At 33.3% G+C, this 286,277-nt stretch overlaps 10 protein-coding genes and 1 non-coding gene across 17 annotated transcripts; 4 read left to right on the top strand and 7 right to left on the bottom strand.

Annotated features, from left to right (window-relative positions):
- Positions 1 to 787: 787 nt before the first annotated feature.
- On the top strand, positions 788 to 45,916 carry LOC129947004 (protein singed). 2 transcript variants are annotated; one of them, XM_056057402.1, is made up of 7 exons: positions 788 to 1,169; positions 35,256 to 35,635; positions 40,866 to 41,286; positions 41,375 to 41,470; positions 41,562 to 42,035; positions 44,540 to 44,788; positions 44,849 to 45,916. In XM_056057402.1, the coding sequence occupies exons 2-7, from the start codon at positions 35,428 to 35,430 to the stop codon at positions 44,940 to 44,942; spliced, it is 1,542 nt and encodes a 513-aa protein (XP_055913377.1). In that variant the 5' UTR covers positions 788 to 1,169; positions 35,256 to 35,427; the 3' UTR covers positions 44,943 to 45,916. The 2 variants fall into 2 exon arrangements, with proteins under 2 accessions (XP_055913377.1, XP_055913376.1); XM_056057401.1 differs by having other exon boundaries at positions 35,256 to 35,650.
- A 5,865-nt stretch (positions 45,917 to 51,781) lies between these two features.
- On the bottom strand, positions 51,782 to 61,448 carry LOC129944030 (dihydropyrimidine dehydrogenase [NADP(+)]). The gene is made up of 13 exons (XM_056053186.1): positions 61,303 to 61,448; positions 55,611 to 55,680; positions 55,444 to 55,554; positions 55,214 to 55,384; positions 54,804 to 55,150; positions 54,612 to 54,738; positions 54,143 to 54,547; positions 53,949 to 54,081; positions 53,700 to 53,884; positions 52,544 to 53,641; positions 52,253 to 52,486; positions 52,004 to 52,161; positions 51,782 to 51,937 (listed from the first exon to the last, which is right to left on the bottom strand). The coding sequence occupies exons 2-13, from the start codon at positions 55,653 to 55,655 to the stop codon at positions 51,847 to 51,849; spliced, it is 3,105 nt and encodes a 1,034-aa protein (XP_055909161.1). The 5' UTR covers positions 55,656 to 55,680; positions 61,303 to 61,448; the 3' UTR covers positions 51,782 to 51,846.
- An 18,336-nt stretch (positions 61,449 to 79,784) lies between these two features.
- Positions 79,785 to 85,606, bottom strand: LOC129944036 (uncharacterized). The gene is made up of 4 exons (XM_056053195.1): positions 85,417 to 85,606; positions 80,951 to 81,309; positions 80,283 to 80,396; positions 79,785 to 80,020 (listed from the first exon to the last, which is right to left on the bottom strand). The coding sequence occupies exons 1-4, from the start codon at positions 85,431 to 85,433 to the stop codon at positions 79,887 to 79,889; spliced, it is 624 nt and encodes a 207-aa protein (XP_055909170.1). The 5' UTR covers positions 85,434 to 85,606; the 3' UTR covers positions 79,785 to 79,886.
- Positions 85,607 to 103,645: 18,039 nt separating this feature from the next.
- Positions 103,646 to 104,490, top strand: LOC129944034 (uncharacterized). The gene is made up of 2 exons (XM_056053194.1): positions 103,646 to 103,816; positions 103,885 to 104,490. Exons 1-2 carry the CDS (start codon positions 103,698 to 103,700, stop codon positions 104,423 to 104,425), a joined length of 660 nt encoding a protein of 219 aa, XP_055909169.1. The 5' UTR covers positions 103,646 to 103,697; the 3' UTR covers positions 104,426 to 104,490.
- Positions 104,491 to 106,395: 1,905 nt separating this feature from the next.
- On the bottom strand, positions 106,396 to 115,793 carry LOC129944033 (uncharacterized protein CG5902). 4 transcript variants are annotated; one of them, XM_056053192.1, is made up of 6 exons: positions 115,440 to 115,793; positions 114,506 to 115,042; positions 107,796 to 108,307; positions 107,435 to 107,624; positions 107,168 to 107,294; positions 106,396 to 107,101 (listed from the first exon to the last, which is right to left on the bottom strand). In XM_056053192.1, exons 3-6 carry the CDS (start codon positions 108,254 to 108,256, stop codon positions 106,917 to 106,919), a joined length of 963 nt encoding a protein of 320 aa, XP_055909167.1. In that variant the 5' UTR covers positions 108,257 to 108,307; positions 114,506 to 115,042; positions 115,440 to 115,793; the 3' UTR covers positions 106,396 to 106,916. The 4 variants fall into 4 exon arrangements, with proteins under 4 accessions (XP_055909167.1, XP_055909166.1, XP_055909165.1 ...); XM_056053191.1 differs by having other exon boundaries at positions 115,459 to 115,793; XM_056053190.1 differs by having other exon boundaries at positions 115,510 to 115,793.
- A 6,361-nt stretch (positions 115,794 to 122,154) lies between these two features.
- LOC129944031 (transcription factor mef2A) lies at positions 122,155 to 200,801 on the bottom strand. Of its 2 annotated transcripts, XM_056053187.1 has the most exons (6): positions 199,968 to 200,801; positions 155,974 to 156,002; positions 125,141 to 126,524; positions 124,567 to 125,070; positions 124,272 to 124,491; positions 122,155 to 123,542 (listed from the first exon to the last, which is right to left on the bottom strand). In XM_056053187.1, exons 3-6 carry the CDS (start codon positions 126,370 to 126,372, stop codon positions 122,661 to 122,663), a joined length of 2,838 nt encoding a protein of 945 aa, XP_055909162.1. In that variant the 5' UTR covers positions 126,373 to 126,524; positions 155,974 to 156,002; positions 199,968 to 200,801; the 3' UTR covers positions 122,155 to 122,660. The 2 variants fall into 2 exon arrangements, with proteins under 2 accessions (XP_055909162.1, XP_055909163.1); XM_056053188.1 differs by lacking the exons at positions 155,974 to 156,002; positions 199,968 to 200,801 and adding an exon at positions 148,580 to 149,813.
- A 23,732-nt stretch (positions 200,802 to 224,533) lies between these two features.
- LOC129944029 (serine/threonine-protein kinase Smg1) lies at positions 224,534 to 261,069 on the top strand. The gene is made up of 8 exons (XM_056053185.1): positions 224,534 to 225,123; positions 225,180 to 225,558; positions 230,778 to 234,349; positions 234,413 to 236,565; positions 256,901 to 257,229; positions 257,301 to 258,087; positions 258,153 to 260,094; positions 260,164 to 261,069. Exons 1-8 carry the CDS (start codon positions 224,715 to 224,717, stop codon positions 260,355 to 260,357), a joined length of 9,765 nt encoding a protein of 3,254 aa, XP_055909160.1. The 5' UTR covers positions 224,534 to 224,714; the 3' UTR covers positions 260,358 to 261,069.
- Positions 240,132 to 246,843, bottom strand: LOC129944032 (histamine H2 receptor). Its single transcript, XM_056053189.1, has 3 exons — positions 246,237 to 246,843; positions 245,877 to 246,171; positions 240,132 to 241,048 (listed from the first exon to the last, which is right to left on the bottom strand). Exons 1-3 carry the CDS (start codon positions 246,680 to 246,682, stop codon positions 240,392 to 240,394), a joined length of 1,398 nt encoding a protein of 465 aa, XP_055909164.1. The 5' UTR covers positions 246,683 to 246,843; the 3' UTR covers positions 240,132 to 240,391.
- A 258-nt stretch (positions 261,070 to 261,327) lies between the features above and the next one.
- On the bottom strand, positions 261,328 to 261,419 carry Trnai-uau (transfer RNA isoleucine (anticodon UAU)). The gene is given in 2 exon segments: positions 261,328 to 261,363; positions 261,382 to 261,419. It is a non-coding gene; the product is annotated as a tRNA-Ile (tRNA).
- A 4,359-nt stretch (positions 261,420 to 265,778) lies between these two features.
- LOC129944671 (TATA element modulatory factor) lies at positions 265,779 to 277,804 on the top strand. Its single transcript, XM_056054270.1, has 6 exons — positions 265,779 to 266,792; positions 266,862 to 268,304; positions 268,360 to 268,552; positions 268,634 to 268,922; positions 276,653 to 276,883; positions 277,028 to 277,804. The coding sequence occupies exons 1-6, from the start codon at positions 266,114 to 266,116 to the stop codon at positions 277,241 to 277,243; spliced, it is 3,051 nt and encodes a 1,016-aa protein (XP_055910245.1). The 5' UTR covers positions 265,779 to 266,113; the 3' UTR covers positions 277,244 to 277,804.
- LOC129944672 (uncharacterized Golgi apparatus membrane protein-like protein CG5021) lies at positions 277,697 to 282,980 on the bottom strand. Of its 2 annotated transcripts, none has more exons than XM_056054272.1 (4): positions 282,799 to 282,980; positions 282,404 to 282,480; positions 282,081 to 282,315; positions 277,697 to 278,196 (listed from the first exon to the last, which is right to left on the bottom strand). In XM_056054272.1, exons 1-4 carry the CDS (start codon positions 282,820 to 282,822, stop codon positions 277,888 to 277,890), a joined length of 645 nt encoding a protein of 214 aa, XP_055910247.1. In that variant the 5' UTR covers positions 282,823 to 282,980; the 3' UTR covers positions 277,697 to 277,887. The 2 variants fall into 2 exon arrangements, with proteins under 2 accessions (XP_055910247.1, XP_055910248.1); XM_056054273.1 differs by having other exon boundaries at positions 282,808 to 282,979.
- Between the last annotated feature and the right edge of the window lie 3,297 nt (positions 282,981 to 286,277).

The raw sequence follows: 286,277 nt of genomic DNA, 5'->3' as shown, positions 1-286,277 counted from the left end.
TTCCATTATCGCAGCACGATTTTCCTTCTGATTTCTTTTTACAGTTAGGTATTGAGACTAATAGAGCACGTTTTAAATATTAAGGCGAGGAAACAACATTAAGCCATAGAAAAACAATATTTTCTTTTTCGGCCTTAACCCTACTTTTTTTGTATTGCATTTTTTGAGCCTAAAACAACGTCTTTTGAATTGATAGCACGGCGTACTAAAAGCTAGGTATGTAAGGAGGGGCATGCTGCCCCTGCAACCCCCCTGCTTGGGATAACTATAGGATTTGGGGTGGGTGCGAGTTTGGCTATATGCAAAGTAGTTTTTACATTTGAGCACTTAAATCAAAGAAATCTCCCCAAATAAAAAGCAAGTATGGCAACACTGAACAAAAACAGGGAAGAAATGTCAAAATCAACCATTTTTGCTTGTTTTGTATGTAAAAAAGTGAACTTTGAAAATTAATTAAAAATAGAAATAAATCTTTCCTAAATTGCTATAGTTATTATTTATTTGCACATATCTATCAAATAAAAAAACCGCGACACGAAATTCGTGCTGCGGTAATGGAAAGTTGAGCCCAAAAACAATTTAAAAGAAATTTTCTGCAAATTTCCCTCAAAAAACCAATAAGATACTCCTAAACATAATAATCACTACTATCTCACACAAAAAGTATTAACTACATTTGCCACCACTGTCCAAGCCTTTGTTTCATCTTTGTTGTATTTCATTTGAAAAGTTGAAAAGGCTTTCCTCAAACAAGAATCAACTGAACAACCTCATTCGTGTTTGAGACGGAGTCGTGTTCAGTTCAGTTCATTGATTATCGCGAGTGTTCATTTCTCTCCCCATCAATTTTGCAGTTGTTCTTGTTCAAGTTCATTCAATTCAGCTTATAAGTTTTATGTTATTTTCTTTGCTTAAAAAAGAAGGGTGTAGTTAAATCTAAAAATTGCACAAAAATTAATATTGAAACATATAAAGAAATAAATAAACTTGGTGCATCATCGTTTTTGATTATAGTACATTTTCAAGATCAAGTTTGAAGAAGTTATAGCTTAATTTATAAATGAAAATTGGATTTACCAGTGCGGCCGCCGACGACGACAACAACGGACAACAGAATCCCAATTCGCAAGCATTCATCTTCTACTTCCACTTCCAGAAACAGAAACAATGTAAGTGCAGACTTTTGATTTAGTGTTGTTAATGTTAACCGGCTTTAAAATTCTTCCTCCTTGTAATCTTTCTTAGTTAGTTAAGACACTAGTAGATAGGTAGGTACTACGCTACGGGTACCCCTATCATCAGGCATATCTATATATTTAACTGTCTTGAGAATTGCAAAAAGTTAAGTTACCGGTCAGCTTAGAATACAACTCGAAGCGAAGAGTAATAATTTGTTAAGTGAGACGCACGACACGATGAAGATGAAGACGATGGGTATCGGCATGGGCCTAGTACCGTGCCTACGGAGTGCCAAAGTAATTAAAAAATGTCTTATCTCCTCCGCTGTTTGCTTCGACAAGAACTTGTTCACGAAAATAGAAAAATAGTTATTTTTATTCGTTCATCGTTCTTCCTTTCATTTTTTTTTTGCTGTGAAAGGCAAAGGAGAACGATATAACTAGCAAACCTAACCAAGGCGCAGCAATAGCAAAATGGGTAAGAAAATCGAATAAGATGAGGAAAAAAGGGCATAGACCCTTCTCCTTGGTTGGTGTTGGTTTTGTTTTGCAGTTCAGAACTTGAGATAGAGAAGAGGTTGATTCTTTTTCTTGTTTGTTGCTATTGGGAGTTGCTCTTCGATCTTGATGTGTTCACAAAGCACAAAGAAAGTTAAGATAGGAGCGGTATAAAGTTCTAAAATTAAATTTAAAAAGGAGCGCCTATCAATATAGAAAATCTACATCAAACTTCATCCATTCATCCAACTAGTAGAACCCATCCCTAAAATTATCCTGGATTTCACTTTCCCCTTTTATATATAAACATGTATATACCTACGTTCTTCTTTTTAAAGCAAGGCTGTGTATTTTAAAGAATATGTATTTTCATTCTCAACACGTTGCGCACATATGTGCTCCAGCTCCTGCTGGGCTGAGTTTTGTTCAGCTCTGAACTGCGAAGCCTGAAGTGATGGTGGTACAAACACCGGCATTAACATTAAGTTTAACAGGAACAACAAATGAACAAAAAAAAAAAAGAAGGGAGGGTTGCAATTGTTCACTGCTGTTCGCACCCCCGCGTTCTGGAACAAAAGGTATTCGTATTTGAGTTCGAGTTGTTGTTCGTGGAATTTTGTTCCTAATGAACCCTCTGTTTCTGGTTCTGGTTCAATGTTCCATCTTCCATTAATGGAAACAGTCAGCTCAGTTCAGCAGAGAACACAAACAGAAACAGAAACAGAGATCCACCCAATTCCGCAAAAATATATTGTCCATGTGGGGTGCTGAATAAAAGTGAGTTCCTTTTTCTTTCCTAGTGATTGTTAATGTAGTGATGTTATGATATGTGTTGAAGGCAAGGAAGAATAAGCGAGTGCATGAGTGGAGTCATTGTGCACTTAGCCTTAAATAAATACCTACAACAGAAAAGGACGAATGTACTAAAGATAAATCGATATAACTTGCTGTGTTTTTGTGTTGTTGGCTGTTTTAAATTTTTTGGAGAGTATGCGTAGACAATTGAGATTGAGTGAATTCCTGTTTTGACTGTTTTGGAAAGGTAGGTAGGTGGATAGCGGATTACGGAAGTCGGAAGTGGAACGAATTGATAAGTTATGAAATTGGGCGGAAGCTTTGGTAGGAATATTGGAAGGCAGCGCATAATAAGAGATACATAAGTATTTATCATTAGAACTATCAAACGTCGTTGACATCGTTACTATAAATGAGTCCTTTAAACTCTATCCTTTTATAGACAGGAATATACATAAGGGTCCCCTGTCCACAAATGTTCTATTTGAAAAAGAAACCCAGTTTAAATCTCTAAAGAAGGGATGAAATCGTCGCCGTTGTATTAAAACTCCCTTAGTCCATTTTATTGTGTTTTGAGATATTTGCATTTAAAGTTTGAAATCAATATACCTTACCTACAAATTATTAGATTTTGGGAGTTTTAGTTCTTCATAGTTTAAAAATGATGCATCGTAGAGCTTTGGGAGTTTTGAGAAAATATAAATTTTGTTATTTGCATGAACTTGATGTATTTATTCCATTTTTTCGGAAAATGGACTTAGATGTTTTCAAAGAACGACGACGAAATAAGTTTAACATTTTTGGTTGTAGGGAAATACCTATATTTTCCAAAAATTTACTAAAATTGACTTCATTCAAAATGCCATACTCCAGCTATGGGACACCTAAGAATTCAAATTGTCAGTCTTAAATATAGCGAGAACACTATAACAATATGTTCCTTCCTATATAAATAACTGCCAATTAAATTTAACTTTACTGAAGAATTTGGCCTAAGTCCAAATCTGGTTTGAAAATCAAACAATTAAGTTAGATTTTTAATTAAGTTAAATTTTGAAGAATTTTTGTGGCCTAAGACCAATTCCAATTGTTTTACCAGTGGCATTATAGTTAGTGCGTTGGACTGTCATGCCAGAGGTCTTGGATTTGATCCCTGCCTATGCCAGCTTAAGTTTTGTTCACGGGTACTGCCTCTTGCGAGGAATTGACAAATTCTCCAAGAGTAATTCTTGTCATGAAAAGTGCTTTCTGATTTTAGCCGTTCGAATTCGGTTCAAAATTGTAGGTCCCATCCATCCCTGACAACGGGCAGGTTCAGCGAACATAAGGGACTTCATTTGCAGTCAACTTCATTCTTTGAACGTAAATTTTGACCAAGGCAATTAGTTAGTTTTTCAAGTGTCATGAATTTCAAATTCCGAACTTCACTTCACAAACCTCTACTTTAAGTTCATAGTACAAAAAGTACCAACAAAATTATTGTCTACAAAACAATCCTCAGGCAAGATACAAGTCAATCACTATTTTAATTTTGTATTGTAAAGAAATATTAGTTATTTCTTTTCCAAATTGACAAGGAAAACTTTTACAGAAAGCATTAAATGAAGTTGTGCAGAAAATAAATAAATCATAGAGTAATACAGTTCAGCTTTCAGTTGCATGAAAAAACACTTGACTTGATAGTTAGGGAGATTTTTCTTGACTAACTTTCCAGTCAGATTTCCATTAAAGTTGCCTTAATTGGAAGGTCATTTTTTGGCAGCTGGCCAATCAGATAGTAGAAACTTGCCTAACTTTCAGTCCCTTATTTCGTCTGAACCTGCCGAACAATACTCGCACACAGGAATGGTTGAGAGCTGTAAGTCACTAGACATTTATTTTATTTTTTATTATTTTAAGACCTATTCTGCTTGGAAAATCAAACATTTATGTAAGTCAATTTGAAGAAATCAACTTTTAAAAATTCAAACTAAAAAACATTAGGTTTTTTAAGACAATATAAATTCATGAACTATTTTTTTATTACAACAAAACATGTGATGGTTTTCCAAATTTATAAACCCTTTGTCAATAATTTGTTTCAACAAAAACTCCAAAAATTACAAAATTTCTGAAAGATCCCCTTTAGTTGTTCACCTTCACCTATTCTAAATAATACTAAAAAAACACATTGATCTATCCAAGCTTAAACGATTTCTGAAAAAAATGTTTGTTCTCATAACGAATCAGTTTTCCGAACAAGGCTATAACAATAAGATTTTGAATTATAAGACAGCATACAAAAATCGTTAAAAAGTTTTTTTTTTTTTTAATTTGGATAGATAGCTAAAATCGATAGCTAAAGTACGAAGCACCAAAAATTAAGTCAAAAACTTGTTTTTTTTTTAAATAACAATTTTTATAAGAATTTCCTGAGAGAAAGTTTGACACTAAACGAAATTCAATTATATCCAGGACAAAAACATTTGTACTTTTCAAAATCATAACAAAATATTTTGTAGTTTTATTTTTAAGGGCATGGAACACGCTTCTTCAAAATCGATGCCTCTGAGGATGTCGCTTTCGATTGATATCCGCGACAAACATGTCAATCTTTCTTGAATCATTGTAGTTATGAATTCGTTTTTGATTCTTTTAAACATTGAGAAGGAACGTTCCCCACTGCAATTGGTCGAAATCATACTTAAGAAAATTCTAAGTGCAATTTCAAAATTTGGAAATTCATCTTAAATTTTATTATAAATCTCTAGAATGTTGTCAGTTTTTTTCATTTTGGTGTCGATAATTTTCAAGTAGGTAGTATTTTAAATTCAGCATGTAGTTCATCTCCGTTCATATCTTCAGTGTAAAATTTAGCAAAAGTTGGCCAATCTTCGTATACGAACCTAGTCGCTGTTTGAAATGAACGCTTAGTGTGTCGACAATGGGTAGAAAGGTTTCAATTTTAAATCTTTCTTTCCCAGTCAGAATTACTGAAGGTCCAGAGCTATCTAAAAAAAGTCTGGAGTGAGCTTCTACACCTCATGCTTTCAGAAAGGTCCTTATATTTGGAATCCCCAATTTTAAATTCATCTATTGCACTCAGCAAAATTTATTGCAACATCAAGGGTAATATTTTGTTTTTGGAAATTTGTTGCAAAGAGTAAATGCTTCCTCTCTGGCCTCTCGAGCCTGTTCAAGTCGTTCGCGATAGACATCAAAGCTTCTTCAATTTCTTGATGACCTTTATATAAGGCGCTTGTTTGAAAAAGACTTTTTTAAAATTTTGTTTGGACCTAAATGAGCAGTCAACACACTCCATCGATGAGAAGTTACCGAAAAAAAGTAATACAATTTTTGAATTATGTCAAAGAATTTGGCGGCATGCACTCCTACCAAGTTTAATGAGTGCCCTGCATATGTTACGAAAGTGGCAATTTACATTTTTCTTTTATTCTTGCCTGCAGACCAGAAATCTTTCCTCACATATTTGCCGCGTTTTCGTAGCTTTGGCCTTTGTTATCGAAATGTCATGATCCTCCAAAAACTTCAGTATGATTTCCGCTAAATAATCAGATCTATGTTCGTTAATTGGAATAAAGTCCAAAAACCTTTCAACAGGCTCGTGATCTTTTACGTAACGAATAATAAATGTTAGTTGATCAACATGAGACAGATCGGTTGTACTATAAATATTATACCATTTTGACTTCTTTTACAAAAGTTTTTAAAACCTGTCTTCCTAGGACATAAATAAATTCATTACAGAAATTTGCTGAAAAATAACACGCATGACCATATCCTGGATTTGCTTAAATGATCTACGAGAAACGGATCAAACTCGCTACTCAATGCAACTTAATGCATGGAAGATCCGAGGATCTCATTGTCACCACGAAATGGAAGCCCTCTCGAAGCTAAAAACTTTACAACAGCTACAATCGGCTTCAACACCCAGTAACTTACTTCATTTTGATGTTGTGATATTAATTCAGTATCTACTATACCTGTCACTGTTCGTGCTATGTTTAGGCCATCATAGATATGGGCAGAACTGCTTTGATGCGAAATAATTATTTGATTGATGTGCTTAAATATATAATATAATTTCGCAGGGAATGTGATTTAAATTGTTCAGCAAAGTTTGTGGTTCAGCAAGGAAAGTACGAATTCTGGTTATTCTTTATGCATCTAAAATTGTATCAAAATATTTTTTTTTCTTGAAAATAGACCAATAGATGTTAAGTCATGTTTCAGTAATTTTGGGGCCCCTAGTGATTGCGGGGCCCTTGGCCTGGACCCAGTGGTAAAGAGGGGTCTGCAAGTAGCAATTCCGTGATTTTAACTTTAGAAAATTTTCGTTTAAAATTAGGTCGATCATATTTTCAGCTTACTAAATTGCTAAAAATTTCTTCAAATTTTACTAAATTGTTAAAATATTACGCTTTTATTTTTATCTGTTAAAACAGATTTAATTGCAACCTATCCCTGTTTAGCTACGACTTCAATAATCTGTCAAAATTTAGCTGGAAATAAATGCACCGAGAAATATATCAATTTTAACAGTTCAATGATGTACCTACACTATTAAACAAAAATACGTAACACTCGGCTAAAATGTTTTAACAAACCTTGACTTTTTGAGAGAATTATTTATGGAAGCTTAATTTTACCTAAAATAAGTACAACGCTTTAGCCTAAAACACACCTTTTTATGGATTTTTATAGAGATAAAATTATAATATCAAATTTGAATTCAAGACAACAAAATCTTACTGAAATGAATGGTTTGATTTTTGCTCTAGAACACATGCTTACTTTTGTTGACCGGTGTAAAGATTTACATTCAGAAGGTGTTCGTATTTTTTTAAGAACCTTCTACTGTTTCATCACGTTCTCCAACTCCAGAAAGTTAAATGTCATACAAATTTTTGCCGGCACATCTAATAACTTCTTAGAGAGTCATCTATCACACATTTGTTGCTCCACAAAATTGATGATAATATGAAACCAACTTTTTATCGTTGAATCAAATTTTGTTCATATCTTAAAAGAAAATTGTCACAAAATAGAAAATAAGAGCTCATGTTATATTTTTTTCTGCTATGAAAAGCAAATTTGGTCTTCCTAAGAAGCATTGTAATTTGTTACTCTCAAAAATATTCGACAAAAATAAAACAACCATTTCTTACAATTAAGAAAAACAAAACAAAACATAATTGATTAGATAAAGTAAAAAAAAAAAATATTGAGAAAGACTCGCAGAAGTCGAACAAGCAATATTTTTTACCATTAACAAAAAAATAGAAGAAAAAAAACAAGAATGTTTCTCCTAATTAGCTAATTTCCTCTTTATTAACAACAATGGTTTTATTTTTTTTATTTTTTTTTTTGAAACAAAAACCACATTCAAGCAGAATATCGACGTCGAGAAATAAAATCACAGCGCGAAGAAACAATAAAGTAAATTTTATTTTTTATCGCCAAAAGACAGAATCTTCATGTTTTGGTCGCTCAAGTTCGTTTCTTTGACTTCTGTCTTCTTTTATTTCAACAATCGCACCCGCACCACAACCCGCTGCTGTTTACCAAAGCAGCAGAGGCATAGGCAAGGCACCCATTACTTCTTCATATCTCTTGGATTGTTTTCACAAAACAAGTACGAGTATAAAATATTATTGTATTCCCTTTTTTCTTTCTTTTTTCGGTATACAATTCTGTTTCTCGAATTCCCATCGCATATTCCTGTACTCAACGTCAGCAACATGACTTGAATGATTCATGTTTTCCTTTCGCGTTTTTGGGTTCTGCTGATACGATACTTAACTTATACTGACTGACTCGTCGCGTCGTCGTGCGACGTACCTAGCAGAATGTTTTTAACGACATTTTTGGGGGATTGAGCCCGTATCCGTATGACTTTGGCTGTGACTGAGGCTCTGTCTCTATATAGAGAAGCAAAAATGAAGTCCCAAATGCAATGACCCTTCGAGTCGATTTATGTAGAGTTTCCTTGGACCGGCTAATGACTCATTCATCCACACACCAGGCAAGCCAAGCTTAACAAATTACATATTGTCATCGGATGTTGGTATGAACACAGTTAACGCACAAAAATATATTCTGCGATGGGATTATGCACGCATAGAGAATTAACATTGGAAAATATGCAAATGAATGAATTGTGCGATCAAGATCAGCGGTGCCATTACAAAAAAAAATATTAAAATAAACAATGACGAGTTCTGGTAGATTCTTGAATTTCCATACAATTCAAATCAATTTTTGGCTTCGAAAAGTTCCTTTTTTTCAAAGATTTCTTTATAACAAAGTTGCCTGTTGACACCTGTAAGTCTTAGCTCAAAATATGGTTCTATTTGTCTATGCTAATTTTTATTGTTTTCCTCAGCTCTTCTTTGAACATGATCATGAAAGTAAAAGTTGTGAAGTATTGTTCATAAAAAACATAAATATGTATGAAACATTTTAAATCTAGGGTTTGATTCAACACCTGATGAGAATATAGCTGTTCCTTTAATTCTATCTATTTTGGATTTCCCAAATACACGCTTCCAGTCATTATTTATAAGAGAAACCCATAACTCGACAACTAATTTTGGGAGTATTGGTCAGTATACTGCACATTTGTGAACGTTTATAAGATTCTAGGGATATGAGTCTTGATATGAAATACCATAGCCTTTCTCAGCGTTTGGCTGGGGTGAGTTGTTAAAAAAAGAAATTTTTCACAATTTTGGCGGATTGTTATAACCAAAAGTGTGGTATGCCAAAAAGTCTACAGATCACAGAAATATATAAAAGTGCCAGATGTCTCACTTTCAGCTTTCCCCCCCATAAACGTCTTCAAATTGGTCAACTTCATTAAACTTTATCAAGAGGAATCAATTGTTGGCTTCGAAGTTCCTTTTTGTCAAAGGAAACGATTTTTTTTTATAACAAAGTTGCTTGTTGACGCCTGCACGTCTTAGCCCAAAATATGGTTCTATTTGTCTATGATAATTTTTCTTTTTGGCCACAATTCGTCTCTGAGCGTGTACTGAAACAGATAGCGAAAGTAAAAGTCGTGAAGTGTTGTAAATAAATAAACATTTAAATTCTAAAGTATAATTCAACACCTGAAGTGAAAAATAGTTGTACCTTCAATTCTCTTTATCATGGATTTCTCAAGAGTTTTTCTTTGTCATTTTTTATGATAGAGGCTCAAGCTCTTAGTACAGCCGAGAGCAAGGTGTTGAAAATAGACATTTCGTTTCACGTTTCACTTTCAGCTTTTCTCTGCTAGACTTCTCACAATTGGTGAACCTTAGTATTCAATATCAATACACTACAACCTACAACCCTAGATACACCAATTTTGTTTATACATATATCTATGTATGTAACATACATCAGTATGTAACTACATCTGTGAAAAAAGTCGCAAACGGATATAAACATTATGAATCATAGGAATTAGTCTCAGGACATTTGTTGGTCTAATTCAAGTTTAAGTTTGCATCAGTCATAAACTTTAAAATAAGAATTTCGTCATACCTTTCTTAGTTCCAACACTATCATAGTATTTAGTGGGGGGAATCGATTAACTCATCAAGTCTTCATCAATTTATTAAAGGATTTATAAGGAAATCCTAAGCATTGAACAACTTTTCAATCCTTTTAAGGTGCGCTGCTAAGAACTAAAGCAAGAAGGTATTGTGTTGTCACTGATTCTGTTATTTCTCCATCCATTGAAGTTCTTGTTTGACTTGACTTCCAAAGCCAATGTCGGTTGGTACTCACAAGAACTATGATGTCCAGTGGGAACAGTTTAAAATGGCTAGACGTTAGGATCACTTGTGTCTTTATTGACGTAAAACATAAGCGAATCAAATCAAATCAGACTAAAAACATAAACACATAAAAAGGAAAAGGAATCAAGTATTTTATCTCAGAAATTGTTTATTCCAAGTTTTCTTTTGTTATTTAGTTACGGTTTGTTTTTTGTTTTCTTTTAAACGTGTGTGATTAATTTTCTAAACAATAAATAATTGATCCAAAGTGGTTACGGTATGTTTTAATGTACTTGGTTGGTTCTGAAAAAAAAAATAACAGCTCTTTGAAGGAACTTGTGCTCCTAAATGGTTTTTCTTACGGTATTTCACGAAGGTGAAATTAAACAAGATATTTCGGGTTCTCTTTTGAAAATTTTGTTGAAAACGATATGTTTTTAGTATTTTTAGTTGGTCAGGGATGAGTTTTGGAGAAATGCGTTAAAAAAACCAAAATGATAATTGATCACTTTTTCTATCTTAAATTTAAAGAAGACCGCGTCACATGTGAACAGATTTAAAAAATGCCTCTAAATCTTCAATGTTGTGTTTATTATTGTATGAAGAAGATTCTGTACCCAACGAAAATCGAGGAAGTTGGGCGGAACATAATGATTTAGTGTCCAAACAGTTTAACAATTTTTCGGAAAAGGCTATAAAGAGGAAAAAAGTTTCCTTCTATTTTATTGTTATTATTATTTTAATTATTTTTATTACAAATTCCTTATTAAAGAATTAGATATTTTACAATTTAATATACATAACTAGCGGCCCGCCCCGGCTTCGCACGGGTAGACATAAATAGGTACAGATATTTAAGTTATAAGCATGTTAAATAAAACGACCATGAAAAGCCTCATTGTACACTACGTTGGCTGTGGTATTTGTAGGTGGCAACAAAGCATATTGATTTTCAGGAGATCCTACTCTAGAAAGTGAAACATACAATTGCCCGTGGGAGAAGGAATGGCTGTAAATTGAATAAATATTGGTCAAAGGACTATTTTTTACGAATCAGCCCTTTTTCTCCCAACTTTTTGTGATTTGCTCAAAAAAATTGGAAAAAAGGCTATTTATTCAAAAAATTGCACTTTGATGGCTTCTACTGGCGCACCAGTGCGAGTTGAAAAAAAAAACACCAAAGCAGTTTTAAAGAGCGTGAAATTCCCTCTAAGGTCCATTAAACCGGTTGACAATATTGTAAAAAGTGAGTGAGCATTAGAACTTTGAAAAAAAAGCATTTTTTTACATGCATTTTAAATGGGAAAACTTCAATTTTAAATTGTAAGTACTTAAAATTGATATGAAGAGCTCTACTTTGGTGAACATTTTTTTCTATAAGTAAATTAATATTTTGCTTGAGCAACCTAATATATATTTTTTTAGTTGCTAAAGGCAGTTCAATCTTAGGTTTTATATTGCGAAACTTAAAGAAGTTTTCCGATCCACACACCTTAAAGTGTTTATATTTCGAGTTTGTAAGGTCTAATCTTAAATACTGCAGTGTAATCTGGAATACTTCATATTTCTCTATTCATTTAGAATCGAAAAATCCAAAAACGATTTACTCGAGTTGTAGTGAAAAGACTTCAGTGGGACATAGATCTTCCTACCTATGAAACCAGATGTAAATTACTTGGTATTTTGCCTCTTAACATTCGTAGAAAATTCACAGAGGTTATGTTCATTCGTGACATTGTAGCAGTCACAAATATTAGCTCTTATTGGGATTAATGTTCCTGCGAGATTGCTTCGAAACCAATCGTTTTTTAATGTCCCATATCATCGAACTGTGTATGCATCCAATGAACCATTATCCAGGTGTTTAAGAGAAATAGAAATAGGACAAATACTGCTTGCGTCATGATTGATAACAATGTTGGTAGGTAATTATTTAAATCAAATTTATTGTTTATTCTAAATAACTATGCTGGTGGTAATGTTTAAAATTTTAAATTGTATGCATTATATTATCTAATAATCACTTAAGTACCTATTGTAACTTTGTTTGATGAATAAACTAGACTAAATAATGTGTTAAATATAATTCGACAAAGGAAAAGAAGTTATTATCCCACATTCTAACTGATCTTCTATTCCAATCAAAGCGGATTCAGTTCATTGTTGGACTAATTTTAGTGATTAAAACTTAATAATTATCAAGGTCAATTGTTTTAATAGGTCAGTAATATAAATTTCGAATTTTCCTGTTTCTTCATACGTCCGGCAAACCGTCTTCGTTGTTTGTTTTTCCAACGGAAAATAAATCGAAAAACATTATCTGAAGGCGTTAAATTGGTATTGGCAGAATTCCCTAGTCGGCTAGATTTCTGTAGAGCCTTGTGACTTTTGCCACTATTAACGGTCACTATTAACGATTCCTTTGCGCCGATGAAAAATGCAAATTTGAGAAGAAATGTTTGATGACAAGAGTTGTTCTTGGAGGATAGTACAGGAAGAGATTAAATCAAAAACTTGTGGCACGTGCGACCGTCTTGACATTACGCGATGTAATCAATTGAATCAATCTTAAATTTTATTCCGCATTCGGTTTGGCAAAAAAGAAAACAATTTTCATCAAAGCCACCATTAATGGAAAACATGCAATAAGACAACAATTCAAACAATATAAGCGACTTCATTTGCAGTCAATTGCTTTTATTGAACCTAAAATTTTGACCAAGGCAACTACTTAGTTTTTTAAGTGTCATACATTTAAAACTGGGAACTTAAAAGTCTAAGACTCGAAAGCAAATTTTGAGAGTCAAGTAGTAAACAACATTCCTTTATATGAATGTGGTTTAAATTTTCTGTAAATAAGCAAATTATTTGCTACTGCTTCCTTTATCGAAGCCCAAATTTAGACAGAGTATCAACTTCTCGTGAATTTCATGGCTTCAACAATCAGGCCAGACAACACCCGATGGAGTGTGTGCACAAATCTTCGCTGAGTTGAACCACCTAACTCGGCTGGTCGACGACCCCACCCGAATATAGGACGTTGAAGGTCGAGCAGAAATACTCTTGACTTGTTTCTTAGCTCTGACCCTGATAAGTACACTGTTAGTGTTCTATCTCCTCTAGGCATATCTGACCATTGTGTTATATCAGCAAGTTTCTCGTGTCAAAACTGTTCAGTTAAAGAAAGAGCTAAAAGAGAACCGTTTGGCAATACGAGAAAGCCAACTGGGACGGTCTTAATAATTACTTCAGGATCTTTAACTAGTCACTATGCTTCCTCGATAGTGACGTTGACACCAGCGCTGATATGATAACAAGTTTAATTCTCCTGGGAATGAGAACTTTTATACCAAACAGGGTTAAAAGTATCAGACCCAAGGAAAACGCTTGGTTTGATGCGAGCTGTAAAGAGGTTATTAGGGCCAAAGAGGTTAGTTTCCGTTGCTATAAAGCCAACCGTACTGAGGAAAGCCGGAAAAAGTTCAAACAAGCCAGGAAGGCCTGCAACGCCCATATTCGACGGACCAAATTTTTACATGACCAAAATTTACGGCAAAAAATACTGCAATGTCCCAAAGGCAGTAAAAATTTTTGGTCATTTGTAAAAAACATGAGGAATTCTTCCTCTTCTTCGGTTCCTACGCTCGTTGATAATGACACTCCTTTTGTTAGCTCTTTAGAGAAAGCTAATCTCTTTGCTAGGCAGTTCGCCGCCAATTCTACGCTGCCAGTGAGTGTTATGACTTCGCCTGTACCTGATCGAGTTAGTGATTCTATAAGAACAATCTTATTTCGCACTCGTACTGTGGCAAGAATCCTTTGAGATCTAAACACACATAAATTCACTGGTCCGAATGATATCCCCGCTATTGTTCTGAAGAGGTGTTCTTCAATGCTGGAAAAACCACTGCGTAAGCTTTTTCATCTATCCTACTCCCCAACGCAACGCTGTTTAATTATCAGCTCAAGAAATATCTTGAAGATCGAAAGCTTCTTAATGACCGGCATCACGGCTTTCGAAGCAATAGGTCCACTGGTGATCTCATGGTTCATCTCACCGAACAGTGGAGCAATTCTTTACATCGCTTTGGAGAAAGTAAGATTATTGCACTTGATATTTCAAAAGCATTTGATAGGGTTTGGCATCAGGCTCTCTTATCGAAAATGCGTGCTTTCGGTTTGCATAAGTCCCTGCTTCACTGGATTAGTAATTACCTTTCAAGTCTGAAAACCATAAAATAAATGCTGGTGTGTCCCAGGGCTCTGCTCTTTCTCCAACACTCTCATTTTTATAAATGATCTCGTGTCTGCAACTTCTAATCCAATACATTGTTTCGCTGACGATAGTATACTCTTAGCTTTTCATATTCGTTTTCAGTCTCACATCCCTCTTCTTCGGATGTGGAACTGCAACGACAAATCATGATAAGCTCATTAAATTCCGACTAAACAGCATTGCTCAATGGGGATTAAAAAACCGCGTGGAATTTAATGCTTCGAAAACGCAATGCTGTCTTGGATCGTTAAAGCGAGATATACCTCCATTGCCATTATCCATGGATGGCACTTGCATCAATAAGACTGAACACCTCTTGTGGAATGATCACATACGCGATGTCGCCAAAAATGCCGCAAGATGTTTGGGTTTTCTAAGGCGATGCAAGAAGTTTTTCTTCCCATCTGATCTGGCAGTTATCTACAAGACTTATGTACGTCCAAAGCTTGAGTATACTTGAGTATAACTCCCATCTCTGGGCTGGTGCTCCTGCAACTTACTTAAGCCTCTTGGATAGTATTGAATGTAGAGCATTTAAATTGATAGATGATAATATCATCATAAGTTCATTTACTTCGCTTGAACATCTACGTAAGGTCTCTTGTCTGACCCTTTTAACAGCTTATGTTCCAGTTGCATTCCTCCACTTAAACAGTTTAACCGTAATACTCGTGATTCTAGGAATGCTCATCAGTATACCCTCGAGCCCAACTTTGGCCGTACTGTCATATACAGAGATTCGTTCTTTAGCCGTACTACGCGAATGTGGCATGCCTTATTACACTCTGACTTTTCTAGTCATTGCAATATTCAGGAATTCAAAACCAATGTGCACCGACATCTCCTTTTAAACCCTGTCTCCTCTTTCTTGTGCTCACACTGTGCCTCTGCATTATAAGGGTAGTAATATCCCCTTGAGTGTGTGCTTATTAAAAAAAAAAACAACCGTCTGGAAGGTTATTTTTCAGCAGCGATTGGGGGTGAGCGTTCAAAAATGGTAATTTTTCCAATTTTAAGGTCGAAATGATAATCACATAAGTGATGTATATGATTAAAGATTTTGTTCCTAAAGGTTTTTTTCCATCCTTCTGCCTGCCAGACGCATTTCAAGATTTTTCAAGTGCATTTCTAAACTTAAAACCCTGATAACACGAAAATACCAGAAAATTTCACCTGATTAGAAAATATAGGTTATTTGGTTGCAGCCTTTTGCTTGCCAGACGCATTTAAAACGTTTTGTCAAATTTACTAAACTTAAATTTAAGACCATTTGTTCATTTTATGAAAAATGAAAAACATGTAAAAAAACTATTAGTAACCATGTTTCATTGCTGAATTGTTTCTATAAATATCGAATAAATAAACGTTATGAACCGAGCGGGATTAATTATACTCAATCTAAGATTTCTTTTTGTTACGCTTATGATAACACGGTTTTATATATTAAGAGCGCGCTGATGTTTTACGGCGTTCGCGTAATCGTATCATAATAAACCAAAGAAAATATTTTATATTTTCAAAACTTTAAAACCCACAAATAACATAAGTCAACTTTCATCAACGACTGTATATACATACATTGTTAATGTGGGTCCATCTGTGGCGAGACGTTTAAGATTGTGATTGGAATAAAAGATGTGTCAATGAATTTATTAAGTGCACAGCAGCAAACCACATCACCAACGCCATCGCCGTCACTATGAGTACATGCCCAGCAGCGAGAAGCCAGCAGCTAGAAGCTAGCAGCAACAGGAACAGCACTTACTTTTGATGATTGTGTATATTTTGATGCTAAATTGAATTGCATGTCTGTCAGATATTATTTATCAAGATTCAAGTACAGTTCTTCAGGCAATTACCGAAATCGCATTTAAATCAAAACTAATTAACACAATTAAACGAGTGCTTGGTTATTATATGCTGCGTATATACTCGTACATACCTAATCTCGGGTACTCAGATTCCAAGACATGGAGAATAATAAGAAGAAAAGATATAGAAAATATTTGTACTTTTTTGTAGTGTCTATTGTGTTTGCGGAATAACTTCTTGAACAGGAACAGCTAGAAAGCCTGTTAGATAGACACGGCGCATTCTTAATGCTCTGAATGCTTCTTTATACACCAACAGAGATAAACCGGCACCAAGAGCAAGAGCTAAAGCTAAATCTAAAGCTAGAGCAACTAAGATAAAGTGGCAGCAGAAGTAGAAGTAACATCAGCAAAACAACGGAACACAACCACCACAGTGTGAGTAGTTCCCCATTCAGACATTTCAGCTTAACATGCGACCAAATTGCAACCTTCTTTAAGTATTTTTTTTATCGTCTTGAGCTCTTTGTCGACATCGACATAGTCGTTGTTGTCGTCGTCGTAGTCGTATTCCTCTTCGTCTTCATCTCTGTTTTTAAGTCTTCTTTTTTTCCAGCAGTACACTTATTCATCATCAACAACTATTCAAGTCCTCCTTTGCTATTGTACCGATGTGATGCATGCTCCGGGGAAGGTTTAATAGCTGTTGGTGTTGCCCCAGCTAATGATGATAGCAGTGACCGGCCACAGGTAAATTGCTGACTTAAACTATCTAAAAAACAAAAGAACAGAACAAAATAATATAATAGAACAAAACCAGTTATAAAAAACGGATTTTTACGTGCTTAGCTAGCTGAGCAGAAATTTCACTGACAATCATCTGGCTGCAACTACAAGGCTTTAATAAAATGTTTGCCCATGCTTTTTCATCCTCTGGGTCCGGCTTCAAATCCAGCATCATCTCCGGATATCTAGATAGATCTCTGTGTGCTAATATGGAGACCGAATTTTGTGGGATATTCAAATGGACTCTGGGAGTACCTAAGTAGAGATAAAGGCACAACCATTTTAGGAATAACTACAAGCATTTAGCAAGAATACAACGACGATGATCGACCGACCAACCGACCGACCGACCCAATCTTTGGGATCTCAGGATCTTCCACTTCCAATATTTGCCGTTGAAAGTTGAATAACCAGATGAATTGGAAATGTAGAGTGCACACAAAAAACCAGTGTGATGTGATGCAGCTACAACAAAATAAAGTAAATCATATCCAATGCCGCTGCTGCTGCTGCAATGGAGCGTTTTGTAGTCGGTCGGTCGTATAGGAGGACTTTTTTCGTTCGTATCTTCGCGGTCGTATCGTTCAATGCATTAGTTTCTTGTTTGATTTGATGTCTCGAGCGATGTTATCTTGAGTTGAGCTTGAGTTTTTTCTTCAGTCTTTCTTTCACGAGCAAAATAATTGTAAGCGCGACTATGACTAAAATTCATAATTATTTGATTGAAGGCGGGAATTTCTTTCGCCTGTTCAAGTATAATTGGCCAAATTGATATTTCTTGTCATTGCCGTCAGCATTAAGATGCATTAGATTCTGCTAAATGTATGTAATAGAGAAATTAAAAAATAAAATTCAAAGAAAATATAAAATAACCTCGCTGAACGACAAACGACTAAAAAAGAAAAACGGAATAAGAGATGAGTAGTTGTTAAATAGGTTGCTGTGGCGACTGAGCCAGATATTGTGGATTGGTGGTGCATTTATTCAATTTGGAAAACCGTTGCACGCGACTTTCTTATTTGCATACAATTTGATGTAGGTATGTTAAGTGTATTGTATATATTTATTTCAAAAGAGTAGCTTTGCCATAAGAATTTCATGCAAATTTGCGAATATACCATATTTATACGTTTCTTGGGCAAAGATATTTAATGTCGTTGTCAACCAAGATATACATTTAACTGCTTTTATTTTGTAATTTCTCAGACAGTTTATAGTGTTCCCAATTTAGGTTTGCATATTTAAATTTGTGACAGGTTCAGGTTCTAGAAGAGAACTGCATAGTCCTTTTTATTTTGTAAGTTTATGTTTAAAACAACTTAACCTTGACAAAGTTGTTTGATGATGATTGGGGGACGTCAGAGAACATTGCAAAAATGTCAAGAGAATTTAATCTTTAACCAGATTTACTCCGGAAATCTAACAGGTTGTTTTTAACATTCTTTATAGTTTGATTTTGACAGTGACTGTTGTCAAAGCTCTGAGTTTGCACCATGGCTATAATCGGTTTTGCATTTTTTGGACAGGTTCAAATGACATAAATGGCTACTTAAAGATAAAGACAGTTCCTGGTATCTATTTAGTCCGCTTTAAAACAATTGCCTTCCAATTTTTTTAGGGGTTTTTTAGTACCCTTTTAATGTAAAGGCACAGTGTGAATATTAGGAAAGAGAGAAAAAAGAGTGGAAGAGAGGAAAAACAGAGCATTCCACATTCGCTTAGTACGGCTTTAGAACGCATATCTTTACTTGACAGTACGTCTGTTGTTGGGCTCGTGGTTAAACCGATTGGCATTCCCTAAACCGCGAGTTTTACGGTTAAACTACTTAAGAGAAGGTATGCAGCTAGCTATTTCAATTAAGCATAGTTTAGTAAAAAAGATTGAGGCAAGAAACTTTACGATAATGTTCGTGTGAGGATTTAGTTTTTTACGAGTCTTCGGAAATTTAATAGGTTGTGTTTTTAACATAGTTTGATTTTGACAGTGACTGTTGTTATAGCTCTTAAAATTTAGCTTGGCAAGATTAATATCATTGGTTTTGTATATTTTGGTTGTTATCAAAACCGAGTGTGTCAAAGCATTCCACATTCGCGTAGTACGGCTTAAGAATCGCCTCGAGGTAAACCGATTAGCATTCCCTAAACCGCGAGTTTTACGTATAAAATACTTTAGAAAAGGTATGCAGCTAGCTATTTTGTTTAATTCAAGAAAGATTGAGGCAAGAAACTTTTAAATGATGTTATTATCGCCAATCGTTTTTAAAGTTTTCCTTGCAAAGTTTAAGTAAGAGCAGAGATGGAAAATATATATGTATATGGTTTTCCATTAAGGACAGGCTGATTTTAATACTTAGTACAAGAAGTTGGATACCTTAAATAATTGCCATGGCTTAAATGATTGCCACGCATTCGAAATTTCCAGTTTTCGATGGATTTGGTGCATAAATCAGGCTCAATTTGACATTGACTGATTATGTTGTCTTTCAAGGCAGCGTAACTGCAGAATATCGATTGTGTCTTGAGCATGGCACTTAGCGACATCCTGTTCAAACCATATGTCTCCGGGTCCATATCATCGAATTCAGGCCACAAGAAGTTGGTGATCAATTGATCATCAACCTATAGCGATAGCCGTTGACTTTGATGGCCTGGCCAGCATCATTTTCGAACAAGCACAGACTGATGACGCCACAAATCCATAATATACACCAAGTAGTAAATTTCTTTGGGATGCATTGGCAAGTCGGCAATCCGCCAATATAAGCCGTGTTTTTTTTTGTATTCTATGGAATAAAGTGCAGTGAGAAATTGCCAAAAAAAAAGATCCGCAGTAGTCCGGTTCTTATATTTGAAAGTTGATACAATTGAATATTTGCCAGAATAATTTATAAAAAAATTCCAAAAAAATAGGAAAATTCAGACCAGAGGTGAAATCATGTAAGCTGAACACCATTTGCATTTTAGAAAGTGCTGCCAAACTTAATTAAACTGAGATAAACCTTTGGTGGAAACATAGCAAAATTTAATTTTTTTTTCTATTGTTTTCTCTTTCAAAATAAGCCAAGTTAGTCCAAATACCCAACGAACACGAAAAAAGTTTTATCATTTGGACGTATTACTCGATGCTGTTACTAGCCATGATGATTTGTCTTTAGGAAATTATTAAATAAGATATTTTTATAGAAAATTAAAGAAACTATATGCCAGAAACGAGCTGTCAAAATCAACCTGTTCCTAGTGAAAAACTTAAGTACTTGACTTTGTAAATTGTAGCCAGGTCAGCAGAAAGATAGACAAGTTGACACAAACATGCTACAACATTTTTATCAACATCGCTTAGTGATCGTTCCACATCAAGTGGTTGGTAAAGCCCATACCGAAATATCGTGATGCTTACATTTATTGATTCAAGTGTTAAGCATTTTGGAAAGTTGACCAGAAAGTTACACAAGAAAGTATAAAACACAGCTCACGACAAACTTGTACTTTGTGTAAGGATTTTTTGATAATAATAAAAATGCATTTATATAATGTTCCAGGCTTGAAATTAATGACATCTAAAAAATTAACTAACTCATGTAATTTTGCGTTCAAAGACTTTCTCTTATGATGTTTGAACCTGCCCTACGTTATATCAGGTAGATTTTTGAGTTCTCACCTTTAGTTAGGAAACAAAATTTTCTTTATTTGAGAAGTAGAGACCTTTTGAAGGAACGAAACACCTTTATCTCTTTCGTTTTACATACAAACTGTACATTTTCTGAGTGAAGACTCTGTTCTCCATTATTTAATATCTAAAAATTTGTTTTGTTTTTTCTGAGGCTGATGGATTCGAATTAAACTAATAACTAATTAATTTTTTAAATTAATTTTTAAAGTATGGAACCGTTGAGTTAATAAGTAAGCTTAATGTAGTTTACAATGAGGTGTTGAAAACAGGTAAGATTCCTCAAGAATTTAGGGAATCAATCATTTTTTGAATCCACAAAAAAGGAAGCTGGTCTGAGATGTCGAACTATAGAGGAATATCCTTTTAAAACTCAATAAATGGATTGAAGAAAATAAGCTGTTGAAAGAATCTAAGGCATTCTTTAGATCCGATTACTCAACAATCGATCATATCTTTGTTTTGAAAAGCATTGCGGATTCATTTATAAGATGAAGAAAGAATTTATACGCGTTTTTCGTGGATTTTAAGTCTGCATTATACACGGTGAATAGGCAAGCTCTTTTCTATAAGCTCTTTGGTATGGGAATGTCGTTAAAATTTGGAAGAGTCCTGCAAAGCCTGTATATGGATACTAATGCAGCAGTTTGGAATGGTACAAAAAGGTCGGATTGGTTTAGAACTGAATCAGGCGTTAGACAAGGTTCTACGATGAATTCAAGCCTATTCGCTCTATTTATCGAAGACTTAGTCGATTTCTTACCTGCTGGTATCGAACAAGCGGGAGAAATAATTAAAGCACTCTTGATCGCATATAACATTGTGGTTCTCGCATCATCTCCAGAATCAATACACCTTATTGTAAACCTAATTTTTCAGTACTGTAAAATATGGAACCTAATAGTAAATATGGAAAAGTATAAGATCATGATTTTCAAGAACGGAGGAGGTAAAAACTGTCTTAATGAAAAATGGAACTACAATGGTGAAAATATAGAGATTGTCAAAGAGTTCAAATCCCTTGGAGTGAGTTCGACAAAAAATGTAAGTATGGAAACGCATCTGAGAGAAAAGCTTACAAGTGCAAAAGCCGCCATCAGCGCATCTTGGAGTAGGTGTTTCTCAAACAAAAATATCGCACACACCAGTAAGTCCACTGTTTTTAAGGTATTAGCGGAATCAATCTTATTCTTATTCTATGGAGCTCAAGTGTGGGGAGAGAAGCAATATGAAGATGTGGAAAAATTGTTACGCTTCTACGTTAAGAGAATCTTCCGGCTGCCACCAAATACGCCGCAATATATAGTTACCGAAGATAGTGGCACTTCAAACTATTCGAGAGAGGTCGGGATGATATGCAGAATAGATGTAAGTTGCTAGAAGAGTGACATGGACCTTAACATAGATAAATTTGATTTCAATCAATGGGAGGAATCACTGTACCACCTAATTGCAAAAGTGGATGACATGTTATGGGAAAATGCCTTAATGAAGCAACTGGGTCTCTGTACAGAGCAATTTACAATCAACTCAATCACAATTGGGAGACGAAGAACTATTTCCGAGATGAATACAGCATAGAGGAGATTTCGATGATGGTAAAGCTGCGTGGTGAACTCGTACCTCTTAACTTCATTCCACATAGGGAGGATTTAACTTCATGGGTAAATGTCCTATTCTTAAAGACATCACGAGAATTGTTCTTGAAACGGGTTTTTTGAACGAAAATGAAACTTTATCATTGTTAAACGAAGTCGACGTTGAAAAACTGTATATTGGCTCTACATTAAAAGGAAGAATTGTTAATGAGAGTTTGTAAAGATAATATTTAATTTCAATAGTAAAATATTCAAAAAACAAACATTTTAGATCATGTACCCAATTCGTTTATGTATAAATTATATTTCATAAAAAATAAGTTTCCAATTTATGTTTTGTCAACTAGGCAGACGAGAGAATGCCATGTTTTTTTTTGATTTTTGTAAACAATGTAAATTATTTAAGATGAGCACTAAAAATCGATCTAATCTAAAGTCTTTTAATCTAATTAACTCATCACTCCAAGGAATGTTAGTGAAAGTCTGGAAACGAAGATAAGAGCTAAACTGCAAGTACTGTCTTCTTTCAAAGCCTTTCTCTAAGTCACTATAGAATTCTAGATTTAAAATCACCCAAAATTATTTCCGTTGAGTGATTTGGTCTAATTCTAAAAGTATAACGACCTCAAACCCCAGCTCTAGAACTAAATAGAAATTTTAAAAGAAAATCTTAATGCTGTAAATTTGTTAACTCCCACTGTATAAATTACACATCGACATCTTTTCCTTCTTAAGTGCTGAGAGTTGTTACCCTCCGAAACATCTTTTATATGCGCGCAATGACACGCACTTTAGGTTTTTATATATTTTTGTCTTTTTTGTTGTTGGCGTTTTTGTTTTGTTTTTGGAAACAAAGACAGTAAAACAAATCAACTTCCTCTCCAGTAGCGTGTTGAATAGTGGAGAATCATAAGAACTACACAAGAAAAAAAGGCGCGTTGCGATTGCGATGCTCAGTGAATATTAAAGAAAGAACACTTAACAAAACGCTTCTAAATTAAGACAGAAAATATGTATTATCTTGCAATTCATTCGAGTTTTATTCGAGACGCTTGTCGCTTCAGCTTCAATTTCAGCGTCGATGTCGACTAAGACGACGACGACGACGCACGACGACATTGAATTACTTGAAATGGAAACAGAAATATAAAATCTATAAAATGATTAAACAATAAAAAGAAAAACATTCAGCCAGCCTTTGATGATTGTCTGATGATAGGATTGCGATTGGTTCTGGGATACATAATGTACATATGTATCTACGGATGAATCCTATCCTTTTTTTGTTGTTGGCGATAAAATGAGATATTATGGTAATGAGTGCAGCCAAGCTCGATCGCTGCTGGTTTTGTGATAGGCTTACGAAAAGGAGATTGCTCATGCCTAAAATACATATACGAAGTGTATCTTGATAAGGTTATAAGGCTGCAACCACACAAAAAGAGTGTGTGAAACGTCATATCCTAAAACATTTTTAATTTATCACAATGATTAATTTGCCTGCTTAATGTTGAATAATGTTTTTTTTTTTTTTAAATGAGTAAACGAAAATATCAACAAATTTTTGAATAATTATGTATGAACTGTACATTGTACAATGATTGTATGCACAGTAAATTTGTCTAAAATAAGACTTTTTTAATGATGTGTTAAATGAACAATTTGAATAAATTATAAACAAACAAGAAACAAATAAATTCTTGACAAAAACAAGAAAGGATAATTACGAATTAGGTTCCAAATACCATTTAATCTTTTTTAAAACTTCTTGATCGTGGTGTTCAAGCTTATTTATTATACTGTGTGATAATTAAAAGAAGTGTCATAAAGCATTCGACATTTGAAATTTATTTATATAAAAATCCGGTTAAAACAAAGTTCAATCTGAACTTTTTTATAGAGAAAACATAAAGTATTGAAAACGAGAAGAAGAATAAAATAAATAATTACGGGAATATTTCTAATAGGATAAGTCTAGTACGCTGCTGATGCGAAATGAAAATTCCCATACAAAAATGACATGACGAAATCATAAACGAAAAAATTTCGCTGTGTTTTTCGTTTTTCAATACGCTGCTGAACGACGAAATGTGTCATTTTAGTGGACAGCTGTACTAGATTTGTTAGTACAATTCTCCACTCTTTTCGTTCTCAATTTATTTGCCCGGCATATTAATTGCTTGCGAAATTTTGACGGAAGGCCTTTTCTAACACACCTATTGGTGATGTGCAAGAAATGATGAAGACGAGCAGTGAACTTCAAATCCAAAAAATAAACCAAAGATTTCTCTTCAGAGGAAAAAAGGAACTGGCTTCGTTGGCATAAGCTTCACAAAATTTATTCAGCCGTTGAGAGCCTCTGGAGCAATATAGCTGTAGAAATGAAAAAACTATGCGCTTAACAAAATGTTAAGAAATAGAATTCTTTTCCACTTTTGTTTACCAGCAGCTGACTGTCAGAACTTATCAATTGTTTTTGACAGCAGACAGAACTCTCCACAAATATTTTTCCGCTGTGGTTTTCGTTTTAATTTTGCTCTGCACTTGGAGACCGCCGAAAAAATTCGTTTCACTTCAGCTGTGTACTAGGCTATAAGTTGATTGTTGATAACGAAAACATTGTAGGCTTTCCCGAAAATTGTGTAACAAATTTTAAATGAATTCATAATTGAAAGATAAATTAATTAATCAAAGATAAGCAATTACTAAACTTCTTCTTCTAATTTTTATAATTAACCCACCTTTAAGGGTTTTTGTATGCCTTTCATTTGACAGAAAAAAAGATGGGGTTAAGGAAGGAAGTGGCGTGATGGGTAGAGCGTAGGGCTGTCACACCATCTAAAGTTTTTTTTATGATTAATGCTTTTTGTGAGGAATTGTCAAATCCTCCAAGAGCAATTCTTGTCATAAAAATTCAATCAATCAAATTACCGTTCAGATTCGACTTAAAACTGTAGGTCCCTTCCATCTCTGAGAACAAAACTCGCACACAGGAATGGTTAAGAGTTGTACGTCACAAGGACCTGAATCTCAACGGACTGTTGCGCCACCTAATTTGTTTTTATTTGTTAAAGAAGGAAGTATTTTTGTAAATTGGTTTTTGAATTGTTGAACAATGCAATGACAGAGAAAAACAGAGTTTGGTTATTGCAGTCCACATTCGCTTAGTACAGCTGAAGAACTTATCTCTGTACGGTATTCCTAGTACATCGAGTGTAACAGTTGAGGTGTTTAAGAGGAGGAATACGGCCGATTTTTTTTCCTTGTGCATAGTTTGACAAAATAACAGCAAAATAAGATGAGGGATAAAACATAACGACTATTTTCGACACTTAGTTTTTATTACGAAGTTACAAAGGCGATTCAGTCTAATATCTCTCACTGCACGTTGTACTCACACTACATCATTTAAATGACACCACGCGAACTTTTGCAAGCATTGATTCGATTGTTCGACTACTTTTTGACACATATTGGGCGATATCTCAGCAACTTGAATGTTGGTTTTAAGTGCTCAAGAGTTAAAGGTTTATTAACATAAACACGGTCTTTCACGTAGCTTCACAAAAAAAGTCCAGCGGTGTCAAATCGCATGATCTTGGTGGCCAGTTGATATCGCCACGACGAGAAATTACACGGCTAGGAAATATGTCTTGCAAAAAAGCCATATTCGCTCGAGATGTGTCGCATGTTTTAACCACTTCGTTCCATCGTCGTTTTCGAAGAAGTAAGGTTCAATCACACCTCCGCATCAAAGAGTACCCATTCCGTTGTGAAAGGTCAGCTGGCTTCAGTTAGGTATTGTATGAGCTGGACTCTATATGTATGGAGGTGTAAATCCAAATGCAAAATACGCCATAATGTGCGACGAGAAATCGACACTTTCGGGTCTTCGGCAACACTTTCACTTGCTGCAGCTATATTTTCAATAGAACGAGCGAAACGGTGATGCAAAGGCCTTAAAATATCTGTAACCGATTCAGTCTCTTCAAATTTTCTTGACAATGTTGCCATTACCATTTTCTTAGTAGTTAACAGATGTCAAATTCTAGTCCCATAGTATTGAAACCGCAAAATGGATAACCCGTTATTTTAGTCATTTTCAAAACTAAAATATTAAGTGCAGACACGGTGATTCAACAAATAAAAGAAAGCAATTTCTCGCAGATAGTTTTCTTTCTATAACTTTAATTAGTGTTTCGGATCATTATCTTACGTGAACTGCCTTTAAATTGATCTCTTCCGTAAAAGGCATCATTATCCAGCTTAGAGTTCGGACTTAGCCAACATTACATATTTTTCCTTTTAATTAAAAAAATGTCCCAATTGCCCAGTCATATTTTCTTTGAAAAACATTTTTTTTTACACTTCAGAATTTTCAGAAAGTAATATAATAGGCTTATAGCAAGCGTCAAATGACGATCAGAGGCTTATCATAAGTGTGTTAGTTGTTAGTAAAAAATAATAAAATTATAGCCTAACACACGCACAAAATACAAAACATAATTAATATTTAACTATAACAAAACAAAAACTAAAATGAGAACGTTTACAATAGTGGAGCACTGGTTCTAAACAATGACTTTAATCCCACCTTATTTAAATTTAAATAAAGGATTATAAGTTCCTTTTGGATCTAATTCTGAGTTTCCATGGTCGCCTGACATTATTTATTCCATCATATCTAATTAAATTTATCATTGTTTTTTGAACATAAAGTATTTCTTAACGTTATGCCATTTTATTCGGCGGAAGTGTTTGATTGCTTCCTGAGATCAGGAGTTTTTTTTTAGATTTCGGCTAGAAAACTTTGCTTTTTAACATCGGTTTTGAGTGGTTTTTATTGAAAAGAGTTAATTTAAATTTTAAAAAAGTAGCGCTAGTAGATTCTTCTTCTAACTTTTTCGACTTGGCTGTCCATTATTTCTACATCTGCACGTTCAATTTAATCAACAATCCATTTTTATAAAATACTTTTAAGAATATTATTAAAATTAATATTTTTATTAAATATAAAAAATGAATATTTCGTCAGAATCACAAGAAAAACGCTTTGTTTCTGCTTTAAGCTAATTTTGCCATACATTCAAACAATAAACCAATAACATCAATTTTTTGTGGCATTTTAAATAAAGTGTTCAGCTTTGTAAAATTGTAAAACAAATTAGAAAGTAAAACTATTAATCGTTAAAAAAAACCTCTGTTTCTAATTTGTTTTCCATCACTGTATGGACAAATATGCACTTTTCAATCGATGTGCTAATGAGGTTTGGACTTTAGTCCTGACATTAAGACACATTCTAGAAAACTGGCTTTTTGTTATTAATTCATTTTTCTATAACTTGTTACTATCTTTTTTTATCAGAAAAAGTTTTGGTAAAACAAATAAATTGAATACATTTAAAACAATATTAAACTTTTTATATATTTTGATTGTGACTGATTCGAATTTAAAAAAAAAGCAAATATAATTTTTGCTTAATAATCACATTATATTTAATTTCGCACAAATATGCAAATCAAAACCTCTGCATATATCTATTTTATCTACTTTCACATGCACTCATCATTAATATTTGAATTCAAATCTAATTAACATATTTATTTGAAAGAAATGTTAACATTTTTAAACTAATATCAAGTTAAAATTCAATAAAATTGTTGTGGTTTAAAAGAGCATTTATTCTTTTGTCTATCGAAGGTGAAGCGAGGAGCTTATCTTAATATTTGATTAGCGAATCTTCAAGAGGAACACAGCACACATAATCACTTTCACAGTTTGAATCATATTTTATTACAAGATCATTAACCTGGTTGGTATTTTATTGACAATATTTGCATCGAACCTTTTCCTTTCGGCTGAATACGTAAGTTCTGACATACATTTTGCCACTAATCTTGCAGTGAATTGCATTTCGTTTTTTAAATTTATAATTGGAACTTTGATTCCTAAAATAATTTAAAAAAGTGTTTATTTTTCTCAAAATGTACTGCCATTGTTCATATGCACTTTTTGATGCAAACATCCTTGCCATTTTGTATTACCTACAACCTCATTTATGTCCGGCTTCTAACAAATTTATTTTCCTGGCACATAGTAACTTACTTAAGTCTTTTAGAAATTACGAGGTTTTTACCCAATAACCTTCTCCACCTAGCTAGGTCTCTGCATATGTGTGTGCACTCTTATTTGGATGAGGTCACCTTTTATTTGATTCTTCACTCTGATACGAGCTTTTTTAATTCATCTCTATAACACTATGGATGACAACAAAAATATAGAATAGGTTTAACCATGTCAAGCAGATGCATTAAAAGAAGGCTTAAGAAGGCAAAGCTGGACGAGCAAGTCAGGAAAATACCGAGGCTGTTGTCGAGAAGGAAAATCATCAAAAATTAACCGTAGTAGAAATGATGACAAAAGATTTGTTCTTCGCCCTAGGTATATTTTGAAGACGGTGAAACATGAAAGAGGGGGGGGGGGTATTGATATTAGAATGGATAAATTCACGTTTCTAAATATATTTATAAATACCAAGAAACTGTTTTGCTTTCATTTCATGCCATTAATTGGATTAGCTATAAACTCCAAACAAGCATCAAATATGGCGAAAGATTAGCTTTTAGACAGACAAATCGATGTTCTCACCTAGCTAACTCAAAGTCCCGATTTTAACCGAATACAAAAATAATAGAACAACGTTAAAAACTTAATAGTTTTTTTGTTATTTTTATGTGTCACAGAACAGCTGATCCAAAATAGATGAAGTCCCAAGGTATTCAAGAATTTGCTGGTAAATGTTTATATCTGACTTCTGATAGAGCAGGTGATTAAATTTGAAGGATCCTTAAAAATTATTTCAAATGTGTATGTTTTTTGGTAAAAATACAATTTACAGTTTACAATTTATTAAAATTTTCATTAATTTAATTTTGGACCTCAATATCTATTTGTTTGGCTGCTTTTTGTGAACAGCTGAAAGTCATTTGTTTTTCCTAGTTATCTCCATTTACCTATTCAACTCGTTCAATTAGGTATCTAAAACGGCACCTATCCAGGAAAACCCATTAAACAAGATAGTCGACGTTAATGTTGCAGCGCTTTTTCATAGTTTTTAATTTTATTTCTAGTTCCTTCTTATCAAAATTGACCCGCGTTCTTCAAGAAATGTTTGCAATTTCTTGATAAATTGTTCTTCGTCGGGTTATTGATTCTCGGTGCTGGTCCTTTCTCTTTCTGCACTCCTTCAACAAGAGCAGAATGGATTTATGTTCCCAAGCTCAAAAAAAGGGAATAGAGTGGTCCTTCTTTGGGGGTTTGAATCATCTGAAAGAATAACTTACCTTTCCTTTCAGCGACCTTATAAAACTTCAAGTAGCATTTGTATCCTTTGTTTACCAACAAATACAAAAAGCTGAAATCAATTTTCAAGTTTCTAGAAATTCACCCATGTTCATTCAGCTGTTCTGTCAGATACATACATGCCCCAGAAATTCTTGAATACTTTTGGATTCCTTTTTTGACATCTCAGCTTTTTTCGATCAGCTGTTATTTTATAAGTAAAACACTAACAAAAAATTATCCTTATACCCTATATGCCTAAGATTGAACGCAGCCATTGAATGCAGTCAATGTCAAACTTTAATTAAAAATGTACCAATGAGGTGCCAAGCTCAACAAAAAAACTACTAAGATGCCGTTTATAGCTATCAGTAAAATTTGAAACAGGAGGAATTTGATATGTTTTACTGATGAGCGTTCATAGCAATCAGTAAACTTACGTCATTAAATTAAATGTCACTTTCGACCATAACATCGTCGAGCATCGCGCCTCAGACAATTTGTTTACTGTTGCTTTCATCAGTTTCATCAGTAAAAAATTGCAGCACCAACAGTAGAACGAAATGGATTTTTTTTGGCCCTAAGGGGCCGGGTATAGCTATCAGTAAAATTTGAAACAGGAGGAATCTGAAATGTTTTACTGATGAGCGTTTATAGCAATCAGTAAATTTACTTCATTAAATTAAATGTCAATTTAAGGCTTCGCGCCTTAGGCAATTTTTTTTATTGTTGCATTCATCAGTAAAGTTTTTAATGATGTGATCGGAACAGTAAAAAATGGAACGAAATGGATTTTTTGTATTTATTTATTTATAATTCGTTAAATACTAACGTTAACAATTCTTAATATACTTAAAATTTAAAAGCTTAAACTAGACTGTTGAAAAATATTATTTTTCCGATTTATACTTTTTATATCATCATTTGGTAAATTAATGCAAGAGTGAAATTTATTATAGATTTCAATTAATTGATTTAAGGGACTTTATACACCATAGTTTGATCTGCTAAAATTATTATTCAATAATTTCTGGGGTCTTATAATTGAATGAATAAAACTAAAGTTTAAACTACCAAGAACTGATGGTGATGAAATTTGTCCGTTTATTATTGCAACAATAAAACAAAACTGCAAATAAATCCTATGATTTGTAAAAGAAGGAAGATTTTTGTGAATAAGGCGGTAATGTTTGAATATCATGAAACCACGGAAGGGATTGTAGACAAAAACGGAAACATCTTTTCTGAAGGGCTTCGAGTCTTGTGACGTGTACGGCGTATTAAGGTGACCATACTGAACAAGCATATTCCAGAACTGGTCTCACAAATGAAACAAAAAGTAATTTTAAAACATTTGGATCACGGAAATCACTGCAAAATCTGTTTATAAACCCCAGAACTCTATTTGCTTTTTTAACTATTATGTTAATGTATTCATTAACCTTCCTATACCCGCGTATTGGTCTGTGAGACCGTAAAATTACTTTTTCTCAAATATTTTAGTAACGATGTAATTTAGCAATTTAATTTATTTATTAAATTAAAAAAAAAAACTAATAAAGACTTGTTTTATTTCGTTATTAATATGTTATTCTATAGATTAAAAAAAAAAATAATAAAGATATTCGAAGTAGAAGAGAAACTACGGGCTTTTTATGTTCGGTCCGATAGACCGTGCGCGGGTATACGTGTTATTTTTTTGACGCGGGTATAGAAAGGTTAAATGTTAGTTTAGAATCTTAGACAACACCCAAGTCAGAAAAAAAATAAACTCTACTTAAGGGACAAGAATCAAACATGTAACTAAAAACGATTAGAACTTTTTTGCGTGTAAAGCTCATGGTTTTACATTTATCAACATTTAAAACAAGACGATTATTATTGCACCATTCCCTGAATAATATTAAGTCTTCTTATTTTTATTTATTTATTTCGATATGGCTATACACATTAAGATATAATATCTTATAAACTAGTGATAACCTCTTCTTGCAAGAGAAGACAGTCAGATGTAGATTTTTTTAGTTTTTTTAATATCGTCAACATATATTAGGGCAGAGGAATTTTGTATGATCGAAACCAAGTCATTTATAAATAAAACAAATAGAATAGCACCAAGGTGACTACCCTGGGGGACACCAGAATTCACAATAAATGAATTTGAACACTCATTACGAAACTTAACACTATCTTGCAAATATGAGGAGATCCAGTTTATGAAACAGTCGTTAAAACCTACAATCTACAATCAATCTACTTGTTCACGTTTTTCAAAAACAGCTAAGCAAAAGGACGTAAAGTGAAACAGATTAGTAAAAGTTGAACGCATTTTAATAAAACCATGCTAGTTATCACAGACAATTGAACTTCAGTGAAAAGAAAGGACGCTACATGCGATTGACTCGAACAGTTTAGGTATCACAGATAGTTTAGCAATAGATCGGTAGTTCATTATTTCGTTTTAAGGACCTTTTTTGTGTACTGGTACTGGAGCTCTTCCAGATAAAAGGAAACAGCGAGTTAATTAAATACGTGTTGAAAAGAACACAACGGGTGTGCTAAATACGCAGCACATTTATTTAAAATGGATGATGGTACACCGTCGGGACCAGGACTAAAACATTCGTCAAGTTGTAGGATACTATTAAAGACAGTATCTTTTCTCATAACGAAATTGATAGAATTTAAGTGGGGGAAATTTGAAACAGTGGTAGGTAGATGTGTTAGGAAAACTAATAGTATTATGACCTACAAAAGCATGTTTTAAGTAGTTTGCAAACATGTTTTAGGAAAACTAATAGTATTATGACCTACAAAAGCATGTTTTAAGTAGTTTGCAAACATGTTCGCAATTATTCTTGTCTCATTACTATTTGATATCGAATCAGTCATTAAGTTAGGGTACCCACATGTTTTCTTCTTACGATTTTTTTGGCTTTGGCAGTCAGCTGTTCAGTAAAATGAAATGACATTAAAAAAATTTAAATGGATTTATAAATTAAATACAAATTTAAATGCATTGTATCTTATTGAAAAAAAATACTTGAATATAGAGATTATTTCATTGCATCAATCTTTTGCTAGAAATATATCTGTAACATGTTCAAAAACTAAAAACAAAAATTTTACTTATGGATTTTATTGATAGCTATAACCGGCCCCTAACTGAGTAATACTCAAAAATTTGAGAATTTTCAGCTAAGAACTTTTTTTCATTTATAATTATAGGGATATGTGCTATTTCTTTGTTAGTATCAAGTATTTTTTAATTAATAATTAAATTCATCCTTAGAAGTACAATTAAGTCCAGGATTATGACTAAGCTATCAGCTCAATAAAAAGAGCACGACCAAATTATAAAGTCACTTCTAATACAATGCTAAGTTATGAAATTTTATATGGTTATGCCAAGGATCTACATATATCTTTGGCCTTACCTTTGTTAATATTGAATATTTAAACTTAACCTGAATAGAAAGTAAAAAGCAGTAATAACATATTAAGTTTTGAGTATAGTTTATGACCGAAGCTCGTTAAGAAATAACTTTCGGTCTTAAATTCAAAATCATTTAATCACATTTAAATATTTAAACTACCATTGATAATAATAAATTTCATTTTCTAAAAAAAGATTTGGTGAAAGTAAAAAAATGTTCCACCAAAGACTAATATAATTATTAGGATGCAAGCTTTAATTTTTCGCTGTATCTTGAAATTTAATGAAATTCAATGAAAGCTATATAATTGCCCCATTAATGATGCTCTAACCAAATTAGGTTAAAATCGCATAATAAATTGAATTTCTATGTTTTTGCACAAAACTTCTGAGTCATTAAATTAAAGTTTGTTGAAAACATTTTTATAATAATAGCATAATATTTAATCGCTGTTCACTGGAATCCAATTTAAATACATTTTGCGAAATCTTTGGCATCATTGTTTATATATTCAAATCCTTTTCTTTAATTTGTTAGTTCGCTCACAAAATAATATGCAAATATTAAAAAAACAAAAAGAACTTTTTTTTTTAAAAAAAAAGAGTCAATATCAATATAGACTGCAACGTCTCGTCAATAAAGCACGTTTTCCCTATCCAGCTGAAAACATCTTTTCCATTATTCAATGTTTTTTCTTTCTTGTCTAAACAATGGAGTCAAGAAGTAAACAAAGTCACTAAACCGGCCTCCTCTTGGCATGCATCAATCCTACAATGTTGTTGGTTGGGTTTATATAGTCAATCTCCTGCGTTTGTAATTCACACGCGCAACTCCAAGCTGTACAACTGCATTAATTTGTCAACAATGTTAGTGGAAAAACAAGCATTTGCCAAGGCTAAGTCAAAACATTTCTTTATCAAGTCACCAACTCCCTGGTACAATATCGAACTAGGCATGGAGCATATACTACGGGACGATCGTACGTACTACCAGCAGTTTGTTCATCCTATGTAAACACTATCCAGAAGATGTTATTCATTCATCTTCTATTCTAAGAGTACATATACCTCCAAAGAAAAGCAAACTTGGTTTTTGAGATAAGTGAGGTTCTATCGCGCATCATTTGTCTTTTTTCTTTAAAAAATAAAAACCACCACACGATAAATATACCATCCAATCAATTCGAATCCAAATTCCAATTGACTTAAGATAACATCTGAAGAGTCATTCGCCTTTTGTTTACTTTGACTTTGTGTTGTTGTTGTTGCTGTTTTGCCAAAGCATACTTTTCAATCCTTAACAATTTGACTGGCAGAGGAAGATATTTTTCTAATTATTATTACCACCAAAGGCACCACCACACCACGATATTCGGATTTAACTACTTTGAGCGGTTTTGTATGGATGTGCTTTGGGTCTGAGCGCTCAGCGGCCAGCAGTGGTGTGGTGGTGGCTGAATGGATTAAAATCTACTTTATGTTAAAAGAACGAACGCTTACGCGACGGACGATGATTAATGTGTGGATACTGGTTTTTCGGTTAACTGTATCGTTTAGCCTAGTGAATTTTTCAAGCGTACCATCACCGTTAGTCGCATTTTAACGTTGCCCCATTAAAATCAAAATCAACCATGCTGCAATCCGAATCCGCACTTTCAAGTAGATCGGCATCAGTATCAGCATCATCATCGGCATGCAGTGCGGTGCAGCGCACCTCATCATCGACCTCGTAGCTGGCCGCCGCGCGCCGTCGCGCCGTCGCGCCAGCTACCACCGATGCTGAAGTTGTTGTCCGAGTCAAAAGCATTAAACTTCAAGTTAACAGTGAAGAAGAAAGTTGAACAGCGGGAAATGTATGGTTTTTTTTTTCTTATTTATGTATTATTATTATTTTTAGTTAAAGCACTTTCTAACTAACTGAGAAAAAATAACTAGTGTAACTGTTAGTTGTTGATAAAGAATTTAAAAAAATAAATAACTGGCCAAATAGAGCAGTAATTTCTTAATTATTAAAAATATTTCTATTTCTGACAATTCCTTCAACAAAAAATTTCAAAATAAACATTTCTAATTCTTCATTGGCATTTCTTTTATTTCAGAAGTCTGATTGGCTATCTTGCTGTTGAGCTGAGCACCAAGCACCAAGCTATAAAAAACAAAACCAAAATTCTTATTGAAAAGTAATTAATCACGAGAAGCAACGAGTGACAAAAGCAACTGACAGGAAAAAATAAAATTAAATTAAAATAAAATAAAACAAAAATAACGACAATGAACGGCACTGGCTATGAATTGAATGGAGGATCCAATGGCGATATCATTGCACAGAACCAACAGAAAGGTTGGTGGACTATTGGTCTGATTAATGGCCAGCACAAGTACATGACAGCCGAGACATTTGGCTTTAAATTGAATGCAAATGGAGCAAGTCTAAAGAAGAAACAATTGTGGACGTTGGAGCCCTCCAATACCGGAGAAAGTGAGTCTAAAAACTGTGTGTACCTTCTCTTTTTATACATCTATAATAATATAACTACTCATAATTGCATGCTTAAGGCACTTCTTTAAACTATCCTTGTGCACGATTTTTTGTGGAAATTGCAGAATTTTCTATTTCCCATTTCTCAACTTTTTCTCAATACCATCACCATTATCATCATCACCATCGCCTTAGCCTTAGCTGTAGCCATCGTCAATCCTCCCAAGTCCTCTACTTTTCGACGAAGCGACGTTTATTATGAAAGTAAATTGCCCAATCAGTGTAAATGATTACAATTTTCTGTGTTTTCAGTGCTGCGGGTGATGGAGGAATGAATACAGTGTCAAGCTAAATTGCATGACAAAAGACTACGACTAGGTCAACGAAGAACATAGTAATCGATTTTTATGAAGACACTTTGTTTTTGTCTTCTGTCATCATAATGATGATGCCCTATGCCCGGTGCCAGTCTTGGTTCTTTTTTCTTTTTTTACAAAGGCGAATGACCCAAGAACAGTCTGAGTCTGGCTAAGTGAACGACAGCGAACGAGTTGGACCGTTTTGTTTTTTGTATTTTTGTTTCATTGTATTTTATTAACCAATCAATTTCCTTGTGTATATATCGCAGTTTTTTAAATGATAGATTGGAACATTAATCACTGTTTCGTATAAATAGTAATTTTGTATTCCTTTGGTCATTTGTTTTATTCTTCTTTCTGCTACTGTAGTTCGGTGATGATAGATTTTTCATTCTCGGATTTGAAAGTTAAGTGATCTTTTCAAACTATAGATTACGTAATGATATAAAAGAAAATTATACTCGTAATTTGCAAAATTTCAATTTGAAAGCCTTTTTGTTTGTCTTAGATAATAAGAAGAAGGTTAATTTAGTTTATAGAATATAACGTAATGGGCTAGAGGAAAAATGAAGGCAATTGCTAAACTGGATTGGAATGAATACCCATATTTAAAAAAAATGATTGTTTAACTTAACTCATGTTAGCAAAGTCTCCAGGGGTGGTTTTAATATTCTTTTGAATATTTTCAACTCGGAACGTGCGTACGAAATCTTCAATAGATAATATCTTCAAGAAAAATAATCCTCTCCAAAGATAAAAGCTGAGTTCAAAAATGCAATTAGTTGCACAAGCCATGCCGACAAAATTGATGCAACGCATTTTTGATATTTGTATTTGATTTTTCTTTATTTTTATGTCAGCTGTACATATGTACATCAAGTTAAACTTATAAATAGTACAGGATATAAAACATTGATTTAAGATGCAATTAACAAAAGAGAAAGAAAAGAGCTATTGCATTAAATGCCACCTTTAGTTTGTGAGCTGATTGAGAATCAAGATCAGCAAACAGCGCACACCCGTATGTTATTATAGGTAGGACAAGTGCTTTTAGCAGCCTTAATTTGATATGGGTAGGTAATACGGGTTTAGTAACAGATGGTCCTCTAAGTGAAGCATACATCTTTGACACAACTGTATCGAAATGGTTATTCCAAGTTAACCTGCTGTTAAAGACCAAACCTAAATTTCTAATTTGGGCAACATATTCAATAATACAATTATTCAACATAACGGGAGGGAAATTATCTGGGTTTGGTTTGTTTATTGAAATTGGAAGAGCTTTCGTTTTTTCAGGGTTGAGTTTAAGTCCGTTCTGTGTTCATTTTAGACATTGCATCCTTAAGAATCATCTCAGAAAACTAATATATAATTGGACATCATCTGCATAGATATGAAACTGACAGTAAGACAAAACAGAGGGCAGATAATTAATGAACAATGAAAACAGTAAAGGTCCAATGATTGATCCTTGGGGAACATCATTATTAATGGACATCATTATTAATTGAGGACATTATACCAATTCAAGACATGGCTTGCATGCGATTGGTCAAATATGAGTAAATAAGTTTTTTAGTTGTGTCAGACTTTATAAACAGAAAAACTACTGCAAGAAGTAGTTCATCTTCTTCTAACATTTTCCTGCAGAGCGGCAACTTACCCAAAATCTCCAAAAAATCAATTTTCATTATCAAAATCTTTTCTCGAAGGTTTTTGATGGCCTTAATTTGAATTTGACTATAAATTCTTTCTATAACCTCAGTTTCTAAAGATATAACTTTTTAGGTTTTGAAGAAAATCATCAAAGGTTCAATTCTCGATCTGTGAAATGTTGAACTGATAAAAAAAATAATTTGTTTGTAAATAGGTTTTAAACTTTTTACTAAAAGGTACTAAATAATAAACTTTGTCCGTATTTTGCTAGGATTTAATTTGTTTATTTAAAAAAAAAAATAACATTATGTTCGTTTTGTTTCTGCTCAAAACAATGTCGAAATAATAATTATTGGACTAACAATTTTCAAGAAGAATTGTTTCCAAAGTTATTTCATTTCTAGGAACAATATAATTTCTAAAACAATAAGACGCCTTTTTCATTCAAGATGGACAAAATACATTCGAGGTAAAAACTGGAAAATACTTTACTGAGCCTTACCGATTGTCAAAACATTTATGTTAGGACCAGTGAAACATATTATTGAAAAATAAACAATATTTAACTCAAAAATGTGCTTCCATGTTTTGAGAGCTTTTTTTCATTTTTCATTTCTCGAAGTGGCGATCACGGTCATTGAGATCACTTTTAATCGTTGTTCTTTGGATTGACGAAGTTATCGAAAATGCATATTTGCTTTTTAAATAACATTTTTGGTGCATCCTTTACTAAACCAGATAATATTTTGGCTAATAGATTTGCTCTTTTGGAGATTTCGGTTTAAAGACTTTTGATTTGGTTAATTCGAAGCCTCCTAATGCAATTTGCACAACCTCTTCCGCTGCCCTTGATAAAAACTCAAAACCAAACAAAAACATAAAAAAAAAGAGAAGGCTTAAAGCTTTCTCATAGTGGAACAACCTGAACTCCTGCACATCTCTACGTAGTCACAATGACTTAACAACCCTCATCCACAATTCAACAAAAGCGGTCTATCTGGGAGAATAAGTCATTTTCCTGTTTTTTTTTTTTTTAAAACATTTGAGAAAACTTAAGAGGAACTCCACTTAGGTCATACAGCAACACCGGCACATGTTTGCAGCGTTAGATCCGTTCGACCGAATTTTGTAGGACTCGGCAACACATTTTGGCTTTGAGCTTTGAAAAAGAAATGAGCAGAAAACTCAGAATTTAAGTAGAAAATTTTTATAATTTACAAACTTTGTCGATTCGTGTACTTTTTTACCATGGTGAAAATGTTGTGTTTACTAAATAAATTGACAATGATAGTTACATCATTAGATGTAAAGTCCCTATTGGAAAACCCGATATGAGATGAATTTCAAACAGAGAACGGTATCGATGGAGGCGTTTACTTTGGCAGATTAAGTCAATGTCTCTTATTTCATGTCATTCCTTTTTATAGGTAAAACTTCTAGCAACAAAAATGTCCTTTTAGTTTTAATGATGTCGAAAACCAATTCACACATCTTCAGGTAGTCAAGCTACCGTAAAATCTTTAGACTCTGTCCTTATAAATTTACAAACAGCCCTAAACTGTCGATCGCCTGGTGCGGAGATAGATAGTTCTATGAACAAAAAAACCAGAACTAGTGTGCCAATCAAAACCAAATTGGCCACAGCTTGAAGCTAAATGCTCAAAGCAATTTTCAATTCTCTTGTTAGATCGCACATTACCTCCATTAAAAATTTTCCGACTGGACACTGTCTAATAGGAAGACATGCTTTTTGAGTTGAAGCTCCTTCAAAATTAAAATTTGCAGATGCTGCATGGATGGAAAAAGTTAGAAGAAAGTTTCTCGCCTCCTTTGTCCCTATCACGAAGGCAAAGATTCGACCGGAGAGATTTTTTCTACAATGATCCTAGTGATTTGATAAGTTTCAGCTTCAAATAGTTAAACAAAGATCCTAATATCTATATGGTATCCTAATATCTATGTGGACCAAGTTTGTTCGCATTTTCAGCTGGTAGCCACTTTAACTTAGCCTAACCTTACCTATTTAATACCCCTAGTGAGAAAAAAATTACTCTTTCTTCATTTTCTTTTCTTTATAAGATTGCTTTTACTCATGAAGTTAGGGTCTTTTGGTAAAAACTAAACTTATTCACGTATTTCCTTAGCAAATATTAACGAATTCAAGTAAACTTACTCATCGGCTGTATTCATTTTAATAAATTACTTTGCTTGTGTTGTAAAAAAAGGTAATTTTTGTAATTGAATTCACTTTTTATAAACGATATACTCAAGAAAAAAAATTGTGTAAAGTTACCCAACATCTCATTTTACTAACAATTTTAGTGCCATAATAAAAACCTCGCAAATTAACAAAATCTCAAATAACAAATCTACTTCCTTTTGAGAAATCTCGACAATATATCCAATTTATTCACATAAATCATAGGATTAACTTTTTTTTGCCATGTCATTAATCCTGCATCCTTAGTAAGACAATTTGCGTCACCTAATTGTGTCACGATTTTGCTTAAAAGTGTCGTGTTCCTCCAAAGAAACATAATTAATTGTATTTTATATGGAAAACTATCAAAAAAGTTTACTTATCGTAATGCATCTCACCAAACAGTCCATTTCTCATGCCATTCGTATTCATTAACAATGCCTCTCGTACACATGTGTCTAAATGTTGTCTTCCTAAACTGCCACAAGCAGTTGCCATTAATTTTATTGCTATCAGCTCAGCAGTGTGGTGCTTGAGAATAGTAGTAATAATAATTGTGTTCTTGTTACAATCTACAAGAAAAACTATAAATTCACAGTAACATGTAAATGATCCTTTTGGTTTCTTGTTGTCCGTTTTTATAAATCAGAAACTAAAAAAACATTTTGATATCATTGAATGAGATTTGATCTCGACGACGTCGCTCGCTCGTCGTGGATCGTTTCAATTAAATAACTCTCATCGAACAGGAAGTTTATTTGTTGCATAAAAAAGAAACTCAAAGAATTTGACAGTAGCCTAGGACCCAGACCAAGACCATGATCAAAAACAATCTCCAGTTTAGAATCTTCAGTTTTTACTTATGAAGTGCCAATTATATTGGATGCATTTATTTGTTCCCAGCTGAGAACAATCCTCAGCAACATGATGCCATGTCCAGTCCATGTCGTCGTTTTGCATGTCACCTAACCTCTACTGCTCTATATCTATCTATTTGTTCATTCTCTATTAACAGGTATTATCTACCTTCGATCTCATCTCAATAAATATCTCTCGGTCGACTCATTTGGCAATGTTCTCTGCGAGACTGAGGAGCGCGATGCTGGTAGTCGATTTCAAATTAGTATAAGCGAGGATAACACCGGCAGATGGGCGCTGAAAAATGAGTCGCGCGGCTACTTCTTAGGTGGCACTCCAGACAAGCTCGTATGCACAGCTAAAACTCCGTCCAGTGGGGAATTCTGGACAGTGCATTTGGCAGCCAGACCTCAGGTGAATCTGCGCTCGATTGGAAGGAAACGGTTCGCACACTTGTCCGAGACACAAGATGAGATTCATGTGGACGCAAACATTCCATGGGGTGAGGATACTCTGTTCACCTTGGAGTTCCGTGCCGACGAAGGGGGTCGCTATGCGCTTCACACATGCAACAACAAGTGCGTTTTCGTTTAACTCTTCTTCTTTCTTACCTCTTCAAAATAGTGCTTTGCAAATAATGTGGTTTTTCTTATTTTTTTTGTAAAGGTATTTGAATGCAAACGGAAAACTCCAGGTGCAATGCAACGAAGATTGTTTGTTTAGCGCTGAGTACCATGGAGGACATTTGGCTCTTCGAGATAGGTAAATATCAATTTGGGATTTTGAATTGAAGGAAGTTTAATCATAATTTTTTGCTTATTTGCCTTGGTTTTTTTCTTTCATTTTGTTACAGACAAAGTCAATATCTTTCACCAATTGGTTCGAAGGCCGTACTTAAGTCTCGATCGTCGACTGTTACCCGCGATGAATTGTTCTCGTTGGAGGATTCTCTGCCACAAGCTTCGTTTATTGCTGGATTAAATACACGCTATGTTTCTGTGAAACAAGGTGTTGATGTGACCGCTAATCAGGATGAAGTTGGCGAGAACGAGACATTCCAATTGGAATTCGATTGGTCAGCACATCGCTGGGCATTGCGTACAACACAAGATAGATATTGGTGTTTATCGACTGGTGGCGGAATCCAAGCAACTGGTAATAGACGATGTGCTGATGCCCTGTTTGAGCTCATTTGGCACGGCGATGGATCTCTTTCGTTTAGAGCAAACAATGGAAAGTTCTTGGCAACAAAACGTTCTGGTCATTTGTTTGCTACCTCAGAAGCAATTGAGGAAATCACGAAATTCTATTTTTATCTGATTAACAGGTAAGAGAGTGAGAACATACATTTATTTACTACTGTCCTCTTTTGTATCAGAAGCAATAATGTGGAAATAGGTATTTTTTTGTTGGTAATTAGTTTTATTTGTTTTGCTGGTATTGAGGGTTTAATTTGTACGTCATAAGGCAGCCCAAGACTTGGTTCTGTTTCTTTATTTACTACGCTTAAATTCAAGCTTTCTACATCACTAGCCCTTCATGTTTACGGTGATAAGGTAGGCTGTTGTAGAATAAAGATATCAGCGGCGTTTTTGAAAGGTTCACAGGGTTTAAATTTTAAATGATCTTCATAAGGTGAATAGATTTTCATACCAAGAAAGATTGCGGAGCGTGTTCATGGAAGGGTCTAACAACGGTGGTGTTAAAGAATTTAGTGACAAGACGTTCGAGAATTATTTGGACCAACGTTTTATAAAACCAATAGAATGAATTTACATCGTTGAAATGTCATGTTTGAAAGGAGTCAAAATCTTGTTGCGGGAAGATAGAAACAGATGAAGTACAAATTAACTTCATTGATTGTTAAGGTCCTCAAGGGACCAAGGTGTCTCACTTGAGGAACCCCCAGAGTTTGCAAAGCTTTAATCGAAAACTGAAAACGTGGTGGCTCTCCGGGTGTGATCTGAGTTAGGAAATAAAAAAGCTTTTGCTGTTGGAAAGAAGAAGAAATAGATTAACAATAGTTTAGGTTAGGTTAAAGTGGCTGTCCGTGATGGAAACGGACACACTTAGGCCAGTTAAATGGCCCATTCTGATACCACATGAATCTTGAAGCTTCCAACTAAGCTCAAGGGAACCAGTTTGAGTCCCTTACGAAACGTGAGAGGCTGTTTATGCTGATATGATTTAGATCGTTTAGATCTCCTAGGTAATTCTTGCGTTTTTTTGAGCTAGAGCAGGGCATGTACAAAGAAGGTGAAGAAATGTTTTCTCCTCTTCCTCCTCCATACAGCTTCTGCAAAAGGCATTTGAGAATACGCCTAGTCTCGTGGCATGCTTTCCTATTGGACAGTGTCCGGTTATGACACCTTTTATCGAGCTTATTTGCAATCAGCATAGGGATAGCAAGCACCTTGAACGTTTTAAATCCAGTGTTGGCCAGATGTTTTTTGTGACCTGACACGTGGTGATGTTGTTCCACCTGGTGTTTGCCTTCTTCATAGCGTCTTGCATTAACAACAGTTTACAAGTAGCGATTGATATGCCAGCATTTGCCAAACGTTTCAGGCGAGTTCATCGTTCAACGTACACACCTCCAACAAACCTTCTATTGTTTTTGACCCATCTATATGAAAATGGATTGTCTTAACTTGCAGAAATGTCCTCCCAAAGAGATCTGGTAGGTATAGAAATCTGGAAATGTCTGTACCTAAGAATTACGAGGTGGCCAATGTTGTTGTTGTTAGTCCACTGCGACGAAGCTTTGAGGCGAATATCAGAGCTCGGTTCTGTTTGTTTGCTAAATTTGTCAAGAAGCGATAGGTAGAGTAAAGTGTTTAGTGCCGCAATGCTTATACATAGGCAAGCTGAACGTTAGACTTTATTTAGTTCATCCCTGTTTATTCCTTTCTCTAAAGCAGTCCACCATACTGCCACACCGTCCATTAAAATCGGTCTGATTACCGATGTGTATAGCCAATGCGTGATTCTGGGTTATAAGCCTCATTTATTACCACTGGACTTTTTGCAAGAAAAGAAAGCTACAGTAGCTCTTTTGACTCTTTCCTGTAAATATAGAGAGACCTATAGATAACGCTTTGGAAAAGCATTAGAACAGGAAAAATGAAGCAATATTTCTTTGGGGAGATGATTTGAGGAATTGGAATTTGAAACAATGGTAAAAGAAAATTGCATAGAGCTCAATCAGCACACGCCTTAAGAGAAATAAGCTTATCCTTTTTTCTTAGAAAACTGTTGCGTATGATGGGGTGTGTTTTAGCTTTCTGAAAGAATTTAAACAGAGGGGTCTGAAATGTATAACTCATGAGCGTTTATAGAAATCTGCAAATTTAGGTCATTAAATTAGAGGTATTAAATAACCTGGACCTTCGAATCTCCTTTTTGCTGTTGATTTCATCAGTCATTTTCTTACTGATGTCATCGGAACAGTAAAATATTAGTGTTGTTACAAACTGAAAATTATTATTACAATTTTTACAATGTATTTTCGAAATATACTTCGCTTCAAATGAGGTGTCTCTTTTTGAAAAACAACACTACATTAGAATTCATCTTATTTTGTCTATCATTTGCTGAAAATAAAGCTCTAACATGTTTAAAAATGTAAAATAAACATTTTGGAGAACTAGTTCCAAGTCACTTTTAAGTCTAAACAAAACATACGTGCGAGTCAACCATTCGATACTTAGGTCTTTAATTATTTTTGTAACATTAAGAAAGAAATCTCCGTTTTTTAAAGAATCTAATTGAAATTAATACTTAAACTCACTTCTTTATTGATTTTTAAATTTGTTTATTTTTTTTTCTCAGACCAATTCTAGTACTTAAATGCGAACAAGGTTACGTTGGCTATAGAACTCCTGGAAATCTCAAACTAGAATGCAATAAAGCAACGTACGAAACTATTCTAGTAGAAAGAGCACAAAAAGGTTTGGTTCATTTGAAAGCGCATAGCGGCAAATACTGGAGAATCGATGGTGATGGTATCTCTGTTGACTCTGACATTCCTGTAGATGGTTTCTATTTGGAACTTAGAGAACCAACAAGAATTTGCATTCGGTAAGAAAAATAAAATATCTAAATAAGTTTGTCTTAATGTTTGAAATTGTCTCAATATAGAACATTGGATGGTAAATATCTTGGTGCAACCAAAAATGGTGCATTTAAATTAGTTGACGATGGCACCGACACTGCCACACAATGGGAATTCTAAACTCCAAAATCAGCCAATGCCCTTGTCCAAGAGTCATAATTAAAGAAAGAAGAAAAAGAAAAAGAAGAAAAAAAGAAATACTCCTTTATTCAAAGAAAAAGAATTTCTTTGATTAGTAATTTACACACTAAAGGATTTCTTAGTAATTATAATCATTAATATCATAATAATTTCACGAGCATTAAGAGGATATCCTTGCAATATATTTAGAAGAAGAAAAATAATAATTTTAAAGAAAATAAAACAAAGGAAAAAAAAACATAAAACAATAATAATTTTATCTCTATTTGATATATTTTTATACAAGATAAAGGGAAAAACATCCGCACAACAGAGATAAACTAGGAGGAAACATAAACAAAACAAAAATAAAATAAAAATAGTATTTTATACATTTATACGATATTTTAATTATTATATAAAAGAAAAGCACTAGGAAACTCAAATACTACTACTCCATTGCCAAATACTGAGAGTAGACAAAAATAAAAATATAAACAAAAACAAAAACGAAACAAAACTCATTAAAATAACTAAATTTTCTTTTATTTTATTTATACAACATTATGTATGTTCAATTTGAAAATAAAAACAACTCCTTTTCTTCTCTCTCTTAGTGATTAATTTAAAACTTTTATTAAATCTTTTTAAAATGCATGCAACATAAAATTTATATATATATATATAAAAAAAGATACATACAAAACTTATTATATATGTAAATCCATTGAAGTTGGAGAATATAAGAATATTTTAAATTAAAATCTAAAAGAAATCTAATAACATATTTTTAATGGCTGGTAAATTTTTTATTTGCATAAAGCTGCTGCTGTTTATTTTATTTTAAAATTTCTATATATATACGTCGAAAATATTTTTTAAAACTACTCACTCACACACACACGTTATATTCCTATACATTTAGAGACGAAGAAATAAAATAAATGAAAAAATAAAACATAAAATAAAAAATACATTTTAAGATAGATCAAAACTTTTAATCACCTTATATCTCAATCTATTCTTTATTCCTTTGTTTTATTGAATAGTTTTTATTTTGTTTTTGTATCATTTTTACATTTTTTTTATAAATTTAAATTTTATATGTTAAATTTACACCTCCTAAATATTATTTTTACTGTGCAAAAGGAACACACGTTTTATTCTCTTTCGAAATTATTTATATATTATATACATGTATTTATGGATAAAAATAACTCTTTAGAATTTATTTTAATTTTTATGTGCATTTTTTCCACAAAAAAAAAGAAAAGAATGAAATTAATTTATATAAACTTAAAAATAGTTGATATCAATAAAATAAAAATACTTATTGTATAATTATCCCCAAAATTGTTGTTTATTTTAAAACGAGCGGAATAAATTAAAAGATGTCAAATTGAAATGGAATGGTGATGGGAACAAAAACAGTCAAGGGGTTAGCCTGGAATACTAGTTTATTTTTTTCAGAAATACTACAAAATAAATCGATTTTATAGAAACAGGATCTTTTAACATGTATCAGTGGCTCGCATTATTATTTTGAGCGATTTACTTTAAATAGGTGATGTTTTGCTAGCGAGTTTTCCATTTTTCAATTTTTGCTTTTGTTTTGAATTCGACCAATTAACGAATTCGAAGGCGAATTTGAAATGTCATAATGTTTGTTGGGGAGTTCATAAAAATAGCAGTGCTCTCCACATAAAACAAAAAGGCCTTCAATATCAACGTTATAAAATATTTCATTAAAGTTCTAATAACAAACTAAAATATTTTATTCATAATAACAGAAAATAAGCTTTATCGATTTTTTACCGTTAGCTTTGTCACAGTAAAAACCGTTTTTTAAATATATGGCTGTTCATAAAAATAGCATTTTATAACAAAGTACTGGACCTCGACAGGTATTGCGTTCCACGAATCTCGCACAGCTTAATAAAAATTTTTCGAATTCTTGGGTTTTGTTTTATGAACTGCTTTCTAAACATCCCCCCACAAATTTTCTATGAGGTTAAGGTCGGGGGATTGAGCGGGCCACTCCATAACGGATAACTTCTGATTTCAACTTTTTGACATATGCTTTGGGTCATAATCTTGTTGGTATACCCAAACCAACGGCATTTCCTCTTCAGCATAGGGTAACATAATCTCCTCGAGAATTTTCACATAATCGGTTGCATCCTTTATACCCCCGATGGGATTAATAGGCCCGACCCCGTAGTATGAAAAGCAAGCCCATATCATAATTTTGACTCCACCATGCTTTATGGTGTTTATAGCGTACGGTGGATCATATGCTGCATTTTGCGGTCTTTTCACAAATTCTCGACGACCCTTGAACCCCAAAAAGGACGACTTTGATGTCATCGCTTCACAGAACATTTCTCTTTTACCCATTCCCTGGAAAACTCCATTCTCTTTGCCACATGCCTTTTCGTCAAGAACGGTACCTTGCAGGGACTTCGGGCTGGTAACATCGCTTCTAAAAGACGTCTAAGTATTGTGACAGCGCCAACAAACAGTTGAAATCCATTTCTTATTTTCCAAGTCCTATGGAAGGGTTCTGTTCTACTAACTGGCCAATTTTTCTTACATTTCTTTCAGTAGTCATCCTCTTTGTGCCTAGCGTTAACGGTTTATTTTGCCATTTTAAGGCGTTACTGACCATTTTTGCTGAGCAGCCTAGGATGTCTTAAATATTTTGGTAGATTTTTCCTTCCAAACGAAGTTTTCTAATAAGTTTTCAAATTTCTTCGGTGCAGTGCCTTGACTGTCCAATTTTTTATTTTTGAGCTAATGTTATTAATTATTTTTATGCTAGTACCTATGTATGTTACAAATACTTAAAACTTTAAAAAGTTAAATGTTTATTTACCAAAAAATATCAAAAAAAAAATTGAATTTCTAACACTTTTTAATTATAAAGAAGACACTGCTATTTTTATGAACACTCTATATTCAGAGAGTTTGAAATAATGTGTGTTCACTGGGAAAAGTAGAGTATAACTTTAAGCTAAAAGTCTCTAATGTAAAACGAAAGACCGTTAGATGCCAGTAAAATGTTAAGTTTTTTTTTAAGCATTTCCGTTATTTTAAATTGACAATCAAATAAAATATGACCAGTACTGCTATTTTTATGAACACAACTGTATATAAAAATGTGAGTAAACTTTATTTTAATTTTTTTATAATTTACCCACAATCCACAATAAAGTAAAAAAATGTTGAATAAATCGCAAATTTCACAAATACAATCAAAACAAAACAAAATTTGTGGAAAGTTGTCAAATCACTGGAATATAGAAAGAACAACTCAAACCAAAAGTGTCAAATCACTGGAATATAGAAAGAACTATTTTCGCTTCACCGCGAATTCGTTAACAAGGAAATACGACGCGAGTCTAATTTGAAAGGTCGAATTGAATATTGAATATTGATTTTTGGCCAAATGGAGCACTTCTAATGTGAAAAGTGAATTATCTGCTTTCAAAATTCTTCAAATAATTGTAACTAACGAATTTACTCAGCCTTATTGTGAGTTCCGCCCGTCAAATCATTCACTCGAAATTTAAAAAGCTATTGCGAGTTTCGCCCGAATAGAATTTCACTTCGAATCAGAATAAACAGTTCGAATAATTGTCGTGTTCAGAAAACGTAGTTCGTAATAAATTTCCTCATCTCTGATTAAAACAGAGAATTAAATCTGAACCTATATTTCTTGTTGAACATAAAAACGCAATGAAATTTATGTAGGTCCGCAATTTCCTGTTAAACTGCGTACGACAAGACAATTTTAAAACTACCCAAACCAATTATTATCACTAAAAAACCTATTTGCGCAAGTGGATATCCATAATTTCCCTGTTCGTTTTTTGGTATGTGAGTATACGTTTCTAGAAAACGAACAACTAGTGAATTGCATTTTGGTTTTGAAACCCTCAAGGATTAATAAAAAAAAGAGGTAATTTATAATTTACAATAAAAAGAAAATGTAAAGTTTTTTTATACAATTTTGTATATTGTTGACAAAATCTTTTATGATGGATATTGCTTCTTTATGCGTTTGAAGTTCCTCCATAAAAACTTCTTGGGTACTCATTTTGCAAATATTTTTTTTTTCTTGGCGGTTTGATTGGTTTGAAGAAATAATAGTTGAAGGTACGACTGGAATAGGATCAGAAAGTGAATATGTTATAACACCAGCACTCTGTTGGTTATGTTGTTCATAATTCTCAAATTCGTCCAAAAAATCTTCAATTTGAATTTCATTTTCCATATTTTCCAAACTTCTCTTTTTGGGTAGATTTAACCCAAACGATTTTAAAGAAACAAACAAACTGGAATATGGCTTCTTCAGCAGAAGAGAATTTTAGTGTCCTATTAGGTCCACCTCCTGTTCCTCTTTCCGTTATTTTGTTTGTAGCAGCCTTTATTCTCACGTAGCGTTTTTGGTCGGTCTAAGCCTAATTAAAATGTTTTTTTTGTTCAGTCTTCAGCAATGTGAATTAAATCGAACCCTTACCTTCTTCCATTCTAACTCGGTCTTGATTGGAGGCCCAGGGCTAATAAGCTGAAGTGTAATATCCTTCCAAAATGCCTTTATTTTTTCTTTACTTTTGTTGACAAAACTTCTTGCGATTTCAGGATTTTTCTGCATCTTGTTTAGCAGCATATCGCTTTGATTGCATTTATTGATTTGGTCCTTACATATATGTAGATACAAACAATTAAGTTATTTTGTTTTTTTGCAACTACAATTAATATAAAAACTAACATTGTAAAATTTGTTATTCTTCTGTTCACCTCTAAAAACTAAGTAGGAATTTAAGCGCCAAATGACATTTCATTCCGCCCGATTTGAGTGCTCCCAATATTCGAAATCTTTCGAACATGAATTTTGTTCGCCCGAAACTCACAATATGCGAATTGAAAAAAGGATTTTTTTCGGGTGGAATCTTGTGCACATGAAACTCACAATAGGGCTGACTATGAAAAAATAAAAAGAAATTATATATTATTTAAAAAAAGCCGAAACAAGAGGATGTCCAAAGAAAACTTCACCTACCCTCGACAGAAAAATAGTTAGAGAAGCACTAACTTTGCATTTGCAACATCCACTTTGAAAGATTCGTCGACGTTTGCAAGAAAAAGAAATCACACGGAAGAATAGTTGGATAAGTTCCATTGCTCAGTAAAAGAATCAAAAAACATAACCTTGAATTCGCAAACTTCAACCAAGCATCAGGAAATCAAAGAAAATGGACAAATATTTTTACAGGGACGAAACCAAAATAAATTTGTTTAAATCTGATGTCCCGATTTATGTTAGAATAAAAAACAATGAAGAACTAGATCCTAGAAGCACCATCTTGACGGTAAATCATGGTGGTTTTTTTCTTATAATAGAGTAGGCACTATCTTTTGGGTGGAAAATATTATGACCAGAGACACGTACATACTTCCAAATATTGGAAAACGTTATATTTCCATTTGAAGAAGATAATATCCCATTAGTGTGACTGAATTGCATTATAATGACCTCAAACACACTGCTTAAGTCGCGACAATATAGTTTGAACAAAGGAATGTGCCAGCCTACACAATCGCCGGATCTAAGATCCATAGAAAATCTTTGGAATGATTTAAAAAACAGAATATCATACAAGAAGACCTGAAATACGGAGGCAATATGGAAAGAAATCCAAGAAAAATGGTACGCAACAACTGTGGAACCATGTCAAAAACTAGTTCGACTCTTTGCCAAGAAAGAGTAGAAGAAGAAGGCGTCTTTATGTTACCCATTTACTCAATTTCCTTACAAGATAAGCTGCATTTTTGCCTTATCATTACGAAAAATCTGATGCACTCTTATTTTTTGGCCAGGAAAAAGACGCATGAAAATATTTTTCAGTATTTTTGGTAACAATTGGAAATAATATTGACATAAAATACATGTGATCATTTTTAATGAAGACTTTTGTGATAAAATTGTAATAACAGAGTTTCACTCGAGCGACAGTGACAGTAAACTCCGCCGTGACAGTATACTCCGCCAAATTCGGAGTCAGTAGCCTCAATGTTAAGAGCACTACGTCCAATTTGTAGTCGTCAGAATCGTGCTAGCAGATCAAAGTTTGAATCCACAGGCACAGTACAAACTGTTCCTATGACAGTAAGACAAAGAAGTGCCCGTTGTGTCGGCTTCCGTTGCAGAAAGCAGGAATGTGTCTCTCATACGTCGTTCTCAAGAGTTGGGCATCTCGTTAAGGCGAATTTTGAGAAAAGATCTTAGCCTACATCCTAACAAGATTAAATTTACGTAAGAACTGAAGCCGCTTGACAATTAGAAGCGTCGTATATTCGTGAGTTGGCTGAGCAACAACTTGAAAATGATTCGGATTTAAATCGAAAAATCATCTTCAGCGATGAGGCAGAATGGCTTCGTCAATAAACAAAATATACGGTATTGGTCAGGCTGCAATCCACACGTACTCCATGAGTGATCATTGTATCCCGAAAAATTGGTTTGGTGTGCTTTATGGGCCGGCGGCCTCAATTGGGCCCTACTTCTTCCTTTATGATCAAGTCCGGCATGTTACTGTGAATGGGAATCGCTACCGTTATATGATAACTGAATATTTTTAGCCCCAAGTAGATGATATGAATTTGGAGGGCATGTGCCACAAGCCAAACAGCGAATGTCACAATCAATTTATTGAAAACCAAGTTTGGAGAACAAGTTATTTCACGAAATGGTCCAGTCGCTTGGCCGCCTTTATCATGCGATTTGACGCCTTTAAACTATTTCGTGAGGGCCAGGGTTAAACAAAAATAGATAATTTAGTTTCTGAAGGACTTTCAATTTATTTATACATGTTTATAAAAAAAACAATTAGGCTATTATTTATTGTACAGGACTCAATGCGTGAGTATAGAAATTCTTTTCTTCTCCAAGACCTCGCTTGATGACATGTGGAATCTTCTTCGGTACCATGCTACAAATGCAAAATAAATATTTGTTATACTTTTTGTGATTCCCGATTTAGTTTCTAAAACTTTACCTTATGCAATCAATAATAGGGCAAACTGATACACAAAGTGTGCAACCAGTACAATCATCATTCACATGAGGAATATGAGTTTCAGGATCGAACGTTATAGCTTGATATCCTGAATCTGCACAGGTCATGTAACACTTGCCACAATTAATGCACAAATCCTGAAAAAAAAAAATAGAATTGGTTGTTTAAAGTCAAAATGTCAATTTTGGTACAAAATGTTGGTACAAAAACAAATGTTACTTTACTTACATCGTCTATCAAAGCAACAGCTTGCTTTTTATTATCTAAGCTCTTGTAAGTTCCAATGTGGGGTAACGCACGTCCTATAATGTCCTTTACTGATGGCACAGGCTTTGTTTGGCCATCTCCATTAACAGATGCCACATCATCATTGCTCAACTTCCACATTGGGCCTTTTTCTTGACGGATATTGTGCATTATTTCTTCGCGTTGGTCCTTTGCAGGGCCTAAGAATCCCAAGGTCTGAAATGAAAACAATCAATCTTAGAACTTCAAAATTCTATTTTAGGCAGTCCTTACTTTATTGCCTTCACCGGTCAAATGAAGAACAGGTTTTCCTTTTTGATGCTTCGAAACCGGTGGTGACTGACCATCCCAGAATTGTGAATTTTTAGGAGGTGGATTCGACTTTAGGTAGAGCAGTGCCTTAAGTCCAACACAATAATCTTCAATTAAGGTAAAGTCTTGATTTTGGACAGATGAGCAGATTTGCAGAACACTCGCACCACAATGCAGAAATTGTAGAGCCACTTCTGCTGAATCGATTCCACCGATCCCTAGAATTGGGAAGCCGGGCATTTTGTTGGCTATTGTCGAAATTGCTCTAAGGGCCATGGGGCGTGTTGCATTTCCAGACACTCCACCATAAGTTGTCTTCTTATCGGCACCAACCGCTGGCCAGGGAGTTGCATCAGCCTTGAGACTCATAAGTCCCTGAACGGTATTGATAGCCGAAACTCCATCGGCGTTACCGCGTTTAGCTGCCATTGCGATTGACACAATATCCGTGATGTTGGGAGTGAGTTTGACGAAGAACGGAATTTTGACAGTTTTCCTAACCCATTTGGCTATGTTCTCAACCAACACCGGATCTTGTCCACATGCCAATCCCATGCCGGACTCACCCATACCGTGGGGACAAGAGAGATTCAACTCAAGAGCATCAGATCCACAAGCCTCTGCCTTGGAAGCTAGTTCAACCCAATCAGCCTCATTATATGAACACATGATACTCGCAATGACAATCTTTTCGGGGAAATCCTTCTTTAACTCAGCGATGGACCTGAACCAATATTCGGAGCGTTTCTCGGAAATCAATTCGATATTAAGGAACGAACCTTGCTGTGGGCCATAATTGTAGCCAGACGTTGAGCCTCTTACGATTCTGGGAGAAACATTTGTCACCAAGTCCTTATCGAGACCAAATGTCTTTGTGACAACAAATCCCCAGCCCTGTTCGAAAGCACGACGAATCATTGCAGCACTTGTAGTTGGTGGAGCCGAAGCTAAACCAAATGGATTCTCAAATTTAAGACCGCACATTTCCACAGATATGTCAACTTTGTCAATGTCGGTATAGAAGAGTGGTAATTCGGGAGGTGTAGTCAATGGAAGTCGCTACAAATACGGAGCTGTTTTTAAGTGTTTTTATCAAAGTTTTGAAGTCGATATTTACCTGTAAGTAGCAATGCATGTGCCAGGCAGCAGTCTTTCCATCATTCACAGACTCAACAGTTGTATTAGCAACGCCAGCCAGATCTCCTCCACAGAAAACATTCTTCTCAGAACTTTGCATGGTTGTGTAGTCTATTTTTGGTAGACTCCATTTGTCTAGTGCTATTGGACTCAAGGCATTAATGACTAAAAACAGTGTAATTTCGTTAATAAATTGTTATATGTGGCTTAATTTTTAAACTACTCTCACTTTCTGGGTCATAAAGACCAGATCCAAAAGCTGAGATGACAAAGTTTGCCTTCAATCTGGTAGTTTGTTCCTTGTCTTCAATCCATTTGTCGTTTTCATCCTGTTCGGTTCTACAGAATTCCATTCCCGTAATCTTAAAATAAAATATCAATGTTAAATAGATTTAATATGGTTTAAAGATCAAGCTTCCTTACCTTATTATCCTTAACAATAACCTTCAGTGGGGACAAATACGGCATAAATTCACATTTCTCCTCTCTAGCCAGCTCAACTTCTTCTGGAACCGCTCTGATTCCTGATGAACCCTTGCGGAATACCACAAACACTCTTTTAGCACCACATCGTAGAGCTGATGTCGCACAATCAAAGGCAGTATCTCCAGCACCCAATACGATAACATTGCCATATAATTGAGGTAAAGCCTGACTTGCTTTGCAAGCACATAGTCCTGGTTTACTTCCGTTCGCGACTTGAGGAAGGAAACTTTTTGACGTATAAAACCCAGTAGATTCGTCAAGACCTTTAAAAATCGGATCAAGTTTTGGTTCTGGCAATCCAATTCCGAGGAAGACTGCATCAACGCCTGAAGAAAGTAGACCCTTGAGAGAATAAAAAAACGTTTCTTTTAAAATAAGAAGAAGATTTAAAACGATTCAAGCCTACCGAAACAGTTAAGTCCTTGGTTGATAAAGATCGTCCAGTTTCGATCTTCACTCCCAGATCCTTCACTAGTTGAATTTCAAAATCAACCACTTCAACTGGAAGTCGATATTGTGGGATCTCAGATGAGCTACATGGATACAAATAACGTCTTAAAGTCCGAACAAAAGTTTGAAGAAAGTCTTAATAAAATACCTAAGACCTCCTAAGTATGAGCGCTTTTCATAGATTATAATATCCTTGTATCCCAAACGTCCTAGAAATGTTGCACAAGACAATGACGCTGGTCCTCCTCCTAGCAGAGCGATTTTTTTGTTTGGCTGTGCCAATGGCTTTTGTCCTGGTGGAACGATCTGTTTCACGCCCATTTGCTTGAAAACGTCTGTGGCGTAATGCTGCAAGCCACCGATGTTGATTGGTCCCTCTTCGGAGGCCTGCAAGTTACACCCTCCGACACATAAGTCACTAGTAGGACAAACCATGCCACAGGTCAGTCCAAGAGGATTATCGGAAAAAATCGCTTTGGCAGCTCCGTAGTAATTCTGAAATTAAATAGAAGACAGTGAAGAAACTATTGCAATCTTGTTAGAAGAAGCACTTCACACCTTATTGGCGATGCTCGTAATAAAGCTTTTGATATCCAATTGAGTGGGACATGATTTCTGGCAAGGAGCATCTGCACACTTCAAACACCTTGCAGCTTCTTTGAGGGCACCACGTTCCGATAGAGTTGTATGTTTGATGTCTTCAAAATTATTCTTCAATTTTACTGGAGCCTTGAAATAAAATGGTCTTTGGTAATTCGAATCACTTTAACTGATATTTTCAAACTTACAGCACACGAATGATCAGTATTTCTTTTCCATTGCTTTTTAATAACTTTCGTACTCGAAGTTGGAACAAGTGAGCATTTGCTCTTAACTCGAGGATTTAAACTCAATAAGTTCTGAGAAGATAAAAAAGTCATATTATTTGAATTCTAGTTAAAGTATTAAAAATCACCTCGATGTCGGGAACATCTTTGCTTAACAATGCTGGGGGACTCATTTCTTGATTGATTTAATATCTGAATCTAAAAAGTGCAATAAGAAATTAAACATACAAATGTTTAACAATAGTCAAATAAATTAAAAAAAGAGATCAATGTCAATGTGTCAATATTTCTAAAAATAATGCAATAATTCTGAAAACATAAATTAAGGAACATTTTTTATTGATCGCAATTTATTCGAGTTTTGAAGAAGTTTTTATCTACCGGGTAATTATTTACGTAATAATATATATATGAGTTTTCCAAATACTGAGTTTTCCAAATACTTACACGAAAAAATAACTTTATTCTATATTGCAACTTAAAAACTCTTTTTACTATAAAATTGATAACAATACATTTTAAAGAAAAACTACCTGTTTTGAAATTATGGTTTTTAAAAATCTGTGTTTTTTTTTCTTATTTATGTTTTACAATCTGATTATTAAAAATGGTAAAAAAGAATCCAGCTTTTCCTAAGTGAACAAAAAAGGCATTCGTAAAGTATTTTCACAAAATAATATCAAAGACCTTATGCAAAAAGATTCCTTATATATTTGCCATTTATGCCATTTGGGACTTGAAGTTAATGCGTGTTTCTAGTATCGGATTGGCCAGCTGCCAAAAAATTGACTTCCAATTAAAGCAACTTCATTGGAAAGTTGACTGGAAAGTTAGTCAAGAAAAAACTCCTAACTACGAAGCCAAGTCTAATTAGCTGATCATGTTTTAACATTTAACTAAAAGCTGAACTTTATAACAATTTTATTTATTCATTTACTAATTTTTTTTTTAAAGTTCTATGTAAAAGGGTACCTATTGGAAGAGGAAAATTGACTTTTTAATTACAATACCAAATATAACTTTGTGGATTTGTACATTGTGTAAGGATTTTTTTGTTGATAAAAATGTTGTAATTATTTCTGCACAATAAATATGTAAAAGATAATGAAAAAAGTACAAAGTAGTAAGTTTGCATAATCATTACACTAGTTGTTGTTTAGAAGTTATAAGCATGGTATTATAATTTTTGTTTTAATTTAAAAAAAGAACTTGACCTGTTATATGAAACATTATAAGGCCAATACAAATTTAGACCCATTCGGTCGATTTGGATTTGGATTGTTAAAATAAGGTATCAGTTGAATTATTTAAAAAAAATTATTTACCAAAAATATTCTGTTATAATCTGATTTCAAAATGTATTTTAGTTAGCGAGATTTTTAGTAGAAAACCAGCTTTTACCAATTGTAGCATTTCTTAAAGTTTATTTTTCTTATATTAACAAATACAAATTAATTTGAAGTCAATATCATTTATAATTCAAATTATTAAATAGTTTTAAGCCAATATTTTGAAAAGATATTTGAGTTGAAAGTAAAGCCTTAGTATAGTTTTTTAAGGTTTTTATTTTTTGTAAAAAACTGTCAGTTCGATTTTTCTCAACATTTTACGGAATGTCGAAAACAATATTTTTTATAAGATTGAATAAGGTGGAAGCCATAATCTTAAATGTTTGACTAGCTGTTAAAAACGTTGTTCTTCGTTGCACACAATTATGTTGGAGATAAAATCATTTTTGTTTGAACATTTTTGAGAAGAAAAATATGTTTTTTTTTTTTAGTTTCGTACACACGCACGCACAGACATCTTTCTAAAAATCTTTTATTACATAATTGTAATTTTATTTTTGAATATGGTTAAGGGTAAGTGTCCTCTTCGTATTCTTGTTATCAAAAGTACTTTTTAAATTAGTCATCAAGATTCGCCTAATTTAGTAGCTATATATTCTAGTTTTAGCTTTTTCTTGAATTATTTACGCAATTTTAATTTAAAAAATATAGGGTTTTTCAAGAAGGGATGGTAGATGCTGAAAATGTCAATAGTATCGTTTGCTGTGTGGCACGTAGCACCGGCCTGCTGGAACCACATGTCGTCTAAGTCCTTATGGTACAATTTTGGCCATACAAAATTAGTTATCATCGTTATTTACTACCTACGTAGTTTTCAAAAAAGTACTAATTAATTAATTAATTAATTAAGTAATTATGTGTCCGACCCAGAATCCGCACCAAACGGTTACTTTTTGAGAATGCATTATCACCTGTTGAACTCCGCCTGGGTTGGTGTCGTCCCATATTCGGAAATTTTGCTTGTTAATACATCCATTCATCGAAAAATGCGCCTAGTCACTAAAGATGATTTTTCGCCGCAAATTGTGTTCCCTTCCAAACGATTCGAAGACCAGTCAGCGAACAAATGGCCTTGTCTATGGTAATGAACTTTGACTTCCTGGGTCATCGGATCTTGTACGGATGTTGGCCCAAGTTCCAAGCCAAAATTCGCCAAGTTTAAGTCTGTGAAAGCCCGAGTTCTTGTGCACGGCGAGGAATAGACTGCCTCGCGTTCTGCTGTTTATTTCACGGATCGCGGCGATGTTCTGGCTGATTGTTTACTGAACCGTTTGTCTCAAATTTGATCGCCAAACGTTGAAAATTCGACTGTGAAGGGCCACCACGTCGACCGTAAAATGGAAGTAATGCGCGCAACGTTTGCGTTAACGAACACTAATTTTGATAATAAAGTATCAACATTTTAACGTGCTGTTCAATCATTCAATGTTCCATGACGATTTGGCATAAGAAACTGAATAATAAACAAACGATTTGACAGATGTCACCAAAATAAAATGGCCGCCACTGTTGGCGCCCGCTCTAACGAGAAATTTGTATTGTACCCGTAGAAATGTGAGCTTGACCCCCATTCATCCCCCTACATTTTTTTCTACGGTCCAAAATAAGAATACTTTATTAGGGACTACAAAAAAGTACAAATTAAGTTCTTCACCAAAAATTCAGCTAACCACACTTTTCTTACAGTGCCAACTTTCCATAGGAAGTTATTGTAATGGGTCCGATTTGTCAAAATAAAAATTTTGACATTTCTCGACGTTTCACTAAAAAAACTAGAGACTTAAATTAAATTTTATATAATATATTGTAAGGTGATACCAAACAAGTATATTTTTTGAAAAAAAAAATCCAATTAACAATTTTTTGTATAAATCAAAAAACTGAAAAAAAAAATGTGTTACCTAGAAAAGTTTACGAATACAAAATGATTCAATAGTTCAATAGTTTATTCCAAAAAAAGTGTATAAAAACCAAAAGATATTTTTGGAATAAACTATTGAACCAACCTTAGTGGATGATGTTTTTGACTATTAACAGTCGAATTGTTATTTCCTGAACACCGTTTAATTTAATAAATATGATTTAAAATCATGAAAAATTAATTTAAAATAAACCTTGCACCTTGTTTGGACGCATATTTTCTCGAATAAATGGAGAATCCATATAATATGAGCTACATAGAGCTACTGTGAATTATATGGTTGTTACAAGTCTTCAGAGGGTTCATGCATATTAATAATGTAAACGCTACATCACTCCCCGCCGTACAAAAGTGACACAAAACAAATTTATTTTTTGAAAAAATCCAATTAACGGTTTTATTTATAAATCAACAAAATTGAAACAAAATTTGTCACGTCGAAAATTTTGCGAATAAAAACTTTTTTATCTCCAAATTTTGTGCAACTAATAATAACGTTTTAAAAAAAATGTAATTGACAGTTTTTTTTCTTTTATTAAAAATGAAAATCTAAAAAAAAACATTGCTCAAAGTTGCGAAAAATTGAAATTCGACTCAAATATCTTTTCAAAAATTTGAGTTTATATCTTATAAGAAATATTGTTTTCAACATTCGCTAAAATTTTGAGAAAAATCGAATCGACAGTTTTTTTTACAAAAAATCAAAACTTAAAAAAAACAATACTTAAACTTAGTAGAAATGTACTTTCGACTCAAATAGCCTTTCAAAAATTAAAAATATTGATTTCCAACTTATTTTATCTCATAGAAAATACATAAATCCAACAGTTCGTTGTTTAATACAAAATAAAAATCTACAAAAAATAGTACGCAAATGCTACTTAAATTGGTAAAAATTGTTTTTGACTAAATATCTCGTTAAGAAAACTATTTCATTATATGCTAAATATTGTTGGTTATTTTTAAATTTTTAAGAATAATTCAACTGACAACTATTTTAACACCGCATGAAAACCTACAAACTTTTAAGCAAGACAAATCGCATCGTCAAATTAAAATCCAAATTTTAGAATTTTTTTGAAAATTTCCTTTTTCCACAAAATTGAAAATGGTGTTTATTAAATTGCTTAAGAAATTTTAAAATACAACGATTTAACGATCATTAGACAAAATTAGAATTTCTATTAATCACCCTCATTTTCAAAATAGTGTTGGGGCTGAGTTTAGCGCCACCTTGTACATTCATACAAAGGTACATACGCATGTACAATATAATGTTTACAAAATATTATCTATACAACACCCTTTTATCATGTACCGCTCTATTTATAAACCCCCAATAAAGTTAACATTCCTCTTTTCGCACTTATACGAACATAAGTACTTGATTAATATCAAATCAAACAACAAATCGTTATGTAATCAAATTTAGAAAAAAATATCACTTTCCATACTCTCACGGGAAAGTACGTACATACCTTCAATTTATTATCTATTGAATTAACTTTATACCTAGTACCTACCCACTTTAGATTATCAATGCGTAACATGGCCGATAATTGATTAGTTTTTTTTTCTATCTGAGTGTGGCTATGATTATAAAAATAATAATAAATAAAAATACAAAACTCCCTTATCAACAACTATTCTAATTCGAAATGAATGTAAATCAAGAGAGGAGAGATTTGGCATACCTAATGCATTCTTCAATGAAATAGTTGTTGAATACTCCGCTATAAGTCTACATTCGTGTTACTATGTTAGTCGACTTTTTAGTACACGTATTTGTTAATAATTTATGGTGCATTTATCAAACGTACATACTTAACCGTGTACCTATTGATGCCATTGTTTGCCTGAAGCTTGGATAGGCAAAATCCAAAAACAAGTTAAGCCATTTGAGAAGGCGTCAAATTTAGGAATATCTAGACTTACCAGTTCGATGTTTATACCAAGTGACACTTTATTATTATAAAACAAACAAAACTTTGAATTTAAAAAAAAAGTAAAGTTGAATATGCAAATTTTTTAATACCACCAACTTAGTCTAAAAGCTAAACACAGGCTTCAATCTTTGTGTATCACTTTATCAGTCAAGGTTAAGTTTTTTTTTATTTGGCCCACAGATATGAATATTTTGTTCCTAATATCTTTTTTGATTAAATCAAACGAGTTCATGAACTTGTTTAGAAGAGAAACATTTTAGCTCTAGGCATAGCATATTAAACATCATCAACCATAAGTGGTTGGCAAATGGGTCACTCAAATGCCTTCAAATTGACACCACAAAAATTATGTTCAGAACTGCCATATTTTGTGTTTTAGGTACGTACTATATTTGTATGTTGTCAATTAAGTGTCAGTGTTGTATTAATCAAATTTTATTATTTGAGAAATATTTAAACTCGTAGAAATTGATCAAATAAAAATTTGTTTAACAAAACTTATTGACTTCATTAAATATTTGATCTACAGCGAAAACTTTTCAATCGTTCAGCAAAAACAACAAAAGTCTATAATAGGTATCAGTCAATAAACAGAAATTCAAACCTTATATTGATGATAGCACAGTGACGTTTTATTTAGATTTAGACTTTAGAAGTTTTGAAAATTCACAAAAGATTATAGAACGTTTTTTTTTCAATTTTTAAAGTAGATTGGTCTTCGCACTGGAAGCGCCAAACTGAAACTAAAGCAATAGCTTAGCATCGCAGAAACAAGTCGAAAACAATAACTCAAAGTTCTATATATGGGAGATATTTAGTACGTTATATCTTATCTAAGCTTCAAGCATAGAAGTACTATTTAAATCATTTAAAATTGTAGCCGACAGAAAGAGATAACAGTGGAGCACTACTTTAGGTTTTTGATATACAGAATAGAACTCAGAGATGTTAAGAGCGTTAGATTCTAGATTTTAGATTTAGAAGTTTTGAATCTTATCAAAAATAATAATAGATAGATACTTTTGTTTTCGTTTTTTGTTTATTGAAAACAATTAAAATGTGCGTCACTCATAATTATAATACATAAATTGGAGATTCTTTTGGTATTTTTAGGGATTATGTATTCGAGTTTGTTATGTTTGTTTTCAATATTGTACATAAATGCAGAATAGCGTTAGAAACTTTGCGATATAAAATATTATAAAACCTTCTTTTTGGTCAATTTTGCAAAATAAGAATAAGTTATAAATGACAATGATTCACAATATGTCGCTAATAGAACCAAAGCTTATCCCTTGATGTATAGAACATTTTATTCATGCCAAATCTAAACGGCTTACTAGACTTACACTTTTATATGACAAGTTCAGACGATTATCAGACTCTACAATATTGTACTTTGACAAAATCAATTAAAAATGGTCTGTTCACACCGTTGACAAATTCTGCTCTTAAGTCATATAATTAAAATGACATCTCATAATTTCAAACGTCATCTAAAAGTGAATTATCTGTCAATACATATTGGACACGTTCAGCCGACATAAGGGACTTGAAAGTAAGGCCATTTTTTAGTATATGATTGGATAGCTGCCAAAAAATTGCCTTCCAATTAATGCAACTTTATTGGAAAGTTGACGGGAAAGTTAATCAAGATAAATCTCCCTAACTATCAAGTCAAGTGAACTTATGTCACAATGAATATTGTGTTGTCTAAACCTGGCCATTGTTACACAAAATTTTAAATTTTCTACGATCATAGTTAGTCATTTTTGATGATTTTGGATCTGACAATAGTTGTACCCATAAGATGCATTCACTAAGCTAGTGGCTATGTAGTCAAGGCATTCTGATTGGCTAACTGCCACTACAAAATGAAGTCAAATTTTGCCTGAGATTTACTGTAAAATATTGCACACTGATTTTGACGTTTAACAATCATCTGCTCGCTAAAGACACCCGAATAAAAAATAAAAAATCGTTCACTATTTAAATACAATCATAAACCACTCACATTATATCTTATAGATTAGGTCCGTTCGCGTACCTTCCTAAAACAGTCCAATTTAACGAACAAATACGACATTCAACTACAACCTGTTCGCGTACTCAAAAATTTTGTAGTTTTTCGTAAAAGAGAGCACTCACGAGAGAGTAAAATATTTCCTCAAACTACGAATTTTAGCCCAAGAAATTTCTTTGGGCTGATTTGTGAAAAGTGTCAAATTTGATAGATCTTCAAATAAATTGCTCGCTTTTGCTGTCACTTATAAAATTAAAAATTCTTTTCCCAAAGAACAGCACCAAGATTGCAATTTTCAAGTTTTAATTTAATCAAGTTTTTCATATAAAAACAAAAAACAATGGACCAGAATGATGTTGCTTGAAGTTCATGTTGTTTTAATTAATGCATTTACAAAAAAATAAATACATAAATTCTAAACACGAAATGAAACGATGATGTTTCAAAATTTATATTTTTGTTGACATTCAAATTGTGGGAAAAATGTGTTGTCTTCCCGTTCGCTGACTTTTTTATAGTTTTGTCTTTTTGTGAGAGAATTTTACCCCCACTCTTTAAAATATCTCATTTTACGAATTTTACTGCAGAAAGTACGCGAACGGACCTATTATTTCATTGAGTTTAAAAACAAAATTAAATTTAAAGCTCTCAAAGCACAAATGTTTGTTATTTTATTTATTTGCATTTCTCATTTGACAGTTCCGGATTGACTAGCTTTGTGAGCAATTTTGCATCCACACACCCAATTGATGATTACGAAATCACTTGTTTTATGAACCACCGTAAAAACATTATAGGTGGTTCACTCTCAAAACCATACACAGTTCATGCTACAGGGTGCCATGAGAAGTTTTGATAGTTGGATATTGTTTGACATTTAAGAATTTCAATCTGTGTTGAAATTTCTATTCAGTAAAATTTTGACAATATATTAATATTGAAGACATTTATTTTGAAAGAAAAAATTTGTTCGTGAACTAATAAAGCACTTCTACCGGTTTACGGTGATTATCATTTCTAGCTTCGTCAATTAGCGAAATGTTCGCATATGGAGCGAAAAGACATCCTCAGGCTATTTACGAATCACCATTACACCCATTGATATCGACTGTTTGGTACAGTTCACACGTTGCAGCGCGCTAATGGCACCATCGTTGCTTATTTTATATTCCAAAATGAGACAAGAGCTGCCCTTACGGTGAATGGTGAGCTCTATTGTGAAAAATTGAACTGATCGGGAAATCGTTTTAAAAAAATAAATACCTTAAAATTAACTATTAATTATAAAAAAATTAAAGCAATATTTACGTCTTACATATACATATTATAATCAACAATTTTCAAGCTCTTTAAAAACAACTGATGTATGGCGGTGTAAAAATTGTCTAAAGTCTAAAAAACGTCATCTAACAATTTATAACGTAATCTGCCAATGGCTGAAAAGAATATTTCTACAAGTATCGTCACAAAAATTTGTAAGCAAACGCGGTGTAAGACAATTTTTTTTAGTGACATATCTGGTGGTTTTGTAGAGATCTGACACATTTAGAAAAACACAATTTTCCATGAATAATGCTTAAGTAGTTTAGGCTTTAATGTTACACCCCACTGCTAACGGAAGTCGAAAACAGTGGGCCTGGAGATTCTGTTCTTCTGTCTGTCCTCGATTGTTGAGTTCAAAACAAAAATTAAAGTTTTAAGTAGATTCGCAATAAGGGTTTTTTCATTTTTTAAGACCAAAAATAACAGACAAAAATAGAAAATTTAAACGTTGTTAAAAAGAATCTAATTGATTTTAATAACATTTTCTTTAATTCTTCGTTTCTTTATTTGGCTTTTTCATTACAAAAATATAATGCTCTAAGGGAGTACCTCGGATGGAATCATTATTTTTTTCAATTTGTTTTAATTTTCTTACGAACTAAGAAATAATTTGTATTGCCTTAATTATATAATATGATACAAAATTTCTATTTATATTGTAGATAACATTTGTTTTTCTTCAAAGTTCCATATCTCAAAAACGATTCGATATTTTTAACTAAATTCAAATTTTGTCACGCAATCTCTTATAGCTTGGATTTAAAATGTAATCCTGTTTCGGCTTAGTTGGCACTTATGTAGCATTTTTATCTGTTAACGTTGCACTGAAATTATCATGTTGGCCCAAGCACATATTCCTGTGGTACACCGGTTTTTGTTTTGTTTTTACCCAACTTTTAAGAACCTGTTGGTATTTGATTGTAAAGTTTAATTTCTCAAAAATTGTTATGTGATTTAATTTAACCTTAAATGCCTAAAGAAAAATTAAGTAAAAGGAATGCGACCTACACTGACAACTTCACATTCATGCGTAGGACTTGAAGTTTTACCAAGATTCAGTACATTTTCTTTTTTAAGTGGCGCAACAATCCGTTGAGAACTAGGGCCTAGTGACTTACAACTCTGTCAGGGATGGAGGGGACCTACAGTTTTAAGCCGAATTCAAACGGCTATATTAAGAAAGCACTTTTTCATGACAAGCATTACTCTTGGAGAATTTGTCAATTCCTTGCAAGAGGCAGTACCCGTGAATAAGAATTTTAGGTTGCACAGGCAGGTATCGAACAAAAGACCTCTTGCATGACAGTATATACCACTTTTTTTTTAAATTCATTTTTACAATTACATTACTTACAACTAACTTACTGGTCTCGTACGGTCACTCTAAGTTAAACTATATCACTTAATACTAATACTTTCGGCCCTGAGACCTATTTAATTTCAATTCAATTGTATTTTTTTTATTTATTAGAAAATTTAAAAGAAAATAATTTCAATATCCCTTTTTATTTTTAACTATAAGCTACTTAAAATTAGGTCCTTAAATAAAACATAAAACTAACTTTTTCTTATTCCATGTTTTTTTTTAAATTATTATTGTAATTTTTTAATTTTTTTTGTAATTTTTTGTTGTGCCACCATGCCTATTCTACTTAAAACTAAACCCTAAAACTATAAAACAAGTATGTAATCCGGCCAAGGCTTAAAACCCCATCCCGACTACCCACTATCAAGTGCTGATTGAAGCCACCAAAACTGGTTCCCCTGCTTCAACCCATCAGTTCGGTCCCGTTAGGACACAGCCTTACTGAACCGAAAGAGCTCTGCTCCGCCTTGTGCCATGACGTCCCGATTGTACAGGAGTCGCCTATCCATGGTTCGTCATCTGACGTGGTCGCTCAAGCGTGATCTATCAAAATACTCGTCGTTCGGATAGAACGCCCCAAAAATTTAATTGTCGGTCGAAGACATAGCTCTTGCAATGTGACCTCGAACGATTTTTATCACGAAATTGTCGATTCGAGCCCCGTTGAATAGGAACTCGTTGCAATAGTAATGCACGTAAGAAGATTCGGCTGTTCGATATAAGCCAGTACAACGTCGTAAACACCGCCGCTCGAACACCCGAAACTTCTCCATCTGGGAAGGGGCAACGTTGAACCACACAGGACAACCATACACGATCATTGGCCGTATGAGGGCCATGTAGCAAATTACCTTCACTCTGGGGTCAAGCCGACTGCTAAAAAACAGCCTTTTCATCAGAGGTCCTGGTCAAAACAGCATTTATATATCTGTCGAAATATAAATACTGATCTAACCAGATACAGAGGTACTCCACATAATTTTTTGCTCACTAATGGCTGCCCGTGAAGATCAACGATGACCATCTTGCGCCAATACTTGCACGTATCCCTCGTTCCCCTAGCCAACGAAGTCCGGAACAGAATTGTCTCCGACTTCCGGATATTTATTTTCAGTTTTCAGTCGTCACAATATCACTGAATCGTGTCGAAAACACGCTGCAAGAGAATTCTAATAACCTCAACCTTTCGGGCCGTTCTGTACGCAATTAGATCGTCGGCGTACGCAATTGCCTTTGTAAGACTAACTATCAGATCTTTGGTGTAAATGCTGAATAGAATCGGCGAATTCACCGCTCCCTGTTGAAGACCATTTTTAATTGAGAATGTTGTGGTAGAAGTTACGTTGCCACTTTTGACAACAAACTTTCTACCGTTAAGCATATCATAAAGTATATTCAACAATGGTTTGCTTATGCCAAGCCTGTTCAGTTTTAGGTAAAGACCATCTAATTTTTCCTTTTCTAACTTTGCCTTTTCCAAATCAAACAGAACAGAACCTGTGCATTGTTGTTTTGATTTATTCTATTGTATATCAGAAACGAGTTTAGACGCAGCATGAATTGTGTCAGGACCCGCAGCCTACTTAGTCATAGCCCTTTGCTGATGCTCGGAAGAAGACTTATCAACCGAAGATTTGACGGGTTGAAGTTGTCCTTTCCCTACGTCCAACGCCCTAACCATCATGCCAAGGGTTCTTGAGATATAGCCGAGTGAAAAATATGTTCTGTTTAAACGTTCGTCGGTACGTTTGCACGCATACACAGATATCGTTCTAAAAAGCATTGATTTAGATTCTAGGGATTTTGGGAAATGCAAAATTTTTCAATGTGACGAATCGGACCGATTTAACTAACTTCTTATGGGAAGTCAAAAAGAGTTGATTTGAGTCTATATTTATAACAAAATATTTTTGCAATTTTAAGAAACTGTTTCTATATAATTATTTCTGATGTCTAGTTCGAAGCGAAAGCAGATTGGTTAAGTTGAATTAGTAAATTAACATAATTGAATCACTACAAAATGATATATACCAAAATCAAAAAGATTTATCAATACTTGATTCAAACTATGCTCAAAACAATCTCTTTCTATACCCCTTAACTTCAAACATCATAAAAGATGCAAGGATCACATTTATGTATTTTGATTAATAGATAAAGTTTAGTCTTCTATCAGTGAATAAGAATTACATTAAAATGGGCGTCTGTTTCATCAAAGGTATATAACTAAATCGTGTCGTTTTGGGTTGTTTTAATTTGTATACATTTTATGCAAAATTTTCAAATATAAAAATTCAAACCTGATCTATAGCACTTCAATTCAAGTCTTATAATGTCATCTGAAGTTTAGGTTAACAGAGCTAGGTCAATACAAAAGTCTTCATATTGATGTATTTTTTGTCAGTTGATCTTAGTTCTTTTTAAATATGCAGTTTTCTTTATTGCAAACTTGTGTATCTTTGACACTGTTTTTATTTAAGTTTTAACAATCGTAAAAGACCGGAAATAAAATATTCGAATCCAACTTCATCAACTGTTGCGATGCATTTGCATTTTTTGATCTCTCCTTTGCCAAAATGAATTCAAATGCATATTTATTTAATTAAGACGAGTTTCTTGATTTTTTGATCTGAATTGTTTTGTATAAACAAATTAATTTAACGTCTAGCCATCAGGGATTTTGCAATAAATATATGAATGCAATATCTATTTGGTTCATAATATTTTGTGCAAATATAACGTTATAACGCTTAACAACGTTTGTGTCTGTCATTTTAGTTTTGAAAAACATAAGAATAATTTCAACTGTCACGTGCTTTGAAGTTCAAACACCCCATCAGGTAAAATAGTTACTGAAAAATCAATTTACATAATAAACAAATTCTCAAATATGGTTTTAAGGAAGTTTAACCTCAATTTCAAATGTTTGTTGTTTTATTTAAGAAGCTTGATTTTGAAAGTGGTAATGTGAATTCAATCTTATCCAAACGAAACTGTTTACATTACCCGTGTTTTTTCATTCTTTTGACATAGTATAGTAGAAAGTTTCCAAGACTAACCGTAGGCAGAAGCCAGATTTTTGTATTTAAAATTTGGTATAACTCAAAAAAGACCTGTCAGAAATATAAAATGTTTGGGAAAATCAAAACTTAAAATTAACTTCAACAAAATAAAAAACTATCTTAAACTCATAAAATGGACAATTTTCAAGAACAAGTGGCTAGAAAACATCTGGAAATTGACATTCTATAAGAAAGTTTGAAATAAAATAATAACTTCCAGAAGGGGGCTTGTTTGTAGACTAATACATTAACACAAGGCATTGAATCGAGCCTGATGCTCACCTCTATTCTGTATATATTTGTATCGAGTTCAAATGAGTCTAGTCAAAATTTGTGAAGAAAAACTATTGGTTTTACAGATAATGCATTATGATCTGTTTACTTTCATGTTTGTGTACAAAAACTATATCACTTGCACTTCATAAGAAACATCGAAACATTTTAGAAAGTGCTGTCAAACTTAATCATTTTTAAATCTTCCTGTGCGGTGGAAACACCAAAAAGAAACTTTGGTGGAAACCTAGCAAAACTTGATTATTTCTTCTACAGTTTAATTTTGCCCAGTTAGTTTATTTTCATTAATAAAACTAAATAATATCAACATTAACAGATTGATTTTTTCTCCAATGAAAAACACATGATTCCAAATGCACAACTACTCAACGAACACAGCCATCGAGATACAAAAGCAATATCAATCGTACCAACATTTGAGAACGAAATCACATAAGATCCATTCGAGACTCGTATAAATGTCAAAAACCCATCCATAAGAAGATTCTACTTTAACTATCGGTAGCATTAATACTGCGGATATTGTTTTTGTTATGCGTGTAAAATCCTACTAAAGATTGAGCACTTTTTAAAATGTATTTATCAGGTTTATTTCCAAGCACCTTACACGAAAATTAAAAGAAAGATTTGAATTTGAATTTAAATACATTGTAAATATTTACTTTCCCGGAATACATAGGAAACAAATCACAACCTTAAAAGAATTTAATAATCAATCGGAGAACGTACGTCACTTCAAATTGTACATCGGCTCCAGTTCTTGGGTCAGCTTTATTTTGTGAGGGTGTAAACCAAGATCTTTACAAGGAATATGCCATAATGTTACCTTAGCGATGTCCAATTCTTGAGAACGCAGCCGTAGTCCGTGGAATTACTGATTTAGATCCTTTCCTTCGACAAACCTACTGTCTCATTGACATAACAACATTTCACAGTAAATACGCAGACTTAAATATTGGCACTAAACTGTCTTACACGGTAAGGATTATGGCTGAAAATTGGAGTTAAAGCTCTAAAATTTGAGGTCACTGACTTCAAATTTTGGTAGAAAATGTTTATGATTTGCAGATGGAGCTCCATTTTGTGCTTTTACCATCATGCTATTGTTGAGTACATTCAACTAATTGACAATGAGACTTCGATGATAAGTAACAGGGAGCGTTCACAAATTTAACTCAAAATTGTCAAGTCCCTGTTAGAAAACCCGATACTTACCGGCAAACTACTCTTATATGCTTAGCTAAAAAAAAAAATCAAAAATTGTTAAAAAGTCACATTTAATTATAAGGCGTTGTTCTCACTTGACTAATTGAAAGTGACTCATTTTGACATTTCATAAATTTACCGCACACCCACAAATTTTTTTGAAACGTTGAAAAAAGGGGAAACTTTGAGACTTAAAAATGAGCCGTCTCAAATGAAACCAATATGAATACCGTCTTTGTCATTTTTACCAGCATCAATATGCCTTGTTGAACTAACACATGTTTTTTGATATTTTCAGATATTTACATCATAATTAAAAAGCAAATCCTTGCAAAATGGGAAATATAATCACACGATTTAGCAGAAGAACATTTAGGATCAGAATGAAGAAATCCAAGAAAAATCGCCGACGCAAAATCAATGAATCTGATTGTCAATGTATTATTATTCCCAATACTGGAATTTCTCAAACTTGTATGAAATGTGTTTCCAAACTCATGCAAGAAATATCAACCAACCGCTTAAATGAAAACCTTTTACACAACAGAATCATAGAAAATCCAACACGTGAAGTTTGTGGTTCTCAATTTGATGCTAAGAAATTTGACAAGCTTTTAAAGTTGAATATAAAACCTTGTCCAAAATTCGATGAGTCAGAGAGTGATGATTCCCATTTTGATGATGAATCATCAGATTCTTTTCAATCGGACAACCAAGAAATTTCTGAGAAAAGACCACTTCCAATGGAGGAGGATGATAATCATTCTGAAAAATCTTACTCTTCGATATTTGAGCTATTTGAAAAATTAGAACGTGATGCAATTTTAAATGAAGAAGTCTTGGATGAACTTTTTTTCTATCCGGCAATTGGAAAAGTAAGTGATTGTGATGAAAGCAAAGAGAATAGTGCGAATTTTCCGTCAATGAATGATGAGAAAGGTGTCTCCAGAACAAACCAGACTGACGATACACTTCTTGACGATGAAACACATCTCTATGACACAGTTGCAAGCTCTGAGAGTTCTAAAGTCACAATTAGTAAAGTTTCCAAATTGAAACCAAGTTCCCGACAGTTTACATCTTTTAAGCCCGGTAAGTCTAAACTCCATGGCAAAAAGAATGTAGTTATGAAACCAAAGGAAGTATTGACACATAATGAAGAAACCCTACACACACCTATCCCATATAATGCTACACAATTTTATACCAAACAAATTGATGACATTGAGTTTGATGGAATAGTTTATAATGATTCACAGTTTAATGCCAAGTATTTTGATGCCACGCCATTTGATGTCACACCCTTTTTGGAGACTAATCACCTTGAAAAACCTCAAAAACTTGCCCCAAGACTTGCTTCAGAGCTACCACTCAACAAAATTCGTACCTTCAAAGACTCGCAATTCAAAGCTTTCCAAATTAATACCAAACTGCCAAGCAAAGTGGTAAAACCAATTGTAACAAAGTTCAATGACGTATTATATAACACAACCGAAAATCAATGTGATGATGCAAAGTTATCTTCTGCACTACTCCTCAATTCCAGTGGATCTAATATAGCAGCATATGAAGCTTCGATAAGTCGCGCTGCTGAATTTGTAGCATCCCATTTTGGAACTGACCATCTTAATGGCACAAAAAGTGGAAGGAAGGATTTTATTGCAGCATCATTCCGCACAAGTCAATTCAGCGATTCACAATTTGACGCAAAACAGTTTGATGTGTCAAAGTTTCCTGCTACCCGATGCGATGTTTCAGATTTTTATCCAACACAATTTACTGCTTCTCAATTTGACGCCAAGGCATTTGAAGCAAAATTTCGCAAAAATCATCGTGCCCAAAGAGTACCTGATAGGTTTTTTAATATCACTCAATTTGATGCAAAATTATTCAATGCCGTACAACGTGATTTGAGACGAGTGTATGCAACGTAAGACTCGTGGAATAATCAAATGAGCTGTAAAATGATTCGAACAAAATTCAAATGTTTGGAAATGTACTAACATACAAAAGATTTGGTCTATAGGCTACAAATCCAAGCACCAAATGGGTCAAGAAGCGAATTAAAATTGATTTATTCCTCAGATGGTTTTATTGCTTGTAGGAATCAAACAAAATGTATGTTGATATTAATAAAATGAAAGAAGTAGTTGAAATCGACTTCCAAACGCCCGCCACCCAGAAAGCTTTTGTAAACGCTAGAGAAAACACTTGTCGTCAAATGAACTAAGAGCATTCTTTATGCAGAAGTAAAGTATTGCAAGTTATCCCCACTACGAGAAGGAACAATTTCATAAAGGTACACTGTGGCGTATACGTACTTTTCTAACTCAATTTTTTTTTTTAATTTTGTAAAAAAACTATGCTAATTTATTTATATTTTTTTTGCATTGTTTAAAATTGAAAAATAAAACAAAAAGATTATAAAATTATGTGTAACTTAAATTTATTTATTTATTTATTCACCAATCAAAGATCAAAATTCTCTTATGGACCAATAGATAACAATATTCAATATAACTGCAATAATATATACAAAAATAAAAATAACAATAATATATAAATATATGCAAAAGCCAAGTAGATCTAAGTACATTTAAAACATATATTTTAAGGGTATCTCTAGTGCAAATTTTATAAAAGTACAAACTACTACAAACTGAATTTGCTTCTCTGATGCAACGAGAAATCGGTTCATTACGACCATAGTTAGATCTATGAAATTGCTCGTAAAAAATAATATTATCTCTGGAATTAAAACCAGGACATTTAATGTGATTATTAATTACATCTCTAATAAACACTATGGTAAGTATGCACGCCGATTTGCAAAACTCTGCATACCAAATAAGAGACATCTAGTTTCAAACGATGGAATAACAATACCCCGATGAAGTTTATAATACAGAAATATTTGTCTGGATTTTCTCGATTCTTACAATTTAGTTATTATAGCAAGGGTTCCAAACTATGTTGCAGTACTCAAGCAAAGATTGAACGAGAGAAATATAAAGAGCTTTTATGGAATACGGATCTGTGAATTCCTTACTATTTTTTTTTTATAAACCCTATCATTTGGTTGGATTTATTTATGATATAGTCAATATGAGGAAGAAAATAAAGCTTAGTATCAAGGATAACACCTAAATCTTTTTTTTGTGCTACACAATCCAATATAGAACTATCAATTTAATACTCGTAAAATGATTGGGGAAATGGTACGAAAGCAAGACATAACTCGGCATTTTGAAATATTAAGATGTAAGGAGTTTATATTACACCAATCTGCCAATTTATTTAAGTCATCATTTAATAAAATACAATGATCCCCACATTTAATACAACGATATAATTTAAGGTCATCCGCAAAAAGAGGACACTGAGAAATTTGGAAAATGTTAGGAATGTCGTTTACAAAAAGCAGGAACATTAAAGTTCCTAAGTGGCTACCCTGAGGGACACCAGATTGAACTAATATTTGATTAGAGTGATATTCGTCAATCTTAACGACTTGAACTCTCGATGAAATGTAAGATTTTAACCAATCCAGGAACTTAGAATGAAATCCTAGTCTTAAAAGTTTGTGTAATGCTTTAGCAAAATCAGTACAAATTATATCAGTTTGACAATAAGATTCAAAATTATTTATTATATAGTTAGTCATTAATGTAAGATTAGTGGTTGTAGATCTTCCAGATATAAATCGGATAAAAAATCTTTTAATTGAAAAGTAAGCTTGTCACAGACTAATTTCTATCATTTCATTTTCATTGCATGCAACAACTTTTTCCCCCATCATTTGATTGCAATAATTATAAACTTCATGAATTCTTTTGAATACACTGTTTTGGCATTCTTTTGCATTACTTTGTCAATTTTCATTCTTTTAAAGTCTTTACATTTTTATGTAGTATTTACATGCTTGCTAAAGGTTGCAAAGACTTCATGTGAATGTAAAAGAATGCACGAAGTTTCAAACGATTGCATTTAATTGATTGATTACACTGGCCGGCAAGGTTGGTCTTGGAAAAAAAATTGCTACGGGCTTTGATGGCCTTAATTCAAGTTCATCTTCAAAGTTATGTAAGGCTTTTTGAATCTATCTTAATTTATGAAGTAGCTTTGTTTCAAAAAATCGTGATGGTTTTCCAAATCTTTATTCCTTTTCTTTAATAGCCAGCTGCATTCCTCCCCTTTTTTTTTTTTTTTTTTTTTATATATATTCAGTATACCCTCGAGCCCAACTTCGGCCGTACTGTCAAGTACAGAGAATCGTTCTTTAGCCGTACTTGGCGAATGTGGAATGCCTTGCCACACTCTGTCCTTTCCAGCTATTGCAATATTCAGTAATTCAAAACCAATGTGCACCGACACCTCCTTTCAACCCCTCTCTCCCTTTCCTAGTGCTCACACTGTGTCTACATAATAAGGGAGGTTAGGATTTTCATGCATTAGTATTTGACAGATCACGTGGGATTTCAGACATGGTGTCAAAGAGAAAGATGCTCAGTATGCTTTGACATTTCATCATGAATAGACACTTACTAACGAGCAACGCTTGCAAATCATTGAATTTTATTACCATAATCAGTGTTCGGTTCAAAATGTGTTTCGCGCTTTACGTCCGATTTATGGTCTACATAATCGACCAAGTGAGCAAACAATTAATGCGATTGTGACCAAGTTTCGCACTCAGTTTACTTTATTGGACATTAAACCAACCACACGAATGCGTACAGTGCGTACAGAAGAGAATATTGCGTCTGTTTCTGAGAGTGTTGCTGAAGACCGTGAAATGTCGATTCGTCGCCGTTCGCAGCAATTGGGTTTGTGTTATTCGACCACATGGAAGATTTTACGCAAAGATCTTGGTGTAAAACCGTATAAAATACAGCTCGTGCAAAAACTGAAGCCGAACGATCTGCCACAACGTCGAATTTTCAGTGAATGGGCCCTAGAAAAGTTGGCTTTTTTATCGACAAATTTTGTTCAGCGATGAGGCTCATTTCTGGTTGAATGGCTACGTAAATAAGCAAAATTGCCGCATTTGGAGTGAAGAGCAACCAGAAACCGTTCAAGAACTGCCCATGCATCCCTAAAAATGCACTGTTTGGTGTGGTTTGTACGCTGGTGGAATCATTGGACCGTATTTTTTCAAAGATGCTGTTGGACGCAAAGTTACGGTGAATGGCGATCGCTATCGTTCAATGCTAACAAACTTTTTGTTGCCAAAAATGGAAGAACTGAACTTGGTTGACATGTGGTTTCAAAAAGATGGCGCTACATGCCACACAGCTTGCGATTCTATGGCCATTTTGAGGGAAAACTTCGGAGAACAATTCATCTCAAGGAATGGACCGGTAAGTTGGCCACCAAGATCATGCGATTTGACGCCTTTAGACTATTTTTTGTGGGGCTTCGTCAAGTCTAAAGTCTACACAAATAAGTCAGCAACTATTCCAGCTTTGGAAGACAACATTTCCGAAGAAATTCGGGCTATTCCGGCTGAAATGCTCGAAAAAAATACCCAAAATTGGACTTTCCGAATGGACCACCTAAGACGCAGCCGCGGTCAACATTTAAATGAAATTATCTTCAAAAAGTAAATGTCATGGACCAATCTAACGTTTCAAATAAAGAATCGATGAGATTTTGCAAATTTTATGCGTTTTTTTTTTTTTTTTAAGTTCTCAAGCTCTTAAAAAATCACCGTTTATAACGAATCTGTTGTCTTAACAATTCTTTCATATTAAGTTTTTGAAATGTATTTAAAAATATAAAAATAAAAAAACAGATATTTTTAAAAATTAAGCAAATATTTAAAATTAAAGTTTAGATTCGAAATTAGCACTAAAAGTTAAAGTTGAAAACGTTTTTTTAAAACTATGAAAGATTTAAACTTAATGTTTTCTCGAAACTTCATTAATAAAGTCTAATGAGAATTTCTAAAAATCAAGAAAGATACTAAAATATTAAGAGATATTTTGAGTTTTTGGCATATTTTAAAAATCCGATGTGAAAGAAAACTATGAAGATGAGATTCGAACTTAGGACATCTTAATTATTTTAAAAATATTGGTTTGTTTGCAGGACAAAAAAAAAACATTATTTTGTTGTCCAGTGTTACACAAGAGAATGAAAGTATTAACTTCAGAATGCTAAGCTTTCATATTTCAAAAGACGAATGAAGAAAGTACAAAATGTCACAAAAAAACTCTAATGTGATTCCAAATACATAACTACTGTAAACTCTTTTAACTTGCGACTTAAAGGAACACTGTATGTACATATAAGTCAAGTTTTACATTCGTAAAAATTTTTGATTTACAATGGTAGAGAAGTTGAAAAAAGTGGGTAGATCGATTTCCTTCGTCTGTATGTCTATCTTGGCTCCTACACCCCAAACCATTGGGTCCATTGATTTCAAATTTTGGAAATTAAGATTCGCGTTAGATGTTTTTCTTCAAAAAGTAATAACTTAAATGATTTAAAACAAAACAAGCTTTGTAGAGCATACGTGTTATTTTAGAACTATTACGGTACATTTGAGCATGTTTAAAAAATGTGTACAATTTATACCAACTCAGAGCACCATTTAACATTTCGTGAAGGCTATTGATAGACAAAAAACTTTCTTGGAAATACAATCGTCGAATTTCTTGCAAAATTGGGCAAATCAACTCTATGGGGGATGAAATTAAGGTTGAGAATTCCCACCATTGCTTTAAAAACTGTACTTATTAAATTGGCTGAGTTTTTAACTTTAAAATAGCTTTCTTCCATAGTTATTCGGTGATTGAGTTTACTATAAATATTTCTAGAAGAAGACAATGGTGCTCTGGTCAAGTGTTGCTCAAATATTGCGTCATCTATTCTTGAGATGATAGTCGCAGAAAAATCATGCCACTCATGCAGATTTCGTTCAGTTATTGAAAAAGGGATGTCATGAGATAGGGCCAGCTGGTTTCATTTCCTGAAAGGTGAAGCATTTGTTTGCAATAGTCTAACCAGTATCAATTTATGAAGACTGCTATCACTTCTTCTCATCACTCTCGTATAATAGTCTGAAGTAGCCTTAAGGTTTCTTATTTAGATTGGTCCTAATCTTGTTTCGACATGAATCGCGTAGGTCAGCATGGAGTTCAGCAAACGAAAAATGGGTTTAAGAAAATGTTTTGGACCAACTCAAACTCTTCGAACGGAGTAACCCCAAATGCTTGTATCCCATAGCACATACAAGTGTTGACTGTAGCATTAAAAACCTTGAATTTGGACGAATGGTCAATATCGGGATTTGCAAAAAATGTCGGCCACATTGAATTCAATGCTAACTTACCTTCTCTGCTTTTTTCCTTGGCGTGCTTGGAAAAATTTAAGTTATATGAAACAGAACTCCTAGATACTTAAATTAACGTACACATTCAATCCGTTCCTTACCAAGTCTCCAGGCTTCTCTAGGAGCTCTTCTACATTGTCAGTTTTCAAATATCATTGCTTTTGTTTTTTAACGTTAATTTTCAGATCCCATGTTTGACAGGACCACCTGGTAGAATATCAGGAATATCATCAATAAACAGAGCGAATATCGAAGGGTTTAAAATGCATCCTTGTGAAACGCCTGCCATTGTTTCGAACCATTCTGACAGTTTAGATCCATCCCATACAGCTGCGTTTGAAGATTTCAGAAATTGAAAATACAGCATCAAACATTTTTGTGATACTCCCTTATTTGAGAGCTTATAAAGCAAAGCCTGTCTGTTTACTGTATCGAATGCACCTTTGAAATCAACGAAACAGATATAAAGTTGTTTGTTTCTTTCAATCTGATTTCTAGTTAACCTAGTCAATGTAAATATGTGATCCATAGTGATGAATCCAGAGCGCAAGCCAGCTTGAAATATGCTGAGAAGATAAGTTCTTTCATTCCAGCTAGATAATATTTCATAAAGAATTCTAGCAAATATCTTTCTTAGCGAGTTGAGAAAGGATATTCCTCTGAAGTTCAAAGGATGATTAGGATCTCCTTTCTTAAATATTGTGAAAATGAGGGCTTTAGTAAAATTTGAAGGATCACAAGCTTTCTCATTTTTTTTTTTGTTGCTATGCCAAATATTTTGTAAAATAAAAGCTAATAAAAATATTTCTTTTGTTCCTAAATTTGAGGAAGCACAGACAGGGATTGAACCTAAACAAAAGCACAAAATTTATAAATACAAATATAAATATATTTCTCTTTTTCACAGTTCTTGGCAGATAATTCAAATAAAATCTTTAAAATTATGTTTATTTACTACATAAGTCATTTTCTGGTGCAATAAGCACAATGTGTCACTGAAGGGCTTATGTTGAACAAAAATATTAATGTTTCGTATCAGCAAACGAACCTTAGAACTACTACTACCAAAATTATTCCTAAAATCGTACGAGTTTTTGCTGCAATTAGGGTCATGCGACAAGGGCTCAATCTCGGGTTTATCTGCGTAGACAAGCGACTTCACATAACTGTACAAGAAATAGTCCAGCTAAATCATACGCACTTGGAAGGCCGAAACAATATTTAACTTCCCGTAGGAATTTATTGTAATTGGTTCGATTTGTCAAATTGAAAATTTTGACATTTCTCGACGTTTCAAGGTCCCTAAAGTCGTACGTTCGCGACGTTTTTTTCATACGTCACCTCGAAAATTTATCGAATTCAAAATAATTTTATCTCCAAAAAAATTTTGTGCCACGAAAAATAAAGTTTTTAAAATCTGGTAAAATTTTGAGAAAAATCGAATAGACAGTTTTTTTTATAAAAAATAAAAACCTAAAAAAAACAATACTCAAAGTTGGTAAAAATTGAATTTCGACTCAAATATCCTTTCAAAAATTTGAGATTATGGCTTTCAACTAATTTTATCTTTTAGAATTATTGTTTTCAACATTCGGTAAAATCTTGAGAAAAATCGAATTGATGGTTTTTTTTTACAAAAAGTAGAAACATAAACAACAAAATTAATAAAAGTTGGTAAACAAAAAAATTAATAAAAGTTGGTAAAAAATGATTTTCGACTCAAATATCTTTTCAAAATTTTGAGATATTACCTTTGAAAAAATATTGCTGTCAACACTCAGTTAAATTTTGAGGAAAATCTATTTTTTTTACAAAAAATATAAACCTAACAAAAAAAAAAAAAAACAGTTCTAAAACTTGGTAAAAATTTACTTACGACTCAAAAAATTAAAAATATTGTTTTCGATATTCAGTATTTTTTTTTTATAAAAATCCAATAGCCCTTTTTTCATAAAAAAAAAATAGTACTGGTAAAACTTCATGTTCAGTTCTTGATATCTCTCAAATTAATTTCATTCATCCAATTTGTTAAAATTTAAGAAATGTTACTAAAAATGGTAAACAAAAATTTTCGACTAAAAATCTATTTAAAAAAACCAGAGTGGGTCGCATCCCAGCCTCTTTTTTTTCTAATAAATTTTAAAGAATTGCAAAAGTTGTTTAGGTCTTCAAATATTTATTATGAAATGAAAAACTTAACTGAGTATTAATCAAGTAACACCTGTAAAAAAGACTAAATATGAACAAAAAAATATTGCCTACTTGAAAACCAAACATTTAAAATAATTTCTATTATTACGATATTATTATCGATCCGTTTACCCTTGAGCTCGGTTTCTTAAGAGATTAGTTTTAAAGCCGCACTACACGAATGCCTTACCATACACTCAAAACCAATGTGCATCGGTTTCTTGTTTTCTAATTCCCCTCTGATACATTTAAAAAAAATTAAATAAATGAAAAAAGAGACAATATGTTAAATTTTCAAAATTTTCTTTATGTACATAAAAAATATATTATTAACAAAAGAAATTATAGAAATCTTTTTATTTGTTTAAGTCTTAAATTCTAAATAAAATTAATTTCGTGGCTTTAATCCTAAACGGCCTGGACGTCTTCCGACAGGTGATGGTGATGGTGCTGATTCTTCACCTTGAACAGCTTCATCTTCAGATTCGGTCTTAACAGGTTTTGATGGCTTTCTTCGGCTAACTATAATTTGAAAAAAAAAAAATACAATAAATAACACAACATACAAATTTGTTGATAAAGTTTACAAAATAAAGTCTTCTGTTTTCTAGAATTATGCATAAAATACAATGTTTTTATAACCTAAATGTTACAAGTTTAAAAAACGCGCCTGATATAAATGCAGGGAAACCTTAATCAATACAACTGTTTCTTAAAGTTCGTTTACTTGTTGACGAATTCTGTCAAATTTTAAAGACACATCAAAATAGAAATCAATACTTACGAGCTGAGTTTCCCTTGAATTTTGACTGTGTTGGAGCTGGGGCTGGTGCTGAATCACTTTCTTCCTCATCACCTTTAGGTTCGTCAGTTCTTGTTGCCTTTGGGGTAGGTTTTTCTAAAAAAATGAAATAAATATTAATTAGCTTGGAAAACAGGTATTTTTTCAAAAAAGCTAATTTCAAAGTAATACATGCAAATTAGTCCTGTTGAGACTAATTTATTTAAGAATGTACTAATTTTAAATTCAAAATAACCTTAAAATTGTTGACATTAATAAAATGTTGTTCGAAAGACAACATTTCGTAAAAGAAGCCAATGAATTTGTAAAAATAAAAAGTCGTTCATGAAAGTAGGGAATCGTCAACTGAAGCTTAAATATTGCAACAATAATCGTTTAAGCCCTATCAAGCTTATGCTGAGGACGTCTACACATTTTATCAAGACCAATTAAGTCCCTTTTGAAGTGATTTGACATTTATTTTACTGTCAATTATTGGCACAAGAATTTGAAGTAGGTCCTTATGACAGGAAGGCCGCCATTAAAGAGTTCTTTTTAAAAACAAAATTAAAACGAATGTGAAAAGTTTCTTGTCGAAGATTATCTTCCGAAACTTCTCATAACGTTGGACTTCGTTTTATAATCCATCATTAAAATTACTTAACACCTACCCTTTAAGGCTTTCTTAGCATTTTGCTGACGACGCTTAAGTGAGGTGAGAAAATCATCGTTTGTACGGAAAGGCCTAATCATGGGTCCAATCTTTTTTGGTGGCTCTGTTGATGTGGTCGTGGAGCTTGATGTAGCATCAGCTGATTCACCTTCGCCCTCATTGCCATATTCCTGATTGTCATATTCCTCTTCGCCAACCTGCTCTTCTTCTCCTTCCGCCGGCGCCAATGTTGTGGTTGTAGTCTTAGGGGCGGCACGCGAAGCTGGCCTCTTCAAAATTGAATTCCTCTTCGGTTCCTCCTCCGCGAACACCGATGTGCTGACAATCGCAAGTACAACCAAAACGAAGAAGAAGACTCTGAAATCATTAAAAATTATTCGCCATTAAATTGCACTTAAACAAAATACAAAAATAATAGATATGTACATAATGTTTAAGGTGAAATAAAACCCATTATGCATAATGTCGAAGAGTCTCGTCTCTTATGAAACATAACCGGTCCAAAAAAATATATTCCTATTCCAAGCAGGTTTGAAATAAATCCGTAAATTTTGAATTTCTTTGAATTTTGTTTTTATTAAAATTGGGTGGGTTAGGTTCAATTAGCTATTCACACTAAAACTTTATGTGTAACTTAAAAGTTGATTGATCGTCACTTTATTGTTGTCAGGTAAACAAGTGAAAATAAATTCATGTCTTGAAAATGTTTTGTTAGAAAGATGAAGAAAGAAATAATGCCATTTTCAAAGAGCCCAATCACGTCCCAAAAATAAAATACAAAATTACCATAACCCCAAACCGTATCATCCGTTGCTAATCTAAGAGCCTCCAGCAATTACATAAAGAAGCTTTTTATGGCCTTTTTAGCCGAAAGCCGACTGCGGCGTCAATTGTTTTTTTTTTTAATATAACAAAGAAACGTGCTTCAACAAAGACAACTAAACTGGTGATGATGCCGAAATGCCAACCGGGATCTTTATACGAAAGATCGGTTGTTTGGCTCTTAAGTTTTTAAAAGGTCGCTTGCACAGATTACTAATGGAGATTATATGCTCATAATAAGTCGGGGGATTCAACAAAACAAAAATTGAAGAAATTAAACGAATAAAACATAGAAAAGATACATCATCATCATAGTTCATAGATACTTGTTGTACGTTGAACGCCTTGGCTGATTTATAAGTTGAAATGCATGAAATGCTAACCCAAAAACAACACAAATTTCAAGAAACCTTAACACAAAGTGCTTTTATCTACCAATATTCGTCTTTTGCGCATAAATTGTTCATTAAGTTTAAAAAAAAGTATCTTTTTAAACAGGTTTATCTCACCTATAAGATATTTTAGCTTATAGCATAAGAAAACATATAAATATATATACACTTATTTTTCTGTGGTCGGTCGCCCTCTTTACTTTTTGTTTCAGCTGAATAACAAGTAGTTAATAGTCTGAGGTTGCTTAGACGTCCTTCAAGAAGAACTTTCACTTTGAGAAGAAAAAATGTTTAAAGGCATACTCGTATAATAAAACAAGACTCAAAGCCGGTAGTAGAGCTTCACATAGTATATTAGAGTCAGATTGATCGAGTCTTTAATTGATCCTGCCATGCAATGGGAAACACAAAGAAACATCAACAGATTTAAAAGAAAAAATATAAATATATAAAAAGAAACCAGTAATGAGAATTAAAAAAAAGAAGAAATAAATGTCAAAGAGATATATTATCCATACAATCAGGGTTACCAAGTTTTGAAAACATCTGTTAGCATAACATAACATGACATACAATGTATTCAAATGAGACATTCATAGGAAATCGTAAACGTGGAGGTCTTGAATGAAGCTTGAATCATAATTTGTAATGCATTTAAACTCTTTTCCTTAAAAAAGTCTACTGGTCATAGATACTGAGAGAGAGAGAGATAAAATACATGACAAAAGCAAACTAACGTAACTGTCATTATTCTTCGTTAAGTTTTCGTAGGATACAATTTATTGCATTTTCAACACATTATTCAGAGTCAATTACAAATACTTTAGTATTGACGATTTTTATTTGTGGACTACGTTTTATTTTTTACCGAAGAAGCACATTAGGATTGGTCGAAAATAAACACTCGTTAAGTTTCGCTGAAAATTTATATGATAAAACAAAACAAACAATAATTAAGTTTTAATTTTTGAAAAAGAAAACTACTATCACAAAATGTTTTTAACGAAAGTGAAAACATAATTTTCGTTTTCTTTTGAAGTAGTTTTGACATCTGCATCTATCAGATCTATCAACGTGATGTTTGTTACTTTTAACAATCAACTAGGTGCTAAGTTATGTTGTGTTTACAATACTTTAAATTTAAAAGTGAGCCTTTGATGCAAATTTTTAGGGTAAACAAAAATGAAAGATTAAGTTTTAAGAATAATAAAAAAAGCAAAACTACGGATACAAAATGTTTTTAACGAAAGTTAAACCATAGTTAGATTTGACATTCTGTCAAATTAATCAAAGTGATGTTTGTTATTTTTAACATGGAACTGTATGTCAAGTTATGTTATGTTTACATTACGAGCATAAGGAAGAGTAATCAAGTATTCACAAAGAATACAAATTGTAAACGGTCACGACTTTGAAAATTTAATGCTACTTAACAGTTGTTTACGTCACATTTATCATATAACAAATGAGTTAAGATTTAAATGTGAAGTCCGTGGAGAAAATGTTAAATTACTTTAAAATAAAAGAAGATGTATTAACATTCACTGATCACATCTTATGCGTGCCAAATAAATACGTGACATATTATGTTATGCAGCTTCTTCGTTGATAATTATTTGAAATAAAATGCGTCTTTCGAGGTCATATTCAGTGAAATATAAGCAAAAATGTTGATACCAAGAAACTTGCTAATTTTTCAGTTCACGTTCGTTCGGAAGAAAATATTGTTGCACGCTGCAAAAATACGAAAGTAAAAGACGAACCCAATTTAATTGCGAAACGTGAGAAGTATTTTGTATCCATAAGAAATGTCAATATTAATTCACATACAAAAAAAAATTAAGCACTTGACTTAAAGTTCAAAAGTTTTTAACCTTTTGAATCTTTTTTATTTGAGATTTCAGAAATTGGATACAAGAACGAACAAATCAAAACCATTAATTATAAACAAAACCAATAAAAAGTTTTTAATTTAGGTCAAGCTGGCAACTCTGTCCACAATATGGATACCGATTAAACTCCGATTACCGGCTAAAGGAAGTCTAAAATGCACCTATGACATTAGCTGTCACGATTTTCATACGTGACTGGCTGGTTTTGGTTTGGGTTTTGGTTTCGATTGGGGTTTGAGTTTTGTTGGTGGATCGCGTTTGCGACGATCGATCGCCATTTGATAGTTTTTACCTAGGTATACCGTATACCGTACCTGGGCATACCAAGATGTATGTGGTGTGCTATTTTCTAAATAACGGTAAGTTAATGGTCAGTTTATGGTTGAATGCGGTTGGCATAGAAGAAAAATTCAAGTTGCATCGGCTCAACAGTATTCTCGTATATATACGAATAAGTTACTATAAACTGCAATACAGGTGGTGGCTAAAAGGTCATCGTAACTGCCACCGTCAACGTTACCGTCGTCAACACCGCCACCACCACCGTTTGTTTTGTTGCTATCGTCATCGAGATCGATCGAGAACCACCGACAATTTTTAATGCGCCTAGTGCAGTATGTTTTCCCCACCACCACCACCGATGGCTAGCGCTGCTGTAGCTACCGCTTACCGTTGCTTACAGTGCTGCCTCTGCCATACCACCCGATTGTAATTAATAACTATTTTTCTTTCTTTTCGCTGCTCGCCCGAAGTACCTTTGCTTCTTTTTTTGTATTTATTTTCTGCCACAGATAAAGCTTAAATCGAATATCTGCAGAAACAAGTCTTTCAGCGTGATTATTTCACAGAAACAGAAATAAAAAAGAATAAATACAAATAAGAAAGAAAAAATAAAAAATAAATATTATATTATAGCTGACCGGTTTTTTGATCAAATTGAATGTTACATAATATTGATTTTGAATAAAATTTGTGTCATTTGGGACATCTACCACCAACCATCGGGTTTCCATGCAGAATTAATTTGCATATCTGGTATCAATTTCAATTTCGATTGGGACTTGAGACATGAGACTTAAGAGCAGAGAATGCTGCAAAACTTTTTTGAAGTGACCTTGATCATTTCAGCACTAAGCATTCATCCTATACTGTATGTGATATATTATACGACTTGTATTAACTTTGACACTATAACTGAAAGGTGAATAATAAAATTAGGAGTGTTCCAATTTTTGGGACAGAAAAATAGTTCGGAGTTTTGAGCACTTTTTCAGGATCATTGTCAGTTCTTGTCATTATTGTTTTTGTGATTTCTTTAATTTAGTTTAGGAATGAAATAAATGTATATTTTTACTCACTTGCTGTGGAGTTTCATTTTTATTTATTTTATATTAAATTTACTATATAAAAATAAAATTATATTTAGAAACAAATTACAAAAAGGAACGAAAACGAAAAAGAAACTATTTCGGTTCGTCTGTTCGCGGATGGACTTTATTTGGTAGTGTGTCAGACCACGTTCACTACTTATTATCGACTGTTGATACTGAGAAGACTAACGAAACAATTTTACATTCGTCAAACTTGTATAGTTGGTTTTCGAGAAAATTAACATATTGGCTGGTTGGTTGGATAGGTTGGTTATAGGTTGGTTTGTTGGCAGACTGGTGAACTGGTGCTAGAGGGCTCTGCTGGCCTGGCTGTGCTGGTTCCCCTGAGGATTAAGAAGTTAAACCTCTTTTGCCGGAGTAAGGGGGGATTCGCGTTTAGAGTGGTTTGCCATCTCATCGTACAGTGGAATTAAACTCTGCAAGAAAAGGAATAATAATTTTACTTTTGCACATCTTAAGAAAATTAAGTATAGAAGTTTAAGATTGGTATGAATGTCAGGCATTGGAACTATGTACATTCCTGCGAATGAAGATTAATATTAATGTCTAAATAGTTTTTATAAAAGTACAAAAATATTTGTCAGTAAAAAACTGTCCTAAATACCAAACAAATCATATGAATTTTGTGTGACAATATTGACAGAAACATCTTTGACAGGTATTTATAAAGGGTATTTTAAGAGGTACAGAACTTTAAAACCGAATTAAACAAAGATGATTTTTTCAAATGTACATAAATCTTACCTAATTTGAAATATAATCTTTTGCTATTATAATTTAAAAATTATATCTAGCATATGCTAACCAGTGCTGGTTCGATCGTAGTACAATTTGGAAGTCCAATTTTACCAAGACCTTTTTCAAAATGTTTGGTAATAACTCGGCGAATGTTATCCTCCAAGTAATCAGCCGTTTTGGAGACTAACGACTTTATACCCGGGTGTGTAAAATGCTGTAACGTTTTGTTGAAACCACAGGTTGTGCAAATCATGGATATGTAATTGATGAACGAAAATGTTAGTAATGAATGTAACGTTCTAGTCGGCATCGTTTTTAAAAAAGTAAAGCACTATTCAAATGAGAGCGACCAAAGAACGACTAATGAATGTACATGCAAATGTTATATTAAACAATTTATAAACCTTAATTATGTGCAAATTGTAAACAAAAAGATACAAATAGCGTTTTTATATACAAAATAAGAGACATTTAAAAAAAGAAATTGTTCGTTACAAATTCCAATCTCATTGTTACGAACTGTCAAACTTAATTCGTGTTCCACATATGATTTTAAGCAGTATTAACATGAGCGCGACCAACGAAAGACGAATGAATTACAAAATGTGAGTTATACATTTGAAAACATATTTCCAAACAAATTCTTAACAAAACGATAGCAATTTAGTTTCTATTTGATATATGATACATACTTTTACTTTTCAATATCATATATTAATAAATTTCAGAAAACAAATTTATTCCTCTGTAAAAAATTGTAGTTGATACGAACTGTCAAACTTTATTCTCGTTCCACATTATCCATACTCGCAACGAACAAAATAATCGCTCGTACTTTACCTAAAAACATCATTCTTGTTTTGGTTTCATTCGCGACGAATTAAAAACTCTCATGTGAAAGAAATGTCAAAATCGACGAATATTCGTTCATTCGTTGGTCGATGGTCGTGCTCATGTGAATAGTGCTTTAACCTACAAATTGTAGCCTTTGTTGTGCGTCGGTAATGGTTGCATTCAATCTCTTGTTGGATAGGTGGATTTTTAGATACCTTGTTGAACGAGTTGGATAGCTGTATTGAGATAGCTATCAAAAAATAAAAACAAATTTTAGCTGTACACAAAAAGTAGATTAACATTTAAGCTTCGTAGTCAAAATTGTTGTCAGATAAAACATTTACAGTCTTATTTAAAAACGCTGTATAGAGCCTACATAAAGTTATGTTATCTCTATAATGCCTCTAAACGCAAAAATGCTATTTATAAAACTTATACAAGGTTGCATAGTCCCATAATAAGCTAAACGCGTTTTGAGGTTGAATAGAGCCTACATAAGGAAATTATTGTTATTATTATTTCGTAAATGTCATTTTGATTTCTCTCCTCTCTTTTTGAAATTAAAATAAAAACAATAATGCCTCTCGAGTTTAGCTCGTGAGCCGAAGAAACGAAGAATCTAAAAAAAATATAGATTTTCGAAAGAGAATATCATACAAATAATTGGAATTATTTTGTTATATTTTAGTTGTTATGACAACTAGCAGATTTTATAGTACTTTTGGTACTTTTTTTGATATAAGCATTGTATAACTAAAATTTATAGCAGATTTTTTTATAAATAGGAATTTTTGCAACGTTACATAGAGCCTACATAAATCCTTATTCACTGTATAACTATTCATCTGTTTAGCGAATTCTATTAAATAAGACTGTTAATCTATTCTGTCATCATGTACAAAACATCCTCAAATACAACTTCAACTTACATTTTGTATCTTTTTGTTTACCAACAAATACAAAAAGCTGAAACCAATTTTCAAGTTTCTTGAAATTCAACCATGTGTTGAATAGCTGTTCTGTCAGATACCTACATAATTTTCAATAACATAATATTTTGAAAAGTATATAGTGTTTAGATTATTATAAGTAAGGAATTGCTTTTTGAAGAAAATATAACAGGTGTATTGTAATTGTCAATAGTTGGACAGTTGAAAATGTCAAATTATTTGACATTTCTGTTTATTAAGCTTTTGCAATTCATCATAAATTGTTTAAAGACAAAATAACGCTTCCAAATTGTGGAAATTTATTTTGAAAAAGAGTAATTTACGGTTTAGTGACAATTAGCTCAATACTGTTTGAACGGCTACATCAATAAAAAAAAAATGCAAAAATAAAGCGAAGATAATCCTAAGATATTAATAAATCAGCGTAATACCCATTAAAATTTACAGTAAGGTGCGGCTGGTGCTATCACCGGTCCTTCTTTATCTGCCTCCAAAACGCCAATTTTATTCTAAAAAGTATAGAAAAACTGGACTATGTAACTTGCTGTAAACTTATGCCGGAAATCATATTTAAAAAATCTAGATTAATTCCAACAATAACTCTATCTTGTAAAGGGTGTATCAGAGATATGTAAATTATTTACAAAAAATCATAGTTCAATTTGTAATTGAGCTAGAAAAAAAAAAGAAAAATAAAGCACAATTTTTGTAAACATATATTCTTTGATTTTGAAAGCTTGGGGATTGAGAATACATATCGGCATTTTGATGATACCCCTGATTTTGTATGTGATACAAACGTAATACAAAACTTTCGTATACTCTGCTTGACATAACCGTTAATACGTTGGCTAAATTTTGAATTTTTCAGCTCTTCCAAGTCCCGCGGTTTAGTTTCACTTTTCAGAAAATGGAAATTTGACGCCCTATTGGAACACTTTTGACAGTTCGGTCAATATTGGAAGATCTTCCAAACGTTTATACTTAGCTTACGGTGGTAAAGTTTAGGATTTGCTTGATTAACTGACAAATTTTTGGTGGAAAATGATTTTCACAACTTATCTAAAATTCCTAAAAGATTCTGATGCAAAAACTTGACACATTTATGTCAACTAAACGTCATTTTGTATAATTTTTTGGGAACAGTTCTTTTATAAGGAAATCCTTTGATTTTCTTTCATACCTATTCATTCGTAATTTTGACATTTTGCTTAATTTTGGCATCTTTGAAGTTTATTTGTTTTAATTTTATTTATTTATTTTTGTATTTGTTTATTTTTATGATCAATTAGAGATTATAGTTGTTACTCTTCCAGACTAGCGAAATACAAAATTTGTCTTAACATACATTTTAGTTAATTAACCAGAAAGAATAGGTTGGGCATATTTTTAAATGTATCCCTACTCGAATGAAAATTAAAATCAATATAAACAGATATTTGGTTGATTTCTCTGACACAGCGAGATAGTGGCTCGTTAACAGCATAATTTACTCTATGAAGTGCCTCATTGGATAAATAACGAATTCTAAGCACTCGAGTTGGAACATGCAAATTTATAAGAGACGATAAAAACGGACATTATGGAAAATATTTTGCGGCGGTTTTCTAAGATCTCAATGCCAAGAAGTTGACGTCGAGTATTATAAGGTGGCATAATAGCATCAACGTTCCATCTATGTTTAAAAATAACTATTCTTGTAAATTTTCTTTGAATTTTTTTCAATTTTAAAAGAATGAGTTTTGTAAAACGGATTCCATAACTCACAACAGTACTCCAGAACTGATCTAACAAAAGCAATTTAAAGCGTTTTTAAGGAATAGGGATCACTTAGACATTTAGAGTTGCGGAAAACAAATCCAAGCATAGAGTTAACCTTATTAACTATGAATTCTAAATGATTAGCGAAGTTGAATTTAGAGTTAAAAAAGACTCACAGGTGTATTTTGGTTGGGACTCTATCGAGAAATTTGTTCTCAATATGATAATCATATACAAAAGTAGAAGAGCAGCAGGACAATGAAAAACAATGACATTTAGAGATGTTGAGGTTTAATCTGTTGATTTTACACCATGTTGATAAGCTTTGAAGCACACAGTCAACCGGATCCTTAATGCATCTCAAAAATTTAAGATCATCGGCAAACATCAAGGAAAAGGAATTTAAGAGAAAAGCAGGTAGATCATTTATATAAGAAACAAAAGTGGTCCAACATGCCTACCTTGAGGAACACCAGAGGAAAAATCTATTGGACTTGAGACGATGGAATCAATACCGATATATTGAATGCGTCCTGTGGGATATGAACGGAAATAATTTAGCAAGTTAGAATGTATACCTAGTTTTTTCAGTTTATGAATTAAAATTTTATGGAGAACTCTGCCAAATGCTTTGGCAAAATCCGTGGTTATGACATTGACTTGATATCCTTTTTTAGATTATTTAGAACAAAGTTAGAGAAAATTATAAGATTTGTAGAAGTTGATCTCCTGGTTAAAAATCCGTGTTGAAATGGGAATATAGTCTCTATTAAAAAAACGAAAGCTTATCGCAAACAATTTTTTCAAAAAGTTTTGGTATTACGGATGACTTGCAAATCGGGCGATAGTGGATATGTTCTGTTTTGAACCACTTTTATAAATAGGATAGGAGTTATAAAAGATGTTTTCTATTCATAAAGAAATATACCTTTCTCAAGTGACCTGTTAAAAATAAAAAATAAAAATAAAGTATTTGTTCGAATTCATAAAAGCAAACATTTGTGTGCAAAAATCAATTTTTGACATTTGATAACTTTTTTTTCTCTTTCAGCACAAGTGGTGATATTTGATTTGATATCAGTGTAAAGTTTTGAAAGCAATCACATTGATAAAATAATCCGATGAATGACTGCGTGGGGAACCAAATGTTAATTTTGACATTTCTACTAGTATAAATGTAAAAAATAACTCTTAACCCTTTTGCAACTCAATAATGACATTCTGTAATCGTTATATAAATAACTTTTTCAGTGTTATTCTAGTGATCGAAACATTTTTAAGCATATATATTGATTTTTTTTCCAACTTTAATATATTCTTTGTTCCACTATGAATCTTCGTCAGTGGGTAATTCCTCGCTCAAGAGGTGCATTTTGTAGGTAATGCAAACTTTTTATACATTCAGGTATGTCAATGGTTATAATAAGCAGTCTTGAGCATAAAAACCAAGAAGTGCAGATGAATCGGCAGGAAAGCCTCTTTTTTTTTAAAAGAAGTTTTAACTTATTGAAGACACAGCAAAAGCCAGTAAATTGGATGTAACAATAGAAATGTCAGCTAAATTTAGGCACTGCAAGCACCCACGCCACGTACTTGTATAGATGACTACTATTGAATTTCTTATAAAACTTCTACAAAAATCTGGATAAACGAGTGTTTATATTTTTATTTTAAAATTTAATTCATAGGTACATACATAATAAGTATATTTATTTATTCAGTTATTTAGTTTTTGCTTTTTTGTTTAATTTGCTTTTTAAGAGAGATACAGGTAGTTTTTTTTATTTTTAAATATATGCAAGTACTGAGTATTGAGTATATGTTGAATGTTGGTACTTAAAATGTCGTATGGATTTACTACATACTTTATCCAAATTAAAGAATGTTATTTGTTTTGATTTTCAAGACTTCTTGTTTAAAAAAGAGGTAATGAACGATTGATGGTGATGGCATTCTCGACTTGTTGTTTTAAGGACAAGTTTCTTTTCTTTTTCTCTTGCTTTTAGCATTATGAAAATAATACAAAAAAAACACCGACCTTGAAACATGATAAGTCCCATTTTGGGATTATGTTTCTCCTTTTCGACTTTACTACACGTTTGCAAAAATTTAAACAAAAAAAAAGATGAAAGTCCAACCCAAATATGCGAATTTTTGTTTAATTTAAATTATTATTCAAGCCTAAGTAAGATTTAAAAATTATAAATTTCCATACAAAAATCGGGTGTGGATATTTGATTTGAAATATTTGACCGGTTTATCATCATCTATGAAAGAGATAATTGAAATAGACAAGTTATGTCAATCTTTTCACGCCTCGTGATTTTGTGTTTTCTTAGAATAAATTTTATTTTATTTTAAATCTGCACGGAGATTGAAAAACTGATTTAGAACGAGGAAAGTGTTTATTTTTAAATTGATATAAAATAAGAATTACAATTTAATTTGTCATTAACACACATACAAAAATTCTTGGAAAAATAAAATTTTTTGAATTGAAAAATGTAAATTAATCTGATTTTTATCAAACATACAGTTCCTGGCCATATTATTAGACGCACTGCAGAATTTTTACAATAATTAGATTATACGCAATATTTTCGTTCAAGAATGGATGTATGGTTACATTTGTATGCAAGATGGAGCTCCATGCCACACAATCTGGTCCATTAAAACTTATTTGAGGGTAGAAAACATCCCTCTGTTGGACTGGCCGGGAAACAGCCATGATTTAAATCCATTGAAAACGAGTGGGAGCTGATGAAGAGGGAAGTAGCTAAAGATGCGGCCACTTATTGAAGGAGTAATTCAGTTGTGGAATCACCACGTACAAATACAGGAAACACTTAAATCATGCATTGACAGTATGCCACCAAGAATTGAGGCCCTTATTAAAGCAAAAGGAGATTCAACAAAATTTTGAAAAAAAAATTACAAAAATATCAACAACAAAAAACTGAAAATATTTATTTAAAAAAAAACTTTAATCTGTTGCTTTATTTCTAGGAAGTAATTTATATTCTGCATACAAAATAATTTAAATGCATTAAAATATTCGAAAACCTGATTAAAATATCTAAAATTTTGCATAAAATCTAAAGTGCGTCAAATAATATGGCCAGGGACTGTAGTATTCCATAACATAATAAATAAACTAGGTGGCGCAACAGTCTCTTAAAAACCAGGGCCTAGTGACTTACAACTCTCAATTTCAGGAATGGACCTACAGTTTTTATGCCGAATCCACAGGGTATTTTTGTCACTTTTCGTGACAAGAACTACTCTTGGAAGATTAGTCAATTTCTTAAAATGTAGGTAATCCAAGCAGAAATTGAAACTAACACGTCCGACATGACAGTCCTACTCACTAGCCGTCACGCTAAGGGTAGCACAAAATATTCCATGACATAATATTTTGAAAAGTATTCAGTGTTAAGATTATTATAAGATTTATAAGATTAATTATAAGTATGGAATTACACTTTTTGAAGAAAATAACAGGTTGCTGTAATTGTCAATGGTTTGACAGTTGAGAATGTCAAATCGTTTGACATTTCTGTTCATTAGGGTTTTCCAGTTCATCATGAATCGTTTAAGGACAAAATAACGCTTTCAAATTGTGCAAATTTATTTTAAAAAAGTGTAATTAACTTTTTAGAGGCAAATAGCTCAATCCCGATGAAATGCCTTCATCAATAAGGCGCCAGTTGTAGCTATCATTAGTTTTCATCATTAGAAACAAACATTGGAATTTTTTTGGCAGGTTGTTAATAGTTATCATTAAAAATGTCTGTCATTGAAAACCAACGAAAAATGTTTACTGACAGAAATCTGTCATTGGAATTGTGTGAAATTGGAACACAAATCATTGGAACGATTCGTTCCAGTTTTGAACATAAAAGTATCAACTATTCAAGAAAATAAATTTCCGTCCGGAAAATAAAATATTAAATTTTTAGAGAAAAATAAATATGTATTGACACTTTTTTTCTCAAAAAAAATTGTTTGTGTGGTTTCCGATCGATCAGTATATAATTTTCATTTCTAATCAAAGGCGAACACAGTCAAATATCGATTCAAAAAACAAAATTGTAAATATGAAGCGAAGATAGTCTAAGGCTATTAACAAATCAGCGTTATACCCATTAAAAAATTAATTCCAACAATAATCCTGTCTTGTACAAGGTGTGCCAGAGAAATGGAAATTATTTGTGTACAAAAAATCATAATTCTATTTTTTAATTGTGCTTTCTAGCTCAAACGGATCTAGCGGCGTTGAAAAGAAAAATAAAGCACAATTTTGTTTGTATATTCTTTGATTTCGAAAGCTTGGGGTTTTTGAAAATATCGTCATTTCGACATGCACGTAATACAACATTTTTGTAAACTTTGCTTAACATAACCGTTAAAATGTTGGCTGAATTTTGAATTTTTCGGCTCTTCCAAGTCCCGTGGTTTAGTTTCATGGCTGAAAAAAAACTCGCTTCACCTTCGGCTTTGCCAGACGTTTACGAGTTCAGCCATAGGAATTCAATGCATGCTATCACAGTGAAGCTCTGACCTCACGTTTGGTTTGACAATCGTAAGGAAAAAAACCTAATGTGACTCTAAACACGGAAGCTCTAGTTCAAATTTGCTAAACATTTGCTTTGTCTGACAGCTGTAAAAAAAAGTCAACAAACAAAATACATTTGCTTTTGGAGGGATTCCCATTGGTTATTACAAAAACTTTAAAGGTAAGTTATTAAAATATACATAGAATAAGTATACAATTTTTTCTTAAAAACGTTTTATTTTTATGAAAAATAAAATGGGTTTCGAAGAACTCCTCATAGATTGAAGAACTCCGTAGATTGAGCTCCCGGAACCACCAAAGTCTCCCAGTCTGCGATTCTTCCTGCTCCATGAGCTGAACATCTCCTGCGATAAATTGAATTTTTCCGATTTCATAATCATATTTTTTACTGCATGAAAAATCAAAACAAACTTTTGAGAAAAAATAACTGCTGCAAATGACAGAAGTGCCATTTTAGAAATGTCATTTTAGAAATATCATTCAAAGCCGAAGCGTGTTGGGTTTCAGCCATCACACACTTTGGACTTTAAAAAGCCTCACAAGGATATGTCAAGTAAGGGTGACAGCCATGCCATATCTACGCTAAACGAAAATAATTGATCGCCACAAATTGTTCGTAAACAATTAATGGTTTCGGTAGTGGCCTTATGAAATTGTCTTGCTGGAACACCGTACGTCTTAGTCTTAGCATCAACAACTGATTATAGCTACGTTCGCCGTTGGAAAAAATAAGGACCGATGATGCCCCTGGGCCGATACTCCCATCTAAACGGTAAGCTTCAACAAATGAAGAGGCTTATTTTGAATCAAGTAAGGATTTACTTAACATCAATAATGAAGGTTTTGTTTATATACGAGTACGTTAGCGTTCAGGTAATAATGAGCCTCATCTGCAATCATAATCGCGTCTTGTGGAATTTAACCGTGTAGAATTAATATGGCGAAAAAACACTCTGCTGCAAATGCGTTTAGCATACCAGTACTCTCCGTGGTGGTTTAAAATATGTAGCATTGCAAAAATTGTGAATCCTTCCTCTTTGAAACGCTTCTACAACACTCGTTTCCATAACTGAAATAGAGATAGTGCTATGATTTGTTTTAAAATCTTTTCATTTATTTCTATTTTACAACCAACAGAAAATATTAAAAAGTGTATGAAGTGTAAAGAACATTAATAACATTATTGTTAATAATACACAAACTATAGTAAAATAAAAAAAAAACATATTAAAAAAGAAAATACATATGTGTGACGTTTTTTAAATATTCATAATTCAATATTTTGATTAGTTTTTTTTTCCAAAAACCATGTTTTTGCTTCGAAAAAATTTGGTTTGAATATCACTTTTTCAATACTTTGATTTTAACCTTTGAACCGATACGACTTGTTGTACTAAAAATAATAGCTTGACAGCTATGGATTTACCTTAATGGATTTCCATTAGCATTGAAGCATTTTTTGATTTAAAGATGTATGGGCTTGTTTCACCTGTCAACTTAATGTTCATTCATTAAAACTATTGAACTTTATCCTCGCTTTTTAAAACTATTTAATAGCTTCCGGCCTAGCCTCTTTTTAAAAAGCTTTGACTATATGTGTGCTTTTAAAGTCAAATAAAAAGAGGTACAAACATATTGCTAATAGATAAACCTTCATTCTACATGACATTCTAGATGGCTTCAACTTTATAATTGAACATATGTACATATATACATATACTTTACATTTTTGTTTATTTAATTTGTTTAAAAATACTATTGATATTCACCTAATGATGTTAAACATTGGTCAAGTTTACCATTAGGTTAAATTTACCATTTGTTAAAGGAACTGTCAAATTTAGTTTGAGAAATTCTATGAGGACTTTGATGGATAAATTTATCCAAATTGTTCTGGACGTGTCGTCATTGTAACTTAATTATAAGAATTTTACTTTTGTTACAAAAAATGCAGAAACCATACATTTTTATGAATTATTTAAAAAAGAGTAAATCATTAAAAGTGATTTCATATAGTTGAATAAATTTCTTTTTGTTGCTTATTGTTAGCATCTTTAAATATTAACTTTTTTAAAATGATTATTAATATTTGACATTTAAACAACAGCTGATAGAATTACAATTAATTAAAAGGGCGTTCACGCAAAACTTACAACGGTGCGTAAATGCCATTAGCTGCAATACATATAAATCCTTACAAACCGAGCTATTCTCTATCAATTTATTGTGAATTTTGTAACCCTTTATTTTTATTATTTGGAAGAGTTAAGTATAAAACTTAAGGCGCTTATTTCGATATACTGCCTTAAAAACAATCATGTTGGATGTAACATTATAGTAAGTAATAATTCATTCTGAGCCTTGTTTTTTTATATTTTTGAAGTCTTGTTTTCACCAAACCGAAAACACGGTTTTCACAAAATTATTGGTTTTGGGCGAAAACCTTCATCGAAAACTCAAGTTTTCCCATACATTTTTGGTAAACTACAAATTTTATATAAAACATCTCGGAAACTAGTTGCAACGCTTAAATTAATGTAAACAAAACAGCTGATGGCTACCTGCAAAACAAATATTTCATTTTGAAATAAATTTGGTCGTGGTAAGTAATATTATTTATACAATTTCCTTACAAAATAAGAATTATTGCTTTTTGTTTTTTATTTACAGATTATGTGATTATTTGCGGCACTGGCGTTTCTTTTATAATGCTACAGAGTTTCAAACGCTCTTTGTTAAGCGAGGAACCGGAATTCACTATGGCTACTGGCGTGAAGACCCCAAGGACGAAGAAGACTTGCTCATAGTTCGTAATGACGTGTCCAACTCGTCGCCACAAATATGGTCGATGCTTTCGCTTACTACCTGGAGAAAGACTTTCCGGTAACTCCGTTCAATCACAAGGGTTTGGGAGATATGAGAAAGGCAATAAGTTCATATGTAAAGGAGAATAAGTATGATTGGAAATCTCTGGTGGAGGCTAAGTCGCACCGAGCTAGAAAAACTTGATCTTAAACATTCCACAATGTGGGAATCGTTGTTAAAGTGAATAGCCGCAGCCAAGCGAGCTTCTAGTTCTTGTTGGTCCATTTCGTGAGCCCAATCCACCCGTCCCCAGAACTTCAGTTGAAACTCTTCTTCCAGACGAGCTAGTGTTACGTCCTTGTCTGCGCTGATATGCTGCTCTATCACAGCACATGAAAGAACTATTGACTCAAGGGTGTCGACTGCAAGGAAAAATCTTTAATAGAATCTTTGTACTTCAAAAATTTTCAAACAATTTAATCTTGAGAGAATACATACCATGTACATACCATCTTCACAGCGAGAAAGGAAGTACTTGTATATTTTCATTTTATCCGCATCCGTGATCTACTGGGAGTTTTTTGTATGTTAGTATCTAAACGTTTGTTAAACTACTCAATGATGGGATCCCATTCTTTCTTTGGATCTCGTATATATATAATTGTCTGGCTCAAAATCAACTTGATAAGTACGTCCATAAGGCTAAAGTTTGTATCTTGCATATTCAGATCCTTTAGTTCTGCGGCTCGTTCTGAAATGTTGTTTGAAATACTCATCATCGTTTACCAACATTTCACAAATAATTTGAGAACAACAAAACTTTTTACTCACAAATTTTGTCATCAATACAAAATTTGACTTTCAAATGTCAAATGAAAGCGTGTTAATGTTCGGTGTGAACGATTTTCGGTTTTTCGAAAACTTTTTGCCGAAAACCCGGTTTTGAGTTTGGTGTGAAAAGGCTATAAGTTATATTTTATATGATTTTTAAATTTTGACGTAAAATAATGGTTCGTGCTAGATATTGTTCCGATGAAGAGAGACGTCCCACCCGAAAGCTCCGATAAAATGTTGTCTTGTTCACAAAACAAAATAACAAATGCTCTAAAGAAAAGAACAGGAAGCGAGATGAAGAAAGAGAAAGACATCTGATAAATTGGATCGTCAAATAGTAAAAATGGCTGGAAAGATCCTTTCATTACTTCTACCGAAATAAAGAAGACCCTTAGGTTAACGGCAACAAAAATAACAGTTAGAAACTTTCTGCTCGCTCTTCTAGAAAGATCCCATTTGTTTCCGAAAGATATAAGAAGAAGAGAAAACTATTTGCAATGAATTAGATTGAGCATTTTAATGAAACGGACATAAATTAAACCAAGGTGAATTTGATTGGTTCGGATAGCAAGCACTATGTTATACGACCTTCTTGTCATGAATGCAACCCCAAGTACACAAAGAAGAAGACAATTAAGCATGTTTTTGGAGGCATCTTGGTATGTGGTTGCTTCTCTTTGAAATCATTATGAATCAAGAAAAATATGTGCAAATCTTGGAAAATGTTATGCTGCCTTAAGCTGATGGCGCAATGCCATTGATTTGGAAGTTTCAACAGGTCAATGATCCAAACCATACCTCTAAAACAGCAAAGATCTAGTTTCAAGCAAGACAAATCACACTTCTGGATTGACGAGCTCAATCACCTGACCTCCACCCAATCGATAACCTGCGATCTTTGGTCAAGAATGATCGAGCTTCACACATTTGTTCTAATAAGGCTGAATTATGGAAGAGAAGCTTGGTAAAAAATTCCTGCGAAAACTTGTATAGGAACCTTGTGGAATCCCTGCTGCGACCTTATGAAGCAGTAATAAAAGCTAATGGAAATCCAACAAGAATTAATATAAATAAAATATAAGATAAGTTTTTTTAACAAATTTTATTTATGAAGGACACTCATTTTAAGTTATTTAATTTTGACAGAATATGAACCTATTTTTTTCCAAGTCTTTTTTGTTTTATATTGTTATTTTGAAAAAAAAAATAGCTATTTCATGCTTACCACAAAAATCTTTTTGATTGATAGCAACTGATTTTTGAAAAAAGCCCGAAATATGAAAAAAAAATTATAAATACAAAATTAAATTTGCTCGCATTTTTCATTTCCACCTATTATTTTTTCCACCACTGTATGTACCATTTATAAACTAAGTGTCCCCATTAAAAATAATTCACTGAAAAAAATTCCAATAACAATTTATACAAAGTAAACAAGTTGTTTTTTGGAAGATCCCCGTTCACAATTGATATTAAAGTACTTTCAAGCAACAATGGAATGCCATTTACTTGTCAATAGTTAATAAATCTTTTCGGGATTGAAGTATGCCATCACCTAAATTAGCAAGTTATATTTAAAAGAACAAAACAAATATAACAACCAGCTTGTCTGCTTTGCATTCTTTGTGACTTTTTCTACCTGACTTAAATATTATATTATTTTATTAAACAATTAGAGAAGAAAAGAATTTACTTAAACTGGAACAATTCATTCAAATATTACAGTATGCACTTCAAAATATGGAGACTTCTTTTTTTAGATTGCTTTTAAATGGAAATTGTGCACCCATGTAATTTGAACATACTAATCTAAGGTACATACTTCTTTTTGCCAAAATGGTCAATCAAAATAAAGACCGTGCAGCTATTTAGGTAATATTAATAAAATTCGATTTTTATATATTCGTTAAATCGAATAGGCTACAAACAAATTGCTAGATATGTGTGCTCCGATGTCGTTAGCTCAAAGTTTACATAAAGTTACAAAATTCGTTTCGTTAAGGGACTTGAAAATAAGGCAAGTTTTTAGAATTTGATTGGCCAGCTGCTAAAAAATTGCCTTCCAATTAAGACACCTTTATTGAAAAGTTGACTGGAAAGTCAATAAAAATCTCCCTGACTATCAACTCAGTTTCACTTATGTCAAACAGACAGCTAATCATAATTTTTGATTCAACTTAAAGCTGAACTTTATTACTCTGTTTTCTGTAGAAGGGTTCCTTGTCAAATTGGAAAAGGAATAAGTAATATTTTTTTTTTAAACACGAAATACAGGTTGCGATGGAATTTTAGCTTCCATGAGGAGTTTCTTGTGGACAATTATGTTTTTGGTAGCTTTTGCACGGTGAACTGAAGGTAGAACTCAGTGAAGTAAAGTTTTGAGTTTGAAGTTAAGGACACTTGAAAAACTAACTAATTGACTTGGTTTAAATGCACGTTCAAAGAACACAGTTGACTGCTTATGAAGTCCCTTATGTTGTCTGAACCTGCCCAATGGGTTTCTTTTGTCTGATTATCAAGCTGCCAAAAACTTAGCCAAAAAAATTTTCTATTATTATCTAGTCAAATGATACTTCTACTAACACTTATCAAAATGTCATAATTCTGTGATTTATTTGTTAAGTGTACAATTTTATTTAATGTCAATTGTAAAAGGGCTCTTTGTCAAAAGCAAAGAAAACAATAAATTTTTCGTGACAATACAAAACACGACTTATTTTGGCATGTTTAAGGAATTTTGTTTTTGTTGGTGATAATAACATCTTAAAATTTAACTAGCAACCTTGGTGTTATTTCGCGTTCAAAGAATAATTTTGACTTCAAATGAAGTTCCTTTTGTTGTGTACCTACCCAATGCAAGTTTTTGTATGTGAATGTGCAGGTTTAGGCGACATAAAGGACTTGAAAGTAAGTCAAGTTTCTAGTATCTAATTGGCGAGCTGATAAAAAATTGCTCGCCAATTAAGGCAACTTTATTGGAAAGTTAACTGGAAAGTTAGTCAAGAAAAATATCCCTAACCTACATATGACAATTGATGATGTTTTTTAATTCAACTGAAAGCTGAACTTTATTACTCGATGAATTATTTATTTTTTGCATAATTCCATTTAATCTTTTGTGTAAAAGGGGTAATAGTCAAATTGGAAGCAAAATACAAATTGTGATTGATTTGTAGCTTGCCTGAGGGGTGTTTTGTAGACAATAATGTTTTTGATAGTTTTTGTACAATAAACTGAAGGTAGAGGTTAGTGAAGTAAAGTTCCAAGTTTGAAGATCATGACAGTTGAAAAATTAACTAGTTGACTTGGTCAAAATGTATGTACGTTCAAAAAATGCAGTTGACTGCAAATGAAGTCCCTAATGTTGTCTGAACCTGCTTAATGACAAGCTGCCAAAAAAGGTAATTCCAATGAAGACAGCTCTATGGTAAAAAGTGAATGGAAAGTAAGTCAAAACAAATCTTCCTAAAAATCATGAATGGATTACTTTTGAAGGAAAGAAACACCTTAACATTTGTTGGTTTAAGTCAATTGTAAAAGAGCTCTTTGTCAAAAGCAAAGGAAACAATATATTTTTCGTGACAATACAGAACACGACTTATTGTGGACTTGTAGCATGTTTAAGGAATTTTGCTTTTGTTTGTGATAATGACATCTTAAAAATTAACTAGCAACCTTGGTGTTATTTTGCGTTCAAAGAATAATGTTGGCTACAAACGAAGTTCCTCTTGTTGTGAACCTGCCTAATGTAAGTTTTTGTATGTGAATGTCCAGGTTTAGGCGACATAAGGGACTTGAAAGTAAGTCAAGTTTCTGATTGGCGAGCTGCTAAAACATTGCCTTCCAATTAAGGCAACTTTATTGGAAAGTTGACTGGAAAGTTAGTCAAGAAAAATATCCCTAACTATTAAGTCAAATGAACTTATGTCACAATGACAATTGATCATGTTTTTTAATTCAACTGAAAGCTGAACTTTATTACTCCATGAATTATTTATTTTTTGCACAATTCCATTTAATCTTTTGTGTAAAAGGGTTCCTAGTCAAATTGGAAGAGAAATAAGTAATATTTCTCCACACTATAAAATACAAATCGTTATGGATTTGTAGTTTGCCTGAGGGGTGTTTTGTAGACAATAATGTTTTTGATAGATTTTGTACAATGAATTAAAGGTAGAGGTTAGTGAAGTAAAGTTCCAAGGTTGAACATCATGACAGTTGAAAAACTAACTAGTTGACTTGGTCAAAATGTAACCTGCCCAATGACAAGTTGCCAAAAAAAGTAATTCCAATAAAGACAGCTCTATGGGAAAAAGTGAATGGAAAGTTAGCCAAAACAAATCTTCCTAAAAATCATGAATGGGAAAAAGGATGCAGATGTAGAATTAATATTTGGAGTGCTTTTGAAGGAAAGAAACACCTTAACATTTGTTGGTTTAGGTAAGTTTTAATTTTTCTGAGTGAAGACAGAGTTCCCAAGAATTTTGCGTTTTTGAAATATTTATTTTCTATGGATAGTGTATTTTCAAGTTTAATGATTATAAGCTCTAGGATGCTGTAGAATATTTTTAAAACTGGGCACTACATTTCTGATGATGACAAACAAGAGTTTAAGAATGTCCTAACGAGTGGAAGTTTTTTTTCCTATAGGCTCTGCAAAATGTTAATCAATCAATTTTGCTATTTTGTTCTAAAAGACTGAATTCGTTTATCAAAATGTTCTTTCGTAAAATTATCAAATATGATAGCAATAATTTTAACATCATTTAAATAAAAAATAACACATTAATCCAAAAAGATTTTGATTTTTATCAGTTTTCTTTAACTTCTGTAAATTGTGAAATGTGACAGATAGAATGTCAAATAAAAACTTAATCTTCCTGCCGTTTGCTAGCTCGTCTTACTTATTTAAAGTGGATGTTAATGCGCAAAAAATACGATCTAAAAGACAGCGAGTAACTAATGACTACAAACTTCAGGGCCATAATAGATAATTGATGATGATCCTATTAATTTTGATTGGACATCAATTTCTTGTGGTGATTGATGTAAGTGATATGGGATTAGCTTTTACCTGAAAAGTGGACTTACATGTGCATATCTGCATCCGTATAATGCAGAAAAATAGAGGGAAAAAGATATACAAATAATGTAGAAAGCCGAAAGTGGGAGAGAATACAACAGAATTAAACTATTTAACTTTCTATAAAATAAAAAAAGCATGATGAAACCTAAAAAAAAGGAGAACATTTTCGGACAGCAAATCCAAAGTATTGTAGCAACACTGCAGCAGACGATGATGCTATTCTAAAGATGAACATGTTCGTCTTCACTGTAATCTTCATCCCAGTTCCTATAATCTGTATCAACATTTTTAATCTTGTAGTTCATTATTTCGTACCATTCATTAGTTTGCATCCTCTTCGTATGTAGACTTTGAAGTGCAGAAACGTGTAAATCCACCATAAATCTTGATTTGTGCATATCTGGAATTTCTTATAATGAAGGAATGAGTATATTCTGCAATTTGGCTTTTTCTCAAGTATTAATTTTAAACTTCTTTGCAAAAATCAATTGGAGATATATGTTAATCAACTATTTTCACCATATTATCTGAATGCTTTCACCACACATGTCACAATTATGTTATTGAACGCTACCATTTAAACTGACAGCCGATCAGCTGAACAAAAATATCCAAATACAAAAAAATAAACACCCGACTGCCCTGCTGGTGCACATCTTATTCAATGGCTCTTTCGCGAAATACGTTAAGTGAAATTCCCAAAGATGCTGTCGAATTATCACCAGAAGAAGCTGTTATGTATCAATGGAAAATCATAGGCAATTGGGAAAAATCATCTGAAGTGTATGTCATTTAATTTTTATATCAGAAATGTCCAATACAAAATAATTCCTTCCTTTCTAACCCCAAAGATGGGCCCTGAATTATGCCCCCGAGATCCTTGGAGTTTGTGGCACCTTCACTGGCATCTATATGAACAACTACTTTAGAGGGAAACTCAAACTGGGACAGTATGGAAAACTATCTACTTATCTACCAATAGTTGTCCTACCTGCCATAACCACACTGATCTACCATAAGTTTTTCATACAAAAGGAACTCCTGCTGGAACCGTTCCAGTGTCCAACGTGTCTGCAACTTAGAGCTGCTGCATTTCAAACTTGTCTGGGTGTTATCTATCCATCTTTGTTGGCTCCTATTGCATCGTTCATGTTCGCCACTCGGCATTATACATTCCGTTTGCCATCGGTGACGGAAAAGCCAATGGAAGTTGTTGCTCTTCTGAGAAAGATGACAAAACCAATTGTTCCTACAATTGGTGCAGTTATATCTTTCCATGCACTGCTGGCTATGTACATTACATTCAAGGAAACCCAACAATACATAAATGTACAAAAGAAAATGGTACAACTAGAAGCAGATATCATTGCTAACAATGAGATCGAGTTGTAAAAGTTTAATTAAAAATTATATAAGCATACAAAATAAAAGATGATTTAAAAAATGTTGACAATGAATCCGTATTTTTAATCCCGCCAAAGGGAGTGTGTGTGATTTAAAGTAAACAGTAAGTTTCAAACACTTCATCATCATCGGCTCGACAATCGGAACGCTGTCTTCATCTCATACATCAAGTCTCCTCATTGATACTGATCGCGGGCCTAAGGATTTGATCGTCCTGGTCTACGTCATCTCTTCAGCGTAAGCATGTTCTGCCAAGCTGGCACTAGGTGTCTATCCCACCGTACCCGGCTTAATTGTTGTCACAATATCCACTTTGATGTAGATTGCATACAGTTCATGATTGTAGTCTCCGAAATCGTCCTTCTTCACTTAAGGGCCCACAATTCTCTGCAAGGCCTTACTCTCAAACGTGCCTAAGAGGTCTAAATAGCGTTAACTTAGCAGACAGGTCTCGGATTTATATGTGGGTACTGGCAGAACCATCTTCCAGTTAAGCAGTTGCTTAGAAGTTATGATACGGTTTCTGCAATTAAAAAGTAAGCCTCAGGGGGCTTTGAACAACTGCCACGAAATTCTTCTTCTTTTTTGTTATCGACTGCTACTATTGACTCAATGTATTTGAAGGATAGCACTACTTGGTTTGACTATATGTTCTTCTCCCAGTCGACTCCATGTACTTTGTTTTTCCTTCACTTAAGTGCAGCCCGATTTTGTGCCGCCTGCTAGATCTGGACGAAGGAATAGATGTCGTCTGCGTAAGCCAGTATTTAGCTGGACTTGGTGACAATGGTCCCTGTTGTTGACGTGCAGATGAAAGAGGAGGTAGGCTAAACTATCCCCTTGTCGGAGTGCACTGTAAATACTGATTGCTTGATAGAAATCCGGCTGCTTTAACTTGGCTTGTTATAATGGCCATGGTCAACCTACATAGTTTTGTCAATTTATTTTGGATACCGAATTTGGCTTTGTGTAGTTGTACCTTGGTTATGCTATCGTAGGCGCAATTAAAGTTTATAAAGAGATGGTAAGTTGAAGTAAATCAATTCTAGATACATTTTTATATCGCCTGATTTAGGGTAAAATTGGTAAAATTCTGAGCGGTTGTTGATTTGCCTGGGATTTTGCCTTATTTTGTTAAATGATCTTTTTATCGAATAAGTCTATCCAATCTTGAAAGATAGAGGAGAGCATCTAATAGCCCTTACTTAGCACTTCGCAATCATATAAAAATGGGTTCTTGGTTTTGACCACGGGTCTTTGATGTAAGCTGTAAAGATTTGTATTTGAAAAACCCTGTATTGAGGTAGGGTGGATAAGGTATCGGGACCCATTGGTATGGATGTAGGGTACCATTTCATTACGAGGTTGCGTGTCAGCTGTCGTTAGGCGAATGGGAGATGAATGGCTAGGATAGGTTCGGGCGAGGACCACACACTATTGCTAGTTGAGTTGGTGACACTCATCCGAGGCTCTACTGTACGGACCGAGTGTACATCGCCTCATCCTATACAATGACAGACGTCAGGTAGAAATTTTGTTTATATTATTTTTTATTTCCGTGCGCAAGTGCCTCCGGGTAATTATTTTAATTCGAATAAACAAAATAAAGTTTAAAAACAAGCACCAGTGCGGACCAAATAATAAAAAAAAAGGAATCTACAGATGGAAGGAAGAGGAGGAAACCTAAATGCCCATAACCCCAACCTGGGAGTGGCAGACATCCCCGAGGATGTCAGTATCATTTTTTTCCTTCTTCTCTACCTTCTATATCTTTAAGTTTATTCTACAGGTTAGGATCTAACAACACTTTGACGAGCTAACGAATGCCTTAGGAGCAGAAATCCGCACGAAAACATGGAATGGAATACATAAATACATACAGTTTTTCTAAACACATTTTTCTCTTTCAAGAGCAGCCACAACAACCCTTTCAGATGAAAGGCCAGAGAGAAAAAACATTTTTCTCATTTTTAATTAGTTTTCATCTTTATTTTACGGATTACAATTGATTAATTCAAGTTTTTTGTTTTGTTTTAATTAATTGATTTTCAAAACGCGGAGAGTTTGCGTATCTAATTAACTTAGATAACTTGTTAGATTATAAACAAAAATAAATTCTAAATCAAGTAAAATAAATTTGCAACAATATTTATGGACGTTACGAGCCAAATTATTATGTATAAAGTTACATTGTATAAGAATAAACATTTTTCATCAAAAAATAAAATTATAATAATAATAATTAGGCAATTAAAACGTGTGAGCTGCCACGCTCTCTCTACCAACAATACATGAACATAATTTTTTTGTTTCTATTTTGTTTTTAGTATATTTTTTGTTAAGTTAAGTGAAATCGACAAAATATAGGTTTAGAACAACTTCAGCACGTTGTTTGTTAAGTTTTTCTTCTTTATTTTTGTTTTGTTCTAAATTAAATTTAATGCTGGATTGGGTTTGTGGAAAAACTTGTGGTCGGTTGTTAGCATTGCACTTTACCGTACTGCGCCTTTCGTTCCAACACCTCGCGGTACTCCTTGTAGTTCATCTGGATCTCTTGCGAGCGATAGCGTGTAAGTTTGATTGATTTACGTGTATCTGGGGTGATGGCTGCACGATAGCCACCCTTCCTGAGTAATGAGTCGATGGTCTGGGTTTGATCCCAACCTAAAAGACAAGATAGATTTCAAGTGAATGAAAAAAAAAAAGCAGGACAGACCGACTTATCATTACCTTGTTCGGTAGCCACTTGTGGCAAGTAAGTAGCAGTCCGTTTGCACCCTCTTTCATTGAGGAACTCAATTCGAATGCCATGAATGCCAAGTGTCCAATCTAAGTACCCACGTGCCTCTTCGAAGTTCTATTGAATATTGAAAGAAAAAGTTGAATCTTAAGAAACGGACGAAAGAATTGTTTTTGGCAAAATATTTTGTTTGATTAATTTTTAAGAACAATTTGAACAGTTTAAGTTCCATAAACAAAGACAGTTCGTTCACTTACTTGCAATATGGACACCGACACAGTCAGTCTTGGAAACTCATCTCTAGTAATTGGAGAGAATCGTGAATCTTTCAATGCACTAGTCAAAGCATATTCACGTAATCCAGAATGCAAATGCATTGCACTAAATGTTCCAATGCAACCGCGTAACCGCTTATCTCTGCCAATCTTCCAAGTCACGAACAATGGGCTAAAATATAATAAGCCCCACCAAAGCTTACATTGAAATTAAACCCAAAAAATCAAATAACAAAATTTCGATCCCTTTACACGAATTCCATTTTAATCGAGAAGGATCTCATTTTCGAATCCTGTTGATTAGGATGGAATTCATTTAATAGGATTTTTAAAATTATCTTACAAAGGATCATTAGTGAATTGCGGCTGTCCTGGACCCTCGATGTTGTTCAGCTCACAGTACAACACTTCAAAACAAAAGAAGCACATATCTGGCAATGCAACTTGATCCATCGGCTTAATGCCATTGGCAACATGACCATTGTGATGGTGGCCATTGGTTAGAACTCCATTCATATGGCAGTGCGACTGCGACCCACTACCACCACCGCCACCATTCATATGTGCATGTGAACTTGAACCACCTTGTCCCGTATAGGTGGAGTCTTCATTTTCTTGGGATTGTGGATTGTTATGGCGGTGATGGTTCGACATACGGTAGTTGTAATGGTTTTGGTAGCCGGAATTGTTGGACATTCTGCGGTGTGATCGTTCCGATGACTTCGATGATTCAGACGATTTTAGTGGCAATAGATTATGGCGATTACTGTTGTGTTGGTTTTGGCTACGGAGTTTATCTGCCATCCAATTCCTGCGTTAAACGACTAGTAAACAGTGTTTCAACACTTAACTTAACTGAAATTATGAAATAGAATATTTGTTTTTAAAAAACCTAAGAAAATAGATCAGATTTTTTTTAAACACCTTAGTGTTGAGTTCATTTTCTGTTTATTAATTAACTAATTTGAAAGGTTTTGATAGATGTTCTTTTAAAAAGCTTTATTTTCTTAGGATATAATGGAATTTAGAAATCCCGATAATCAGATTAGGTTAGGTTAGGTTATAGTGGCTGTCCAAGATGGAAACGGACACACTTAGGCCAGTTTAATGGCCCATTGTGATACCACATGAATCTTGAGGCTTCCTCCTAAGCTCAATGGAACCAGTTAGAGTCCCTTACGAAACGTGAGAGCCTGATTATACCGATATGATTTAGATCGTTTAGATCGTTAAAGAAGAATTCTCCTAGGTAATTCTGCGTTTTCGAGCTAGAGCAGGGCATGTGCAGAGAAGATGAAGAACCGTTTCTTCCTCTTCCTCGTCCATACAGCTTCTGCAAAAGTCATTTGAGAATACACCTAGTCTCGTGGCGTGCTTTCCTATTAGACAGTGTCCGGTTATGACACCTATTATCGAGCTTTTATGCGATCTGCTTAGAGAGAGCAAGCACCTTGAACGTTTTAAATCAAGTGTTGGCCAGATGTTTTTTGTGGCTTGACACGTGGTGATGTTGGTCCACCTGGTGCCTGCCCTCCTCGCAGCGTCTTGCATTAGTAGCAGTTTACAAGTAGCGATTGGTATGCCAGTACTTGCCAAACGTGGTAGGATGGGCTGTACTGTACCGTTCCTGGCGAGTTCATCTGCCTTACAGTTACCTGGAATGTCTCTATGGCCCGGCACCCAGCATAGGTGAATATTAAATTGCTGCGCCATCTCCATTAGAGATGATCGACAGTTGTAGACTGTTATAGAGTTTGTAGAGACAGAGTCCAGAGATTTGATAGCGGCCTGGCTGTCGGAGAAAATACGGATATCAGATGTTGATATCACGTTTTCTTTGAGCCAAGACAAGACTTCCTTAATCGCCAAAAGTTCCGCCTGGAACACGCTACAATGATTGGGAAGGCGGAATGAGAGACTTAATTTCAGTCGTTCAGAGTACACACCACCACCAACCCCTTCTTTGGTTTTTAAGCCATCTGTGTAAAAGTGGATTGACTCATCCTCTAAGAATGTCCTATCCTCCCAAAAAGATCTGGTAGGTATAGAAATCTGGAAATTCCTTGTAGTTGGGGGATGGTGTAGTCTGTGTGCTTTGGAATTGATTCTAAGTACCTTAGAATTACGGAGTGGCCAATGTTGTTGTTAGTCCACTGCGACGAAGCATTGAGGCGAATAGCCGAGCTTGCAGCTATTTGTTTGCTAAATATGTCAAGAGGTGTAAGGTAGACCAAGGTGTCCAGTGCTGCAGACGGGGTCGTGCGAAGCGATCCGCTTATACACAGGCAGGCTGAACGTTGGACTTTATTTAACTTATCCCTGTTTATAATCAGATTACAAATGCAAATCATCAACTGCTGGACATACGTAGATGTCCCAGAAGCATTAATATTGACCCCCGACATACACGGAAATAAGAACCGCGATACATCTTTTAAAGAACAACAAAGCAGCTGGGCTGGATGGTTTACCTGCCGAATTCCTTTAAGCAGACCCCGACTTGGCTGCTGGGAATGGCTGCTTGACGAAGTAATCGTCAAGCCACCAAAAAAAGGCAATCTTAAGAACTGCAATAACTGGCGCGGAATCAACATTCTCTCCGTATTTACAAAGGTAATGGCAACCATCATTCTCGAGAGGATAAAATCTAAGATTGAGTCTACGCTCAAGAGGCATCAAGCGGGGTTTCGCAGTGGTCGATCATGTGTCGACCACACCTTGCGAATTATTCTTGAACAATCGTCGGAGTACTAATCGCCACTTTACCTCTTGTTCGTCGATTTTGAAAAGGCATCCGATCGCGTTAGTCGTGATGTTATCTGGAGATCGCTTTGTGCTAGAGGCATTCCTTATAAAAATGTTCCGATAATAAAACAGTCTTACAACAACGCAAGGTGTTTCGTTTTGCACAATGGACAGCTTTCCGACGCATTTGAAGTGCGAAGTTGATGTATTGTCACCGATTCTGTTCTTGCTTGCTGTTCATGTTGTTATGACTGCTACGGTGGGTGAACAAGAGAGACTGGGTATCCAATGGCGCCTGAAGTAAACATTAAGCCATTTGGACTATGCTGACAAGATATGCTTAATGGCAAAAAGAAATGGAGACCTCAGCCAAATTTGCCACTCTCTTTAACAAAATAGGGAGGTGTCTGGCTTAAGGATTAATGCCAGTGACACTAAGTTAATACACTACACACCAACCGAAACCAACAACAACAGGCTATTGTGAGACAAGTGGCAGTAGAAGAGGTCACCAGTTCAACTATGTGGGAAGCTATTTGGCACTAGATGGTGGAACGGACCTGGATGTCACCAATAGAATAAATAAAGCCCGTAGTACATTCGGAATGCTTTGTAAAGTGTGGAACTCCAGGAAAATAACGCTCCGTACCAAGTTAAAGTTGTTTGAGTCCAACGTAAAATCCGTTTTGCTATAAGCCTGCGAAACGTGGAAGTGCTCTGCTAACATCTCGAGAAGGTTGCAAACTTTTGTCAACCGCTGTCTACGTTGCATCCTGAACATCCGCTGGCGACAAACCATATCTAACGATGAATTGTGCGTCAGGACTGGGCAAACAAAAGTGGATGTTGACATCGCGCACAGAAAGTGGCGCTGGATGGGCCATACATTGAGGAAGCCGGACGACAACATTGCAAAGCAGTGGTTTCAATGGCATCCTTAAGGTAGAAGTAGGCCTGGAAGGCCTTCCTGAAGGAAGCTCGGTCCCAAAACTTGGAGATGTGGTCTTACCTGAGGAATTGTGCTAGGAATTCGAGAGATGGAAGGAAGTGGTTGGCGCCCTATGCTCCAGGAGGAGTTAAATTGCTGCTACCAGCAGCGGAAAACGAAGAGAAGAAGAGAGATGTCTTCATATTAATTGTACTTTTACGACTATTTCGAGTCCAAACATTTTATTCTATTTTGCATAGTGTCTGGAAGTTTTTTAATGAATGATCATGTAAACTCTTAAATGACTGAGAGATGGAAACCTTTGTAAAGAAAGAGACAATACAGTAAGACAATAAAAAGAAAATTAAGTTCTCGCAAGTCTTGAAAGAAGAGGAAATGAAGAAAGGAGTTTGACCATTTGGACAATAACACTCAGGCTATAAGCTCGATTCTACTATGGCTGGCTGTTGAAAAGTGACAGAGCAACATTTTTTCGGATAGAAAGTAGAATTAAATTTAAAAAAAAGTCTTTCAATTATTTAATGTAAGCATTTTATTTATTTATTCTTATTTGAAAAGGCTTTCGAAAGAGTTTATCGGAAATGCATCTCGCAATCACCTATTCTTAGCCCAGTTAAAAAAGGTTTTCACCTCAAAAAAAATCCAACAGTTTTGAAACTTGGCACACTTACTAGGGATGTCTGGTGAATTGATGTCCCAAAAAAAGCTCCCAAGAAATCGACATGAGCTCTAGCGATAATTAAGAGAAACATGGTATTTGTTTCAGTTTTTCACGTTTATCTTGAAAGCTATTTGTCGTAACAAAATATTTTGTTTCACAAAATAAAAGCTCATTAAATTTTATAAAAAAAGCTTCCATGATTAAATTTCCTAAAGAAATATGATATTAATTTGTTTGTATTTGTTTTAGTTTATAAAATAACTCTATAGGTATTTAAGGAAAACATGTGTTTTTTTTACACGAAAATAGAGCTTATTTCCTAAAAAAAATATGGTATGCATTGTTTTCGTGTCTGTAATTGTCTACAGAAAAAAACTGTAGTATTCAATTTGTATGTCCCTTTTTACTTCTAAGACCCGTTGGCCCACTATATGGCTCATTGACTGCATGCCTAGAGAATAAGCATTATAGTAAGTTACTTTTTCATCTCCAACGATTCCACTCGCTATTGACATGATTTCATTTGTAACTGGAAATGGAGGATGACTTTGGAACGCTGTATCAGTACTGGAGACATAAAAGATCTGGGACGCACAACTGATATAATGCTATGCTCTATTGTGCTGCACTTTGTTTTTCTATTTTTAATGTTCCTTTTTTTTGCTAAAAGAGTTTTCAGACACGTTTTTAGGATTGTAGGTACACAATCGTCATCAACGTATTTGAAAAAATTATCACATGTTTTACTTACATGCCTATAGAGTTATTTTACAAACTAAAACAAGCAAAAACCGCTTTACTTTTGTATAAGATTATTTTTTGATACGACAAATAGTTTTTCAAGATAAACCTGAAAAAACCGTATGTTTCTCTTCACTGCCGCTAGAGCTCACGCCATGTTTCAAAACTGTTCGATTTTTTTTGAGGTGAAGGCAATTTTTTCGTTCATTGACTGGACTATCATGAGTAATAATCCTAAGGAGATAATAATCCTAAGGAGATAGTATAAAGGCTTTTTACAATAAAGCGAGTCGTTGCGTGTTGTTCAATTTTCAAGGAATAACGAAATTTGATGCAACAGTTGGTACAAAGGAGAGAAATGTCAACGAATGGGATCCATCCGAATAAATGTTGCATGGCAAACAGTGTGAGTGGATTGAATCAAATGTGACTCCTTCTGCAAGCTAACTGCGAACTTTACTGGTTTAAGATATGCGCCAAAAAGACAAACGTGCAGACTGGTCGCGACACAAATAATCAGATTATTCTAGGATAGGAAACTATAAAGACGTTACACATTTAAACAACCTAAACAGTATTGCATCAATTGATAGTGTTAACGACTATAATATTATTACGAGTAGTAACAAAAACAAAGCTTGTAGTGTTTTCTTTTCTATTTAACTTCCTAATATTTCTAGCTGAAATGTCAAGTGAATTCGGTCCGCCGCCGCCGTCTCACTTATGAAACCTAGAAATGCCTCGTTTATATCTCCAAAAAATTGGAGTCTTTTATCAATCGATTCTTTTCATTAGATTCATTAGATGGCCGGCCACAAGTCATGAGACATTTTGAGCTGGATAGGACTCTTCATAAAAGAGTGAATCTTGATATCAAGCAACAAAAAATGGCGTTAGATTGGTTACATTTCGAGAGAACTAGTATTTAATTATGTTTTAAGAGAATTCGAAGATCAAGAATAAAATGAAAAAGGTGTTAAATACTTAAATAAAAAAAGAAAACTATCTGAATCCCAAAGCTTTTTTTATTGTTTCAACTCGCTTTTGGAATGTCTCAAAGGAATCTTAAAGCATATGCCCAATAACAAAAAATCTTAAGCATGTGTCTAATAATCGTCCGAATCCGAATCCCGCTTTTTAAAATCCTATTTCTAAAATGCTACTTATGTAAAATCCCATCTTTTAAAATCTTGATCTATTTTAATTCCGCATTTTTAAAATCCCAACAAATCAAATCACAAAAACAATTTTTATAAATTAAAAATACTAAAAACAAAGTTCAAACAGTTGTTTAATTTATTTTTATAAGGTATTTAAATTTAAGAGACGGGTTTTTAAAAAGCGGCATAAAATCAAATGTGAATTTACGGGAATTTTCGGATTTTTAACGAAATTGATTATAAAAAGCGGGCTATCGAATTCAACCTGTACAAAATTCGTAGATGTGTACTTTACCTACTCTAAAAGTAGAGGTTCACCGCACTCGCTATATAAATTCTTACTTGAGTGACAATCTTATCTTTTATTTCCGCTAATTCGCATTTTTTAAACATTTTTATAGATGGCAGATAAGAGATTATACATCAATATCTGGGACGTATGAAGAGAAGAAACCTAACCTATTTTTTAATCAAGTTAATACAAAAAAGACTGACAATTGATATTCCTGGTGTTTTATAGATCCCATGAAAAATGTCGGTTTTTTTCCCGAGGATCCCCTTAGAAGTAGTAATGAAGCTTGCTCTATATATTTTGTCAAAGAACCTGAACTGAAAGAATTGGACAACCAAACATAATATACCTCGATAGATGAAGCAAGTAAAGAAAATCGATCTCTCCCAAATAGTCTATTATCTTTTTCAAAGTAAACAAGACACTTAAAAGAAGGGGACAAAGCAGAAATAGGTTAAGTATCACTTAATTAACGAAAATCGATATTAGATGAACATGGACTCACCTCTTCTCTTCTCTTAACCCTCCGTTGTCGTATGTAGCCAGTCCAAAATAAGTTTCCAATAAAGTTAGCTTCACAATCCCGCTTCGTGAGCTCCAAATATTTCTTCTTTGTTTTGATTTGTTGTTGTGGAAAACGCACTGTCTTCTTCTTCGGCTAGCTGGCTAGTTTAGGTTGTTCTCTTTCTTCCTCCTTTGTTATACTTTCTTACGGCAGCAAAACACAAGATGGTAGTTTAAATAGGCAGATAAGCAGCAGCAGCAGCAGCAGCACAACACAGCAACAGCAACAGCACTGGAGATTGGAGATTTGAGATTGGAGCTCCTTTCTTGAACTTGGCCTCGGCCTTCGACTGACGACAACTCAACTCAACTCGACTTGACTCAACTCGAAACAAAAAAATATAAATTCAACTAAATATTCCTAATCATTAGGAATTGGCTTTTGTTTCTTTGATACTTGAACTAGCTAACATTATATTAATTTTGTTTTTATGCATTTGTTGGATTAAATAACTTTTGTCGTCGATCTTAGGTGCTGCTGTAAAATTGGAGGAGAAGAAAAAGAAAAATAAACAAGAAGTCAACTTAGAGACGACTTTTTACAGAGGCACCACACACAACACTCTGCTCTGCTGCTGCTAGAGCTTGATGGAAAAACAAGAAGGTGGAAATGGAAATAAAAATCAAAATAAAAAATAAAGAAAATTAGGAAAAACTTGTCAAAAATGTTATGAATTCTAACTGTAAATATGTATTTTTATGTTCATAGAATTAGAAGAATTAGAGACAGAGAGGAGAATAAGATAGGCTAAAAAGCGAAGGCGCTCAGGCGCCGAGGTCGAAGCGACAGTGATGTGCAAACGTAAAGGATAGGGGGAGGATAGAAGTGGAACTAGTATTTATAGAAAAATATATGGATATATATATGTATGTACGTAGGCATGTAGATTTTACTTATTCGATGTTTTCACTTGCATTGTGTTCTCTTCGCAACGCTTCTCGTACCTCATCCGACGACAACTTTTCTTTTTTCTTCTTCTTTTCCTTTTTCAATCTTCACTATAAACGGAATTTAGTTTTGGTCTTTTGATGTTGAACGGCGGCAGCAATTGATGGACTATTTGATTTGCACATTATCTAATAAGTTGCACTATTATGTTTGAATAAATTTAGTTTGTTGCATTAAGAATTTATTTGATTTTTATTGAATAATAAAAACAAGTCGATGAACAAAATAACTTTACTGCAGGTAGGTTGTGTATACACGACAACGACAGTCACATTTCAGATTTCACACATTTACACTACGGTCGAAGTCGAAATTCGAAGACAGTGCAACTATTTTTCTTTAAATGAAGTTTAGATGGGCGATGAATTTTCATTTAAAATGAAGTCTGGAATTCTATATGAGTTTGAATGCGTTCAGTGGCGAGGAAATGGACGCGTTCGAAACTTTAGAAGTTGATTTTAAAGTTTTTTTTTTTCAAAATTTAACTTTTCCGTCGGTTTATTTCGGAAAGTCGCTAAGTTCGCTTTTGATAGATTTTAATCCAGAAATGAAAATGTTGTGAGTTTCGATCTTAACGGTTGATTAAATGTTTCACCAAAAGTGTAGGAATAATAGAAATAGTTTTAAATAATGATTTCATTAAGTAAACTTTGTATTGATTTATAGAGCAAAAAGTCATGTTTGTGTTTTCGCACAATAATAAAGTGATTTAATTACAAATGTTGTTAAATAACTTGTTACTTGATACTTTTCCTGCTGTTACGGAATGGGTGAACATCATGTGGATTGCAAGAAGCTCTAGAAAAAGAAGCTTTTAGAACTCTATATTAAGAATTTACTTCATATTGGTTTTGTACGACAAATTTATTCCGCACATGCTTTAAATGTGCAGTTTTACCTTTAATAAATTTATAATTTAAACTTGATAGTTAACTAAATTTCTATAGCGTCATTAATTTGTAAACTACTCAGTTTAGCCTTTTAACTTAATTTTAATTATTGTTTTAATTATTTTGATCTTGCTTTTGTATTCCAACTAATGTTAGCTTTTTTCTTACTCATGTATACATTATAAAGCTATCACTTTTTAATAAGATATTATATCTTAATGTGTATAGCATATCGATAAATTCAATAAACTAAACTAAACTAAATAAACTTCTCATGAAAATGAAAAAAAGGTACACACTGCACTAAACCATTACCAAGAGGATTACAAACATAAATCTGTCGACTAAAGTAGAACCGCTAAACTCTGTTTTGACCATTTTTCATCAAAACCTATCAGTTTGAAGTTTTTGAAAAAAGTTTATTGTTGTAGAAAATTATTGGAATCTCTGATGTAATTTTTCGATCAAATACTAAACTTCTTAAAACATATAGGTTATAGGGCCATATTCATAGTAGCTTGATAAGTTTTGATTTTGTCTTTGCTAAACTAAACTTCAGTCTATGTTATTCAAAGACAATTTAAACTCATTTTAAAACTGGAGTCTAAAAATAAACACGACGGAACCCATGTTTAAGCTGTTTTTAAATCTATTAAACGTCGAAAATTAGCAAACTACTGGAGAAAATAATGTTGCGAGACATTTTATTCGAGAAATTAAAAATAAAAACGTCAAAAGACTTTAGCTTATATTATTATCTTGATATTTTACTGGATGTTGGAATGCTATTAACCACGAACCCTTTTGAAATAGATGAGGTCGATTTGTATGATTCAATTCGAGAAAAAAAAACAGTCAAGTTTATGATTGACCTTCTAAGTATTGAGGATTGAAATTCAATGAAAGGTTTGTCAATTTCTGCGTGCTTGCAAGTCTTAAAAGCATCAGAACGACTTACAAACAAATTTTAAACTAACAGACAGAATATTTATTTATTTATTTTTTCTTATCAATAACATATTTGAAATACATTATTAATAAATAGTAAATAGGAGCAATAGCAGCAGAATACTATCAGCTCCTGTAAACCGAATAATTTTAAGGATTTAAAAGATTTTGGCTGTCCAGCTAACGCATCTTATTTTGTTCCCCTCTACAAGCCATTTTATATAGGTTTAAATGAAATTCTACTAGAATTGTAGTAGAACATACTTTAAAAATGTTTCTAACTAAACAGAGCTCTCAAATTATTTATTGATTGACTTTAGTCTAAGTAGATTTTCATTTAGAAATAACTTTGTTAATTTTAAACAGACAACCTTAGTTAAGGAATTTAAAATTAGTTTTTAGACTTTTTTAAAAGTGTTTTTCACTGTATGTATTTACGTATTTAATTATATAATGTATTGTACTATTTATAATACATTATATAATTATAATGTATTGTATTTATCATTGTCAAGTAATAAATAAAGTCTTGTTACTTTGTTGGAAAAATTAAACTAAACTGAACTAAACTAACAACAGAATTTTATTAAAGTCATAAGAAACACTTAAGTTCTTTTGGCTTGATAAAATTTATATTATTAAATAAATTAGAAAGTGTGTTTTTCTATTTTTTCTTGAAGTAACTTAAAGTTATAACTGTCGAAAAGTGGGTGGATGCCATGCCCCTAAATCGAAAACCATTATTATTCTATTTTTTCATTCTTGTGCAACATAATATCTAACTTTATGTGAAATTTCTAGATTCTGTCAGGAAGTGCTTAAAATGTTGTTTATCTGTCAGTAATCTGCTTCAATTTTTGAAGTTTTGTATCTCATAAACTAATTTGACTGTAAGACTAAGTGAACAAAATTCTAACAATTGCATGTAAAAGAAACTCAGCACACTCCTAAACTACATTTGAAATTCTGGAGTGACACAGGTAAGGTGCTTAGACCCAGGGAGAAGATGAGATTTAGAGAAATATGATTGTTTAAATACTTCAGTTGTTTGAATATTTTATGAGGTTTTGGATTGATAACTTACATTTGTGTTCTATCTATGAATAGAAAGAAATTTCTAAGATCTTAGAAATATAAATTTGCATATTGCGTGAGTGCTTTTGACCACTGGAAGTGATTCTAGTACTGTAAGCTTATCACGTGAGTGTTCCACTCCTTCCAAAACATTAGTTCCCAAAAAGTGGAGGATGATTATTAATTTAGTCAATAGTGAAATTGATAGCATTTATCGTTGAAAATTGCTATCATTGAAAAGAGCATTTGAGGTAAAGAGGAAGTTTTAAAATATCAGTGAAATCAGATCAGAAAAATATGTTAATGGATATTTTACTGGCTTTCTTGATAAGAAATGAAAATCATATACTGAACAAATATAGAAATCATCTATAGTCAAATTTGTTATGTTTCATTTTAGAATGAAGCTAATGATTTGTGGAAGAAAACATACTTTACTCAACCCAAAACTTTTATTTTAGCTAATTTTTAATTTTTTAATAATGAGTTAATGTTTGTTTTCAAAATGCACAACAAAATCATTCCACTTGAATGATTCAATTTTGTTTGCATTCCCACCTGGCAGTTTTACTTTCAATGATCAACTCGAACCTTAAATGCTTGACTTCAATCAGGGAATTTGTATCTACTGATAGAAATTTTTAATGATTCCTATAAAAAATCTGTCAACAAAATTGCAATGATTGGTTTCAATCAATCCTATTTTTCTGTCGAAAATTCGTTTTCCTGATTTGTTGACCCAATTATACTAAATAATCGTTCCTCTAATTTGTGTTTCAATTTTATACAATCCCAATAACTGATTTCTGTGAGATTAAATGTTTTGGCTATTTTACAATTAAAAACATTTTTACAATGATACAATGATTGCTATAACCAAATTTTAAAAAAATTCCAATGATTGGTTTCAGTAATGAAAACCTAGCTTGGTATTCAGAATACGACAACCGCCCAAAAAATAGAACACGTCTTCACGTTCTCTTCAATTGCATAGATCACACCAAAGAGGAAGATCTGGACGGTATGGAATAAATTTAAGATGAAGAGTTGACCTCTGACTTTAAAGATTGTGGTGCAATTTCGAATTAAGCGAAGAAAAGTTATCTTCAGTTGATATTGAAAAAGTTGATGAGCAATTATTCACCATTTTATACAACCAACCCAGCTTTGCATGCTTCTCTAGAATTAATAATGTGACTTAGCACAAGCCTCAGAATCCTATTTTCTCCCATCTCCATAATTCTTACCACATAAATAAAGTGTAATTTGAGAGTATCCAAGAAAAGGGAGCCTGTTCCCATTTCTAGGTTCATCATATAGTTGGGTGTCGTACTCGGCAGCCTTAAGGTGCTTTTGATGGACAAAAACAACGGAAGAACTTTTCCACTGCATCCAACGACTTGCATTCCCACACTTGCGCTCCGTTAAAAAGAATAGCAGTGTTGGGGTTGCTCAAATAACTTTTTATTTAGAAATATTGTGAAACGTCATTTCTTAAATAACAGCTTCTCCACACGAACATGAACATTGCACATTGCCTAGCTTCCGCTACTTTTACTCGATTCAGGTTCAGATTCAGGTTCAAGGTAATCAATACTTGTACTCCTGATCTATTTCTACGACTTCTTCTTGAAAAGCCAATTTTTATTTTCTTGAGTACCTGCCTCCACCACTTCTAAATATTATTTGGACTTTGATAAATTAACGTCCAGGCTTTGCATTAGCACTGAAGTCTATTTATCATCTGCTACATTCTGTCTATAAATTCGGCAAGGAAGACTATACCGTCAACATACATGAGACTAGGAATGGATTTACCAATAAGCACTATACACCGCCTCTCACTGAGTTTGTTATATCGCTTAAAATGCGTCCTTGCTTAACATGTGGTCATGTGGCACACTCACATTTTTTTGCATACATTGCTCTGATGACTGCAATTATTTTCGAAGAGATTCCATAATTGTAGAGCTTGTAGAAGAGAGCTTCCCTAGGAATGAAGTCGACTGCTGCCTGAAAGTCGACGAAAAAGTAGTACAACTTGATGCCATTCTTTTTCTAGATTTCGGCTATATTTACTCAAGAAAATATTTGATAGATTGTTGAGCATATCTATATTGAACTAAAAAGTTTTGTGGCAGTGTTTGAAAATGAAAACCCTCTGTAGTTTGATGGATCTTCAGGGTTGCCTTTTTTATGCAAACGATAGATGATTGCTGATCGAAAACTTATGGAAGCGTTGGCCGTCTCAAAAATGTTGTTGAATTTGACAGTAAGAAGTTGTAAAAATTTGGGGGGTAAAATGTTTATAAAATTCAAAAGGTATCCTGTCCTCCGCAGGATCTTTATAATTTTGTACAGCTTCCTCAACTTCGGATTGCAATAATAGATAAATAATTATTTGCCTTAAGAGATGTATTGAAATTAACGTTTTCAATAATTGTTTTAAAACTAAGGAACCATCCTCCAGTTTGCTTTCATAGCAGTTACTATATATATTTTTTCTTTAGTTATAAAAAGGTGAAGCTGATTCCATAAGAATCAGCACCAGTTTCACGATACTTAGGGGCAAGTAAAAGCTATCATTGAAATCAATCCGCAAAGTTTTTTGAATGGATATTTCACTGTATTTAGGATTCACTGTATTTAGGATTAGAAATGAAAATTATTCACTGATCGATCGGAAATGACGCAAATAATTGTTTGAAAAGCTAATACTTTTATGTTCAAAAGTGAAACGAATCCTTCCACAGATTTTTGTTCCAATTTTATTTAATTACATGACAGCTGTCAGTACAAATTTTTCGGTGGATTTCAATCAGGAACGTATTTCCAATGACAGACATTTTTAATGATTGATATAAACGACCTTTCAAAAATATTCCAATGACTGGTTTCAATGATAAATTGGTCCCTTAAGGGCGAATAGTGTTAACAGATTTATTGAATTTAACGCTTTTATGTCTAAACTAAACAGATAAAAAGCAGTTATCTAATTTGTTCTTGAGTTATCAACTGATATGTAAAATCCTTAAAAATCAGCAATAGCTTCAAAATACTTAATTAAAACACCATTCAAATTTTGAATTCATTTTTTAGTATATTTTCATTACAATCTAATATAAAACAGATCTCTCATTTTTATAATTAATAATATTAATTACAATTATAAAATTAAAAATAAAATTAAAAACAAAATCACCAGAAAGGAAGATCTAAGGTTACAAGTGCATGCGTGTAGTGTAATTTTACAATTCTTATCAATTATTTTTTTTCATTTAATTGTTTAATTTAGTTTCTTTTGTTTAATGTGTTTTTTTTCAATTTTTAAATAAATTCACAATTAATTCTTAAGCGTAGGCCACCATGTGTTGCACAAACGTTTTTAATTAATTTAAAATGTCCGAATTTTTATATAATACTCATTATTTCATCACAATTTTCCGTTAACATTTTTTCGTTTAAATAAAATTATTTAAAAAATTTCTTGCACAACAATAATTAAAACAAAATCGCTAAAAACTTAAAATAAAATAATTAAAGTTGCTAGGTATGTAGTTTTTTGGAAAAACTTCAATTTTTTCTTTTTCATAAATGCAATCGGGAAATTTAAAAAAAAACTAAATTAGAAAAATAAAAATAGAATAACTTTTAAAAAAATAAAAATTTTAATTTATTTTTGTGTATTTTTGGGGAAGAACAAATTCAAGAGTAAACTAAATTTAAAAAAAAAGAAGAAGAGAAGAGAAAATTAATATTTTATACAAGTTTTTATTTTTTTATTTATATATTTTAAGCGATACTTGGGATAGTTCGCAGATAAAGCCTAAAGATTCCTGATTTCGGTTTTGTCTTTCATTTCTTGAAATCCAAAGATATGACTCTTTCCTATAATTACATATATATTTTATTTTATATAGATTTTTATATATATATATTTTGATTTGTGTATACAATTTATGTACAGTGGACTTAGTTGCGTTTCAGGGTTATACGTAACACTATAATTTTTGTTTTATATAAAATCCTTAAAATATTTAACAAAGTTATTTATGGTACTTAGAGTTTATGGCTACATGCTCCACATGGCATAAGAGACCTTGTCCTTTACTTAAGAATAGCTATATATCAGTTTTAGTTTTGTTTTGTTGTTTTAGTTTTTGTTTTGTTTTGGGGGGAGATGGGAGCTAGTTTTTCAAATCCGCCCCTGTTTGTGATTGGCGACTTACTGGTATCTAGGAATTGTAAGCGTTTACGTTTGATGAAAGTCTTGGGGCCGTTGGCGGTTGGCATTCGTTCTCGTCATCGTCACAAATACTCTCGGGTGCTGACCACCGCCGTTTGCGAGATAAGGAAGCGTCGACTGGCTGTTGTTGCGTTTCAGTACTGCAGCTGTTTTGTGCAGCGGAGTTAGAGCTGGAACTGGGAGGTGAATGATGAGGCTCCGGATAATAGGAGGATTGGTTGGATGGTGGGCGGGATTTTTGCACTGGGGCGGAATGGGATTGTGGTGGTGGTGGCGGTGGGGGCAGAGATAGTCTCGATGTGACCTCAGTGTGGTGTCCCAGAAGCCGGTGATAAGGATGATGAAGATGAAGTGGAGGCTGATAAAATTCATGGTGCCTGGAGATCGTGTTTTCGTAAGCTGCTGCTGCTGCTGATTCCTCATTATAGGGATGATGTTGGGGTAGGGAGTTGGGTATGTAGGTTGGAGCTCCCATGCTTGCAAGTCTATTGCTCACTACATTATTTAAGGGAATTGAGTTATCAGCTGAAGTTGGTGGTGCTGGTGCAGGTGCTGGTGGTTGCTGCAATTTTCTGGACAGATTCTGCGGAAGCGATATGGGTTCGCTTTTGTCAAAATTTTGGGACGGAGCTTGATGATTATTATTACTGATGTTGGCGGCAGTAATTTGACTCTGATGATGATGGTGTTTGTCTTGAGGGGTATGTTGCTGCTGCTGCTGTTCTTTCGATATCAAAGAAATGCAAATATCACCAACTTGAAGTCGCTGACATTTTAAACCAAAAGACTTGAGAGTTAGATCGGGATTGCATGACGCCCAACCTTGGCCGTAGACGAAAAATGGATGTTCTTGCGATACTTCGACGTCGGCCTGGAAAAATAAAAAGAAAAACAGAGTTGATTAATGAACTATTGGTAAAGCAGTTTTCTAAAATATGCAAACTGATAATTTTAGAAATATAGTTTTCAAGGAATAGTAAGGAATCATTTATTTATTAGTATACATTTTGACGGGTAGATGGCTATTTTATTTGCCAATGGTAAGGTAGTGTGTACTGTAGTTGAAAGAAAGGAACCAACATATATTTGAAAAGTAAACAAACATAAGAAAAATGGACACAATATGTACAACTGCAGTTAACACTACCTTACCATTCACAACACAAAATAGCCATCTACTTATCATAATGAACACTAGCTTTTAGATTTCTGAAATTGACCCAGATAAAAATCAGGATCGCAAATTTTAAAAGGATAACCCACAACGAAAACAAAATGCATTCATTTTGACGCGTAAAACAACAAAAATTTAGAATCCTGGTTTCTAACTTGGTTAACTTGCGAAACCCAAAAAATATTTTTTCATTTTGACAGGTAGATGGCTACTTTTTGTTGCAAAAGGTAAGGTAGTGTAAACTGTAGTTAAAAAAAAGAGTCAGACAATGTTTGAAAAGTGTAGAAACGTAGAGAAAAAGAGATAGTTAGCTGAATAACATTTTGATGATTTGGAAATAATGTCTATAACAAAAAGCAGATTTGTAATTCCTAGACATTCAAAATAAATAAAATCAACAAAGCATTGCATTTTCCCTTAACTAACCTTTGAGCGATTTTTATCGTAGCTAAACGTGATTATCACACTGCTTTGTGTTGGAATAATCTTCACCACAGTAGATTCAGCCAACTGATGGAACGCACTTTTTTCCGCCGACTGAATGAAGTCCTCAGTTCTCATATCTTCTACTCTTCGTAGGGCGCCATTGGCTAGTTCAATAAAGGCGCCTTTGGTAAAGTTACTAGTTGAACTGTTGCTATTTGTTCTATGAGTTAAAAAGCCAAGTAAAATGTTAGTTTTGTTGGACTTTCTAATATAATAGGAAGTCAAAGAAACTCACTTTACAACAGCAGCAGTTATTGGTGACCTTCGTTTTGATGACTCTCTATCAGATGGCGCTGGCCTTGTAAGAATTCTATGCTTAAGAGATCCCTCCTTCCCGCTGGGCACTTTAAATCCACTGACAGATTCGGGCGCTGCTGGTGAAGTGTTTACTTTGCCATTTAAATAAGTGCCATTCATGTTGTTGATGTCCTTTGGGTTGCTAGGTGGCGGATAAGAGGAGTTACGTTCCAAAGGACTGGAAGGCTTCGATGCAACAACAGATATTCCATTGTTGTTGCTGTTGTTGTTGTTTAAAAGCACTTGTGAATTTGTTGTTCGGAGGAGGCCGATGGCACTCGGTGGTGGGGGTGCTACATTGGTTGGAACGCTATTCTGATATAGTCTATCCACCTGGAGGTAAGGTGAGAAAGCTTCGTGTTGGCCGCCCAAATAGGTTGGACAAGGTCTTAAGGTATTGTGGTGAACAAGTGCATGGTGTCCCGGGAAGAGAGCTGATGTCCTAAAATTTAAACAAAAAAGGACATACAAAGTCAGGGGTATGTCGGTAATGAGTTTTCTGTAAAACTTACCCATAGAGGGCCCTACTGGCATATATATGAGGATAGTTATACTGGTAAGCCGCAGCGCATGCAGCCGCCGCAATTGCTGGATCACTTGTCACAGTTAGTGATTGCCCTCTAAATGGCATCTTCAGTGGGTACATCTCGGATGACTTAGCAGACTTCCGACTGCAATCGCTTGACTCCGAAGACGACGGCGAGACTTGAGTGACTTCTGGTGGTATTGAACTTGGGGGAGTTCTACAACTGTTGCTTGTGTTATTGCTGTTGTTGTATTGATTCATCAAATTAATGTTATTGGTTGTGACTAAATTTACAGGTCCTGACTGTTCATTTGAGTATTTTGCTCGAGGCATTGCAACTGAAGAGGATTTCTCTATCAGGTGGTTGTTGTTGTTGTTATTGTTGCTTAATTTAATACTACCGTTATTACTATTTTTATCACTTGCCGACACATTGTTGTTGTTGTTCAAACAGTTATTGTTGTTGTTGAGGTTGTAACCTTTGCTAAGATTAGTCCCTGTTTTATTTGTTGAACGCAAATGTAATGGAATGGCATTGTTGTTGTAGCTAACATGGCTATTATTGTTGTTGGTTGTATTTACATTATTATTGTTGTTGTTGTTGTTGCTATTGTTATAACGGGGTTGTTTAGGGTGTGGTCGAGCAAACTCCGCCGATGACATGTTATTGTTATTGGGGCAAATGCTGTCTTGACCTTGAAAATTTGACGCTTTCGTGGAGCGTGGAGATCTATTTTGTGGTGAATTTGGCCGCTCCTGTGTTAAGGACGTCTTGGACGAGAGGGCTAATGGAGTAGGCAGTAAATTGGTGTTGGCTGACGAAGACAACGACGTTGAAGACAACGGCGATGATGACAATGACGATGTGGTCAGCGATAATGTTGGTGGCCGTGGTGGTGGCAGGAAGAGATCACTGCCGCTGCCGTTTCCCAAAATTGAATTGGAAATATGACTATTTGCGGCAGAAACACTAATATTATTATAAATTGAGCTATGATTTATGACAAATTGATGGTCAAGCCCGGGTTCTGCTTTAATTGACTGATGGTGATGGTGTAGATGGTGGTGATGATGGTGCGAAGGAATCACAGCTGCAGCTGCTGCTGCAGCTGAACCAGCGGCTGCGGCGGCTGCAGCAATTGCATAAGGATTATGATGAGCATATGGATGTGCGGCCGCAGCTGATGCAGGTCCAAAACTCTCAACAGCTGATGACATGGAAGTGCGGGATTATTTTATATTTAAATTTTCTTCTCTGAAGACTTTTTTTTTTAATTTTAATAAATTTTATTTTCAAAGAAAGTTCAATGATCCCAATTCAATGGTTTTAAATTGTAATAAATCATTGATTACGTTTTATTTTAGAGAATCTGAAATGAAAAAAACGAAAGGATGTTATTTAATTGTGTGTTTGACTAAATTAAATATATTTTATGTAGGTTTTAAATAAAATATACAACAAAATTAAAGTTTAAAGTAAATTTATTTTCTAAAAAATGGGTTTGAGTCAGAAACAACAGTGTAAGCCGACAGAATTGATTCTTGATCCAAAAATTAGTTCTTATTCTGATGGATTTTTGTATATGTGAGTTATAGAACTTAAGTTTGGAAGCACTACTTTAACGGGTGGCAATTTGTCTGCTGTCAAGTGAATTGACATTTCAAGAATTGAAGCCATGGGAGTAGATGCAGTTATAAGACCCAAAACAGTTGATTCCAATTATTTTTAGTAATAAATGTGTACGTCAATCAACAAAACTGACGTATTTGAAGTGATGAAAAGTAGTCATTTATCCCAAGTTATGAATTAAGTAGGTGGGAGGAATAATTGGTCCGTACTTCTTTAAGAACCATGTCAGCCAATGGTTATCCCAGTAGAGGCATAATTGCTGTCCTTATCATTCTTCAATTGAACAAACATTATATGCAAGAGTTGCGGGTTCAACAAGACTGCACAATGTGTCACACAGCTGGCGCCACAAATCATTTATTTTGAAGAAATAGTTTGGTAGCCGCATAGTTTCACGTTAGGGACCGGTGAATTGAACACCAAAATCGAGTGATTTAACGCCAGCCTGCCTATTTTCTTGAAGGACAACATTTGGCAAGTCATTGGTGATATATGTACAGTCAAAATTGTTGAAAAAAATTCATCAAAAAATGAACCTCAACATTGGGCTACTTCCGAGCGAGCATTGGTGGTCAAAAATAAAATATAACTTCTTATGTCGGAAGATTATCTTAAATTTCAGGGCTCAATTTAAAAAAAAAAATCATTGTTTTATTTCATTTCAAAATTATTTAAACCTCGAAAAATATTTTTTTTTCTTACAAACATTTTCTTGTTTTTGAAGGATTCTCAAAGTTTGAAATTTCAAAAATATTTTTCATTAAAAATTGAGTGACAGGAACGCCCACCATTTTCCGAAAATTTATAATTTTTCAATCCTTCTATTACAGAGTTTCGGTTTTATAATATGAACAAATAATGAAACCAGTTCTCCTTACTATGTTTTAAAAAAAATCAAAACATGTAACCATTTTCCCAAAAAACCCTTTAACTTTATATGAGTCAGATACGCCATCAGTATTTAAATTCCATTCAAATTTAACTGACTGGTTCTTATTTATTTGAAGTCGACGCGATTAAAAAAGGTCCACTGGTTTCTATAACCAGTGCGTTAAAACGGTTCATGGTCGTTTCCTTACAGAATGTAAAAACTGATTTATTTTTGAAAGGTCACTCTGAATTTAACAACACCAAAATTATTTTAGGAGCCTCGAGATAAGCACCTCATTGGATTGCAATTTTTAATTATGAGAAATCTAGAACGCTTCCGAAATTATTGATTTCCGTATCCAAGTATCATAAATCTTTTTGACACCTCAATTTCAAAATCGTAGGTAATTTATTTCGCATATCGATAATTAAATCTCACGTCACTTTATTTATCAACAACATTTCCACGAAAACCTGATTTGTTAAATTCTTGCACAAGATATCAAAAAGAAGGAACACACTATAATTTCATATATTCAATCAAAAATCGTTATCTATTAAATATTGTGAAGGTATCAAAATACTCCACTTTTCAGGGGTTGGGTCTTATCAATAAATTTTTTCTTCCAGACATTTTTGATGAGTTTAAGTTATACAAACTTTGATCTACCTTTTTGGTTTGGTAAAGGGTTTTTAAAAAAATATTTCACTTTTCCAACACGAAATATGTTTTTTTTTGTTTAGTGCACTAAAAATCACAGTTAAAAGGTCTTAACATTGAACAGAAAATATCACACTGTAATCTGTCGTCCTTCTTATTTCATAAGATCACCGATCTGTTCAAAAATCAAAATCAAACTAAACTAAGGCATTCCCATAATTTTCGGTCAGCCTTAATAGCGCAGCAATAAACCCAAAAAAAACATCAAACAGAAAATACAAACTACAAAATTCAAAATTGAAGCAAAAAAAACAACGTTTGGAACATCATAAGGTAATCCATTCATTTTGAGTATCGCTTTCGGGTTTTCCAGGACTTCTTCAATAAAGAAGAGTCTCAAAATTTGTACCTGCGAGTGCGTAGAGTGTATACAAATGGATGAACATGATGTTTGGTCATATGATAGCACACCCACCCATGGCACCTTCATAATTCGGTTGAAAAACAGAACACGAAAAGATACCAGGCATAAAAATGTAGGCAAATATATAACAGGAATTACAACAACAACTATAATAAACCACAGCATAACAAGGGTGAACTTAGACAGTCTAACGCCTTTAGACAGTAAAATCTTAGGGCCTATAAAATTGAAAATCAAATTTGTACTAGTTCAAAAACATTTAGAGGAAAATTTGTGTATAATCGAAAAATAAATAAAGTCAGGTAAATAAAAACAGACAAAAATCGAACCTCCAAAATAACGATGAAATTGTTTATCAAAAATCAGATAGAGCCAATGTTTTTGCACGTTAGTAATGATCCTACTAAAATGCTTGAAATTGAAACAGAAAATACACAATTCACAAATCATTGAAACTCTTAGGGATCAGTTTATATCCAGGGAGTTTCAAAATTAAACTTCAAAAAACCAGATGGACTAGAAAAACATGAAAACATATATCTTACAAAACTACCAAAAACAGGGCACGAATTTCTTACGTTTTTGATAAACGCGTGTCTCAAAACGCAATATTTTCTGTTCAATTGGAAATATGAAAAGGTAATACCGATTCCTAAAAAAAGTCATCTTAAAAAACTGCAAATATCACAAAACAAGCTTCATGGTATCATTCAGCTGTAGATTTACATGAGGAGGCAAATGTTGAATTGATTTCTCTAAGAATCAATAAACTGACTAACACCTTTTTGCTAAATTGTGAAACCTCTGAAAATCCGCTTATTTATCAATTCATTAACCATTTTTCGGAAATGTTTTTGAAAGTTTGACTTGTGTTTGAATATTACTCGTTAAATTGGTAATTTATTTTCTATATGTTCATTATTTATGTATTATTTGTCTATATTTACCTATTTATTTATTTGTTTATTAATTTATTTATTGATTTACCGAAAAACCGAAAAAACCGTATGTCTCTTCACTGCCACTATAGTTATTTTATAAACTCTAAGAGTTATGAACAAATTTATAGAAGCTTTTTTTTATAAAATTTAATAAGCTTTAATTTTTTAGAATGCAATTTTTTGATAGGACTAATAGTTTTCGAAATAAACGTGAAAAACTGAAACAAACTCCATGTATCTCTCAACTGCCGCTAGAGCTTACATCGGATTCTTGGGGACTTTTTTTGGGTCATCACCAGACATCCCTAAGTAAGTGTGCCAAGTTTCAAAACTGTTGGATTTTTATTGAGGTGAAAACCTTTATTAACTGGACTAAATGTGTTATGAAAGATTTGTTTCTATTTTCCTTCAAAATTATTACTTAAATTATTATTATCCAAATTCTATATACCAATTAATATACTTGTTCAGCAGAAAGATATCAAATCTCTGTATGTAAACAGTGCGGTAGCTTAATTAAGGCTTAAGATTTATTAGTTCAATACAATTTTTTTCAAAGTTTAGGGCCGAAATGTTTGCTATTAATAACACTCAGGGCCCTTGAACTTATTGGCAATTATTGAACAAAATTCAAAAGTAAAAATTGATCAAAGCTAATCCAGCCCTGATTAGAAGGATAAGCAGAGGGACTACACTGAAATAACATTAATAAAAAGTAGAAAAAAAAACAACTACAACAACTTCACAGGTAGGCGATTGCAACGATGATGATAAAGGACACATTTCGTTATGGTTCATTGAATTTCCCACTATATCCATCTATCTATCTTTTTGTGTTTTATGATATTCCTTTTATATTCGCCCCATAGAATGAATAGAAGGTACCTGATGCACGCACTTGAGTTTGGACAAAGGGCCCTATTGTGTTCGTAGGCACCGTGCGCTCTAAACTCTCAATATCTATGCCACATTCAAAATTTACTTATATTTTGATGTTTTTATATTGTTTTTTTTTTTTTTTATTGTATACCTTGACGTATTTTTAAAATTGTTTTTCAAGTAAACTGATGCTGAAATATGATTTTAGTGTAAAAAGATGATTAGCGAGAATTATAAGTTGTATAAAACGATAGAAACTGACCTCTGGGGAAGTCAATGGGAGAGTTTTTACACACCGCATCAGGTATCATATAAGTATAGGGATTTTTTGATCGATAATCATTAAGTGAACAACATTTATTTTCATTTAATGACTAAACAGAGATCACTCACAATTTTCATTAAGAAAATATTTTGGTTTAAAATGTTTTATGATGTATCATTAAATAATAGGGTTTGAGGCATGCTTGAAGGATTTGAGGGCATTTCAAAACAATTTAGATGGAAATTCCAAGAGGCATTTAGAAAGCCAACAATAAATATGGTCACAAATTTGATCAGTTAAACAAAAATATCATCATTATCGAACATTTATGTTTTTTTTTTCGAAATTTTCACTTTAAAAAAATAAAAAGAATTTTACAGGTCTATGGTAAACATTATTTAATTTCACTCTCTTTCAAAAAACTGTTTTAAAAACAATGATAGTTTTCAATTCGTAAATTTGTTCCGTTTTTACTTAATCTAGCTAAAGGTTTTGATATGTCATTGTTGTATTTTAATGTCACTTGATAGGAAAATGGGAAGTAATTTTTATACTGATACTTTTTTTGTACTAAACTCAGTGTATTCCACATCTATGTAGTTTCAGACTGAAAATTTTACTGCTGAAATATAAAGACGCTTCAGCTTACGTTTACGAGTTCAGCCATATGAATTTAATGCATGCTATCACAATGAAGCTTTAACCTCACGTTTCGTTTGACAATCGTAAGGAAAAGAACGTAATGTTAAGTAATGTGACTTTAAGCGGAAGCTCTAGTTCAAATTTGCTGAACATTTGCTTTGTCTGACAGCTCAACAGCGGTAAAAATGTCAACAAAGAAAATACATTTGCATTTGGAGGGATAACCAATTTTTTCTTGAAAACGCTTTATTTTTGTAGAACAGAAAATGAGTTTCCAAGAACTCCTCATATATTGAAGAACTTCGTCTCAGTCTGCGCTTCTTCTTGCTCCATGAGCTGAACATACCCACGATAGGATGTGTAAGCTACTTCCGCGATAAATTTAATTTTTTCGATTATATATCTTTTACTGCACGAAAAATCAAAACAAACTTTTGAGAAAAAATATCAGCTGCTAATGACAGATGTGTCATTTTAGAAATGTCATCCAACCTCGGAGCAGGCCCATCGTAACGCAGACGAAGCCGAAGCCGAAGCTAAAGCTTGTTTGTGCTTTAGTCATTCTTAGTTCAAAGTCGTTCCACACTTCAAAAGTTGTGCTAATTCTTATAAAAAAGAGAGAGCTCGCGAAAGAGTAAAACTTTTCCAATTTTTGCCAGAATTAGTCCGAGATTTGGTAATTTCTGGGCTGGCTGTCAAATTCGATTTGACGTTCACGGCAAGTAATGACAGAAGAAGAAAACATGCCTTATTGACTAAGAGTTGTCCAAGTAATACTTTTATTCTTATATGAATGAATATGAGAATAAAAGTATGAATATTTTTTATATTTTTCATTTCCTTTAATTAATCAAATAATTTTCATAAAGTTTTACTGAAGAAGAAATTTGTAGTATGAAAAATATATATAATTGTCAATATTTATTGAAAATTGTAGTGATTTTTTGTGACTAAAGACTCATTTAAGTTTCATGATTTAAGATATAATTTTATTTGTATTTAAAATAAACATAAGTTTACTTTTGTTGATATTTATTTTATTGGATTCTTTTTCATGATTAAGTTGATTTAAATTTATCAATGACCTTCGATTACTCTCCACGAGTATATTTTTTGACGTTAAAAAAGTAGTCCAAGCTTGAGAAAATTGGTGCGAAAAACGTTCTAGATATTTTGACAGTTTGCTTTCTCTCTGAGAGCATTTCATCCCTACTCCTCAAATTTTACATTTGACCAACTTTTAGTGCGAGAAATGTGTGGAACATAGCTTTTTCTTGCCGTTTTTCTTTTAAGAGAACTGAACTGTAAAAAAAGATCTGTATTTGTTTTTAGCTCAACTTGCGTTTCTTTCTTGAATTGAATTTAGTTTGGAGCACACTCAATAAAATGACCGAGCTAATGGAGGAAAAAGCTGAGTGTTTATATTGTGTGGTGTAAAAGAGACAGAAGTATTAGAAGTATTAGAAGTACTCTCGGGGCATGCTCTGCTAAGTGCTCTGCTCTGAGCTTAAAAAGAAAAACGCCTTCTTATGTGCTTGCCAGGGGAGTTCAGATATTAGGAAATCTTTTCCAAAAAAACAAATTAGTGCTTCATTTGACTTATGAAATATTTCTTTAAGGGATACAAAATTAAATTTTTAAAGAATGTTACTAAAAAATTACACGGAATCGAAACGTTGTACTAATACAAGTTTTAATGGTTCAAACGTCAGCAGTCTTCAAATACTTCGCAGTTTATCACCTAACCCAGTTTAATAATTTGTTCGTATTGTATATTGCAGTAAAATAATCATTCCCTGTTCCTTAAAAACATTGAATCTGAACACGTCTAAACAGTGACAATTCGTGGAATAAACGAAGGAAACAAACCTTAATCTTGAAAATGGGCCATTTAATGTGTTATGTCAAATACTCAGGATTCAGCAAAAAACATTAAAATTAAAATAGCCATTTTGAGATTTCAAAATATCCTTTAGTAAAATGTTTACAGTAAGATGCTAAAATCGTTTAAAACAAGCCTAATCACCTTTTTAACTTAGATTCATGCTAAAAATGTTTTGAAATGTTTATGACTTGTTTTTCATACCAATATTATTTATTTTCTGTATAAAAGAAGGGTTTTAATACTTCATTAAAAATTTGTTTAGAGAGATGTATAAATGATATATCATTAATTTTGTGCCTTACAAGAATTTATATTGGAGGAAGCCTTTTAAATGATGAAACAAGATAAAATTATATAGGGTGTTTTTTTATAGCGTGATAGTTTAGAATGACAAAATATGTTGACATTTCTGTTCAGTAAAAGTTTCCCATTCACCATAAACAACGCTTCAAAATTGAGGACATCTACTTTTTCTTTAATGTTCGAATGTAAAATGCAAGACTGGGTCTCACGAACTTTATATAAAAAGTCTATTTAAAATAAGTGCTGGTTTTTTAATGTTTCAAAATACTTGGAAAATAAGCTTATCTTTAAACATTTAAATAACATTTTATTTCCCACAAAACCTTAATTTATTAATGTTATTTGAAAATTGTTCCGTGTTTTTTAAATTAATTTTGTGTACCTATGTAGTATGTAGTATTTATAAAATTGTGAACAAAAAAAGTTGACATTTTTTATCATCAACTAATTTTGAGACTCCGTAAAACTTGCTCAGAAAAATAATTATTTAAACAGTTTTATTAGTTCCTCAGAAAATTTTAAAACAAGAAAATAGTTTTCTTCTGAAAGAAAAAGGAGCCAAGCAAAAAAATTGGAAAAAAATTCATAAAATTCTATGGTGTCGTTTATGAGAAATTTTGAATTCTTGGTTTTTGACAAAAACTTTATATTAATATGTTTGGTGTTACAAACAATACGAAATTACCAAAAGCGCATCTGCTTAAAACCTTAACATCCCAGTTCGAACTCAATCACTCAGATAAACGGACGAAATCACCGGACAGTTTTTTCCACTACCATCATCATGTTTTTTTTTTTAAATAAATAAATGAGGTAGCGCAACAGTCCATGAAGAACCAGTGCCTAGTGACTTACAACTCTCAACCATTCCTTTGTGCGAGAAATGTTGTCAGAGACGGAAGGGACCTACAGTTTATATGCCGAATCCGAACGGCTAATTTAAGAAAGCACTTTTCATGACAAGATTTACTCTTGTAGCAAGAGGCAGTACCCGTGAAAAAAGTTAGGTGGCACAGGCAGGGATTCACCCAACGCACTAACCATCACGCTACGGGTACTATAACATGTTTTTTGTTTTTATAAAATTTCGAGTTCGAAAGTTTTTACGGATGAAAATACGTTAAAATCGTTCCTATATGTAGCAAGTGAAAATTATGTATATTGTATTTCTGTCTTTCTTTTTACGGGGGTTTTGTTTTCTTCGTATGGTTTTCAATCTGGCAACACCTATTTTGGAGTTAGTTTTTTGACAGCTGTCATTTGATTAAGGGCCGGTTATATCTATCCGAACACTTCATCAGTAACATTTGAAACAGGAGGAATTTGAAATGTTTTACTGATGAGCGTTTATGTCAATCAGTAAATTTACGTCATTAAATGTTGTTTTCTTTCGATCATAACATCGGGCTTCACGCCTCAGACAGTTTTTGTACTGTTGCTTTCATCAGTCAAATTTATAATGATGTGATCGGAACGGTACACAATTGGAACACCAATAGTAAAATGAAATGGAATTTTGTTTGGCTTTGGCAGTGAGCTGTTCAGTAAAATGAAATTTCATCATTAAAAAATTAAAATGGATTTATAAATTAAATAAAACTTTAAATGCATGGTTTCATTTTGAAAAAAATAAAATGCACGACTAGGTCGCACGAACTTGCTCCTGTATGCAAAGAGTCTGTTTAAAAATATACCTGCAAAATAAGTTTGGCTTCAAAGATATAAATGCCATTTGAATTGTCAAAAAAACCGCACGATCTTTGTATATGAAAACCATAGTACTCTCATGAGCAGAAACTTTTAGGGCGACCAGATGCCGAGTCGTTGGTGTGGCGTTAGTTTTGAAAGTGGAGAAGTTCAGCGGGAGCGAGAGAAAAATATTATTCCCATTCCCATAAGCAGCCAGCAGAATAAGGGAGATAATTAATTTTCGACGAAAAAAGTCAACACAATTTCCTTCATTTTATTTGAGTCTATCCTCGTATATGTTTTCACATAAAGAGCTTCCATATGAAGGTTGATGAATTTGTTTTTGTTTTATTTATATCAGTGCACTTTATATAACAAACAAAATGGCTTATTTTATATAATAAGGGGATGAAACAAACTTTTATATGCTTAAGTCAGCTGTTTAGGATCTTTTACCTATATTTGTTTTTATTCACATTCATAAGTCTGATTTTACTTGTGTACGATCTTTGTATATGAAAAATGGTTTCTATTAACTATAAAGCTACAATGCGATTCATATAGATTGAACTTGTTCCTTAAAAGCTTTTTTTCCTTTTGATAGCTTTATTGTAATTTCATATTAGACGAACCAGGATGGAAAATAAATAAGATAAGAAAGAGGCAGACCATGAATGTTTAAATTGTAAGGCGATCGCCTATTGGTTGTGTAGTTAGGTAGCAGGTAGATGTCTAAAACGACCATAGAATAGTTCACTTGGCGTGCTTAGCTTTATGCAGATAGAAAGATAAGGACATGTTTATGATGATAATGAAGGAATGCTATTGGTGGCTAGAAGGTACATACTACATTCCTTCTTAAGTTTTCAGCGCAAACATGGAGTTATTACGTTCAGTCTATTTTTTTCACTAAAGTTTTAAAAAACAAGCATACGAACAAGTACAAGAAATTGCTGTTCATGTGCTGTTTACAGTCAGGCTCTTGTGCGTTTTGGATTTTAGTTAAGAAGTGACACTTAAGCAGTAGTTGTAGAAGTTGTACGTAATACCTTTATAAATAGGTACAATGTGTATGCGTTGAAAAAGTGATTCTAATAGAAAATACATATACTCTCTCTGGCCAGTTTCTTTAACTTGTAGGTACTAAGTATTTATTTTTTTATATAGGCGAAGGCCAGTAAATCATTTGTGAAACAACCTTATTCGTAAAGAATAATACCTATTTTAAAATCATTATATACAAAGTTACCAAGATAATACTTCTTGATAGACTCTTAAAATAGATTGTTGATTAAATATATCATATTCGTTAATCCGATACAGTTGCGCTACATGGGCGGCCACATAAATATGTACCAAATGCACTAATTTGGATGAAAGCTAGGAATGTAATTACAATTTTGTCAAAATAATGCGATCTTTCGGGCTCATGCACACTAAAAATAATTAAAAAAAAATTATTTTAAGATTCAAAATTTTACCTGAAAAATAAGTTTGTCTTCAAAAATTTAAATGCCATTTTATAAATAAAAAAACCGTTGATTTTTCAAATTTTTATTTTGAAAATCGTTAGAGCCATTTTTTTTTTAATTAATTTTTTATATATAAAATTTTCCAATTTTGTTCTAAAAATATTTTTGGAATGCAGTTGTTTAGCGATTGTAAATATACGTCTTACGTTTGAATTAAGTAAAAAATTGTTGACCCGTTTTTGAGATATAGAGTTTTGAAAAATAAAAATTCAATATTTTTTAAAAAATCCAAACAATTAAAAATTGCATTTTTGTTAATCAAATATTGTTAAGGCAATATAGGAGCTTATTCAGAAAAAAAATTATTAAAATCAGTTCATAAGTTGCTGAGAAAATTAAAAAACAAAATAACGGTTCTATGAGCGGTACCTTTCCTGAGCAATACAAAAATATGGTTTTCTTATAAAAAGAAGACAAGTCAAAAAATAAAATTTTAGAGAAAATTTAAAAAAAATCTATCGGTTTGTTTTTGAGAAAATTCAAATTTTCGGTTTTTGACCAAAAAAATTGTATGGGGGCCACTGTTAGTTTTGATCTTAAAAAAAAAATGAAAAAAACGCCTAACGCGAATCTGCTCAAAACCTTAACTTCCAAGTTTGAACTCAATCGACATAATGGTTTAGGCTGTAGGAGCGTGGACAGACAGACAAAACCGACCGGACGGAATCGCGGGACCCACTTTTTTCGACTTGTCTACCATGGTAATATCATGTTTGATTAAAATCTCGAGTTCGAAATTTTGCACGAATGCAAAACTTGCCATATAGTTCCTATATGTCGCAAGTAAAAATGCTTGAATATAGGCTTCATCTTACTGCACAATCTTTTGCTAGAAATAAATCTGTAACATTTTCAAAAAGTAAAACAAAAAATTTACTGATGGATTTTACTGATAGCTATAACCGGCCCCTTATGCTAAGTTTGGTTTGTCATTTTTAACAACATTCGCAAATCGTGCAAACAATCAATTTATTGGAGGGAACTTTTGCTGAGCGCATTATCTCGAGCCGTGGGGCCTGTAATATGGCTTCCAAGATCGTGCGATTAAACACCGATGGACTATTTTGTGTGAGGTTATGTGAAGTCTCTTGACTACGCGAAGATAAGCCTTAAACGATTGATGCCTTTTTAAAAGAATAAGCATGTAGTTGTTCTAATATATGCTCAAAAGTTGTAGAAAATTAAGCCTCTCGGCTGGAATATATAATCGAGTTAGCCCAAATAGCAAACCCCTATCATAGTAAATTTATATGCCATTTATTTCTTTTTGAAAACCACAAGTCTTAAAAGTACACCCTTTATTATTATTATTTATAGTTCTCAAGCTCTTAAGAAAACACAAGATTTTACATTTAATTTGTTGTCAAAACAAGTACGATTTAACATAATTAATATTTTCTTCCAAACTTTTAAACTCTCCTTTCCTCTGACTAAATAATTCCAAATTTTAATTAGGCTTGTCTTTAAAAAATAATGTCAAAAACGACCCTGCGCTATCTCTGATTATGATCATTAATATCCTGATTAAACGTACCATATAACTTCTATAAATATTATGAATTAAAAACATTTTTTTTTGAACATAATTGATGGTTTCTTATCAATGTGACAAATTTTACTATCTGACATTGAAAAGTATAAACACTTGATTAATTTATTAATACAAATAATAGATATATGTGATCCATATAAACGAATTTTATTCAATGAAATAAAATGTTAATTAGCATTGAAAGTCAGAGTCAGACTCAGTTCAGTGGTTCAGTTCTTTTATACCTCGTTTCTACTCGTACCTCAAGTGCAAATTAAATTTATAAACAATAGAATTAAAATAACAAATCAAAAACCCACGAATTATTATTATTATTTGTTATAGGAACTTATTCACAAGTTTGGCCTGAATACTCAATGCCGCTTCATATTGTTGTCTTTAAATTAAAGAAAAAATACAACAAACAAAACTTTGAAATTTAATGTAACTTTATATACAATTATTTGATCACATTAAAAAAAACAACAATAATTGGCTGTGAATATAATTTGCATTTCATATTTTCTATCTCTCTATTTTAATTTCAATTGAATCGAAAAAAAAAACAACAAAATAGACAAAAATTCTGATACAAAATAAACTAAAATAAAATTTAAAAATCCATCCAATCCATCACAATATTATCATCTTCTAGATTGAATAATAAAATTATAAACGATTTGTATTTAAGTCATATTCTGGTGTCGATGAAAACACACCTTTTTTCGTAATAGAAACGCGTTGCGATACGACTCAAGAATACAAAGATAACAAATAGTATTCAATTCCGATACTTAAATAATCTATAAATGTACACTTTGTGCCACCTGAATAGCGACAAGATTTTTTCGTGTGGTTATTTGTCGATATTTTTTAAACCCTTTGGTTTTTTATGGAAAAACTCAAATTAGAAATGAATTAAGTATTTATTAAGTTTATAATTTGAAACAAAATGTTGGATTAGAAGAGCACTTCTTCAGAAGAAAGCGGGGATACCATCAGGACCAGCGGGTTAACGAATGTTGGGATCTCTTAGGACTCCCGCCACAGTTTGAGCATTGACGCCTTCAAGAATTGGGGGGGGGGGGGGGTTGGCATGACACTACCAGGTAAGGTGGAATTTTCGGTGAACTGCCTTGCTAACAAGTTTTCTTTCTCAATAATAGACCTTACTAAAGAAGTGTCATTAGCAACAAGCGTAGGGACCGAGGAAAAATTAAAATTTATCATGTTTTTTACGAATGACCAACAATTCTTACTGCTTTTGAGACATTGCAATATTTTTCCCCGTAGTTGGAAAACGGCATTTGTTCAGCCAATCTCAAAGTAGCGACCGATAGCACTAACGTCTCTTCTTTCTAAGGTCTTGCAAAACGCTGATTTATTATCAGCTTGAGAAATATCTTGAGGAACGAAAGCTTCTTAATGACCAGCAGTGCGACTTTCGTAGCTATAGGTCCACTTATGATCTTATGTTTCATTTCACAAATCCTTACAATGGTTTGTAGAAAGTATGACTATTGCACTTTATATTTCAAAGGCATTTCATAAATCAAATCTGTCATCTTGCTCTCTTATCGAAAATGAGTGCTTTTGGTATTGACGAATTTTTTCTTCGTTGGATTAAAAATGTTCTTTGGAACAGTTCAATACAAGTGGTTTTGAATGGATTCAAGTCTGAATCCCATGAAATAAATGTTGTTGTGCCCCAGGGTATCGTTTTGTCTCCGAACCTTTTTCTCATTTATATAAACGATCTTCTGTCTGCTCTTTTCGTATCCAATACCAATTAATTGTTTCGCTGACGAACACTCTTAGCTTTTCGTATTAGTTTCCAGACTCACAACCTTCCTCATCGGAGTGGAACTGCAACTGCAAAACATGATTAGCTCTTTAAATTCCGACCTACACAACATTTTTCAATAGGGATTAAATAAACCGAGTGAAATTTAAAGCTTCTAAAACACAATGCTGTCTTGTATCGTTAAAGCGAGATAAACCTTCCTTGTCACTATCTATGAGTGGCACTTGCACTAACGAAATTAAAAACTTCGATATCTTGGGAATGTGCATCATTAACCACCAATTGTTGCAGGATCACATATGTGATGTTGCCAAAAATGCCTCAATATGTTTGGATTTTCTGAGATAAGAAAAGAAATTTGTCTTTCCTTCTAATCTGTCTACAATCTACAAAACCTGTATACGTCCAAAACTTGAATATAACTTAAGTAAGTAAGTAACTGGGCTGGTGCTCCAGTTACTTACTTACTTAAGCTTCTTGGACAGTATTCAAAGAAGAGCTTTCAAAATGATTGGTGACATAGTATCATCAACTCGACTACGTGATTCGAAAATCGTCGTAAAGTTTCTTGTCAAACACTTTTTTACTGTTTTTTTAACGGGTTTTGCTCTTTTAGCCGTACTACGCGATTGTGGAATGGCTTGCCATGCTCTATCTCAAGAATTCAAAATCCATGTGTACCGACACCTTCTATCCAACCCTTCTCTCTTTTGGTAATGCACTGTGTTTTAGGCATATTCAAGATATACAAAACACTTTTAGCGGACGTTAATTTTATATCCGCCATAGAACTTGTATTTATCAACTTAATCCAAACATTTTGTTTTTATATATGAACTTAATACATATCACATTTATTCTACATTTGGGGTTTTCCAAAAAACCTAAGGATTTGAAAAATCAAAAAAAAAAAAAAACGAAAAAACCTTGTCCCTATTCATGTGACATAAAGTGTACCTATGCAAAATGTTTTTTTAGTAGAAGAATACCAAAATACTAAGTTTTTGTATTTAAAAAAAATAATAAAAAAAAAAAACAATCTACACACGTTTGTTATTCATATTTTTTTGTTCGAGTAACAAAAAAAATAACTTCGCACATTATACAACAAAAAAAATCATATTTTTTTTCTTATTGTTGCTATTTTAGAACAATTTTTTCTTTGAACAATAAATTCTGTTGAAAAAGGTTCAAACATTTTGTACGTTTTCGTAAAAACAACAACTGCTGAATTGAGTAAATTCTGTGGGTATTGATACTGAGTCACGTACGTACTTTTACGTTGCCGGGATCGCTGATTGTAATAAATGTATCTACAACTTGAACACCATATATAATATATTTTTATATTCTCGCTCTCTTTTGAATTGAAAATAAAAAAAATAAAAAATTTAAATAAAAATGAAAAGAAAAAATTGCGTGTGTAGGACGACCGACGGCGGCGGTGACGGTGACGGCAACAGCAACCGGCATGCGAAACTCTGGCGATTGTTAAAAGTAGTTGTTTTATACCCAATGATTATACCTACTGCCAAGACCAAGACCAACCGATGAATAATTCCTTTGACGCCACACGCCAAAGCCGCACACGTAGCAAAACAACAACAAAACACAAAACACAAAAAATAACCAACAACCAGCTACCGAATCTGAATATACTCGTACTCGAATACATTGTATTCTTTATAGATACTTTATACCCACATTTTGTATCTGAACTCAATATTGCTGAGTATATATAAAAATGCCTAAAAATAGTCACCATACCGGCTAGAGAATAACAAAACGAAAAAATTTAAAAATTTATCATCGCCATTGTTATCAGTAGATTATTATGTACCTTCCCTTCCTCTTACCCCATGTCCAGCCCATACATACCACTTATTCAAGTTTAAGTCAAAGAAAACGTAAAAAATATATATATTTATTTATAAACATGTACATAAATTGTTTATTTAAAATAAAATAACAAACAAAAAAAAACAGAATTTTTAAATCTCTAGCCAAATGCCGATGAATTTTGAATTGTTGAGCACGCTCTGGCTCACGTTCAGTATGGGATTTACTGATATTAGCAAAATAAGGAAAAAGCTTAGGCCAATATGGGATATCTCAGAGAAGTTTTGACATTTTTCGTCAAATGACGTTTGATCACCATTAAAACGATAAGGCGTTAAAACCATAAATCTTCTTTAGCAAAACCTGAAATTCCAGGGCCCACAGTTATAGGAAAAGCAACTGTATGACCTTATTTAAAAAATCCCAACAAAAATTTGATTTTGTTTTCACATGTTCCTCAAGTGTCAAAATAATTTTAATAACAATTTACTGAGATACAATTGATCGACTTTGTTCTATAACATAAATTTAAAATAAATATTAATATATTGATATTTTTTTAATTTCCATTGTGAATTACTTAACGAAATAAATTGATAAGTATGACACTTCATGTCGAACTAACGTCAAAAACAAAATTAAAATACTTTTGGTTTGATGTTATAAAGAAGGCTCAGGTTCAGTATGGATTTCATAGTATAAGCAAAATAAGGAAAAACTTAGGCCGTTGTTATCTTAGAGAAATAACGAAATTTTTTGACAGTTTTCATCAAATGACATTTGAGAATTCAGCACCATTTAAATAATAATTCACCAAAATCAAAAATTTTTTTAAACGGAACCTATTATTGCAGAACCTTATATAATAATTCAAGCAAACGTATGATATTATGTCAAAAACCCAACGAATATTTGATTTTGTTTTCAAATGTTCCCCAACCGTCAAAATAATAATAAATATTTACTGAGATACAATTTATCGATAATATATAATATTATTTATATTATATTTGATACATTTTAAAATGCCATTGTGAATTACGTAACGAAATAAGTAAATTGATCAATAAGACAGTTAATGTCAAATCAATGCCAAAAACAATTTTATAAAACTTTGTATGCATGTATGTGTCTAACTATATACAGTTAAATTAAATAATTGTAAAGTAATAAAAAAAATTGGAATTTTAAATTAAACAATATCGACACGAAACGCAAGAATACCGTCATATTCAATAGGCAGGTGATTGCCGACTGTCTAATTCTTTATAATCATTTTGTCTATTTTTTTCTCTTCCTTTTTTAATGAACATGATAAAGACGGTTATCGTCAAAACAGGTGCCATTTTATTGAACGATCTTATTTATTTAACGCCATACGGGCGATAATAATTGTACTAATAAAATTTCTCCAATTTCCTTTTTTTAAATGTTTGTTTGTTTTTTCAGCTGTCAAATCCAATTAATCTCCCAAAGAATTGTATTGTCATATTAAACATTTGACGAAACTTAACGAAACTTACTCGAATTATGGCTAAACATTCATAAGTGAGTATTTTTCTTATATAGTTGGATTGTCATGTTTTTCAGATAAAACGTTTTGTAGGCTATGTAAGTTTGTTATGATTTTCTAAATCAATAGTCACTATCTTTAATGTTCCGTTTTTCCAACGATGTTTGAATAGCTACCTTTCGCTTTTCGAGTTGCCTTATTCCATTTAAAAACTTTATGCATATACTCACGTTTCGAAGTTTTGATACAAATCTAATTGTAAAATTTTAATTCTTAGGCTCAAATTCAGGTTGGTTCTTTCCAACAATTCTTTACATCTTGCCCTATCGGACAACGTAATCGTATGTTTTTTCAAATTCTAAATCAATTTTTGAGCCAGCTTTAACTTGTATGATCGTAAGCCAGTGTCCAATGCAAAATGTGCAATAATTTAGTCTGAGCGATACCTAATTTTTGAGAACATCGTCGTGGACGTCAATGTTTCATTGTCACGGCAACATCACATAACGAAGATGCAGACTCAAATTTTTGTACCACACTTCTTATTCCTTCTTTAGTACGGCGAGAATAAAGACCAAATTAACGGTCTTTTTATATTTGTTTTTAATATAAAAGGGGTATTTAAAATCGTTGTAAATTTGAATGACTTACGTACAAATTATTATAAAATACTAAGAGTGAAATAAACGGGCTAAGGTTGATAAAATATTTTTTGCAATAAGTCAAAGAACGTTTATTTTAAATAAAAATACGAACTCTAAAATAAATAATTTTAAAATTCTTTTGTTAAAAAACACGATGCTTGAGACCATCGGCTAGCGGTCTTTCCAACGAAATTAGTAATTTAACATCACATTTGTTGGGTTGAAGTAATTCTAAAAGTAAAAGTAATATTTTGTTCTTCTAACGAATTCAAAACCTAAACACTTTAAGTTTTTAAAACATATTGGAACAAAATAAAATTACGGCTATTTTTAAATTATAACATAAAAAAAAAACGAATATTTTTGTAAGAGTATTTTTCAAAATTTCTAATTTTTGTTTGCATTTTTCAAGAAGTTTTCTTTTAAGAACCTGAAATGCTCCAGAGATGAGATTCCAATTCAGATCAACAATCCTTTGAGAAAAAAACTCAATTTTATTGACCATTGAATAGAAGAAAACATCTATCAAAATTAACTTACAAAAAGAATAATATTTCTTGGAACTTGAGATTTTCTGTGGGCCCCTTAAACTTTGCTAAAGCTCTTTAAAAAACAGCGCTCCCTTAAATAAAAAAGTTGGATTCAAGGCTTTGCCATCTTTGCTATTGACATAAGTTACACTTGAATACAGTTTACAATATCACTACCAAAATTTAAAGGGCCCATACATCTTAGGCCAAAGTATGCTGAATCCAGCACTGTTACACTGACTACTGTCTCATTGCCTTTCGTGTCCCCTCAAAAAAGCTTGTTGGCCTTGGCAATGACACCTAGATGGTGAAAGCTGTGTTGTCGCTTTCCGATTATGTGCACACATTCGCCATTAAAAAAAAAAGAAGCAATTCCTAACCTTTTTTATGTATTTTGTGTTTTTTTTTTTGTTTTAATTCATATTCTGAATTTTATATATAAATTTATATGAATTGTATTTTTTTTCTACAATCAACCATCAAATTATTCCAGAGATTTTGCATATTTTATTAACTACTAAATTAAATGATATACACATGTATCTACAGTTTATAGATAGGTAGCTTATCTTATAAATACAAAATATTTGATTCAAAAAAATAATAAGAATTTTATTAGAAAAAAGGAAATGAGGAAAAGAATGAATGATTTATTTGTTTTTGTTTTCTATACAAGAAATAGAATTTGACAGAAAATGATTTACGGTCTTACAATGTGTTTTTTTTTTTCAGTTTTATTTTGATATTCCAACGTTCTTGCGCTTTAATTTAATAACATTTATAGACTGGATAACTGAAAAAAAATCCCTATAATTGTGGTGTAAGCTTTAGTTAGTTATTAAACATTAAAATTGATCTAAAGATAAACTTTACAAAAATAAAGTTAAAATCAGTAACACCTTTTCAAGACATAATTATTCAGATTAGGGTTTAAAGCACGACTTAATGTTACACAATAAACTTGATGAGATAACAAATAATTGACTTACCTATTTTATCTATCGTAAGAATTTTTGAGAAAAACGTCTTTTTCAGTAAGCTTTGCTTTACTCCTTAAATTCTTGGTTAACTTAAAAACTGCCCTAAGATTTTTTGTTGAAAAGTCGTTGTCAACAATATTAGTTGAATTTGAATTGAAATAAATTGTAAACTCCAAGGGGAGCATCCACAATTCATAGTGGAAGGAGTTTATTTCCAAAGCTAACTATTACTTTTTTTGTTTTGGTAGTTTAGCAAATTGCACTCAAGTGGATGTAATATACACCGATTTTCCGAAGGCTTTTGATCGGGTAAACATAATGTTCTTTTGAAAAAAAACTTGAATTGCTTGGCTTCCACTCGAATCTCCTAAAATGGATCAGAAGCTATTTGGTTGGACGAAGACAATATGTTAAAATTGGTGAAACACAACATTTTTCCGGTGTACCTCAAGCTAGTCATCTTGGTCCACTCCTCTTTATTTTATTTGTAAATGATTTACCAAATTGTATTGAAAGTTCTAGATGTCTTTTATATGTTGATGGTCTCAAAATTTTTAGTTCTGTAAGTTCTTAATCAGATGTTATAAAAATTCTATTGGATATTGATAATATTACCAAGTGGTGTTTCATAAATTATTTACATTGTAATGCAAAAAAGTGTAGTATTGTTACGTTTTCTAAAATAAAGTATCCGATATGTTTTGATTACAAAATTAAGAATAAGTTCTTAATAAGGTTCTCTCCAATGAAATACAAAATTTTTCTGGTGTACCACAAGGTAGTCATCTTGGTCCACTCCACTTCATTTTATTTATAAATGATTTCCCGAATTGTATTCAAAGTTCTAGATGTCTTTTATATGCTGATGATCCCAAGATTTTTAGTTCTGTATCTGTATTTTATCAGATGCTAGTAAAATTCAATTGGATATTGATATTACCAAGTGGTATTTCATAAATGGTTTACATTTGAATGCAAAAAGGTGGAGTATTGTTACGTTTTGATTACAAAATTGAGAATCAGTTTTTAATGAGGTTAACAAATCAAAAGGATCTTGGTGTGATTTTTTACTCGAATATAAATTTAATTTTAAAAGCTAACGACATGTTGGGATTTATTTCAAAAACTTCTAAGTCATACTTTAAAAACTCTTTTTGTATCCCTTGTAAGACCTTTACTTGAATATTGTTGCATAATATGGAACAATAACGTATTGTGCTCAAAGTCACAGACTGATAGATTACAATATAATAGACAGTGAGAGTAAGAACTTCAGATGTCAAAACTATGATCAAACAAAGTTTAAAACCACTTAATGATCATAAGTTTATCGAACTTAATGGTTGTTCGTGAAACTAGAATACGTGAGAATATACTATCAAACTTTTTTAATCTAAAATATCCAAAATTCTAAGTATTCTTATGTCACATAAATCATACTCATAGTAAAAATACTACAATTACTTACAATTCCAGTGAATTTTTACAATGACAAAGTTACATATCTTCTTATTACAAAACAATATTGTATCGGTATTTCGCTTTCAATAAACTCAATCTAATGAGTATACTTTTCTTATACCTCCAATCAAATAGTTTCTTGTTCTTCAGCTTAATTTGTTTCCAACATTCTTTCATATATACTCTTCTATAGGTACATAGATAGGTACAAGTACTACAAATTTGCCAATTATAACATAATCTTCCTACGAACTATTCGAACTATATAGATACAAAAATGTATCTACAAAAAGAAAATATGTATCTACTACCTCTGTACAAATATTTACGTCATTGCAAATTGATATCTATATATAGAAATTTAAATTAGATTCGTTTGCAATAATTTTTTTTGTTGTATTTTCCCTTCTTTTTGCCTTTACTTCACTCCCCTTCTCTGTTCAATAAAACGAAAGAAAAAAAAAAACATATGCATACAAAATAACACAGAGAATCGTGTTCTGTTTATTTAGCACAGTAACTGAGAACTTATTGTACATTTTAAACTTCATAAACATACTCGTATATATTTCTACATACTCGCACACGAAACGAAGAATGTACACAATAATGCTTCTTCATACAAAATCCATTAATTTCTTAAGAACTGATGAGTTATTGTAAAATGATATCAATTAGACGAAAGTTAATGGAAAAATAACGAGGAGAAGTATAAAAATGTAATAAAACCATCGACAGATAGCTTGACCCCACCTGATAGCTGGTAAAGTATCTATATTCTATAGATATTGTATCTAATCTACTATGATGATGATGATGAGTACCTACGTACACAAAATCATATGGTAACGGTAGCATATTTCGACAGACAACGCGAACGCGAAAGCAGCGAACTCGAATTCAAACTCAAAACGCGAAGCTCTTAATGAGGTAATGTAAGCCTTTTTTGACAGACGACGATGATGAAGAAATAACCGACACACATTCTCGCACATAAACTGTCATTCATAGTATCACCGTGCGTCGTATAGTCGTCGTGGTTGTCGTTGTCGGCTAGAAGCTTGTACTATATATAGTAAGTACTTGAAAACCTCCCCTTCACACCCCCTCTATATTGTTTGTGGAGCACTCCTCTATACGAGTATAGCCACATCAAACATGTCTAGCTTCAAATTCATTCAGCTTTTCACCCCATAAAAGCTAATTGCTCAAATAAACTTTTTTTTTATTTTTATTTTTCTTCCTCTTTACTTTTGTTTTCCCTTTTATTTAAACTTAATTCTCTGCTTGATTGTATATGTAAATACCATCGCATAGAGTGTTAAAACTCACACAAATAACCAAACAAGAGAAACAAAAAAAGAAAGATAAGGAAATTAAAAAAAATATAACTTGCACCTACCTTTGGGATGGATTGTATAGGAATTATATCTTATTCTTCTTCTTTGATTAATTAAATCGAAATTTTGACAGATGACAAAAGTGACAGATGTCAGTTGTTTACACAGTCGAGATAAACTCCATTCATATACAAACATCTATTATGACAGTTATAGTTTTGTGACATCTTAAAGTACGATTACATTGTTTTTATTTTTGTGCGTTTGCATATTCAAAGAAAAGTAGTTAGGTAGGTATGTGGGATTAGAAATAATGGGCATGGGGTATAAATTAATGTTCATTTATCTTGCACTTGATTTGGCAAACTTTTGTTGTTGTTTTTGTCTCTTTCTCTCTCTCTTTCTACACTCTCTTTCTTTCTCTCTATGTTTTTCATCATTTAGTGAGTGCTCGTGTTGGCGTTGGCACTGGTGGCCCACCCTCTCATACTATGTCGGTGAAATGGCCTTGAACGAAAGTTTTCCGTTTTCCTTTGTCAGATTTTTGTGTGTAAAATCCTGATTGTTTGTTTGTTTGTATTGAATAAAACACACACATATTCGCACACACACACCTTCACACAAATACGTTCGTTTGTCGTTCTATAGCAGCACTGATAGATTAAGATTGAATATTTTTTTTTGAAAATTTGTAATATCTTTTGAAAATGAAAAATAAAAAAAAAACTAGAAAACCGATCGAAAAATTACATAATGTAGTTCTCCAAAACCACTGACATATCGCACCACTGTCACTTTATAATAATAATCTCTACCACCCACAACAAACAGCAGCACCAGTAGCAGCAGCAGCAGTAACAACAACAACAGCAACAACAATTAATTATAGGAATTTTATTGTAAAAGGCCAGTGACAGTGACAGTAACAGTGACAGTTGGTCGAATTGTCACTCCGACTGACATACAATTGCAAAAACAGAACAACATTTTTCTTTTCGTACAAAAATAACACAATACGAGTAATAATAAAAGTACAATTCCCTAGAATCCCGTGCCGTGCAACCGTGCAAACGTATCGAGAGAAATCGGGCGGTGCGGTTGGCATAGAGTACCGTAGCCGAATGAGATTTATACACGAGGAGCTTTTTTATTGAATTGAAAAGGAAAAGACGAACGAGTAAAAGAAGAAAAAACAACAACGAGAAGAATAAAAAGAAAAACAAGTTAAACACAGAATCAAACAAAACCAAAACCAACAAGAACAGAAACAGAAACAGTACCAAAAGCAACAACAGCAACAACAACAACATCCAGAAATACTCTGTTCGGCGAGAGTATCTTTACTCTATGGACACAAGCACTACATTGGATGGTGTGTACTGTGTAGTATTTACCTCGCTATCTGTGCTCAGCGGGGAGGGACGGGGCGGTGCGGTACGATACGTAATGTTTCACCGTCCGTCGTTGTCGTCGTTGGAGTATAGTATAGTAAGTATAGTGCCTAACCTACACGTGATATACTTTTACACTACGAACGTGTAGAAAACTTGAAGGACTTGGAGCTGTATATAGCTGTAGCTGGATCTGGAGCTGGAGACAGTTCGGTGGCTGGTTAAGGAGGTGCGCGCTGTCAAGCCTTCTCTTTACCTCTGTTCCATTATCATCTCTGCTCGTGCTTACTGGCTCACCCACAACATGACGAAGTCTCAAAAATCTCGCGTTGTAAAATGAAAATTAACTCAGGGCTGGAGTGGAATTTTTCAATACTCTAAAGCTTAGTATAGACGATTTTGTTAGATGTGTCAAAAGGAAATTTGTCCATTGATATTGAAATGCAGAGGTGAAAGAGAACACAAATTTTGTTATGCCTTCTTAAATGAGTGGGAGCGAGATCAAATGATGAAATGTTAACATGAGTCGCTTTCAAACGTCAAATGCCAACTACGTCAATAACTTGTAAACATCCAATTTTGTGTGACAGTAAGGCCAGAAACGTCCATGTCTGACATTTTTAGAAGATGATCACACAATAAATCTTTCATTTATGAGACTACAGTATGAACATAGAATTTTCTTTAAAAAGCGTTTTTCTGTTTAGTTGCTGAACAGAACCTGAACTGTCAATAAAAACAAAATCGTGTTGCTTTTCCTTTTCAGTATGTTTAGAGCTTTAAATGTTAACTTGTATCACTTTTTTAATTTCGAGAATGACTTCGGAGTGATTAAAGTAAAACAATGAAGACGTCAATTTTCAAGCGTGTAACATAAGGGAAACTTTAATAACAATTAAAACAGCTGAAGTAAGAATTTGTTTTGGCAGGGTTCAGACCTTTAAACTAAAAAAGAAAACTCCAAATTAGTTTTACAATTTTGTTTGATAATGTTTCCAGAAACTTCACTGTCACCCATTTACAATATTTCATCTGACAATGAAATTTCTATTTGGCGTTTTTCTTTTTTAGTTCAGAGCAGAGCTCGAACTGTCAAAAAATAATTGTGTTTCTTTTTGAGCTCTGAACATGTTCAGAGCACGCTCTGGGAGCTCACTTAAAATAAGAGTAAACGGAGTTAAATGCTGAACACAAACAATTTGATATTTGAAAGTCGGGAAATTAAAAAAATAATCTTCAAAACAATAAAAATGGCAGAAGACGCTGGTCGCTCTGGTGCAGAAGGTAAGTATGATAATTTAGAAAAAACTAATTGCATATAGCGTTTTTATGAATCAAATTTATTTCAGGCATCAAATGCTTCCTTTGAAATAATTGCTTTATCCATTTTTGTTGAACAATAAACAAGTCTTACTTTTGTTGATTGACAAATATTAACGTTTGACAATCTGACATTTGACATTTCAAATCATGACAATTTAGTGCTCAAGTTGTTTCATATTTTAATCAGAGAGCTCTGAACATATTCTACTCTACTCTGTTCGCTCAGACTCTGCTCAGTACTCAGCTGTGAACTAAAAAAGAAAAACGCCAATTATGAAGCGTTTTTCTTGTTTACATCTGAACTAAACTTGAATTGTCAAACTCAAAATAGTATTTCTCTTTCTTTTCAGTGTGTGTTCAAAGCTTCAAAGTCGTACTTGTATTATTTTTGTTTGTTCAGAGAACGGCTCAAGAGTGTTTAGAGCGCGATGAACAAGCTTGTGAAAAATAGCCAAGCATTGTGAGTAAAACTGTCAATTATGTCACAATATTCTGAACACAGGGTTTTAATTATTGACAGTCAATTAGAATACTGTCAACCTCGTTTGAAATTTATGGATTTCGTTTATTTAAGACATCTGTCAACTGTTGACGATTATGTCATGGTAATAAATACATATTCAAACTGAAGACGTTTCGAGTTCTTTGCATATTTTTGAGTTCTCCTCTTGTGATAAAGGCAAGAAAAGGAAACAGAAATATCTAGAAAGTGATAAAGGATGCACCTTTATGCTCGGTCACTATCTTCAAAAAGTTATATCATAAAATGTGGAGATCGTAATGCAACTAGTATAAGATTTCAGAATCTTGAAGTAGTAAAGCTTTGCTCAGGTGAAATACTTAATCCATCCCTGAGTTGTCTTGAATTTTCTACTACACGAGTACTATACTCGCTTCACAACTTAAACTCCCCTGGGCTCTGATAGTCCCAATCTCCACCTCAAATACAACCCACTCTGTCACTGGTTCTCGTATAGTCACTGTCGTTGTCGTTGTCGCCGTCTTCATCACCGTCATCGTCATTGGGAGAGGCCAAAAGCAGAGCAAAAGCAGATGCAGAGTGCTTTTATGAGAGTCTGGTGGTGGAATTAGTAAAGCTGCTGCCACACTATACAACAACGAGTATCTATAGTGTCGGGGCTACACTGAATGGATTTGTAAATAATGCTGGGTGTTGCTGTTGATGTTGAAGTACTCTATGTGTAGTATAAAGATACATTTGTATATTTACTATATATACATTAGGATAGAAATGTATCTAAATGTATATAGATACATCTGTTTGCATGCAAAGCACAATAAAATTCATTTCGTTTATTTTATTTGGGGTAAAGTAAAAAATTTATAGTGTGTACGGAATCAGTAATGTTTTTGTTTTTGTTGCTTACAGTTCGTGTGTTTACTGAGGCTATTTCTATATGTTATTCATGTATACCCATCCACTATGACTATGGTATACGGAAGGCATAAAGCGGGTGTTTTAAAATGCCAATCATATTATTTTTCTTATATTATGTCTATTAGAAGGGAATCATCCAAAATACACGGTTCGAAATAGGATATAAAATACATAATTTCGAAGTTCAACTGGTTGAATTTTAAAGAGAGAACTATGAATATTTACTTTGGTATTTTTGAAATTTTTTAAACTGAAAACTGATTCCATGGATATCTATTGATAAGTTTCAACAAGTCTTTAAAAAAGTAATAAACAAATCAAGTGCATTTAATGGCAATCTTTTTTTGAAAAGTCCTTATTTCCAAAGTCCTTGAGAGCAACTAGATCAGTTTAATCTAAAGTTATACATTTTTTGAAATATGAGAACAGTAATAATGTATTAATGGTAAACTGTGGCGTATGTTTAATATTTTTAAACATTTCTTTTCCTAGGAGTCGAATTAACAAATTCTAACTCGTAAGAAAATAAGGAGAAGGAGAACATGAAAAATTACTTGAACAAGACAGACTTGACAATCTTCCTTTAAAATGTCTTTGTTTTTAATGTTACTTAGAAAAACCATTTAACAATAACAATATAAGCTTACAAATTCTTTTGGGACTGCTTCTTACGTCAAAGTTGCTTAAGAACAGACTTGTACAAAAATTTACCAAATTAGACATCAAACTAAAATAATTTTAATGTGGAATATCATCTATCGAAAATAATTAAAGCTGAGAAATTCTAAACCACAAAATGTTATTCTGGAATGTCTTAATGTCTGTTGTTTTTAAAAGCTACAAACTCTACACTTACAATTTCTAGTTTCATGGCTTTTTACCTCAAAAGTCTAGAAGAACATGTCAAACCATTGATTATATTTTTTTTAATAGTACACTAGGGCGTATGTGGGACAAATTTTTCTTTTGCTTCGAAAATCAACAAATTCTTTCTTGTAAGAAAATTATGCAAAGGTGGACACTAACCACCAATTGCATAGACAGTACAGCGACACTGACCTTGTTAACAGAATTAAAGTCCAACGCCTTAAATGGCTAGGTCATATAGAGCGAATGGACATCAACGCTCCAGCCCGGAAGGTCTTTGAATACAATACCGAGGGTAGGTGCAGTAGATCAAGACCGCGACTCAGGTAGCGCACGCAGGTGGGTGAAGACCTCAACCAACTTGGCGTGCGAAACTGGAGACCGATTTGGCTGTAGACGAAATGTTGGTTGAGGCCCAGGTCCGACCGAACTGTAGCGCCACCTTAAGTAAGTAAAAGTAAGAATTCTAACTCATTTGTTTATTAAGTTCTCAGGTGTTAGAACTCTAATTAGGATTACAAAAAAATGATTTTCGACATAAAAGAAAGTGTTTTAAATGCATTTAAACTTGGGATTGGCGTTTTTCATGTTGTGAGGAGACATTACCATAATGACGCATGAACCTTAAAACTTTAAAAGAGAACATGAAAGCAGGACATTATGTTGGTAAATTGCTTCAAATCTTAAATCAAAATTAAAATTTGGTAAATATTATTTGTTCATGTTTTACGTTAAAAACCACAGACGTGACAAGAAAAAAAAGAAGGTCAATGGAACCTATTAATATTTATAAAACCGTAAGTTCTATAGATATCCTAACCTTGCCCATAATGAAGCCCAACAATGTTAAAAAACTTGTCACAGTAAGCACTTTGTCAGCCTATTAGGTTTCATCAAAACCGCCAAAAGGCTAAAACAGGACAATCCGTAGACATTATAGGTTTTAATTATTAACTTCCTATAGTAAATGAGTCCAATTTGTCGAATTGAAAACTTTGCCATTACTCGATGGTTTAAGGTCATTTCCGTACGTTCGTACGTTCACGACGTTTTTTCGTCGTCCATAGCTCAAAAACTAGAAAATATATTGATTTCATTCGTAACTAATAGAAAACATTGGCTTCAAATTAATTTCATTCATCAAATTTGTATTTGTTTATATTAGAAATAAAAACTTTTAAGAAATGCTATTAAAATTAGTAAAAATTGGTTACGTGGATTTTGAAATCAAACTTGTTTGTCATATGCAAAATATTGTTGGTATTTTAAAATTTTTAAGAATAATTTAACTTATAACTTTTTGAACAAAATCAGAAAACCCACAAACCTTTTAAGTAAGACAAATCGACAGACGGGATGCACAGTTATCAGTGTGGGTCGCATCCCAGCCTCTTTCCTTTTTTCTTTTTCTTTCAGGCAAATTCATTACTTCAAGGCATCAGAAAGGATTGATCTAAGTGTGGCGATAACGCAGACAAATATTTTTTACCAAAAAGCAAACCTGACAAATATTCAATATTATTTATTAATAGAATGTCAGAATTTAATGTCAAAAATTCTACCAGATATATTATCAAAATCTAGATCCTTAAAAATCAATAACTAATTTACAATGAGTTCTAAGGAAATCAACACAATTTTCGAGCTCTAAAAATTTAAAAATCAAAGATTGTTTACCGAGTTTTAAATTAATTTTATAACGTTTTCAAGGAACTTGACGTCAAAATTCTTAGCAGCTGGGAAATAACTTGAATAAAACAGACACTTGACACTTAATTTTCAAAAAATCAATACCAACAATGAGAAATTAATTCTATGATAAATTATTTTTATTAAAATGGTACACCCTGGCGTACATGGAACATTTTTGTCGAATTTTAATATTATCTTATTACGGGTAAAAAAAATCAACCATATTTATCAGAACTTTAAATTTGGTTAGAAAATAAACTAAATATAAAAAATAAAAAACAAATTTTATTGATTCATTATAAACTTTCAAACTTTCAAAACTGACTTGGATATAGCCGTTCTTAAAACAAACAAATTGAATGTAAGAAAATGCAAAGTAAAAACGGTTGCATTCAATTTTGCAATCGATTTCTAAGTTTAAGGAACCAACAACTAGTTAAACATTTTTAGCAATTCTGATTTTAATATAAGAAAGATCAATCATTGGTTTTTTTTCAAGAAAAAAATTATTATAATTGTTTCAAAGGAAACACCTGCTCTAACAAAGTTATTATCTCATGACATGTAGAAAAAAAGGGAATTCACATTTGAGTCACATTGACACTTGATTGAATTCCTACAAAATGTATGAATGAAACTGAGCGAAATTAATTTTAATTAATGGGAAAATCACACCAAATTCATTAAATAATTGTAGTTATACATATGTATGTTGAAATAAATGTCTGTTTATTTTTCAATAACTTTAATTGAAGATTAAACATTGAAATTAAGTCCAACTTACCGTATTTTAAGAAAATTCTCCCTCTTATTCTGAAAGTAAAGAAAACATTTAATTTTATTAAAACCATTTTGTTGAGAAAAATCATTACAAAAATATAAATAAAAAAAGAGGCTAGAATGCGACCCACACTGATAACTTGCCATCCCGTCTGTCGATTTGTCTTTCTTAAAAGTTAGTAGCTTTTCGTGTTGGGTTAATAAAGTTGTCACTTGAATTATTCTTAAAAATTTGAAAATACCAACAATATTTTTCATATCAACAAATAATTTAGTTTGAAAATCTAGTTTTGTTCAAAAGATTTTTATTCGAATTTCTTTTTACCGAATGTTGACAACAATATTTAAAAAAATAAAAGTAATTTTAAGCCAATACGTCAAATGTATGAAAAGATATTTAAGTCGAAAATCAGTTCTTACCAACTTTTAATAATTTTTTTGTTTAGGTTTATATTTTATGTCAAAAAACTGTCAATTCTATTTTTCTTAAATTTTTTCCGAATGTTAAAAACAATAAAAATAAACTAGCTGCAAGCCATAATCTTGATGTTTTGAAAAGATATTTGAGTCGAAAATCAGTTTTTACCAACCTTGAGTAATGTTTTTTTAGGATTTTATTTTATATAAAAAAAATTGTCAATTCGATTTTTCTCAAAATTTAACCAAATTTTAAAAACATTATTTTTCATTGCACAAAATTTTTGTAGAGATAAAATCATTTTTTTTTTTGTAAAATTTTTAGTTTTTCTGATTGATAAAAAAAAAGTTAATTTTTTTTTTTCCAAAAATATATTTGTTTGGTATCACTTTAGATTCTACAATATAAAATCAATTCAAGTCTATAGCGTCATTGGTTCGTGAGATATTTAGGGTTTACCAAAATGTTCACCTTTTTTTGAAACTGCTACGGTAAAAAAAAAACCATCCACACAATTTTCTTGAGAGCCCTTTCTGCATCTTTCTGCATTATTTTATGTATAACAAAATTTCTGGTTCTTGAGAAATGTCAAAATTTTCAATTTGACAAATCGGACCCATTACAATGCTCATTTTTACATTGGGACAGTTTTAAAAGTATCGAACTGACCCTTAAAAAATTTCAAAAACCTAAACCTATTATTTTCAATCCAAAAATATTTTCCAGTGTCACATTGTCACAATCTATGGAGAAACAAACAACACGCGTAGGAAGGTATTAGAGCTTTATTTCTGTTTTATCTACTTTAGTTCGTATAACTGTATTTGTGTGCGGTAGGTAAGTATCTGATGGCGTACACGAGCCTATAATGCCAATAGTCTAGGAAAATTAGTTTAAAAAATAGCTTAACTTCGAATAAAATTCCAAGAAGAAGAAAAATATTTTTGACAGCGGATGTCAACAACAAATAGACAGCAATTAGATTGAATTTTTGGCAGTTAAGAAAGGGTAAGTTCATTAATGTAAAAATGCAGAAGTAGTGCAAGATTTGCGTTCATAAATGTAAATACACTGCGTTACTGCAGTCGGTAACCCTGTTCAAAAAACAGTATGACAGCTAAAATGTGACCAATCTTGCAGTCATTTTATTTCTTTTACAACTCTGCAGGAAAATGTCAGAACAAGATGAGTAGATAAAATAATTAAATATTTATTAAATTTTTGGCAAAAAATAAAATGATTTGTTATTAATAAGTTGAAATATTATATTTATACTTCATAAAAATGAATGAATTAATGTATTTGTTCCATTCAAAACATTTAAAATAAACTTAATAAAACATTTGTAAGGGACATTTTGAAAGAATTTTGTTAAGTCACTAAAAAACCAAAACCCGCGTTTCTCAAAGAAAGAACTTAATTATTTCTGTCATACTTTTTTAAAGATGCCTAATTTGGTGACATTTATGAACTGGTTTTTTGTATTGATATATTTTTTCTGTTCACAAATGCATTGCGAGAATTTTGTCGGCTTGGCTTGTGCAAATAGTTGCATTTTTGAACTCAGCCAAAATCTAGAGTTTAAAATCGAAAGTTGAAAGCGTCAAATTTAAAAGAAGAAGAAGATAAATATTCTTTAGTTAATTTTCTTCTTTGAGTGAATAAAATTGTCCTCAATATTTTATAAACAAAGTTTCAAGCTTTTAGTAAACATATCAGTTTGGAAATAAGTTGAATTTTGGTAAAGACTTTCATTTAAATTAAGTCCTCTTATTTTCAACAAGAGCAAATATTTTTAGGGGGGAGGTTGGTGAAGTAAGTAAAATTGTTTCCTAAATACTTCATAACTATGTTTTTTTTTTAAGAAAAGTTAGGCTATAATTTGTAGATCATCGAATTCTGCAGAAAAAGAGTATAAAAGTTTACATTAATCAATGGGTAGATTTCGAGGAAAACGGCAGAAAATATTGGGATAGTTATGATAAAGGCTTAAAGATTGCTAAAAGCGTTAGACAACAAATCTATCAGAATTATCAAAACTGATTAGATGTATTTGAGATAGGTAGCAAGAAAAAGTCCAAGTCCAGAAGATGACCTACAATGTGTACTTACAATTTTTGCAAGAAAAAACTACCCCTTTTAACCCCCCCTCACCAAATTTGTTACTCTAATTCAAAATAAGAAAACTTATAAGAAACTTCTCAGGACCTATAAACGAAGCTTTCCACCAAAATTCAATCAATTCCTAAATTTTTACGAAGTAAATATCTAATTTTCCTGGACTACAAATTGCTTTTCCATCAAAGACCCGACTTAAATAAGTACACAACACATTTTGAATGTGTAAGTGAATATACCACCCCCACTACCACCAATTCAAGAAACAAGATTCTGAATGAAAAAAGCATTAAAGTTACGTTGTTTTCTTTTTCTCTACCCTCAACCCAAGACTCATTGTCGACGAACGACGACGCACGAGACGACGACAACGTCTGTCCAGGAATTTCTCTTCCGTAGAACTGAGTGCCGTTGAAAAGGGTTGTTGTTTCTCTGTTCTGTCAGATATAAACACAATAACAACAACAAAATAAAAAAAAGCTTTCAACATTGCACAATTCAACAGTCATGGATAGAACGAAGGTCGTTTGAAGACGGAACGTGGCAGGCAACCTTATTACGAAAACGAAAACACCCTTTACTGCGTTGGCGTTAGGTATGGGAGTAGTGTAGTATACCTTACCTACGAGGAGCCAAAGTGTTAGTCATTAGCCGGCTTCGAAGGTCTGAGATGGTGTGTGGTGGTCTGGAGGCTATAAGGGTTGTCTTCTGGGCAAAAAATTATAAAGGATACAACAAAACTTCACCATCCCTTTTGTGTAAGAGGGATTATGGAAGAGATATCGTGTGTGGTGCTCTCTCAAGGACGATTTCATTTAAAAATAAATCAAAGGACTTTTTTTCTTCTTTTCTTAACTGATGGGTATTTTTAGGTGTTTGTGTGTGTGTGTGTTCTGGTGTGGATGATATATTAAGTCTAACGGATATGGAGCAGCTCGAAAAAGTTACTTTTGATTGAACCCTAATTAACAAGAATTACACTCCTGAATGAGCTCATGATTAAAACAAAGCAAATTCTAGCTGAAAGACACCTCGACTCGAATCGTTTTGGTTCGGCTTGGCTTAGCTGTTGGCTCGAAGCACAAAGAGAAAGATTTTTAAAAGTGAGAGAGAATGGCCTTTGTGCCATTCAAGGCATCGTACCGTTAGTAGTTGCCACCATACCAAACCAACCTAACAACTGGATCAATGATTACGCAGGGTATCAACTTTCCATGCGAGTCTAGTTTTCTTATCCGTTGTCGTCGTCGTAGTCACTGTCGAATGTACCCCATGTATAGAAGGTAAAGGTAAGGTACCTTGCTGTAACAAAACAATGGCCGGGCGAAGAACAAAGCCACATAACAACATGGTTCAACACACAATGTGAATGGAAGAGAGAAATAATTCCACCTCCGGCCTATTGTGCACGTCGCACCGTATATTATATTTTTTTTTGTTTTGTAATATTTTTATAATTTTTTTTTATTTATCAAGTTGAATAAAAAGCTGAAGCACCTAGTGAGCCAGTCAACCGGCTGGGCCTGGCTGACTGCTTGCCGACCTAACAAACATGACAGAGAACGAATCCGATGACAAAGAGAGTGAGCCCCGGCACTAGATCCATTTATAAAACAAAAGCTAAGAGGTTGTAATTCATTCCTTTACATATAACGGCTACATGGGTAGGTTACCTTGGTTGATACGACTATGACGGCGGCGGCGTGGGTTGAATCTGGTCTGAAAACTCATACAGTGCTGGGTCGAGACATTTGGAATTTAAATATTATTAACTTTTTTAAGAATGAGGAAAATTTGAACGTACATTTTTTTCTTCAAAATTAGATGTTGTAAATGTAATTCTAAGGTTTTGTCTTATTTCTTAGATTTGGGGGCTATCATTGAAATCAATCTTGTGAAAGTTCGTTTATTTTGACTTAGAAATATATGTTTTGTTCTGATCACACAAAATTTGTACTGATCAATTGAAAATCATTCAAAGAATCATGTTGAAAAACAACTTAAACAATTATCTATTTTTGACTATTTCTTGTCGAGAATTCATTTTCCCGAACAATTGGTCCCGTGTTTGCGGAAAATTAACGAATTGGTTCACTGATTTGTTGTTCAATTTTACACAATTCCAAATAGAAATTTGAAGATTTAAGCCAATAATAAGGGCAATAAGACCTTTATTTCATCTGGTTAAAGTGTAATAGGACCAACTGCTGAAAATTGGTTCTATCTTGCACTTTATAGGAGTGAAAGCAATTTCAAAAAATTGGTCTTACTTCACTTGGCTTTGTCTCACGTTAGAGAAAGATTTCTGTCAGAAAATTCTTTTCGATAGATTTTAATCAGGAAACTTTTCTTGGATGACAAACATTTTCAATGATAGCTATAAACGACCTGTCAAAAAATTCCAGTGATTGGTTTCAGTAATAGAAATCAATAATAGCTTCTAACAAATATTATTTAAATTGACACGTTTTTTTCAAAGGGGCCTTAAAAGTGTATTGAAGATATCGAGATATCAATTTTGTTTCAATGTAGAAATATTTTGAGAAATTTTCCACATTTTTTGAACGTATAGATCTATTTTTTTTTAAATGAAATACAAACTTTAAGAATTATGATATATTTTTAATGACCACCTAAAAAGCAAGAAGAACAAAAATGGTGATCATTTTACTTTATGAAAAAATCAGTTTCAAATAATAGCTTCCGCTCAAAAATGTTACGGAACTGAACATTCTTACAATTTGGATATAAGGTCCACAAATATTTATAAATTAAAAATGGATGCTTTAAAGTTTTGTTTTTAAATGTGTGCTACCTCTTTTGAAACTGGAAAAAACACAAAAATATTAGTTTTGAATTCTTGAAAACTGAGCAATGACAGGGAGAGACAGATAGTGTGGTAACTCATTGAACATTCGCTTAGTACGGCTTAAGAACGATTCTCTGCACCTACTTGATAGTAAGACCGTTTTTCGAGAGCATAATCTGTTAAATAACAGGTAAAAAAAGGTGATACATGAGACATTTCATGTGGCTAATAAAATCCTCGTTATTCTCCTTCCGCTCAAAAATGTTACAGAACTGAACATTTTCAGAATTTGGAAATAATGTCCACAAATATTTATAACCTATAAATAGATGCTTTAAAGTTTTGTTTTTAAATGTCTGCTACTGCTCTTGAAACTGGCACAAAAATACTAGTTATAATATTAGGGAGAGACAAATAATGTGAACATTGAACATTCGCTTAGTACGGCTAAATAACTATTCTCTGTACCTACCTAAAGACATAGAATCCTCGATATTACTATTCTCAATCATACAAATTTGAACGTTTAAATAAAATTGTGTATAAATGGAATGACTAACAAAAATGTAGGTGTACAAAGAGTACATAAGTAATTGAACTAAAATGTATCTCATGTCGAGCGAAACAAAAACGGCAGTATAGCCAAGAAGTTTCAGATTGCTAAACAACACCACTTTATAAAATTGGATAGACTAGTTTTGAACATAATATTTTCACAATATTTTAAATAACATATTGTTAAAAATGCTTAACATTTTACTAATAATTATCAATTTTATAAATATTAAAATAGTTGTTTAAAAAAATTTAACCTTTTTTTATCACTTTACAAACTAATAAATTCATAAATGCGTCCGTTTTAAGAACGGAGCGTCCAAACACACCTAAAAAGTGACATTTCGTGGAAAATAAACAAAGCACACAAAACTTAAACGAACCTTTAAATTGGAAATGTCATACGATCAGCTGTCAGTAGGCAAAATAAAAACCTACAATCTGATTTTGCTTATTGAAATAGAATGCTTTTTATACTTATTTTTGCACCTCTACGTTTCCAAAAAACGCAATGCTACAAATACTTGTAATCCCGGAGAAACTTGGAGCTCACAGTTTTTAATTTGGTATTGAATGAATAGCTTGTCAAACTTATACCTAGAGTACAATTTTCAAATCTTAAACCTTTTCTTATCGCTTTAAAAACTACTAAATTCGTAAATGCATTAGTTTTAAAAACGGAGCGTTCAAAAACATCTAAGCAGTGACATTTCGTGAAAAATATAAACAACACAAACAAAACTTAAACGGACATTTAAATTGAAAATGTCAAATGGTCAGCTGTCAGTAGGGAAAATTAAAACCTACAATCTGATTTTGCTTATTGAAATGGAATGCTTTTTAAACTTATTTTTGAACTTGTATGTGTTTCAAAAAATGCAATGCTACAAATACTTGTAATCCCGGAGAAACTGGAAGCTCACGGTTTTTAATTTGGTCTTAGATGGATACCTTGTCAAACTTATGACTAGAGTACAATTTTTAATCGCCTTGCTCATTATTTAAAACATCACCCTTTTTCTGAACAAAGCCGAGTTTTCAAACATTTTTAAATTTTCGTCTTCTGAAAACATTTCTGTGCTCAAAAGACTCTTAAGTCGACTTAATTCTTTTTTCTTATATATATTTTGTCCACAAACTATTTTTGTTTTTACCCTCGTTGATAGATCTTTTAAAACAAGAAAGTCAAGACCTTTTGTATGATAGCTTAAATTTAATTTTGTGGGTTTTGAAAAAGGTTAACCAACTTAAGTTAAAGATGTTTTGTCTTATGTATAAATTTATTTTATTTATCAGACAATGAGCAGAAATGATTTTGGTAAAATATCTAAAGTTGTTTGTTTTATATTCAATATTAAACAAAAAAGTAAAGTTGGTTATGTCAACTTAAGATATTTGTCCACACAATTTTTCTTGCATTTACATTTTTATATAAACTCAAGATTTTTTACCATATTTGGTCAATAAAGTTTGTTTGAAAAGACAAATTATAGCTCAGCTTTTTAACTCTATCAAGTAGAATTGTCAAGACATTTTTTTCTAGGATAATGACAGTTGTCAAATGGATTTAGAAAATAACTAAAAAAAAGCAGCAGTGATTTCAATCTTAGCCACATTTTAAGATGTCAGTTAGATGTTAGCTATTTTTTGATGTATCTTTAATTTTTTGAGGAAAAACTTTTGAAAAAAGATTTTTTGGAACATCATTGTGTGAGGTTATATCAGTTTTGTTTTTGTGTTTGGTTTTATTTATTTTTTTAAAGCGACAAGACATAGGAAGGGAATGAACGCATGTTTCATCCGTTCAGCTTTATTGTCATACTGAGTTGAGGTTGACCTACACCAGTAGTATTTTAATGCGGTTGAAGCTATATTATGAGCGAGTAGTATAGCTCGTACGACAACGTACAAATCGGCTCCCCATCAGCTATGAATTGATGGGGCACTTTGCTCCAATGCGCATGCAAAAGCTTTTTCCATGGAATTTGTAAAATCTAGATAAATGTATTTGTCTACGATAGAAGAGAGCTCATGGAATGGAAGGAAGGGTGACGAGCACGAGGAGGGTTTGTGTAGAAGCACCATTACCAAAAGCTATACACCACACCGTAAAGCTTAACATCCCTGGACTGGATGGATGGATGAATGGGCAGAAGAGCGCAACATATTTCTATGGCTATATAGAAACGTTGTATAGTCCACGAGTATACGAGTATTCAAGTGGTTGGTGGTTGGTGGGGCCTTGAGAGTAAATCATTTATTTCTGAATGAAATTATAGTATGGGGGGCGCTATAACTTGACTGCTTGCCAGAGTGTGACTCTGTGATGAAACTTGCAGCTTTTGAAAAAGAGTATAGTATAGTATCCTATATACTATGTTAGATATACAATTTGGTCCTTAGCTATCGTATCCTTGAGGTTAAGGTCTTCCAGGATATTCCTGCGCACTTTTGTCACGTGCAAATTTGTGTATATTATTTTATTCTTTTTTTTGTTTGTGTGTATTTTTTTATTTGCATATAATATGTACGAGTACTATATAAAAAGGGACTCACATAAAGAGGATAAGGAAAATATTTGTTTTTAGTTGATGGATTTTTTAGCTTTTACGTTAACGATTTTGTTTTGCGTATATAGAAAAGAGATAGGTTTGTATGTAGGCTTTTGTTACTATTGTTTGTTTTTCTTTTGAAAAGATAGATCATGAAAAAAGCTTTAGTTTAAGGTTTCTTTTCTTGTTGTTGTTTTTTGATGTTAAAGTATTCATTGTGATTCATTATGGTTGGGAAAATAATTATTCAGGTGTTGTTCAACTTTAAATATTTATTTAAAATTTAGAAATTGATGTTTCGAAACAAACAAAAATGTATGAACATTTATTTAAAAAAAGTGCGTATACGCCTCAGTGTACGTTTTGCATATTTTTATTTTTAAATCATATTATTGATAAAAAGCTTATAATATTTTCGTATTTTTCAGAATTAATAATTCAAAATAAAGTTCTTAGATTAATTTTAAAACGATTTTGAATGTTGCCATTTATAGTGTTTTCTTTTAAATTTCCCATTGTTTTTGTAACTTGCAGGTACTCCAGGGGTTTTTAATAAACCTAAAATATTTGAAGTTTAAATACAGTGCGAGCTTTAGGAAAATGAGGAAGGATTTGAGAGGAGATATAGGTGCTTATTGGTTTCGAATGTTAAAATGGAAGGTTAAGACAGATTTTTTTATTTTTTGTATATTATGCGGGCACTAAAGGGGTTATGAATACTCTTACAATGATTAGACACAGTGCGAGCAGTTAGGAAAGGAGGATAGGATTAGAAAGGATAAACCGATGCACATTGGTTTTGAATGTCTGCACATAGTAATGAGTGGGAAATATTGAGCCTGGTAAAGCATTCCACATTCGTGTAGTGCGGCTAAAGAAATAATCTCTGTACTTAACAGTGCGTCCAGAATTGGGCTCTAGGGTAAACTGATTGGTTTCCTAACATTATGGGTATTACGGTTGAATTGTTTAAGGGGAGGAATGCAAGTGGCTATTTCAATAGAGCATTGTTTATAAAAGTAGCAATACAACAATAAAAGGCATTGCGGCGGTGTTCAAGAGAAGCAAATGCCTCGGTAAAAGAACGATCTCCAATCATTTTAAGAGCTCTTTTTTAAATTCTATCTAAAAGACTCAAGTACGTTATTGGAGCAACAGCCCAAATATGACAGTTATACTCAAGTTTTGGACGAATAAAAACTTTTTATATTATAGCCACATCAGAAGGGGTAAAAAACTTCTTAGATCTTCGGAGAAAACCTAAACACTTAGGAGCATTTTTGGCCATGTCAAACATGTGATTTTTCCACATACCCAGGACAGAATGCTGTTCAGTCTTCTCCATGCAGGTACCACCCATGGATAGTGGCATAATGGGAGAAATTAACGCTTATATGACAGTAGACATCATTGAGTTTTCGAAGCATTAAACTCTACACGGTTTTTGAATCCCCATTGAACAATGTAGTGGATTAAAAAATTGATTAGCTTTTCCATGACCTTGGAAAGAAGAGACGTAGTATTCCAAATTCTGGATGTGCAGTTAAAAAAGAATATCTATACTTAATAGTACGTCCGATATTGACCTCTCAGGAGTCCGGATAAATTGTTTGAGGGGGGGAGGGCAATGCAACTGAATGATTTGACAGAACATTGTAAAAATAACGGTAAAACAACGAGCAGCTTGAAACATTTGGGGGGTTTTCGAGTGATGTAAACATTTAAGTTATAACTCTATCGCTCATTATTTTCAAAGCTGTTTTGGATTCTTAAATTTAACTTTTTTTTCAAGACACCTGCCCAAATATGCGAGTTCTATTCATGTTTTAGACGAATGAAGAGTTTTGTAAATTGTAGCCAAATCTTACGCTTTAACGACAGGAGACAGGCATTGAATGAAAACCTGAAGTTACTGTCATCAGCGAAACATTTCAATGGATAAGCAAGAAGTGGAAGACATAGGATCGCTTATGATTATAAGGAAGAGTGTCGGAGACTAAACACAGCCCTATAGAACACCAGAGGGGACGTTTACAGTGAGCCCGATTTTAAAAATTAAAAGTTTTGACATTTTTTAACGTTTTAAGGTCACTAGCATCTTAATATATGGTTTTTGGATAGTTGATTATGTGTGCTTGCGTACGTTTATTTTTTGACCACTTTGTGCATGGTAAGCGGTGTTAAATGACAATATCTTGGAGGTCCACTAGACGTGAGTTAATACACTCACTTAAACTTTCCTTCAATAAAGTTAAGCATCAAGCGAACCAAACTAATTATTTTGATAAATTTGAAAGTATTGCAAACCTTGTTCAGGTGTACGTCTAGTTATTATGAATGTGCAGCATAAATCGAATGACAGCTGTCAAAAAAGACCAAATCCGGTATATGTATTGGCAGATTAAAAACAAACATCTTAAAAAAGAACCTGTTGTTTCAAATATTTGGTAATATTTGTTAAAAAATCCAGTTGACCCCTTAAACAAAATAAAAACAAAGACATCTCTTTACTTGAAAAAAATTTAAACATTGACATATAAATATTGTTATTGTAAAATTTCTAGAAAATTTAAATTTATAAACAATAAATAATAATCTTCACATTACTCTACATAATTCGTTTAAAGCCTCAAATATCTCGACAGAAAAAAAGATCAATTGTTGATTATATACATTTTGAAGTTTCTTAAGTGACAGTTCAGCTTTTAACAAAACGAAATTATTGGTAATGTCTTAAGAGTTGATCTTTTTGACAGCTGTCACTCAGTCCGTTTTTACCTTTAAGTCACAACACCACAAATAACTGACATTTTTTTATAAACGTGTAGTTTTCAATCTGGCAATACTTTTTTCGGAGTTGGTGTTTTCGACAGCTCAGTTTGGTTTGGCATTTTATACCAAACAGCGTTTACAAACCGTGCAAATTTATAACCAACATAAAAGTTCGGCCTATCGGCTTATTACTATCTCACATCGTAATTTGGATAAGCCCGAGACGTTTGACAGCTGTCATATTATTTATACTGCACATTCATAATAACTAGATTTACTATATTTTTGAAACCCCGTATAGTGTTAAACACAGTGTTAATAAGCAGGAAAAACATAGGATTACAAAAACACATTGGTTTTTTAGTATCTGCGCATTGAAATCAGAGAAATATACTGAGCCAATTAAACAAATCCACATTCGTATAGTGCGGCTGAAAAATGAATCTCTGTATTAAACAGTGCGTCCGAAATGTTGCTCAAGGGAAAACTAATTTCATTTCAAAAAGAAAAACAAAGAAACACATAAGTCAAGCTTTAATCGAAACTGCATCATAACATAAAATAAGTAATGTTTATTGCCATTTCAACTTTTGCAAAAACAAAACAAATATTCGTATATTGTTGGTAGTTTTCCATCCGTAAAATATATTTCACATACGTTACTAAATATGTCAGCATAACAAATGCCAATTTTCATTAAAAATCATTTCAAAATGTTCATTTATTTCGCAGTTCTTAAAACAATCATCATTTCTATAATACAATGCTGCATGAACGTGTGTGTTGCTATCTAGAAAAGAAAAAGGTTATTTTTTGTTTTGTACTCATTTTAATCACTAGCTGACGGACGTAAATAAAATATTCTATTTTTAATCAAATTGCAGAGAGATAGCTTGTATACAAAATATACAAAACGCTAAAAGCTGAACGCCAAACATTAAACGCCAAATGGCAGCCAAACAACGCAAAGTTTATAGATACATTATTTTGTAGGTAACAGCGGTGTATAGTTTAGGTAGGTTAGAAATACCTCTCTCTCTTCAAAAAACAACATATGTAAATATAGTATACATTTAGTTTTTGGTTTCGAAAATAAAAATTACACAATATTCAATTTTTATTTTGAGAATATTCTTTCTCTGCGTATTTTTATTCACAACCGGTAATTTATGGGAACAAATAAAATTCAAAAAACTAAACAAAAATAAATATTTAAAAACTACGGAGCCGATGATGCCGATGCCGGTGTGATGTATATACGAGTCCTGTCAGTAACGTCGTGGGTCGTGTAGACAGAAAAAGAAAATCAAAATTCTTAAAATTTGAATGAAAAATGACGTTGTGCATAAATTTTTCAATTTTGTATGAATGTTTTTTTATTTTTGTATTTTGTTTTTATTTTAAACAAAAACCAAAATAAATAAACAAAATAAAAATTCCATTGTGTCGTTATATTGTCTGTGGCTCTATAGAAATTCTATAGATACTTTTGCTCTGATCTGTCACAACATTTTTCAACAATCTGTTAGTTTTCTTATTTTTTATTCATATATTAAAAACATGCATATATCTATAGGTACTTAGGTATAGTGAGGAATTTTAAAATAAAGATTTGTTTTTGAGTTTAAGAGAAAAACAAAAAACTATTTGTTCAGAAAAAAATAAACTTTAAGGTGAATAATCTGGCAACATCGTATTGCTGGGACTTAACAGAGACTGTCAGTTTTGTCAGACTAAGCTAATTTATTCAATTTTAGTATTTTAAGATTAGTTTATAGCTTTAAAAAAATGGCATACACTCATACACATTTAAATATCAAAAGTTTTTGATTAAAAAACCAAAATGGGTCAGTTGATTTTTTTCAGTATATTCTATTTTACCAAGATTTGAATTTCAAAACCAAAGAATTAGCAATACAATATTAATTTTTACTTAACAAGCATCTCCTAGAATAGTTAACATTTGTATTACAATTTTAACAACAAGGAAACTGTGTAGGAAGTTTTTACAGTTGGAGTTATTATAAGTGTGACATTAAGCGTTTAACTTCTTTTAATCTTAAACGAGACTGAACTGTCAAACTAAAAATTGAGTTTTTTTTTCATTCAGTGTGAGAAGACCTTCAAGTTGTTTTTTTTCGTTCAGGTGATGATTTCTAGATGTTCTGAGCACGATCAACGAGCTCAGGAAAAATGACCAAGTGTTATGAGTAAAATCCTAAACATAACAACTTTCAAGTATGTGACGTGAGGGAAAATTAATACAAAATCTCAAAACAACTTAATTTATTTTAGTTTTCCATATTCTTAATTCCGAAAGCTTATTATATTGAAAGAAGAATAATTAATTTTCAGCTGTAATCTAAATTTCTTTTACATTTTAACGTCTCAAAAATCAGATATCCCCTTTCTCAATCATATGCATTTCAATCGAAAATCTGACGAGTATTCAAAGCTGTGAACTATAAAAAAACCCTGACGTGATCTTTTGAGGATTCTTATTAAGACGGCTCATAATTGTATCATCACATTTTTTATAATTAAAAAGAGACAGGAAACTGAGACAGACATTTTTATTTTCTTAAATATTGAATTTAAGAGAGATGAAATGATGGAATGTCAAAATGAGTCAAGTGTCAACACAAATGTCAAGTCACCGTCAACGGAATCAATAGAGCACATAAATCTCTGAGGTTTGAGATAGAACATAACATTGTAAATGGTCTTTATCTCGATTTCTGAACACACCTTAACTTTTGTTTCTGATACATTAAACTTTCGAAAAGCAACAAAAAGTGCACTTCTGATAGGAAGTTATTGTAATTCGTCCGATTCGTCGAATTGAAAATTTTAATATAAAAGATTTTTAGAGAGATGTTGGGGAAAATAAATTTTGTCATAAAGAGAAAAATGCAGATAAATGGGAAAAGGTCCTAAAAAAAGGTGAATATTTTGGTAAACCTTAAATATCTCAAAAACCAATAAAGCATAAAACTTGAATTTCGTTTTATTCTAAACGGTGATTTTTTAAGAGCTTGAGAACTTTAAAAAAAAAAAAACGCATAAAATTTGCAAAATCTCATCGATTCTTTATTTGAAACGTTAGATTGGTCCATGACATTTACTTTTTGAAGATAATTTCATTTAAATGTTGACCGCGGCTGCGTCTTAGGTGGTCCATTCGGAAAGTCCAATTTTGGGTAACTTGTTCTCCAAAGTTTTCCCTCAAAATGGCCATAGAATCGCGAGCTGTGTGGCATATAGCGCCATCTTGTTGAAACCACATGTCAACCAAGTTCAGTTCTTCCATTTTTGGCAACAAAAAGTTTGTTGCGTCCAACAGCATCTTTGAAAAAATACGGTCCAATGATTCCACCAGCGTACAAACCACACCAAACAGTGCATTTGTCGGGATGCATGGGCAGTTCTTGAACGACTTCTGATTGCTCTTCACTCCAAATGCGGCAATTTTGCTTATTTACGTAGCCATTCAACCAGAAATGAGCCTCATCGCTGAACAAAATTTGTCGATAAAAAAGCGGATTTTCTGCCAACTTTTCTAGGGCCCATTCACTGAAAATTCGACGTTGTGGCAGATCGTTCGGCTTCAGTTCTTGCACGAGCTGTATTTTATACGGTTTTACACCAAGATCTTTGCGTAAAATCTTCCATGTGGTCGAATAACACAAACCCAATTGCTGCGAACGGCGACGAATCGACATTTCACGGTCTTCAGCAACACTCTCTTCTGTACGCACTGTACGCATTCGTGTGGTTGGTTTAATGTCCAATAAAGTAAACTGAGTGCGAAACTTGGTCACAATCGCATTAATTGTTTGCTCACTTGGTCGATTATGTAGACCATAAATCGGACGTAAAGCGCGAAACACATTTCGAACCGAACACTGATTTTGGTAATAAAATTCAATGATTTGCAAGCGTTGCTCGTTAGTAAGTCTATTCATGATGAAATGTCAAAGCATACTGAGCATCTTTCTCTTTGACACCATGTCTGAAATCCCGCGTGATCTGTCAAATACTAATGCATGAAAATCCTAACCTCAAAAAAGTCACCCTTTATATATTGTAAGGTGATACCAAAAAAGTACATTTTTGGAAAAAATCAATAAACGGTTTTTTATAAATCAAAAAAACTGCAAAAAAAATTGTCAGCTTAAATATTTTACGAGCAAAAAACGATTTTATCCCCTAAATAATTGAATGCAACGAGAAATACCGTTTTTGACATCTGTTACATTTTGAGGAAAATCGAATTGACAGTTTTCTTAGAAAAAAAAATAAAAATAGATTTTGAAATCAAACTATTTCATCGTATCCTAAATATTGTTGGAAATTTTTTAATTTTTATAATAATTCAAAAAGTGGAAAGTATTTGGTGAAACAGGCCCTGATTACTCTATGAACTTATGTAGCTATTTTTCTTTTAAGATAGAACTTATATAATTGTTTTCCTTCGAAAAGAAAATGGATACATCTAATCCAAAATTTTCCTTAAGCATACATTTCTTGCTTAAATTTCTATCCTTCTAAAATTCCCTCCAAAAACTTAAGAGATTCGTCAAGCCGAAAATACCAAACCTTATGGTCAAATATTTAAAAATAAAGCCAACGATTTAGAAATTGTTCAACATTTATTGAAAAAAATATATTTAGCCCATAATTCGACCATGAAAATTAAGTCGAAAAACCTTAAGAGTTTTAAGGGTTTCTAGAACCAATACAATTTTAAAAAAATGTGATAGATTATAAGTTTTACCTTTTCGCTTGATGATATTTTTCTTCTAGTTTTGATAGTGATAGGAACTGAAGAAAATAAACCTTGAGTTCCAACAATAATTATAGAGTACAGCTCTAAATTCCTCCATCATTAGTTTAGTTTTTAATTTTAAACAAGATTGACAAGGCTTAGACCACTAATTTAGTTGAAAAACAGCTTTAAATTCGATTGTGGTGTTTCCAACTTAACCAAACAATTCAGTTAAGACAGTCACAATTTATAGAGTATAAAAAAGAATATTAAGGAAAAGTTTAAAATCCACTTATTTGGGGTGAAATTATAAAATTATTTAAAAATTGTATACATACATACATTATTTTTTAGAGAAATGTTGTTCTTCATTTCCTTCTTCAAAAAAGAGTAGTGCGTTCAATTTTGTCTATATTTTTTAATTTAACACATTTTTGGACGAAAGATTTGTTAAACAACAAGATTTCGTCAGGTCTTAAATGAAGTGGAATAAGAACAGAAATCACTTCTTGGGACCTAAATTTAGTGCAATGAAAAAGTAAATTAATTACTTATTATTTTTCATTAATTTTAGAGAAACATCAGAAAAGTGCAAATAGTTTTTAGTTGTATACATGATTAATGCTCATAAAAAAGAAAAATTATTCACTTAATTTCATATCAAAAGAAAACGTTTTTCCCGTCAAAGTCAAGTACGACTCCTTTGAAATAGTATTAAACAATTAATTACTAACTTAAATTCTTTCTTAAGGAATTTAATTTAGTTTTAACAATACAAACAAAAATTCTTCTGAAGAAATACCATTGTTTCTAATCTTGAGATTCTTTTGTTCTAAACATCAAAAAAGGCTAAAACAAACTTAAGATCTCTTGTTGATTGATTCATTTCTTCGCAAAAAAAAATCTCTCATACTAGTTTTTCCTTAAAATGAAGATGAAAAAAAATATAATTATAAATAATTAATGAGTGTTGAAGAATTTAAGTTAAGTTTTTTTCTAGTTATTGTTTTTCTGCACATTCTTTAACATTCTCTTACTCTCAGATAAATCATCGTAAAGTTAATTTATTGTATGATATACAACATTTATAAAAATAGAAACCACTAAGTACACTAATGGAATTTATTAGCGCGTAAACACACATAGAGAGGCATTTTTACCACCGCCATCCACCGCGCCGCCCCGCCACCGACCGGTACGCCGCCATGCCACTGTCGACATCACCGCCATCGGCCAGCCGCAGACGCAGTCAGGCCAGTCAAAGTCCTCAAAATCAGCAAAAGAAGCATTTCCTCACAAAGCTGACAAATTAATAAAACACAAAAGACCAAAGACCAAAGAAGAAAAATATATAATTAAAAGAATACAACAAAACAAAAAGAAGTTCTTTAAAAAATCCTACAAAAACACAAACTATATAAGAACCATCTTCAAGAACTACGCGCCTATAGTAACAAAGCCTAAGTTGTTATAAAGAAGAAACAAATAAAATAAAATTAAATTAAATCGAGGCATCTACGCAAGAATGTGTAGTAAATTTCTGCGCAGTGTGTGAAATAATTGATGAAGCAAGAAATGGCAGAACATAAAATATACAAACAAAAATAAGCAAAGAATTTTGTATAAAGGAATTATTTTTATCTTTTACAATTTTATCTCAACATTTTACTACAGATACTACGACTACGAGAGTATCTTTTTGTATATTTATGTACATGCAGCGTGGTTTGGTTGCACTTTTGCTTCTACTATATTCTGGGCTGCGGCGGGCTCTTCTAGATGTTCTTACAATGCTGGATTAGACGTCTTTAGTAAGTTCGTGATTGAATCGGGCCCTAGCAAAACAACTTACTTAAGTCCCTTGGAATGTATATTTCGATACAGCATCTAAATAAATCGACCATCGCCGTAACGTTTCTTGCCTTCCCATCAGTTTACATTTGAACAGAATTTTGGCCGCACTGTGAAGTTCAGTAGCCGTACTACACGAATGTGCAATGCCTTTCCTTTTCATTGCACTATTCAAAACGAATGTAAACCGACACCTCTTTTCTTCAACCTCATTTTTTTCCTAACACTGAAAGTGGGCCAAAATGTAAAATCTCTTAAGTTGACTTAAGTGGTTATATTATTTATCCTTTTTTATATATTCTGTCTACAATCTATTTTTCTATTTTACCCTCGTTGATAAATCTTTTAAAACGAGAAAGTTATGACCTTTTGTAAAATAGCTTAAGTTTAATTCGTAGGGTTTTGAAAAACGTAAAACAACTTAAGTGTTTTTATGTTCGATATTAATCAATGGTGGTGCAAAATCGTATCGTCACCTCCTAGTGGTCCCCCCTGGATATCCGAAAGAGGAACTAAAGACGAACGTTGGATCCATTAGATGCAGAGCTGTGTCACCTGAGGTAACTTCTCAGGGAGAAGGAGCAAAAGACCAGATGTCGCTTTAAAATACAGCTCTAACGATCTCAGTCATGCGCAGGCCTCACAAGCTGGATGAACGGATTGATAATGTTGACAACCCCTCCCCCCCCCCACGCAAACCAAAAACGGACAATGATTTACGTGTATATACATGGAATGTGCGTACACTCAACCGACCACGCAAAGCAGAGCAGCTTGCCGATGCCCTCGCCGAAATTAACGAGGATAAAACGAAGTATTTATTGTCGTCAAAGTAGAGTTGATTCACATCGTAGACTTGGTCAAAATGTGACAATTGACAGGTACAACTTCGAGGTGGTAAACGAATTTGTTTATCTTGGCACATCTGTTAATTCTGCGAATTACGCTTTTTAGAAAATCAGAAGTGCAAAAATCTGATTGTGGTCGGTGATTTGAACATTGACCTTCTCACCACCTCATCTGAAAGTGATAGTTATCTATCACTTATGTCTTCTTTTGGTTTGGTAAGTTTGCTTAATGTGCCAACGCGTGTAGTTCAAGATTCAAGTACTTGTCTTGATCATATATTTATAAGATTACATAGAAGTAATTCTACAAATTATAAAACTACTACCTTTGATCTTAATATAAATGATCACTTTTTAACAACAATTCAGCTTGATCACAGTGTGTCCAGAGAAAAGCCGCCTATTACTAATGAATTAACTAAAATTGACTACACTGCACTAAAATCGGCCTTAGTTTTTGAGTTTTGGGATGATGTTTATGGTGCACATGATCCATCTACTGCCTTTATGTTTTTTCTTAACAGACTTCAATTTCACATAGAGTCATCTAGCAAAAAGATTAAAAAACGTCAACAAAACAAACATCTACAACAGTGGATGTCAGATGCTCTTTTAAAAAAAATTCAAAAAAAAAATTACTTTTTTAAGTGCTCTAAAAAACATCCCAACAACTCTAGACTGAAAAAGTGTTAAGAAAAATTGTGTGAAGAACTTAAAAATGATATACCTTTTCAAAGAGATACTTATTATAGAAACAAATTTATCCATAATATGGATAATTCTAAAAAAGAATGGCAAGTTGTTAATGAGATTCTGAACAAAAACGTAATTAATTCAGATATTGTAGTTAGTAAAAATAATTTGTCCTTTTCTGAGCCTTTTGAAGTTGCCACTGTATTTAATGATTATTTTTCAAATATTACGAGTACTATTCGTACCACAGTAATGAATAATTCTATTGCTTGTCAATGTGACAATGTCAATGCTTTTGAACCCATTCAAAGTCAAACTTTTTTTATGGAATTTTTTTCTGCTTTTGAAATAAATAAAATTATACAGTCGCTAAAAAATTCGAATTCTAAGTCGTGCGATAATATATCTAGTAATATTCTGAAAAGAATATCTTTTCTAGTTGCAGATGTTTTAACTCACATTTTCAATTTAAGTATACAAAAAGGTATCTTTCCTGATTTTTTGAAAACTGCAGTCGTTATCCCTTTACATAAAAAAGGCGATGCTACGAATTTAAATAATTATAGACCTATATCTCTTTTATCAGTCTTTTCTAAAGTTTTCGAAAGGGGGATCAAATCTAGGATGCTGTCTTTTCTAGACAAAACGAATTTTTTCAGTGACTCACAGTTTGGCTTTAGAAGTGGTAGATCTACTGAAGACGCTTTGTTAAAGTTATGCAGTGAAATTTATAAAAGTCTTAATGAATCTGTTATACCAGCTACACTATTTATAGACATTACCAAAGCTTTTGACATGGTTGACCATGATATTTTGCTTAAGAAATTATATAATGCTGGATTTAGAGGTTATATACATGAATGGTTTATATCGTATCTGCATAATCGTAGTCAAAGAGTTAAAATTAAAAATATCTTAAGTGCTAAAAACTTCATTAACGTTGGTGTACCACAAGGCTCTGTATTAGGTCCAGTTTTGTTTTTGATTTTTGTTAATTCACTTTTCTTGCAACCTTTGAAGGGCACAATAACAGCGTTTGCCGATGACACTGCTTTGACGTACAACAGTAAATGTTACTTCAACCTTTATTCGGACGTTAACCACGACTTAGAACTGTTGCGTAATTGGTTTAATCTTCATAAACTGGTCATTAGTGAAAAAACGAAGTTTATGATCTATAATATTATGGGTAAAATATGTAGTGATATGCCTTTAAAATATCATTCTCCTAATTGCGAAAGATTCCGTTTGATGCATTCCTGTTTTTTTTATCATAATTTTATAACTTTTAATTCTAATCTGTGTTGCGCCACAGATTGTTTTTCAATTGAGCGAGTCGACAGTTTTAAGTATTTGGGTGTAACTTTAGACTATAGGTTAAGTTGGAAAGACCATACACAATCTGTTAAGAATTGTTTAACTAATGTTATTAGACAGATTTTTCTGCTCAGCCAATACTGTGGTTTATTAGTTTTAAAATTAGTTTACAACGGTCTTTTTAAATCTAAGTTACAGTACGGGATAACTTGTTGGGGTGGAACACATTTTAATAAATTAGAACCATTACTTATAAAACAAAAACATGCAATTCGTATTTTGTGTAAGGTTAATCGTCTAACTCCTAGCTTTGGGTTTTTTAAAAATCTGGAACCGCTACCATTAAGGCATTTGTATTTCTACAAGGTTTTAAAAGTTTTTTTTGAAAATTCAGATTACAATGCTTCCAGGATCTACGAAAACTGTAATTTACGTGTGAACTCCAGTTATCTTGTCAAAGTACCCACAATCAAGAAAGCACATTTTTCACTCTTTTACAATGTTACTGCGCCTCGTCTTTTTAATAAATTACCTACTTGTCTTAGAAGTGAGCGAGTTAAATCAGTATATCTGAAAAATATTAAAGATTGGCTTTTTTTATCTAATTTCGATGTTATTGAAAACTTTATAATTCCCTTAGTTTAAATTTTTGAAATTATTGCTCTTATTTTATTTTTAAATAATGTTTTTCTAAATAATTTTTTTCCTTCATTATTTAAGATTTGTTTTTCCAACTTTTAATTTAATTAAATTCTTATATCTTTATCGCATCCCCATCGATAACATAATTGTAATTATCTTTTATATAGCATAGTACTTTCGCTTCTTGTCTTCGGCCAACAGATTTTACTTAACTATTTCATTCTTGTAAATAATCTTAAAAAGTAATGTACTTTTATATAACTATGGATTGAAGTTTATATAGTTTTAAGTATTTTTCAAATGAAATAAAGAAATAAATATAAAAAAAAAAAAAAAAACTTTATAAAAATTATTAAATAAAAAAGGTACAATATAAGAAAATAGAAGTTTTTCATCCTAATTTTTTTATATAAAATAGTTGAATACCTCCCGGGTGAAGACGGGTAAACCAGCTAGTTTTTTATAAAACAAACTGTCAATTCGATTTTTCGTTGCACAAAGTTGTTTTGGAGATATTTTAGTCGTAAAATTTTGAAAGTGACAATTTTTTTTTTCAGTTTTTTTTATTTATAAAAAAAATCGTTAAATGGACTTTTTTCAAAAAATATACTTCTTTAATATCACGTTACACATATATTATATAAAATTTAATTAAAGTCTCTAGCGTTTTTGGTTCGAAAGATATTTAGGGTTAACCGAAATTTTCACCTTTTTTCAAACTGCTATGGTAAGAAAACCACTCACTCAATTTTCTCGAGAGCCCTTTCTGCATCTTTTTGCCTTATTATCTATATAACAAAATTTATTTGAAATCGATATCACGTCTGGTTCTTGAGCTATGGACGACGAAAAAAACGTCGGGAACGTACGTACACACGCACGCACAGACATCTTTCCAAAAATCTTTTATTTCGACTCTAGATATCTTGAAACGTCGAGAAATGTCAAAATTTTCAATTTGACAAATCGGATCCATTACAATAACTTCCTATGGGAAAAACATAAATGCAATGAGACTACCCATGAAACAATTGCCAAGAAAACAGCGAGACCTAGACGAGACTCAGTTATACTAGACCGATACCGAGACTAAAATGTTTCGATTTTGAGGGGACTAAAACGTGTGTCTCGTCGGGTCTTATCAAGTGGTAATCACTGATTTAATCGTTCTTAAAATATTGTTGTTAAAATTGGAATAAAGTTTTAGAAAAATCTAATTGACAATTTTTCTTTACAAAAATAAAAACCTACTGCATATTTTACTAAAAATAGTTGAAACTTGATTTTAGACCCATATATCTCGAGAACGAATAAGGACATTGTAGCAAAATTTTACAGAACTTATTGTTAAAAGTTTAAACCAATATTCTTCATATTTATCAATTTACTAAGTGATTCCAAAATTATAAGTCTTTCTTTTCGTTTTGATAACTAGTAAATATCATTTTATTATATTACTGGAATCCGAACATGTCTCAATAGTGACAGTTCGTGAAATCAAACAAAGCAAACAACCTTAAAGCATCTTGCACATGAGCTACAAACTGCGAACTGCTAACTGTGAATGTTTCCATATTCCATATTTTCTTCCACATGAGTTTTATTTCTATTCGCAGACAGTAACGAATTGTCAATTTATAATTACCATTTTCAACAATCAAAACAAGAGTGGTATAATTTTGAGGTTAAGTTGAGCGCGAACAATTTATTCGTTGCAGTGTGGATGGTATGTGGAACGCGAATAGAGGTTGACAGTTCGTACCAACCAAACTGTAATTCGTTCCTACGAAATTGTTTTTACAAAATTGTCTTCTTTTAGAGAGCAAAATGCAAATTTTATTATTCTAAAATGAGTGTCAATTGGTTTCATATAATTTAAATGTCTTTTTGTTTAAAATTGACTTTTTGAAATGTGTAAAATCACGTTTGTTTGTCCATTCGTTGTTTGCTCTCATGTGCAAGGCGCTTAACTGTAGACTGACCCATTTCATCCATTCTACTTAGTAAATTATTTGACAGGTGCCGTCAGAATTAAGTAAATTTTAAAAGAGAAAGAAAAATGTCATAAGAGTTTAAAATTATTTGCTTTAAATTTTAAAATTTTAGGAAAATATTAATTTATAGCTTTTTTACAAAAAAAATAAATCCTGCCCTAAATTAATATTTAATATTGGTTTAAAATTTCGATTATCTTGAAAAAAAAAAAACAGCTTAAACTTAATTTATTGAGTGCATAATTTTTAATGTTTCTTAAATGTCAAAAATTTGAAGTATTGCAAAAAAAAATTATATTTTAAAGGACTTTAATTTAAAGTCATCAGTTTAAGTCCTATCGCAGCCTTTTTTTTAATAAGAGAATCAAAACTTCGTTTTGGAAAACCCTGTTAGAATTTCATCAAATGGATTGAAAAAAGACAAATGTCACATTAATGAAAAACATAAAGTAATAAAATGTTACAAAATTATAATTTTCACAAGTTTTGAAAGTGTAGAAAAGGAAGCCGAAAAAAAACTTAGCAAATCCGTCCCTGATATTTTCATTTAGTATAGATTGGCACTAGAATGCAAAATATATATTTTTCAGCGAGACTCTTTATTTTATTTAGATTGTTCTGCAAAATATATAAATGAGTGGGAATTTTCATGTGTTATGAAATGTCGTCAGTGACTGGGAATGTGGCAAAAATACTCCCAGAGAGAGACAAACAAACAAAACAGAATAGAACAGAAGTCGAATAAGATCACTATGAAACATCACATGCAGCAATATGATGGCAACAAAGTAACGAAACTGCAGCAGCGGTGGCGGCGGCGGCAGTGACTATGTCGCGACAATATAGTTGCTGCCACTTTGATAAGTTTTCCACTGAATTCTCTAGTTCAATCTATGAACTGCAACAACTGCAGCACATTTAGTTCTTAATAATAAAAAAAAAAACAAAAAACAAGATATAATAAACATGATTGTTAGCACGTCTATTTTATAGATACAGTTCATGTATCTATGGCTAAGTTTAAATGAAGAGCAGACAAAAATCGTTTTGTTTTGTCTGATGTTGCTGCAATATATAATATGTACAAAGTGTAGTCGTTGTTTCTGTTCAATAAGATTTACACAGTACACACGCGGATCCCCTGCTTAGATGATCGTAAATTTTGCCATAGAGTTCAATTAGTTTTATGTTTTGCAATCGTTACAATTAGAATGCAATTACTATATTTTATAATATATGAGTGCAGTGCAGAGTACCCGTCGTCGTAGGTATCATCATCTTGAAGATTACTCATTTTAAGCAATAGGTTTTTCTTTTTGTTTGTTTGTGATTCTTGTTATACAGACAATGTTAGTCATTTATTCTTAATTGGAACGAGAATGCTTAGGAAGACGTGACAATGCATACAAGACATGATTTGTATTTTTGATCTTTAAATGGCGCCCAATGAAGGACTGATTTATGTAAAAAAAGACTGTATTTTCATCTAGACAGTTTTTGTTGCCATTGATTTTCATCGAGTCCAAAAACTTGCCCCCTTTCACTTATTTGGAACTTCAAGTGGCGCCCAACGAAGGTTTAATTATTAAATTTAAAGCACAACAAACATTTTCTTTGCTCTAGATCCTCTTTTTTATTCTGACTTATATTTATTATCAAAACAAACACATTGCTCATGAGCCCAAAGATATAATTAATAAATACTGTTTGCATATAAAAGAGTCTCAAATAAGGAATTTCATTTTGAATAGACAGCTATTTGGGCAATTGTCAGTTTTGAAGCTTTCATCTAACGACATATTTGACAAGGAAAACTATGATTCTAAATACATATAATATTAGTCATTAGAATAGAACCAGAAAACTTGAGAAGGTGAGACAATATATACAAGACATGATTTTCATTTGTGATATTTAAATGGCGCCCAACCAAGGACTGAGTTACTTCATTTGAAGCATATAAACAAAATTGTTTGTCTCAGATCTTTTTTTTTGACATTGGTCTACATTGTTATTGAAGCCAACTTATTGTCCACTTTCAGTTATTTGTGAACTTAAAATGGCGCCCAACCAAGGACTGAGTTACTTCATTTGAAGCATATAAACAAAATAGTTTGTCTTAGATCTTCTTTTTTTGACAATGGTCTACATTCTTCATTGAAGCCAACTTATTGTCCACTTTCAGTTATTTGAGAACTTAAAATGGCGCCCAACCAAGGACTGAGTTACTTCATTTGGAGCATATAAACAAAATTGTTTGTCTTAGATCTTCTTTTTTTGAAATTGGTCTACATTCTTCATTGAAGCCAACTTATTGTCCACTTTCAGTTATTTGAGAACTTAAAATGGCGCCCAACAAAGGACTTATTTATTATATTTAAAACATAAATACCACTTTCCTTGGTCTAGATTCATATTCTGTGTTATGTCTTTATCAAACTTCTATTGAAGGCAGCACATTGTCCACTTTAAGTTATTTGTGAAATTTAAATGGCGCTCAACGAACTACTGATTTATTACATTAAAATCATAAAAACCATTTTGTTGGCTTATGTTCTGACCCTCTTTTTAATTGTGACTTAATCAGATTTCCACAGAAATTAACGCACCGATCATAAACTTCTATACATCCATAAAACAGAAAAAGCCCTCCCCGTGCATAAGATTCCATTTTGAAAAGCCATCTATTTGGACAGATGTTACTTTTGAAGCTTTTTGACATTTGACAAGTATAAACTACTATTCTGATAACAAAGAGTCTTAACAATTTAGTCTTTATTGAAACGAGAAGGTTAGAAAAATGTGACAATGTACCCAAGACTCGAATTTTATTTAAGAACCTTAAATGGCGCCCAACCAAGGACTGAGTTACTTATTTCAATCATATAAGCCATTTTGTCTGTCGCAGATCTTCTTTTTTTGCATTGGTCTAGATTTTTATCAAACCAAGCTTATTTTCTACTTTCAGCTATTTGCGAACTTAAAATGGCGCCCAAAGAATTACTTATTTATTAAAATAAAAGCTTAAAAACCATTTTGTTGGCTAATGAACCTCTTTTTAATTGGAACTTATTATCTTAATCAAATTTCCACACAAATTAACACATTGATCATAGGCTTCTATATTTATAAGACAGAAAAAGCCCTCCGCGTTCATAATATTCCATTTTGAAAAGCCATCTATTTGGACAGGTGATACTTTTGCAGCTTTTGACATTTGACAAGTAAAAACTACTATTCTGATGACATAGAGTCTTAATTATTAAGTCTTTATTTGAATGAGAAGTTTAAACAAAATGTAACAATGTATCCAAGACACGGTTTTTATTTAAGTACCTTAAATGGCGCCCAACGAACGGTCCGATTTATTTCATTTGAAGCATACAATAGATCTTTTTCTATTCTGACTCATATCTTTGTCAACATTAAATCCTAACCAACTTATTGATCAAAACATATACATACGTACATGTATTAAACAGAAAAAGCTCTTTGCATATAAAAGTTTATCAAATAAAGGGTTTAATGTTGAATATCCCGTTGTTTGGGTAGCTATTCTATCGCAGCGGTTTTTTGTTTACATTCGCCAATTAAAAAGTATGGATTTGATTGCAATTAATGTTAGTCATTAAGTCTGAAGTAAGAAACCGTGATAAAGTAGATGCATTTTTTTAACTTTAAATGGCGCCCAACGGAAGCCTTATTTATTTCTTAAAAACAATTAGTTTTCTCTCTACATCTTCTTTATTAGTACTTGGTTTATGCTGACCCACATTTGTATCAAATAACCGTCGAATCTAACACCTTGTAGAGATTTGAAAACTTTACGTGATTTATGAACTTTAAATGGCGCCCAACTTATTCATTTTGTTTTCTCCAGATCCTCTTTTTTTGGCATCGGTTAAAATTTGATCTTTTTATATCGAAGCCAATACATTGTCCATAAATTAACACTTAATTTTTCCTAATATACATTCTTATCACCAATAGTATTTTCCACTGAACTATTTAAATAATTCCAAATATATTAAATTTTTATCAATAATTAGTTAGTAATGCCACCTGGATCATTAATATGTTTTTTTTTTAATTCAAAATACACAAATTATCTAATATGTTATTTCAATTTCCCGGAGAACCATCAAAATCAAGTTCTATAAATATAAATCAAAATATAACAACTCGATGTTAAAGATGATGGGTTGTGCTGTCAAAATTCCTACCACCAGACAGGTCTTTTTTTTTGTTTATTATAATTCTATTTTTATATTGCTCGATCAATTTTCTAAGACCGTACTAATCACTCAATGGACATCGCATCAGTTGAGTTCAGCTGCAGCAGAAGCAGAGTAGGTTGTTAGGTCTATAAAAATAGTTGCTATGCGGTTGTATAAGGCCCATCATCCATTGGTGCATCAGAGTTCAATCGAATTTATATTAAAACAACACAAAAACGCTATCGTTTCAGATTCCAGAATATTTTTTTCTTTTTAGTTGAATATTGTTTTAACTCTTGCTCCTCACATCTGGGGCACATATGCAACAAACAAAAATAAAAAAAAAACATTCAAGTTTGAAGAATATATAACTCGTTCGAATTGTTTAAAAAACAGAAAAAAATATCTTATCAGCGCTAATTTAAGTTCACACAAATGCTCTTTTTTTTAGATTGTTTTTTAAGTGCATTTGTTACCTAGGTTGAGTTGTTCTTCTCGTTTTTACTTGTACTAAAAGGGCAAGTTTAAAAAAAAAAGAAATTAATCGACGTCGAGATTTTAATCAAACATCATTCGTGAGAAAATGATGCATTGAAGTCAGTCTTGACATTTCTAATGCTATGTGAATCATAGTTTGCTCTTATTCTGATATTCATTAAATCTGTTAATTTTAATTGATTTTAATACGTACGAGTATTTAATGAAATTTCATGTTTTTTTGGAGGCTGATATATTTTAGTTTCCGTTTTTCAACATTTACTACATCCTGCTAAGTATAGACGTTTGTCAAATCTTCTAATAATGTCAGATAAGTCAGTATTCCGGCAATTGCTTCAAATGATCTGACAGAAGACACATTTTTAACACGGTGAACAGATTTTGTCCAAAACTCTTACAATTTTGTTTTTAGATGGTCTGATGATTACATTTTGTGTCTTTACAGAAGGTTTTTTGATATAATATGATTATGACAAGTATATTGGCAACAGTTGTCAAAAGTATCAAAAAAGTAATGTTGGCATACAAAAGTGCAACTTTACATGACATTTGGGACAATTTTTTGTATTGACAGATCATACAATACTGTTAAATCAGTTAATTGGCTATGTTTCAAAATCAGCTGATTACATTTTGCTTCTGTTTAAAAGCTTTATGACAATGACAAGTATACTGTCATCAATGACCAGATGTCTTAAAAACCGAAATCTGACAGTTTGTTGTCTCTAACCTCGAAACAAAATTGTAAGTTTACATCATATTTGGGAGAACTGTTTCACTGACAGTTCAGACAATAATGTAAAACCTGATAATTTCCGTCTGCTCCAATGGTTTGTGACAATGGCAAGTATATTGTCAGCAATTGACAGATGTCATCTGACAACTTTAAAATCGTCTGACAGTGAAGAATCTGCAAATGTTGTCACAAAATTGTACACGTTTAAAAGACATTTAGTATATTTACCGACAGGTTCGACAATATTGGTAGATCGGAAAAATCGTCTTATCTTGACTTTTTAAAAATAAAAATATGTTAAGGGTAAAAAACGTCTTTGCACACAAATTGTAAGTTTACGTGACATTTGACACAATTTTTCATTGACAGATAGGGCACTCTTTTCTGAACGTACGATAAGTTTCAAAATCTGCTGAATAAATTTTGCGTCTGCCAAGGAGATTTATGGTGTATAATAATGACACATATATTGTCAAGAACTGTCAGTTTTCTTTAAAGACGTCGTCGTCTAATAAATTAAAATATCATCTAAAAATGGAAGACTTATGATATTTGATAATAACAAGATTTCTTAAAACACGACATTTGACAATTTCAGATATCATCTGACAATGACGTATTGACAATATTTTCACAAAAATTGTAAGTTCACACGGTTTTATGAAATTTTGGGACAATTATTTTTACTGACGGATCCGACGCCATTGTTAAATCTGACAATCGTCTGTTTCTGGCAATATCGTCACATAACATTGGTTAACAATGAACATTTATAAACAGATCCGACAGCAAATTAAGTTTTAAAAATCATCTAATCTTAGCTTAAGTTTCAAAATAAAAGTGTATTGGGCATAAAACTACTCGTATAACTTGCAAAATTATCCCACAAAATAGTAAGTTCACATATGACATTTGGAAGATTTTTTCTGACAAATCGTAAATCATTAAAAAGACTTATGATATTTGATAATGACAAGCATATTGTCTGCAACTGTCAGATTTCTTAAAAAACGACATTTGATAGTTTCAGATATCATCTGACAATGACGTATTGACAATATTTTCACAAAAATTGTGTGTTCACACGGTTGTATGAAATTTGGGACAATTATTTTTACTGACGGATCCGACACCATTTTTAAATCTAATATTTGCCCAAAAGCTTTATGTTAGCAATTTTCAGATGCCTTAAAAACGTCATCTGGCAGTTTAAAATGTCATCTAGAAATGACGGTACTGCCAGTATTGCCACAGAAAATTGTCTGGCAGTTTAATTTGTCACCTGAAAATAACGTTTCTGTCAGGATTGTCACAGAAAATTATCTGGCAGTTTGAAATGTCACAGAAAATTGTCTGGTAGTTCAAAATGTCATCTGGAAATGACGTTTCTGGCAGTATTGTCACAGGAAATTGTCTGGCAGATCAAAATGTCATCTGAAAATAAAGTTTTTTGGAGTATTGCCACAGAAAATTGTCTGGCAGTTCAAAATGTCATCTGGAAATGACGTTTCTGACAGTATTGTCACAGATGATTGTAAGATCACACGATTTTTGGACATTTAAAAGAACTGTTTCCTCAGATCTTACACATCATCTAGTCAGATCTTTGGTTTCAAAACAAAAGTTACAAGTATGAAACGACTTATGGACTTGAGCTCATCACAATTTTGACAATAGAATATTAGAATTTTTTTGTATCGGATGTGACACTTTTTCATAAACGCAATCTTATTTAGAGAATACAAAGTTAAGCTAGTGTATACGACTCAGAAATAAACTTTATGTAGTTTCTTAATTATTTTACTTCCTTCCCCTCACTCCTTGCTTTTCTCTATTCTCGTTCTTATTACTGATTGCTGGTTGTTGTTATTTAATTTTTGTTTTTGTTCACTAAATCCAAGAGCAAATGATAACCATTTGAAAAATTAATTATTAGAATTATTATTGTTTAGGTAGTTCGTTAAAAATGATGATGAGCATAGCAAAAAGTACGGGGGGTGGGTCGGGTCGGACTGAGAGGGGCAATTATAAAATGCAATTGGGACAGACAAAAATAATGAGTACTCAACAACACACTGCATCAGATACGAAATTGTATAATAGATATGAATTGATATTTTTCAGATCCTCCAAATGATAACTTGGTCGCAATTTAAATTAAAAATTAACTGTATATAGTGCATAGTTTATTAGTACGAAAAGATAAATAAATATATAGATGAATGTATGACCTGGCCACCGTATAATTAAATGGTACTATATAGATTAGAATTAAGTGAGAATTATGAGCTCATTATGATTAATTGATGAATGGTTGTATTTTATGTTTATGGTTTCAACAATTTAGTATTTGAATATTTTTCGTTGTTGTTGATTTGTGTTTATCTTATAGTATTTAGGTGGTATGACTCAAGGAGTAAGAAATTATTGAAAGTATTAAAAGCATTTCCATATCAAAAATATCAGTAATTAAATATTGTATGACTCTAGAAGTTTTTGAACTTATCATTTTCTTACATTAATTTATTTCCTTGATAAAAGTTACTTTCCTTATCTTAAGTGAAACTATATTTTTGTATACAAAATGAGTTTTTGACAATTTATTCATAAAACGGCACGTGTCATATAAGCAACGTATAGGGATTTTCAATAATAAGTGTCATTTTGATATTTAAAAAAACGAGTTCGTTATTTTTTAAGTGTATTCAATAAATGTACATATCAAATTGAAAGGGGAAAGATATGGATGTAGTAGCAATCGAAACGGATATCAGATAAATGACCAAAACGTTTACGGTTGCAGCAAAATATGCTTTTTCATGGAGGTTTCCAATACCCTATTTGCGCCCATAAAACCTCGATAACTTTAAGAATCCCATCTTTAAATTTTTAAGTATAATCTCAGAAGCCAAAAGGGATCATCTCTTTGAAAAAAAATGTGCGAACTGTCAACGGTGTCTACAAAATGTATATAATAACGTTTTAGTACTGACGTAGTTTATACTTGCCACATGTCAAATGATGACAGCTTTAAAAGTGAAAGTTGCTCAAAAAATGGGCTGTTCAAGACGGAACCTCTTAATTGAAAGCCATATTTATAAATATTTAGATGTGTTATGATTTATGCTTTATAAAACTCATAATTTTAATAGTATTACTACGAAATTAATACATTCTAGTTTGAAACTCTTGTTTACTAAATAAAATACTAGGTGGCGCAACAGTCCGTTGCGAACTAGGGCCTATAATGACTTACAACTCTCAAACATTCCTGTATGCGAGTAATGTTATCAAGGAAGAAGGGGACCTACAGTTTTAAGCCTAATCTGAACGGCTTATTTTGGCGAGGATTTGTCAATTCCTAACAAAAGGCAGTACACGTGAAAAAGACTTAGATGGCACAGGCAGGATTGGAACCCCAGACCTGTAGGATGGCAGTAAAACGCTCTAACCATCACTCCACAGGTACAAAAACTTGCTAGCTATAATATTTTAATAATAAAGTTGTTTAAAAACGGTGCATCTGAACACGCCCAAACACTGAAAGAAATGTTAGAAGTTCAGAAGTCATATGAGTTGAATTGTATTGAGTCGTAACTGTTTACATACAACTGCGGCCATAGACACACCATATAAAGACCGGAATCTTTCGTACGTTTTACCCTTCAACACCCATTTGTTTACATTGTTGTATTTGTAATTTTGACATTACGTCCATTTTCACATTACGTCAATTTTGAAATGTGAAATCTAACAACAATTTGATGCGGTGCATTAACTTGTTTTGACAGAGGTTTTTTTTTATTAAACTGCTGTGGTGAGAATTTTAAATTTGATTTTAGCTGTCAAATGACGCATTTGTTGTTTTGTTAATTTGTTAAAAAATGCAGGATATAAATGAAGATACCGAACGGAATGAGTTCCTCCGTGCAAAAGGTATCCTTCCACCCATGCTCGAGAATGCCATTGAGAAACGCTGGTGATGAGAAGCTGAAGAAGAATAAATATTTATTAAAAATATAATATCTCAACGACTCGATTTAAAAACAAATTAATAAACAAAAGTGTTGGCTTTAAAAAATTGTATAAAACTTAGTTGTAAGTATGTATTACAATTATTTTTTCCATTTAGCGTACATAATTTTTTAAACATCCCCTAATGCCTAAACGGGGACAATAGACCCCGCCCACATAGAAAAAAATGATTGTTTTTAACTGTTCTATACAAATCCGTCATTAAACTCTACCCAAAAAATGCAATGCCGCCGTAGCCAATAGGTCCCTCTCCTAAAGAATTTCTCATCACTCAACTTTATTTTCGTGGTGAATTGACTTTAGAGGGTGGTGAATTGACTTAAGCTGTGGGGAATTGATGTTAGACTTAAGAGTGCGTGAAAATTGACGTTTCAGCTTGTAGGCAAACGAGAATGACAGATTGGTTTCCGGTCTTTATGTGGTGTGTCTATGACTGCGTCTTTAGTATGCATTTTTTGCTCTTTCATTTTGTTATAATCTATAGAGGTTGATATTTGTGGTCACAGAAATTGCATTTGCTAAGGAACAACATTTATTTAAATTGATTGTGATGCATGTTCAAAAGTACTGATATAGATTTTAGATTTACTTTTTGTCAAAAGGTGACAACTTCAACAGTGACAGCTGTCCACATCCATTTAGATGTAAGTGTTATTATTGTTGCTACCTTAGAGGAGAACAAATGTCTTGAATTTCGAAAATTTGAGGGGTAATTTTAATGGCTTAGAATTTTGGTTTTTCCGACATTTTAATTCTTTAATTATTCCAAAAAGCTTTTCTTCTTTGCTTAAAGCAGAGAATTGATCAGTCAAAAAAAGATCTGTGTTATTTTTAAGTTTGTTTCTTTTTTCAATTAGAGCTAGTTCTATGAGCTCTGATAAAAATGACCAAGCTAATAGAGTAAAAATATAGTCGCAGCTAACTTCTCTGTAGTAGTGTGGTATGACAGAGACAGATGATTAAATCAAAACAAACTAACAAATATTTTAAAAATTTTGACAGCTCAGTGCTCCAATATGTTTCATAAATAAATCGGAGAGCTCTGATTATAACTCGGCTCCGAGTGTAATCGATGTGTTAACGGGTCTGTTTATGGCACTTTTCTTTTTAGCAGAGTTCGAATTGTCAAAAAATAATTGTGTTTCTTTTTGAGCTCTGATCGTTCAGAGCTTCAAATTCGTGTTTCTTTTTTAGTTCTGAACATGTTCAGAGCATGCTCTGCGACCTGAAAATAAAACAACAGAGTAAACGGAGCAAATTGCTGAACACAAACAATTTGATATTTGAAAGCCGGGAAATTAAAAAAATCATCATGAGAGCTCTGAACATACTCTGCTCAGAACTCTTCTCTACTCTTTTCTGTTCGCTCAGACTGCTCAGTTCTCAGCTCTGAACTAAAAAAGAAAAACGCCAAATAGTTGCCTGCTTAAAGCTTAAAAAAAAACTCCTAATAGGGGAATACTAAAACCCCTTTTTAACGGGCATCTGAACACGTCCAAAGAATGTGGCAGTTCTTGGAAAAACACAAACAGACCTAAATCTGGGGACAAATCCTATTTATTTGAAATGTCATATTTTGTTATCATATTTCTGCTTAGAAGAAAAACAAATTAATAGGGGCGACTTTCCATTACCGCAGCACGAATTTCCTTCTGATTTTTTTTTACAGTTAGGTAGGGGTCTCAATAGAATATGTTTTAAATATTAAGGCGAGGAAACAACTTAAAGCCATAGAAAACAATATTTTCTTTTTCGGACTTAACCCTACTTTTTTTGTATTGCATTTTACAGTTTTTTTTTAATTGATAGCACGGAGGCGCGCGCGGAGCGCGTACTAACAGCTAGGTATGTTACCCCCCCCTGCTTGGGCTCACTGTAGGATTTGGGGTGGGTGCGAGTTTGGGTATATGCAAAGTAGTTTTTGCATTTGAGCACTAAAATCAAAGAAATACAAAAAAAACAAGTATGGCAACACTGAACAAAAAACAGGGCAGAAATGTCAAAATCAACCATTTGTATATGTTTTGTATGTAAAAAGTAAACTTTGAAAATTAATTTAAAATAGAAATAAATGTTTCCTCGCTCTAAAATTGCTATAGTTATTATTTATTTGCACATATCTATCAAATGAAAAAAAACCGCGAGTCGAAATTCGTGCTGCGGTAATGGAAAGTTTAGCCAAAATAGCTCCAAAATTTTAAAAGACTTTTTATTGTTCCGTTAGTCACAATCTTATTAAAGCGTTAATAAACTTTATTTTTGGTATAACATATTTCTATTTCGATTGACAAATGTTGTCATTGGGCGATATATTGTGAGTATGACTAAAAAAATATTCAAATATGAATCAACTCCCATATTATTTTTTGAATTACGAATCCACAGAATCTTCTTTACTTTTGTAGATAAATTAGGATGAATCATCGCAAAATTGTGAGTAGTGTTTTTGGAATGCAAGTCTGGGCTATTTTATTCCTTATTTTCATACAAAGATGAAGGAAGATCTTTAGTTATGCAAGTCCCTTCAACGTAGGAACTAACAAACTTAATTTTCCTTTTCAAGTATCTACGGATTGAGTTTCTTTCTTGTAAAACCTTACTGACTTAAACTAAATTTGAAATGATCCAAAAATCTTAAAATTAACATAAGGAATTATTTTTTTAACATAAAAACGACAACTTTTCCAAAATATCTATAACCTTTATATACATCCATTTAAGGACACAGCTTGTTGAATTATTTTTCAATAATAATCATTATCATCAATAAATAGTATAGGTACCTTTATCCACCTCTCGGTTACTCCACAATTTTAGATTTTGGTATGCTACCTGAAATCACCACCAGCAGCAGCAGCCACAATAGCAACCAGAAAAAGAACAACAACAATAACAAGCACTTCTCCTTTTGTGGAGCTATACTATACGTATCTACTTGTACCTTCCGTCTCCCGCGTTTGAATCAAGTTCGTTCCAAAAAGCCGGTTTTGTTAACTTCTTTCCTTCTTTTTGGATTTGGTGCGGACTTGGTTTTGGTTGTGCTGGCTTATTGCTACTTTTGGGCTCTCAATTGACCACGAGTCGAGTCCACGACCAAGAACACAAATCCCAATCTCGCAACCTATATAGCACCGAGATACGAGTATATGAATATAAACGACGCGACGGTCGCGGCGCGGCGATGACGGACGCGACGGCAACGTAAAAACAACAGATTGACGTATATTTTACGTTCGCTGCGTCATAATCTACCCTAACCGGTTGTTGGGCTCTCAGCTACTTCATCAAAGGAATTTTCGTCGTCATGTGTACGCAACGCATAGTATCTATAAGATACACGTTTAAGCCCAACCGATTGGGTTGTAGTTTTTGGATCTTTTTTCTTTTTCTTTAAATTTCTTGAGGAGTCTACTTGTTGCATTGGAATTGGAATTGGAAGTTGGTGGAACAACAACAGAAATTTTGAGAAAGAAAAAAGAAGTTTTATTTCTACCTGCTGATGCTGATGGTGTACGTTGACTTGTGCTTCTGGGTGGAGACAAGAGAGATGGTGAAGGTGATACAAGCTGAAGACAACCAGCGAGAAAAACAAAAACAACAACTTCTTCACAACAGAAGTACGACTGATATGCTGTTTGCTATTGCTGTTCAACCAAAAAACTGGTACTTCCACTATTTCTATAGGTACGAGTATTTATAATGTAGCGATTAGGAGGAACCAAGACCGAACCAAGTCGTTGTCGAGACCAAGAGCCCAAAGAGCCCGAGACTGGTTACCTCAACCTCTGTCTAGATATCTACATATCTGATCATCTACCCACCTCAATGCCCGTATTTGTAGTTATCTCACTGGTATACACCTTCTTCTTCTTCTCCTGCTTCTCTTGGGATCTTCGTCATTACTCATGTAGGCCTATAAGACCGACGACTCGACGCGACGTAGTATAGTAAACAACGCCACAAGTGGCTTCGTAAATCGTAACGTAGTATTACGATACGATACGATAGTAGAAAAAATACTCTATGAACTCTATGATTATGGTAAAGTAAAGAAAAGACTCTTAAATGAATAGCAACGAAAAACAAATTAAATCAATAAAAAGGAGAAAAATCCAGTAAATATGATTGCCAAGTGTTTGGATTTCATTTTTTGGTTTGAAATTTCATGAAAAATGTCAACTTTCCCAAGAAACTTCACATAAACTGACAAATGAACCGGCAAAAATAATGAATAAGTTCAGCACAAAATTAGTATGTAAATGATACGTTAACGCAATTTTCGTTCGGCTTCGTCTGCGTTACGATGGGCCTGCTTCGAGGTTGCTTTTAATGACGTTTCAATTATTTCATGCCTCCAAAGAGCAAATATTTAGTTTGTTGACATTTTTGTACAGCTGTTGAGCTGCCAGACAAAGCAAATGTTCAGATAATTGAACTAGAGCTTCCGTTTGGAGTCACATTACGTTACATTACGTTCTTTTCCTTACAATTGTCAAACGAAACGTAAGGTCGAAGCTCTATTGTGATAGCATGGATTGAATTCCTATGGCTTAAATCGTAAGCGTCAGGTGAAGAAGAAGCTGAAGCGTGCTTGTGAATCAGCCATTAAGCTGATAATTTAAGTGTCTTTACTTTTTACATTTCACTGGCGTTAAAAAACCTACAAATTTGATCTACAATATGTTTTAAAAACTACATTATTAACCTTATTTATATTTTTTTTAACTATTCAAGAAAGCAACAAGCAACGAAAATTTTCCTACTTGTTATTAATTTTGTGGCTTGAAGTCATAAAATAAATCATTAAATTGTATATACCTTTAATTTAACAAGATCAACAATTAATGAGTGATTCGTAAATGATTCTTACACTGACAGTTGCACAATTTGTTTGACATAAAAACTAAAATTAGATAAAATTAAGAAAAGTAAGAAGAAGAACAGATTTGGTTGTTTAAGACATCTGACAATTGCTAACAATTTCCTTACGTTCGCATCATTGGTCATTTTATAGTTCTGTGATTAATTATAAATATAATAATATAATAAACGTCAAAAAATAAATCATAAAATTGTAGGTACTACTAATTTAACAGTTCAACATTTTAAAGGTTATTCTTAAATGATTCTTACACTGGCAGTTGCACAATTTGTTTGACATAAAAACTATAATAAGATAAAATTAAAAAATGTAAAAACAAGAAGAGATTTGGTTGCTTAAGACATTGTTTGTTTATGGCATCTGACATTTGCGGACAATTACTTAATTTTCACATAATTTTTTCGTTTATAATTCTGTGATTAGGTGGGAATGAATAATAATCATATCTAGTTATAATTAAATTCTTCTGCTCTGTAAATCTGACTGAGAGCATTCTCAGGAATCTAATAAATAAAAACCGACATGTCTTTTGAGCCACTGACATTTCAAATTAAAGAGATGGTTTCTCAAATTTAGGTTTGTTTGTTTTTTTTTTCATAAACTGCCAATTTTTGGACATGTTCAGCAAGCACCATTTTTAATAAGAAGGAATTGAATTAGTGTTTAAAATACAAATACTCAGCGAATAGCTAACTACTAAAATATATTGTTTTGTCATGAACTGCCACAATTAAGGCGTGTTCAGATTGCACTATTTTTAATTAGACGGAATTGGGTTAGTATTTAAAATGTTTAGAAAAAAAACTAACTACTAAAATATATTATTGCTTTATGAACTGTCACTTTTTGGGTATGTTCAGATTGCACAATGAAGAAATGGAATTAGTCGATAGAAAAGTAATGCTCAGAAAAAGCAACAGGAAAATATCACAACTAGGTTTTAACGCTTGGTTCATTTCACCATACCTAAAAAATCGACAAACTCTGAAACTGAAACCTAAACTGAAACTTGAAACTTGGCAACTCTGCATATTCCTAACAAGCATAGAAATAATAAGTTCACGGTATTTGATATTTTTTTCTTTTATTATTTTTATATTTGTTGATCGTTGGCACTGCATATTGGAACTGGAAGAGCTCGAGAGTACGCCGCGCCGCCGAGCCGCCAAGTATACGAGTATCGAGATGATAAAGACAAACGACAACAACAAATAACTACAAACTATGTATATACAAAGAGGAAAGAAATACCAAACCCATTTATAGATTTATTTCTCGTTTCTACGCTGAAGTTGCTACGCGCGTTTATTTGTTGTGCTGTGCATCCATTTTCATCGCCATCCGATGTTTTGTTTGAGTCTTGGATCTTGAATCTTGATGTTGTTTGGCCGGCCTGGCCTGGCCTGGCCCGGGCCATTCCATAATGCCAACCCAGACCCAGGCTGCTACCACCCGCCACCGCCACTGTGTCGTCGTCGCCACCGTCGCTAAGCGTATGTTTTGTACCTCAAGTTGGCTCTCGGCTTGATGGCAATTATGGCTGCTGCGGCGACGGACGCTATGTGCCGGTGGAGATGTTGTATAGTTGTTAGTTTAGTGGCTGGAGTGGAGATCTGTTGTATTCACATTTGGGGCTATAATTTAAAGCAACTTGAAGTTGCTCACATGGCCAAAACTTGAGTTTCTTCTTTCTTCTTATAAAGTCTTGTATACGCTCTCACTATACTCATTGTCAAGGTCATTTTGGAATATAGCCTGTCGGGTGTTAGATTTATTTTATTATTATTTTTTTTTTCTTTTCTGAATACCTTACACTTGTTAGATTTATTGATTTTTTGATCAAGAATACAAATTAGATATTTTTGTTTTATATTATCACGTAAAAAATAGACAGAAAGGTAGGTAGGTAGGTACCTTACCTACAAACATATCTATAACTTGTATTATTATAATTCATAGGATTTTCAAGATCGTGTTAAGTTTATTAATAAAATGTATTTAAAGAATATTAAGGTACTAGCTTTAGATTACGGAAGAAGCTGATTATAAAATTATTTATTTGATGTAATAACACGTGTTCGATAATACGTATTAACATAACATATTTAATAGATATCTAAATTTGTATCCAGGAAATGTTTTAAAAATTTTAAAATTTTGTCGGCTTAAACAATTAAGACATTAAACCAAACTCGTTCAAAAATATTAACTTCGATAAGTTGTAAGATTATACGTAATCTATAATAAATATAATAATATTTCTTAGGAAAAGTAAAATCTTCGTCAAAATCAAAATTCTGGCGTAAAATTTTAAACAAATTAAAAAAATATAAAAGCTATTCTAGACAATTTTAGTATTTCAAATTAATAGATATATCAAATTAGTAGACGTTTCTCTTTTTTGTATCTAAACAGAGCCCGAACTGTCAAACTCAAATCTAATTTTCTTTTCCTGTTCAGTGTGTTCAGAGCTTCAAAGTTGTATGTAGTTCTTTTTTGTACAATGTTCAGAGCACTATCAACAAGCTCGGAAAAAAAGAGTAAACAGCTGAACATAATAAATTGCGAGCGTGTAAGATAAGGAAAAATTAAAAAAATATATCAAAACAATTAAAAGAAAAATTATCAAAACAATGCAAACGAAGCAGGTTGTCGAATTTGTTTTACTTCAATATTTTGTTCATTTTTTATTAAAAACACCTTCAATTTCAACCTTTTGGGAAAAATCCATTACCATTTCCTTAATTTCAAAAGTAGTTTTTATTAAAATGAGTTAATCCATGATATAGAATTATTTATTTGCAACTAATTTTTCCATTTAAGTTTTCAGGCAAAATCACAAAATAGGGGCGCTTTTCAGATTTTTGTAGGTTAGTTTGATTTGTTTTTTTTTTTTGTTACACGAACTGTCACTGTTTAAACATGCTAGGATGCAACATTTTTAACAAAAGTTAATAATTTGTACTAGTTACCTATTGGTTCAAATTTTGAAAAATGTAGTAAATTGCTTGATATTTAGAAAATTGGTAATTACTAAAAGGTTAACTTTAGTAATAAGATATTAAATACTTTCATTCTCTGAGTTCAATTCATTTCAAGTTTTGATAACTCTATTGAACACCAAAAAAGGTTATAACTCTAATACTGTAAAAATTATTAGAGGTAACTAAAGTTTAAAAATAACCCTTATCCTTTTTTATAAAGGTTTTATAATTGTCCCGAATTTTAGCCTCACCTTGATTTTTTTCATATCATTTTTAAAATATGCTCCTTTAAAAATGCTAAACACAATCAAAAAGGGGGTTCATAGTCTTGAACGGTTCGTTCTGGAGTTAATTTTTAAACCTTATTTGAAATCCAAACTTCGATTTAACTATAAATAAATAAATTGGATGGCGCAACAGCCTATTGAGAACAAGGGCCTAGTGACTTAAAACTTTCAACCATTGCTGTGAGCAAGTACTGTTGTCAGGGATTGAGGGGGCCTACAGTTTTACGCCGAATCCGAACGGCTAATTTGAGAAATTGATGAAAAGAATTACTCTTGGAGAATTTGTCAATTCCTCGCAAAAGGCAATACCCGTGAAAAAACTTTAGATAGCATTGGCAGGGATCGAACCCAAGACCTTTGGTATGACAGATACATGCACTTTATTTTTTAATTCATATTTATTCATTATTTCTTAAAACTATCTTAAAGTTAGACTAAAATTCATAAAACAAGCCTAATTATCCAAAACTTACAAGTAACTTAGGACACCCTAAGTTAAAATATAACACTTAATACTAATGCCTTTCGGCCCTAAGATCAATTTTACTGTAATTAATTTTATTTATTTTTGTTTATTAGTAAATTAAACAAAAAATGTCAATATCTTTTTTTTATTTTTACTTAAAAACTACTTAAAATTATATCTTTAAATAAAACTTAATAAACTAACTTAAACTACCAATTCTACCTATAAACTACTTAAAACTAGAACAACTACAGCAGCAAATCTAACTACCTAACATTTGTTGTTTTTCATTTTCCATTTTTTTCTTATTCCCTGTTTTTTTATATTTTTTATTTTTTTTTTGTGCCACCATGCCTATTGTACTTAAAACTAAACCCCAAAACTATAAAACAAGTATGTAAGCCGGCCAAGTCTTAAGACCCCATCCCGACTACCCACTATCAAGTGCCGATTGAAGACACCAAAACTGGTACTCCTGCTTCACCCTATCAGTTCAGTCCCGTTCGGATACATCCCTACTGAACCGAAGGAGCTCTGCTCTGCCTTGTGACATGACGTCCCGATTGTACAGGAGTCGACTATCCACGGTTCTTCGTTGGACGTTTTAGATTAGCTGAACTGCCAATCTTTCCTGTATCAGACCTTATCTATCTAAAAAGAGGAATGCCTCTGGTGGAATGAAGCCGCTCAAGCGTGCACTCTCAAAATACTCGTCGTTCGGATAGAACGCCTCGAAAATTAAATTGTTGGTCGAAGACATAGCTCTTGCAATGTGACCTCGAACGAGTTTTATCACGAAATTGTCAATTCTATTGATTCGAGCCCCGTTGTATAGGACCTCGTTGGAATAGTAATGCACATAAGAAGATTCGGCTGTTCGATATAAGCCGGTACAGCGTCGTAAACACTGCCGCTCGAACACCCGAAACTTCTTCATCTAGGAAGGGGCAACTAGAAGTTTTCTCCAACTTCTTTACATTTATTTTCACTTTCCAATATCGCTGAATCTTGTCTAATAACCTCAACCTTTCGGACCGTTCTGTACGCAATTAGATCGTCGGCGTAAGACTAACTATCAGATCGCTGGTGTAAATGCTGAAGAGAATCGGCGAATTCACCGCTCCCTGTTGAAGGCCATTTTTAATTAAGAATGTTGTGCCAATTTATCTCAAAAACCTGACAGTAATTTTGTATTTCAATTTGAATTAAAGCCATCAAACGCCATCGAAAAAGCGATCAGGTTTATTGAATATGAAGATTTGACGAAAAACTTGACACAAAACTTTGACCAAACTACGAGCAGAAACTCTAGGAATATCTGTAAGTGAGCTGTCAAAATCCTATGACAAGATATTAGAGTTGTTTAAATTGATGTTATTTTACGACTACAATTAAGGTATACCTAAAAATTACTTTTAAAGTGTTTACAGGTGCAAAATAAATTTTTTTTTTTTCATAAAAGTCATAAGTCAAGTCGTATGACATAAATTCAATCTGATGAAAATCAATTTGACTTCAGTCTATTTGAATTATTTTAGTCTTTAAAATCTTTTAAAGTTAATTTTAAATCTTAGTAAGGTAATTCCATTGAGTCAATTATTAATTTTCCTGAGAGCTTTTAAAATAAGTCACTTAAATTCTTAAAATCTTCTTAACGCCTTTTTAAAATACAAAATAAAAAGATTGATTAAATCATTGTTAAAATAAAAAAAACTGAGTCAAATTGATACAGAATACCAATGGAAAATTTTCAGAAACGCGCCGGTAATTTGATTAAAGTTCATATCAGAATTTTAGCCTCTTAAAGTTCTCTTAAAAACATATATTTTGGGGGGAATTTGTTATTAGTATCTAGCTAGCATGGAAAATGATTCAAAATTTAATTGATTTTAAGCAAAACAGTTAAAATAAACCATTTTAAGATTCTAGTCTAAAGTATGTACTGATAAGAACAACAAAGGTAGAAAGTACAGACTTTGAGACTACTCCATTCTTTAAAATAACTATCCTTAAAAATAGTTAAACCATTTAACATACATAAAATATACCTAAGTACCATTTTAACTTCAAAACAAAATAAACTACAAATCATTTTACAAAAATACACAAACAAAAGATAAGAAGTTGAGAAAAGTCCAAATAATCCTAATAAGCATTAATCATTCAAAATTGATAAAAAATTTCCATCTTTATCGATAACAATCTTTTAAAAACAAAACAAAATCAGAAAAAAACATCGATTACATTTGACAGGAATTGAATATTGAACTTTAAAAAAACATCAATTCCTATCTTTCAAGTCTCAACTCAAGTTTGTGGGTTAAGCACCAGAACTCAAAAACCTATCTACAGAACAGACTATTATGTAATGATCATAATCCACCTCTCCACCACCACCGTCGCGTTTCTCATCACAAAAAACAATATATTTTAAATTAATTTATTTAAATACAAAACAAATAAGATTAAAAAAAAAGTCATGCAACAAACTATTAATACACTTTTTATTATATTTTTAAAATAAAATTTATTAACCAAATTAAAAAAAAAACTCACTTTTTAACTCGCCTCTAAAGTGTGTTTTAAAGTGAACTTCTCTACTCTCAAGTTCTGTCCTACAATTTTGTTGTTTCTCAAGATTCCTTCCTGATAATTATGCCGGTTGGGTTGGTGTAGTTTATTTTTTCTTATTTTTTCACCGCTTAGTATTGTTATCATGAATTGAGTATTTAATATTATGTAGGTATATACATTATTTTTTTTATTTTTCTTCACAAATAAAATGAACACATGATTGTTCTTTTTTTTAATTGGGAACTTATTTTTGCCTCGTTATAATGAAGCTTATCAATAGAAAAAGATGCCTGGGGTAACCAATGCCACTTTTGACACTTTGAAACTCTCAAATTTGCTTCCTTTTACTACCGATATCGAGAACACTCTTTTCTTTTGTATTTTTTTGGATGGCTAAGCCATTTTCAAATAAATAAAAACTCAGGTTAAACACAAATTCATATTGATTTTGAATTTTGAATACAATTTGTTGAATTTAAATTGAGATATAAAAATTAATTAAATTTTAATTTTAATTTTAAGAGATCATCAGTAAATAAATTAGAATAAAAATAAAAATAAAAATGAAATGTGAAAAGATCCGTAGCACGTTAAACGATGTCGAACGATTGTGATATCTTTTCAGAACTATGGAGCATACTGAACGCAAACAATCGGTCAGAGAACTAGTCCTAAAAACGAACGCAACAAACGAACGAACGTACGAAATGAACAAACTATGTAGAGAGGCAGCAGCGCGACACACCAGAGCAGAAGCAGAAGCAGAGAAGTACCACCAACTAAACCAAACCAAAGCACCACCACACATTGGAAGCGAGCCCCAAAACTACGATCAGTGAGTGTCGTCCCGGCCCGCAGTACACACAGCAACACTATACACTCCACTCCACAAGTCTATACTCTACAAGCGTAAATCGACAGCGGTGATGATGGCAATGGCGATGGCGGTAGTGGAGGCGGCCGGCGAGGCGGAGCGGTGAAGCGGCGTGGCGGTAGCAACCCAGCATTGCACAAGCACAACTGTCATAGCCGGAGTTATCGATTATTACTAAAGCCTTTTAAGAAACTTGGGGGCGTCTTAAAACAAAATTAGACATTTATGTCAGTTTTTAAGAACCTTTTGCCAACTGACAGAAGACAAATTTGACAGGAGGGAGATAAGAAATTGGGCAGGTTCAGACGACAAAAGGGACTCAATTTAAAGTCAACTGCATTCTTTGAACGCAAATTTTGAACAACGCAGCTTGTTACTTTTAAGTGTTAAGTGTCATAAATTTCGAACTGAGAACTTTACTTCACTAACTTCTACCTTCAGTTCATCGTACAAAAACTACCAAAAACAATCAAATAAAATTGGTCAGAAAATACAAAAATCATAGAAATAAAGTTTAACTGTCAGTTAAATGAAAAAACATGGGTTACTGTCAATTTGACATAAGCTGACTTGACTTGATAGTTAGGAAGATTTTTCTTGACTAACATTCCAGTCAACTTTCCATTAATGTTGCCTTAATTGGAAGGTAATTTTTTGGCAGCTAGCCAATCATATTCAAGAAACTTACCTTACTTTCAAGTCTTCAAGTCCCTTATGTCGCCTAAACCTGCCGATATTTAATGAAAACATAAAAAAAGCAATTTCATTTATTTATGTTATTGGAACACCATCAAAATGTCGCTTGTTTTACCGTCTTTAAACGTTATTTGAACGGAGTATGCTCTATCGAAATAACCATTCCCATCGCAACATTTAAACAACTTCTGTCTAACCGTCAAAAACAGAGATTCGTTCTTTTTCCGAACGCACACACACTGTGCACAATGGATATCTAGCTGTCAAAATATGGAATGCACACGAAATTCAATGTTACGAACACAACGCAACGCTGCAAAGTTTTACCAACTCTCAACCGTTACGCGCAACAATTTTGACATTTCAGAATCTATAGATAAATATGGCATCTGTCAGTGCTTTCAAGTGTTTCTGGTGATTTTGTGGTTGAATAATAATGGATGAAAATAAGAACAAATATTCAAACGGGTAGCGAACATAAAGTTTTGTAAAAATTGTTCAACAAAAGATTCCAACAGTTGAATACAATAATGGACAATATGCATCGACTCCTTCTTTCAAATCTTTGACATACAAAAAATAATGTCATGTTCCACAACGTAGCTTGCTACGGCCATTACTTTTAAAAATTCCACACAAAGTCTGATAGTATCTACCTTTTTATTTTTTCTTACACTTTTTCCACTAAGAATTTTCTCAATGGAAATCTAAAAGCAATTTAATTAGCTGTCAAAAATTGCACAACGCACTTGATCGCACTCCCAGCTAAATTTGCCGGGGTGCGTTCAAATGTCGAACATGAATTCCGAACAACTGAACACTCTAGATGATTTATGTATTTATGAATCTGTAAAGATCTTCAATTCAACTTATAATTAAACCGTTCAAAACCTTCTTCATTTTGACATTATTAAAAAATTGACTTCAAACCATAGGTATTTAGATTTTGGGCCCTAAATACTTTCGTCAAAGTCCAACCTTGTACTAAATAAGAAGAACAAGACTACAGCGGCCGAGAGAATCTCTGTAGACCAGTCTATACTCACAGTGTATGATTTGTAGGAGCCGGTCCAAAGGGGGGCACGGCAACACAAAACTAACCAAACAACCAATCCCCATCCCATATGTGATTCGAGTAAAATTAAATAAAGAAAAAAAAAAACAAATTCTATTCAATCCAATCGGTTTCAGTTCATCTTAAATTTTTCTTCTGCTCGCACGTCTCCACCGATCTTTCGCTCTCGCCATTTTACAACTCTACTACGGCTACGGCCGCACATACTACAGTCAACAACCGATCTGATCTGATGGCGATATGATCGTGACAGAATAAAAATAAGAAAACAACAACATCGTCGTACACATAACGACACTTGAATATAAAATAATAAAAAACAATATGTACATAGAAATATTGCTTAGTAAAACAGACAAAGGGGGGCATACACGCTCAGAAGCTGCTTTTTATCGAACTTATACTGCTCGGTCGAGTTTTTCGAATTTTTTCGAGATAAAATGGAAGCTTGAATTGGATGGGTCGACTTCGAATTCGAAAATGTCAATGTCAAATTATTCAAAAACATTAATACTCATATACATACAAGAACCGTAGTTGTTAAACTCAAGTGCTTTAGAGCCCCGATGAACACTTTCGTCTTTTTTACTCATGAACTTAAAGGATGTACCAAAGCATCACAGAGTGTTAAAAAGACACAAGTGTGTACCGGGGCTAAGGTTCACAATTTAAATGACATTTACATTAGAATTCGATGTCATTTTCATTGCAACATTAAGATAAAATCTTATAAATAATATTGTTTAAACAAATTAAACTATTGTCGTTTGAAAATACAAGAAATAATAAGGTTTCTAAAATAGGGTCATTTTGTTGATGTTTTCTTTTTGACAGTTCATGCACGATTAGTATTTTGTGTCACTGTCAAACATAATCAGTTTGGTATATAAATAATCATCATCTAACTAACGAACAACGCTTTTAAATTTTTGAATTCTATTATCAAAATGGGTGCCGTTGAGACAGTTCTTCGCACGCTTTTTATTGAAAAATTGGGTTTAGCGATGAAGCTTATTTCGAGTGGAATGAATACGAGAACAAGCAAAACTGTCGCATTTGAAGTGAAGAGAATCCAGGAGCATTGCAAGAGCTACGAATACATACAGAAAAGTCAATGTTTAGTGTTGATCACGGGCTGACGGATCTCATTTCTTCAAAGATGATACGAATCGCAAAGTTACTGTGAATAATGAGCGCTTCCGTGCGATGATGACATTTTATTTTTCGTAAAATGCAAGAGTTTGACTTATGTTTGACATTTGGTTTCAACAAAACAGTGCCACCTGCCACACAACACGCGTAACAATGGAATAATTGAGAGGCCAGTTTGGTGAACAGTTTATTTAACGTTTGAGACTGGTCGATTAGCAGCCTACATATATCTATCAATTTAACTTTAAATTATTTTTTGTGGAGCTATGTTAAGATTCATGTCTATTGTGACAAGACCGCTGCAATTGGCGCATTGTGAGTCAATGTTGAAGCATTTATTCATGGAATATAGGACGATATGTAAAAAAAGAGTATGCCAAGACATATTAATAAATGATATACCGATCGTACTCTCGATTCCTATTTTGTACATCTTATTTTTAACTTCTTTTAAAAACTTTAAAAAATAAATGGAATCCCTGTCTTCTTAAAGTTTTTTTCAAAAAATTCTTTACTCGTTGAATATTTGTTTATATCACATATAAACTTAGGCCTCTCCTTCACGATTCAGTATATTTACGTAATTGGTACTTAACACCTTATTAAAGAATAAAATTTCAATTAAACTGTTGGTGACGTCTGTCAACTTTTGACTAACGTAAATGTCAAAGAAAAATACAACATAACTTAGTTGGTTCCCATTAAAATGTATGTACTTTTTAAAATCTCAATACCAAATGCGTATAGTTTAGTTAACTAAATAAAACGATATTACACTGACAATTGGGAATTATTTTAAGTCATTTTTTGTTTTCATCTATAAAACCAATGATTGGAATTTTTTTGACAGGTCATTATAAGCGTTCATTGAAAACTTCTGTCAATGGAAAAAATATCATGATTTAAATCCACCCAAACTTATTTTTTGACAGCAATCTGTCATTGGAATTGTGTGAAATTGAAACAAAAATCAATGGAACGGTTCGCTTCACTTTGGGACATAAGCCGCCAGTTGAAGCTATCATTGGTTTTCATCATTGAAAATAAACATTCGATTTGATTGAAAGCCATCGAAAAATCTTTATTGACAGAAATCAGTCATTGGAATCGTGTGCAATTGAAACACAAATTTGTGGAACGATTCGTTTTGCTTTAAACATAAAAGTATCAGCTGTTCAGAAAAAAGAAATTGAGTTCGATAAATAGAAAAATACATTTTTAGAAAAAAACAAATGCGGAATTACACTCTTTTTACTCAAAACAATTTTAACTTTCCATAGGAAGTTATTGTAATGGGTCCGATTTGTGCAATTGAAAATTTTGATATTTCTCGACCTTTCAAGGTCCCTAGAGTCGAAATAAAAGATTTTTAGAAAGATGTCTGTGCGTGCGTGTGTACGTACGTTCGTACCTCCGTACGTCCGTACGTTCCCGACGTTTTTTTCGTCGTCCATAGCTCAAGAACCAAAAGAGATATCGATTTCAAATAAATTTTGTTATTCAGATAATAAAGCAGAAAGATGCAGAAAGGGCTCTCAAGAAAATTGCGTGGGTGGTTTTTTTACCATAGCAGTTTGAAAAAAAGGTGAAAATTTTGGTTAACCCTAAATATCTTACGAACCAAAAACGCTAGAGACTTGAATTAAATTTTATATAATATATTGTAACGTGATACCAAACAAGTATATTTTTTGAAAAAAATCAATATAACGTTTTTTTTTATAAATCAATAAAACTGAAAAAAAAAATTTGTCACCTCCAAAATTTTACGACTGAAATATGATTTCATCTCCAAAACAATTTTGTGCAACGAATAATAATGTTTTTGATATCTGATAAAATTTTGAGAAAAATCTAATTGACAGTTTTTTTTATAAAAAATAAAAATCTAAAAAAAACATTACTCAAAAAGGTAAAAATTGAATATCGATTCAAATATCCTTTCAAAAACTTAAAATTTAGGATTCAAACTTATTTTATCTTATAAGAAGTATGTTATTATCTTAAAGGAATAATTTCGAAAAATTTTTAGAAAAATCGAATTGACAGTTTTTTTTACAAAAAATAAAAACATAAAAAAAATCTATAAAAGTTGGTAAAAATTGATTTTCGACTCAAATATTTTTCCAAAAATTGTATATATTGGCTTTTAACAACTTTTATCTTTCAAAAAATATTGTTGTCAACATTCAATAAAATTTTGAAAAAAATCGAGTCGACAGTTTTTGTGCAAAAAATTAAAAACCTAAAAAAAATTTAACAAAAGTTGGTGAAAATTGAATTTTGACTCAAATATCTTTTCAAGAATTTGAAATATTTTCTTCAAACTAATTTTATCTTATAAGAAATATTGTTTTCAATATTCGATAAAACTTTGAAAAAAATCGAATGACAGTTTTTTTACAAAAAATAAAACTCTAAAAAAAAAATTCTAATACTTGGTAAAAATTTACTTTCAATTTAAATAGCTTTTCAAAAATTAAAAATATTGGCTTCAAACTTATTTTATTTCACAGAAAATATTGTTTTCGATATTCAGTAATTTGTATATAAAAATCCAACAGTCCGTTTTTTCATTAAAAAAAAATCTACAAAAAATAGTACGCAAATTTGGTAAAAATTGTTACGAGTACATTTAGACAAACTTTGAAGCAAGACAAATCGACAGACGGGATGGGAAGTTATCAGTGTGGGTCGCATCCCAGCCTCTTTTCTTTGTGTGAAATCCGATCGATCAGTATATAACTATCATTTCTAATCGAAGGGAAACGTAGTCAAATATCAATTCAAAAATTTCTCCGAATTGATTTCAATGAAAGCTATAACTGGCCCCTAAAAGAATAATTAAATATTTTATTCTAAGAAAAAATCTTTGAGGGCTTTCCGATTGATCTGAACATAATTTTTAATTTTAATCAAAAGGAAACAGTCAATTATCAATTAAAATTTTGTACGTATTGATTTCAATGTTAGCTATAAACAAAAGTTCCCTGACAGATACCATAAATAACATAATTTTTTCGTTCAAAATGTGTGCTATCTTTTGTTAAATGAAAATCCAAGTTATGAACTCTATAACAGAATATTAGATTGACAATCTACAATAAATTGGTGCTCTTAAGAATTTCCGGCCAATAATAAAAAAAAAACATTCAAACCGATAAAAATAAAAGCTATCCGGATTAAAATATAATTAAAAATGTGCATACATACATACATATATACTCGTACTTTAAACTACGGTATCTACGAATAAGATCAGAAAGATAAATTATTTTGTAGTTGATTAAGAAATGTTTATGATTTTAAAGAGGCTCATTAAATTTTCACTATGATCTAAGATCCGATAACAATACGTGGTTAACAATCCGAATAATACAATTTAAGTTTACACTTACGTTGGAAATACCCGCTGAAATAATCATTGATTATAATTTCCGAAACAAAATATGTATCTGATGTAGAGTAGTCAAAACAAGTTGCCATTTTAATCTTATCGATTTCGTCGTTCATGTTTACTTATAGAACTTTTAAATATTGTTGTCAGAGTCAAAGTCAAAAAAGAAAGATCTTCAATTAGTTGTTAGAGGTTTTAAACGTGGATCAAAATGCAGAGATATTTTAATCATCACTTTCAATGGATTAACAGATGTTTAACAATGATTTAAGTAACTAATTGGTCTTTTTTACAAAACCTTTGACCCTTAATATTGAAAGATAAATATTATAGTAGTGAGTACGTTGAATTCTATAAATACGAACTTTGAAAACTTCTTACCGTTGACTTTTTCAAAATCCCTTAAGGGGGTCATGCCATGTGACGGCCTGTATTTTTAGGAATTTTAAGGATTTTCTTTACGACCAGTAAATAGAAACAACTTTATTAAGTTTATTATCATTTATTAACATAGTTCGACAATATAAATATAAAATCGAACGGCTCCACCTCGAAAATTGAGCTCGAACTTCCTCCACGATTCCGGCTGATTGGCTTATCTAAAAAAAAAAGAGGCTGGGATGCGACCCACACTGATAACTTTCCATCCCGTCGGTCAATTTGTCATGCTTAAAAGTTTGTCTATATGTACTAGTATCAATTTTTAACAAATGTGCGTACTATTTTTTGTAGATTTTATTTTATAAAAAAAAACGGACTGTAAGATTTTTATATAAAAATTACTGAATATCGAAAATAATATTTTCTGTAAAATAAAATAACTTTGAAGCCTAAATTTCAAGGTTTTGAAAAGATATTTGAATCGATATTCAATTTTTACCAACTTTGAGTAATGTTTTTTTTTTTTAGATTTTTATTTCTTATAAAAAAAAACTGTTAATTCGTTTTTTCTCATAATTTTATCAGATGTCAAATTTGTTTTCAGTTTTTTGATTTATAAAAAAAACCGTTAAATGGATTTTTTTGAAAAAATATACTTCTTTGATATCACGTTACAATCTATTATATATTGGTTCGTAAGATATTTTGGGTTAACCAAAATTTTCACCTTTTTTTCAAACTGCTATGGCAAAAAACAACCCACACAATTTTCTTGAGAGCCCTCTCTGCATCTTACTGCTTTATTATCTGAATAACAAAATTTATTTGAAATCGATATCTCTTCTGGTTCTTGAGCTATGGACAACGAAAAAAATGTCGGGAACGTACGGAGGTACGAACGTACGTACACACGCACGCACAGACATCTTTCTAAAAATCTTTTATTTCGACTCTAGGGACCTTGAAACGTCGAGAAATGTCAAAATTTTCAATTTAACAAATCGGACCCATTACAATAACTTCCTATGGGAAGTTAATAAACGTCGTTTTAGTCTGTTAGCCTAAATGCATGGAATGAACTATCATCAAATGAATATACCAAAAAATTGGACTTTTGGGAGATATTTGAAAAAAAAGTCGTGAATTTCGCGTTTTTGTTTTTTGCTATTTTTGCTCGTCGATAGTTCATTCCATGCTTTTACATGTGCTAAATCCAACCCATAAAATTTCAAGTCATTCGGTCAAGCCGTTTTTGGGATACGATGGAGGAAAGTTGGAAAAACACAGTTTTGATAAAAACTCGTTTAAAGTTTCAAGTCCTCTTAAATATGAAAATATCAACTTACCCTTCAATCGGCAATGCCTGGTCTATAGATTATTTCTTTTTCTTCTTCTTGAAACTCTTTCAAAGCAGATTCAACTCTTGAATCAATTCTGGCTTGTTTAACGGCATCACTTACGCGCCGCTCAGAACTTGAGATTCGCTTTTCATCACGTTTCTCCAAATAGGTATGGGCTTCGCGGCCTCTAGGGCATCCCATACAGACATTACTTTCAAATAACCTTCAAAACCTTCATTAAAGATGATAACTAGGATCCCTTTGTAAGTTTTACTGTCACCATCGACGATGAAGAAACTTTACCCCATATTTTTCCATGGACCTGCTGTATCTTTAAAACTACTTCCAATTTTAAAAATTCCTTTACTACTACATTCTAGACATATTAAACTAGCAATTTATTGAACCTATCACATGGGATGACCGCCTTAAACTCAGTCTAACCAAGAGATTAACAATCCAAATCACTCGGTAAAATAAACAAGTAAATAGTTAAGATAGGAACCTCCATATTTATACTGTGCACAGCTTTTGTTTTCGTTTTACTCTTTTGCTTCTCAAAGTATTTGATTATCGTTTTCGTTCTTTTGATTCCGTAACCAAATTAAACATCTTGAGAGAGTTAAAAGAAGAATAAGAAAAATACAACCAAACAAAAAGGAAAACAAAAGCCGGCTTCCGAAATAAAATAGTCAGGTTTTATTTTTTAGAGTTTCTTTTTTTTTATTTATTTATTCATTTTGTTTTGTTAATTTTTTATTTTTTCAAACTACACATTTTTTTATGTTTTAAAACGCACCAATATTAAAATATGCGGGAGAATAAGACAGTAAGAGGAGCAGGAGGAGGAGGTGGAGAAGAAACCACCATCATGGGGCTAAAGTTCTTTCAATTTCAAATATGGACAACGATCGTGGATAATTCTTGTTGTTGTAGTGCAACAGGCTATTTCTCTTTCTAAGCGTTGATCAAACGACAAAATAAACGATTCGATAAAACAGAGATTTGTGTAGGAGAAAGATTATGGGAGAAGGAGATCAGATCGCAGCGGCGGAGGCGGAGGCGGTGGGCTTATAAGGAAAGTATAAGAAACATGCTTTTGAGTTACCAACAATTGTACACTCAAAATCAATTGAATAAATACACTTTTTTAAAGTTTTTTTTTATTGGTAGTAATTGTTTTGATGGGCGCTAATGTAGGTTAGACAATTATAAGTGAACATGTAACTTAAATGAGAGCGAATTTTAAAATTGAATGTTTGAGAGCCCCATCAGTGGCATTATGTGTGAGATATAACATTGTTTCAATGACCGCCGCGGCTATGCTCGGTGATGATAGTTCAAAAGGATACGTTTTTGATGACATTTTGGTTCATGAATCAGACTGAATTTGACAGAAGACATACGAGTAGATTGTGTTGTCTTTCAGGCCCGTGATGGCAAGAGTACGATAACTCAGGCGACAAGATATTATAACGGATTTTTTAAAAAAAAGTTAAGAACAATCATTTTTCACTATTTAAAATGGAAACAAAAATGCTAAAAAAAAACCGTGATACTTACAATTAAGTATTCTACATTTTTTTAAAGCCAAAATTCTGTTCGAAAAGTTAAAAAAAAAAAGGTTTAAAGTGTAATTTTTCAATACTTCAAGATTACCTCCTATTGTTTTTATTATAGAATTTATTGCTCTTACTTGTTTGTGATCAAAAACTGAAAACTAGATGATTTTATGTCTTTTAGTTTTTGAGAAAATTTAAAATAACCAAAACTACTATTTTAATTTATTTATGCTTGATTGCTCTTATTTTGATAGTAATTATGGTAGATGCGAGTTTGGCTGTATACAACAGTAAGGTTTGGGCAAGTTTAGGTGTATGCAACAGTGGGATGTGTATGGGGGCCATGCTACCCCTCTTCAACCACCCTGCTTGGAAACACTATAGGATTTGGGGTGGGTGCAATTCGGGGAGGGTGCAAGATGGGGTGCATTCAAAGTTTATTTTTCATTTAAATAACCTGGATTTAAGGAAAATTAAGTTATCTTAGGTTAATCCATATTCGATTATTACTATCAAAATAAGACTTCGTAAATACTGAAGTAAGGAAAAAATAATTTAATTAAAAGATTTGTTTTTGGTAATTTTCAATTTTTTTTAGAACTTTAAGACATAAAATCATCTTGTTTCCAGTTTTTGATCAAAAACAAATAAGAGCAATGAATTCCAAAAAAAATTATAGTAGAAAATCTTAAAGTTTTGAAAAATTACACTTTAAACCTTTTTCTAAACAACTTTTTGCACAAATTTTGAGTTTAAAACAATTTTTTTCAAAAACTATACATAGTTTTGACTTGATTAAGAAACAAGTGTAGGCTTTAAAATAGTGTATAATACTTAAGTAAGTATTACTAATATATTTTAATATTTTTTTCCCATTCAACGTACATATTTTTTTAAATTGCGCCTACCGCCTAAACGGGGGGAGATAGACCCCCTCCCATAGTAAAAAAATGCTTGTTTTTAAATGTTCTATATAAATCTGTCATTAAACTTTGTCGCCTGAGTTATCGTACTCTCCCCTCACAAGAAAAAGTTTAAATGTGTCAAATACCCGATCTTGGTGGCCAATTCACGTTGCCTCCGTGCGAGATAACCATGTTAGGAAAAATAGTAAAAATATCGATTGTGTTTTGAGCTATCGGTATCCATATCATACAATTCAGGTCACAAAAAGTTGGTGATCAGCAATCTATAGCCTTCACCGCCGGTGACTGTGTTGGCCGAGTCAGCATTTTTGAAAAAGTACGAGCCAATTACACCTCCAGCCCGAAATTCAAATCAAACATTAACTTTATTTGGATGCATTGGAGCCTTTTTGTGCTAGGACGTTACGTATGATCATTTAGTTTCAATTCCTGGGTCGGTTGGATTTTTTATACGAAATTCAACATTTTGTGGTCTGCGGTAGGCTTCAGAACCTGCTGCAAACTTTCACGAAAAGTGGTTGAAATACGGATGTTGGCTGATTATTTACTAAGCTGGTGGACTCAAATTTGGCCATCAAACTTTGAAAAGTCGACTTGGAAGGACAACCATTTACCCCATAAAAAGGACACATCGTTGTAATAAGAGAACAACCATTTTGTTGAAAACATGTCAAAAACATCTTATCTACATGATGTTAAGTGATTGGTTAAGGCGCAAGTTATAGCTATCATTGAAATCGATATTTGAAGGTGTTTCCCTGTTATTAGAAATGCAAATTATATACTGATCGATCGGAAAATATACAAAGAATTTTGTAATGAAAGAAACGTTAAATAGACCATTTATTTTTTATGAAAAATTTGTTTTTCTATCTTCGTGACGGAAATTCATTTTCCTGAACAGCTGTCAATAAAAAGTTGTCGGTGGATTTCAATCAGGAAATTTTTTTCAATGACAGAAATGTTTAATGATAGCCATAAACGACCTGTTAACAAAATTCCAATGTTTGTTTTCAATGATGAAAACCAATGATGGCTATAACTGGCGCCTAAAAGAAGATATTTTCACAGACAGTAAAACAAACAATATGGCTGGTCAAAATTGATCAGTTCCTATTGAAAATTCCTTTATAAACTCCATAGTTGTTTTTTATTTAAAGAAAAAGAAGCTGTTTTTTAGAGAAACTTAAGCTAGCTATACACAATAATTTAAATAATGCCCTGAGTTTGTCTTCAAACTTATATGTTTTACGTAAAAATTTGTCTTTTCTTCGCTCAGCCAATATAGCAAATCAATTGCTTACAAGATTATGCGTTTCTAGTAATTTTAGAATTTATGAAACACTTAAGGTTAAACAAATGTATTTTAAATCTATTTTGGACAGACATAACTTCCAATTAAGTTTTTGGGTATTAAACTTAAATAGTTGCATCAATATAATCATTATTTGTGTTTAAATATCATTTTGGGTATTCTTTAAGAGCCTAAGAACTTAACATACAAATATAAGACAGAAATATTGTTGGAATGAATATTTTGCACATTTTCATGGCATTTATTTTTAAATATCAATTCCGGCATATGTCTACCAAGATTACAAATTGCATTATTGATTCTAGCAGTCTAATTTTTCTATTTTACAATTCTTTTCCAAAACTTCGACTTTAAAAATATGTAATCAATAATAAAATATTAACTTTCAATAATTCAAGAGCTTTTATTTTTCGGCATAAGCTAATGACTTAACAAAGCACAATAAAAAGTAATCGAGAGGCTAAAAGTTGCATTGACAGGACTACTCTTGGCAAGGTTGTTGATTGGTGAAACGCGGTGCATGACAAGTTGCGCAGCCTTTTTGTTAATATCAAATGTCGTCGATGTATACAGTATAGCTCATACATTTTTGGAAAGAAAATAATAGGAAGCGCTCGCCATTCACCGTAACAGCAACTCCTTCTTCAATTCGAACGAAAAATTAGACTGATAGAAGTGGATGTAAAGGTAACTGAAGGTTTGAAGATTATTTTTTCTTAATGTACAATAATTTTACTTTTGGATGAAGTCACGTAACGCAATAAGTGATCTGTGAACTTCAACGACCGATTTGTTTTTGTTTAAAGAAAAACGATAAATTTTAACATTCGCAACTGTCAAACCTTAGACAAAAGTCATCGTGATATTTCATGGACCTGAAAAGACCCTTTTATTAATTTAGGACCAAGTTATATTTTTAAAACTTATTTAAATGCATATTCAGTTGAAGGTGAGTGTACCTTCCCTATATACACATTACACCAAGCATAGAGCTTTGCTTAGTTCAATCTGGGTTTTACGTCTGCTGCGTCTCAAAATTCATTCAAACACGGGCTTATATTTGAAAATGGAGAGGTTCCATACTCGTCCACATAAAATGCATGTAGAAGGAAAAATTAAACTTAAATAAACTCTATTTTCAAAAGTAAGCCATAACCAAACCAGAAGAAGAGTAGCGAATAGCGAGGATCATTATATTGTTGCTGCTAATTGTTGTTGTTCTTATATTTATCAACAATAAGAAATAATAATAAAAGCCATTCTTCTCAAGTCATCAAATAATTGTATTTGTATATAAACATCAAGACAGCTCTTTATTTCTGTACTGATGGTTCCTTTCCTTGTTTATTATTCGTCATCGTCATCGTCTTCGTCATACTAAATGATGATGAAAAGATTTTGATTTTATTGTTGTGCTGATGTTGAGTTGAGGCATATGATTAAATCTTTAATGTATGATGTGTACCTAATTTAATTAATAGGGTTCATTATTTATGATTTTGCATTTAGTCGTACACATAATATGAAATGAACTCGACTTGTAACCTACATACTTTTTATGTTATGGTACGTTTAGCTTTAGTTTATGAATTTGTTAGAAGACTTTAATTGGCACATAAATTGATTTGTTAAGGGCCATACACTTTGTTAAAAAATATGATGAAGTAATGTTTTTGATATATTCTGTGTCACCTGTTTTGTAGGCAAATTGTATGAGAACTGTCAAAATTCAATATGTCGTTCTAAAAGTTGCTATTATATTGATTCCGTTTCATAGTGCTGATAATGTTTTTAATGTTTTTCAAAATGAAAAGTGACATTTAAATATAGAACAAGTAAGTATAGATAACACTGGTCAACACGACTTTTTGCAGTTTGTCCAAATATATATTTTCGGTATCCCTAATGTTCATGTATTAACAGAAAAATAATAAAAATCTTCTATTACATCGAGATGTCCGAAAATTTTTTTTTTATTTTTTTTTTCTAAATATGACAAAAATTTGAGGGTATATCGAAATAAGTCATCACTATTGATCATAATACCAAAACTAAAACTGCTACTCGTAAGTACACTATATACCCTCACTTTTCGATGCGACATCATTGTTGGTTCTTGACGTTTAATATTAATACAACGATTTATAGAAGTTAACGATATTAATACAACGATTTATAGAAGTTAACGGCGTACTATTTCAAGAAGTTTTCTGCGGAGTTTATTTAATTGTGACAAGATTTTGGAGTTATATTTCGGATATTTTAATTCAAACAAGTGTTAAATATACACCGCTTACAATATGAATCGAAAGTGCTCAAATTCACCAGACCTTTTTTGTTTTATTTGTGGAAAATTTACTTCCATTTCAAATCGAGAACGGCCTACACCGTCACTAAACAATTTTTATAATTTGTATTTTGGTTCGAACATTCCAAACACAATTAACAAACCTTGGGCACCAAGTTATTTTTGTCTAAGGTGTGTACGCTATTTAAGAGGATGGTCTAAAGGTACCAACCCAGCAATGCCATTTTCTAAACCTGTTATTTGGAGGGAACAAAAAGATCACGTAACTGACTGTTATTTCTGTCTGACTAAACTGAAGGGATATTCGTACAAAACAAGAGATAAAATTGTGTATCCTGATGTAGAATCCGTAACAAAACCTCTTCCTCACAGTGAAAAGTGTCCACCACCGCAACCTCCAAAGCAGGGAACAGATATAGAGAAGATGGTAAGCGACATAGAATCAGATTGTTCAACTCAAACCACCATTCCATCACAAGATTTCCTTGTAAATGAAAAAGAACCACATTTAATACGGCAAGGAGAACTAAATGATTTGGTCAGAGACCTAAGTCTGTCTAAAGCTCAAGCTGAACTCTTAGGTTCTAGACTTCAACAATGGAATTTACTTCACTCTAGTACACAGATATCTGTTTATAGGCAACGCGATGCTGAATTTGTGGACTTTTTCGCAGAAGAAAGTGGTCTCACATATTGCAATGATGTGCGGGGACTAATGGAGAAATTAGGATACGACTATTCACCAGACAAATGGAGACTATTCATTGACTCTTCAAAATTAAGTTAAAAAGCTGTCTTACTGAATAATGGCAATGATCTTGCATCTGTACCTTTAGCACATGGCGTCCACATTAAAGAAACATACGAAAATATAAAGAATCTGCTCGAGAAAATTCAGTACAACCTTCATTCTTGGAAAATATGTGCGGATCTAAAAGTTGTGGGAATAATACTGGGATTGCAAGGAGGCTACACAAAATACTGTTGTTTTTTATGTGAGTGGGACAGTAGAGCTAGAAGCGAACATTACATAAAAAAGGATTGGCCAATGAGGAAAAATTTCATCCCTGGACAAAGAAATGTTTCTGAAAACCCCTTAGTAGAACCGAACAATATTATTTTGCCGCCGTTGCATATAAAATTGGGTCTCATCAAAAATTTTGTTAAAGCCATGGATAGAAATGGAGAAGGTTTTCTATATTTAAAATCTATATTTCCTCGACTGAGTGAAGCTAAATTGAAAGAAGGAATTTTTGTAGGACCGGATATAAGGAAGATCATAAAGGATTCCAATTTCCTTTTAAAATTAAACACAGAGGAAAAAAATGCATGGCTTTCATTTGTTGACGTTGTAAAAAATTTTTTAGGAAACAAAAAATCTCCAAACTATGAGGAAATGGTTTCAAAATTATTAGAGGATTATAAAGCCTTAGGATGTAATATGTCCTTAAAAATGCATTTCTTGCATTCCCATCTTAACTTTTTCCCAGAAAACTTAGGTGCGGTGAGCGACGAACACGGGGAAAGATTCCATCAGGATATCATGGCGATGGAAAAGAGATATCAAGGAAAATGGTCGCCAAAAATGGTCGCAGATTTTTGTTGGACATTAAAACGAGATGTCCCAACGTGCAGTTACAAAAGACAAGCAAAACGACCCAAAAAAATCATCCGAATAATTTTTTTTTTAAATGATTATCGTTAAAAATTAAGCCCAATTTTTGTTTTTTTGTTGACCAGTGTAATTTATAACAATATTACTTAGTTTTTTCCGATATTGATAGGAGCTTAGAGTTGAATTATAAATAGGTAATGAATTTACGATGAAATTTAAAACTGAAAAGAATCGATAATATTAATTTTCAGAAATTAATCAGATTGACAGTACTAACATTGACCTCTTTTGAGGGTACTTATTTTGACATTTTATCATTTTATCTCGTTTTCACACATTTGCTAAACAATCTTAAAATGTCAGTCTCTATTTTCTATTTCTTTTTTAACCATTAACCGAAACTCATTTTGATGTCACATAATTTTATCTTTAATTTTGACACGTTCAAATAATTTGCTGAAAAAATGTCAATGGTTGCGTTTAATCTTAGATAGATAGGGTATCCAGATACATTTTTGTTAATGTTTTAAGTGCAAAAGAACAGCTGGGCTATCAAAATTTCAAAGTTATCCAAGTTATTATGTAGTGTATCTAATAGAACAGCTGATGATAAACATTTGATTGAATTTGAACTAGCCTGAAAATATATTTGAAATTTCAATCTTTTTTTAAAAAAATCCAGTGAGTTACAAAAATTATTTAATTGTTTGTTCATTTTTTTTGAACAACTGAAAGTTTGTTTTATTTTTGCCAACCATCTCAATTTATAGTTATCCAACTCGTTCTATAAGTTATCTAACAAATCACAAAAATACCCTATCCAACACGACGCATCCAATTCGAACACCGCCTTTCAAAGCATGTGACAGTTAGTTTGTTTTTCTAAGATTTCAGAGATTTTTGTAGTTTAACCAAATCCTGTTCGCGTACTCAAAAATTTCGTAGTTTTTTGTAAAAGGATCGCTCACGAGAGAACCTAAGAATTTTAGCCCAAGAAATTTTTTTGGCGTGATTTGTGAAAAGTGTCAAATTTAATTAAAATTCAAATAAGTTATATAATTTGCTCGCTTTTGCTGTCACTTATTAAATTAAAAATTCTTTTTTCAAAGAACAGAAACAAGATTGCATTTTTTGAGTTTCAGTTTAATCAAGTTGTTCCATAATAAAAACAATGGACCAGCATGATGTTACAGTTGTTGTTTTTATTTATCAATTTATAAAAAAAAATTAAACACGAAATGAAATGACGATGTTTCAGAATTTATGTATATTTTTTTCACAGTAATATTGTATGAAAAAATTGTTGTTTATCCGTTCACTAACTTTTTTGTAGTTTTTTAGTTTTGCGAGAGAATTTAACCCCACTCTTTAAAATATCTCTTTTTACGAATTTTAGTGCAGTGAGTACGCGAACGGACCTAATATGTCAATTCATTAAATGCCTTCTAAAACTGTAAGGAACTTAACAATTTTCAGTAAATGTTCGTAGCAAATGAGAGATTGGTTTGACAGTTAAAAAATATGAACTTATATGTCAACTCATTACATTGATTATAAAAAACAGTATAAACCTTAACCCTTTACAGTACATTTTTGTATGGGCAGGTACTGAAAATTTGTGCGCTGAGCCATATTTTGAACATTCAATAAAAACTTATCAAAGAAATTCAAATCCTATTTGCTTAAGGTCATTCGAGAATGAAACATCAGCTGCTTCGAGGACCCGAAAAGAGAAAAAGATCAAAAAGATATTTTAAATAGCTCACACCTTTTTCATATGCCTGGCACCTTCTTGACTTTCGAAATTATCGCATTCTTCTTCCTTTTCTTTTTAATTCTAAAAATGCTTCTTTGAGATTTTTCGTAACTTTAACAACTATGAACTGTCAAACAATGATGAAAATCTGCGTTCAGAATACAATACTCGCGAACAAAAGAAGACACTTGAAATTTAACAATGCAATCTGCTTAATAACCACTTGAGAATGAATATATTCGGATACGAGCGAGTATTCGCATTCTTTGCATTCAGTGAAGGCGTAAAGATTCAATCCCAAGAACAAATGAACAATAAACAACACTCGAAAACTCAGCGGGTCACCAGTTGTAATTATTTTTCTATACCATGAAAACTATGCTTATTTTATTCATCACAAGGTGTCCTAACTATGACTTCTAAGAAGATAGGAGATACTAGGACTATGTTATAGAAATATTTATACCTGACTCCAAGTTGTATGAAAAGAAGAGATAGTAAAGTACTTGAAAATACAAAAGTCGTCATAAAACCCTAAAATCGCGGGCAAGATTTTCTCGAGTGGCTATGGAATTTGCCAACAAAGGAATTCCCTCGAGTTCTTATCCTAGAAAACTCACGGATCAAAACCGTCTGTTGTCAGTATGTTCGCCAGACTTAGAAGCGCCATAAGCGTCAATAAGAAATAATAACTCACAAGAAGGTCCAAGGGACCAAGCGATCAATAGTTTAATGTCACAAAGCAGCGTCAGATGCATGTACTAGGTAGGTATACGAGTATAATTTAAGGTCGTGAAAGGATCGCTAGGTGCCAGGTACAATGGAACTTCAAGAGGGTGTAAAATCGAAAAACAATTGTTTTCAATTAGGTATATCACAAACAGTAATTTATGACCACAAAAACACTTGCCTGCACCGTAAAACAAAACTATCAGAAATCTGAATCTCAATCTTGTTCATGTGCACCTTTTAGAAAAAAAAAGATTGGTAGACGGAGAGTTTTGTTTTAATCTGCGATAGAAGTTCCATTGGCTTTGTGAAGAAATCTATTTTGAGATCAAAAATAAATCATAGATCTCTGTTTTTTTTTAATCTTATTATCAGTTTCTGAATGACAATTAAGGACAACACAAAAAAAAATAAAAGTGACAGCCCAATGGAATGCGATTGCGAATCTGAATCAAAAGTGTGCGCACTTATCTAACGAAACGAGCACAGAAAATGCATACAAATTACAACAAATACAAAAAATAACTGTCATTTGACGTCCAAGTTGAAAACTTTTGACAAATAGGGGCAAAATATAAATCAAATAAAAAGTCAAATAAGCACTTAGATAGTGGCTACAAATATAGATGGCTGGCTTATTATTGACAGTGCAGTGCCCACTCGTCCACACGATATCGATACTCAAACAAAAACTCCAAATCAAATCAATAATTCATAACCAATCACGTTTTGCTGCTGCTGCTTTTGCTGCTACTGCTGAACGGCAGCGCAAAGTTGTTATTGATTCAAATCAAGTATAAAGGTTCTGTTCAGAAATTATTTTATCAAGAAAATATCTTTTTATGCATAATTTTTTTCTTACTATTATTTTTGTAATAAACTACCTATAGACCTAACCTATGAATTGCAACGACTGTGTCGCGACGATAAAATGCTTATTCAATATGATAATAATTATGCACATCAAAAACAATTATGGCTAATTTAGAAAAAATGATAAAGTAAACGAACAGAGCCAAAATTTCCTTTTTGCGGAATTTGTCAGAAAATAAATCAATTTGTCAAATATAAGGCTGGTCATACACGAATGAATTATCTGCTTTTGACAGTACCAAAAGCCAGTTATAAAAATGTAATTGAAAAATTAAATTCGGTGGCATTTCGAAACTAATGAATTGGTTTGGTTTTATTAAAAAAAAAAAAAACTAATTTTCCACACATAACACACTTTTCATTGCTCTGGGGATCATCTCCATTTTAAACGGTAGCTAAGACTTGTTATCTTAATTTTCATTTCATTATAATCCAACATCATATTTATGTTTGCTTCAGTCCCAAAACTTGATTAGGATACTCAATCACTATACCTAATCTTAATAAACAAGATTCAAATAAAACGTATCTAAAGTATGAAAGTTTAAATTTACGAGTATGATTTTCCAAACAACGGACTTCTGGATAAACAAAAAACATAATGCATGTAAATACCCACGCTAATCACTTGATTATAAAAACAAATAAACAAAACCAGCAACATAACCTCATTTTTATCAAATTATAAATTCATTCAAACAAAACAATGATGAACACCAACCTACTATAATTTTGTTGGTAATAACAACGAATCTCATCCGAAAATGCATTAACATTGAATAAATAATTACTAAATTAACATAATACTATATGTTGATTTAATGCGCTATCATGTGATTGAGTTTTATCGCAACATGTTGCTTAAAAAAGAAAACCTTCCATTAGTGTACGATCCGAGTATCGCCCACAGTCTCATGTTGGTGTATTGTAATTTTTTCGGTTGGCACAGTTTTTGAATTGAAAAAAGCTACAAGACCACAATCGTTGATTGAATTTAAAATTTAAAAATTATACAATTTTTATTTTTTAAGAATTAATTAATATTGTTTGGCTGTAATAGCATTTGCACTATATTCTTGGTGTATACTTAGACTTAAGTTTATATGATCACAAGTTGTAGTTGAAATTTAAGTTAAATGTATAAAGATGACAAAAGTAGCTCACTTAGTTTTCATTTCAAACAAATAATCTAAGATTTGATAGATTTTGTTGCTATCTAAGCTCTAACCATTTTTTTCTTATGTCAAAAAATTGTTAAAGTGTCATTGTTACGAATTGTTGAAAATAGTTAGCATCATTGACGGCGTTCAATCTCATACAGATAGGGTATCCGGATACCTTTTTGTTAGTGTCTTACGTTTAAGATAACAACTGATCAAAAAAGCTGAAATGTCAAAAAAGGAATCCAAAGGTATCCAAGAATTTCTGGGTATGTAGATATCTGACAGAAAAGCTTATACAACGCATGGTTGAATTTCATGAATTTTGAAATTTGATTCCAGCTTTTTGTATTTGTTGGTGAACAAAAAGAAACACAATGTTAGTTGAACTTGTTTTTAAGGTAGTTCAGTACATAATAGACAATGATGAGCTATCCAACTCGTTCAACATCGTATCTAAAAATCCACCTATCCAAGATACCCTATCCAACAAGAGATTGAACGCAGCTATTAAGGAACGACAATTGTAAGAAATTTTTGATCTGTCAATCTACCAATATCAAAATTAAAACAAAATTTTTGTACAACTTTAAACCGCAAACAAAAAGAAAGAAAAAAATGGAAGCTATTCTTAAGTTTTTTTCAGAATTAGAAGGTTAATAGCTTTAAAATTTACTAGCTCAAAATTTTAAACAATTTAGTAAATTGTTTAATCCATTTTTAGAAATTTACTACGCTAAAAAAGTGATTTCGCTTATTTTTAACGATTTTAACATCTTAGTATCTCTTAACAATTTGCTAAAGTTAAAATCACGCTACTTTAACTTTAAGTAATTTGCTGAATCCATATGACAACTATTTATTATTAGCTGTTTCCAAAATAGTTTCAAACAGTTTCAGACTGTCATTTTTAGTCCGAAGTCGTCCCACAATTCAAAAGTTGTGCTCATTCTTTCAAAAAAAGCACTCACGAGAGAGTAAAACATTTCCCCTTTTTGCCAGATTTATTCCGAGGAATTTCTTCTGTAGATTTCTGGGCTGGCTGTCAAATTCTATTTGACGTTCACAGCAATAAGTGACAGAAAAAACCCTATTGACTAAGGGTTGTCTTTTATTTTCATTTTAGTTTTGCTAAATGTGAATGTTTTTCATATTTTCTATTTCCTTTAATTAATCAATTAATTTTGATAAAATATATATCTTTTTATAAATCTATTACTGAAGAATAAATTTGTATTGTCAACATTTGAGATTTTTTGAGACAAAAAAAACTCCTTTAAGTTTCATAATTTAAGGAATAATTTTATTTTTTATTTAAAATAACCATAGGTTTACTTTTGTTAATATTCATTATGTATCAATGATCTTCCAAACGTTTTGACAGTTTGCTTTCTCTCTTAAAGCATTTCAACCCCACTCCTCAAATTTTACATTTGACCAACGAGAAATTTCTGGTATGCAACTATTCTTATAAGAACTTTGATTAGAATAGTCCAGTCAACAGTGGAAATTCCATTAAATGGGTTCGTTTAAGAGTAGTATTTTAACGAACTGTCACTTTTTAGACATGTTTAGGTGCTCCATTTTTTTCATAAAATGCAATTAGCAATTTCTAAGAAACGTTTTAAAATTTGGAGTCTCTTAGTAAATTGCTTATTACAAACTAATCGCGCCATTGTTTTCACGCAGTCCAAAAAAACATAATTACTTTTTTTGTAAGCAAATAATGCACTTTGACAGTTCATCACTTTTAACTCAGCTCCCGAGCTGAGTTGTGAATTGTTTCACTTTTATTTGATACTTCAACAATCAGCATTAGTTCAAGAACGATGTTATGACATCATATTAATACACATCATAACAATCTTAATGTTTAGGAATGACAATAGTTTAATATTTTTAACAATTGTTGGAAAAAGAACGTACGATATTATAGCTATGTCAATTATTAGCAACTTTGTAATATTTTTAATTCTGTTTGAAGTATTTAAACTTTGTACAATATCCCCTTTTTGCTCAACAGTTCTAACCCAACAGTAAGTTTCAATGGTTCTGGTCTATAGTTTGACAGTTAAGAATGTGAAAGTGTGTTAATATTTCTGTTCAGTTTCCTTCATCAATCGTTTGGAAATTAGGAGCTATTGGTACAGTAAATGGCGAGTGCTATAGTTCTCAGCAGACCAAACCAGATTATTTTTGCGTTCGTTGGCTTTTAAAAATAAGGTTTTCAGGCTCCTCACTTAGGTTCAATAATGTAGGAGTTACTGGTCCAGGCATTTACTATAATAGATCTGTGCTGTAGGCTTTTTAATATTTTATTAATAAATTGTTTGTGTTAGGAAAAGTCTAAATATGAAACGATTCTCAAAACTACTTCAAAATTTCCCTTTTCAATAATGAAATCCAGAATCATGATGATTTTCATTTCTTTCCACTTTTTAACATTTTTTTGCTCTTTTATTCAATCAAGCCAATTTTGGGAGTGAAAAGATCAAAACGAATTTTGGATTTTGAATACTTTTTTGTATGTAATAATTCTTGCTTCACTTTGCATTGTTAAGTTAAGTCATAGGCTCTCACAAATTCATGCGATATCTGTTATCTTACTGTGTAAGCTTTATAAATAAATAAACTGAAAACTGAAACTCGGCTTCTAAAGACTTTGAATGATATTTTTTGAATTGTCAAAAGTGTAACTACAAATTTAAAATACCCTTTTAATTTTTCTGTTGCAATAGATTTTGGATATAGTTAAAGTATAAAACTATTGCAAAATTGCATCTATTATATTTTGAAATATAAGGAGTTGTAAAATTCTTACAATAACACAAGACACATGTTTTTCGTTTCTGAATAATCGCTATGCTTTCCATCTTGTAAATTTGTTAATAATAATACATTTCAAAACGCCATCTCTTGCTCCTAGGCATGAACAAGCTTTTTTTTGAAGAAACTTAGGACATTTATTATTAACCAAAATGTACAGATCAATACAAAAACCAAGCTTAAAAAGTTTCTCCATATTTCCGCTTTACCTAGTAGCGTTGATTAATAGGTGAAATCAACGCGATGTTGGATTTTAGCAGTCCATGTCCAGTAGGTCAATGCTTTTAGCAACTAAAATTAGTTATGTTTACAATTAATGTTAAAAAGAAAACCCTTTCGATTATAAAACACTTTTCCCTAATTCCAATATTATATTACAGTGACCGCAACAGAATATCGCTTTAGTTTGCGATACACAATACTCTAAGGTGTGATAAGGGCATTATACATTCTGATAACCTGAACGTGAAAGATGACAGTGATTTTTGCGATCTTGTGTAATCACCCTAATGACAGCATTGTCATGTCATTTATCTTTGAACTGTCAAGCTATCACAGAAAAGCAAGAAGCAACTGCAGCTTGTCACAACTGCGAATTTCTTTCTTTTGAACTTAAAGATTTTCTTTAATTTAACTTAACAAAAAAAGAACTTCCTCTTAACAATTAAACGAAATCAATATTACAACCACATCAAAAACAAATATAAACTAACTCATGGTATCGTTTAATAATTGAAATTTGTAATGCAAAAAGATTCGGATTCAGAAAATGTGCCACAAAAGCGAATTATTTCCAAGGACCACCAATATCAATCGAATAACCATGCAGACTATGCCTTCCCCACCATATTCAATTCCCGACCCGCAAAATCCTTGGCTAACATGGAAATGGCCGTGAAGAAATCAGTTGCGGAGCACTCTTCGACAAAGCCCGAGATGAACGGTCAGTATAGTTGGACGAATAATGTGGACTTTCCCAATCGACAGAGCACGAACAGTGGCGGCAGCGTGGTAAAAAGTTCTGTCACCGCCAACGATATGGATTCAGTTGAGGGGCCGAAAACTTTCAACTCACGTACTTTCGAACGTTTTGTTCCCGATGAAAATTCACATCGGGGATCAGGACCAGCTCCAGGACCAAGTAGCAGCAATTGTTCGTTTATATAATTAAATTCTACCTCAGATTCCTAACTATGTTTTAAATTATAGCCAACCGGAATAAGAAAATAACCCCCTTTATGATGCTCTTGAGTGAAGATATGCGAATATCGAAAATACTCCGAAGATTGCTCGACGAAAACACCAGCGCCAGTGCGTTGGAATTGTGCGGTAAACTGGAGACGGCCGTGAGGAACCAATCGAACATGCAGTACATTTGTCGGTCATTCGACACTCTGGCCGAACAAATCATCATCATACTGAAACAAGCTCCTGTGCCGTGTCTAAGGCAGATGGCTATGATTTTTGGATTAATGGGCTATGTCAATCGAGGAGACTTTCCAGTCTATAAGAATTACATTGTGAAGAATTACGCCTCGAGCAGAAGCATTCAAAAGTATTTGATGTTATCGCTGAAGACCATTTTCAGGTAAGGATTTGTTGGCATTTCAGGAACTTCATTTTAAAGGAAGAGTTTTTTTCTCGCTTAAGACTAAGAAGAGTTTACTTGGGAACCGAAAATGTTTTCGTTCAAAATAACGTTCCGAAACATGTTATAAAGAGGTTAGGAAAGTAAAAAAATGTGTATTTCTCAAATTGTGAGGTTTAATGTTGAAGAAGATGGAGTCGTAAAGATTTGATCACTTAATAGAGCCAAAAATTCCCAGAGTCTTGAGATGATGAAAATTAAAGGCATATTTGATAAGTAGGCAGATAAGACTAAGGTAGGCCTAGAAGGGCAAATTGAAGAAAACGTCTTTGAACGTTCTTTAATATTTGTGTGTCTTGATAAAGAGAACATACTTGAGAAACATGTTCAAGAAAGAAACGGACAAGCGTCACGAAATTGAATTAAGTAACGTAAGGGTTAGAAAATTCATTTGAACAATGTTTAACAAAACCGAGAGCTGAGTTAAGCATTATATCTTCTTTATTACCACGGAAATCCAGATCTAGTTCAATTTAGAGCTACAAAGGTCTCGAATAACCTTAGTAGAGGGAATGGGTTGATTATAAAGTTTAATCACGCTTTCGTGAACAAATAATTGACTGCTATTTGTTTATAGTTTTCTTACCTAACACAGTTCATTTTACACTGTTTCAAACGGCGCCTATGAGCGCAAAGAAGAACACAAATTCCGTGAGGTTAGTAATTGTAGACTTAAATTTTGGAAAGCTTTATTGTTTAGGGTAAATGAATTATGCTTTTCAATATTTTTTTATTGAGAACAATTTGGCAATCCTTATGTTGGAAACGATTTGTGAATCATTTCAAGTTTCACCAATGAGTAAAAGGAGTGACAGCGGTGGAATGAGCTTCTATTTTTGTTTGTATTTGCGGAAACTGATAAATGGACTTTGTATCATTCATAAGATTGGCTTAAGTTCTCTTTTAGTACCGTGTTGGCAAAATGTTTTATAGATCTCAATAAAATCGATATAATTGGAATACTTACTTACTTAAGGTGGCGCTACATTTCGGGGTGGACCTGGGCTAGCTGTCTCCAGTTTCGCACGCCAAGTTGGTTGAGGTCTTCACCGACCTGAGGGCGCCACCTGAATCGCGGTCTTCCTCTACTGCGCTGTCACTCGGGATTGTTTTCGAAGACCTTCCGGGCTGGAGCGTTGATGTCCATTCGCTCTACATGACCCAGCCATCTAAGCCGTTGGACTTTAATGGACTTTAATTCTGCTAACTAGGTCAGTGTCGCTGTACAGCCCGTACTTACTTACTTAAGGTGGCGCTACAGTCCTGTGTGAACTAGGGCCTCACCCAACAAACTTCTCCATCTAGCTCGGTCCCTAGCCCGTACGAAAAATTTTTCTCTCGAGGCATCCTAAGACGTTTTCATATTTCTTTGACAGGGTCCAGGCTTCAGCGCCATAAATAAGAATCGGGATGATGAGTGTCTTATAGATGGTGATCTTAGATGCTCCAGAGAGGACTTTACTTCTCAATTGCCATCTAAGTCCAAACAAGCTGTGATTTGCAAGAGTTATTCTTCGTTTGATTTCAGCGCTGGTGTCGTTGTCTGTGTTGATAGCGGTGCCTAGGTAGACAAAGTCCTTAACTACCTCAAAGCTATAGCTGTCCATGGTGACGTTTTGTCCAAGAGTTCGTTGTTCAAGGTCCTTTTTTAATGACAGCAAAAACGCTCCACTGACATCACGCTTTGATCTTACAATTATGTCACTATTATCTGCGTATCCGAGTAGTAAGATAGACCTTTGGAAGATTATGCCTCTAGTGTTGACGGTTGAGTTTTGCACAATTCTTTCCAGAACGATGTTGAAGAAGTCGCCTTCTCTAAAACCTTTTTTCACATCAAATGCATCGGTGAGATCTTTTCCGACCGAGTTTGACAGGGATGCCAAATCTAGACATTGCTCTGTAGAGCTCTTCCCTATAGACGTTGTCATGCGCGGCTTTAAAATCGATAAAGAGATGGTGGGTATCGATTTGAAGTTCCTGGTTTTTTTTCAAGATCTGCCGTAGTGTGAATATTTAGTCAATAGTGGACTTAACTGGTCTGAAGAAACACTGATAAGGACCAATCAGGTTGTTGACGAACGGCTTCAGACATTCCCATAATACGGCAGAGAAGATCTATATGCAATGTAACGGGTACTGATGCCTCTGTAGTTGGCGCAATTTAGAGGGTCTCCTTTCTTATGTATCGGGCACACTATGCTGAGATTCAACTTATCGGGCATGCTTTCTTCCGACCATATTTTGCATATGAGTTAGTTCATGCTCCCTACCAATTCATTGCCAGCTGCTTTAAATTGTTCGGCAGCGATGTCGTCAGCTCCAGTAGCTTTATTTATAATTGGAATAGTTGAAGGGATATCGGGATCGACAAAAAATCCCCCATAGTTTATTTTTTAACTTCAAAGTGAACGTAGTCTTCGTCAATGTGAAGAGGAGGGCTTTTTTTACGGCAAATGCGATTGTTGTAATCTCGAAAGACAATCGAAACTAAAATAGCCAATCCGCATTAAAAACACTAAAGACTTATACCTTTATCAGCTTAAAGTTGGTATCGGAATGTGTCGGTATACTGAATGAGTTAGTAATGTCTCACTTTATTGGTATGGTGGATTCCAAAAAATGAAATAGACTCCTTAAAAAGAAAGGAAGCAAAGAAACTCTAAATAAGGACAGAGCATTATTGTGGCGTATGAGAAAATGTGACCACTTGATCTTCCGATAAAAAGTTTTCCCAAGAAGTAGACAGTATCCTCTCTTTTTGATAGGTTGCACATATTACACTCTAGGGGTAAATCAGGTCTGTGTGAAATGAAATTTAAATCTATTAGTTCACTACGTAGTTTGACCATCATAGAAATCACACGGACATTATTAGAATCCTTAAAATAGTTGTTCTCTGCTAGGTTATAATTTAATCTACTGTAAGTTAATATATTAAGCTCTAGATTTCTCATCAACCTTTAAAATGACTTCATACAAGATTTTGTTAGTGGTTGTTAAATCCTCGATAATTAAATTAAAATTAATTCGACATTCCTCAGCAAGAACTAACCACTCTCGATACGAACTGTTTGATCTTGAATGGCTTTTATGGCCGTGAGTCATTCATTTTAAAAACGTTAAGCAAGAAGTCAGCTTGCAACTTCAATACTTTTATAAACAAAAGAGAGAGACCCTTTTCCAGCATTATTACGTAGTTTGGCGTATTTTTGGGCAAATGAAATATTCTTTTCATAAAGTGCGTTAAGAGTTTTTCAACCGAATTGTACTTTTAACATCCCCATACCTGCGATCTATATATGTAAAAGTATGCTCAGCTACTGCTTCAAATGCTTTAAACTTGCTACTATGTGCTATACATACACATCATGAAGCATTGTTTCCAGGTCATATTAATAGCAGTTTTAGCCTTACCCAATTTCTCCTTCAAGTGTTTATCCATATTTAAATTATTTGTAACAGGATGGTCAAGATATTTGCATTCTCGCACACATTTTATATTTTAGCGATTATAGCTCCACTTTTCATTTGATACATTACGTCCACCACCACTTTTGATTGCCATTACCTTCGAGTTATCTATATTTACTATGAATTCCATTGCTGTCAATACCGGTGAACGCGCAAACATGAGTATATTATCCTCGAAAAGAAGTGCCTTAACCAGCATCCCTGCGAATTCCACTCCACCCGGCAGGTAGTCTAAAAGGTCATCAATGAATAATGCAAGCAAGGTATCGCTGAATGTACAACCTTGTCTAACTCCCGATGAGATTTCAAACCAGGCTGAGAGTTCTTCACCTGTCAATTCAGCCGCCCTTGTTCCTCTATATAGGTGCTCAAGAGCGCGATCCACTGGAAAACCATTCGAACCGGCTGCTATTCCGTCTTTAAGCGTCTTCAGCGTTTCTTCCAACTCGATAAATGTAAATGCACAATCCAGAGAGTCGACTACGAATACAGGTGCTGCGAATTGCCACTTTGTCGGCGTTATTACAGACTGCGTGACAGGCTGTCAGGAATAGGCAAAATAAGGCCATTTGTCAATTTTGTCTTTCTTCTAAGGTCAATAAAACCAACCAGAGCTCTGTTCAAAGAGTAAGATACTACTTTCCATTTGCCTAAGATCATTTCGATATGTGTAATAGAGTTCCTTGAATAATTGTTTCCTACTGCTCCTTGTCCATATAGCTTCTGTGAAAATCATTTGACTAGACAATGTGCCAATTAACAGGCAATATGGAATGTGCTCGAAAATCTGAGGCATTTGGACCGTTTTTAATCAGGGTAGGCCAAATCTGTTTAATTGCATAAAAGGTGGTTGTTTTATTCCTCACAGTATTTGTTCACTTTAAACCATCTTGTTCTAATAAAAAAGGGCATACTAGAATTAGCTATACGTGGTGAAATGGGCAGCGATATAGAGTGTTAGGCAAGTTAATCAGTTTAACACCTTCCTGTAATGCCCTGTGACCCAAAACGGTGAATGTTGAAGTACTGTGTCTTTTACATAAGACACGACTGAAAGTTTTAGACTGTTTGGGTGTTTTATGGACCCCGAATCCATAGATTTTTTAGCAGCCTGACTATCTGAGAAAATCCGGATACCATGTTTCCTTTCAGCATCATGACAAGATTTCTTTTATTGCCAAAGGTTCTTCCTCTAAACACGCTGTAATAGTTGGTTAGGAAGAGGCCAAGTTTTAATTGTTCTGAGTACACTCCTCTGCCAACCCTATAACTAACTTTTGATCCACTATTATATAAATAAATCGACTCTCCTTCCAGAATGCCTTATCCTCCCAGAAATATCTGGATGGCATAGAGATCTTGTAGTTTAATGCAACTATGGTTAAGTTTTTTCCTTTTCCTAAAAAGTTAAAAATTACGGATTAATCAGATGAAGATTTGAGGCCAATAGCAGTGCTTGCAACAGTTTGCTTACTCAAGGTGAAATAAAGTAGAGTGTGCAGTGCCGCAGTTGGGTTCGTACGAATTAATCAGCTTAGATCTAGGCAAACAGAGCGTTGGGCTCTCAGTTTATGCTAAGACCTTAAAAACTAACATTTTATTGTGATACCTTTCACTTCAACTATGCAAAACAACAAAATGTATAGACCATTCATAATTCCTTTCCTATGCTTCCCTTTTTTCAGCTGTGATGCAATCAACAAAGACCTATCCGTCTACAGCGAACGCATGCTAATCATCCTCAAAGAATACCTCGAAAATGCCGATCTTGTTGACAATTTCATGGCAGTAAGCGATACAATTGTCGAATTCTCCAAACACTACAAACGTTCCTTCGAAAAACACTTCACCGACATTGTGGATATAATCGTCGGCTGGCATTTGGAAACTGAACAATCACAATCCCTCAAACACTACTGCTCCACTGTGCTCCAGAGTCTCTCGGAGTACTTTGTAAAAAAATTAGATTTCACTTTTGGTTTGCTGGGACAATTTCTCGAAGATATTCAAGCAGCATGCGACGATATTAATTCCCTGAACAAATCTCCCCTGGCAAGTCCCGAACTGAGCGTTGGGGCATTTGTTGGAGCATTCAATTCCATCATGAAATCTTTGGCCACTCCAAAGGAATTCATTGCCTTTACCGTGGGAAAAAATCTCCTAAAAACCGCCGTCATTGTTATTACCTCTGCGGCGAAGCAAAGTCTGAAGAACAGTTCATGCGGAGAAACAGTCTACTCGGTGAATGAGTTCTTCACGTTGATCTTTAGCAATTACAACAAAATGGAGGACCCAATGCTCATCGAAAACATTGAGGACATTATTCAAATCGAAATAAACAACATGGACAGATTTGATGTTACTCTGGTCGGCAGTTTACTATTTCTCGTCCTCACCATAGTCAACCAACTGAAAGCAAATACTCCAATACACTTGGTTTCGACGCTCCTGAAAATGGATGGCAACTTTTTGACTCGCACCAAGCTCACTCAAAACGATCGCAATTTCAAGCTTCTGGTGAAGATCTATCATGAAATTTTGATGATTAAGAATGTGCCACTTCTGCTCGAGGCCTATCGTCATATTCTGATGGACATGGAGGTGTCCATTGATTCGATGAGCACAGAAGAAAATGGTCTTCCACGAGTGTATACCTTACCGCAGGCGGAGTCTGTTCTGACATTCTATTTCTCCGCGTTGGCAAATCTTGCCACACAGACCTCCTCGATAATTGGGATGTACGCTCTGAATCCATCGATTCTGGAACTACTCATAACCAACTGCCAATCAACCAACATGAAAATCTGGTCAACCAATCCAACTCTTCATACGGCTTTGATAAGCCTCCTGGCGGCTCACTGCCAGAAGAACCACAACTATCGAATGTCCAGTCGTTTGCTGACGGAAAATTTATTTGCGAAGCTGTCTCTGGATGAATCCAGTCCCACGTCGGAAAATTTCAGCCGAATTTTGCAGTTTTTGGCTGAGGTCCTAACCCAAGCTGGTCATCTCTCCGAGACCAATCTGAAAATCATTCTAAGTTGGGTGAACAACCTGCTGAAGGAGTGCAAAGAAAGCGCACACCTCCTAAAAGATCACCAACCTTTCATTGAGATTTGTGATTCCCTCTGCACGACATCGATTCTGCAGCCAGTCGAGTGTGCTGAATGCATAGCGACTCTGCAAACCTATGACACCCTAAAATCAAGAACCCTAATGCTGATCAGAGGAGCCTCGATTAGCCACCTGCAGTCGACAAACGCTCGTGTAAGGGAGACCTACTGTGGAGTTTTTGGCCGTCTGCCTCTTAATGTGTCTCTTCTCAACCCCGATCAAGACTTGGGAGTCTTCGAGCTGAAACACACAAAAGCTAGTGAATTGCAGCAATGGTACATATCCACCGCGTTTACTGCTGGCCTCAAGGAGCGATACTTTCCGGAGTTCATAGACAAAGTCTCACTCAACAGCGAGTGCACGACGACGATTGATAGATTCATAAAAGACATCTTTCCAAAGTGCTGGGTAGCAGAACTTCGTGAAAAAGCATCTGACTACTTTCGAACATGTCTGGGCAATCAGAATATGCTCATTTCATGGATCCAATGGGAAGCAGCGAGATATTGTGTGAAGAACAAGCTAAGAACCAAGCTGGGAAAGCCTCAGGACACGTTCTTGAAAATTGAATCGATCATCATGAAGTATGCCCGAGTTTTGGCTTTGAAAGACTCCTCCAAGGTCCAGAGCGATGCTGAGTTAATTGCCAACGAGAAACACGCTAGGATCCTTCTAGGATTCTTGGAATGCTTGGAAAAGTGCATTTACAACGCGGCAGAGGGAACTGCCTTCGCTCTTCAGGCGCAAGAAAAGCCGGCCAAGACGTTCTTCCGTGTGAATACGCCCACCTGCAAAGAGTGGTTCAATCGCATCCGCACGGCAGTCAATCTCATAGCCATTCACTGCATGGAACCGCAGATGGTTGTTCGCTATTCCGAAACCATGCTGCGGAGTCTCGTCACATCAGGCAAGACCAGTGACACGATTTTCGACCACACCGTAATGTCTCTGGTCTGGGCTCTGCTCAAATGTAAGGAACCCGACTCCCTGCAGGGTTTGTACGTTTGGATAAAGATGAAAACAGGCAAACGCTATCAATGGATCAAGTACGCATCTGAACACGCTTCTGGACGTCGAGAGGTCGCAGCCGATGGTTATGCGAGTGTGCTGGCCAGTGACGAGAAGATCGACAGTCACGTCCGGGAGTTCTTGGGCGATCAAATGTTCGACTGTCTGTATTTTACAAATCAGTGGGTTCGGCTGAGGAATCATTTGGGCGATGTGCAGTCTGAAAAGCGAGATACTCTGCCGGTCTTCGGCATAAGTCCCAACCAGTTGGAGGTCATGGAGAACTTGTACCACGACTACAACGCAGACATCTCGGTGCTGGAGCTCTCCAAATGGGAGAACCTCGAAACGAAGCCCAAAGAACTCTCCTCGAATTTCTCTTGCTACAAGGTGTTGAGTTCCCTGCGGAGTACGCTCACTGCGTCGACTTTAAGTGGGGACGGAAGTGATTTGGCCGTTTGCTCGAAGCTCATCAAAGCTGGATTGCAGGAGAGCATGCAGAAGCAATACAGTGAGCATTTACACGACTTTACCATTTTAAATCATGTGGCGTGCAAGTTGCAGGACAAGAACGACGCATGCGACACTTTCGACGCATACTTGGCCACCGAAGATTCGGCCACCCTCACCAAGTGTGTCAACTGGGCACAGTTCTTTGCCCGCAAACAAGGAAGTGACATCAAGCACAGCATGTATTTGAATGTGGCTTCAGTGGCCCGAAAGGACGGGAATCATAAGCTATGTCGTTCGGAGTTGGAACGGTTCTTCCAAGTTAAAGGCGTGGGTAAGAATATCGACGAACTTTTCACGAGTGTTCTGCAAAATGAAATCAAACTTGACATTGGCGATACGGAGATCTTGAGGGGCTTCAGTGAGATGTCGAAGTGCATGTACACGAATGTCGAGCGGCAAGGTGATGCTGTGGCATTGGCGTCTGCCTGTTGTCTGCAAGTAATCGAGCAGGTTTCGACACAAAAAGCGACGCAATATCCCGAGACTGTGTCTCGAATGTTGCTTACTCTGAGCGAATGGCTACCCCAGCAGTTTTCCGATGAATTTTTACTCGATGACAAGAACGGCGGCAATAGTCAACAACACTTGAGGAATCTTCTCATCAGTGTTCCGGATATTTCGGGTTAGTTTGTGTTGAATGGTTTATCCTCTCCTTGATGTTTAATTGTATTTTCATCTTTTTCAGGTCATCCCGATGAAGATTTCAATGAAATCATTCCGCCAATCGATATGGCTGTTGGGAAACTCATCCAAGCTAGTGTCCTGCAATGTGACTACTCCGGAAGATCATGGTCAGCATTTGGCAATTGGTGTTACAGGTGGGGTAAGAAACTGGTCGAGGCTAAGACCGAAGACAATTGTGACAAGGCTGGTTTGTCTCAGCGAGACATTGAACTCATCAAAGAATTTATTGCAAATATAACCGACGATGACGTTGCCGCTATTGTCCAAGTTCTGGACAAACATCAAGTCACAGCCACAGAAGACGAGGACATAGAAGCCAACGAAATCAGTTCCACCGAATTGATTGAGAATCAGCTGAGGAAGATTCCAATCCTCAAGGAGAAGCCAGTGACTGCTATAATGTCGATCATTCAGATTTGGAGGCAGGCTCACAAGAGCGTCTACGTTTACTACGAGATGGCAGCAGAGGCTTATTTCAAGTACCTCAGTTTGTCGTCGAGTCATGATGCCAAGTCAGGCGATTGTTCGTTGGTTACGGCGACTCTGCGACTATTGCGTTTGGTGGTCAAGCATGCCTTCGGCCTGCAAGAAGTCCTCGAGGAAGGTCTTAGTTACACTCCGACGCGACCATGGAAAGTTATAGTTCCACAACTATTCAGTCGCTTAAATCATCATGAACCGTATGTGAGGAAACGCGTCTCGGAGTTGCTCTGTCGCGTGGCAGAAGACACTCCTCACTTGATTATATTCCCCGCTGTGGTAGGAGCATTCCAAGAACACAAAAAAGACGAGATAACCACAAACGATGAGCTCAACCCACTCACCTATTGTTTTAATTCCTTGCTCACAACTCTATCGAACCAGGCTGCCGAGACTGTGGAACAGGTGCAGTTGCTAGTTCGCGAGTTGAAACGCGTCACCCTCTTGTGGGATGAATTCTGGATACACTCTCTCACGCAGTTGTACAACGAGTATTCTCATTTGTTCAACGCCCTGGAATTGGAGGCCAAGAAACCCACGGCTATGCAGAATTATTCCAGCCTCAATGCGAAACACACCATCCTTATGACTCACATCGCCGATGATCTCAAAAAATTGTTTGCCGTCACCTCGAAGCCGGCAGAAACCAACTATGAGCGCAATTTCCAAGAAAAATACTCAAACATCATTGAGACTACCATCGAGGAGTTGAACAAACCTCTGAATTTGGCCAAAGTCAATGAATCGTGGCAGAAGCTCAAACAACTGTACACAATTTTCCAACAGCGTCTGCAAAAGAACTCGCAGTCAGCGCTCAAGATGCTCGATATCAGTCCCGTGCTGGCTAACATGCGGAATACTGCCATCTCCATGCCAGGAGTCGAGACAACTGAAAACGAACCGATCTTCATTAAGGCCGTGGATAACACAGTCTACATCCTGCCAACTAAAACCAAACCCAAGAAGCTGGCATTTTTCGGAAGCAATGGCAAGAGGTACACGTACCTGTTCAAGGGCTTAGAAGATCTTCATTTAGACGAACGCATCATGCAGTTCCTGTCGATATCAAATTCCATGATGGCTCGAACTAACACCAATGTCTATCGGGCTCACCATTACTCGGTGATTCCCCTGGGTCCACAATCCGGTTTGATCAGTTGGGTCGATGGTGTCACTCCCCTTTTTGGAATCTACAAGAAATGGCAACAACGAGAAGCAGCCAGTAAGGATCGAAATGGAGTGTTGCTGAGACCCTCTGAAATGTTCTACAGCAAATTGAGTCCTCTGCTGGCAGAGAAGAATATCAAAGTTACAGACAGTCGCAAGACTTGGCCTCTAGCTACTCTACGTCAGGTCTTGGACGAACTCTCGAAAGAAACTCCTCGTGATTTGCTTGCCAAGGAGTTGTGGTGTCACAGTGATAATTGTGCCACTTGGCGTGAGTCCATTCGAAAGTATTCTCTATCGGTAGCTGTTACATCGGTTATTGGGTATGTCATTGGACTCGGTGACAGGCATTTGGACAATGTGTTGGTGAAATTGACTACGGGCGAAATTGTGCATATCGATTATAATGTTTGTTTCGAGAAGGGGAAGACATTGCGAGTACCAGAGAAGGTGCCATTCCGGATGACACCGAACTTGGAGGAAGCTCTTGGCGTTACCGGGACAGAGGTGAGTTTTATATTATATTCTGTTTTGCTAACATTTATATCGGAACCTTTAAGTACTTTAAGTAACTAAGAAATTACCCTTTTGCGCATTTTTCTTAAGATTCAACAAAAATAACCTAAAATACGCATTTATGGATTTTTTAATAAGTAAAAATAAGTTTGGAAGCTTGTCTCTTTAAATTTATGATTAAATGCTTCTTTTACAAACTTTCATTTAAATTTTACTTCAAACAAAGTTGTCTTTTTCAACTTAGAGTTTATCAACTTTAGATATCTCAACTTCCAAAAAATGCGGAAGTATGCATTCTGTCAAATTTCACATTATTAAATAGTAAATAATTAAAACTACCGAAAAACAATAACCTTAGACAAACGAAAATACGATGATCTTGACGACGAAAATTCTGATATATGCCATTTACCAAAGAAAGCTGCAACATCCATATTTAAAGATGCCAATTTTAACTCTAACAACAATGTACCTGCTGCTTGGATTCTTCGACTTCTGTTTTGTCGAAAAACATATTTTTGCCAAAAGTCACCAACAAACTACTTAACTAACATCTCTAATTGTATCCGGACTAAAGGCTATTGAATGGCAAAAATATATTATTTATTTCTAAACTTACACCATCTACAAATGCACTTGACATAAAAATTCACGTGTTCGAAAAGCTGGGTTCCTCGTTTATGTTAAATGTTGAGAAAATTTTACATCGTAACCATAACAAGCATTCGTCCTTTAAAATACGTGCACCTGACTCAATTTTCCATGTTTTCAATTCACCATCGTTTTACCCTAAAGGAGTAATAGTTCATGAATTTATGAATAAATCGAACAACCCTTTTCGTCAGTATCGGACAACGCTGAACACCGTCAAAGTAGCTTACAAAGGTATTAATCTACTACCAAAACGTAAATGGACTTTGGACAAAGACCAACATGGTTTACAAAAACATTAACAATCTCACTCAATATTGACGGGAACATGGCTCAACAACTCTATCTCGGACTCGGAGCTTTTTGACTCCTCTTATCAAGTCTTTAGACGTGATGTTAATAACTCAGATGAATCAAACGCCACCGTTGGTGGGGGAATTCTTGTCACTATCAACAATACTTTCAATGATTACTTGATTGACGACTTTCTATCAACAGACATCGAAATACTATGCTTGAAAATTAAAATGGCATCAGGACATTTATTTATTGTATCAGCATATATACCTCCAAGCTCCAGGAACGAGATTTATGAAAAACTGAACAACTGTATAGAAAGTATTTTAATTTACCCAATCTCAATTGGATTCAAATTGACGACGATAACTCCTACGTTCCAATAAACGCGTCATCTTCAAATGAGCTTTTATTAATAGATGGTATGTCTTCATGTGGCTTAAGTCAACACAAAGGTGCGAAGAACCGTTTTGGAAAAACACTCGATTTGGTATTTTTCTTCGAAACCATATGCTCTGAAGCAGATGTGATTTCTTCTGCTGTCAAAATTGTTGACGAAGATCGCCAACACCCTGCATTAGAAATAGCACTTAATTTAAAAATGGTAATTTTAAAACCCTTTTTAACGTTTTATGTAAGATCAATTGGGATCACTTATTTTGTAACTTAAATGTTGTTGACATGTGTAACATTTATTATTTAACTCTTTTTGACTTCTAAAATACGATTCCATCTTGAGTGTTCCACCATGGTTTGATTCTCACGTTAAAAACTTAAAAAACAAAACTTGGATAATATGCTTGTTCTCTTTAAGCAGATCGCATATAAGCTCGATAATAGGTGTCATAACCGGACACTGTCTATTAGGAAAGCATTCTCAAATGACGTTTGCAGAAGCTGTATGGACGAGGAAGAGGAAGAAACGGTTCTTCATCTTCTCTGCACATGCCCTGCTCTAGCACGAAAACGCAGAATTACCTAGGAGAATTCTTCTTTAACAATTTAAACGATCTAAATCATATCGGTATAATCAGCCTCTCACGTTTCGTAAGGGACTCAAGCTGGTTCCATCTTGGACAGCCACTATAACCTAACCTAACCTAACCTAAGCTTGGATAAAGTACAATCAAACAAGAACTGATGATGATTATAGGACGTTCATTATAATAAAACAACTTTTCACTGACTACTCTAACATCCTATATGATGACTACGTTCGGAAAATTGAATTAAACCTTAAAAATAATCCTGATAGTTTTTGGAAATCCGTTAATCGTAAGAATAGTAATGAGCCGAATATAATTGCGAACATGTTTGCAAATTACTTCGTTTTCCCACACATCTACCACTTAAATCTTATCAATTTCGTTAAAAGTGAAGATACTGTCCTTAATAGTATCCTACAACTTGACGAATGTTTAAGTCCTGGTCCAGACGGTGTACCATTATCCATTTTAAATAAATGTGCTGCATATTTAGCACACCCGTTATGTATTCTTTTCAACGCTTCTTTGAGTAACTCGCTGTTTCCTTTTATCTGGAAGAGCTTCTTCATAATACCAGTACATAAAAAAGGTTCTTAAAAACGAAATAATGAACCTAAACCTAAACTGTTTGATTCAAGCGTCCTTTTTTTTCAATGACGTTTAATTATCTATGATAACCAGCATGGTTTTATTAAAAAGCTTCCAACTGTTACTAAACTGTTTCACTTTACGTCCTTTTGTTTAGATGTTTTTGAAAAACGTGAACAAGTAGATTGTATCTTTACTGATTTCAGCAAGGCCTCTGACAAATTTTGTCATAAAACATTACTTTTAAAACTATCACAGCAAGGTTTTAACGACTATTTCATAAACTGGATCTCCTCATATTTGCAAGATAAAGTGTTAAATTTCGTAATGAGTATTCAAGGTCATTTCTTGTGAATTCTGGTATACCCCAGGGTAGTGACCTTGGTCCTATTCTATTTTTTTTTAATTTAAAAATGACTTGGTTTCGATCATACAAAATTCGTCTGTCCTAATATATGAGATGACATTTAAATTTAAAAAAAAAACTCTAAATCTTTATGTCTTCTCTTGCAAGAAAATTTTATATTATTTAGGGAATGGTGCAATAATAATCGTCTTGTTTTAAATGTTGACAAATGTAAAACCATGAGCTTTACATGCAAAAAAGTTCCAATCGTTTTTAGTTACATGTTTGATTCTTGTCCTTTAAGTAGAGGTTATGTATTTTCTGACTTGGGTGTTGTCTAGATTCTAAACTTACATTTATTTAATGAACATATTAACTTTGTAGGTAAAAAAGCAAATAGAGTTCTGGGTTTCATTAAGAGATTTAGTCGTGATTTCCGTGACCCTTATGTTTTAAAATTACTTTTTTTTTTTCATTTGTGAGACCAGTCCTGGAATATTGTCACCTTACTACGAAGCCATTCAGAAAAGATTTTTGCGTTTTTGTCTACGATCCCTTCCGTGGTTTCAAGGTATTCATACATTACCGCCTTATTCACAAAGACTTTCTCTCATAAATCTTCCTTCTTTGACAAATCATAGGATGTACTTGAAATTTTTTTTTATTGTTGGAATAATTTTAGTCCATTCGAATAAATAAAATTGTATGTTGAGATAAATTATAATGTTTAACATCCGCGAAAACTATGATAATGATAAATCACTCTTAAGACCGTAGGTATTAACAAAACCACATTCAGTTATACCATATTATATGTATTAATTAATAAATAGTGACCCTTTCTATATTTAAAACTTCTGCAGGGATGCGGAAGTTTAATAAAAAGAAACAAACTGTCAATAGCTAGTTTTGTTCTTTTACATTACATTTTTGTATTATTAATTTTATTTCACCATCTACATTTTATAGTGTTTATTATTTTATTATGATTATATTCTTTGCAATTCCATGGCAGTATGATTTCATTAAAATTCTTCGACGATTTAATTCTTGTTCCCACCAAAATATTACATACTTCACATGGTGAATAAAAGATTCTCGCTTGACTATTCGGAATCACACCTAACTTCGTTGTCGTCGTCAATTCATTCCTGCTTGTTAATCCAATCACAAATGGACCTTCATCTTCAATGGTGGTTTCATGGGAATCTGTGGTCATTGATCTTGGATTAGGATCACAATTTACCACCACTGGACTTGTGGAATCAACTGATCCGGTACGAGCTTTCTTTGTACTCGTGCAAGATATTGCTGAACTTCTTTTTGGCTGAGATCCGTTTCGAGGACAATGTTCCCAAACGCTGTAATCACTGTTGTTGGCACAATTGGGATTCTTGCATTGTAGCAGTCGACAGAAGGATCTTCGGAAATTGGAATTTTTCCAAGCGTAAATTATAGGGTTCAATCCTGAATTTGACATGGCCAATGCTAGAGCGGCTCTGTATAAAATGGGACATGCATCGAACTGCACGAATATTTGCAAACAAGCAACTGAGAAGTAAGGTAGCCAGCAGATTGAAAAACCACCCATGATAAGGAGAACTACCTGCAAGTAAAAAAACAAAATAAATTAGTGAAATTTGTTGGATATATACATTTTGGTGTGTGATCTTTTAATTTATTTTAAACGATTAACACGATTTTATATTTTCTAAATTTTTGGTTAAAAGTTTAAATGTAATTTTTGTAAACATATTAGAATCTGCACTGTTAGATTTTTTCATTTAGAAAATTATAAAAGCATTTAGCTGGAGATCATGATATTCAACTGGGGATCATGTCTTGCACCGATTTGTGGCCTTCCTTCTCTTTAATTTTTTCAGCAAAAGACCAAGACTATGAAAAAACCATTTTCCTAGAGTTTGTGAAACTGTTGTAGTTTATGTCAAACCAGTTTCCAATTTAGATTACTTGCGTAAAATTAATAGTTCAACGAACTCAAATAGTCATAGAACTTGTGTGCTTGGGAAAGACAGTACCAATATTGTAACCTTGTGTTCGAGTTTTTTGAAATGTAGGTTTTCTAGATAATGGTTTTCGAAATTAAGTGGTAGATGAGCTATTCGAAGAGCTTGTACAATATTATAAGATTTTTAATAAGGAAAGAAATAAATGTATTTTGTATTCTAAAGGGTGATTCATTTGGAAGTATATTCCTTTAAACCTTATAAGAAACCAAAGAGAATGGGCAGTATACATAAATGGAAACTGGTCTATCAAGTGCCTAGAAATGAGATCTATCAATATGGCAATGGAGTGTACCAACGAAAGAGTTTTTGTTTCGTACTAGATTTAAATAAACATTCAAAAATTATTATTATTCTATTAATCTTGTATGCATAAGTTGCGATGAAATATAAACTAGTTTAACAAAGCTATTTTTAAATAAGAACACTCTGTCCGTTATCAAAAATGATGACATGTCAAATTTCGGAGCACTAGAAACACAGCCCAACTCATTTTATTCGTTAAGTTTTAAGACTGTAAGATGAATTCTTCGATATTATTTGCAATATTGGTTTGAGTTTTAGAATAACATATATATAGGGTTTTTCAATTGACGCGGATAGATTCTGGCGCCCCGTGGTGGCCATTTTGTTTTGGTGACATCTGTCAAATTTTTTGTTTATTATTCAGTTGCTTACATTAAATCATCATGGATTTATATTCCCGTTTCTTAAAATCCCGTTTTTTATGATCCTGCTTTTTATAACCCGGATTTTTTTAATAATTTTTTGTAATCCAGTTTCCTGAGACTTTTACTGATAGAGATTTTGAAAATAAAAATCGGTATGTAAGATTTTTTGTTGTTTCTTGGCCTTTGATGATCAATCAGTTGGATGCGATTAATAATCAAATAAAATAAAATAAAACTAATCCATCTTGGTTTTACCCTACCAGCCAGTTGTTTTCCAGCTTCTTCAGGGAATTTATTTAGCTACATATATGTAGGTATAGTTACATCGTTAGTACAAAACATTTCTTATAACAAAATTTTACAATTAAAAACTTACTATTTTATATTAAAAAAAAAACAATTCTCACAAAATAAACATATGATCAAGTTCCCATTATCAAAAATCGGTATTGTAGAAGACGGGATTTTGAAACTTTTTTTTGGGGATTTTTTAAAAACGGTATTTAAAAAAGCGATCCAGGAGCTTAAAGTTCATGACCATAGACAAGGCCGTTTGTTCGCTGACTGGGCTTCGAAACATTTGGAAGAGGACCCCAATTTTGGCCGAAAAGTCATCTTTAGTGACGAGGCACATTTTTCGATGAATGGCTTCGTTAACAAGCAAAATTGCGGCATATGGGACGACACCAACCCAAGCGAGGTTCATTAGGTGATAATGCATCCTCAAAAAGTTACCGTTTGATGTGAGCTTTTGGCCGCCGTAGTAATTGGTCCGTACTTTTTTGAAAACGGAGTTAGTAAGGCGGTTACCTTCAGTGAGCGCTACATAACGATGATAACTAATTTCTTGTAGCCCAAATTGAACTTTGAGAACTAGAAGACTTACTACTCTCAACAATTCCTGTGTGCGAGACATTTAACATGACAGTCCTACGTACTAACTATCACGCCACTTTCACCTCCCTTTGCTGAAGATCGGGTGCCTAGTACCTCAACTGGAGATTGAGTTCCAACCCCAGTGGAAAGTTGTTGGGGGTAGCAAACATAAGAGGGGGGAGAGGTGCTTCCACTAAAGCACCGAGACTGCTACCGAGAAAACCAATAGCGCTTATTTCGATGCGGCTTTGTCATTGAAACCAGACTTAGGCAACAAATCTTAAGCTGTAGGTGCACCAACGAGCGCCTCATTACCATTCGCATCAAGGCTAAATTCGGCAATATTAGCTTAATATGTGTGCACGCCCCCATAGAAGAGAAAGATAACAACGCCAAGGATATGTCCTTCGATAGTCAACCAAATTGACCATATTGCGATCGAAGCTAGACACTCTTCGTGGAAGTCTAAACTATCCGAGCGGCTAACATCAACTCATCTTAGTGAAGGAAGCACTTTGGGTTTTCAGACCCAATGCAGAACACAAAGATGCTGGGAGAGAATACGGCAAGCGGCTACAATCTCAAGCTCGGTGAAAACGTCACTATCGACAGACTTAACTTTGAGGTAGTCAAGGACTTCGTCCACCAGCGTTGAGATCAAACAATGAATTACTCTTGCTAACCGCTGTTTCTTTGGGCTAAGAAAGTTATTTAGTAGAAAAAGCCCACTCTGGAATGACCAAAATGTCGCTATATAAGATCCTCATCATCACCGTCCAGATGCAGAAGCATGGACTTTGAAAAAGCGGATTAAAGCAGCTTGGGTCTTTTTTCGTGTGATCTACGGTCCCGTAAAGGGAAAGGAAAGAACATGGAACGACGAGCTGTACGGGTTGTACAGCGACGTAGACTTAGCAAGAAGAGTAAAAGTATAGCTGGGTCACGTAGAGCGCATGGAAATCAATGCTCCGGGCAGAAGAGTGCTCTCTCATATACAAAGTTTATTGAGAAGAGCTTTAAAAACTTAAAAATTACTCTCCAAAGTTTTGAATTGGTAATGGCATTGCTTTTATAAAAGGGATTGATTTGTGAAGTGTGCATCTTTTAAAGCCATGGTCCGTACATGCTCACTTTCGGTAAAAGAATCGCATATCGTATAATAGATTCAAACATCTTTGCTGATGTCGAATGCATATAGAAAACTTCTATTTTTGTCGTTATCTTGTTTGAACTCCCATTTGATTGACATGTTCTTTTCGGCAAAACACGTCATTACAAATACAAAGCTAAGGGTTCTTATTTTCATCGAAAGAACTGGTACAAAACTATCCAATATCATAATGCTTCCAGCGAAATCCTTTACTGTCTTTTGCGTGTGTTCGAAACACAATTTACATTTTTTTTTGTAATCGGACATAAGATATTTATTTAGATTATTCCAAACACTTCGGAAGTATTTGAAAGCAAAAGATTACCTTTTTGAAAAATTTGTATTGCTCGAATCAAAAGTTTATTAAAAGTTAGTTTTGGGTCGGTCTATTTCCAAAGACAATGAAGGACTGTACGCAATTCGTTATTTGAACACTTTAAGACCTACACTTTTTTACCCATTGTTTCATTTAAACTGTTTAAAACAACCAAAACTTTAAGTACTTGCCAAATAAGAAGCTATTAAAAAAAGCCTATTTGTTGTCTCGCATATTTTCGTTCCGAGACAATCTTTTTAAGGTATGTTTTTACCCACAAGTTGTTTTCAGGAAGCAATAGTTTTATGTTATGGCAAAGAATTCAGATTTTAGCTTTAGTAAAAAGATAAGGGGTTTCCATTATGTTTTAAAAATAATAAATATTAGCCAAGAGAACCAATTTTCCATCACATCAAGCGTCAACCGTCTCGGGCTTGCATACGTGGACAAGCGACTTTAAATAACCCTACAAAAAATAGTCCAGCTGTGTTTCATTGCACGATCTTGGAGGCCAGGCTACAATCTCAAGACGCGAGATAATGCGCTAACTAAAAACTTTCTTAAATAAATTAATACGTTGAGCGAACGGAACCATTATTTTGGTGATAAAGTTGGACGATTTCCAAACGGTGTTCAAGAGTAAGTCTATTCAGAATCAATTAGCAAACCAAACTGAGCATAAATAAAGTGACAGCTATGGAAAAGACTACCTTCGAAAAAAGTTTTGTTTGATTGAAAACCACAATTCTAAAAAAAAAACACCCTATACGATGTTAATATAAAGACAGAGGCTTTTTATTAGGCGATAATAAATTCTACAGAAAATATATTTACATTACTGAAGCCGTTTGAACTTTTCCATCGTCCTATTAAAGTGCCCGCCTACATTTGGTTATGCGGTAAACACTTTACCCTTAACTAAATTCTTTTTTTCTTGTGTGGATTGTGGCAAGTTGAATGTGTTTTTTTTTTAAATTATGAAAATGAAATTTTATTAGATTCAAAATCTCATTATTGCTTTTTCAAGGTTAAAAAACAATTTTAATTACCATCATCTTCGCACTTGTATATGAACTTTTGTAATTAAAATGAGTTTTCTTCACACTCTATTACCTCGAAAACAAAAAACTAAGAATAAATTACTTAATAAAAGAAAAAGCTTCCAAGTTCAATTCCCCATCCGACCAACTCGAGGCCCAACCACAAAAAATAAAATAAACTATGGTGTATGTGGCCATTTATTATCACATTTGAATATTTTGTGTTTACCTTTTTAATGTGAATGGTTTTTTACTTAGGTCATCATTTTCAAAACTCTCAAATAGATTTTTATATCTTAATCAAATAAAAAACAAAAATTACGTGTCTAACCACAGCAGTCTTGAGCATCTTACCTGAACAGACTTCGAATCTGATGGAAGAACTTGACAACATGTAGCCGTCTGGAGTTGTTTAGCTTGCTTGGCTGCTTCTTGCCATATTCTCAAGTAAACAAACAACATGCAAATCCAAACAAGTGTGAACACAGGTGTTATGATTCCCAGAATATACCACGACGGAAGAACTTCATTGAATTCGCACTTTGTTGCCGTCGCCCAATGATTGTGGAATATTGGAACCGAAGCCAATATAGCTCCCACCATCCAGCCCAATGCAATCACATAAACTGCCACTCTCCTCGTGATAAATCTACTTTCAAAAGATACATTGATATATTCACACTATTTTCGAACGTTCCTGAGCTCCCAACTCACCGTCTATAGTGCAAGGGATACATAATGGCAATATATCGATCGATGGCAATCGAAATTAGGTTCCACATCGATATGCAACATGCGAAGATTATAATCCAAAAGCGAAGTATGCACAAGAACTCCGACTTCCCGAGACCGAGTCCGAGGAAAAAGGACAAGTGGTACGGAAGGGTTAAGCCGACAATGAGATCCGACACTGCAAGTGAGAGAATGAAGAGATTCGAAACTACCGCCCGTAAACGACGACATATTCGAACCGCTATTATGGTCAGCAAATTGCCGCCAATAATAAAGACCAACAGAATCACATGCACCGTCGTCCATATAATCATTTCCACGTCGAACTTGAACTCGTACAAATCTTCTGAATCTGAATCAATGATGATTTCATTGTCATTTTCACTTTCAACAATACAAATTGCATTTTCACAAATTGTTTTTTCCATTTTGAAAAGTTTTCTTTAATACAAATTTTCAATCCGCATTTTTGCGATCGAATATGAATGAATCAAATAATATAAAGTAAATATTGTATTCCGACAGAAAAACCATTAACACTCCACTCGCTCTCGATGCTAACGTGTAAATGGTTTTCGACGATTTATCTTTTCTTTTCTATTTTGTTTATGAACGACATGTTGTTTAATGAGTCAATGAAATTTAGTGTTGAACGAAAAAATACAAATTAGAAAAACATGCCCAAGTCTACTTTATCTTCCGGACTACTTTGGGGGTGGTGATGGTGGACTATCGCTGTGTTGCCATAATGTTCAACTAGGATATTTTTGAGTTTTTTTAATATACAAAAACATTAAATTTTAAATTGCGAATATTAAATAAAATTCACCAGTGAGTTGTATGAAATTGATTTTCTATATTAATTCATATACAGTCTGTCAAGTAAGATCGTGGTCGTGTTAATCTAAAAAATATATTATTTTGTGAAAATTTCATATTTATAGTTAGTTGTTATGACTTTTTATTTCAAATAACACTGGTCAACAAAATTTAAACTTATTTTTTCCCACGGACTTTTTTGATATTTTTTGCTTTAGTTGGTGATCATAAGAAAAAATAAATAGTTAAAAAAAAATTAGTTGGCCAAAGATTTCATTTTTTTGAGTAATTTAAAATATTGCGAAATAACACAGATCTTGTTAATCAAAACTGTATTTTTTTTATAAATGACTTAATAAATCTTAGATTTTCTTTCATGTTTCGCTTCTGGTTGGTCCCTTTTAATTGCCCTGCAGTAATCCGCTAACATATTTGGGTTCCATTTACCCTATTACTGCATTTCCATATTCAAAATGTGTTGATGGAACCTCTCACCGTGCTCGTCGCTGACAGGCACTAAATTGTCAGAAAAAAAATCCAGGTGGGAGTCTAAAAAGTGGATCTTAAGTGACATGTTGCAACCCAGAGCTTTATGTCATTAACGGCTCGCTAACCAACTCTCTGTAGCTGTCCCTCTTGTGGTTAACCAACAAGTTTGCAACAACATTTTTAAAAGCCTTCCATGAAGATTTTTCTAAATCGCTTAGTTTTTAAACGAGATCCTAATAGTTCTGATGGTTTTTGGGACAAATTTAGATTCCTAACTAAATCATTTGAGTCTGCTTGAGTTGTGAAATGTGGCACATTTGCGATTCCTTTAAACTGAAAGTCATCGTCCTCGTCAACACATTTCCCTGAAGTGGACGGGTGTGAATTCTCAACAGACGTAGTCGCAATGAGTAATAGTTCTGGCAATTTTTTACAATTAGAGACTGATTTTGACTATGCCGGTATTATATTTTAAAATTCCAAATAAAAGAAAAGATTAAATTAACGTTATAAATATTTATTGTTAATTCTTAATAACATGAATATTCTCTGACGAACAAAATGAATATGAGTAAGAAAAAATTACCTTTTTTTCAATCAAGGTTAATAATGAAGCATTTGACTTTTGTGTACTAAATTTATAATTGACATTAATGTCATATTGGGCTACAAATTATGTTAATTCACAATAGCAATTTATACTAGTATTTTTAGTATTTAATTTAAAATAAAATATATACATTTATTTATAAATAAATGATATCATAAACAGTGACTGTTCTTATAGCCGAAGATAAGTTAGTATTTTCTTTCTTGTATTATATACTTTTTATGTCAGTGAGACAAAAATAGCAATCCGAAACGTGATCTCGCTGTACAGTCCATATCATGGGTACTGCAAATGGCATAGGTCATGCGCCCTTCTTCCAGTCGGTTGAAGTTTTCACACACGTTATGCAACAGACATAAGAAGCCCAGGATTTGTCTTGATGGGCGATAGAAAGACCAAAACATTGTTGATAAGGATAACACTCAAACACAAGATTCGTAAAGTTTCGTCTTTGTTTTTTTAATGTCAGTTCTCCGCAAACATAACATCATTGTTACACTTCCTCGACATGTTCACAGGGTTAATAACAAAAAAAAAATGCTAAAACAAAAAGGTGTTAAAATACAACCACAAATATTTTTAAAACAGTTTACTTGTTTCTGTTAATTTGCTGCGTAGTACAAGTTTTAAGTTATACCGTATCACAACAAAACTGAGGCTAATTGACACTTGACAATTGTGATTTAATATTGAGACTAGATTGACAAAACAAAAGTAGCTATCAAAGTTCGTGTGACAAAACCAGTGTTGGCCAGTGTAATTAATTTACAATGCCTTAGTTATCTTAGTCTATTTGGTGTGGCTCAAAGCTGTCTACCAGGTTGACAATAAATAAATAAATATCGTTAGTTAATTAACAAACAAAAATTAAAAAAAAAAAAAGAGTTTAAAAAATATTTTTAAAAAAAATTAAAAATCGCCTTCTAAATTCGTTTTCTTTATCGAAGTGCAGCTACTGTATAGTTGCATAAAACATCCCATTACTTTTGCCGTTTAAGATGATTATTGTCTCTCCTTCTTCAAGGTTTTTTTTTTACGAAATACCATAACACGAAGTTCTTTTAAAATTGGACAAACTGCAAGAAAATGGAAAACGTCCTCCCTGGTGTTCATGCAAAGTTCGGAAATAATTGGTAGATCCGTTCGGTGGGGGTGTAAAATTTAAACTTATTATTTCACCTCTTATTTTGAAGACATTACTGATTTTTTCAACAGAGTAGCAATCAAGAAAGTATGTGTTTTCACTAAGATAATGGTTTAATTTGCTATAGTAATTCAAGCACCTTCAGTGTATATATCATATAAAATTCTACCGAATTTATCTAGCAACAAGTTGAATTTCTCTCTTAGATAGGAAGGTTGTACTTTTTTGTCTGGATATCTAACTCTACTCCACACTCTGATGCGATTTCTATCCACACATTGCAAATATTTCCACCCGTTCGAATAATATTTCTCATTACTATGTTTGGTATTCGAGTTTCTTCCATCTCTAGAACTTTGATAACATAATTAAAATGCAATTCTAGGGTATACAAAAACTTAGGGGGAGTACCAGTTTCAATATACAACATATAATTTGGAGTTTTTTTCGGTAAACGGAACATCCTGTTTAAAAAATAGCGAAGACATTTTTCAACAGATTCATATGTTCTGTAACCCCAAACCTGTGCTCCGTAAAGAAGGACTGAAGCTGCGGTTGAACGAAATACTGTTTGTTTTGCACTGTGCGACACGTAATTGTTACTAATGCATCCTCCCCAAATCGATGAAATTGCTCGTTTAGCATCTGATAGCTTTACTATCTCCACATCTTCTTCATTGAACTTCCACTTTTCCAAGCAAGCATATCGACCGCCAACGTCTCTGAAGAACTTTCATCAGTAAAAATGACATTTTCAAAATCTCTATCCATATTCTCATGCGCCCAAGCGGGTCGCTTTGTCACATGTTTTTCAGTCAACAGAGGCTTCTTCTTTATTGTGTTGCGCCATTTCAGATCATGAGTATAAAGAAGGGTTCGGATAGTTTCGTAGGATACACTACCGGTCAAAACTTTGAGACAACCTTAAAAGGGTTGCTTTATTTGTACCTGGCGCTTGGGTTAATGAATGAATATAGGATTTTTTGTACCTGTATTGTTAACTTAGACCATTCATAAAAAGTTGCAAGTGAAAAAATCCCAGATATTAATCCTTTTCTGTAAATTATGAGGAATTTTGTGAAAAAAGGTAAAAAAACAGTATTGAGTTTTTGGCATTTATTTGTATTTGCCATAGTTTTTATTTTGTATGACTTTTTACATTCAATTTGGAATTTTTTTATCATTAAAGGGTAAAAATGTAAAATTTGAATACCTACATATTCAGAATTTTGTATATAATGCTCGGTTTGATCCAATTTAAATTTATTTGAGACTGATCTCCAGTAAACAAAGTGCGCATTATGGGAAAAGTTAAGGAATTAACTATTGAAACTCGATCTGCGATTATGACCTTTATTGAAGAAGGCAAAGAGAAATCGCCACAAAACTGGAGATATCCAAAGGAGCAGTTCACAGGACCATACAGCGTTACTCTAGTACCGGCAGTTTTAAAGATAAACCGAGGACAAGACGACCTAGAGTTATGACGAAAACCGAAGATCTGCAGATCATCACCATAAGCAAGCGTTCTATGCAGAAAACAGCAATACGCGCCGAGATTAATGAAATCCGGGAAGAACCATTATCTGTATCAACGATACGACGAAGGCTAAGGCATGCTGGACTTTTTGGGCGCGTTGCAGGGCGGAAACCACTTCTACGACCCCAAAACAAGATCAAACGGTTGGAATGGGCCAAAACCCATAAGGTTTGGACAGATAAAGGCTTCAACAGAGTCTTATGGAGCGATGAGTCCAAGTTCGAGATATTTGGCTCTAATCGCAGAGTGTACGTCAGACGCAGTGCTGAACAGAAGATGCTACCAGACTGTTTGGTCTCAACTGTAAAGCATGGAGGCGGTTCAGTAATGGTGTGGGGATGTTTTTCCTTCGATGGAGTAGGAGATCTAACACGAGTGATCGAAAGAATGGATAAAGAAGTCTATACAACTATATTGGAAGACCACGTTTTGGTATCTGGACTCCGATTAATCGGTGAAGGTTTTGTATTCCAGCAAGACAATGACCCAAAAAACACACTTCAAAACTTTGCCGGGGATACCTGAAACAAAAAGAAGATGAGGAAATTCTAAAAGTAATGGTATGGCCACCGCAGTCTCCAGATATGAGTACTTATGGGAAGAACTTGACAGAAATGTCCGGAATCACCCCATAACATCGGATTCTGCTCTTTGGGAAACTCTACAAAATTGCTGGAATAATATTCCACAAGAAAAAATACAAAACCTTGTAAGAAGATTGCCCAGAATTGTATAAAAAAAATATTGAATTTAAAGGATGGTTTTTTGATGAAAACTCAATTTAGCTTTTATTGTTTTTTAAATAAAAAATGTATGTTTAGTACAAAACTTGCTCTTCACTTTTTTCACGTATTAAGGAGGTGGTCTCAAACTTTTGACCGGTAGTGTATATCTAAACCTTTTGCCATTAATTTTGCTTGTCCTTGCCGCAGTGTTAAAGCAGTATTCCGTGAAAACAGATTCAATATTCTTTTTTCATCTTTTTTGTTCACTTTTCCTATCGAACCACGTTCTGGTAAATCATCTACATTTTTAGCCACTTTATATCGCTGTATCCACTTCTGTAAAAATGCCTTCGACTTTATTATTTATTTAGCACCCGCCGATTGCGACATTTTGGGACCTTTCTGGTGGATGCAAAGGAACACAGCCTAGTAGCGCGATGCGTACTTAGCACTCATGGCGTTCAACCTGATTCTCTTTCAAAAAATCAACGACAACTGAACCTTTGTTGACAATGCATCAAGGACAAAGCTTCCCTCTATCGGCTCAAAAAGGAATTAGAGCGAAATCTTTCATTAACTGTTGGTAAAGTCGACCACGCTCTTACTTGACAGACTGTAGTTTAAGACGTTTGAGCATATATCCATCCTGTACTATATCATTTCATTATACACGTATTCCCAAAGTTGGTTTAAAAGTATGTAAATACGAACCTCATCCATTGAAACGGTCTATTTTTAAACTTAATTTGTATTTATTTGAATCAAGCTAAATATCTAACGTGTACTGCGTGTCGTCTTATTTACAAACAAGCTTTAACCCATGCGTTTTGCTAGACGTTTCTTTATTATTTGCTAAATTGGACCAATCAAACTACATATGTACTGAAAAAATAAACAAAATTTTAATTTTTTTATTTTCAAAAATTTAAGAAGAAAGAACATTTTAAATTCGCAAAAAAGCTCGGAGATCTACTCGTATTGTATTGAATTTTATATATTGCCAGATTGACAAATAGATGTGTTCGTTGATTATTTACTCGTTTACTCCTCGTTTACACTTTGAAGTTAGGGAGTGTTTTATAATAATTTTTGAGTAAAACCCATATTCAAATAAAAAATAAGTGGCAAAAATTGTTCTCTTATTGGCTGCTTTGAATCTAAGACTGATAGTGCATTCGGAAAAACAAGTAATTCAAAACAGCTGAGACATCAAAAAAGCGATAAACAAATATCCGAGAATTTCTAATATTGAGTATCTGACAGAACCGCTGATTCAACACATGGTTGAATTTGAAGGAACCATTAGGAAATTGATTTCAAATTTGTAGAATTTTTCGGAAAAAATCCGGTGAATTATTAAAATTATGCTTTAAGAAATCTGTTTAACATCAATTTGAGATCCCAAAATCTAAATGTTTGTAAATTTGTATAAAAAGCTAAAACTTGTTTCTATTTTTTTTTGCCAGCTATCTCAATATAGGTATCCAACTCTTTCAATAATGCGTATCTCAAAATCCACCTATTCCGGATAGCAAATCAAACACGATATTGAACACGGCCATTGACTGCAAAATAATTTTGTTTGAAGTGATTAATTTCAAAATGGCGGCTGTGCAACGTTTTTACTATGACGTCTTTTTTTAAGTGTCCACTGTATGTAATAAGTTTGATATGTTCCAAATATCAAGTAAATCGGTTAAAAATTGTTCAAATTAGGAGTTCGGCAAACTTAAAAAAAAGCCAGTATTGCGATATACACGTTTGAAGTTTTGAATAGTAGAATGTCATGAGTAATTTTACAATACCTTTGATACAAACTTTTGAAAACACAGTACTAAGAGGTATTTCCCCCGCTATAATTGAGCTAAACCCTTAAAACAAAAATAAAACGTTGGGCCTATATTTACTGAGATATGTAAAGTGTTTTCAATTGGCGCGGGTAGATTTTGGCGCCCCGTTGCTGCCATTTTGTTTTGGTGACATCTGTCAAATCTCTTGTTTATTATTCAGTTGCTTATGCCAAATCAACATGGCAAGTTACACGATTGAACAGCACGTTCAACTTCAAATGATAAAATTTTATTATCAAAATTAGTGTTCGTTGACGCAAACGTTGCGCGCATTGCGCCCATTTTACGGAAGAAGTTGATTGTATATTTAAAGATTTAAGCAAAGCATTTGACAAAAAGTACTTTAAAATAAAACTATGGAAATGCCAAAATCTTTTTGCCGTTATGTTTATATAATACTTTATAATTTTATTTAACTTGAATCACGACCTTATTTAATTAAACCGCACAACTTAGGGATAAAAAACACCAAAATTCCTATAAAGTGTCCAAAGAAGATTCATAAGGTTTACTCTACGTTTTCTCCAATGGTCACATCGCATAGAGTAGATGAGCCTTCTTATTTTGATAGACTAAAACTTATAGGTCATTTATCTCTAACTAACCACCGAAAGTATTTGCAACTTTCTAAATGGATCCATTTCGTCTTCATCAGTTTTGTCCATTTTAATTTTGTCCAAAATAATCGAGTGTCGATTAGAACAAAATATCTGCTTATTTTTTTTTTTATTCAAAATAGTGATGCTTTTTAGGGTGTTCGCTTTGGACGCTCAAGCAGAGCTCTAAAATGACCTGGGTGTATCTAGAAAGATAGATCTTGACTAGGCGCAACTTTTCATAGTACAAATCAAAATTCTATTTTCAGCGGCTTAGGAGTTCGATTGGGTCAAACGGTGCACGTAATTTTTGTGTGTGTATTTGACTTCGTCATTTCATGTGGGAAAACGCTCTGGACGCTCAACCAGCGCTCCAAAAAAGTTGAATGAACCTGGTTTTTGAAGAGAAATTTCGGCAGCTTTTGGAATGTTTTTGGTGTTCATGATTGTCATTAAAATTGCTGAAAAAAAAAACATTTAAGTAAAAAAAGGACACCATACAAATATTATTATCCTGCGTTGACCAACACAGTTATCGCCAACAAAACTATCGTTTTTATATTTTATATATTGTTTTATATGACTTCTTGAAAATGTTGACATTTCTCGACGTTTCAAGGTCCCTAGAGTCGAAATAAAAGATTTTTAGAGAGATATCTGTGTGTGCGCGTGTACGTGCGTCCGTACGATCGCGAAGTTTTTTTCGTCGTAGCTTAAAAACCAGTAGAGATATCGACTTAAAAAATGTTGGTATACGGATAATAATGCACAAAGATGCAGAACATGCAAATATCTTTTCAAAACATTTTGATTATGGCTTCCAACTAATTTTTTCTTATAACAGGTATTGTTTTTAACATTCAGTAAAATTTTGAGAAAAATCGAATTGACAGTTTTTTACGAAAAATAAAAACCCAAAAAAAAATAAATAAAGGTTGGTAAAAATTGATTTACGACTCAAAATATCGTTAACAAAAACTATTTTGAAATATTAGTGGTAATCTTTTAAATGTTTTAAAATAATTCAACTGACTTTTAACAAAACACGAAAACCTACAAACCTTTAAAGCAAGACAAATCGGCGGACGGAATGAGAAGTTATCAGTGTGGGTCGTATCCCAGTCTCTTTTTTAATTTAAATTAAGACGGAAGATTCGGAAAATCACTCGTTACCAAAAGTAACCCATACAAATTTTTCGGTCAAAAATTCGAATAGACTTCACTGATGTTTTCTTAACATTATTTTTTTCTTAACTTGGCTTCTTCCAATATATAAAGGACACCGCCCATAGAACCGTTATTTTGTTTTTAAACTTTTTTCAAGAAAGATCTGCCTTTAAGCTTGATATTAGACCTTTTCATTAACAAAAAAAAGTATGGTCTAACTTGCAATGTTGGTGAATTAAATAATATACCTATATATATAGCGTATACGACTCAGTGTACAATAATTGTCTTTGATTTTAAAAAGATGGGCTAAATTAAAAATGAAGTTACCTTAAAATCAAATTAATCTATCTGCCTATTGTTTTAGTTCTTTCGAAAATATGTGTGTAATTTTTTCAGGCAGAAGTACATACTATGGAAAAATGCACTGAACATTAATTTAAAACCAATTATTATACTTAAAAACATTCAGGCCCCTAATGAATTCCATCGTAATCGGAAACTTTTACAAATTCCGAAAATCAAGAAATCCATTGGTAATTCAAAGTTGCAAGATATGTTTCACTACGAACGTATTTGGCTGTAGTTTTTTTTCGAATTCGTAAAAGTTTATAAGTTTCGTGATAGTTCTGATTACCTTTATGTCAGACACTCAAGCGGCACCCTTCTACGCTATAAGCTGGAATATATTGGCACACTGAACGAAGATCTATATTTTTAATGAGGCTGAGGCATTATCGAGCTTCAAAGTGCGTTGTTAATGTACCTCCAACTGTGTTTAATCAAATGATCGTGACCCCAATTGACACCGCTGCGAATACACACGTGTGATAATACTGCTGTTGAATGACTTGCATTTAAGAGCCGTACAAAAATTTCCAAAAACTCCTTAAGTTTAAGTCGGATAAGATAAGTAACTAGATACCCACTGTTAATTAAATAGACATCTTTAAACATCCTTGGCCTTCCAAACAGTGTTAGTTAAAGGTTTGATTAATAGTTGTATAGTCAGTAATTTCCCAAATCCACTTTTCCCGAACTTGTCGAAGTAGACATTCAGCGAAATCGCTGATTTGATATTGAAATCAAAATTCATACAAAAATAAAAACTGCATTTAAAATAAAAATAGGTAACACTGGTTTGATAAGTCCTTACCCTGTAGGTACCTACTTGTTTATTGCCTTGAATATATTTACATGCACGAATACCTACCTATTTTGTATTTAAGTTGTTTTCGCTATTATTTTTGGAACATTTGTAGGTTATACTGCTGCGTGGGAATAATTATTCACTTGAACAACAATGACATTGTAAATGATAACCCTCTTTCTGGAAACGCAAACCACAAAAACAAAAAGAAACATCCTGCCTTATCTATCGGCTCATATCGCTCGTCAATCGTGTGTGTTTACAACTTTATAAGTGCAACTGATTGAACTTTAGATATCTCAAGTTAACATCTTTTTTTTTTTGTTCCCCTTAATATTTTATTAATCTATGATATCAACATGATAAATTCTCTTATCTCTTGTTTTAACTATGAGCAGAATAAATTAAGCCAGGGCTGTAATTTTGTTGTACTAAAATACACAATTTTTAACCACGACTGCTTTTGATTGAAAGTTTTCTAAATTCAATAATCCAATAAAAGAAATTCCAGCTTTATCAGATAAACATTAACTATTTTATTTTACTATTTTTTTAGGGTGCATTCCGCTTGGGTTGTGAGCATGTACTTAAAACTCTGCGCAAAGAGAGAGAAACTCTACTTACTCTCTTGGAGGCTTTCGTCTACGATCCACTTGTGGATTGGGCTGTCGGGGACGATGGAACAACTACAAGCTCCCGCTCGACAACAGCTTTAGCGGCCGCTGTTAAAATTGCAGCCCTTAAAGCTTCATCGGCCTTGAATAGTGCCGAGGACTGCAAGAAGAAGAAAAAAACCGAAGAGTGCAAGAAAACCGAAACAGAAGTCACGAGGAATACAATATTAGCTCGTTTCACCGAAATCAAACCCTATTGGACTCAATATAGGTAAACAAGTCCTCTCACTTTCATTTAGTTCTCTAATTTTGCATTCTAACCAAACCCACCTTGTTTTATAGGGATGAAGTTATTTACAAGCTTCAGCAAGTCTTAAACTCCCTTAAGGATCTCGAAGACAATCGAGAGAGTATCCACCAAGCTGAAATGGAACGTGACGCCTTAACCAAGCAACTGGCAATGATCCGAGAGCTTGAGACTCTGGGAAGCGCTATGGGAAGTCATGCTCTGAACACCATCTCCCAACGATACAGTACATACAAAAAGGCTGCAGATGAATTTTCTGCCGTCAAAGCAAACATAACCGATTACCAAAAAGACCTGAAAGCTACCACGACCTTGTATTTCCATACTCTTCTTGGTGCTACTGGTCTGGGAGAACTGAATTCCCTGCGTCGAGTCATACAATGCACCAAGCCCACCAATGAATTTGACATTGTCAAAGAACTCTTGGAAAATAGTGCTCAGAATGTTTTGTATGGAAAGTCCGACTTTGCCCGCAAGGAAATGGACAACACTTTGCAACAACAGGGAAAAGCCGCCTTCATTTGTACCGATGCTATAAATCAGTATGTTCAAGTTATGCGGTTTTATCCCCATTCAAAGTTGCGAAAATCTCGATTGGTCAAGTACGAGAGATTGTATCGTGACCTGTTGGAAGGACACAAGGAACCAGCTCAGATTAAAGATGAATTGCATACTCTGGCAAGTGAACAACTTGCTTTACGGAGATCTCCAGTGTTTGTCGATTTGGTTGTGGGATATGCCACCAAGCTGGAGCAAATGTGGATCGAGGCCAATTTTACACTTAGAACGTTCAATATTCCAAGCGAACAGAATGTAGTTGCGGTAAGTCTTGAAAAAAATACAACAAAGTGGTAAATGATAACATATTCATCTTATTTTCTTTGCAGGAACAACAAGAGAACTTAAACGAGAATAGAAATCTATTTTTAAGCATAGGCATTGATGCCTTGCACTCCCTGCGATTCGCCACTCTGAAGCACATCGTTCAATCCAACAGCGAAATGTTCTTGTTCGAGACCTCGACTGTGGACGTCCTGGACTACCAAATCAACTACATACAATACCTGCAGAGTTCGCAGTACATCTTTGAGTTATCCCCTGATGTTTTGAACTTGCTTACGTCCGTTGAGACAGCCTTCTTGGCCATCAGGTCCCTCAGATTGGCTTCCAATTGCAAGATACCTTCGCTGATAGTTGAACTCTTTATGATTAATGACGATGAAGATTTACTAGCGATCATCGGAAATGTGCTTGGTGCCAATGGAAACCCACCAGATCTGTGCTTCAAAAAAGAAATGAGCGGTCTGAAGAAATCCAGTTTGAATTACGTTCTAAGCGAGATCCAGCGCTGCTTCGAAAGCTGCCAGAAGACATTGAATGAAGCCAGGAAGACCGTTTCCATGGCCACTAACTGGGAACAGTTTTTATCAGCTCAAGTTAACAATAATTTCCAGAAAGTAGTCTCAGAACTACTTAACCCGGGACCGGATTATCTAGAGCAAAACAAGATGTTGGCTCTTTTGCAAGTTTTCTCCGCAGCCAAACAACAAACAGAATCTCTCTGCAACAGTCATGTGGATAATCTTTATGATGTGAGAGCGATTGGACAGCCCATTAGGGCATTAATCAACGGGATTCAAGAGAAAGTCATAAATGGCTTGACTTCCCTAGTTGGAGCTCTAGTAATTGAGGATCTTAACTCCAGGTATCTGAATAGCTTTCCAGACATCTACAGTCTTGAAAATCACCTTCACAATGCCAAAGACCTCGCCGAGAGGATGTTTGTTTTCCATCAGCGTAAATGTAGCTTGGGAGTGATGCAGACCCAATTGGATTTGCAACTTGAGATTGTAGAGCATTTGACTTTGATAGCCTCCGCGCACTTTTGGGCAAATGAGTTGCATCTGCGAACACATACGACACCCTTTGGGCATATCATCCCGAGGGATAAGCTTTTGGCCACAATGCAAAGCAGCAGACAGAGTCTTTCGGTGTGGAAAATTACAATGGAAAAGATTCAAGCTGAAATTGATGAGAATACTTGTGCCATAATTCCGCGACTCAAGTGGGCAGCGGGAGCCAATCCGAATATGAAAAGTGTTAAAGACCAATTCGAGGAAATGTCCAGCATTCAAATGGAGAAATTTAGAGCTCATACGAGTCTCTCGAATACACTGATGGAGTTTACAGGGGTGATAGTTCAATTTGAGCTCTTCCGAGCTGAGAACAAGGAGATGGACAGCATGTTCTTGGATGCAGTTTCGCAGTGGGAGGAGACTAATACCGCCGAGAGGCGAGTAGCCTCTTTGATAACCCCGACAGAGCAATCGATTGTCCAGCTCCTCGACCCAGAGGGTACTGTCGATCAGTGCTGGATCGACAATATATCGGGGCTCCTAGATGAGATGACGTATGGAGTACACAGGCAAATCGCCGATCTAGAGAAGTGTGCTCAGAATATTCAAGAACAAGTGTTTTGCTGTTCCAGTGATCTGCAATCCTTGATGGATACTCAACTTAGGGTTGATATCCGCCAACTGCTCAAGCTCTTCTCAAAGGTGGACAGTGAGAGTCAGAGCACTGCTCGGGTACGGGAGTTCCAGTACATCTACAGGCAATTCTTTGCCCAACTGAATGATCTCAACATGAAAATCCTGTGCAGGGACTTTGCTGAGGCTAATGTCCGGCAAATGTTCGAGCAAGCTAACGATTTAATACGAGACGTCGAACAGAATCACACAGATCTTATTGACCTTGTAGAAGATTTCCATACCGACTCCATGGACCGCCGGAATGTTGGTGGCCCCATACAAAATGATCCAAAGAAAGGTAAAGTATCTTAAGGTTTTTAATAGTTCTGAAACAGAGACTGAGAAGAGCGTTTGTTTTATTTTACAGGTAACCAACGCGAACAAAAACGCAATGCATACGCCGTTTCGGTATGGAAGAGAATACGCATGAAGCTGGAGGGCAGAGATCCCGATCCGAATCGTCGCTGCACGATTTCCGAACAAGTTGACTATATGATACGTGAGGCAACGAATCCCGACAATCTGGCTGTTTTGTACGAAGGCTGGACCCCTTGGGTCTGAAACAAGTCTACATGCATTTAGGACCTTGAGTTGTCCTGGGGCTCATCTTCAATGGAACCATATAAAATAACAACAACAACAAAAAAGAACAATCAAAGAAACAATTAGCCGAATATTTATAAACAACAAAAGTTTGGAAGCACTCCAAAGAAAAACAACAAAAAAAAAACAAAAAAATCTGATTCAAAAATTACTCAAAAACAAACCAAACAACGCGGGAACACCGTGCCACCGCCTACGCATCCCACATAGAGAGTCTCTCTCGTCGTCCCTTAATTGCAAGCCAATCGCCATTCAATTATATCGTAGCAATGGATCAAGGAGTGGCATGTTAATTTTGTTAAAACATAAACATAAAATAAAACGTGTCCTACTACCTAATCCGATATAAATAGTGCTTGAGATCTGAGATGTAATCAAAATGGAATTCGGCGCGTGCAGATATCGAAGGTAAATCATCTGCATATGGGCTTGAATTCTATTCTAACCGGAGTTTCCTAATGGAGGCGCCACACTGCAGCCGGTGTCTCTCCTAAGGTGCGAAGGTGGACGGAAATATTTTGGAAAAAAATCTCTTTTTTTCTCTTTATTTATAATAATTAGTAGCTCTTTATAATTTGTTTCTTTATTACTTTAAAAAAAAATCAAAACAAGAAAATTCAAATAAAATGAAAAGAAAAATTATTTATTTTTCTGTTCGTATACAAAAAGAGTGTTTTTGTTTGTCATTCTGGAGGACAAAGGGTTGATGAATCAATGTGCCCTCAGTGAATCAGGAAAGTATTTAGGTTTTGTTTTTATCTCAAATCATTAATACTGACTTGAAACTATAACCACCTTCTTTTTAATTCCCTTCAACAACAACATTTTTCCGACCATAGACAGGGTGTCAACCACCAGAAACCACCACTTCTAGGTTCTGTTTGGGGTTGCAGTTGGATTGAAATAGAAAAAATATAAAAAAGACAACTGCTCCAGGTGAGGCTCGAACTCACAACCCCGGCATTGCTCATCGAATACTGTCTATAAGTACCGTGCGCTAACCAATTGCGCCACTGGAGCTGTATCAACTCAGTGGTCAATGTTACATTTGAATCAAAATGTCAACTCATTTCAATGTCAATTAATTGATTATTGTTATTTGAAATTTTAACGAAAAATAAAACAAAAATGCTTATAAAAAATAATTCTTAAGTTCCTAGGTATAATAATATACTTAAGTAAGTTGAAAATTAAATAATAAACATTAAGGTTAGAATATTCAATGTCTACATAATTATTAGAGGAAATGTTTCCTTAGAAGTTTAACCCTTGCTCAAGGGAAACACTGTTTTGGTGATAGAACTCTTTGAATCTTTTAAATCAAAAGCAGCGAGAGTGAGAATAATGATTAAAAGGAAAAAAATATAATATCTACATTGATAACAAAATTGGGAAATAGTGATTTCTTTATTCATGTACTTCTGAATAGACCACAAGAGAAAATAGTTTTCAAAACGGGTCATTAAATATGACAAAAGTAGGACAGTTAGCCCAATTTTTTGTTTATCGAAACAATTGCTATCTCTCTTTTTCTTATTAATAGAGAAAAGTTAGTCCATTAACTTCAAAATGTATTGGTCATATTAAAGGTTTTGGCAAACGAGTGCAGTTGAATCTATTTATAAGGTGTTCAAGAGCAATCTAATCAATGTTCTAGCTAACTTTTGTAAAAAAAAACAACAAAACGAGAGGATTGTGCAAAAAACTTAATCAATTTAAAAAGACACTTTTATATTATCAAGAGAAAAACGAACCCAACTAGACCTGAACGTAATCGCGGGAACGATTCGGGGACTAGCTGTTGATAGTGGACTAACATCTTTCAAAGCTAAAAGACGTGTTTGCAGACCAGCTTAGAGGCACAAAATCCACGTTACATCAAAGTTACATGAAAGTGTGGGGTTATTTTTCGGAGCATGGACTGGAATCGGCTCACCAAATAGATGGTACGATGAATGGTTTTATGTACAGTGACATTTTGCGAAATATAATCCTTCCACACGCTGAGGATCAATTGTCTCTGAAAGTCTGAAGTGAATATTTCAGCAAGACAATAAAACAAAGCACACGTCCAATACTGTTAAGGCGTGGTTTCAAAAAAACCGGTTTGAAGTGCCAGCACAGTCCCCAGATTTCAACCCTGTAGAAAATCTATGCCAAATTGTAAATCGATTAATTTTAAGGATTAATTGCAAAAATAAAAACGATCTGATTGATCAAATTAAAATGACTTAAGAAAGTATCCCAAACAATATTTAATTGACTCCATGCTTCGAAGATGTGCTGAAGTGATTAAAAATAAGAGTTTTGCTATCAAAAGCTAGTAATATTTTTAAAATAAATAAATTGGGCGGCGCAACAGTCAGTTGTGAGCTATTAGGGCCTATTGACTTACAACTCCTGTGGTCGAGTACTATTGTGAGGGATGGAGGGGACCTACAATTTAAAGCCTTATCTGAAAGGCTAATTTGAGAAAGCACTTTTCATGACAACAATTACACTTGGAAAATTTGTCAATTCCTGTCAAGAGGCAGTACTTTTTTTGTATGCTTTTTAAAAATTAAAACATAGATGTATGGTAGTGTTACGAATTTGTTTTTACCTGTCGCGTAGTAGAAATCAATTATTTCCACCTCCAAATAAAATTCTAGACATTATGTCAATTGTGTCCTCAAAAAATTGTAAGAAGTTTACATAAGAAACATTCATTTACTCGTACTGTATATGGCCAACTTAAGACCCATACGATGGTAATAATATTAAATAGTGTTGTTTTATTTAAAATAAAGACAATTTTAAATTCCATGTCTCTTTCCGTTTTTTTTTTTGTTTCTGGGTCAAATACCAACTTTTTTTGTATGGAATAACCATTTTCGGACCAGTTTTTCTGCCAAAAGTTTCATAATTTTAACATAGTTTTCTTAAAAAATTAATGGACTTTTTTTTAATTTATTTCAAAAGAATCCTTTCTTAAACCTTATTTTACGTGTGTTCGAAATAAAAAATATAAAATTATTTAATCTGTCAAAATGGCTGTGACTCGGTGAATGCCGGGCATATTTGGATCGTTTCCATTTGGAACGGTTCCAAAAGGCTTGGAGTCAATTTGCTCGGTTGTGCTTAAGAATTTAATTTTTTAAAATTCTTATCTCAAGTATTCCCCATCGCACAGCAGAAGAGAAAGTTAATAAATGGAAAGCTAATTTAATGAATATTAAATTCTGTCCATATTTCATTCTCCTGTTCTGACTGAAAATGGAAATACAGTACATAACGCTTATAAGAAACTCAAAATTTGCACAATATTTGTTTCTTTTAACCGAGTTTTTCTTATATCCTTACAACGGCTATAAGAAACAAGTTTCTTATACGGATATAAGAAACAAGTTTCTTATACGGATATAAGAAACAAGTTTCTTATACGGATATAAGAAACAAGTTTCTTATACGGATATAAGAAACAAGTTTCTTATACGGATATAAGAAACAAGTTTCTTATACGGATATACTCTGGAATGCCAAACATTTATCCTAGGCTAAATAATTGACTCAATTCAAACACGGTCTTAAAATTTATTAGTATATAAATTAATTTTATTAAACGAAAAAACACGAAAATAAAACAATTAAGTCTATATGAGTATCTACCTAACTTTTTAAAATAGATAATCATCCATTGTTGTTTGAATCACGTCTTCCTTGCGCTTCTTGACAAGAATATCTTCGATGGTATGTATGATGTCATCATCACCATCTAAATATCTTTTCAAAGCGAAAAAAGCACGCAGGGCTTCATTTCTTGTTGGTTTTGGCAATGGTATTTGCTCCTTTTATTGTTCGTCTTCGATTTGCTGGTCAATTCTTTCACCATCACCATCTCTTACTTCGTTCAAAATTTCGGTATCGTCCAACTCCCCGAAGCAATTTTCATTTTAATCACCATCAAAATTTTCACCGAAGTTAAATAACTGTGGTTATGGTTCATTGCGCTCAATTTAATTTTGAATTGAAAACTCATGTCATAATCCAATTTAGATGATGTAACAAAACATTGTGCATACCTTGGTCTTCTTCGGTACTTTTAAAAATTCCAGACGTTTTAAAGCAATTTTGTATAGTTTGCGGGGTAACAAGCCACCAAGATCGTTTTATAATCTTTAAAGCATTCAGTAAATTAATTTCTCGTAAGAAACTTTTCATATCACCGAGTTCTAGAGCAAGAATTTGCTTCCTAAGCCAACACTTTCGGTAATGTGATTTGAATGAGTGGATGATCCCTATAATAATTTGTTAAAAATAATTATGTGCATAAATGACATTTGCATCGTTTTTTTTTTAATTTTTCATGTTTTTTTAAATTTTGTGATTTGTTTGCAAGTTTCTTATATCCAACCAACTTTGCATGAAAAATAAAAGTTTGTGTTTGAGAAATGTTTCTTTTATCAGTGTATTTCTTATAAACGTGTTTCTTATAAACATACAATTCAACATTAAAATATATGGGAAAAATCACGGTGCTTTTGTTGAAGTTTCTTCTAAGCGAGGTTTTCTTATAAGCGTGTTTCTTATAAGCGATAAATACTGTACAAATCCAAATTAACTAAAAAAAAACATGTCATTAACAGCTGTCATCGCTGTATAGCATATTATAGGAACTCAAAACCGAAGAGTATTTTCTGAATACTGTATGACGTATAGCTGAACCACTTAACATTAAGAAGACCTCTACATTGTTGGTCTTATACCAATATTCTTTTATTTATTTACTTATATATACATTTTTGAGTATAAAAAACTCAATTTTTTTGTTTGTTCCTATGCCCCTATGTATATTTAAAAACTGAATTCTTTAAAAACTATAACTAAAAACTATTTTCGTAAATTTCCATTCCACTGTACAATTTTTAAATGACCAAAAGAAGTCAATATTCAAAAAGTGGAAGCTTGAAAAATGATGTTAATCGCAGCGTTTGTAAGGTTTGGTGATTCTTGATCTTGAGGAATGTTTTTTTGTTAAAGTAAAACCACGTTTTCAATGATCTCTATAAACGAATTTGCAAAGAATTCCAATGATTGGCTCTAATGATGAAAACCAATGACAGCTAAAACGTTTCACTAAAATGCTTAATATGTAATACAAATTCGTCTATCAATAACTTATGTTTACACAACATCATAATAACATTTAAATATGTTAATGAAAACACTTTAAAACTTTTTTAAGCTTATCGATGTTTTTCTGGCTAAATAAATTTGAAGTGAAATATTGACTTCATATATTTTTTTAATTGAACCAAGTGTAGACTATCCTAAATCGTCAAACAAAATATTAACACCAGGGAACGCATTCAACAAATGTCAAGTAGCTCCCGTCAAAATTCATTTGACGTGAGACGTGACAAAAATTCGGGATTTTTCATTTTCCGCAGTTTGTTAAAAAATTTTTCTTTTCAAATTTGTAGTTAAAAACAATTTAAAATATGTTTTAAAAGAGCTGCCAGTTATTTTCTTGCATTTCTTCAACCTTAGAATAATAAAACAACACGTTATCTACCAAAATCCGCCCCAGTGCATCAAAGAAACACCGAAAAGTTTTTGTTATTGCCACGGTTTTAATTGCTTTTGGCTTTTGTTTGTTGAAAGAGAAAAACAAAATTCTATTTACGAAGTTATCTGGTTTTTATTTTGATGAAACGTAATGCTTTGCGCTGGAAATGAGCTGGTTTGATACGACTAGACTGGCGAGTTTGACTAAACACGCTCTAAAAGAAGCCCAAAAACAGATTGACAAAGCCCTGGACATTCAAGACGACCTCGATGAAGACCCCACTACGGCGAAAGAGAAGCGCCTGAGCGAGAAGGTTGAACCTGATGTTACAGCTGCTGCTGCAGTAACGACGGAGAAGAGCAAAACTGCTCCTTCTACCCCAGTCGTCCAGCAAATGCAGCCCGCAGCAGGTTTGGCCAAGTCTACAGATTCCCAAGCGGCATGGGGTTCGTTTACGGGGTCGTTCTTCGAGAACCCAAATGCCAAGGAAATGATAACAACTCCACCGAAAAGTGGTGGCCAAAGGCATTCGGTGACTACAACTGAGCCACTTCTATCGAAGCGAGAATCAGTCACTTCGAACTCGGATTCTGTTGACCTTCTGTCACCTCCTACATCTCCGAGTTCTCCCTCGGAAACCATGAACAACTCTGAATCCGTGGAACTGATAACACCTCCAACATGCAGCGAGGTAATGAGTCCCGATTCAAATGCGTCACTTCCCGAGAGCATTGTTATCATCGGAAGCGATGGGGATCACGAGGAAGACGACGACTCCATGTCCTACAGCACAGTAATGGGCGAGAGCACTACAAAAACAGCTGACATGGTCGTAGTTCCATTAGGTAGGTACCTCGCACTAAAAGAAAGGTGCAGGAGCAATACAAATTGAATACACAAATCTTCTCTTTCAGCATCTGACCACAAATCTCCTGAAACGAAGGTCATCATTCCCTTGAAACCTCAACCTCAAAGCCACATAATAGAAGATGCCCTGTTCGAATCGCAGACAGTCAATTCGGACTCAACGCAGAGCTTTGAAGATGTCCAAATGGTCGAAGCTGCTTCGGTCACATCCGACGACAAAGACTTAGTCAAGATCAACTCCGGTCCATCGTCCTCCGGCCACAATTCCAACGATGAAATCGAAACCACAACATCTTCGGATATCGAAATCATTTCCAATCCCAATGGTGACTCCAGCAGCGTCAACAGTGCCAGTCGCAACAGTCCCCTCAAGCAGGCCAAAGTAGTATTCCCGCCAACCAAAAAAGGCCACTTCCGAGAGCCTTCGGAAGTGTCAACCATATCCGAGGACTCACAGTCCGACACAGAGAAACTAATGCATCGCATAAGCGAGTTGAGTGAGATTCTTGAATCGAGGGAATTACGTCTGCTGGAGCTGGCACGACAGAATGCAGCACTTCAGGACAAAAACAACGATTACCAGAGTCAATTGGACGTGATGAAGAGGAAAACGGAACACATGGAGAGTGAAGAACACACCCAGCGGCTCTCTGCCCTGGAAAAGAAGTTCCAGATGAGTATACGTGAGAGGGATGCTCTGCGTCTGCAGCTCAAGACCGCAAAAGAGGAACTCCAGTCCAAGATTCCCAAAAACGATTTCACCCAAGTTGTGACGGAAAAAGAACAGATGATTTCCGAGCTGCGTCTCGAGGGGGAAAAGCTCTCCAAGGAAGTCCTTCAGCATTCAAATATCATCAAGAAACTTCGTGCTAAGGAAAAAACCAGTGAAGCGGTGATGAAGCGGAACAAGGAGCAAATTGGCGATCTAACTGAAGAAGTCGAAAGATTGAAAAAAACATTGAATGCAAAGGAGGAAGTTGAACGTTCCCAGATTGAAGCAGTGCATAAGATATCCTCGGAGAAGCGAAAACTGGAAGAAGACAACACAGTTTCTCGGAGCTTGATTGAGGATTTGAACTCGAAATTGAGCACTCTTCAGGCCAGCTTCGATGCAGCCAAAGTTGAGCTGCAAAATCGTAAACAAGCTCATTCTGACTTAACGAAGAACGCCCAAGAACTTCAAACCCTCAAGAAAGAAAAGGACCGTGCCGAGTTAGAGAGCACCGAACTAGCTGCACAATTAAATGAACTACGTGAGAAATTACGTCTCTCGGAGGCCGGGATGACTTTGCGGGAGCAAAAACTTCGCGAGGAGAACTCTGAATTGTTGAGACGATTGGAAGAGTCCGAGATTCGAGCAGAGAATCTGACGCAGGAGGTTAGTTTGACTACAATTCCATTGATGCGGCAATTGGAATCCCTCCAATCGACGCTCACAATGCGAACCAACAATTGGGACAAACAGGAGAAGGAGTTTTTATCCAAATTAGGTAATTAGATGATAGATGAGTATTATTCTGAATTTGTGATATCTCTTTCTTTTAGAAATCTCAAGAGCCCGCCTTCAAAGCTTAGAGAATGTCGAGACTTCATTCAAGGAAAAAGTCAGTCTCCTTCAGTCAAGAATCGAAACCCTCGAAGAGAAACTCTCAGCATCTTTGATGCAAGAGGAACAAACTAAAATTGCACTTCATCAAGCTGGACTTGAGAGCAAAGTCATTGAAACGAATTTAAAAAGGTTTTTTTTTTTGATTGGGTGTCCTTAGAGGCTCAAAAGGTTTTGACTTGATTTTGTTTTCTTTTTTTTATTATTCTTTAGACAGTTGAAAACACTTACGGATAGTTTTGAAGACTTGAAGAAGACACACGACGAATTAAAACAAAAATATACACTTTTGGAAGAGAAATATGAAACATTGAAGGCGCAAAAGAAAGAGGAACGACCAGTGGAGGTGAATCGTGATAATTCAGCCAATTATCGCAATCGGGATATTTCCGTGAGTGAAGCGAGCAATTCCGATGAAGCACATCACACTTTGAGACCTAATAATTCATCACCAACTCTAAGTCTTGTAGATGATGCATTGGGATCGTTGGATTGGCAAGTGGTAAGTTTTGAAATAGAAGAAAGAATCAAAGCAAAAGTCGCAGGTAGAAACTGATTTTTCATATCATTACATTTTAAAGTATCCCTGAAAGGATCATTTCGCGTGATGATAAAATTACAAACTTAATAATTTCTTAAAAGCTCTGCCAAGGCTTTCAACTAGAATACAAAAAAAAAATGTTTATTAAACGTAGGAAGTAAAATTATTTTCAAGGTTAAAGGATAGAAAAATTATATTTTATGCATTGACATGTGACGACCTGTATTTTATGGAATTTTTAGGATTTTTTACGACCAATAAATAGATACAACTTTATTAAGTTTATTGTTTATAGTTTTATAGTTTAGTGTTTATTTCATCAAACAAAGTTACAATGCTTTATTGATTACTCGATAATAAAATAATAATAATATACGTACAAAATCAATAATGAATAAAAAAACAATAAAAAAATAAATATATATTAAACATTTCCACCATTAAGGTTTCTCAAAATAACGAGTAAATTGTTTTTAAATGAAAATCTACCAAGACAAAAGTCGATCATATCGCAAACAGAATTGGATTCTTTTAAGCACCTGGTCAATGGTTCATTAGCAGCATAATTTGTTCTGTGGAATGGAATGTTAAATAAATTTTGGTTTCTAAGCATCCTCGCAGGAACATTGAAGTTAATTAAGCTCAAAATTTCCGAACAATCAATATGATTAGTTAAAACATCACGAATAAACATAACTTCAAAGAACTTTCTACGAATGTTAAGCGGCAAGATTCCAAATAATTTACACCTTGTTTCATAGGAAGGCAAATCAATGTTCCAATGAAGCCTTTTTACTAATACCCTTGTAAAGCGTTTTTGAATTTACTCAATTCTAAAAGAGTGAACTTCGTACAAAGGGCTCCAAATAGTATTGCAATACTCAAGAGTAGATCTAACAAACGCAAAAAAAAAAGACATTTCAATGTGTGAGGATCACAAAATTCCTTTGAATTGCGCAAGATAAATCCTAACATAGAATTACCTTTGGCAACTAAAAAGTCTATATGTTTTAAGAAATCGAGTTTTTGATCAAAAATTATCCCTAGATCTTTTTTAAAGGTTACTATAGATAAAAAGATATTATTTATACTATAGGAAAAATTAATTGATGTACGTTTTCGACAAAACGTTATACTTTGACATTTAGCAATATTAAGGTGTAAGGAGTTAATCCAACACCAATTTGATAATTTTTGAAGATCTTCTTGCAACAATATGCAATCTTGTTCAGATTTTATACACCGAAAGATTTTCAAATCATCTGCGTACATCTAGAATTTAAGAAAACATTGGGAATGTCATTGATAAATAACAAGAAAAAAAGCGGACCGAGATGGCTTCCTTGTGGAACACCCGAGGTAACATTGATAGGCGATGAAAGAAAATTATTAATACGAACAAACTGAATGCCACCCTTTAAATATGTCCGTATCCAGTTTAGCAAATTAGAATGAAAACCAATTTTATTCAACTTCATAAGTAATATATCATGGTTCCCCCTATCAAAAGCTTTGGAAAAATCTGTGTAAACAACATGGAATTGGAAACCTTTTTCGAGCCCGTTTAAAATGGTGTTTGAAAAAATTGTTCGGTTGGTGCTGGTAGATCTACCAGCGAGAAACCCATGTTGATAGGGAGAGATAACATGTTTTACCATTGTAGTTAATTTTTCATAAACCAATTTTTCAAAAATTTTTGGAACGGTAGAGATCTTGCAAATAGGGCGGTAGTGTGAAACATCCTGCCTATTTCCTAATTTATAAATTGGTGTAATGATAGAACGCTTCCACGTACTTAAAAATTCACCACTTTCAAGAGATCGATTAAAAATTATTTGTAAAGGAATTGATAAAGCTTTTTCAATTTCCTCAATTGAAAAATGTAAATTTCCAATATTTAGACAACTATCAATACCATTAAATTGATTATCGAGATTTATATTTGGATTTGGATTACTATCTAAACAAACGGATTGAAAATGTTTACCAATAAAGTTACAAACTACTTTAAGATCCGAAGATGATATGCCATCGTGACGCATTAGATTAGGAATGCCATTTGATTGTTTTTTCGTATTTATAAATTTCCAAAAACATTTACTATTAGATTTTAAATCACTTTCAACAGATAAAAGATATTGATTGTAAAGAAATTTATTTAAAGTATCAAAATTCTTTTGCAATAATCGATATTGTTTGTAAAGATCACGGTCATTGTTTGATTTGCGAAAATGCTTATAAACCTTATTTTTTTTATTATTAAGATTTAATAATCTTTTATTAAACCAAACTGGTTTTGAAAAGCTTTTCATTTTAATTTTAGGTGTGTACAATGCAATTGCATCATGCACAATTTTTAAAAAAGAATCGTAGCACTTCTCAAAATTTGCACCAACAAATAATGCATGCCAATCATTTTCATTGAGAAGACTATTGATTGAATCATAATTCGATTTAGCAAAATTATATTTAAATTTAGAACCGAGAGTTTCAGCTGAAAAATACTCATAAAATTCTACATGCAATCTGAATGCGAAATGATGAATTGTGTTAGGAAAAAGAGAAACCATACAGTTGTTTATACTAACGCACAAATCTGAATCAACGAAAACCAAATCAAGCACATTGTTAAAAGAATTATGAAAATGATTTAGTTGCCTAAGATCAAATTGCGCAAAAGTATCCACAATTTCACAATCATGATTAAATATAACATTAAAAGGAACAAGTATTTTATCATCAGGATCAAATTTCCACTTAACATTCGGCAAATTAAAATCACCTACAATAATAACTTTTTGATTTTCTTTTCGGCTTTTTAGAATAAATAAGAAACAATAAGAAAAAGTTCATTTATACAATTTAATTTAATATTTACTATTAATTGATCGACGTCGAGAGAATTATCAGATGACGGCAACACAACTTTAGTGCAATGAAAAATAGAGCGCACAGCAACAAGAACTCCCCCACCTCTCTCACAACCAAGTAAATCATAATTTCGATCTTTGTGAAAGACAGCATACTGATTATCATTAAACATTTATTATCATTTATTAACACAGTTCGACAATATAAATATAAAATTTGAATTAAAAATATTGTAAAGAACACGAGTAACACCGGTGTGAACGACTCCACCTCGAAAAAATGAGCACGCACTTCCTCCACGATTCCGACTGCCGCCCGATTGGCTTATCTAAAACAAAAAAAGTAAACGTCGTTTTAGTCTGTGAGCCTAAATGCATGGAATGAACTATCATCAAATGATTATACCAAATATTGGACTTTTGGGAGACATTTGAAGAAAAGTCGTGAACTTTTCGTTTTTTTTTTTGTTTTTTGCTATAAAAAAAATCGAATTTTTTGAAATTTTCGCTTGTCGATAGTTCATTCCAAGCATTTACATGTGCTGAATGCAACCCATCAAATTTCAAGTCATTCGGTCAAGCCGTTTATGAGATAACATGGAGGAAAGTTTGCGGAAAAATCGTTTAAAGTTTCAAGTCCTCTTTACTATGAAAATATCAACTTAGTTTTCAATCGGCAATGCCTGGTCTATAGTATTCCTTCCTCTTCTTGTTTAACGGCATCACTTACGCCCGCTCAGAACGTGAGATTCGCTTCTCATCACGTTTCTCAACTAAAAATCTTCATTAAAGATTATAACTAGAATCCCTTTGTAAGTTTAACTGTCACCATCACCGATGCATGTGAGATACTTTACCCATATTTTTCCATGGACCTGCTGTATCTTTAAAACGACTTCGAATTATGAAAAATCCCTTTACTACCGTATTCTAGACATATTTTTTTGAACTCATCACAGGGGATGACCCCCTTGAGTAGGAGCTGGAGATGAATGAAGTTGGGGATTCGGATACTTTTGTAAAAGAAAGAAGATTACATGGTTGGGAAAGGTTTCGCTTCACATAGAAGACACCACGCTGCCGGTGATTACTTTTCCTTGTTGCATATATGTTTATGTGTTATGTAGGTGCAGCCAAGGCTAATTCTATAATTTGTTTAGGGTAAATTGTTTTAACACCGCTGAGGTTAAGGTTTTTCTATATGTGGTCAAAGTCAACGCAATCATTTTTCTTCTTGTATTCCCGATTTTACGCCGGTAATTCCAGTGTTGCTGGGATTCCAAACTATCTTTATTGTTTTGCTGTTAGATATAATGTATATACATATTTTTCACTTCAGAAGCAGATATTGTAGATAGGCTACTTTATGTCTTTAAGTATAACAAATGCTTTGAGAGTGAACATCAATACAAAATTTGTTTAACAGACCTTTTAATTGAGATTGAACCACTTTTGTTGACTACTGAAACGATAATTATCTACCTGTTTTAGAGGCGTTAATAGAAATAAGATTCCAACCAATGGCTTTGTATTTGTCTTTAAAATTAGTGGGCTTGGTATTTCTGGGCTGCAGCCGTTATTTTCAAAGGTGGTTGGAATATTTGAGTACTTTCCAAAGACGGTGGATTGAATTTTTTAGCATCTCTTTTTGATTTTAAGGCTTTCTTAGCAATATTTTCTATAGGCCATTGATGCAGAGATCCTTTAAACTTATTTTGTATGTAAAGATGATTGGAGCATTTCCGTATATATGTAACTCAAGTCAATTTTTCATAGTACAGTCGATTTATTCGAATTTATAAGAGCTATTTTTGAAAAGACACAAACTTATCCCTTGTAGTTACACCTTTTTTTTTGATAAAGGTACAATAATTATTTTAAAAAGTAACTCAGAATTGAACCTGAGCAAGTAGTTAATCTAGCTATATCTATAATTTTATAGGCAATATTTTCAACTTGCTGTAGAGTTTTGATTTCAGATACTTTTTTATGCACATTAAATTCAATGCGGAGTGGAAGTATATAACCTTAAAGTGTTCCAAGTGTCCCAGAAAGTGTAACACTTATTTTAACGAAGTGGCTTATTCGTATTTGCGTATAAACATCGTAAAAAAAGTCTCCGTACAGCAGCTTTATTTTTGTTGATTCGCAGATAAAGCATTTATTAAAACAATATATTCAAAAACAAGTAATTTTAAAAACATAATCACAATTTTTTAAAATTTGGCAAAAATGTGAAGAAGGAAACAAACTTTTTTTAATGTTAGTACTTTTTTTTACATTTATTCCAAGTACTTTTTTTCAAAAAAAAAAATGGAATAAAATATACAGATGTAGAAATAGGACGCAAGGATATTTTTAGCTTGAAATTAATTTTTATTAATTTACTGCTTTGAATCGTACGGTTAATGCTGAAGAGAAAATGGTCAGGTTCAGACACCATAAGGGACTTGAAAGTAAGGCAAGTTTCTAGCATCTGATTGGCCAGCTGCCAAAAAATTTCCTTCCAATTAAAGAAACTCTTATGGCCCAACTATAATAGACTTAACCGAAAGTAAGCTAATGTGAAAACCGAACGAAAAGTTATCAGAAGTTATCGTCAACACAAAAAGTAACCATAATGGATTCAAGTAACTTAAGCTCGAGCCATTTAAATGGCTCTTGCTTACTTGCGCGAAAGTTAGCGAAATTTAACGAAACTGAGCACAAAGTCTATTATAGTTAGTTTCATATAAGGCTGTGTATTGCTTCGTTCCCTTAAGCTGGCTTAAGCTCGGTTAAGTTTATTATAGTTGGGCCTTTAGGCAAAGTTGACTGAAAAGTTAGTCAAGAAAAATCTCCCTACTATTAAGTCAAGTCTACTTCTATCAAAATGACAGTTGATCATGCTTTTTCATTCAACTGAAAGCTGAACTTTATTAATCAACTTCATTTAATGCTTTCTGTAAAAGGTCCCTTCTCGATTTGGTAGTTTTTGTACTATGAACATACAGTAGTGGTAGTTCTGAATTTGAAATTCATGAAACTTGAAAAACCATCTAGTCAAAATTTCAAAGAATGAAGTTGTCTGCAAATAAAGTCCCTTATGTTGCTCGAACCTTCCCGTTTTTTTAATAAAAAAAACTGACTGTTGGATTTTCATAAAAATAACTACTGAATATTAAGAACAATATTTTCTATAAAATACAAAAAGTTTGAAGGACAATATTTTGAATTTTTGTAAAGCTATTTGAGTCGAAAGTACATTTTTACCAAGTTTTAGTGTTCTTTTTTTTTTGTTAGGTTTTAATTTTGTGTAAAAAAATTGTTATTTCCATTTTTCTCAATTTTTTTTCGAATGTTGAAAACAATATTATTTGTTATAATTTAAAATTACCTACTTGGAAGTCATATCTTAAATTTTTGAAAAATATTTGAGTCGAAAATCAATTTTTACCAACTTTTGTTAAATTTTCTTTTAAGTTTTTATTTAAAAAAAAAACTGTCGATTTGATTTTTCTCAAAATTTTACCAGATGTTAAAAACGTTATTTTTGTTGCACAGAATTGTTTTGGAGATAAAATCATTTTGTACTCGTAAAATTTCCGAGGTGACAGATTTTTGTTTCAGTTTTTTTGATTAATAAAAAAACCTTTAATTTTATATAACATATTGTAAATACTTGTTTGTTACAATATGTTATAAAAAATTTAATTCAAGTCTCTAGCGTTTTTGGTTCGTAAGATATTTAGGGTTAACCAAAATGTTCATCTTTTTTTTAAACTGCTATGGTAAAAAAAAACCGCCCATACAATTTTCTTGAGAGCCCTTTCTGCATTATTATCTGTATAACAAAATTTATTTGAAGTCGATATCTCTTCTGGTTCTTTGAGCTATGGACAACGAAAAAACGACGCGAACGAATGGACGTACACACACACGAACAGACATCTTTCTAAAAATCTTTTATTTGGACTCTAGATACCTTGAAAAGTCGAGTAATGTCAAAATTTTCAATGTGACAAATCGGACTTCCTATGGGAAGTTATAAATATAGTATTTGAGCACCTTTCATAATACCTACAGAGGAATTTTAAGGAAGTGTAAAGGACGTATAAATGGAGCCTCTACCATAACAAAATTAATTATTTAAAAATGTAAATAAAAAAGTAGTTTTGAAAATTAATATTTAATTCAAAAACATAACTAAAAAAAACTATTGTTTAAACTAAAGAGTAAATCGTTTCACTTTGTTGATTAAAAGATATTTTAAACCACAAACAAAATAAAGCTTGTAATTTCATTTGAAATTTTTACAAGTTAACTTTACAAATGAAATTAGGGAAGTCATACACGTTTTTATGTCACTTAGGCGGCGACTAATTGCAGCTTGAAAATATTTATTTTAAATTTCTGTTTTTTATGAGCTTGGGTTGAACACTTACTTGTTTTTAACATTGAGTTACGGACAAACATTATTTTAATCCATTTCTAATAAATTTCTGTTTTTTTGTTTTAAAAGTTTACGCCTCAAGTGAATAATCTTTTAGGTATGTAGGGTATATTTTTACAAAATAAATCCGTTTTTGGGTACGTCTTTTTTTGCAATTACACATGTAATCGAGGTTATACCTGCAGGATACGAAGAACCGTCCTACAGTTGACTTGTTCTTGTTCTGTGTCTTAAAATCATTTTAAACGGATATCTTTTGGTTTCTTCGGAATTTTTTCATTTTAATAAGATGCCAATTAGTTAAGTGGTTCTCTATACTAAAAAATAACTCGACTCATCCAAAAAATTTATAATAATTGTGCTTTTTTGTAATTCGTTTTTATTCTTAGGACGATCTGGATTGCATATCGAATTCGGGACGACAGGCCACATCGGTTTATGGAATGAATATAAATCTGCCACACATGAGCCACAATGCCAGTACAATCGAGCACTTAACATCGCTGGTCAAACAACGTGATGGTGAAGTAAATCAATTGCAATGGGAGCTATCTCGATTACAAGTCGAAAGAGACGTCTTGAATTCGGAAATTTCAAATTTGTCAATGGAGTTAGAAAATGTAAGTGTGTTTTTATTATTTTTTTTTACAGATATTATCAGCAGCTCTTAGTCTAGACCTCTCTCCTCTAAGTGCCTTACAAAATTTGTCAAATTTAACCGTTGATATTTACAAAAAAAAACCTAAATCTTGTCTGTCCCACAGATCAAAGAAAAAGTCCAACTCCATGAAGACATAGAAAAGAACTTTGCTGAACTACAACGGCAGTACGATGCCCTTCTGCAGATGTACGGAGAAAAAGTCGAGCAAGCACAGGAACTCGAATTGGATTTGCAAGATGTCAAAGACATGTACAAGGCACAGATTGATGAGTTGTTACGTCAACGTAACAGTGGAATCGTTAGCGTAACAACTTCCTAAATTATACAACTACGGGAATGGCAAATGTGCATTTGGTTAGATTTGTGTTCTTTATTAATTTGTTTTTAAGTAAAATTGTTAAAACGGTGAATGATCTGAGTTATGCCTTTAAATTGCACATAAAACACTCAAATTGTTGTATTTTCTTCATTTTCCAAACACTTACAACAAGAAAAACAAACAAAAATGTTAACGACATCAAAAATAACAATAAAATAAATTTGTGTCATTATTTGTTAAGTGTTTGTCCAAGCGGTGATATTATTATTTAAATTAAAATTTTACTTGTTAATTAACCATTTAAACATTTCGGAACCAAATTTAGAAGAAGAAAAAGCAAAAGTAAAAAGAAAAGGGGATAAAACACTATAACAAAAATTATCTATCAAGTTGTATTTGATTTATTTTTTGTTTTTGTTTTGATTATTATTTCAATTAAAATTACCATTAAAATATAATTATATAATTTTATGTATATTTAAAATTAAAAAGAAAAACAAAATATTTTGTAAATTAAGAAAAACAATAATATACTATAAAATATTAGATAGCTAAAAAGTGTTTTTATGTTTTATTCTTTTAGTTTGTCTTAATTTTATATTTTATGTTTTTAATTTTGAAACTTAAACTGAAACGGAATGGATTCAAACGATGCCTGTTGGTTTGGCTGTTGTAGGTTGACTGCTGGGTTTAGTCATAATATCGACGGCATTTTTTAAGAGTTGAGTCTTAACAAAATCTGTTGCAGTTGAGTTGAGGCTGGTGCCAGCACCATAATTGCATTTGATGTAGCCATATAAGTTTGCGGCGTTGAGGACTAGGGCAATCATCACTAGTAAAAGCCATTTGAACTTCAGACCAAAGAAGGCGAAGATAAAGAAGAGAGACCAAAATGCTGGGCACAGGATGAGACCCAACCAAAAGATTCGCGCCTCGTTGTTGTTGATTCGACTCTGAAATCAGGACAAAAGTAATTTCCAGAATTTTATAATGTTCAAAAGTCAATAGATAAGCAATAAAATATATAATATAATATATGTACTGAATACGATAGTTATAAAATAGATTATTTTTTTGAAATGGAGAATTTAAGGGTGAAGCCCTTTAGACGTACGTACTAAATTTTCTTTTTTGACGTTTGAATTAGATGTAAGGTCTTCTCAAAGAGTGTTATAGTTTCCCGTAACCAAGTTAAAACGTTAAATTGATTCTGATTGAGCGGCTACTCGGAGTTCTAAAAGTATCCTGTAAATGATCCTGCTGACTACTGAATTTAAAAAGATGGAGCCCTAAGATACGGACACACAACTCATCCAGAGTTTGTACTTTAACTAAAATATTTACACCGCATCGGGAAAAAGACATATATTTTTATGAGGATGAGAGCTGTAACACTGCTTCTCTATTTCCCATGATGTAACTTGCGATAAGGTCTCTTGTATGAAGAAAAATGCATGTGGATAGCTTTCATCGTATATTTTATCGATGCGTAATTGTTTAATTTATTTGAATAAATGGATTTATTGTTCTTCGTCTTTTTTTTAAGACTAGAACTCTATTAGAACTCTGTAAGTCTTCATTGTCGTTCAAAATTGTCTCCATTTTTGTATAAGGTGGTAATTACAATTGCTTGACTTTTGTATAAAACTTTTTGTTAACTGTCTTCATCTTGATCTCTTTCTTTTCTGACTCTCTTGTTTCGGTATTTGTATTTTGCACTGCCTGAACTCAAGTTCTTTTACTGTGTTGAGCATACAATAGGTTGTGTTGCCTTTGATGATATCGTGGAGACAGTGATGGTTATTGTAACCTAGAATGGACTAAGATCTCATTTAGAAAGTCTTTCAGTCCTGAGCTAGTCGCATAAGTTATATATATATATGTATATGTTGACCGGCTGCAAGTAGAACAGCGCCTTAACTCCTTCTTAAGCATAGGGCGGCAACAAGATCCTTCCACCTAACCCGATTCACCGCAACTGACCTCAGCTGTGGCCACGATTGAATACTTAGAGACCGAGCCTCCTTCAAAAATGATTCCATTTGGATTGTTTCCTCAGTGTATGTCCTATCCAACGCTATTTCCGTTGCATGATGTCTACGTACAATTTTTTCTGTCCGGTTCTTTTCCACAGCTCAACGTAAGATATGGTTCGCGGATCTTCAGAATAGAGCCCAGACAACGGTTAACGTAAGCTTGTAATCTAATCGAAATGTTGGCATTTCTATGTTTCAGAAGCATATAACAGCACTGATTTGACCTTGGATTCGAAAGTTTCAACTTGCTAAGGTTCCATATATCGTCAGCATAATCTATGTGGCTAAGCTTGTCAAACAGACTCCATTGGGTACCGTGTCTTTGATTTGTACTCACCGTGGCAGTCATCACATTGTCAATTGCCAGTAAAAACAGAATTGGTGACAAGATATCTTCTTGTCTCACTCCTTGACGCACATCAAAGGAGTCGAAAAGCTGTCCATTGTGCAACACAAAACACCTTGCGTTGTTGTACGATCCTTTAATAACAGCGACAATTTTCTCAGGGAGTCCTCGGGCAATAAGCGTTCTCTAGATGCGTTCACGATTGACCCGATCAAACGCCTTCTCAAAATCTACAAACATTAGATACAGCAGTTACTGGTACTCAGATGATTGTTCGAGTATGATTCGAAAAGTGTTTATGTGGTCGCCGCACGATCAGCCACTGCGAAACCCCGCTTGGTGCCTATTGAGGGTAGACTCGATCCTGAATTCAATCCTCTCGACAATAATAGTTGCAATAAACTTCGGCAAAACGCACAGAACTGTGATACCGCGCCAGTTATTACAGTTTTAGAGGTTTCCTTTCTTTGGTAACTTTACAATAACTCCATCCATCCAGACCCTCGGGTAAGTTTCACTCTCCCAGATAGCCTGCACGAGTTTAAGCAAAATACGGGAAGCTGCCTCAGGGCCTGCTTTTGGGAATTCTGCGGGAATACTATCAAGTCCAGCTGCTTTGTTTTTCTTTAGAAGATGTATCGCATTACTTACATATCTCTGCACAGTTATACTCAAACAAATTTATTAAGGTCGTTTTTTCATTTAAGTACATAATCTGTGGCGGTTTTATTCAGAGAGAAGCCAGATAACGATCTTACATGTTCTTCATTGTACTCCTTCTATACTCAGAAAACCAAAAATCACCATAAAAATCTCTCCGAGCTTACAAGTAATTTTTCTTCTGACACCTTCAAGGTGGATGTTTCTATCTTATACAGCACACTTCGGATTATTAATTACTTTCAACGTGTGTTTTTTTAGACGTGTGAATTTCAATCTGGCACTACTTTTTTCTATTACTTTGTTCGGAGTTGATCTTCATGACAGCTGTCACTTAATATATTCCAGCGAAGCAATTCATTTATTGAAGTAAACTTTTGATAAGCTCCTTATATCGTGTTTTGGCTGGGGCGTGGCCTGCGTTTGTTATTGATGACATACGGTACCATAAGCTGCAAAAAGTGATCGAAAATTGGGCCTTTTGGCTTGATTTTATTGCCTAAATTCATTTTCAAAATATAATGACAAACGCATTTCATCATAGTTAAGCTTCTTCTTCAAAACCGCATGTCTAAAAAAACACCCTTTATAACAGCTCCTTAATTCTATGAGAATGGGGCATACTAATTAAATACTTTCAGTGCCCAAAAAAATTATTGTATTAGTGTTGGCAGTCAATGAATCAATCGTTTTATCTTTACACTGATGGCATTGGCGTGTAAATAGTGCATACCAAGTAGACCAAGTTATTTACTTTTGTGTAGCTTACTAAATTAAGGTGTCCTTACAACACTTTGTAAACTAGAGCCTCAGCTAACAAGGTTTCCCATTTACCTCAGTTTCAAACTCCAAGTTGGCTTAGACCATTTACTGTTTTATCCCGTGGGGTTGGGTTAGAAAGACTCAGACGTTGAATTTTTATCAATTTGGCTAAGTCAACTGCACAGCCCATCTTGCCTCTGCATACGGGATCGTATGGCTTTCACGCGCTTTTGTTTTTGTCCATTGTTCTGGACGGTATAACAGGACGGAGATTTTGAGGACTTTATAGAGCGATACTTTAGATGCTCAATTATTGCTTTCTTAGCCCTAAGAAACAGCGACTAGCGAGATTAATTCTCCATCTGATTTCAGCGCTGGTGATGTTTTCTACATTCATAGCGGGAACAGGTAAAAAAATTCTTCAACTATCTCAAAGTTTCATCTATTTTCTGACGTTTTGACCAAGATGTCGTCGGTGTTGTAGGTCTTTTCTTGATGATAGCATGTACTTTGTTTTGCCCTCATCAACTGTTAAATTCATTTTTGGCGCCGACATGGCTCTATACAAATCGTCCATGTAGATGCTGAAAAATGCACCCTAAATGCGATACAGCCATGGTGGGTGTGGATTTGATGTTTTTTCAGGATATTTGAATATTTAATGGTTTGATGGAGTGTAGACTTCCTGGTCTCAAACCAAACTTATAAGGGCCTACCAGGATGTTAAGGATTGGCTTTAGAAGTTCACATATTAGGCAGAGAAAATTTTGTAATTTTTATAGTTGCAGGTCATAGAATCTCCTTCTTTTCAGAGGGTTTCTTCTTTTAAGGTGATTATTTATGAATTTGGAACTTTATTTCTAGGTCTTTTTAAAATTCTAGGTCTGTCAAAATTTACTGAAAACTTTTAAATTAAAGCTAATTCTAAAAAAGACCCGCAAAATACTAATATCTTATTATCTTTACCATGAATCCCAATTGGAAATCATTAACCATTTAAAACTTTAGAATAACTAGACTAGAATAGACTTACCTGTTTCGCTTCGAAGACCCAATGTGATTTGCCATCATCGTCTACATAATTCCACCATCTCAAGCCCACCAACAATCGTCCAGTTATGTTTTTAACCGTCCAAAAGTCTGCCGACAGCAAGAGTATTACAAACACAAAACTAGTGACAAACGATTCACTAAACCAATTGCAAAACACATAGACTAAAATTGCCAATCCGCGGAAGAACAAATGGAAAAATGCAACGTATGGATGTCTGTTAAAGAAAAATATCAAAACAAAAATTTTGAAAAAGATAACAATTAATAAACAATAAACAGAATTATTAATCTGATATTAATTACGCATATTTCTTTGGGGAATTGTTTCCAAGTTCTTCTTCCTCACCAAATGGAATTGTATCGTCGTCAAGAAGAGGTATCTAATTGGCAACAAGAAGTTCATAAGACATGGATAAACACTTTAAAATGAAATGATAACAAATAAATATTGTGCAACTAGTTTATACTTAGTTAGTTGGCGTTTTAGTGACTATGACTACATCATGCATTTTTGGATATCTATTAAGTTACAGCTAGAGCTTAGTGGAGTGGGTATAAAAGCGGTTGCTAGCGTGCGATTGCAAGATATTTTTAAATTTGCCAAATATTCAGTTTTTAATAAGTGTGGCGGGTTTGGTTAGTGTGTTTAATTTATTTGTAAAGCATTTAGGGATTCTAAGAAAGCATGCGAAACTAACATTTCTTACCGTTGCTGATGACATTGTTACCTATTTTTATTTGATTTGTTTACACTTATCAGAGGAGTTAGTGTAGATTTACAATATAAATAAATAGATTGGAAATCTTCGATTTTTTGGTTTTTGATTAGGAAATTTTGTGGAAGTTTTGACGTTTTGACAGCACAAAATTGTTGACACATTTGAAGTATACCAAGTTTTACATTTTGGAGATGTTCGAGTTGAGAGTAAACTTGGTAAATTATTGTTATCATTAAGGTGTGTTAGATTATAGATTTTGAGTAGAGTGGTAATCCAAATGGAACTAACTCAGAGTGAATGCGAAAAAATAGATTTGTTTGAAAACTTTTAGCAAGAAAATTACTCAGTTAGATGTTATGAAAACTTGAGAATGTATTTAATAATAATGCAAATGCTTTATTATCGAAGTGCGAACAAAATAGACAACGAAGTACATTAATCCGCAAAACTTTATTTGAAATAATTGGCATTCAATTTTTAAAAAGTGTTCATATTTAAATGTTGGCAGAATGGAAAAATCCTGTAAAATTCTCATTTTTTACTGCCAAATCTGTACTTTTCAAACAATAAATAAAATAGTACTTCATCGAAGAACAAACACTTTCAAAAGGGCTTAATTTAAATTTTAAATCAATCACATTATTCCTCTTTGAATTGCAAACAGGGTATTTCATACCTGTGAGCTTTTGCTTTTTGGAATTCTTCCATACGGAGAGTATTATAGGCTTTTCACACAAAGTCCAAAACCCGGTTTTCGCGAAATTGTGGTCATACAACTAAGTCGTTTTTATAGAATGAAATCAACAAATCCATATTTTAATACAAATTACAACAAAAACAAAATTTATTCAAATTCTAAATATTTATAATAACTATAATAAAAAAAACGAACAAAAATAAATTCCATTATAACAATAGTTATTTCTCTAACAAAAAAATAATAATTTATAAAATAAGTGTGGCCATATAATTAAATCACCTGAAAAAAAAGTAAAATATGAAGAAAAAAACATTTTTATAATTTTTTTAAGCGCACCGTTAATATTTTGTAGGATAGCCTTTCTGGTTTGATACTGCGGATATTCTCCTTTGCATTGCTCTACGCTAATATTTGTCCACTGCAAAATACTCCAGAGTGTAGTCTTGCTGGTGGTTTTTTTGCAGCAACTTTTTTTTGAGAATACCCCACAAATTCTCTATGGGGTTTTAAGTCCGGTGACTGCTTTGGCCAACCTAAAACATTCACTCTACGCTCTTTAAGGAAAGATTTCACAACTCTTGACGTGTGTTTCGGGTCATTATCATGTTGGAAGACCCATTATCCTTGGGGTAATTGGTTCTGGTAGTCGCCGAGAAGATTTGGGTCCAGTATATCCTGGTAATCAACACCTGTCATTTTGCCGTTTATTTGACACAGCGGATCAACACCATGGCTTGTGAAACACCACCAAACCATTATAGAATCGCCACCATGCTTAATGGCCCTTTTGGTATATTTTGGGTACAGCTCAGCATTTCTGGGACGTCTTACACACGGCTTCCCATCATTTCCATAAATGTTGACCTTCACCTCATTAATCCATACCACTTTATTTAAGAAGTCTAGACATTTTCTGAAGTGGTCCCTTACAAACTTCAATCGGCTTTTAAATTTTTTTTGCTGACATTTGCTTTTTTGTGCGCTATTCTGCCATGCAAATTATTTTCAGCCAAACGCCTTCTGAGGGTTCTGGCAGAAACGCTGAAATCGTGGCTTTCTTCCAAAACAGAGGATGTCATAAAGGGATCTTTCTTGCAAATTTTTGTGATGACCCTGTCGTCCTGGGCAGTGGTTTTTCACTCTTTAATTCGAGGACGGTTGTCAAATGAACCGAATTTTTTAAAGTGGTTAATAGCATTGACTACTTTACCTCGATATAAAGTGGTTGTATTAACCACTTCGGAAATTTTTCCCAAATTTCGGTATGCTTCCCATATTATTCGCCGTTCCTCTGGAGTGGAAGATTTATTTTTGCCCATATCTGAAATTGACTATCCAAATTGAAAATTTTAAATCAAAAATAAATTAAAACATAATTTAATATTAATAATAACAATTTCCACCAAAAAAAGACATTAAAATTACCTCTTTGACTCAGTAATATAAACGGACTTAATTATTTGGCCACTGAAACAATCACATATTTGTATTAAAATTTACCATTGTGTGAAAAAGGAAAAAAAATGTTTGTCAAAGTACCATCGTTGTTGTCATCGAATGACAACAAATAATCGGTTATTAAACAATAACAACATTAGTTGATGCAAATGTAAGACAAACAAATGTTTTAAATCTTCTAAAAATGCAATGACTTAATTGTATGGCCACTCCCATACATCTATGGTAAACCATAAGTTTTATATAAAACCTCTCGAAAACTAGTAGCAATTCAAAGTTGAACTAAACAAACAAACCTTTTGAACCATTCAGCGCTCAAATTAATGTAAACAAAACAGTTTATTGCTGCTGTCAAAACAATTATTTCATTTTGTCTGCTATTACACAATGAATCTAGATGCATGCGACACTTCGAACAACATAAGTGCAAAAGAGAAAAAAAATTCGAAAACATGAGACGCAAGAAAATCGACCTGTGTCGCACGGGTTTCTTTGCGACAATTTGACGTTTCTCTGTTCCCTTATTCGTATTTTTGCTATTCTCTTTCATTTGGTTTCGTTGTTCGAGAAGCAAACTTCGACAGACAGTTCATTTTGTAGGAATCTATGTCTTTGTTTGTTGATTATAAATTATATTTTGATAATAAAACTCATAAATTTTACAAAACAAAATGTTTTTTATTAATTTTAAAGAATAACAAAATTTTCTCGATTAATAAAAGTAAACAGACAAAGAAAGAAGTCAACGACGAAATAAAAATGAAAGAGAACTGTCAAAATAGATTCATGAATCTAGTTTCAACGTGTAATAGCACTTGAGAAACAGGATAGGATCACAAAGAAGAATTCGAAGATGTCGCATGCATCTAGATTCATCGTGTAATAGCAGACTTTGAAATAATTTTGGTCGTGGTAAGTAACATTATTTATACAATTTACCTACAAAATAAGAATTATTGCTTTTTATTTACAGAATACGGGATAGGAAAAAAAATTTTGTGTGGCTGCGTGGCAACAAAAAACGTCGGGAATAAAAGCCCGATAACTCTTTGTGGCACTGGCGGTGCTTTTATGATCCTCCAGAGTTTCAAACGCTATTTCGACGTCCAAGGGCGAGGAAGACTTGCTCATAGTTCGTAATGGACCAAAACATTCCACAATGTAGGCATCGTTGTTCCAGTAAATAAAACTATCGCCCCTTGATGGACAGGGATGCTAACATCAAGAAGATCCCCAGTCCTTTGGAAAGGAAGAAACCAAAGAGATAGTCATGGAGATTTTGCCTATCATAAGAGCTTCA

Source organism: Eupeodes corollae, chromosome 2 (genome assembly GCF_945859685.1).
Source record: "Eupeodes corollae chromosome 2, idEupCoro1.1, whole genome shotgun sequence".
Taxonomy (NCBI): domain Eukaryota; kingdom Metazoa; phylum Arthropoda; class Insecta; order Diptera; family Syrphidae; genus Eupeodes; species Eupeodes corollae.
This window is presented reverse-complemented; position numbering and strand designations above follow the sequence as displayed.

Bases quoted from the DNA above. Each gene is read 5' to 3' on its own strand.
- LOC129944032 (XM_056053189.1), bottom strand. From the start codon at position 246,682: ATGGAAAAAACAATTTGTGAAAATGCAATTTGTATTGTTGAAAGTGAA. The intron at 246,172-246,236 runs GTGAGTTGGGAG...TTTTGAAAGTAG, and splicing joins TATCCCTTGCACTATAGACG to ATTTATCACGAGGAGAGTGG. The intron at 241,049-245,876 runs GTAAGATGCTCA...TTTTACTTGCAG, and splicing joins CAGATTCGAAGTCTGTTCAG to GTAGTTCTCCTTATCATGGG.
- LOC129944034 (XM_056053194.1), top strand. From the start codon at position 103,698: ATGGCTCTTTCGCGAAATACGTTAAGTGAAATTCCCAAAGATGCTGTC. The intron at 103,817-103,884 runs GTATGTCATTTA...CTAACCCCAAAG, and splicing joins TGGGAAAAATCATCTGAAGT to ATGGGCCCTGAATTATGCCC.
- LOC129944031 (XM_056053187.1), bottom strand. From the start codon at position 126,372: ATGTCATCAGCTGTTGAGAGTTTTGGACCTGCATCAGCTGCGGCCGCA. The intron at 124,492-124,566 runs GTGAGTTTCTTT...TTTAACTCATAG, and splicing joins ATAACTGCTGCTGTTGTAAA to AACAAATAGCAACAGTTCAA. The intron at 123,543-124,271 runs GTTAGTTAAGGG...TTATTTTTCCAG, and splicing joins ACGATAAAAATCGCTCAAAG to GCCGACGTCGAAGTATCGCA.
- LOC129947004 (XM_056057401.1), top strand. From the start codon at position 35,428: ATGAACGGCACTGGCTATGAATTGAATGGAGGATCCAATGGCGATATC. The intron at 35,651-40,865 runs GTGTGTACCTTC...CTCTATTAACAG, and splicing joins AGAAAGTGAGTCTAAAAACT to GTATTATCTACCTTCGATCT. The intron at 44,789-44,848 runs GTAAGAAAAATA...GTCTCAATATAG, and splicing joins CCAACAAGAATTTGCATTCG to AACATTGGATGGTAAATATC.
- LOC129944672 (XM_056054272.1), bottom strand. From the start codon at position 282,822: ATGTCATCAGCAACGGTAAGAAAT. The intron at 282,481-282,798 runs GTTAGTTTCGCA...GTTGCCAATTAG, and splicing joins CATCAGCAACGGTAAGAAAT to ATACCTCTTCTTGACGACGA. The intron at 278,197-282,080 runs GTAAGTCTATTC...TCCTGATTTCAG, and splicing joins GGGTCTTCGAAGCGAAACAG to AGTCGAATCAACAACAACGA.
- LOC129944671 (XM_056054270.1), top strand. From the start codon at position 266,114: ATGAGCTGGTTTGATACGACTAGACTGGCGAGTTTGACTAAACACGCT. The intron at 268,305-268,359 runs GTAATTAGATGA...TCTTTCTTTTAG, and splicing joins GGAGTTTTTATCCAAATTAG to AAATCTCAAGAGCCCGCCTT. The intron at 268,553-268,633 runs GTTTTTTTTTTT...ATTATTCTTTAG, and splicing joins ATTGAAACGAATTTAAAAAG to ACAGTTGAAAACACTTACGG.
- LOC129944033 (XM_056053192.1), bottom strand. From the start codon at position 108,256: ATGGCAGATAAACTCCGTAGCCAAAACCAACACAACAGTAATCGCCAT. The intron at 107,625-107,795 runs GTAAGATAATTT...ATTATATTTTAG, and splicing joins CAATTCACTAATGATCCTTT to CCCATTGTTCGTGACTTGGA. The intron at 107,102-107,167 runs GTAATGATAAGT...CTTGTCTTTTAG, and splicing joins ACAAGTGGCTACCGAACAAG to GTTGGGATCAAACCCAGACC.
- LOC129944036 (XM_056053195.1), bottom strand. The intron at 80,397-80,950 runs GTAGGTGTTAAG...TCATTTTTTTAG, and splicing joins TGCTAAGAAAGCCTTAAAGG to AAAAACCTACCCCAAAGGCA. The intron at 80,021-80,282 runs GTAAGTATTGAT...TTCAAATTATAG, and splicing joins ATTCAAGGGAAACTCAGCTC to TTAGCCGAAGAAAGCCATCA.
- LOC129944030 (XM_056053186.1), bottom strand. From the start codon at position 55,655: ATGAGTCCCCCAGCATTGTTAAGCAAAGATGTTCCCGACATCGAG. The intron at 52,162-52,252 runs GTAAGTAAAGTA...TTTTTTTTTCAG, and splicing joins CTGTTGCTTTGATAGACGAT to GATTTGTGCATTAATTGTGG. The intron at 51,938-52,003 runs GTAAAGTTTTAG...TTGCATTTGTAG, and splicing joins CCTATTATTGATTGCATAAG to CATGGTACCGAAGAAGATTC.
- LOC129944029 (XM_056053185.1), top strand. From the start codon at position 224,715: ATGCAAAAAGATTCGGATTCAGAAAATGTGCCACAAAAGCGAATTATT. The intron at 225,124-225,179 runs GTTCGTTTATAT...TTTAAATTATAG, and splicing joins AGGACCAAGTAGCAGCAATT to CCAACCGGAATAAGAAAATA. The intron at 236,566-256,900 runs GTGAGTTTTATA...CTATTTTTTTAG, and splicing joins TTGGCGTTACCGGGACAGAG to GGTGCATTCCGCTTGGGTTG.